The sequence below is a fragment of the Pipra filicauda genome, unplaced genomic scaffold, assembly GCF_003945595.2.
Source record: "Pipra filicauda isolate LSUMZ 115617 unplaced genomic scaffold, ASM394559v2 scaffold16_size7369187_pilon, whole genome shotgun sequence".
NCBI classification, from domain to species: Eukaryota; Metazoa; Chordata; class Aves; order Passeriformes; family Pipridae; genus Pipra; species Pipra filicauda.
This window is the reverse complement of record NW_024104207.1, coordinates 4218440-4506797: the sequence shown is the minus strand read 5'-3', so window position 1 is coordinate 4506797 and position 288358 is coordinate 4218440. Positions and strand designations below refer to the sequence as shown.

The 288358-nt window shown below is 40.2% G+C and overlaps 1 protein-coding gene across 3 annotated transcripts; it reads right to left on the bottom strand.

Moving 5' to 3' along the window:
• Positions 1-91208: 91208 nt before the first annotated feature.
• DISC1 (DISC1 scaffold protein) lies at positions 91209-282695 on the bottom strand. 3 transcript variants are annotated; one of them, XM_027721399.2, is made up of 14 exons: positions 282569-282695; positions 263362-264359; positions 259766-259835; positions 228886-229036; positions 225470-225599; positions 220847-221082; positions 205206-205260; positions 199903-200005; positions 188578-188766; positions 135335-135395; positions 114767-115010; positions 108589-108633; positions 100585-100702; positions 91209-93974 (listed from the first exon to the last, which is right to left on the bottom strand). In XM_027721399.2, exons 1-14 carry the CDS (start codon positions 282648-282650, stop codon positions 93826-93828), a joined length of 2631 nt encoding a protein of 876 aa, XP_027577200.2. In that variant the 5' UTR covers positions 282651-282695; the 3' UTR covers positions 91209-93825. The 3 variants fall into 3 exon arrangements, 2 of the variants coding, with proteins under 2 accessions (XP_027577200.2, XP_039235487.1); XM_039379553.1 differs by lacking the exon at positions 282569-282695 and adding an exon at positions 264790-264930; XR_005562923.1 differs by lacking the exon at positions 91209-93974 and adding an exon at positions 110284-110359 and having other exon boundaries at positions 100669-100702.
• Between the last annotated feature and the right edge of the window lie 5663 nt (positions 282696-288358).

The following is a 288358-nucleotide window of genomic DNA, read 5'->3' as shown; positions in this document are numbered from 1 at the left end:
AAAATAATTGCTATGTTCCCAGGAACTTAGTTTGTTCATTAAATGAGGTGCACTTCTTTAAGCACATTGGGTTACTTCTAGGAAAGACAGCTAACTATTAGTGCATAGAAGTTAGCCAGTTAAGCTTGAAACTCTGTGGTTCATGAAGGCAGCCTCTGTCCAGCCTTCCAGAAATTGGGAATCCCCTTTGGGACACAGAGAAATCCCCACACACGATACAGAGTTGATAACTGCTACCAGTTTTCTATCAGGTAGCTATCACCTTTGAAACTTTCTTATCTGCATACAGCATAAAGGAAATTATGCACAAGTGGAAAAGCTTCTGTCTGATTTCTGCTGGAAACAAATGTTTCTCCCATTAACCAAGAAAAAATTGCACACTATGAACATTCCATACATGTAGTAAGCCTTCTTAAGTATTTTTAGCTTCCATATCCTATCTTCAGATATAGGTGTCTCTTTCATCCTGCTGAGTAATTAAGGTTACAGTTTTAAAGGTCATTTCCAAACTTAATGAATCTATGAATCTATGATTCTATGAGGAGAATAATATGAACCTGAATAAACTCCTGCCTTACTACTCCAAAGCCCACAATCAGGGTACTTGATATCCACTCAGAAAAGGAGCAGCCTTACGATCCCAGCTTGTGTAATTGACACTGTCTGCCTTTTTTAGCCTCTTCCTGCTTGCGCCGACAGGCTTTCACCTCCTGTTTCTGAACACCTTGTGAAAATAATTTCCATTCCTGGCTGGTACTGAGCTGCCTTCCTCCTCACTCTGCTGTGCCTTGGGCAGAGCTTTCTCAGGAGCAGGTTGGAAGTCGGGAGTCCAGTGTGACTCACAAAATCCAGCCTGACATTGCTTCCTCCTTTACTCCAGATAGTCATTCAGAAACACAGGGTGAGCTATGCTGCTTCCTCCATCTTTTCTGTGTCACCTTGGTTAAAGGGTTAGGGGAAAATAAGATCATATTTCCTTCCTTCCTTTTCCAAATGCTTTCTGTTGTAGTCCTCTCAGGCTGGCAGTGTCCTTCACCATCCCAGGGCCAGTGTGGATAGTGATGGCACTGCTGTGGCACACCCTGCTCTGGGGAGCAAAGTAAAGGAGTAGTTGAAGCAGGGAGGTCAATATTAAAACCATTTATAACCACCTACCTACAACCAGGCTAAATATTGTCACTCAACAGAGAAGGGGGCAACTTGGACCTATATAAAGTAGGGCTTTTAAAAGTCTGGGGAGAGTGAGCAACACCAAGCCTTAAACTTAAACCTTGTACTGGAAGTTTTTGCTCCTGCCATCATGAAAGCTTATGTGCCATGCACAATAGGTAAAAGAAATTTTGCATCGAATTTGGGCATATTTTTCTACATATTTGATTAATAACAAAAGGAAAACTGATTACTTCACACAGTGCTGACCTAATGTACCTTCATTCTCTATGTACCAGTTATTTGAACCCATCCTCTGTCTTGTGAGCTGTTGATGATTACATCTAAAATGTTATCTTTTAAACACAGCATGAAACCAATTACTGTCACCCATATCTCTAGGCACCTCAGCTGCAGCCTGGATTATTCTTAGCTCTAGATCAAGAAAACCCACTGACCCCTTATTTTATAAATTCTTCATGTATAGATTTTCTCTACACTGTGTCTGTATTTCAGACACATCTTTTAGACAAAGAAATACAGTCAAGGACAGTTTTTTGACCTAAGCACTAGCCTCCATTTCCTACTTTCCCCAAATTCTTTGTTACCAAACCTGTACAGGAACTTTGTTCTCAAAGCAGCTATATCAGGAGCATTGCCAGTGACCTCAGCAAATTACCTATGAATGAATCTGATGTCAGTAAGAAAAGGGCCTTTTCTGTCTCTCTTTTGGCAATTCAGTTTTGCTGTCACAGAATAAGGCTTCAACCTTCCTTTCTTGTACTTTGTACTTTTTTACCTCTGTAGAACAATTTGTCCAGTTGCAGTGCACATCTTAAAATGTTTACCAACAAACAAACTTTATGTGGGCTCCCTCATCCTCTATTTCTTTTTCTCTTCTTTATTTTTCTTTGTGTTTTCTCCATCACATCCTGAAGGAGTTGGTGGCAACTTCAGTTCTCTGCCAGCTCAATGACAGCATAGAAGCCTAGAGGTGCTGATAAGGAAGTGAGAGAGATTTGAGGGCAAGTTATGGATACATCTGACAGGTATTGTCACCCTGAGGGGATCAGCAAAAGACATTTAATTTTCACTTACCAACAGCAGCCTTGCCCTACAGGGAAAGACGCGAGCCCATCTCAAAACCCACCATTTAATTGCTTTGAGCTATCCATCCAGTGTTGCCTTTCACCTCCAGTCTCTGAGGGTGCTCTTGCCTCACACATGGATTCCTGCTTCCAAATGTTATGTACAGCAGTGAAGTACAATGCCAGAGTGACCTTTCTTCTGGTAAGAAGGGGCTGTGATATTCTCTGGCTTTATTTCTCCCAGCTTCAGTGATCTCCACTGCTCTTGGCCGTAGACAAGTAAAATCCAGGCAAACACACCTAGCCAGTGCATGGGCCAGTCTCTGTTTCGAGGAACACAGCACTGCCACTCTTCTGTACTTCGTGGGTCACCCAAGAACCACCTTGCCACCTGCCCTCCACCACAGCCTGGGAGCATGGGGACCAGAGGCCATGCAGTGCCCTTCTGCACAGTAGGAAGGAGGGGAGGTTTGCCCCAGCTAAAAGTATTTTATTTTTTGCAAATGTTCTGCTTTGGAAACAGGAATTTCTGTTTCTTTTGGGATGGTCACCAGAACCATAGTCATCATCAGGGCTAGGCTTTGCGAACAAAGATTTGAGAAGGATGCTATCCATGATTGCTACAAGCACACTGATGGCTAAAAAGGCCAATGCGAGATAGACAAGTCCGGTTGCAAAAGGCACAGGTGGTATTGGCAAGTGCTTGGCCTCCATGCTTCCAGACTTCACGTGGAATTCCATCAACCCCAGTTGCCTTGCCAGTTTTCACCTGCTGTATGGCCTTAATAGTTTCTCCCATAGTAGGGGCAATATCCAATTCATTTTTCACTGGTTGTTGTGTAATGTAGTATTGCTGAGCCTTGAACTACACGGTTGGTACTGAAAAGAGCCTGAAAATGTTCAGACCATCGATTCAGAATGGAAATTTTATCTGTGAGAAGCATTTGACCATCTGCACTGAGTAAAGGCCTTTGAACCTGGTGTGTAGGTCCATACGCTACTTTCAAAGCCTCATAGAATCCTCTGTTAAGTTGTGACAGTTCATGGGCAATTAGAGCAGAACAACGCTCAGGACGTCCACTATCCACAGTATCAAGCATGGTTCTGATGTTCCAGCATGTGCGTGTCAATTTGAACACATCTTTAAAGGCAGGTGTATGCCTTTGTCTCTTTATTTGACAGCATCAGAAGATGCCCATTGGCTGCGGTTAACCAACCGGGTGAAGGGTGGAAATGAGCTTTGGTTAGGCCACCTTTTCTAGGCTCCTCTCCGTGTGGAACAAGCAGTGCTCTCCTTGAAAAGGGCTGCTTGGTCATTCAGGATGTTGCCAAACAAGACTGTCATCTCCGGGGTCAGTCTCAAGTGACCAGTGTCCTGAACCGCCTGCATGCAGAGTTGAGTCTGCAGCTTCCAGTGCACCTTATCACCTCCTGTCCCTTGCCTGTTGCTACAGGGCTTTACAAATGTGAATATATCCTTCAAGCCTGCACAGTGGATTTTTTAGGTGAGGCACAGCATGTGCAGAACTGGTCCCACCGTTTACTCCTAAGGTTCATCTGCCAGGGCCTAGCAAGCTTGGATGGTGACAGCAAAGTCCTCAGGACGTAGGTTTGATTAGAGTGACCTTTCTCTTGGATGGATGGCCTTACAGCGCTAAGTGAGCTCCATCTGCCCAGGTTTGGAATTAGAGTTGTCTTTCTCCTAGGATGACTGCTGGAAGGCTAGTGAGCCCATGCTGCCCATGGACACATTTCATCTGACCCTTCAGTTTTGACCTGTCTGGCATGGGAGACCCTACTGGAGGCATATATCACTGTCAGTACAGCTCACAACCTCATAAGGGCACACAAGCTTCTCCCCCACTAAAATGATTTGGACGAGCCTTTCTCTCCCTAGTTTTACCCCCCAGCCTCCTACACTCAAATCCAAGGACATTCCCTTGTCCTAAACACCCTTCCAAGATGTTATAATTCCAAAACAAACCATTCCTGGGCAGAAGCTGCAAGCGAGCCAAGCCCAGCACATCCCACCCTCACTGCAACAATACCAGAACAGGGAGCGATGCCGACACACACCCGGGCAGGACGGGCACACAGATAAGGGGTCTTCGCACCCACCCAGGGCATGGGCACCTCCCACAGCCCCAGCCCAGCCTAAACCCCTCGACCCCAGAAAAACCCACTACCCACCCTAACCTTACCCTCCCCCCCTGCCATGTCACCACAGGCCCCCTCTTGCACTGCACACCCGTGGCCCTCCAAACAGGACTCGTGGCACAGCAAGCAGGGTTGAAAACACCGCCCAGCAGAATGCCAACAAATATATATGACTTGTTTATTATATTTAACGTTCTTTAGATTAAGGGGGAAATGAGGAGATAACATTTGCATTAAACTGTTTCTCTAATATTATTATTTCTAATGGACTCATACATTATATTAGCTGGCAGTTATACTTTAAAGCTTAGTACAAACATTGACAAACTGGTGTCTCACAATAGGTGCACAGGAAAGCAAATATTTTGGGCTTAGATTCTTATGGAAATCACAGAATGAAACTGACAAGATTCACGGAAAAGAAAGGACAAGAAAATCACAGAAATAAAGTGTCTATACATTTGGTTTGTGAAAACTGTTTCTCTGATTCAGTATTAAATCCCTGACTAACGATGGTGACGCATAGTATTTGGATCAAGGATAGATGTGGATTAATGAAATTATATTTACTGAGGATAAGTAAGAACCATAGTAGAGCAGGAACAACCGGCAGAAAAGACAAAGAGAGCCTCCTCACTTCACATGCTTCCAACAACACAAAATTTGACAAAACATATTTGAATCTGGCTTTATTTTCCATCTCTGCTATTTCCTAGGGATGAAATAATGGTTTTAATGCCCTGGGTGCAGATGGTTCTGAGATGTGTGAGTCCCAGAGATGCTCAGGGAACAAACTTTGCTTCGTGAACATGCTGAGCCCGAGGACCCTCTAGAATAAGTGAGTCCAAGCACCCTTCAGAGTAAGTGGCCAGGCCACAGGTTTGATTCGTTGATTTGTTATAGGTCAAAGAGAAGCTAATTGTGTGACACTGTGCAGGATGTAACATCATTACCATTATTCATGTTTAGTGTTCTAGTGTTTTAAGACCAGCCATGGATGAATCCTTGTACAAGATTAGCTGACAGGCCCTGAATCATGAAAGTTACAGTTCAATAGGCAGGGTTGGGAAAAACATCTAACACACACAACATTCATGCATCATAGTGATCTCAGAGTGCTTTATTTTGTTTATGTCTCTGTGTGTAGGTTAAATAAGCATGGGTAAGATAAATGGAAAAGTGAATGCAGAATAGATGAGAAAGAGCAGATGAGACAAGAACAAAAGGGACAAAATACACATTTTAAAGAACTGAATTTTTCTTTAACCCAAAGACCCTAAGTTTTCACCAAGCCCAGGATCCAATCCACATGTTTGCATACACATCCTCCAGTCATAGCCCAATCCACCTGGGAAGGGCTTGAAGAAGTTGCTACATGAGAGATGCAGGTTGTCTGTCAGTCATGCAAGTTTATAAGTTGTTCTGCCTGTTTAAATATTTTATCCAGACAAGGGAACACTGCTCCCAGTTTGACTTCTATTACTGGCAAGTATCCATCCGTCAGTCCCATCTGTTATGCTTAGCCTGCTTGACACATGCAGAGAACTCAGTCCTGAGGGCAGGCTGACAAGGTGCTGGTGCACATTTACATTTCCTACCAGTGACTGAAATGTATATGCCAGCATTTTCTGCGGATGGGAAATGGGAGAGTACCCAAATGTCAGGAAGAGATCTGACATCAATAATTCTAGAAGCTAAGACTCCTAAAAGTCAATACTCCACAGACAAGATAGCAACACTATTTGGACCATTTTTAAAAAAAATTCTGTTCTTAATCCTGCCTCCAAAACAGGTCTATCATCATGTTTAGGAACTGTTGGGGTATTTCCAAATTCTCTTTTCTGGGAATGTTCAGTGAGTTTCCTCCCTTCTATTTTTTGGGTGCCAATGACATGAGAGAAATACATAGGGATATTCAACAGCTTTGAGTTTCATCGGTTTGCAGCTTCCATCTTCTTGGACAATTCAGTTTCTTATGACCCTTCCTTCCACATCAACTACCAGTACCATTTACATGGTGATTTGTTCATATAAAACATTTATTTCTGATCCTCAGATTGCTTGTGAAGAGGTCCTCCCATGCTAGCTTCAACCATCGCGCAAACAGCTGTGTCTTGAAGTGATGCAAGTGACCTGGAGAAGTCGCCCCAGCTGGTGACAGCACTGCTACTGAGAAATGAGACATGTAACTCTTGCAGGTGTATAAGGGCAGTAGCAGGAAGTCTGAAAACACAACTGATAACAGACCAACAACCAGAAAAATTGTGTCTTTCCTCAGCTGAAGTCTGCGCTGGTACTGAAAGTATAGTGTGGAGAAAACTGAGTGGATGAGGTAATATCCATAAATAACATCCAGTGATATGGCACTAAGGGAATTGCTAGTGATTGTAACACTCATATGTGCTAAATGTATGGATATTTAGCTAATTAAAACAAGGTGTGTGATAGAAGACAGTGACCAAGGAGAACACATTATGCAATGTAAAGAAGATGAAATATATCTATATATAAAGGAAAGGTTGTCTATATGTTGCTGAACAGCCAGACCTCGCTTTGTGTCGCTTGATCACTGGCATACCTGTAGGTATACCTGTAGCTTTTCCCCACTGTGCACTGGTATGGAAACCTACTGAATGAACCTGGTGTGCAGCTGACCTGCACAGTTGGTGCTGGCCAAGTCCTGGGTTAAGATTAGGGTCTGCCACAGCTGACTGTGACAAGGATGAAATATCTTCTGCACAAAGTGCTGACCAAGTGGTATCCTGTGCTGCCAGCATGTTTCCAACCCTCAAGCTCTGGAAAAGACTGCCCAGAGCCCAAAAGCTGCCAGGCATGCCAGCCAAAACTTTTCAAGAACCCCAGCTTTTGTTTCCACCCTTGTAACTCTGTGCACGGTCAGCTCTGCAGATCCATCTGCTGTGTTCCTCACCCTCACAAGCAGAGTCTGATATTTGCTTATTAAACCAGCTGTGAACTGATTTCCACACTGCAACAACACAGCAGTGTAGCAGGCCTGCACACAGTTTTTAGTAAAGTTACAGGTAAATGACACCTTATATCCATGTAGCAGGTTTTGGCTCCCCTACTCAATGTAATGCAGTTTCTTTTAAAGTACTGAGCTACCTTAAAGACAGCTTAGCTAAAGTAACATGCATAAAAATCAAGCAGTTTTCCTAGTAAGATTTGGTATTCGATAGCAGCTCTGAACAGAAGTTTCCCTCTGTGGCTGATTAGCAGGGTGGTATCTGTGGGTTCCACATGAAGATTTGCACCACTCATTGTATTAATCAGTTTTCTGCAGGTCATGGCTCCTTCCACACCTTTTCACTTGTCACACAGGAAAACATATGGCTCTTGCTCATTATTGCTTTGTATTTTCCAAATTCGTGTATGGACCCCATTGCCACACCACTTGCAAGCTGTTGTTTATTAAAGCAGTGGGACCCAGGTGTTTCTTCTGCCTTTGTGCCAGTGTAGGCAAGGGAACTGTAGAGACATGGAGCCCATTTCATGCTTCACTGCATTTTTGCCCATAAGCTCCTTGGTTTTTTTGTGGCCTCCATGCACGTGTACAACAAGCTCCCTGACTAGAGGAAAAAATCCCCCTTCTTATGAGTGAGCTCTGCAAGGTAATTAAAGCACGTCAGAGGAACATTAAAAACATCCTGTGGTTATGCATCTCTGTAATTAGTGGCTGGTGGACAATGACAGAGGAAGGAGTCAATTACTCCATGTCTTCTCAAGATACTGTGCCTCCAGAAAGGCCTAGCAAATGAGTAACAACGAAAGGAAAGCAAAGTATCATCCATAGGAACATCAGGCAGTAGACTCCATGTTACTCTGTTGTCTCTGCTCTTTGCAGATCATTGGATTCATTAAGTTTTCAAGGTTACAGCTCTTCTTCTCTTTGCCAGGGGAAAACCTCCTCTTTGCCAGGGGAGATACGTGGCAGGAGTGGTTCAGAATGACATCTGTGGGATTTAATGTGCTTTGCCTTTCTCATGGGTGCCCAAACCAGTGATTATCTTGAGAGAAAACCATCAGAGTCTGCAGTGCTGCATCAAAAATGCCAACTAAACAGTGTAGTGAAAAGGAAGAGAGAACATGTTTGGGAAAAGGGATGTTGAGAGGGATGCAAGATGAAATGGATTAGCTCACTGACAGACTTTAGTGGTTCCAACCCAAATGTCACATTTTGTCCACTCTCAACAGGATATACTTCAGGGAAGGAAGCCAGCTCTAATGGCTGATAGATATTTTCTATGGTTTCACAGGGTATTTTGCCTCAGTTGGTCTGGTTTTTATACAACAGCCTGTCTAATGAAGTTGTTCTGTTGTCCTTTCCAACAGTTTTGAAGTACAGCATGTGTTGATTATCTCAGTTGAATGAATCTGAGTACATTTATAAGTTGCTTTGTTTTGCCTTTTTTTTTCATTTCTTTGTTCCTCCCTACTCTGTCTAAAGCACACAAATTGTTTGTAGAGGGAAAAGCATATAAACAGTGTGATTCAGTACAATAAAGAACAGCTTGTTAAAAATGTGCTTTTGGTGTATGTGGAACACGAGCTTTTTGTCTTTCTAGCATGCCTTGGTACAGAAAGCATTAGCTGAGGTTGCTCTGGAACTTCCATTTTAAACCCCTCTTTTCTTCTTCCCGTAAAACCCTGGAAAATTCTTCTTTCAGTTGAAATTATGCATGTTTTCCCTTAAGCCAGACAATATTTTACAAAAGTTTGAATCAGACTCATACACCTTTTAGTTTTATGAAACTTATGAAACTTATCAGAAAGAAATCGTATTGCAATGATTAGTCGTTGTATGGAAAATCTGTTTTTTCTTTTTTTCCTTTCTTCTTTTCATCCAGCTGAAAGGAAGACAATGAGAGCTTTTCTATCTTTCTGCTGAAACAGAATCAAATCCCATCCCTTCAGCTGAAAAATTGCATGTGACTCATTCTTATGAGCAAGGCCAACCTGTAGTTGCCATTAAAGTTGACTTTAACTCCTCAAGAGTTGAAGCGACTGAACATCTGTTTAGTACGCGCACAGTCATATGCATTCACTGAGCGCCAACCTATATGTCTGGAGCTGCACACTGACATAAATGCACCCAATGAATGTTAATTATGTTTCATTCTGGAGATCTATCACTGTGTAAGCCTCCTTAAAAGATTACCACTCTCTCAGCATTGAGACTGATGTGTTTGGGCCTGCTTCTATGGCTTCACTTGCCTGGGCAAACTGCAGAGGCAAGAATTCTTTGAATAAAAATTTCAAAGCTGACATGCTTTGAATAACAAATAAATAATGGCATGCAGGTAGGGATGTATTTCTTACTAGGAATCACCCAGGTAGCAGGAATGGTTTGCACGAAAGGGAGAGGCGCAGCGCTGAAGCCAAGGGCAGATCTTGGGGCTAGGGAGGGAAGGGGACCCTGGAGCCTCTGCCAGCCCTTGCATCTCTTGTTTCCCTGTGCCCCGGGCAGCAGGATGAAGAGCAAGGTATTTGCCTTGAACCACAGTGACAGGGTGTGGGAAGTGAGGGTGGGTGGACAGAGGTGGGTGGAGTGAGTGACCATGGGCTCAGAGGCTGCCCTGTGGTTGTGGCATGACCTGTGAATGTGGGCACAGTGTTACCCTCTTGATGTGCCCATCCCCTCTCCCCCCTGCAGGGGCTGCATCTGTTGCACAGGCAGAGCTGGGTACACAAGCCATACACTTCAGTGAAGACAGACATTTCATCTGGACCCCTGAAGGCAGGGGCCATCAGGGCTGGTGGCCAGAGCTGGAGAGAGCGGGGCTGCCTGGGCAGGGGCAGGCAATCAGGATCTTGCCAGGCAGCTTGACTGGGGTCCCTTTGCTGCAGAGTGGGGATCACAGGTTTTCTTTGTAGGGAAGAAGACTGGTTACGTGTCAAATCTGAAGGGGGAGGCTAGAGGCTGGGGTACAGAGCACCAGGGTAGGCCAGAGCAGACAGCAGATGCCAGAGGAAGGGTTGAACGCATATAGAAAAGAAAGGGGAATCTGAGCTGAAAATATTAAAAACCATCACTAGAGAGAAAGTATTTCAGGGCCTTCTGTTCTTTCTTTTTATAGGAAAAAGGAAAAGGGGACAGACTCTGGAAATAGCAGATCACATATTTCTGACGAAGGAATCCATTTCCAGCCACAGGCTAATGAAACACACGGAGGTCCTCTGCAGGAGCTCCCAAAGGTCAGGAATACCATAGGATTCAAACAGGGACTATATTTTTGCATAGCAGTCAAGGTGGTTCATGGGAAACTTCTGGCCTGTTAAAGAGCAGACATTTCACAGATTTCACAGGAAAGCTTGCTATCATGAGACTTTCATCTAAATTTGCAGACACAAGAGACTCAGGTGCTTTACAGACACATTTGGATGCTTATGTATATGTAGCATCATCCAGCTGGGTCTTTGCTCTTCTCCAGCAAAATCACTAGGATGAGGAACAGCTTTTGCCACTGCAGATATTTGAGGAAAGCAAATGCAATCGGATTCATCAAGCTGTTCCCTTAGCACGGCGTGAACTTTAGGTCTCGAGTTCTGAGAAGAGAATTGATCAGTCAGTCTCTTGAAGACAGAAACCCTTAGGTAATTAGGAAGATGGCATTATTCAGAAGCCTTTGCTTTTAGTGCCCTTTGCTGAACAGTTGGGTTTGGGTAATTATGGTCCCTGGGGGATAAGTTTCAGTGACTGACAGCCCCCAGTGATGCTTAGGCCTCATCCTCCCAGCTGCACAGAGAAGTGAAACTGCACACAGAAGCAGTTTTTGTTTCAATTTGCAGTAGCAGAGATTTCTCTGTGTGTGCACATGTGTATGTCTGTGGGTTTATTCAGGTTTATCAGTTCCAAATATAAGACATAGGTTGCGTGTACAACATTTCCCTTACATCAGCACCAATGCCATTTTTGAAGTTTAAGAGCAGTTAATGTACTGCTAATTTTTAACTCCTTTCTTACTGATGAGTTGCTCTGAAAACTCACCAAGCCAAGTGCAAAATCCACTAACCTCTATGTACCATAAGTACAGAATATGAACCAAAGAGCAGGCTTTTATTCACCTATTTAATATTTGCCCAAATTCAGGGATGTATGCAATTATTCAAGACTCCTGTGTATGAGAAAATCTTGAACTGCTTAGCAATGTCTTTCTAAGCACAACATTTACAGTTAGAAATAAGTACAGTGGATGGTGCTGGTCTGCAGTTTACTTCTAACAATTTTCATTTGAGGCAGAACCAGCTACACTTCTTGTTCCGAATAGTCCAAGCTATTTCTGTATTTCTGAAATTTTCCACAATCTTTTTCTGTGAAAGATCTGTGAGTTTCAACATATTTTCTGTGGAGTTATTTGGTGTTCTTTTTCTTTTTAATTCAGTGTGAATTCTGAATTTCCTGGCTTATAAATATCTTTCTGATATAAGATATTACCCATCAGGTTATTGATGTGTATATCTAACCTGAAGAGCAAGTTAAGTGAGGGGATTGTTTGGATTAGAAGCTGTTCATTAGACTTCCTTTTCTCCTGTTAAATATGTGAGGTCTTTTTGTTTAAGATAAAAAACCAACACAGGGTAATTTCTTACCATGAAGAAGTTTTGGATGGATTACAATTAAATGTGAGCTGCCTCAGGAGCCATTTTGAGACTCTTTATTTTAGGCTAAACTCTCTGATTAAACAGTCATCAAACTAAGAAACAAGGACTCATATCCATAAAACAAAAGCCAAAAAGGCCTCAGAAATGAAGCTTGTGGACAGATGGGTATTTGTTTCCGTAGGTGCCTTGCAGACTTTTGTTATGCGTGGGAATGGCATAGGCATGCATCAGGCAGAGGTAGATCTGATCAAACGAGCTTAAGCCCTGGTAAAAATGCAACCAGACGAATGAATCATATCAGCTTTAGCAAAGCAACTGGATGTGAGAACAATATAGCACTCTATGAATGCACCCCAAAGATACACTTGTAACAGCATGGAGATAGGGAAGGTGAGGCTTGACATTTAAAGGGAATGAGAAATTTGATCTGAAGATGAGTAAGTAAGGTGAAATAGTCTTTTGACAATCAGGGTAAACAGCAGCAGCTTCACATCCAGCCTTTCACATGTACCAACACTTCAGTCCATTTACAGGGCCGTATTCACGTTTCTCTCTCTCAGTGACCTCTATACTTTTTGTGGGTAGCCTTCCCTTCCTTCGCTGTGGAACATAAACTCTTCATAACCAAGACCATTTTGTGAGATTAACAGCCATCAGTACTGCCCAGTCAAACACCTCATATCTCTCAACAGCACCTCCTGACCATGTAACATAGGAATGATGTATTATAAAATGCTACCAATGAGGCCAGGGGCTTCCATATGCTAAGAGCTGAGCTTCCCACAATACTGTTTTCTCTGCATCCATTTATCCCTTAATTAGTGTGATGCCACATTAAAGCCCATGCTATCCCACATTTTCTCTCCTCATTGAAGATGTTCCCAGTGTATTTACGTCCTTCTTACTAAAACAGCACAGAAATGCTTTTTTGCATTTGCACTCCTGGAACGGTATAATCACAAACAAGGGATGCTGATTTGAAGTCAGGGCAACAGAGGAGCAGGAATGGATGCTGTAGACTTTGGGCACGCAAACGTGGCAGTTATTTGAACCTTATGGCTTCTGACTTTCTGACGCTGTCAAATACTGGGTTCATATTATGATGCAGGTCAAGCTGAAGAAAATTTGTATTCATATGAAGATTCTTCATGATGTTGTGTATGGTGATGCATACTGTGGTGCTCAGAGGACATGACTGTGGTCATTAGAACCACAGGAAAGGACAAAGGACATCAAGAAAGATGCAGAACAAGTTAGCAGGAGGAACTGCATGGGCAGAGGATGGAAATATAGAATCATTTAGGTTGCAAAAGACCTTTGAGATCATCAAGTCCAACTGTTACTCTAGCCCTGCCAAGTCCACCACTACATCATGTCCCTAAGAGCCACATCTACGTATCTTTTAAATACCTTCAGGGATGGTGACTACACCACTGCCCTGGGCAGCCCATTTCAATGCCTGACAACCCTTTTGGTGAAGAAAGTTTTCCTAATATCCACCACTGGCACAGCTTGAGGCCATTTCCTCTTGTCCTGTCACTTTTTACCTGGGAGAAGAGACCACACCCCACCTGGCTACAACCTCCTTTTAGGTAGTTGTAGAGAGTGATAAGGTTCCCCCTGAGCCTCCTTTTCTGCAGGCTAAACACCGCCAGCTCCCTCAGGCACTCCTCATAAGACTTGTACTCCAGCCCCTTCACCAGGTCCATTGCTCTTTTCTGGCCATGTTCCAGCACCTCATTGTCTTTCTTGTAGTGAGGGGCCCAAAACTGAACACAGGATCACAGCCTCACCAGTGCCAGGAGAATGCTCACTTCCCTGGTCCTGCTGGCCACACAATTGCTTATACAAGCCAGGATGCCATTGGCAGAAGAGAGCAGACCTACCTCAGTGCCAGAACTTTTCTGTAGGTTAGGAGAAAAGAAGAATTAATTCTTCAGCTGTCAGGTCCTGTCTGAGTTTGTTAGCTGCTCTGATTGCCATGAGGCACAAAGGCAAGTGCTCAAGCCTGCTCTTGTTCTGGGGAATCTCCTACTACTGAGATGACCCAAGCCTACATGACGCATAAGCTTTGAGAGAGCATAGTAGATCTCCCTGATGAGTAATATTGTTGATTTGCTTGTACAGATGTTAGCAAACACCTTAAAACCTCAGTGTGGAATCTCTTGTTGCTGCACTGTCTGGTTTTAGAGGCTTCCCACTTGCATGTAAATTTTGTTGTTTGCTTTTGGCTTTCTGTAACCATCCTTTTAGCTCATTAAATGTCTACAACAAACAACTAGCACTAGACCAGTGAAAGTAACCTCTTAACAACATTGTATATCTGGTTGGGAATGTATTACTCCTCAAGAATTTGACATCCTGTTTTAGAATACTGATGCTGAAATCCAAGAATTCTCCTCTGAACTATTCCAAATCTCACCTGATGCCTATTGACAGTGTCTGCAATCTAACCCATTAAAAAATGTTATTAATCCCACTGCATAGACTGCTTCTGCTGCCTGTGTGAAAAGACTTAGCAGTGCCGGTCAAAACTGAAGCAGCTGCCTTAGCTTTTGCTCATGGCCTGGTCACCAGAGGTGGTACAAGACCATTTGGTTGCACCCTCAGAAGAGACTGCACAAAAAGCAGATGCCTTTATTTCATACAAGCATGGAGCAGAACAGGCAGGATGGAAAACTCTTCAGCCAAAGTGGGCAATCTTGGTTTTCTTGTCAGAAGATGGACAAGAAATTTCTCCCATGAGACTGATTCTGCTATTTACTTGTGGTGTCTACATACTCTAGTGAACAGTGGATTACAGTGTAGAAGATCAATACAGTGACTTCAACTGACATGGAGACTTGGATAGTGTTCAAAGGATTTTGAAGGACAAATATCTATATATTGAAACAAATATTGGGCAAGAAAAAACAAGGGCTTTAGTGTTACTAAGTGGACTCTTAACTATTGCCGCTGTCTTTGCAGCAAATAACGGGAACTATGAAATTAATTGAAAAGACAGTATTTTCCCCATCTGGATTAAAGCTGCACTATCTCTGTCAACTTCCCTCATTAGCTTTTTGAGAAGCAAGGAGTTTCTTGTTAATCAAACCCTGGAGGAATGAGTTTCCAAGAACTACATACACAATTATCTTAAGCATGTTACACTGCATATCCTAGCCCTCAGCCAACTCATTTGTGTATCTAAATGCCATTTCCTGTCCCTTATGTATGAATGCCTGGCCCCCCTGGCCAGACAAACACAGGAGAGGAGGGGTGCCATTATAGCAACCTCTCTGAGCCTATCCATAAGAGAACAGCTGCAGGCATGGGTGCTGGTGGTGGAGGGGAAGAAGCAGTAAGGCCGGCCTTCAAGTCACAGGGCTCACAGAAGGAATTTTGATTTTGCAGATGGTGGTCTAGATCATTATGCCACTCTCTGGTCATGGTTCTGGAGCCCTTTGAGGACTCATGCAGAGCAGTTGCAGGACCGCAGCTCTGCTGAGATATTTGCAGGCAATGGTTCAAACTGGAGGCCTGGAAGAGAAACAGAGCTGTGGTCCAGCACCAGCAAAGCCTGGTGGTTCTTCATGGAGCAGCAACGAAGCAGGTGAAAGCCTCTTGAGAGTCCCTGCAGGGCCCACTGTTCCTCTGTGAGCCATCAAGGTGTGGGGGATCCTAATGCTGGGGCAATGGCATTGCCACACACTGGAGGCTCTACATTTTACTGGAGCATCCTGTCTGCTTATGCTCCCTCCCATGTGTGCTGCTGGCTCCTCTGCAGTCAGACTTGCTTTCATTTCCTCAAAGCACAGCCCCATATCCTGCCACCACCAGCCCCCAAAGTGAGACTACTGGGGCCAAGTTCTACTTCTTTGGAGGGTCCTCTTGTCCCATAATGACTATGGGAGCAGTAAATACTTTATTAGGTTATCAGGCACTTCTCATTTTAGTCTTTAAGCGTGGTACAAAGACCTTAACACCACTCAACCAGAAAAAAATTGAATCAGTCTCTGTGGGAACCATCTTTCTCTGCCTTGTTCTTCCTGTCTCCTTGAGTTTGTACACCATAAAATAGTCTCCCTTGCTATGCTTCAGATTCCACACACCAAAACCCCTCCACTATGTTTCAGACCGAATAAAGGACTCTGAATGTTAAGTTTTAAACTTAAATACTCCATTAAGCACTGTCAAAGTAGCCATTCTGCTTTTTGCTATATGGAATTGTAGTTAAATGTGACTGTGCATTTATATTCTTAGTGTTTTTGTGATTTGAAACTTCAGCTGAAAACTTTTGCCTTTCTTTTTTGTCAATTTTCAAGTCTATTCTAGCATTAAGCTGATGAAAACCCTACTCTGATTCAAATAAGATGGAGTCAATTTGGGATCAAAATTATTAACACTGTATACTATTTCATCTCTTCAGGGACAAACAGAGTTTTCCTTTATATTAGCATCAGTCCAGTCTAATGAAGAAAGACTTTTTAAAAATTTATCTTGCTGCTTCTCTCTGTTCTGGGTCTTGTTATCACTCTTGTGGTCCAGACTTTGGGGAAGCACAGAGTCCCTTCACCTTTTCCAGTGCTGTCAGATCATTCATCATTACTACTTTTCTGCACAGACTGCCACAGGTCTTTGCTGTAAAGGTACCTTATTAGATGTTGTGCACGTAAGGCACTGTACACATCAGAATCTGTACATCAGCAGACATATCTGACCAATAACTTAATAAAACCCTCTAAAAGAACAGTGCATAGTATTTAAATGAAACTGTGTTGCAATAGAGCAGTTCCAGCAAGAGATGGCTGTCATTTGGCCTTGTATCTGTATGTGTTTGTATATATCACCAGCTCCGGCTGCTGAAGTGAGTAGTGATAAAAGATTTATTTTGAGACAGTACATTACCTTGAATAGCATCACAGTCCTGGGTACCAGTGACAAATGAATAATGGAAGTGCTTTTTCTGCCAACAGTGTGTATATTTGTCTATTGCATCTGCTGCCAACAAGTTTCTGAACTAGTGTTTGCGAATCCAGGGCGTGAATTTACATAGAATATGAATAGATATTATTTACTATGGCTTGTTTTGCAGATACAATATATTTTTATACTTTTATTTCTTAAACCATATTTCTCAGAAACCAAAAAGCAAGCAAGCAAGCAAGCAGTCTTTCATTTGATTTTTAAACTGATGAATGCAAAGTGACAAAGCTTATCAGTCTTAAACTCCACAATAAATCCTCTTTTGACTTTAGAACTTAATATCCTTACACGAGTAATCCCTCCCTTTTGTATGCAAACTGGCAGCTAACTTGCACTCAAGAAGGAAGTAATTGCTGCTTCACAAAGGTGACACTTAAAGGTTTGTGGCAGGAAACTTCTGTTTTGATCCTTTATCACCCAACCTATGCACTGAATGAAGATCAAAAAGTAAAGGACCAGACATAGTTATTCTGTGGTGCTGTAGGAGTTGTGCTGCTACTGACCAGCGTCTGTACAGTATCTGCACTGTCTGCCATATAACCAGGTTATATTACATGATGGAAACTGCAGCTACACTCCTTCCTGAGACCTAGATCATAAGGTGGAGGCAGAAGGGAAAAGATTAAGACCAGCTGAACCTTGGCCTGTTTCCCAACTCATTCTGAAGAGATTTATGTCTTGGAGGAAAGAAGGGAGAAGTGGTTTGTACTTGAGGGGTCAGACCTTGGCAAGGCCAAAGAACAGGTTTGGGAAGCCACTGTGTGCCCATGCCCCATCCTGTGCAGTCTGCACAAAAGCTGTGGGTGCTTCAGTCCTTGATAATTGAGACAGACAGAGACAGGATTTTTAGAAATGAGTCTGACATATCACATTCCCTTGGCGATGGCCACTGCCAAGTCACATTGACTTCTGATGTTTCCCTCCCAGTCTAGTCCTTACCCCAAGGTTATCTCAAGGGGAAGGGACCACACTCCTCACTTCTTCTAGCCTGAAGAGCTGATTTCTATTTACGTTTGTTTGTGAAATTACTTCCTCCCTAATTATAGCTGTTCTCTTGGAAGGATGACATATTTATTTAAATTGAAAATTACTGTTATCTGAATCCCTGTATTCACTGCTGGCTATCAGTTTGTGATATGTATCCCTTGATGACTTCATCTCTGACTTCCAAATCTGCAACACTGCCTTTCTGCTTCCTTCCCCTTGACTATAAGCATCTAGTTTCTGGTCCGCTTCACTCACCTTCTGTCCCTTTCCTAAAGTCCACTCTGAGGCCCCATGATTTTTGCTCCTCAATCCCCAAACAGGCCAGAAGCAGATATGCAGGAGAGAGGACTCAGGGATGGAGTGAACAAGTGGCTGTCACTGAGAAGAAATTTTACCCTGCATGGTCAGGCAGTCCTGAGGTCTGGTGAGGAGAAGCTGCATGAAAATATTTGTTTAATAATTTTTAACCTAGCCGAGGTGCCTGAAGCACACAAGTCTTTACTCCCTTCAGAAGTTTTTATTACACATGGAGAGCTGCTAGGTCAGGGATCATGAGATGTCTGCTTTACTTGTCTTCATCTGCAGAGCTTTCCAGGCTGCTGTGCAGCTGTATTGTGTCACTCATGTCCCCTTGATTTTTTTCTATATGAATTTTGATTACACTTATACCAGCACATTATTTAATGGAAAAACACTGATTAAAAAAAAACCCAAAACACCAAAATGCAAACAAAAACCAAACCAGAACATTAGTAGATGTGACTGTACTGCCATTGATTTAAAAATCAAATTTTACAGGAGAGCAGATCTGTGTAAGTCCCTTACTCCAATTAGACTTCCAGTTACAATGAGCACTGTCAGCTGAAAAGAAATGTGTTAACAGTTCAGCAAATGCTGAATCACAGCAGACACCTTATAACTAGCCTATCTTGTTCCAGTGTACAGAAATTGGCTGCTGTCATTTTCCCTGTAGTGATGGGTGATATACTAACATCAAGACACAACTGTAAGAAAGTCCAACTGAGAAGAACACAATCTTAGTAAGGGTTAGGTTTGAGGAGGGATTTATAAAACTGCCTCAGCAAACTAGTTCATGATCTTCATTCAATCATTGCGCACAGAGAAAAGCACATCGCTAAGTATAGCAATGCCTCAGACTCCACAGGCATGCCTAATGGCAGAGTCCATCCACTCTGCAGGTCAGTGCTATGGATTAGTCTCCAGGTGCCTTTATATTTGAACTATAGATCTATTCTCCATATTTAACAGCAAATGAGAGGAATAACTGACAATGAACAATGCTGCATGCATTTTAATCTGCCTGGTACCCAATACCTCAGACCAACTCTAAACTGTTAAACAAAACAGTATCTTTTCTGTTTAAATGAACTCAATTAGTGGTGCCACCCAGAGTAAAGGAGTGATGCTTCATATCTGTCTTAGGTCTTCAATACAGTCATCATGGCAGGATTTCCATTTGCAGAGAACTAAGGCACAGAACAACTAAGTACCAAGACCTTGTTTGAGCTAAGGTGAGTTTCATCCCTAAAGCTTGTGCTGGTAAGAAGAGGAGCAGAGTTCATGTTCAGACCATATTCCTTACATCTCTGATCTAAGCTCTAACCCCACTCCTTGGCAACAGAAGAAAGTTAATGTTTGATGTCTCTGCTTTCTCTGTGTAAAAGATGAGGCAAAGTGCTTTTCCTTCTGTGAAGACTGCTTCTATCAGATGAGCCCTGTCATGCCGTGGCAACATGACCTGACCTATCCCTGTTCCTGGTGGAGGATGAGATGCCTACACCATCTGCCCTAGAGAAGCTGGCTCACTCAGGCATGGGATAGCCAAGGACTGCTACAGCCCAGCTCCCTGGGTCCCCCTCCTCGCAGATCACCACACCATGTAAGCCCAGTCATTGCCTAAACTGCACTTTAAATGAGCTCATCCTTTGGTCTTCCTTTCTTTTCTAAAAGTCCACCACAGACTTTTACTGCTCTGATTGCATAAAAACCTTCTTCTTTCCCAACTAAATATATTCCTGACTGGGAAATACTTGAGATGATCTGTAGATGATGGCCAAGCTCACATGGTTCACCTCCCCACTGCTTCCTCTTACCCTGCCAGATGCAGAGCTCTGGGCTGGGGGAACCTTGTGCAAAATGCCAGGGATTGATGGGAGAGAGCTGGTAACAGAGCTGTGATGCCCTGCAACAGAACTTCCCACAGATTTCTGGAAAAGGAAGCTTGCCCCCTTGCCACAACTCAGCTGGTGGTAGGGGGATGCTGGCCCCTTGGCCTTCCCTCCCCCACCTGGCCACGAGGTCCTGTGGGGCAGCAGACAAGGTAGCAGGAACACCCTGGGGGTTAGGACAGCCAGTGCCATGTTCTGAAGAGGATAAGGGAAAGCTCTTTGCACTCTTATCATCTTTGCACATTCGTTCAGGGATCTGGCTATAAAGATGCAGATCTGCGTATCTGTTAACACATCTGGAGAGAAGAAAAAGATACATTAAATTCCCATTAAACTGACAAAGCAGCAGAAGGTCTGCCTCTGCTGAGAGTCTGGAACAAAACCTGAAGCTACTCTGTGTAAACAGTAAAACAATGGGCAGGATCCTGATCCCCTCTCCCCATTTTCCCCAGGGTGCTGCTGGGAAGCTCAGTGGTACTGTTGCCACTGGTTTACTTAAAGACTATGGAGATCTGCACAAGATCCAGAGTGCTTTTAAAGGCTTAAAATAGGCCACAACTTGGCCAAAAATCTAAATTAAAACTCTCTTTCCAAGGTTTTGGCCAGCAGCTCCAGCTGTCACAGTGACTGGAAAGCCAGGCGCGCAGCTGTGCATGGCTTCCCTCATCCAGAGCCGGAACATTTTAATTGGGGAAGTGTGGGGGAAACTACGAGGCCAGGAACCTGTCAAGAAAGAAGGCGGCTTGAAAATTCTGGGAGACTGTGGAGGTTTGCTTTTGCAAAAGCAAAGCAGTGGGCTGCTGAGCCATCCTGGCCCTGTTGTTAATCAAGGAAAGCATCCTGAGAAAACCCCACAGTAAAAGACACTGTAGCATTATTTTATTTGCCGTAGGGGTGTCCCCTTTAAAGCATATAAAAATAGAGGGAATGGTGTGCAATGCCTGCACAAGTACTTATACACTTTGTTTTTTGCATGCTCCTCAGTGTTGTGCCCATAGCTGAGCTCGCTGTTGGCACCACATAAGTTTTGCTTGCTTCCCAAAGCAGTGAATTTGGTCTGTTTATTGCTCCTGTCCTCTCCCAGATGCCTACCTTAAACAGTCTCTTTCAAGCAAATGTTTCAAATTTCAGTGTCATACTGGCTGACTTCAGCTGCAAGTCAGAGGCAGACTTCGGCTGACTTCAGAGGAAGAGACTGCAAGCAATGTTATGATGAGGGAGCATTGTCCATGGAGGGACGAAATTCTGAGCAAGTTGTTCTGGCTTGCTGTTAGCTCTGAAGTTAGCTGCTATGTTTCAGACCTAGCAAAGATGCGACGTGCTAGAAACCTAGCATAATCTTCTCCAGCCATGCCATTTAGTCTAATAAAAGACAGCCTTTGGGCAAAGTCTCAGAGTAACAGATAGTAGGAAAGTACCCGACTCCCACCACGCCAAATGCCTCTTTGCTATGCAAGGGGAAGACGTGGGCACAAATATGGGGGTGCTTATTTGTGAAGGCAGCTCTAAACAAATGCCTCATGTTACCAATGTCCTTGTACTACTGTGGTTATGACAAGACTCTTACTGACATACTTCAGTCATGTCATTCACTTGCCAATATTCCGGTGAAAAAGAGAGGGAGGACTCACATTGCCACTGCATGGCTGCAGACTGTGCAATTAGAAATACCTGCATGCATATCAGTGGAAATTTCCAAGGGCAATACACAAGGTGCTTCCTCTTTTCTTTCATAACAAACCGATCTCTGGCATCTTCCAGGCAGAAATATCAGTATAAAAATCAAAACAGTCAGTTTTTAACTATTGTATGCTTTCCTTTTAATATTCTCAATAAAAGCAAAAAAGAATCACAAAAAAATCTTCAATAGGACGTAAGCAATCCCCTTATAGCATAAGAGAACATATATTTAAAAGTGGAAACTTACAATTTATCTACTTGTACAGGAAGAATCCTTGAAAAGCGATAAAAGTCTGTAAAATGAGCACTACTATTGAAAAGCAGATCAGTTCAAAACTTATGATTTGTTTCCTGGAGAATTTCATTCACGTCGGTCCAAATGTGTAGAGGCATGCCCATATGCACACACACACAAATATCCAAATGCTTTTGTTAAAACAATATTTTTATGACTGAGTGTTTTTCAACAGAAAGATTCTGGACTGCTCCACCAAAAAGTTCTTTTCTAATCGAAGGAAACTGCAGAGATCGCCAGTAGTATGAAATGTGTTTGCAACAATCGTTTATTATTAACTCCTGATGGTGCATCTGTTTCATCCTACTCAATAGTCTTTTATAGACTTTGATTCTTCCCTGTCTTGCATCAAACTAACGGTTCTTGCTGTAGGCTTTGGTTGAGCACCCTTTTGTTTCCATGTCCTTCTACGTATTGTTGCTGTCCTGAAACCTTCCATCCAGTGATTGCTCTTGTTCCTGACACTTTGGTGAAGATCAGACAACCTATTTATTTTATCTTAACTTTGCCCTTGATTTTGTTTGTGTCCTTGGAAATATCTCTAGTAGTTCACTTTACACAACAGCCCATTTTTATAAAACTTGTGAAGACCAGTGGGGTTTTCAGCAGTCGCACCTCACACTTCAGACATATATCTGATTGCCTTCCATCTTCTCTTTAACATGACGCTTCTCAGTCTTCTACCACTTCGCACCAACTATTTCGTTTTCTGTTTTCACATTATTACCTTTTCATTAGCTTTAAGAATTTCTCAGGGAAGGAACCAATAAAATAATTCTTACCAGTTGTGTAACACTTTTGAAGGCCTCTATCTTACCATTGCATCCCATAAATATTGGTCTTGAGATAAAATGAAACTATTTCCCTGCCCTACAGTCTGTCCATACATGGGAAAACCCAAGCTTCAACAACTGAGTATCCAGAATACATACAGGGTGGATTTTCAGCTGATCTTGGTGATAAAACCCACATTTGAAAAGAACTTAAGCCCCATCCCTGAAAAATTTTGAACATTTAAGGGCTCCACACTTACCAGTGGGTCTTCTTCCAGGAGGGCAAACTCCCTGCAGAAAATACACATGCTTTCTTCTTCACTGCTAAAGCTTATGAACTTGTTACTTACTCTGAGAAAAAAACATGGTCACACTGACGCATAAGGGCAGATCATGCTGATATGGAATGGTTCCCACTCAATCCACTCCTCTTTAATATTGTGAGACAGTCATTCGAGCATGGCAGAGGTGTCTAAGCCTCACACCCATATCTAAACAGAAGCATTTGTCCTGAACTACCTTACTGTGCTGTCTGGTTTGCCACTAATTCTGGGGACTTGGCTTGGTCGCCAAGCCAGACCAACCATAGTTTTCCTACCCCCACCTGGGCTACGTCCAGGCATCCTGTGCATGCTTTTGGCATAGACATAGGCATGCTGAGCTATCAACTTGCAACATAATCATGAATCGTTACTGTAATTGAAGGGATCATTCCTACTGTGAGCTGTAGGAAAGGACTTTGCCACCAGAAAGATTAGCTCATATTTATCCAGTCCACAGACAACTGCATCATTTCTATGATGCTCAGAATCTCCACTGGAAAAGGTTATGTGCAAATCAAAGTCGTTTACAAAGCACTTACAAAGCCATTCCAAGTGATTATTATAAATCTTGCGTCTCTTGACTAGACAGAGCTGTGCTGGAGATGATTCAGCCCAGTTTGACAGAAATGGCTGTCAAGATCACAGCCAAAGTGGCTGTTAAAAACCACTTTTGGCGAACTCTGTTCCCTGCTACTGAACTTCAGTCTCCCAGAGGCAGTGCTGTTACCCTTGCTAGGGAAACTGCTTCTTCCTAGCTCACCAGTAAAACTCTGGTCTGGAAGTCTCTAGGTTGACTACATGAAGGTAGTGGGAGATTGTTTTGTCAGGTGCTGTGGCCCCTCTCCTGCTCCCATCCTAGCCTTGCTAGGTGCCCCTGGCCCCAGAAAGGGCTCTTCATCTTCTAGCAGTGCCCTTTGCATCCAGGTGGACAGTGAAATCACTCCTTCCAGCGATATAGAAAAAGTAACCATGCCTGCACATTGTAAAAAGCAGATATTTTCCAATGTTATCAACACTGACATCAAGCTTTTTACCATCTTATAAATTCTTCTATTTACTCTTTTTTTTTACCTTTGTTTGATGATGTGTTTATTCCCTAAACCCTGGATTACCTTAAGAACCTTTTTCTCAGTAAGTCTTCCAAGACCCCTCAATGTCATCCACAAGTGACCTTCCGGAGGTCAGAAACAAGCCTTAAATACAGTCATTGACTGTTTCCTTATTAGTCCAGTAATTCGGGGTCTTAATTCTTCCTTGATTGCCTTCATTCTTTTCTCACTGCTCCAGAGCAATGTTAAAATCCAATTGCTTTGCACATGCAGTACACAGACGTACTGACAACAGCTTATGAATTGGACCTTGGGGAAGAGGGTCATCACAGACCCATAAGATGCACCATCACCAAGGAGGCTTACTTGGGGGCCAGGCAGTTCTAACAGTGTAAGTGGTTAAGACTGTCAAACAACGTAATTGGCTGTGCTAGGGAACTGTGTAGACAGGGATGAAAAATGAACTGCATATCTCTAGGAGCACTCTAGTCTTTCTGCAATGTTACAAGCCAGCCCTCCGTGTTCAGGCAGACAGGACCAAGGGCAAGATGTTTCTGGTGGTGTAATCTCAGACCCACATGTTACCCACATTTGATATTTTTTGTGAGTGTTCTCAAAACACATTTGTTTTTCAAGTACATTCCATTCAAGCTGCTTTCTGAAAATTAATGTTTCTACACAGAGGTTTTAGCTTACCCTAGCAAATTCCCTTTGCACAGACAGGCAGCAGTTCTGTGTCTGTGCATGTCCCTCTGTGCCTCTCCTGCGTAAATGTGTTCCTCCAGCTCTGACCCCTAGGTTTAGCTGCAACAGCACCAGGCAATCTTTTCTGTGCAGTTTTGCAAAGAAGCAGTGCTTGGGTATACCTATCAGCAGCTGATGAATTTGGTGATATTGCATGGTAAAAATGTTTGTGTTTTATGAGAGCACAAAGAAACCACAAGGATTTTTGCAGGAATTTTTTTTTTTTTTCACAGGTTAAGGAACCTTGCAGGAATTCTTGCTGATGTAGTTTGTTTTGTTGCTTCCTAATTGGAATGAGGCCTTGTTATCAGCATTTGTGCCCAATTGCACAGATTGTTTGCCTGCTGTGAGGGAGCTGCAGCTCTCTGTATTTTAAGTCAGAGCTGCTAATACCATTATTTTCTGAGGACACAGCTGACAAAAATATCAAAGCTGTCTGAGGTTAACATGATGGTACCTCCCCTCAGCTTTGGCCTCCAGCTATAAGAAGCTTTGTGGTTACTCAGGGAAAATCTCCCAGTTTTTGAGAGTTTAAACTTTAGTTTAAGTGGATGTGAAGGAGAACAGATTTATGCTACTATGGTTTATTTCAAGAATGATGGTGGTTTCAAGAGCAGAGTCCTGTTTTCACTTCCCAAACCCTCCTGAGAATCTGTTTAAACCCTGAGTGACTTTATTTGAGATGCGGTTGTGAAGGGCTTGGGATACACTAGCCAGTACATATCAATATTGATAATTGAGACTGACAAAAACATGATTCTGTTTCCAGATGTTCCCTGACATTTTCAGTGGGGTACAGGAGGCCAAGATCCTTCCAACCTAAAGTTGGATGGAATGCAGTCAAAGAAAAGAGGTTCGTGCCCTGGAGGATGGGTGGATCTCAGATCACAAGGCAACAAGGAATGAGGCTCAGTGATTCATCTGGTTTCTTTGGAGCCACTCAGCTTTATTAGGAATGGCCCATTACAAGGAATGAGAGAAGAAGCTATATTTTGGTATAGAAAGGCTGGGAAGAAGGAAGCTATTACTCTCAGCAATTGAAGAGGAACTGGAAACACTCTTGATTAAAAGGTATCTTCTCAGAAACCTTTGTTTAATTTAACATTAATGCATTCACCAGCCTCTTTTTTTAATGGATTGTTCTCAGTAAATTTATGATGTTTTCCCTGAAGCATCCAGGAACATGCTGTATTTACATATTCAGTACTTATATGTAAAATGGGAAATATGTGTTTACTAACCCATTACATTCCACTTGCCGAGTGAGGGTAATTTTTTTTCAGTTATTGGGTTGATTACAGACTTTTTTGCTTAATTGAGTTCATGTGTGCTGTCTACATCTGTGATGGCAGAGGCCCAAAATGGGATGTGAAATAGGGAAGTGGCTGAAATGCACCAAAGATCACCTCCTATTCACATGCTTCTGTCTGAAACAGGTGTATCTGGAGGGAGTTATTTTAAGATTAAGTCAATGCTGACCTCAGCTGAAATAATTTACCCTCTCCCTCTTCCTCCAATACAGAGTCAAGAGGGAGTTGTCTGACTGCTGTGTGTGATTGTACACATCTGTCAACAGAATTGGAGATCCAAATGCAAAATGTAGCACTTGGGAGCACTGTGTGGGTTTCCAACATTCCCTGAAGGACACGAGGACCATAAACCAGTGAATGGATTACAATAAGGCATAAATAGAGCATTTTTATCTGTGACAGATGTAATCCTGCTCCAGCACTGCTTACGTTATTTAAAGGAAAATGGTCTCTATTCCAGACCAGCTCTCTGAATTTCAAATGAAAAGAGAAGTGATAAGCATTCTTTCCATGTGAATAATTGTGAGGTTCCTTTGGAAGTGGTTTGGCAGCCTTATTTTGAAGAGGGCTGGCCATTACCTCCTACAGAGCACCCTTTCCCCAAGAGCACACGGAAGGGACTGTAGGCTCTCACGTAGCTTGCCACCCCAAGCAGGGAAAGGCCTGCTTTGCTGCCCTAGCTTGCCATTTGAAGCCTCCAGCACCACAAGCCAGCCAGGCAGTAAGGGAGTTATGAGAAATAACATCCCAAAGCCAAGAAGCAGGTGTGAAACATGCTTCTCTCTTGCGCAGACATATGCTACAAAGTGTTGCAACCTTTCTTGCATAATATCCTAATGTATAGTCATTAGGCAGGACAGAGTGGAGAGCACACATATGGAAAATGTCTCTTACTTGGAGACAGGAGCATGTACTTTCTCTTTAATGCTGGCGCATGCAAGGAAAAACTGATATGTCAACTACAAACTGCCGATCACATCCCAATAAAGAGACAATCTTGAAGAGGGCAGAAATTTTACTGAGTTTTAGGCTTTTTTTAGTTTTTTTTATTAATTATTCCCAGAAGTGACGTAGGTGGATTCTGGGTGACTGCGTCTGGATTTCGGTGCATCGGTAAGTCTTAAGGGAGAAATAAGCTGAAAGACGAAGACTGGAAGTTAAGACTCTGGATCCCTTTCCCCACCCATGACGTGGGGGAGCCCAGTTCTAGTTCCATCTCCATCTGAAGAACCATTCCGACGTATTGAGGGATGGGGAAAGGGAACTCTAGGGGTTTCCTCAGGGGTTTCAGGCCCTGAGCCTGGAGGGGAGAGGTGCCCTCCCCTCCCCCCAGCACCCACGTGGTCCCATGGCTGGTAACAGAGACAGCACACCGGCGTGGAGAGGAGGCAAGAGAGCGTTTATTGTTGGGGGTTGTTACATTTATAGGGTTAGGGAGAATCACAGGTTAACCAATTAGAAGTCTCAAGGGGTGTACAGGAACACCCAATCACAGGAAGGGGTTACATCTTCCCAGGACATTCCTGCATGGGAGATAACAGTTGCTGTGAGGGGTGTTGGGAAGAAGAAACACATGTTTACAAAGAGACCACAAAGAGCCATTTTAAGACATGTTTAAACAACAGTTTTCCCATATAATGCAGGTTTAGTGCCACAAAGACCGTGCTAAATTCAGGTGACAAGGGCATATGGCACTAGGGTAGCTCACTCCTTTGTACAACCTCCAACGTACACCCAGCTTTTGAGGCAGGAGGGGAAATGTGGGTGTCAAATACCTGGGCAAGAGTATGCAGCTGAATAGGATATTCATTTAAAAAAATGGTCATATTCTAACATCTTTGTAGTACTGGATTATTTTATTTTTCCCTAAAAGTAGATGCTGATGAAAATCAATGAAATCTAAGACATTCTAGACTATTTAGCCAGCCAAGAGGCAATCAGACACTGACTTGCCATGGGAAACAAACTCGCAGAGCAGCTGATGGCTGGGGTTTAAGGAACTTTGCATTGTATTACCAGGCAAAAACTGCTAGAATTCAGACAGGACAAAATAATTCTATAACTGAAAAGACTAGATTCATAAAGGTCTGGTTATCTATAGATTTTTGAAAGATTCAGGCATTAAGTGAGATTAAGAATGATGTGTCTATTAGTACTGAAGTGGAATGACTTAGTTGAATATGTTAAAAAAAACCATGAGTCTTTGCAATGTCATCTGTGAAGCAACTTTGCATGAGAAGTTTCATTTCTTAAGACATTGAAAAACTAACTGAAAACTAGGAAATGTGTTGCAGAAGATGGACATACATTGTCATGGAGATGAATTAGATGAGCTGCTTGACACAACAAGCATTTTTTCACCTCTGTCTTTGTTCATCTTTAGCTACAGAGACATATCGTACTGGTATAACAATCCAGTGATTTTTTAGACTTGATCTTTTGACACAGACACATAAATATACTCCAACAAATTCCTCTCTTTCTCTCAGCCATTGTAGTTTAGATTTTTATACAGATCACACCATGTGCTGCTGTTCTTCTCCCAGCTGGGGAGATGATCAGTGACTTCCAGGTCAAATAAATTCAGCGGGGTCCAGCAGCAAAAATAACATACTGACGCAAATCTGTGCACATTTATTCAGCTGCCTTTGAGCCCATGCTCAGGCTCAGTCCTGTTGCTTGTAGTGCCCTTCCTGGATATGTGCCTATGGGGACAAGACATGGGCACTGGAGCCACACAGCATCCAACTGTCTCATTTCACTCCCTTTTTTTGGCTTTTCACTTCCACTGCTCAGGTCCCAGACATGTGAAATCTTGGGCTTTTCCTCAGTGGTACCCAGAGAAGCAGAGAATATATTACCAAGGAAGCACATAGCTCTTTTGCTCTCCAAGGGAGCCAATGGAGCCAGAGGCGTATGGTTCCTTTCCTCTACATGTTCCAGAGTAAGAAGAACTTGCAAAAGATGGAGTTTTCCTCATGCCTATTTCTTAAAGATTATGTTTGTGCAGCATGAGCTATAAGTTATGTATTTTTATGGTGCTATTACTTTTACTGACTGTGAAGCTTTGACACAATGAACTAGGTAAACCTTGCCACGTTCATTAACTACCCAAGCTGCTTCCTAGTGTATCTTTAGCAAGTGACACCCCAGTGGCTTGTAGGACAAGGAATTTGTGGATGAATGTTCTTCAAGAAGAGCTCCCAGGTAGGCAGTAAAGGAAGCCATGACACATACTGATCATGGAGAACATCTCCTTTCCCCTGCCACCCATCCAGACCAAAGTACACTCGTGCATCTGCTTTCAGAAAAGTCAGCCCACATCGTGTTTTCTCTACTATGAGTGTCAATGCACTGAAGTCAGCCCATAACTCCCTGTTATTTATATCACTGGTGCATCTTTCCAGCCCTGGCCAGGGAGGAAAGGCTCACTGGACCTGCCACAATTTGTTAATGGCATAAAACGTTTGATTTGTTTCAAGCACGAGGGCATATTTGGTACAGCCAAGACAAGCTGCAAAATTTTTCTGTTTTTTCAATGACCTGTCATCACCTGCCTTCTAGCCAAGATGTGGTTTGGAAGAACCAGTGGGTAAACAGCATGTGGAACAAATTATTTCGGGAAAGAGAAGAAATCTGAAACAGTGCTGCATGCCATGCTGGCTCTCATGCAGGAATCTGCTTGCTGGTCTCTGTGGGCACTTGGTGAACAAGGAACATTTCTTTTATTAACATTATCCTGTGCTCTTTCATTTTACCTCCCAACTGTACCAGCTAGTAAGCAAGTGATGATTTTAGCACACATGATTTAGCACATGTGGCATGAAATCAGGTTTTGCTGGGGAAATAAAAATTCACCTCAGAAGAAAAACACCATCCCATGCCCAGTCTCCTTTAGTTTGTTTTTTGTTTGTTGCCATGTGGTTATAAGTAACCTGTGTATGTAACACGGTTGTGTGTAACACAGTAGGGATCAAACTGTTTTCAATGTTATGGATGCAAATAATATGACTTACACTCATATATTTAAGGAAATTATCTACCCATATTACAAATGACACAGACAAACTTTTAAAATCAAATCTTTTTTTCTGACTGCTTACTCTTCTTTATTTTATATTAGTGTTGAGTAGGCTTTTTTTAGCTTGGACAGTTAAGGCAGAGTTGTTTTCTTTCCTGCTTTTCTTGTTCCCGTATGCCAGAGAAAAGAGCTGGCTTTGATTTCTAACAATGTAGAACATTTCAGTTCAGAATTATAGCAATAGAATTTAAACTGACATAGTTTTGTTAAATGTTATACGTTAAGATCATAGCCTAGTCTGTAAAATCCACTTTAAAAACTACTTAAACTATTTAAACTGCTCATCAGTGGCAGTATGACAGGAAAGAGGAAAAGAATAAAACCAACTGTGCCTGATTTCCCTTGCCTCTGTGTAGGGAATTAAAGTCATGAAGTTTCCCATCACTATCTCACTATCAGGCAACACTTCCTTCTCTCTGCCAGGCACAGTGCAGCAGAGAAAGGGTCCCTGCCTTCCCCCTGTGCCCCACTCCACAGGAGGGAGGGAACATTGCTGAGACAGTAGGTTGTCAGGGATAGAGTGCATGCTATGGTAGGTGGGAGGGATGAGATGGGGAACTTGCACAGGCCAGGATGAGGGGCTTGGAGGGAAGCACTGAGGTCCATGCAGCACGTGTCACTCAGGAGGAAAGGGCTGGTGGACCCTATATAAGTAGGTATAGCCCTGGCCTCACACCCAAAGGGCTGCGTGTGGGGATCAAGGGAAGAACACCTGGTGCAGGAGAAAGGAAAGGGCATGGGAAAAGATCACCTCCCCACCACTGTGCACGTGCTGTGCCTCCTGCTCTGGGGCCAAATCCTGGATGGCAGTAGTGTTTTTCTGCGGAGAAGAGATGGGAGCTCAGCCATCTGTGCTTGGCTATCAGTTCACCCCTCCATGAGCTTGCAGTGTCCTCACCATGTGCTCATTTACAAGGAAAGTCAATTAAGTTGCTCAGGAAAGGTGAAAATGCTCAGCTAAGATGAAGGGCTGGTCTTTCTCAAGATTCAGCTTCTTCTTTGCCTGGTTAGGATCTCAGTAAGGGAGTGACTTTCTCAGTCATGCTCAGTGGTATGTCTGCAATTGTTTCTTAATTCTCTCTACGTCCCAGACCACAAGACCAACTAATATTGGATCCCTGGGGAGAGTTTTCTCTGTGCAGCTGTCCTTTTAACCTTTTAATGCCCTTCTAGTTTAAGCTGTTTGTGGCAAGACCCAGACTTAAATTGCAGAACGCAGATGTTAAAAATTGCTTTTCAATATGCTCTGGTGATGCCTGGAGCTGCTGACAAGACCTGAAGGGGTGAGTTTTAAAAGAACGTTTTAGGTTGGACAAGCTTTAAACTGCTTTCTCCTAGTTCAGCACCCACATGAGTGATGAACTGATGAGTACAAAGAAAAAAAGGAAAGTGCTTTCTCAAAGAATGGGCTCATGGCCTGTTGAAACTCTGCCAGAAGATAAAAGTAAATGTTATAAAGAAACTTAATTCTGAAGAAAGTAGGAAGCCTCCTTCCATGGCAATTTTCAAAGAGAAACTAAGAGAAAATGTGAAGCATGGCCGTTTGCAATTGCCTTCCATGGGATTACTGCTGTATCCCTCCTAAGCAGTCCATGGCAGGGGCTGCCAGATTTGGGTAACTGGGCAAGACAGATGCTTCCTCTAGTTGGTTATGACAAGTCCTGTTTCCTGATGGACCTTTGATGATTTAGCCAGGAGAGAAGGGGACTCCAGAATGCCATCTGGGAAAGACACTGCTCCTGCAGTACTGCCATCGTCAGAACCAACAAACCAAGAGCCTGTTTAGGAAAAAATGTGACTCTTTGATGCTCATCACCAGAGTGGTAGAGAACTCATTGCCAAAATCCTCCCTTCTGTACTGTGACACATGCTTTGCAAGCACTGCCACAATGATTCTCAATCAAATCCTCTGGGCTTTAATGAAAGGGCAACATGTACCAAAACATGCTTGAAGGCAGTTATGCCTTTTTTTGTTATTATCTTGTTTATAAGTGTGTTCATCTGGCTGTAAATGTCCGTGATATTATCTATTCAGGTTGTATTCCTCTTTTAATTATGGGAATGTCTGGATCTTATTTTACAAGGAATGTTTCATTTTCTTCCTTCCCCTGTTCTCCTCTTTTCACCCAAATTTTTGGAGATGCATGGGGTTACTGGTCTGCAGTTGGTGACTGGAAGGTTTTACTGTTCTTATTAAATTTTTTTTAATTTTTATATCAATATTGATATTTGATATAAATCTGGTAGGCATGATTCTAGTGCAGACATCTAGTTATTTGGCTTTTTTTTTTTCCCAAAATGCATCAATCTTGTTGACTCCCTCACTATCAATTGCAGAGCAGTCCAGACTGGGAATACCTTCCTGTCAGGTCTGCATGGGAAGGCATAAGTTTTCACTTGCTGGCTGCTGCTGGTTCATTGATGCTGTGTCTGTGCCACCAGACCCCAGCTTGTCCTAAACACAATGGAGAGGTTGGGATGGAAAACATAACTGCCAGCCTGCCACCTCTGAGTGTTGGCATGGCCTCTGACACCTTGGGAGAAACAGCATCACGACACATGTTGTGTGACTCAGTTTTTGGAAGGGTATCCAGCTCACCCTGTGGTTTCCCACTGAAGCAGTGAGACCTGAGCCCCTGGGACAGGGGGAGGGAGAGCACCCTGACACCCACACCATGCACAGCAGCTCACAACTGCACCCAGGCACCACTGCCTCAAGGACCAGAAAGTACTGCAAACTTGAAAGCATATAGCTCAGACATGGGTTCAGAGCAGAAGGAAAGTTGAGTGTGAAAGGAGATTGAGAAAACCTTCACATTTGGGTAGGCTACCAAGCAGGAGAAGGGAGCTGCAGGCTAGCAACAAAGAGCAGCGAAGTCCATAAATGTACTGGCACAAGCAAGGCAGGTCTCCTTGTCCCTGATAAAACAAGAACTCTATTCTGACAGGACACAGATCCGTACCTTCTTCCTGACTGATCATTGGAGGCTGCATGTTTATTTATCTTTTAAATTCAAAATCTCTATGATAAACACCAGGTAGCATGCAACACTGTGTTTACCATTGCTTCTCCTGTGAACAGATTTCTTAATTGTCTCGAGTGATGACTGTATATTGCACTAACGCTCCCAGTCCCCACGAGATCTCACGCTTGCCTGGCTTTCCTGCAGGGGTTTGCTAAGAGCAGATGGTTTTGGTCTCAAAGGCTGCATTTTTTTCTAGCAGGAGGAACAGTTATGGCCCAGCAGCTGAGCGGTCCCCAAGGCAGGTGTGGGACTGTCTCTGAAAAGAGCCTTCTGGCAGAAGTGGGAATGGATCATAGCTTGGGCTGCTGCCTAGTGAGAGAGCAAAGGCCCACAGGACAGGAACAAAGCACAGCAGGCTGGGTGCAATCCATTCCCGCAATAGCACATCTGAACTTTCAGTTTATTTAAAACAATATTTCACAATAAGAAAAAGACTTGATGAGTTCTCACTCATCTGAGCACTTTGCCTTCCTATCTTTCACAACAGTGCCAGCTAATCAGGCAATTTTTATGTATAACAATGAACAACCCTTTCCCAGAATGATTTTCTGCGCTCCTAGTGAACTTTGCTTTGTTATATTGGACAGCTGTCAGAAAATTATTATACTCACTCTGCAAATGAGGAAGATGAGATACAAAAAACTTATATGACCAGATCAGGACACAATTACATTCACAGAAACAGGTAAGAAAATTCTGACAGCTGTGTAAGATCGCTTGTTCTTTTTTCATGGCACAAACACTAGCTCATTCTCTAGCACATTGCACTGGGTAGGGGCATTTGTTGCTGGTACAGTTTGTTTTCTGTACTTGTTTCTGATAAAATGAGCACTAATAGAGATCACTAGTCTTGAGAATATGCAAATAATTATCTAACCTATTACCAATGGTTACGGTCACGTGGGCACATACATATTTGTACATGAACTCTGCATATGCAAACCACACAAAGCAGCTGCTTTTGAAGTGTCATATTTTAAGTAATTTTTTTAAAAGTAAATGTCTAAGGAATGTCTCCTCAAGCCCCTAAAAAATCCAATTGCACATATTTTGACTAATCTCTTGCCAAAGTTTGTTTTTAATTGGCATTTTTTACATTTAATTACCATATATAAATGCAGAAATACAAATCAAACCACAAAAATCCCCCTATTTTATTTCAGACTCATAATAAGTTACAGTAAAATTATCAAATGCGTATATTTTTTAAAAAACTTGGAAACACTCTGTCTTGATTAGGGACAGTTACATTTTTGCATCGAAGCCACTCTGCAACAAAGCTATTTCCCCGAAAACCTCCTATTCTTAGACTAGGGGAAAAACTTAGTGAGATGCTCTTTCTTAAAAGTAGTAACAATATATGCTCAGTAAACCAGCAGGGGTAACCACGAGGGTTTCCAACAAAATGATCTGACTTGTATGTGCAAAGTATTTCCACCAACATTTTGGAGCCAAAGTTTTGGGAACTAGTTCAACCTCTGAGTTCCACAAATTCTGAACTTGAAATGCCTTTGGGTACTTACCCTTATGATGCTCCTGGGACTCATTTCAGGAGCGCCAAACACACCTCATCCTTGTTGACACACTGGGAATTAGGAATGCTTTTTGAAGGTTGGGCTGGCAGCATCTCAAAAATCAGTTGCCTGCTAATGAGTTGCCACATCTGACAAATTGATCCTGAATTTTTTAAGTCCTTTCAATTACGAAGCTGTTGCCCACCTGATCCTGTCACTGCTTACAATGTGCCCTACCACCAACTTTAATGGCCTTTGTAGTGGCCCAAGGGAGAGGGTTCTGGACCTTAATACAAGCCTCCTCTCAGGGATGGAAAAGCACAGCCAGTCTATGAGCACATTAGAGGTTTAACACTTTGGTGTCCTGAAGGCAAAGCTAGCTATTGAAGACTCCCATGGCTCTGTGGTAAAGGATATATGGAGTGGAGGGCAGTGGGATGCCAGTGAGGATTAAACCAATGTCCTGAGAAACAACAAAGTATGAAATTGTGAGACAGAGGCTTTAAAGAGGCAGTAATACATGGTAACCTAAATCCAACAAAGTCAACAGCCTCCAAAAATGCTGTGAGGTGGCTTGTCTTTCATTCCTCTTTAGCCCCACACTTTCTGTTCAGTAGTCAGAGTGAAAACCTCACAGAAACATGGGCTTTAAACTGGGTGTGATGAGCAGTGCTCAGCAGCCACACACAGTTATCCTGACCCAAGTAGGAAAAACCCACTGTTGGACATAGCAGTCGACACCATGGCTGTAAGCAGGGTGGAGTACCACATGCAGATGGAATGGCAGTGGCCTTGGTGGCATGCTTGCCCTGTAGTGGTGGCTTATTCTCCTGCCTGAGGCACAGATAGGCGTCATGTTCTCAGGGCCTTACTAGCAGCAGACTAAAACCTGCTCCAAGCACTAGTGCATTTATTTTTTTCCTGAAAGCTTTAAATGTTTGTTAGTTGTCATGTTATGCTGCTTAAGAAGTATAGTCCTCTACCAGCTGGACAAAAACATCATGGGTGGCAGATAAGCAAGCTTGCCTGCTCCATCCTCCCCATTCTTTCTGGATAGATGAGTGTGTCTCTAAACCTGTTTCACTCTTATCATGAAAGCATTAGTATGTGGAAAGAGAAAGTTTCTCCTCTTGCTCTACAGCATCCTCACTGAGATTAGTGAGAAATGAGTTTAAGCCATGAGGTCTGACAGAGATTGCAGGACTTCCTTCCCCTTTTTTCTGAGGTGCAGATCCCCAGAGTGCAACACAGCATTGTGAATGGCGAGCAGAACCTCTTCAGGATGGGGATCCTTGGAGGACTTGCTTTCAGTCACCCTTGTCCAGCTGTTCTCTGTCAACTGTGATTGAATGTGACATCTCACTGTTGCCAGCTCTTATCTTTCGTCCATAGTCTTGCGATAGCTGATGATTTACCGAGAGTATAGATGCGGAAACAAAAGGTTGCCTGAACAGCTGAGGGCTACTTTTTAGTTTCTTCTTTTTTTTTTTTTTTTTTTTTTTTTTCAGCAAACACATTTCTGATTTTCACAGGAAAACAAACAAAAAACCAACCAACCAAAAAAAACGCCCAATTAACAAACTGAGTTTAAAAATACTGCAATCTTTTGTTTTGTGGATTTTTGAGCCCATCTGACTGTTTGGGGCAAGAAAAGGCTGGGTACCAAAACAGGGAAGAATGTAGGGTCAGGAGGGATACAGCTAGACAGAAAAACCCCTCAGACTTCTGGGGAGAACTTCAGGGATTTTGAGAAACAAACCCGTTTCACATAAACTGTCCTCACACAGTGGTTTCATTTAATGCTACAGCTATGTTTATTGACTACCTTTTCTGGTCTACTGCTTAATCTCAACCTAGCAAATGTGGGTTTGTGGAGATGCAGCAGATGGATACCACTGTTTCAGTAAACCTTTATTACAATGTTTGTTTATAGTGCAAAGGAAGGGATGCCAAAGGAATCCAGAAAGACGGGGATTTCAAAGACTCTGCAGATTACTTGTGAAATAGATTCACCACAAATCTGGTGACCCATGAAGCTGGTGGGTTAACCACTGTAACTGCTGCAGCGGCTTATCTGCAGTGGTGTCCCAAAGGCAGATGTTTGTGCTGCTGAGCCGCTGGACATCTACATTGCATCAAGAGGGATGAAGAAGAAGGAGCACAGTGCAGACAGGTTGCCCAAACTATTTGCTCTGTTTGATTGAGACCTTTGACATTAGATCAAAACCAGTTTGCTTAAAAGTGATTTTTTTTTTTTTTTTTTTACGAGGGTCTAGCTGGAGGTATTCATTCATTGATCTGCATCCACAGTCATTTCTTTGAGATCTATGCAAAAAAAGGCATCAATGAATAGATAAAGATATACAAATAGACAAATGAGAGCTGGTTGGAGTTGCTTTAGCATGGTTTTTTTTTCATTCTTCAGACTTTTCAAAAAAGAATTTGAAAAAATCCAGGAGAAATAAATCAAGCTTTGAAAGGGAATTGAAATCTCATAGTGGAAGCTTGCAGCATCAGTCTTAGCTCAAACAAAATACACCATAACAACTCCCAGAGAGCCAGAGAAGACAAGAGCTGGAATGTTCCTCTCTTTTCACCCAAATTCATTCCAGATTGAGGGCTCCAGCTCCTCAGTCACTGGTGTAGTACATCACTACAGGAGATGGCATCATTTTGTGCAGCAGTAAATCTTGTGGCTTGGAACATGAGTTCCAGAACGATAAAGACCATTTCTGGATGGGGTGTATATGATCCTAAATTCTGTTAAGATATGTACAGGGCGTGAACTTGTCTTTTTCAATACAAAAGCTAAAGTAAGTATGGCTAAGGCTAAAGCATTGATATTCTCACTTAGAGGCAGTAACAGTCTATAGACACATTGGGATATCTCTAGTTAAATCCATGTAGATTGGCACATCCATGAAGCAAATAGCTACAAGGCTGGGTCGTGAAAGCCCTGTAAGCTGTTAGGAACACCCCTGTTCAGTAGCAGCATAAGGAGCACCTCTGTGGCACATGGGCCCCCACACTTCAGAGTGTGTCCCAGTTCAGCATGTCCCAGCCACTCACAGGAAAGAGCAAGATCCCTGTGGCTGCACAGACCACACCTGCCATGAGTGATGGACCAGCGGAAGGCGATTTCAAAACAGTAGAAGTTGCTCAGAGGCCAAGCACTGTTTCTAAGTCAGTATTCTGCTTATAAGCAGGTCACACAGATTCCACCTCAGCATGCCCTCTCTCCAAGAACCTAGAAGTCTCATTTCAGAGAGATTAATGATGGCTTTTTCAAATGGCTGAACTTGCCTTAGTGTGTCCTCGATCTGGCCACAACCTTTTATTTTGTTGGAACCAAGGCGGGTTACTTCCTCTACCTGTCCTTGGCTGAGAGCAACCTCAAGGTGTTCGACAATACCACCATTGGGTTGTGTTCATCATTCCCTAATGCAGCTGACACTGTGATACATTTTCTGTCAGGTGCAATTTAGAGGCACATTAACCTACTTGGTGGGAACAGTGAGTCACAAACATCTCCTGAGGGGAAATGTCCTCACTGTGGAAAATGTTTCTGGGTTTTTAAGGCTGCAGTTTGATACATCTACTGATTGTATTCACAGTCTCACAGATATTCCCCACCAAAAACCATAAAAATACATAACCTTCCTAGAAACACAACTGGCTTAGCTGCCTGAATTTTCTAGACACTTCTGTCTTCTTTAAGCAACCAAAAGCAAAAACAGCTCTGAGACTCTCTTTTCATGCCATCTATTCTGCTGGTAATTTCAGAGTTGTTTGGTCTACATCATGAGGGCTGGTAGTGACCAATACATCTGCTCCAGAGTCAGATCAAGAGTCAGGAAGAAATGACCTTTCCCTGGCTGGACTTGCATATGCCTGTGTGTCCTGCAGAGTTTCCAGCTCTGCTAGCACTGGCACTGGACCTGGATGTGTTGCCGTCGTGGCTGTGGAGGGGCCTAGCTTGGCATCTTTGCTCTTAGCAGCTCTGCAGAGCAAGAGGGTGCCCTGGGCACAGTGTGGCACATTGCAGGGACTCCTGTACCATTTTCCATCAAGGACTGGCTCTTTCCCAGTTGGTACACGAGTGAGACATTGACACTCAGCTGATTTCTGACAGACTTCCCTGGAGACAGGCCACTTTCATCAAACCCTGAGAGGAGCCTGGAAGTGATCTGAACATACCAGGCAGCTTAGGAAGAGCAATTGGTACTGGTTATCTCTAGTCATTTGCTTTAGAAGAGTAATTCTTAGTTGGTAGTGATGGCTATTGTCAGAGATGTTTGAAGCCAGAGTCAACAGTATCTTTAACTTGAAAGTGACCATAGCTGGAAAGAAATCTTTCTGTAAAATATTGTGTTTCCTGGTTCAGATTCATCTTATAGCCAGCAGTGTAGCCAAGCTGCATTATTTACTTTTCCCCTTCTCTTGCTCTCATTCTATGTACTTGTATGGCTCCTGTCACACTTATATCTGAGTGCCTCTCCCTCAATGGAATTTAAGAGTAAAAATAACTCTCTATCTCCTTTCCCAGGCTGGAGAATGCCTCCAGTTTATAGTTTCCTAAAAGAGCACTGAACATACTTTATCCCAAAAGGCCTTTTTCTTCAACACGAGTATGTGATGGGAAAGTTACATCAAAAAACAGCTAAAGATAAAAAGAATAGGGAGAAGTTGTAGGAACTGGGTCTGGTCCTAGACATATAACAGGAATGTGATCTCTGTTATATTTGTGTAATGTTTAATTACACCACAAAAGGTACTAAGGAAATAAATATTTACCTGCACTAGTGCACCTTTTTAATTCAAGCGGAGGATGTTTTGTGATGCATTAGTTAATGCTGTAGGCCACTGTGAAGATGTAAAATGCTACATCTGTGCTATGTATTATTATCATTATTATTGTTATTAAAGGTGAATTGAATAATGTAGTAAAGGTGACGCAGAGTAATTAAAAAGAAACATTTTTTTCTATCTATTTAGGGGAACAAGCATAGAATAATTAATACCTCCTATAAAGAATTAGCAAACCATTAATTGCACTTGCTGTAGGGAGATAAGTGTTTATTTCCTGGCAAAAGACCCTTTTCTAGATAGCCCCATCCATTAGACACTTCCAGTTAAATTGAACAACGTTTCTTTTTACAGATTTTTTTCTGCTTGCTATTGGTGCTAACAATCTCTATGAAAAGAATTGTCAATCCTAAGTACTTGAAAGTAGTACCAGTAAAAAGGAAGGTGTTAGTCTATAAAGCCACCTGGTAAGATCTTGAACTGAAAGATCAGGAGACATTTGCAACTACACTTCCAATGTAAGGAAGTGCACTTTGATCAATTTATGCCACTACTTTTCTACCCTTACAGTCATTTCTGCCTTGTCACCCTGGCTTCTTAGGAAGTAACACAGACCTCGATGCTAATCCCATGTATGATCCCATGTACCCCAGGCAAACTTCCATTGGCATCAGTAGTATATACAGGGCAGGGGATGTGAACACACATGACGAAAACTTAGTCTGCAAAGCCAGTATTTTGTACTAGCAATGACACATCTTCAGAGGAAGGTGCAAAGATCTGTACATTTGTGTTTAAAGCAATATCTTCAGAGTGGCTGGAGACACAGGCATCTAGGTTGGATTTTCAGATGCTCCTTAGTGCCTAACTCCAATGACTGCAGCAAGTGGTGAGAAGTTAACAGAACAATTAACAGATGTTTTTGATCACCCATGTACAACAAGGGTCAAAGAATCTTAGAGTACTTGTCCAGAGCAAAACATGGATGGACAATTACATACTGATTTATCTATAATGGAAATCCTATTTAGAAAAACACATGCCCTCATGTATACGCCCACTTGCTAAGAGAAAGCTTACAGCATATGGAAGAATTTTCCTTAGGCATCTCTGGTATGTAGATGCCTACTTAGTGGCAACATGCACTCTTTATAAGATGGCCAAATCCCCAGGTGATTGAAATTTGAAGGATGCAACTGAGCTGACTGATGCAACAGAAATCAAAGAGCTTGTCCTGGAGCGCTTTGCAATGTATCCCTTTCAGGGAAGGCAGGGAGGAACCCATACTGTTCTCTGGGAGTGCACAGCAAGCTCACCAAAATTGAATTAAATCTTTGAAAGCAATCTTTAGCCTGTTATATCTGAGTGGTTGAACCCTGTGTGAGGTTACATACAGAAAGAAGTTATTTTGCATTAGCAAAGCTGATTAGATTTTTGTATTTTACTCTTTGTTGTGACCTTCGCTATGCATTAAACAACATCAAGTGAGAACTCACCAGGGCTTGCTCCTTAGAGAGAAGTGGAAAGAAGTATGTGATAAACTCTTGATTCTGCCATTATATGGGAAAAGACCCTCACAACCCGCCCTCTCCCATTCCCCCACATTGTGGCTGTGGGCCAGGGCTCTCTTAACCCTTTTCCTTGCTTAGATCACATCAACATAGCACAAGACATTTTCAGAGTGGACTTGAGCCTTAGTTAATGTTGGTTCAAGGTCCTTGATAAAATGCGATTTTGCTATTTACTAATAAACTGGCTTGATATAATAAATAACAGGAATATATTCACGAGTAAGGTATAATCTGGAAAGTCTCCTCAGGACTTGTCTGTATAAAAGGATTAGTACTTCAGTCCTAGGAGCTGGATCCACAGTCCTTCACTGGGCTGTTGACCTGAAGAAGTCAGGATAAAGCAGAGCAGCCCTGGAGTATGGAGGGTTGCTGAACTGGTATGGAATTGTCAGTATGACTATTCCTCAGCATCAGCATTTACTGAGGCTCTTATTACCACACATCTCTCTTAGAGAATTTTGCCCCTCTGCCAGCTCCAACCATGCTCTGGATAACACAGGCCAGCAAAGGGGATTCCGGCAGCCGTCTCCGGCACCGGGTCTTGTGGTGGGACTTCCTCCACACTGAACCACTGGCAATTGCTGCTTCTCATGTATCTTCGTGTCACAAGTATCCCATGCATCTGATCCTGTACCAGCAATTTGAGACCAGAAATCATTTCGCTTCAGCAAGAATGTGTATTTGTCTAGTGTTTCGATGTATACATATTCCTTAAATGCATTCTTACTTGGCTTCATTCAATTAAGCTTGCTAATTAATAAAAACTGAGTCCCCCAAATCTTATACTTCCTTAGTTTAGGAATGCTTTGGTGTCATTAAGTGATAGGGGACTTGGTTGACATTCGATGTCTGTCATTTTGGGTGAACTCTTAAAAAATATATTCTATAAAGTGAAGTTGACTGAGCTGCAGGAGAAAAAAAAAAAAAGAAAGGGAAAAAAAGGCACCACAAAAAAAACATATTCTTCTCTCCGAAGAAATAAATTCACACTATGAATTACTCCAGTAAAACTAAATCAGTTTGAATTCATACCTTTGTTTATGCCTCTGTAAGTTTTCCAAGTAGACAACCCCATATAGGGAAGTTACATTTTACATTATAATGAGGTTACAACGTGCTAATCCCCTTGGACTGAAGCAATTATCACCTGACTGCTAGGTGTTAAATGCTGCATTACAAGGGGATTATTTTCTCTTTTGTTCTTACTGAGGCCTGGTCTACCCATAAATTCACACTTGTTAAACTGATTCAGGAGGGAGTTTTGCATTTTGCTGCCTTTGAATCAGTTATGTATTGCATTATTAAAACTGGACTCAATGACAATTCCCTTGATATGTTATAATTCAATGTAGTAAAATGATTATTTCTGTGCTACCTGGCCATTTACCATTATTCTGTAGCCTCAGTTTTTTTGATTTTATTAGTAGCACATTTTATTTTATAATTGGGCATTTTCTCTTCCACAGCCTAGTTTTTAACTATGCATTGAAGCACAGTTAAATAGTATAAATTAGGTGAGTTTAAGACTTTTTCAGTCCCTGGAATAAAACAAAGCAAATGTTGGTGCCACAAAAAGTAGGTCAACAATCGGCCTTTTTTTCCCCCTTATCACTCAGTGCAATAAAATAGTGCCAGGGGACACCTGGTTGTCAGAGATGCAGTCTTTTGAACAAGCTATAAACATCTAGCTCCCACGTCAATCTTCACAGCAGTAATGAAAGGTTGCTGCCTTGAGTGTCCTGGGTTAGTTCCAGCTACACTATTACGGTTTACCTGTCTCAGTTTCCTTATACCTTATTTGTACGAAGAACCGATCACAAACTTTTTGTGCAGACGTGCATCAAGTTAAGAGACATCCATCTACCACTTCAGAGCAGATTGTGGTCTAGTGATGGTTGAGTGAGCTGTACCCATACACACATCGCATACCAACACACTGCTCCTCATCTACAGTCTCAACACAGACGAGGAGAGAAACACCCACTCCAGTGCGTGCTTCAGATCTTGTATCCTGAGCTGGCCTTTGCTGTTCACTTCAAAGCTGAAAGGTGTGTTGTGGCATGAGCCGTTGCAACCTATTCTGCTGAGTGTGTTCATAACACTGCTGGGCACAGCTCTTGAATGCATCTCCTCCTACTTTTCTCTCTGCACTTCCTCAAGGTTGCAGGACAGACATTATTTCTTTAGCCAGGCAATTCATGACTGCGTACAGTTGTATTGGACTTGCCCAATGTTTTGAGAACATAGTCTTATTTGGAGGAAAGACACCATATACTACCATAATTTGTTCCCATCATTTGTTATTTGTAATGTATCCAAAGACTCCTTAAAGACCAATTATATTACGCCTATTGTTTCAAGAACTTGGAAGAACTTATGTGAAGTATCTCAAATAAAAACAGAATTTTTTTGTGGTTGTACAAATGCCCTTCATGAGTCTGAGTCCTGCAGACACTGTCAAGACAAAAGTTGATGCCAGAAATCTTCATAAAACCATCTTGAAACCCACCTTTTTTTTCTTGCTGATAAGCTCAGTCCCACACTTAATATAATCAGTGCAAGAACAGCACATTTTAAAACAATGTCTGACTTCAAATAGGTCCATAATAATAAGTAATAAATAATAAGTAATAAATCAGTGTTTACCTTGCAGATTCCTACTGATTTCATGGTGCTTACAACCTAGGGAATCTACAGGTGCTGTTTTTCCCCACTCAGTAAGCAGTATGGCAAGATTCACCAAGACTTTCTAATACTGCTGTTCTATGTGGTGACTCAAATCAAAAGCCAACCCAGTTTAGACAGCAGATTAAGATGCATTTGCCATTGGTTTGTACCATAGGAGTACAGCAAGCTTCCTGCATTGGCTTGTCTATCATCCTGAGCTGTGGCACATCAAATCAGGGACATATGATTCTCAAATGAACTTCAATACTTGAGAAGCCCTGAAGGGTGCAGGCCCATTCAGATGGAATGCAATCAATGTTTTGAATAGGTGATGTCACTTTTAGCAAACATCTAAAAGAGAGATAAAGGACTTTGGCTGAACTCTCCCAGTCACTCCTTCCACCTTAGCTGCACCATGAAACAAGGCAGAGTGTGGCCAGGACTGGGTGTCATCACAACGAGTGTTTATCTGTGGAAGGTGTCTGTGAGCATGCAGCAAAAAGACTGGCCTTTGCCCCTGGCAGAGTCCCCTGCTGCTGCTTCTGGGGAGAAAGTGGGAAGGAGGGAAAGGAGTTGACAGCAATGAAAAGAGAAGTCTTACTCAGTTATCTTGGTAAGCTCTGCCCCCTTTCTTCCCCAGCCAGTTCTTGTGATGGAAGTCATTCAGTCTCTCCTTCTAGGAGGGCATAAGTAGTCCCTATTCCACCCCTAAGGAGAAATCTGAGCTGCCTCTGGCACAGGGAGAAGAGCAAAGAGAAAAGGCCTATCTAAAGTAGCTGATGATTGAGCTGAAGTCAGTGAAGTCATGTGGCAACATATAACCAAAAAACTGGCATTTCGTCTGGATATCTCCTTCACATGCACACTTTGCTATCACTATTATTTAATTGGAAGCTGCACAACTGCAGGTTTCTCACTTACAAAATAAGAAGTAATGATAAACACATCATGTAGTGGGTGAGCAATTTGCTCACAGGTCGAGCATGGACAGTAACAGTGAATGGGGTAACATCAGACTGGCCACCTGTCAGTAGTGGTGTACCATGGGGCTCCATCTTGGGCCATGTGCTCTTCAACATCTTCATAAATGACTCGGACACACAACTGGAGGGGAGACTAAGCGAGTTTGCAGACAACATAAAACTCAGAGGAGCTGTTGACTCCCTCGATGATAGGGAGGCCCTGCAACGAGACTTCGACAAATTAGAGGACTGGGCAATCACCAACTATAAGAAGTTGAACAGGGGGAAGTGCCAGATTCTGCACCTGGGATGGGGCAACCCTGTATGTATGTACAGACTGGGGAATGAGATGCTGGAGAGCAGCACTGGGAAAGGGATCTGGGGGTCCTGGTGGATGTCAAGTTGAATATGAGTCAGCAGTGCCCTGGCAGCCAGGAGGGCCAACTGTGTCCTGGGGGGCATCAGGCAAAGCATCACCAGCCAGTCAAGGGAGGGGATTGTCCCTCTCTGCTCTTCACTGATGCGGCCTCGCATCAAGTACTGTGTGCGGTTTTGGCCACCACAATATAAGAATGATATAAAGCCATTATGAGGAGTAACTGCAGTCACTTGGTCTGTTCAGCCTGGAGAAAAGGAGACTGAGGGGAGGCCTCATAGCAGACTACAACTTCCTTGTGAGGGGAAGAAGAAGGACAGATCTCTTCTCTGTGGTGACCAGTGACTTGACCTGAGGAAATGGCCTGAAGTTGTGTCAGGGGAGGTTTAGGTTGGATATTAGAAAAAGGTTTGTCACCCAGATGGTGGTTGGGCATTGGAACAGGCTCCCCAGGGAAGTGGTCACAGCACCAAGTCTGACAGAGTTCAAGAAATATTTGGACAACAGTCTCAGGCACATGGTGTGACTCTTGGGGATAGTCCTGTGCAGGGCTAAGAGTTGTTGGATTTGATGATCCTTGTGTGTCCCTTCCAACTCAGCATTTTCTGTGACTCTGTGATTATTATTTTTTCCCTAACTCTCTTGTTACTTGAGTCGCATCTTGTCTAAATCTAGTAGGAAGCCAAAACTGTAATTGTGAGCACTGCTGAAGGATTTTTTCTTCTGCTGATTAATGATGGCAAGTGAAACCCTGATGAGGTCCCTGCCTTTTGTCTCACAATAAAGCCCAGAGTCCTATGTATCTTGTATGGCTTCCCTGAAGTGCTACCCAGTTGGTCCACTTTAATGAGGAATGCATTAGTGATGATCATCTTTGGCAACCAAGCATTTACCAAAATCCTTAACTCCAACAGATGGAAGAGAAAGAAGAGGATGGAGCAGGAAAGTCATAGAACCAGTTGTGATGGAGGCAGGAGAAAATAGCATCTTTAAGTGATTCACAGCCCACAAATTCAGGTCTTTGCTGGTTTCCCTTCTGCCTGCTCTACCTGTCCTACCGCCCTGGGAACCCAGGCTGGCTCCTGGCTCTCCTGCCAGGTAACTTACACTGTTACCTTTCAGAAGGTAACAGTGTATGAGAAAGTGACTATTGTTTGTGAAGCCCTTTTAACAAGAACAGTCATTGTCCTCATCCTGCCTATTTCCCCGGTGGCAGAAGGAGCAATAATACTGATTTAATAGATCCCTACATGCTTGGGGAGCCTTTGGGCAGTGTTCTTCCATGCCTTAAAGCTGATCCCAGGCTGATTGGAGAACATTTCTAGAGCAAATTCTGCTGACCATGAGCTATAGCTAAGTGCTTTTCACTCTGGTTAAGAGCAAGACAGATAATTAGCATACTCCTTTGCTAAGAGTCCCTTGAGATGGCTGGAATTCCTGGTCAAACATTGTTAAATTCATGGCATACTGCACATGACACAATCTTCCCAAAGGTCGTCATTTTCCAAATGGTTTTGTATGTCTGGCTTGTGGCACTCGTTTTCTGATTTGCAAGGACAATCTTTAACTTCAGTTCTTGTAAACTTTATGCAGACTTTTGAGCCTCCGGCCCTACTCAGATTCAGGCCATCATGCCTGAAATTGGCACTGAACAGCTGATGGTACCCCAAAGGAAGGAATAGAAATTCATGGAAATGTGACTATAAGTGTGCAATGAGCCTTATTCCAGGCACATGAGAACAATGCTCTAGAAATCCTCAGGTTCTGCCTCTGCAACAGAGTCTCAGGCTGATCATCAGCTCATACTGAAAGGTATTTTAACCTCCTGAGTTTATTTATAGCTCAGGGAAACCTTGTGCTTGCCCTTTTTCCTTCAGAATTTGTAATGATTCAGTGTTCTGTGACTGTGAACTTTCATCTTTTCAGGGTCATAAACTCCCTGTGCTCCTGCAACATTATTGAAAGGAGCAGTTTTCCTTGTTAATGTCGTCTCTTGTGCACTAGGTCTGGATGAGGGGCCTTGCAGTTGGACAGCAAGGTAAATGATATAGCAATAAAACAAGGACATCACATTTAGCTATTGGGGTAGAAAATGATCTGTTTCCAGACTGAAAATCCTTTTTTTTTTTTTCTTCAGTATTGACTGTTACAAACCAAGGAATGCTGTGGGAGAACCATAATTGCAATTCATATAGATGTCTACAGTGATGAAATTTCCTTCTGTCAGACTGCAAAGAAGAAAGATGAAATCCTCAGCTGCAGGTGCCCCCAAATTAGTTGAGTGGACAACTGGTTTACATTAAATTTCAAAGGCCTGCAATTTCGAACTTGCAGTAGGCCTGAGTTCAGATCTTTTTTCCTGTTATTATTCCTACTGAAGTATCACCCAAATGCCTTCATCTAGAGCCCTTTCTTTGCCAGAGGAACTGGAAGCCCTGTTGTGGCCACCGATTCTTATGTTCCAAGGTTTTTGTTCAACAGTGTGTGTTTTGCACCATTGTACAGCACATAGATCTACTCTAGGATTAAAAGCAGAGAAACCCATAGAATGAAAGGGTAAATGGCAAGAAATATGGCATTGTTATCACCTTCTCTGGAACTTGCAGGGGTAAGGAGTACTCCCCTTCATACATGTCTGTAGGTTTTCTTTTGTGCCTGCTTTCCAAGAGGTCCTTTTTCCCTGGTGAGCCCCAAGAAAGCAGCTCCTGGAGGGGGTGAGCACGGCTTCTGTGATCCTGAGCTGCCTTCTCTTCCTGAAAGTGCTGTGTTGGGAAGCAGGACACCCATGTCAGGACCCTTGCTCTTTAGGTCACACAACTTTGGTTGAGGAACCTGTTGTCATCTGGTACTTAACTCTGGATAAATTTAACTACTAGATGAAATTTAAAGGAGAAATATTTGCCATAATGCAATAGAATACAAACCTAAAGCAATAAAAATCTCACTGTTTATATTTACAGCTAAAGATCCTTTGTGGATCTCAGCTATTTTTTGTATTTCTTTATTCTTACCTTAGGCACCAGAATCTCCCTTTATTGACGTAAGATGGAGTTTCTTTGTCAGATATGGCTGTTGCCACTACTGCCTCCTGTTACTCCCCATTCGCCCAAGAAGAGAAGGGTAGAGGGAAAAAGCTAAAACTGTTTTGCTATCCCATCCCAAGCTCAAATACCCCAGTTTTCACATGGTTTACTTGAAAAAACTATCTTCTAAATATCTGTGATTAGTTTCTGGGCTCTGCATGGCATCATATAAAAACAGTTATCTTCTGTCTTCCCTCTTCCTCAAGATCCTTTTACTAACATTTTTGATCTATGCCTTAAATAGCAAAATCCTAGCTTTGGAATATTGTCTTTGTCATTGTCTTCTTCAGACAAACAAACCACTGTGCCTATGTAATTCTTCTCACTAGGCTTATAACCATTGTTTTTTTGGTGACTATCTTACAAAAAAAAAAAAAAAGAAAAGCAGATCATGTTGAGCAATACCAAACACTACTCTCTACATTTTAGTTTTGATAGACATTATCACATATACTATGTGAAAAGCCATCTCAACTTATACCACATGCAGGAGAGAAGCAGCCTTGCTTCATTGTCTGCATATGGATTTTTAAGCAAGATGTTACATCCGAGATTGCATTTATGCAAGAACTGATTAGTATGTGAATAAGAGTTACTAACAAGATGGCAGAAATTAAAATCTATTCATACTTTTGAAAGAGTGAGATGTGTAGGCACTGCAGTGCTCCATTCCATGCTCTGACACCTTCTCTCTTTCTCTTGAATAATCTAATAATAACTGAAGTTTCCACTCCAAAAAGCTCTCTGCATTAATCATTTGGTCTGTCGAGATCTCAGCTCAATTATTGTCAGTCTTGCATCTCTGCAACTAGGAAATTACATTAAAAGTTACTTCAAAGTGATGTCAGAGTGCAAGAGTTGAATTGAGAAGGGGTAGCTGGGCTTTACTCTGTATCAGCAAAGCGTCCTCTCCAGGACAGTGCTGAGCTGGTATGCAGTACTGTTTCCAAGGGAAAAAAAAATTAATGCAATCAATTTACTTCACGTTTTGCCTTGTCTCAAAAATTATTGAGTCATTAATCTTAGCAATGTCATAGTGTTGTCATTCACTGAATTAAATTAAGCAGGAGCTCAGCACTGGAAATCTGTGCGTTCTTCACATGCAGTAATAGCCTTCTTGACCGTAATGAATGGAACTCCCCTTGTTGAATTAGGGAAAATTTAAAGGAAAGGATCTAATGAAGATGAATAGGATAAAATGCTTCAGAATACTACATCTTGCACATACCTAACCCTGATAGTACTGGGGCAAATTCTTCTTATATAGGCATAGGCATTACATGGAAATGTGAGTTCACAAGCTTCATTTCAGGGTCCCTAGCTCTTATGCTCTTCCATTCTCTAATTTCCATTTTCACTGAGCTAGTGCACAGTCTAGACGAAGAGTCCAGGGGCTTTCATGCACAAGGGCACCCAGCTGCCTTCCCCTGAAAGCTGTGCTGTAAAGTGACTTTGTGCCCTTGTGTCATAGTAGCCACTGCTAAAACAGCACCGTATTGCTATGCAGTGTTCACCAGAGGAACCGAGTGCTGATGCTCTGAAGGAAAACTAGCAGGTCTGAAGAGAAATTGGAAAAAACAACATATGTCAATAGGTTAATTGAGCTGAAGCTAATTTACGCTGCATGAGCAAGCAGAAGTTTCTGTGATGCCAGACAAGAGTGGGATTAACATGGAATATCAATGAAACTGCATTACATTAGATCAATAGATCATCAGGAAAAAAAAATAAATCTGATCTTGTCTAAGGGAACTGCCAGAACAAAAAGTAAGATAGGAAACTTGGTTTTGTCCAGCAAGTTGAAATTATGTCACTGGGAATGCTACAAAAGATGGCATGTAGACTCTGATAAAGGAAAAACACCATCTCTGACCACCAGGGAATGCTTGGTGGGAATCTTGGGGTCATCTCTGTTTCACATAAGAGCATGGTGCCAGGAATCCCAGGCTACCATTGACTGATCTCCGGCCACCTTATGACACAGGCTGCAGGCTATTAGCGATAACAAATGTTAGTTTGATTCCCTAAGAACGTATAGGTGGAAGATAACAGGGCTGCACATAAGGTGATTAGTCTTGTCTGCCAGCAGAACTAATCAGCTATAGCAGCAGTGATAGCATAATGGTATTACAATAGGGCTTCTGGGTTTTGATGGTGTGGGATGGTGTGGATGGGTGTCTGTGATCTACCTGTACAGTATGCAGCACTCATGCTATCTCATGCACCAAACTCAGCCTTAAATCCAGTCCTTATGCTTGGAAGTGCTATATGTAAAATGTGTGCTGGATACCACATGAGGCACTTTTCGAGCTGTTTTTCCAGAATTACCAATATGAAACAGGATCACCACATGTATTGGCTGTACTTCCATAGTGTCATGGGGCTGTATAGAGTCACTGGTAGGTGGTGTAGATGCACATGCTGAAAGATGGTTCTGGCTTTGACTCTGAAGACCTTCCTTCAAAAGAAACATAAGTGGAGCAAGGGACAGAGCACACAAATACACATACAGAGCTTACCAGGAACATGTAAACATGGAACACAGTAAATTACTACAAAGCAGTTCAATTCAATGTGTGGTGTTAATGCACCTAAATTACAGGGTGTAGAGTGCGTTAAATCCTCAGGTGAGTAGTCTTATTCAGATGTGCATTACATTTTCACTGCATCATCCTCTTTAGACAATGATGCTATTCCCAGAGGAGGGCATCTGCATAGGAGCTGAATGCACTCTAGCTTTTGCTTATTGACTTTGTACCATTAACTGACTTGTTATCCTGAATGCACCTGTGAAGGATCAAATTTTGTATCACTGCAGCTCTAATCTTCACAAGTAAGACCCACTAGTGTTATAGACCAAAGAGATGAGGGCAAGTTGTCTCTCATACTGTGCTTCTGTGAGCAAGAGGTATGACTTCAGAGTTGCAAAGGCAGTGGTAGTGTTGTCACTGATAGTGTCCCAGTCCTGTGTTAGAAAAGGAATAGAAAAGGAATGCCAAGACTTGAGGAGCTTTGCTCTATCCCTGGTCAGGTGTAGCCACTGGAGTGATACTTGAGAATTGATGTATGTGTCTTCATCTCTGGTCATTTCCTGGCCTCCTAGGCCAAACAGATTCTTCCAGAGGGAAGATTAGGTTCTAGTCTAACCCTGTGCAGTTACTCAGTGTATGTTTCACATACTCAGAATGTTTCATCAGATTTTGTAGTAACTACAGAGTGCAATGGCACTGATTATAGTTCGTACAGTAAACACCCCCATCATTTGATTAGTGACCCTTTTTTGGAGATAATTCTTTCAGCAAAAGAGAATAACTCACAATACAAAATGTAGGGATATGAAAAGAATAGGCAATGACAGTGTGGTGAGGGATAAAAATGGTCTTTATTCACATAGTTTTGTCCATTTGCACCTCAAAATTTTCAGCAGATTTTTCAAGTACTCAGAAATACTAAGTCCTGTGCATGGATGGTTTTATCACCTTACACATTTTTTCTGCATTCTGTTCTTGTTTTGTCATTGATAAAATATCTCTGACTAGGAGAATAAGGAAAAAAGAAACAAATGGGCATATCTTAAAAATGAATGTTTTTAGTTTATATATTTGCACCTTCCCTTGTGCTTCTGACAGGTTCTTAGTTTGCAACACATTTTTACTATTTGGTAGAACTTCAGACAACGTTTACTATTATCGAAGTAACCTTTGAGTTCTCACAGTGTACAGCAGGAAACATCTTCTATCTGCATATGTGTAACTATTTTAGTTCATTAGGTAGTTTAATTTGACTGTTAAGGTGTTAACAGCAGTGAGGAGCTACCTCTGTCCTGCCCTGGGACCACTGCAGTTTTACAGATGATGAAGCCACCAAAGCTGGCCTGTGCTAAGCAAAGGGTGTCATCCCAGCATGCCACAAACAGGCTCATCCTACATCGCCTCTGTCATGGGAAGTGGCTGGTGTGACAGCTGCTGCGGGATCCCATCTGAGGCATGGAGAGGGCAGATGGAGTGGGCAAGTTGGGGTGGGGAGGAAAAGGAAGGGAAAGCTAGCACCAAGCAGAGAGGGTGCTGGCAAGGGGAACTGGAGTAGAGTGGAAAAGGGGAAAGATGGCCCTGCAGATGAGGTGGGGGCACTGGGAAGGAGTGAGATCTGCCAGCACCTGGGGAGAGTGGGACTGCAGAAAGGGAAAGCAAAGTCATCAGCATGAGGAGAAACTCAGGGAGAAGGAGTTGGGATGAATGGGATGAGATGGGAGGGAAGGTGGATTTAGTAGAGGTGGGAAGACTTGTAAGAGAAAAAAGCCTCATCTGCTGCAGAAATCAGCAGTTACAGGATGAAATAGGTATTGAAGAACAGGAAATTAAAAGCTTATCACAAGGTTGAAATAACTGATCATTGTTTCTGTCCTTACAATCATCAAAGAGATCCTGTGTCATGCCTGACATGCTACTGAACCCAAATCTAGTATTAGTCATTACTGATACTGTATTTCTTTTCCTGTTTTTTGCTGCTTGACTTGAGATGCCGGAGCTCTTACATCTGCGGAGGCTGACAATGGACAGAGCTAGAGGGCGTGTTTTAAGCCCTACATTGTCAAATACGCCCAAATCATCACACCCCGCACTACTTCTATGACATGTTGAAATCAGTGCTAGCTTTTGACCTTATTCTTTCTATACCTCAGCTGTAAAACAGGATCAGACAGCCTCCACCCCTCATAGCACCTGCCGTGGTGCAAAGTCACGCAAAAATACAGTGGGACTCCAGGTGTGAATCAGCATTCAGGGAGGCTGGTGGCCCGTGGGACACACTACACGGCTGGCTGCAGAGCTGGAAGCAGTACATCAGAGGATGCTGCATTATCTCAGCCACAGTGTGAAGGAAGGGGATTTTTACGGAGCTCACCAGGAAGGCCATAATGGGAAAAGCAGCTTGGGATTCTTGGACCATTTGAGATGGGTTCAAAGATGGTAGTGCTCATCTGGCAGACAGTCAGACCAGAAACATAGCTTTCTGGGAAGGTTTTGTACAGTGAGCAGAAAAGTAGGCTTCATTTGCAGAAAACAAGGCCCAGCAGTGAGGTAAAGAAGCCAGTAGTCTTGATGTGTTATGGTGCGGACTGGGGGAGAAAAACAGTCTGTCACTGTACATCCTGCAACAGGAATCAGAGTGCCATGTCTTTATTAAGTAGCTTCCCAGGATCCAAGGGGCAGCACAGCAAGGCACATATGAGAAGCCCCCAGACTTTTGAGTGGGGTTATTTCTGAGTGCCTCTTTGGAGCAGGCAACTGCTGCAGTTGACCATTTGCCACTATATTCCTTTTCTCCCATTCCAAGGCTTTCAGTTTCAGTCAGTAATAAAATGTGAACAATACACCATCTTTGTTTTATTTTTTGAACCATTGTCCTGGTTATGGCTGGGACAGAGTTAATTTTCTTCCTGGTAGCTGGTACAGTGCTGTATTTTGTGTTCGGTATGTGAATAATGTTGATAACACCCTGATGTATTAGTTGTTGCTCAGTAGTGCTTATCCATAGTCAAGGACTTTTCAATTTCTCATGCTTTCCCAGCCAGGATGTGCACAAAAATCTGGGAGGGAGCATGGCTGGGACAGCTGATCCAAACTGGCCAAAGGGATACTCCATACCATAGAACATCATGCCCAGTAAATAAACTGGGAGGAGTTGACTCAGGGATGGGCTAAGCATCAGTCTGTGAGTGGTGAACAATTGTATTGTGCATCACTTGCCTGTCTTGGGTTTTATTCCTCTCTCTTTGTTGTCTACCTTTAAGTTACTATTATTATTATTGTTATTTTATTCTACTTTATTTCAATTATTAAACTGTTCTTATTTATTCTTTTTGTTTTTCTGATTCTCCTCCCCATCCCACCAGGGTGGGGGTAGGGGAGTGAGCAGGCAGGTGCATGGTACTTAGTTGCCAGCTGGTGTTACAACACTTTTACATTTACATATTACAACCATTTATATTTATGGTTTGTGAATAACAGGAAAAACAAAAGATGCTACCATTTAAACCAAAGCAGTCAAAACACTGTGCTCATCCTTCCAGCCTAGAAAAAAATAAATATCATAGCATTTAGTGAAGAGGCAACACAGTCATAATAATGAAGTACGTTTTTTAAGGCAGTGATTGAAAATAACCAGTTTGCAAGCAAAATAGGTGGGACCAAACAAATTAGGCACACAAACCTACTAACACTAATTGAGGTTATGTTCCTAGGAGGAAGAGAGTGACTAATAGAGATGACATGCAATTTTTTCCAAATAATAGCAGATTGTTAAAAGACCTTTAAGTGTAGTAATACAGCACACAAGTGATTCCACCTCTTATTTCTTGCCTGGTAGACTGGAATAAGTTTAATAGATACAAAAGGCTGCAAGCACATACATGATCTTCCTCTGTGATTATGTAAGCAGATTTTGACTTTGCAGTAACCTGTGTGCTTCAGCAGAGAGTAAGCAAAACTCAGCTTTGATTCTTGTTGAAAAAAAAGGGAAAAAATACAAAACTGGTGAGGAATCATAGAACAGTTTGGGATGGAAAGGACATAAAGATATCTATTTCCAACCCATCTGCCATGGGCAGGACACGTTCCACTAGACCAGGTTGCTCAGAGATCCTTCCAACCCGGCCTTGAACATTTCCAGGGATGGGACATCCACAGCTTCTCTGGGCAACCTGTTCCAGTGCCTCATCACCCTCACAGTAAAGAATTTATTGCTAATATCTGATCTAAACATACTGTCAGTCTGAAGTTATTACCCCTTGTCCTATTACTACATGCCCTTGTAAAAAGACCCTCTCCACCTTTCTTGTAGGCCCCCTTCAGGTACTGGAAGGCCCCAGTAAGGTCACCCCAGAGCCTTCTCTTTTCCAGGTTGAACAAACCCAGCTCTCCAGCCGGAGAGGTGCTCCAGCCCTCTGATCATCTTCCTAACCCTCCAACACGTCAATGTCCATCTTATGCTGGGAGTCCCAGAGATCAACACAGTACTCCAGGTGGGGTCACACAAGAGCAGAATAGAGACGGAGAATCACCTCCTTTGACCGGCTGGCCAGGCTCCTTTTGATGCAGCTCAGGATATGGTTAGCCTGCTAGCTGTCAATGTGCTTTTGTTGGGTCATATTGAGCTTCTCATCCACCAATCCCCCCATGTCCTTCACCTCGAGGCTGCTCTCAATCCATTTTCAATCCAGCCTGCAATCTTGGGATTGCCCTGAGATAGGTGCAGGACCTTGTACCTGGCCTTGTTGAACTTCGTAAGGTTTACACAGGCCCACCTCTAAAGCCTGTAAAGGTCCCTCTGAATGACATCCTGTCCTGGCTCTGTCCAGGACAGAGTTAATTTCTGCAGTAGCCATGAGGAGGAGGAGCCTGGAGCCATTTGGGCTTGGCTAGGAAGTTATTCTATACCACTTCGTCTCAATTGCCTGGGGTGCAGGTAAGGGCCTCTCTGGCTTCCAAGAGAAGGGTGTGAAGTTCCAGTGGTGGTGTGGTGAATCTGTCCACCATTGTTCATTGTGTCAGTGTCCACAGTGAGCATTTTTGCATGTGAATCACCCTCTTTTTGTATACTTTTGTTATTAATATTTGTTGCTATTATTGTTCATTTTCTTATCTCATTGCTGTTTCCAGTAAATTTTTCTTATCTCAGTCTGTGATCCCTGCCTTTTGTGCCTCCCGTTTGAGGGGGAGGGGAGCAATTTGTGGTCTCTTTAAAGGAAGTACTTAACTGGGGACTACCATTCCTAAACCATAACACATCCCTTTCCCTCCACTGTGATTGTACCACACAGCTTGGTGTCATGGGCAGACTTGCTGAGGGTGCACTCAATCCCCCTGTCCACATCACCAACAAAGATGTTAAACAGTGGTAGTCCCAATACTAACCCCTGTGGTATGCCACTTGTCACTGCTCTCCACTGGGACGTTGAACTGTTGACCACAACTCTTTGAGTGTGACCAGCCAGCCAATTCCTTACCCATTTAGTGGTCCATCCATCAAATCCATGTCTCTCCAGTGCAGAGACAAAGATGTCATGCGGGACAGTGTCAAATGCTTTGCACAAGTCCAGGTAGATGACATCAGTTGCTTTTCCCTCCTCCACCACCACTGTAACCCCCATCATAGAATGCCACTAAATTTGTCAGCCATGATTTGCCCTTAGTGAAGCCATGCTGTCTATCACCAATCACTTCCTTGTTTTCCATGTGCCTTAGTATAGTTTCCAGGAGCATCTGCTCCATGATGTTTCCGGGCACGGAGGTGAGACTGACCAGCCTGTGGTTCCCTGGGTCTTCCTTATTTCCCTTTTAAAAAGAGAGGTTATGTTTCTCCTTTCTCGGGGGAAATGTTTTCCTTATTAGTCCCCCTTGAAACAGAGAAGCCTGGGGCCAGATCCTGAGCTGTTACTAAGGAAGATGGTTCCACTGGCTCCTGCTGAACTCTCAGTTCTCCAAAGGTTGCAGACCTGGCTGGGAATTTTGCAGCCCATTAATTCTTTTCAAACTGCCATTGAAGCTCTAAATAAAAGCAAAAGCAGTAACCATACAGCCCTTCTCCCTGCCTTTGTGTGTGCCCCTCTTTTAGTATGAGCAGTGCAAAGTACAACAGTGAAAATCAAATAAATTTATTTAGTTTTTCAAAAGTCAGTGGAAAGCTGATGGAGGCCCACATGAGGTCTCATGTCAGGAAGATCCACCGTCTCCAAAGATGGGTCATGGGGGATTATTTTATTTTTGAAGGGAACATTTCTAATGGGACTGAGTCAGAGTGTGACCTGCTCTTGAAAAAACTGAGATGAAAAAGTGGAAAGATGCTCCTGTATTAATTACCAACATATTTGGTTGCCCTGTTAGATGCATCCAGGAGGTGATCCTGCAAGATGCATCCAGGACCAGAAGATGGCCTTCCAGACATCAGGCCATTGTCAGTGCCCCAGTCTCACACCGCCCTTCAATAAAATGCAGATTCTTCAGGAAAACTTATCCTGTTTATGCTGTCATTCAAACGCATCAAGTTAGAAAGACCTAGGGTTCCTTCATAAATTATCAGCATGATTTGAATTTATTTCTTAGAAAAACAAAACCAAAAGTCTGTTTCAATCTTAAATGCTTCTAACTCACATATTTGTATTCTGTGCACTGGCTCTGAACATGTAAACAGCTATTCCATTGTCATATCAGAGAAAGATTTGACTGTTTCCATTTTTTTCTTAGCTAATTTCTTATAAAATGTCCCAACGTCACGGGCCATAGAACTTCTGATTAATGGGTACAGAATTGGTTGCCTCAGTGCCATAAAGAAACCAAAATAAATTACTGAACAACCAGATGAACACTTTAGCTCTTAGCTAAATATGTAAGCACAATTCTTGATTAACACAGTAACTTCAACATCTTGCCTCAATAGCCATAACAACCATCAGCACCTGCAATGCTGTTGTGCCTGCTTCTGTAATGGGGGCCCATCCATGACCTGGCTAGGGCAAGTTTCCCGGTAGAAAAAAAATCACAACTGACAAATAAACAAAGGCTTTCTCCCTCCTTAAGAGCCTTGGAGAGGAGAAGGGAAGCGGGTGACAGGCTTACTGCTGTCATGAGTGAGCATAATGTAAATACCTTGACAGGCAGAATCTGAGATTTTGACAGATGTAACATAGCTGCAAAGCCAGTAATAACCGAGTGTTAAACCCCTGTAGTGAGGGCACAGCCCATCTCTGCTGGTATTCTCCTTATCCTCTCTCCCCCACCCCGTCTTTGTAAGATCTTCTTTGTCTTTTTTAGCTTTTTCTTCCATCTCTTTCCGCCTTTCTTCCTTCTATGCTTTCCCCCCACCCCCTTCTCCCTCTTGGGCGCTGGCAGTTTGGGCCCTGTGATTCTTCGTGGTTCATTGGGTTTGCTTTGCAAGGCTTCATTCCTCCACATCAAACAAAGATTGCGAGGAGGAGAGGTTACATCAGGCATGTTGTAGACAGCACTGAAATGCGTTTGTAACCTTGCCAGATGGATGGACAGCCCCTGCACAGCAGGGGTTCTCAAAAGCAGATTCAAAGTCATATATACCAGAGGGTGGGGAGGGGGACAGAGAGGTAGAATATTGAATTTCTGTATATTTTCATGAGCTTACTGTCATTTATGCCTAGCATGTCACTAGCAGCATATTACAAGGCTTTCCTATAATAGTACTGCCTATTAAAAGGGTATCCCGACCTAGTTGCTTCATTTCCCCCCCAAAAAAACAAACTCATACTGTGGAAAGATAGTAGATGCTGCCTGGAGCTGGTAGGAAGCATTCTTTGTCATGGTTTGCTTGTTCATGCTTGTTGCAGTTTCTGTTCTAAGCCGTGCAAAACAATTAAACAACTATAGATAGGGGTATCCCCGTCACTCTTTGAGCTTATCAAGGATTTGATTTAACATCATCCAGATACAAAGGAATGTGGTGTAAACAGACAGACGCTTGTCACGCTGGCAAGTCATACAAGTCTCATAGTCCATATCGCTGCAGTGCCTTTGGCCGCAGCCCTGGTTGGAAACCTGCAGGGCCAAGTGCCATGAAGAGGTCAACAGGGAAGAGCCTGGACCAGGAAGCTCACATGGTAAGCACATCTGAAAAAGTGTCATCATTACAAATAGCAGATAAGAGCATTTAGCACTTTATAAAAGAGTCTTTCAGCAGTGGCCAGTCCTCCGTACTTCTCTCCTGTCAAAGCCCCAGGGAAGAAGCAGCCTCACAGATACCTCATCCCAAATGTGGTCTATCTTGGGCATGGTGGGCAACACAAGTCCATCCCACCCCACTACCAAGCTACCACCAGCGGCTTTACTACACTGAAGACTAAAGAGATAGCTCTGTTCAGGGAGCTTGAGGATAAGGTGTTCTCTGGAGAGATGCACTGGGAGAATTCATTCTCTCACTGTTCGTACCCAAGCAGGGCAAGACAGTTTTGCAGGAATTCCTGTCATAGAAAGATTTGCACAGTATTTTAGTATCCATATTTTAGTATCCAAAAATATTATTATGTCTGTCTAGTATCCACTTTAAAACCAAGTCTGGTTTAACTACCTTAATTTATCTACTTACAAAAGCTAAACTACTTTTGAGATAATTTTTCTTATATTTTGTCTTATGCCAGTGATAACTATATGGTGTAAGTTTAGCCAAAGTGAGCCAATTCTTTATTTTAGCGAGAAATAAATAATTTTGTTCCTCCCTATTCTGTTGTCTACCTTCCTGCTCCTACCACCACTCCCTGCTCCAGCAGCTGAAGGCTGTAAAATTTTCACAGAATTCACAGAATCCTCAAAAATTTACAAGATAAGCCTGAAGGCAACAGGTTTTATGGTGTGAGAGAAGTCAGCTGGGCCTCCAGCCCATTTTGCCACTGTGTGTGGCACCACAGAATCTGGCGTGCTCTGGTACGTAGCAAACTGCTTAGCTGTTAGACCACTTCCAGCAGCTTACAATAAGACCTTCCCTCAGAAGCAAATGCAGTGGCTGAGAATGAGCAAGAGCATCAGAATGAGCCTTTAAATACAGTGGCTTTCCATTGCTTTTCTAAAGGTATTTCTTCTTTCCTTGGCACTCCGTAAAACAAGGAGTATTGGGCCCCTCAAATGCCTTCAGATGCTGCTGAGACATTTGTCACTGAATGTTAAAGCTGTTGTTTAATCACTTTACTCACAGCCAGATTCTTCCTTTTGCTTACAGAAATTTCTGCAGTCTGGTATGTGTTTTCAGGCAAGATCAAGCTGTTTTCCAGCAAAAAGGTCTTTTCAAATCTGCAGTCATGTCTTATTTGAACTCCAGCTGGGCTCCTTTCTGAGTGCAACTTGTCATGGTCTACAACACATCTCTTTCTGTAGCTGTTGTTTTACCATTTGTATTTGAAGCTGACTCCAACCTTCTGCCAGTTTCTGCCCGTATCATCTGGTAGGAAGCGCTGGGAAATGGGCGCCACCACCATGCCATGCTTGGTTTGTTGTAATGCAGAAAATACATTAAGATGTTATGTTACATTATGTTATGTTATGCTATGTTATACTATGTTATATGTTATGTTATGTTTGTTATGTTATGTTATGCTATGTTATGCTATGTTATATGTTATATGTTATATGTTATATGTTATATGTTATATGTTATGTTATATGTTATGTTATATGTTATGTTATGTTTATGTTATGTTATGTTATGTTATGTTATGTTATGTTATGTTATGTTATGTTATGTTATGTTATGTTATGTTATGTTATGTTATGTTATGTTATGTTATAAGCAGAACACTGCAGCCGTCTGTGCAGAGCTACATCCAGAAGATGTATGATGCCATGCATGATAGTCAGCTGGTTTACCCAAATATCTGGTGAATACTTGGGAGTCTGCTACAGTTAGATTACTGTCTAACCACTGTTTCCTACACCCATTCATTGGTTTAATGCCAGTAATAAATAAAGTTAATATTTCAGGGAATGAAAATTTTTGGAGACATTTTTAACTTCACAGCTGCACATTGTCTGATTTGGCAAGTTAAATGATCAGTCCAAGATCTCTCTTAACCTGCTGTCATGAGTGAGACATGCCTAATCTTTTTTTTTTCTGAGTTGTTTATAGGTTTGGTTTTTTGTTTGGTTGGGTTTTTTCCTTGCCACTTAAAATAAGAAAAGGTTAAGTTAAGAATCTTTCAAGGATAGTTTAAACGATCTTTTTTCTTCTTCCCAATTTCTAAATAATAATATTAATTTTTAAAAAGCCTTCACCTTATCCTAGTTTGTATCAAGTGTAGAAGTAAATTTTCATTGATGCTTACAATAAATGCTGTCTAGGGAATGAATTCTTTCCAGGATGTCTCACGTGAACTTTACGGTGTTCAAAGTAAAAGTAGACAGAATAGCCCAGGTACATCACAAAAATTAATATAGCAGTGTCAAGAGCTGATCTACTGTTCAGGGCCTGTGTGCACAGAGCCTTTTCACTGCACACAGATGTAGTTTGCATAAAACTATTTGGTCAGTTTTCTACTATTGCCCTATTTGGCTGTATGCACAAAGGGAAATAAAACAGAAAAAAACCCCCAGCATACAAACCAGTTAGATACTGAAGTAGTAACAGGATGTGTAGGATGACTGCTAACTAGGTAATTTCAGAGCTCACAGATATCATAACCTGTTACTTTATTTATGGCTGCTACCCAGCAGTAGGGGTAAGTGTAGATGGATAGAAAAGGATATGAGAGGAAAAAAAATCTACAAAGTTTACATGAAGCTTGGTAGTGTCAGCCGACAAAAGGACGCAGCAGAGCAGGTCACAGCCAGGTTAGCTGCAGACTGCAGATATAGGGCTGCCCAGCACTCAGCCATTGCTGCCTCCCAGTGCCTGGCCTGGTCTGCTCAGCCATGGGTGACAATGCAGGGAGCAACATCTCCTTCCATCCACTGGCAGATCCACACCTCATAGGAGAGGGTTTTTTCCCCCAAATTTCAGTGAATCCTGCTTCAAAAAAAATCATGAAATCTACCAATTTTGTTGCAATTAGTTATGTATACAGAAAAACTGGTCACTGAAGAGGGAAACTAAATGGATTCCAAAGCCCTAGAGCTATGAGATCTCAGCTCCTACTGTAGTCACTGGGATTGAGGCATCTATTTTTCCTTAGAGCTGATGAACTGAAGTACCTCCTACATCTCATGAAGTTAAAGGAATTCCAAAACAGGAACAGGCTGTAAAGCTTAATTTCTAAAAGAAGCAGTGCACCCTGTCAAAAAACTCGTGTTATATTTCATTTGATGGTTGCTCCAGAAATACTCTCAGCAGCTGTTGCAGTATCTTGGTTGGGATTCCTCTCACCTAACTTTAGTTCTTCTCAAGTGAGACCTCCAATATAAACTTGATCCCTTGGCCTCCCCTGCATCCAGGCAGATACTCCAGATGGTGATTCAGGACTGAAAAAGTTTAGTAAGGGGAATTTCTGCAGCTCCATAGTTGAATTTACTTCAAACAGTCAATCTGTTTATAAAGTCCTGCTCTGAGAAAACACTCTTCAACCCATTAAAAATCACTGCATTTTGTTACATAGAGCATGAGACACACAGGAACCTTGATGTAAAATAAAACAATTGTGTTTCCTCTTTGAGATTTCAGCTGCTCATGAGCTGCAAACTGGCAGGGACCTGGCTGGGGATGACCTGCAGGAGCAGGGTGCTGAGCTCCCAGGAACTCCCATGGACCCAAAACCAGAAAATAACTTGCTGTGGCCTCATTTCTGTCTCCTGCAAGGAGGAGCAGGGCAGGATCCTTTTATTTCAACAGGATTACTACATTTGGATTGAGAGTGGCATAACCTGTAGTATCACACTAGCTAGAGCTGGAGTCTTCAGCATTACAGTAAAAAGGGCAGGCACAGGGGAAAAAAGGAGGAGTAAGGGGATTGCCCTCTGGAGCCCATAGCACTCTCCCAGCACTGCAGAAGCAGCTCTGGGGCAGCCCTCAGAGCTGAGACAGCTCACCGAGAAGCTGTAAAGAAATGGAGTCGCTTCCCTGAAGAGCACTGGTGAAGTCCTCTGTGCCACAGCTTTGTCGCATTAGCAAACCCTACTTAAAAGCAGCTCATTCCTCCAGGTGAAATACGGAGCTTTCCAAAACAATGATCTTGTTCAGCTCAGGGTAAAAAGCAGCTTCTAGAACATGCAGAACTGAATCCTTTGTTGTGCAGAGACCCTGAAAAGAAATGGGATTAAGACAAGCACCGAGATTTTTAGCAGTAGGGTAAATTGAGCTATTAACCTGGGCTAGTAGTGTTGACCTCTTTCTAGAAGGTTTTGGGGGTTTTTGTTGTGGGTTTTTTGTTTGTTTTTTGGGGGGAGGGAGGTCGTTTTTGTTTTTTAAATTCCCTATGCTCTGTGCATATGGAGATGGGACATTTTTGGTCATTCAGGCCACCTGAAGGAGGTAATTTAATTTACCAGTGTGGTAGTCAAAGCTGTAATTAATCTCATGGTTTACAGCTGTGGTGAATGCTCATCAGCTGTCACTAGTGACAAGGTGCTTCTGCATGGGCTCTCTGGCTGCATAGCCCAGAGCAAGGAGGTCAGTCCTGTTGAGAAGTGAGGTAAGTCCTGATTGCTTTTGGGTGGCTGATGGTGAAGTGTTGTGAAACTGTGCCTGCTACAGGTGCCAAGAGCTGCAGAGGCAGTTTTCTGGACTGAGCTTCATAGGTCTCTGCAAAAAAATTACTGATGAGTGTTTATTTCTACCTGCTAAACCCTTCTGCAGCAGCTTGGCTACAATTAGTAGAACAGAAAATGGTAAAAGCTGACTGCTGGAAGTGTTTATGTCCTTACTAATTGTATCTGAGCATCCCTTTAGCTGCCTTAGTGGCAGAGCTCTTTGAAAAGTTTTGGTTTGGGATGAGGGAGTTGTATCTTTACATGTTGAAACTCTGGTGCTCTGATACTGAAGTTTGCAGTAGAGTTAAATTTGAGAGTAATCTTCTAGTCAGACTTTTCTTGACCCCTCTGAGGTCTAGGCTCCCATCTGTTTTGCTCACAGAGACTGGTCCTGGCCATGCTGAAATAGGTCTGCTGGAAGAGCTGTTCTTGATTTGGCCTGAGGTGACTTCTCCCTTCTCCTTTGAAAAGGAAATTGATCCTTTTGAACTGTTTTTTAATCTCAGCTTTTAGATGTCTTTCATGTGAAGAGGCTGTGTCCTCCTGGGATGTCCTCCCTTTCCTTAAACCCCAGCTCCTATAGCCTTTCCAGCTGGTGCTGCTTCCATAAACTAACTTTATGCCTGTTGGTGAAGAAGAGTCTCAACTTGTTTCTCAGAAAGCAAAGCTTCTCCCTCATTCTTGGGGTTCTGCCTGCATGAATGGTGTGAGTTCCCGTGCACTGACTCAGGGCCATGAAGCAGAGGGGTATTTCTAGGAAGACTTTAAACTGAGGAAGGGGAGGCTGGTGTATGACTACTGCCACAGTTGTGCTGTGCATATCTTGGCTCTGTGCTGTAGCTTCTATTCTGTTGGTAGTTCAGTTGAAATCAAAACATAACCATGTCCCTCTGATGCTCTGGCTGCTAATTAGCAGTATTGTGAGTAAACTAGTGTTACTTAAGAGAAGTGCTTAATGTGGTAGAATTGCAGTAATTGGGGTACAAAGTTAGATTTAAGAGTATCTGGCAAAGGAGCTGATTGGCGTTCAAAGGAAAGCTGCTTTTGTTCAGTCTTTCTACAAGTGGGGGTAAGCATCATCCAGAGGAATTACCCTGGCCATCAAACTCTGTTAATTATTCATTCCTGCTCTGCCCCTGATTTTTACCCTGTTGGCTTTATGTAGAAATTTTTGCTTCATCTAATTTTTTTCTAGTTTTAAGAACATTTATTTCTTTGGTTCTTAGTGCTATGTGAGACTGCTTATTTCACTGTAGGAAGAGCTACATGGGTAATAAAGTGCTTCCCCCTCCCCAGTGTCAAACTAGGTAGGTTAAATGACAGGCAATAGAATTGCTCCATAGCCAGAACTGCAGGGTGATAGCTGTGAGGACCCAGTGGGGTTTCAAACCATCCCTTGAGATAACCTTAGGCCTTGCCATCTACAATGGCAAATGATGCCACAATTCAGTGTTGCTGCTATTCAGTGCTCCTTTGTGTTGATCTTGTGTGCATCCCATTGTCTTTGCTGTTGTTCCTATAATGCATCTTTGCCATCTGCTGCAGCCTTTAACCAGACCATGCTTCAAGCCTTGAACAAAAGCATTAGCCTACCCAGAGAGGGGGTAAGGAGAAAAAAGATTGGTCTATCTTAAAAATAAAAACCACTCAAGAGGTTGTTGTTAGTGGTTGGCTTGTGAAGGAAACATGTACTACAGGCCTGGTTGGTTGGAGAGGGCAGGGAGGGATGCTGGCTCTCCTGGCTTTTAGCAGTGATAATGGGCAACAGGTGAACATTTGATAGTGAAGCCGGAGTCTTAAGGGGCTGCATAGCAAAATTTCTGGCTTCAAACTGCCACAGCCATGCAAGTGGTGAACAGGAAGGTTGATCAGAGGGATACCTGAACACAGTTTTAAAAAACAGATTATCTTCTAGGTATTCTGTTTAAGAGACTAGTTTTTCAGGGAGGTTGTGTGTCTGTTGGGAGATGTTAATGTAACTGAATTTGTCAGGTTTTGGAACCTTTGGAAGCTGTTACGACCTGCCCCAGAAAAAGGGAGGGGGGTAACCCAGGTTTTTATCAATAATTCCCTTGGGGTGGATTAGAGTGAAACAACACTGAATAATCGGTGTCTGAAAACATATACTGGCAAGGTTTATTTTAACAATTCTGTATCAACAAGCATGCTAGCAGTTTGGGTGTTGTCTAAAACAATGCAACATAGAAATAACTTTTTTTGGGGGGGAGAAACTGTCTAGGGGAGAGGAAAACCAGGATGAGAGTAAGGGAAAAGAGAAGCTGAGAGTACAAAAGAAATGGACATAGTCACCGCCCACTGGATCCAGCGATGCTTGAGAGCGATGGTCTTGAGTGATGGTCTTGATTCGCAGGCGGTGGGGGAGAAGGAGAACCCAAACCCTCAAAGTCACCAGTCAGTTTATATACCCTCAGCATGCTTTTGCACCTCCCTGGCATGAGGAGTTGTTTGCCTTTTAGGGCTTAGCACTGAGGGGATGGACTCAACTGTCCATGTGGGGTATCTCCTTGCGTTTTTATGGCAAAAGTCGAAGCCTGCAAACTCCTGGAATGCATAATCACTAACTATTTCAGTCTCTGACAGAAGCTTTCACCACAAGCCCATGGGTTAATGACATTGTTTCCCCCCCCTTTATTAAACACATAGATTTATTTTTTTTTCTCCATAGTTAGAAGTGGGCACAGAGACTTTCCATGTAGTGTGAACTGTCAGAGTGAATGATGTCAAGGTTTGGTCATGATATTGTGGACACTCACATTTTAATGAGCTCTAGTAAATGACCCTGTGAACAAATAATAAAAATATAATTTGTTTTTTCAACCTTTTTCATGATGGCAGAAAAAACAACCCTCAACTTGCCCATTTGAAAATGTTTTTTTCTTTGCTAAGCATATGCAGATTAGGATTTTGTGGATTTTATCAAGAATTATTCCAGTTTTATGCAGAACTGCCTTTAACTGCTCTAAAGTTACATTAGCATTGCCAGTCAAAAATAAAGTCTGTGGCTAGGTATGACCCCTCAAAAACCATACAACGTCACTTTTTTATTATTTTAAAGTAGAGATAATAGATATCTGAGACAACTTGATTTATATATTTATTAACAGACATATGGATGTTCTAATATTTTGTTTAATTTCTGGTGCTTTCTTAGTTCGATCTGGGGAAGTTGTACGAGAGACCTTTTGTGTAAGCATGTGCAATTTTGTTTCAGTTTGTCATGGAAAGGATAGCGTATAGTTTGAATTCCTGGTGTGGTATGTTGGCACTAATCTGATTCAATCTAGATTGAGAAAATGAATCTATCATTTCTGATCTGTAGGTCAAATCTGTTGCCACTTATAATTGCCTATATGACAACTTCTGTGTAAAAGGCCTTTATACTTCACTGGCAGGTTAAAGACACTGAGAATCATTTTTTTTCCCCCTTTCTTGAACTAAGGACTTAAGTCTTAGGATCTGGCTATCCATAACACTAACATATTTCTTTCTCTGCCCAAAAATATTAATGTGTTTGTACTGGAGCATTGTATGCTTTGAGATTATGCACTGTTGTCTTCAGTGCTGTTCCTCAAGATAGAAGATGAAGGTCTAAGGCAAAAGTGGCAATTAATTGAGTGCTATATGGAACCACCTACAGAATTCCTTGCACTAGGATATTCCTGATGTTCCCCTCATGCAAATAAAGAAGGGAGTGGAGACAGCACACAGGGAAGTAGACTTCGGTCTTATCAGACTTCCTGTACAACTACAAAGCGGTATAACAAATAGTTTACAACACTCTTCTAGCTCAGCAGTTTTGGAAATCTTTCCAAAACACCTTGGCTATAATAGTAGTTGTACAGCTTGGGTGTCTGCCTTGGCAGGTTCAAAAGCTCCTGCCTATCAGTACAACCATTTCCCTATGTAAAGCTGCAAAACTGGTTTTGCCTTGCCTATGGGGTTCACCTATCCCAGCTTACAAAGCCAGGTGTGAGCTGGAAGAATCCCTGAATTTTTGTGGTGTGAAACTCCCTCTCAAGTTTCATAAGCAAGATGAATACATTTGGACTGAAAAACAGTGGGAATAACAGGCTGGGGCACTTTTCTTACCTGTCTTTAGTAAGTTATTTCCTATTTTGCATAATTCTGGTGATCTCTCACACTTTGTTACCCAGGACATGGTTTCAAGCAATCTGGAGTTGTCTGCCAACACCATAGAAGGCTCTTTCATTTTTGTTTTGGCAGTTTCCATGGCTCTGAGTTACTCACAAGAAGTGCTCTGTGAACTTCCCGATCCCAACTCTATAGTACAGATCAGGCTCCAGGTGGGTTGCCATCCTGCAGGGAATTTCATGTTGTCCAAAACTTTTGAAAGTATTGTTAGTGAAGTAGCAGCCTTGGGGACCTATGAGATTATCAGGGATACAGAAGGAGCAAGACTAAAGCCTCTCCGACTTGGTGAGATAAAGAATTTGAACCTTCCTCTAAGGAAGTGCACAAGTACTTGTCTACTAGCTATGGTGGGAAACATGGGTGGTTTCTTAATTAATGTTTTTTTTGTTATTTTGTTTTACTTTCCTTTCCTTGATTAAGAAGACTAAAAAAGCACAATTTCCTCAGGAGAGATACAAAATAAAGGTTTCTTTTAATGGGATAGTAAAAATATTTCCTGCAGAGCTCTAATAGCAATATTCTGCTAGTTCAGGCAATATTTCAGGTAAACAGTGTCTCTGGGCAGATGGGAAACTTCTAGGAAAAAAATATATCCCCCTAAAAACATCTGTTTCCAGTATTTTCTGGCTCCTGTTCAAGTCTAGAATTAGTCAAAGATGGCCCCTCATTTACATCCACCTTCTGTTCTTGCAGGATCCAGGGGAAGGCAGAAGATGCACAGGAAGGGAAGGCTTTGTCATTCATATTTGTGGTTAACCAGGCTTGAAAGTCAGCTCAGCCTCCATCTGAGCTGAACTCTGTGTTGGCTGATGGCTTTTATTCTGTGAATGCCGATTCCCTCATCCAAGTTCAAAGTGATTTATAGGAGTCCATACCTAGGTGCTCCTGTCAGTGTGGAAGGAAAAGCCTTTCGCTCCCTCAAAGTTCTTGCTGGGTGAAAGCAGAAAGCTTTCTGGAAGAGCAATGAGTAACAGGGAGGAGCAAGGATGACTTGGCACTTGAAGCTTGTCCTTGCCACTGTCCTGGCCTACTCTGTAGCTGCTTGATGCTCCTGTGGTGCTATGGGGACAGCCAGCTGCAGCATAGGCTGGGCAGGGTGTGATCTGGCCCACACTGAGTTGCTCCAGTCAGGTAGAGAACAGTCCTGGAGAAGTCTGTGTGTACAGGTTGTTTCTAGCAAGCATTGGCATTCAATAAACCTGCAAACAAATTCTGTACCTCATTGCTTAGCTGCTGGGGGATCCTCCTTAACAGAAAGCTCTGTATTACCCCAAGAAGATGTGGTTTTGTTGCTGGGTTTAGTTTTTTTCCCCTTTGCTTGAAACTTAGTCCTGCTAACTTTCCCCCAGATAGTGATTCCTAGTGCACAGCAAAGATGAATATGGAACACAAGAAATGTCGTTAAAAAGAGAAGTTGTTGCCTTTGCTGAACTAAGCTGAAGCATTAGATGATAGATGAAAGCCATTAGAGCTAGGCCAATTCACATCTGTATTATCAGTGAAATGTAAAATGCTATCTCCTGCCTCTCATTCTGTACAAATTGTCACGTGCACACTCCTTATAAATGGCAGTACTACTGATGATGTACCTTTTGGTCTTGGGTTTTTTTGTTTATATTGTGTGTTTATTCTTGTTCACCATTAATTGCTCTGCAACCATAAGAGCACAAACATTTGCCCAGGGTCCATCTCTTGGCCTGCTGGATCTGTCAAAGGAGGATTAAGCCTCTCTGCTAGGTAAGGAGGAGAGTTTTCTACTTATGCTGCACCATGAAGTGAGAAGGGTGAGAAGGAAACCCCAAGCTGTGCAAGGTAGTGCTAGAGAAACAGCTAGTAAAGGCAAGTGTGTGGAGGAAGCATTTAGATAGAGGGGCTTTTTACTGTAGGAGCTGAGACTCTGCACGTGCTAAAGGAGCAATATGATTCTCAGGCTTTTAGAGGAAAACTCACGATAGATATCCCAGATCCTTAGCTTAATGTTTGGGATTTCCTGTCCAGGTTTCTTTATTTATTTCAGGCTTAAGTAAATGAAAATACCATAAGCCCTACTGGGGTCCTGTAACCACAACCTTGAGCAAGTTGTGACGCTCCAGAGCATGAATTGGTGAAAACTGAACCTGCAGACAGAAGTGAAAGGAAGGGCAGGTCCTGCCTCAGCAGCTGGGGGGTGGCATGCTGAACTCTGGGCCTAAACCTAGCTAAGGCACAGGACCACAACAAGGGTGTCCTAACAGGTGGGTTATCAAGGTGAGCTGGTGTGAAGCTAGGTTTTGGAGGCAACTCTTCCTGCCCATGGCTTTGGAGTCAGAGCTCTGGTCTCTGGAAGGCTGCTGCATGCCACCAGGGTCTTTCAGCAAGTGAGCACTCTGGTTTCAATATGTGGCTTCTCTTCCCCTGTTCTTCACTAGATCTCTTCCTGCCTTCAAAGCTCCACAACCACCTCCCAGAGATGATGGCACACTGATGCGCAGAACAGTGTCCCCCTGCCCCTTCTGGAAGGGGAAATCTTATCCATCTGGCATGTAGTGCTGGATGAGTTAATTCCTTACTGGAGCATGTTTGTAGGGTGCACTTGAGTGTTCCTCTGAGCTGGTGGAAAGGAAACCAAACAGGCGGTGCTAACAAAGGAGGAAGGGTCTGTCTGCAGAAGGAAACTTTGAGAAGTAGGAATTTAAGGGATGAAGAGTCATCTGTGATTGACATGCTGTAGCTCATGTCAATCTCTGGCAGTTCTGTGTTTATATATCTTGTATCCTCTTCCTGTTTACATCAGGTTCCTCTGAGCTATGCACCTCATGTGTGAAAGAGTCTTCAAAAGTTGACACTAAAGCTGAAATTCATGCTTTAAGCTACTACTTCTTTTAAGAGAAAAATCTTTATGCAGCTGTGTATTTGATGGGTTTCTAGTGTGCAATTTCATGACCATTGCTCCTTCATAACTTATAGGTGATGCTCTGTGGTAGTAAAAATGTGTAGTAAGATGTAAACAATAGAAATTGTTTACATCTTACCTCGGGTTTTGAAATGGTAGAGAAAAGTCAGTCATGGTCAGTCTTCGCGAACGAAGATTTGGGAAAGGTCTTTACCCTTCAAGCCTGCGCAGTGGATTTTTTAGGTGAGACCCAGTGTGCGCTGAACTGAGCCCACCCTTTAATCCTGAGGTTCATCTGCTGGGGCCGAGCGAGCTTGGACGGTGGCAGCGGGGTCCTCAGGACGTAGGTTTGTTTAGAGTGACCTTCTCTTAGATGGATGGCCTTACAGGGCTGATGAGCTCCATCTGCCCGGGGAAGCTCCCTGACCGGGAATCAAACCTGGGCCACAGCGGTGAGAGCACCACATCCTAACCACTAGACCACCAGGGGTCCTCGGTAGAGAAAAGTATGTTCAAAATAACAGCATTCCTCAGTAGGGACTTTACATCTTCCTAAGGAAATCAGATGATGATGCTATGGCTTTTGAAAGGATGTGGGTCCTTTAAAGTTTTGTACCTAGCTTTTCTTGTAGGAAGAGCCAGGTTCAATTTCTCATCTGGGCAGTGTATGGAATTTAGTGTATAGATTTTGTCTCAACTTTGGGTTTGAGGATCCATCTTGTACACAGTTGTAAGACTTTTAAAGTCCACAGTCATAGGTGCTGAGATGATAGGCTGAAAGCATGCCATGAACTTGTAAGGAAAGGTAACAGATGCTGACCACAAAGTCTGTGTGCAGCCAAGGGGGCTGCAACACACCAAGGGAAATTAATTTGTTGCAGATGCTGTATCTGTGACTGAGCCAATGAAGGAAGGGGAAGAGGGCCGTATTACCTCTGACCTGCATGCTACAAATGCTCTTTTCTCCCCACTCCCCTCACCAGCTGCGTTTTCTGTGTATGTTTGGGACAGATGAGAGCTCTAACTTGAAACCTACTACAATTCTCTATGGTAAAGAATTGGGCATCCCCTGCATCCTTTTGGCTCTGTCTTTTCTCTATCTGCCCCTGGTATCTATCTATCTATCTAAGACAGACAACCCAATGTTTGAGAGCTGAATATAGCAGATAAATAAGGGAGAGGCTTTCTGGAGTCCTTAAAGCTGTATAGCAAGCATGTACTTTGCTAATCTTATATGGGCTTTTGATGTCAGCATTTCAAAAAAAGCTCCGAAGTATCCCTTTTCACTGTAACTACAATAAAAGAGGAAAATATAGATGACTCTTGAGCTGACTTTAGAGATGGAACAAAAGCCTGCAATTGAAGTTCTTCTCCAGGTGCCGCAGGCAAGTGCAACAATACCTGGGAAATCAATCTTGAAGGTCTCAAAGTCAGATTAAAAGGTTGAAGCTTACGGTCTTAAGCTCTGCCAGGGGAGGTTTAGGCTGGATATTAGGAGGAAATTTTTTACAGAGAGAGTAATCAGACACTGGAATGGGCTGCCCGGGGGGTGATGGATTCACCATCCCTGGAGGTTTTTAAGATGAGACTGGATGTGGCACTTAGTGCCATGGTCTAGTAACCATGGTGGTGTTGGATCAAGGGTTGGACTTAATGATCTCAGAGGTCTTTCCCAACCTGGTTGATTCTATGATTCTAAGACATTTGGAGGATTTTGGCATCACTAATTCATTGAGTATCCTCTATGAAATAGTTCTTACAAATGGTGATGCTTCCACCGTGACACTGGATGGTCAAAAACAGAACCTTGTGCTCCACTTGACTCTGCCTGTTCCCAGCCTTTCTGGGAAATGGCTCTTCCTGGGACAGCCAAACCTTTTTCTGCTCTGCAGTCATTTTCTTCAACCCTTCACCATTGACCTCCTGAGCCCTGATCCAGGCTTCTGTTAAACTGAACAAACTTGACTCTAAGTATTTATGTAAGCATCTGACCTGAAGGATTCTCATCTTCATAGGTCATAGCACCTGCAGCTTCCTCAGAAACTGGTGAGAAGCTTGAGCATTCCTCTCTTTAGAAAACCAGCAGAGCCTCTTTGGCTCCTGGAAGACAAACGGAAGGAGACAATACAGGAGAAATACAGATATTGTATTCCTTTTGGGATAGAATCTCAGATGATAGTGAGAAGTAGCTGAGAAAATATAATCACAGTTGTTCACCTCTGTTTGGAAGAGCAGCAGTGATTTTTCTATTCTTTGCTATTTTATCTGTGGAGTCCTACTTCCAAAAGTGGAAGATAAGCAGAGTCTTTACTCCAACCCCCAGGTCATGCTGGGGTGAAGACAGTAAGGAGCTACCATAGGGGACAAGGACAGTCCTGCTTTTTCACATGAAATGCTATTATCTGAGCGAGTTTTGGTCTGTGGGTTTCTGTTGTTGTCCAGGATTAATGTACACACTGGTGTTCCCGGGTCTATAAGTGTTACCTGCTGCACTGTGCTGTCAAGCAGAAGTGTTAAGCTCATCATCATGGTAAAAACTACGCTATTCTGGCCTAAACTGAAATGTAGGGTAGTCCTAACCTAGCTACCTGGAAAATTGGCATTCAAGACCTGCTTTTCAAAACAGTAAAGTGCCGCATCAAAGGGGAAAGCAGACATTTTTCTGGTGTTGGAAGGTGGCGAATGCAGGTGAGCCTTGAACTTAAAAAGGAGCAGCTCTTCAGAGACTAGGGATGATTTCTGTTTGGTTTGCTCTGAATGGCCAGAGGACAGGTAACTAATAAGCCAGTATTCAGATGTGGTCCTTGCTGATAATACATCAGCTGTTTGGGACCTGGCTGCTCAGTGAAGTCAGGCAGGCTGTCTGGTTTCTGTCCTAAATGCATGTGTTCACATTAGGAAGCAAAATTGGAACTGATAGTAACTGGCACAGCAGCAGCCACCTGCATGTGAGGGGAGGGTGAGTAGGCCCTGAGCACATGGGCTGGGAGAGGACTAGCTCCAAGCAGGGGATGCTCTCTGCTGCTGACTGCTGAAAGCAGAGAAGTTAGGCTGGCACTGAATTTAATAGCTGTTTAGGCATGCTGGAGATATAATTCATCATGTGAAAAGTGAAGTTGTGACTCCAGGCTGGGGAGGCTAGTAGAGACTGGGAAGGGATAAACTCTCACCAGTTAGGAGCATATCATAGAATCATTACATGGCCTGAATTAGAAGGGACCTACAAGTCCAATTCAGGGCCTTGCACAGGACAATCATAATACAGTTTGTTGAAGCTAAGAACTTTCTGCCTGTAGAAGAAGTCAGTGGTTCAGAAAAAATTTTTTCCTGTCCAGTATGCCTTGAGCCCTGTTCTCAGCTGAAGTTTTAGGGCTGCTGGAATCTCTGCAGCAGGGCTGCAGCTCTGGTTCAGGTGCCAGGGCAACTGCTCCACATTCAAGCTGTAAGTCTGTGCTAAAGGAACACTCTGCATTAGATACCCTGATAGGGAATATGGCCAGTTATTACTGGCTCCCTACTTGATTTTTAGGTGAAGCACACTGCAAGCAAGGTTTCCATTAGCTGGAGGGGAAGGTGGGAATGCTACCTGCATTTATGGATGCAAGAATCCATATGGAGAAGAGGCTTTACAGCTGAGCAAGTAACATTTGTGGTTTACCTATTACCAGTGAATGCATGGCATTTCTACCATACGTGCAACTCTGCCTCTTCTCCTAAAATCCACCTGGGAAAATAAATTAATTATTTCTCATCAGGCTACAGGAATTTTGAAACTCCTCTGAGGGTTCCTTCGACACTCTTCTGCGTATGTCTTAATTTCCTGTAACAGTCCTAATCTGCTTCCCATAGGTACCCATGGGAGCCTTGTTATCGACCTCAACTGGAAAAAGAATTGTTTCTCTCCCTCATTATAACTGCTATTAACTGGCGTAGTTCTTCTCTGTCTCCATTGCAGGGGCCATTAATGCAATAGGTCAGAGAAATTGAGTTCTGCCGGTGTCCCTGCAGACAGGGATGGAGCATATTGGCTGTGTGAGAGGGAGCTGGTCTAGCTCCCCATCTGCTCTGGGAGTGCCGAGAGCTGGGGCTGTCAGAAAGGGCATCCTTCGCAGCATTTACACCCCCACAGGACGTCTGGGAGAGTGATACAGGTGACAGGCTGGAAACTTCCTCTGATGGCTGCTTTTTAATTGCCTGTTCCTGAAGCAGCCTCTGGGTGAACTGACACTTGATAACTTGTTACCTGTGTGGCCTCCATAGGATTCCCAAAAACTGTTGGGTAAGATGCTGAATTGGTCTTGGAGCTTGCCTTCCTCCTCTGCCTTCCCAGAGTAACTAGGCACCGGAGCTAGGGTGAGCTGCCAATTTAATCAGTGCTCTCCCTCTTGCAGTAGTGTCCCAGAGCACAGTGATCTTCCTCTCCAGAACTGGGAATACCCAAATACTAGGTCTCAAGTGGAGGAACTGGAAGCAGAATTGGTGAAGAAAATATAAGGATAGTGTAGTCTCACATGTATTCTAGGAGCAGGTCACAGGTCTGCGGTATAATCTGACAAACCTCATTGCCTGATGTCTCTCCTGAATGTTTTCTTGTGGTCATACAGACTAAAAGGAATGTGGAGGAAGAGATAAGAAAAAGTAAGCTTCTGTGATGGGCAACATGTAGTCTTCAGTCCTCAGAGATCAAAAGCATCAGACTTCAGTCTGGGAAAAGGAAGACTTGGTGATGTGCTTTTGGGGAGAAAAAAAAATCAGAAAATGAGATTAGAGAAGTACTCATAGTTCTGCACACAGCCAGTATGCAGATCTTGCTAAGAGCCATAGAGATCTGTAATTACATTTGTATGGATTACAGTAATCTGTGAATTTGTAGCCTATGGGACCTGGCCATGTTGGGTCAGAGAAATACAGAATTATCAGGTAGTGCTTTGTGGTGTGCTAGTACATGTCTTGTGATTTTTTTTTTTTTTTTTTATTTTTTTTTTTTCCCTGGACCCCAGTAGAACCTTTCTAGTAGGGTGCTGCTGCCCTTCCCCAGTCCGTGTTCTGGTTGACAGTGATAATTTGTCTTTTTCAGTGTAGCCTCAATTGTACATTTAGGAGGCAAGAAAACCTTACCAACCTTTGAACTTGCCTTAAGGGATAGCATAATCAGGGATTTATTTAAATATAATCCAGGAATTTTCTTAAGTGTTCTTATTTTCTTACTATAGTGCTGGTTATGCAGATGCAAGCAATCTTAAAATCACAGATCACAGTTTACACTGCTCACCTTTGAGATTAATCTCACTCCAGCTTCATCTTTGACTTCTAACATTCCTCGTTCTCTGGCTTAATGCTGCAATTTCAGGGTCCCAGTCCCCACAGGGGATGGCTCAGCTCAGGCTGCTCACTGGCATTTCACTGTTTGAATCTGAGCTCTCCCTCTTGGGTAATCCCTCTTGGTAATTGTTCGGATATCCCTGACAGTACCCACTTACTTGAGGAAAAAAATTAACTTGCTAACGTCTCTGCTGAGACAGAGGGAACACTTTTATATGCTCATCCAAGAGTAATATTCTTTAAAGAGGCTGTTGAGATGTGTGACTACTTAAATATCCACCTGAAACCTGTACTCAAAGGAGGCTGTGGCCAAGTCGGAACACCTTACGCGTTATTAAATTTAACTGAAAGATAAATTTAAAAATCATCAACATCAAGGGATCGTGGCATGGCTTAAAGTAACTGACCCCTTCACTAAGCTTTTGAGCATCCTTCATGCCTCCTGAAACTGAGGATGCTGGAGGGGCTTGTGAAGTGAACACCTAACACATCTACTATTGAACACTTTAAGCTTAATGGGGAGCAGCGATGGGATAACATCATGAGCTCAATATTTGACTGGACTATGTTTTGTGTTACAGAGTTTGCAATACTAATGTTGTCTGAAGCCAACTAGTAGAGGTCACGTTCTTGTGGGTGCTGCAACCATAACTTGTTGGACTTTGGGTCTACTCAAAGTGTTTATTTTAAAGATGTACAAAACCAGGCAAGGCAGATGGGTTGTGCAGAGTCTTTCTGAGTGGACATGTGTTTGTAGGAATCCATAGTGGGGGAGGGGAAAAACCATATAAAATGCATCTTCCATCTACTGGGGCATGGATATAGCAATACAGTGATGGAGGGGCAGCAGGGCTCACAAGTGCCATTTGGGAAGTGTTGGGACAGCAGTAAATTAATTTCTGAACTTCAGTGTGCTTGTGAACTGCTAACCTGATGTGACTACTTCCTGAGACATAAAGTGCTTTAAAAAATGTTTCAGCATATGATGCTGCCATCTGCTATGAGATGGTGACATCCTCATAGTGGCCTATAGCAGGGTTTCTCTCAGCAAGCTTCATGTATTCTTCTGTAAATATGGGTGAGCTCTCAGTTCCCTGTCCAGGCTCTTTTATTAGACTAAAAGTCAGGAGCTGATCCAGAGCATGGCCAGCCTTTTTCCCCACACACTAGTGGTTGTAAATTGCCATTAATTTTGGTGGCACTGGGATTCAATACCTCTAGTGAGGTGTATGGGAGGAGGGAAGAGATAGATGTACTTATACTGGCTCACAAGTCAGACACTCAGCACAGGGGTGCAGATAGATAGCCCCAGCCTGCTTGGCTTAACCATGTCTGGAACTTATTCAGAGTGTGTGGACTGATGGGTGTTAGAGAAGGATAGAGGTCTTTTGGACCTGGCTTGCTCCAAGATAGTTAGTATTCCCTACCCTGAAACAAAGCTTAGAAGTGCTTTCCCAAAATAAAATGTTCCCTCTCTCTTAGTCACATAGTGTATCTGCTCTGGGCAGAAGACAGTATCTGTTCCTCGATATTATTTGATCATGGGGCAATTTTTATGGTACCAAGCCTGCTAGAGTCTGATGGGCTTCATCTATCTAGCAAGGGCAAAAGCAACTTAGCATGTGAGTTGGCAGGGCTGATCAAGAGGGTTTTAAGCTAGGTTTGAAGGGGGAAGGGGTTGAAACCAGGCTCTCCAGAGATAAGCCTAAGGGTGGAAAGCCAGGGTTATGAGTGATATCAGCAACCCAGTTGAAGTGCATGTACACCAGTGCAAGCAGTTTGGGAAACAAGCAAGAGGAGCTGGAAGCCATCGTGCAGCAGGAAACTGATGTAGTTGCCATCACAGAAACATGGTGGGATGACTCGCATGACTGGAGGCTCTTCAGAAGAGATAGGCGAGGTAGGAGAGGTGGAGGGGTGGCTCTGTATGTTAGAGAGTCTCTTGACTCTGCAGAACTTGGTCAGTGACAATAATGTTTAGTGCTTACGGGTAAGAATCAAGGGGAAGGCCAGCGAGGTTGACATCCCAGTGGGAGTCTGTTATAGACCACCCAATCAGGATGAAGCAGGTGATGAATTATTCTACAAGCAGCCGGCAGAGGTTTCAAAATTGCCAACTCTTTTTCTTATGAGTGACTTTAACCTGCCAGATGTCTGCTGGGAACTCAACACAGTGGAGAAGAGGCAGTCTAGGAGATTCCTAGAGTGTACAGAGCATAATTTCCTTCTTCAGTGGGTAAATGAACCTACCATTGCTGGGGCTCCACTAGACCTGTGGTTCACAAACAGAGGACGGCTGGTGGGAGATGTGGTGGTCAGAGGCTGCCTGGGGCACAGTGACCATGAAATGATAGAGTTTTCAATACTCGATGAAGTAAGGAAAGGCGTCAACATAACCTCTACCCTGGACTTCCAGAGGGCAGACTTTGGGCTGTTCAGGAGGCTGGTTCACCAGAGAGTACCTTGGGAAACAGCCCTTAAAAATAAAGGGGTCCAGGAAGGATGGACTTACTTCAAGAAAGAAATCTTGAAGAAGCAGGCTTTCCCTATGTGCCAAAAGGCGAGCTGGCAGGGAAGACAACTGGCCTGGCTGAACAGGCAGATTTTGCAGGAAATTAGGGGAAAAAAGGGAGTTTATCACATTTGGAATAAAGGGCAGGCAACTCATGAAGTGTTTACATGACCTAATTACATTCCTAGAAAGAAAATTAGAGAGGCAAAAGCACAATTTAAACTTAATCTGTCCACTTCTGTTAATGATAACAAAAAGTGTTTTTATAAATATATCGATAGCAAAAAGAGGGGCAAGGAAAACCTCCATTCTTTGTTGGACATAGAGGGGAACAGAGTTTACCAAAGACAAGGAAAAGGCTGAAGTACTTAACACCTTTTTGACCTTAGGTTTCAACAACAAGACAGGTTGTCCTCAGGACAACTGGCCTCCTAGGCTGGTAGACAGGGATGGTGACTCAAATAGCCTCCCTGTAAGCCAGGAGGATGAGCCACTTGAATCCTCACAAGTCTATGGGACCACATGGGATCCATCCTAGGGTGATGAGGGAGCCAAGCCACTCTCTATCATTTATCAACAGTCCTGGCTCACCAGAGATGGATGATTGGAAGTTGGCTAATGTGACACCGTTCCGATCTGCTTAGATGCAGAAGGGAAACAGGTTCTAAAACATTCCCATAAGTGAGATTAAGGCACAAACGAGGCCAGATGCTGGATCCCAAAACCATAATTCAGCTTTATTTTGTAACACAAAAGAGCACAGAGAAGGAAGGAAGATGGAAAAGTAGGAAAAGCTAAGGGTAACTATGTTTAAAAGCACAGGACAGGAGTTACCACCATCATGAAGTGCCGCTGACTTGCAAGCTAGTAGATCTCTGCTGGGCTTCTTCCCTGGTTTCCTTGTAGTCTCCAAGGAATGAACCAAATGGCAGGGTAACAGGGTGACAGCAGTTCCCAGGCATAGCCCTAAATACTCTCGCTGTGGTATCCCCAGATGCCCACTGGCCAGTTCACCAGTATCCAAGTAAAGTTCGCCTGGTACCAAGATGGACCCTGAGTGACCCTTGGCTGGTCCCCCAGCCTGCAAGCAAGATCTGCCTGGTATACCTTATTTGAGAGAGTAAGTCCTTGCCGTATTCTTGATTGTAACAACTTTTTATTCATTTACCTTCCTCTGATGGCTTGCTAGGTGCCTCCTGGAGCTTTTGCAAGTAGCTCCGCTCCTGCAGCAGCCTAGCTGTGGCATCAAGGCTTTTTAGCTCCCAGCTCAAGACAATGGCAAATCAGACTTCATCTTGTAATCAATCCATTACAGATGCCCATCCACAAGAAGGGCTGGAAGGAAGACCCAGGAAACTACAGACCTGTCAGCCTGACCTCAGTGCCCAGCACGTTTATGGAACAGATCATCCTAAGTGCGATCACACAGCACCTACAGGACAGACAGGGGATCAGACCCAGCCAGCACGGGTTTAGGAGAGGCAGGTCCTGCCTGACGAACCTGATCTCCTTTTATGATCAGGTGACCTGCCTGGTGGATGAGGGGAAGGCTGTGGATGTGGTCTATCTGACTTTAGTAAAGCCTTTGGCACCGTCTCCCACAGCATACTTCTGGAAAAGCTGACAGCCCACGGCTTGGACAGGGGCACTCTGTGCTGGGTTAAGAACTGGCTTGATGGCCGGGCCCAGAGAGTGATGATGAACAGTGCTGCAGCCAGTCACTAGTGGTGTCCCTCAGGGATCAGTGTTGGGCCCAGTCCTGTTTAATATATTTATTGATTATCTGGATGAAGGGATTGAGTCCACCATCAGCAAATTTGCAGATGACACCAAGTTGTGGGGGAGTGTCAATCTACTGGAGGGCAGGAGGGTTTTGCAGAGGGTCCTGGACAGGATGGATGGGCTGAATCCAACGGTATGATGTTTAACAAGACCAAGTGCTGAGTCTTGCACTTTGGCCACAACAACCCCCTGCAGCGCTACAGGCTGGGGACAGAGTGGCTGGAGAGCGACCAGGTGGAAATTGACCCAGGGGTTCTGATTGACAGGAAGCTGAACATGAGCCAGCAGTGTACCCAGGTGGCCAAGAAGGCCAATGACATCCTGACCTGTATCAGGAATAGTGTGACCAACATGACCAGGAAGTGATTCTGCTCCTGTACTTGGCAGTAGTTAGGCTGCACCTTGAGTGCTGTGTCCAGTTCTGGGCCCCTCAGTTCAGGAAGGATATTGAGGTGCTGGAGCGTGTCCAAAGAAGGGCAACAAGGCCAGTGCAGGGACTGGAGCACAGGCCCTATGAGGAGCAGCTGAGGGAGCTGGTGCTGTTTAGCCTGGAGAACAGAAGGCTCTGGGGAGACCTCATCACTCTCTACAAAGGAGGTTGTAGCCAGGTGGGGATCAGTCTCTTCCTCCAGGCAACCAGCAGTAGGACAAAAGGCACTGTCTTAAGCTGTGCCAGGGGATGTTTAGGTTATACATTAGGAAGAAGTTCTTTACAGAGAGAGTGATCAGACATTGAAATGAGCTGCCCAGGGAGGTGGTGGATTCAATGTCCCCGGAGGTATTTAAAAGGAGACTGGATGTGTCACTTAGTGCCATGGTCTAGTTGACAAGGTGGTGTTGGGTCATAGGTTGGACTCTGTGATCTGAGAGGTCTTTTCCTACTTGATTCCATGATTCTGTGTGATTTATCTACTTACTGCTGACCAGAGAGTGAAGAGAATTACTGAAACTTCATTAAGAAGTCTCCAAGCTGGAAGTGGAGGGCAATATGGCCCCTAGGGTGGGGAATGGGGGTAAGGTGAGGAAAAACATCATGTTTTGTAGATCATTTGAGACTTAAAATTCAGTGTCATTTGCAGAGTAAGCTGATGGCATGTGAAAAGCTGCTTTGCCAGGATTCCTAGGGCTGTGCATCCTGTTCCTTGGTTCAGTGGGGCTCAACGGAACTTGATCCTTGTCTGCAGACTATTTGGCAGTACCACCTGTGACATGGCTACGGTCAAAACAGGCTCATCAAATAAGAGAGATACTTCAAAATTGGTTAAGCATCATCTGACACAGATATGGATGTGCCAGAGCTTTCATACAAAACATGTCTGATACGTTAAAGTATGACCAGGTTCAATAGGCTGTTGGGGATTCACCAGTGGAGTGATTTCTGAGGCAGATGTGGACTTTCCCCTGGTCCTGCTCTGTCCCTTTGTATCTCCTGATGCAGAACACCCTGGTGCTTTGTGCACAGCAGCTCTTTGGCATCATGGAGCAGTACACTGCAGTAAGGCCATCTGACATGTGCCCAACCGCTGTCAGAAGCTTCCCTGGCACAAGAACTGCAGCATTTATGTTAAATAAGAAAACGTGGACCTACCTTTACCAGATAATTACTACATCAGAATCAGTCAATTAGCCCATGTCACAATGGAAACAGAGTCTTTTATGTGCAGATAGGAATTAGTAGTATCAAAGGGCTTAGAGGTGGAGAAGGAAGAAATGACCCTGTGGATTAACTGGGGATATTGTGCTCTCCAAAGAGGGAATTGCAGAGTCTGCCAGCCAGTCCTGACTATCTTGCCCTTATCTAGACAATCTGCCCTGATTGCTGCATGAAATGTGATATATCTATCTATGAACTGATGGTTGCTGATCTCTGCATTTGCTTTAACTTGGTTTTGGTGGGTCATTGGTGAGACAATCCCTTCCTCACCCTCTGTGTAAAGCTGATGAGAGCCAGTGGTGGGAATGGCAAATTCCTCTCTCCTACCCCTGAGTGAGTGTCATAGAGTGTTTCTTTTCTTCCTTGGAGTGGTCTGCTTCTTGGTAAGTGCATGCTACTCATTTTATCAATTATGGGGGAGGATAAGCAGGGAGTGAGAAAGGTGCCTCCAATGTGGGGTGCAGTATAGAAATGATCGGTAGGTGGAGGAAGGCCTTCCAGCAGGAGATTGCTATGCAGAGCAGGCAAATGGTGGGTTATGTTATTGTTTCTTTGGATTATTTCCACACTTGGACACAGGTTTTTGTCCTGATCAATGAACCTGGGTGAAGGAGGCTATTTGGCTGTTTTATACGAGGTTTGTAAGACTGCAAATCCTTCAAGGGAGAAAGAAGTTCATGTCCTGGGTTTGGTCTAAAGCACAAAATTTCTTCCACACAAAATAGTCTGACATGAATGATATTGCTGCAAACTCCAGGTGTGTGAGGAGATGGTGGCCGAAATCCTTATCTCACCTTCTTCCTTCACTAAGAAGGCTGCTTGTTGTTCTTCTTTTTTTTAATTAATACTCCATATAATGCAAGGAATGGGGCATACACTACCTTCTGCACTGTCTTGCTGGTGGCGTAGTGATGATAGGGACTCAGTCTGTGGACTGTTCTGTGAAAGGCATTGTATATGAATATGTAACTGCTTCTGTCATGATAGGGCTGCTGAGAAGATGGGTTTGTGTCCCTTTGTGGCTGTCAATAGTTAATTAAAGAGATGGCTAAAGACAGATCATGCTTTGGAAAAATAAATACCTTGCTCTTCCTAGATAATCTTTAGCATTGCTGACTTATGTATTTCCTTATTGTAGCTAAAAATGAGGACTGCATCTTTTCTTTTCCTTTTTAAAAGTGTTGTAAAGCATCATTACATTAGAAAGATTCCCATGCCCTTTACAAAAGGGAATTTGTTTCAGCAAGGGGTAAAATGTTCACAAGATGTTTTGGATGAATGGGGAAATAAAAAGAATGAATCTAAGGTAGTGTCTTCCTTAGTGAATCCAATGATGTCATGGCTGCTATCTTGAAATGCATAATGGGCTCTGAGATCCTACAAGCCCTCATTTAAAGGGATCCAAGAAATGAGCTATGCTAAGTTGTGCCCTTTAAAGAAACCCACCCCACATCTCCTGCCTTACTGAGTGAAAAGTGTCACTCATGGGTAGCCTGTAGAAATTATGCAGTGTCTGGCCTGAATCTGTTTTCTGTTTATTGCAAGAAGAGCAAATTTCTATCACCTTCTGAAAGCTTCACATCTGTCCATGAGCTGAAGGAGCCAAGTTTGTCCTTTACTGCTGCAACGCCTACCTTCTGGTGCAAAGTTTGTGTGCAAATGTCATCATTCCTGTTATGAGCACAAAAGAGATTAACTAAGAGAGGGCTGTCTTATACCAGTTTCAAAGGGGAAAGACACATGAGGAGCCCAAGCAGAGTTCAAATGCTGTAGGGATGTTGTTGCAGACATTGGAGGTCTTTATCTTATTACCTTAGGTCAAGCTTTCCTTAAGCAGCTCAGCTGTTACTCCAAAAGGGGCTGTAAATTGTTGCTTGTGCTTACGTTTTATGTCTGGGTCAGTGCTTCTTGTAAAGATGCAATTTGGAAATGAAATGCACTTACTGGTTGCCATTACAAGAATCCTGTGTCAATATCTGTCTAATCTCAGGTTTTTCTAGCATTTTAAGAGCAGAACTTTGGAGCCATATCAGTGGTGTGCCTCTTGCCTGCATTTTTTTCCTGGTATCACTTTGTGACTCTCCTTGGAGAACTCTATATGATCCTGCACACTTTAATGCTCCCTCCAGCAAAACCTCTTAAAGGATTACTTTGACTTATGATTAAAAGTGGCAGGGAACACTTGGCAGATCTGAAACTCAACTAAGTAGTGCTGTTTACTTTCTGAGCTTTTTCCGCCTCTTATCACAGAATCACAGAATGATTGAATTTGGAAGGGACCTCTGGAGATCTTCTAGTCCCCTCCCCCACTAAAGCAAATTCAACTACTGCTTATGACACCTGGAAGGGCAGGTGGGGTTTGGTTCAAGACTCTGTGTTTAGCCTAGGAGACAGTGGAGTGGGAATATGTATATTAAAGTGCAGGAGGAGCTCTTCTTTGAACAGCTGTTGATATAAATTCTTGTGCTGTATTCTCTGTTAGAGAAGGTGTATATCTGCAAGGGGAAACCTGAAGAAGGAGGCAAGGTCTCCAGAGAGCGTCAGAAGGTGGAAAGAGAAGCTAAAAATTAGTATCAGGGGAGTAGCTGAGGCTGGGGGAAGTCGAGCTGCTCACTGGACTCATCCATGTGAGTGGTGCCTGCTGAAACTCATTGCCTCCCAGATGCAGAGCAACATAGTTCCTCCACGTGAGCAGTAGTAAAAGTCGTCAAACCCTTCTTTTAGCCCCAAATATCATGGGAGAAGTTGTTCTACCTCTTGGTGAGTCTTGAAGTGAACACTGCAACTTCTTGGCCAGTGGCTGGGAGTTGAAGCAGCAGGCTCCTGCTGGGGCATTGTTTTCAATCTGAGTGAGAGTTAAGCTGCATTCAGTAACACACTGAGATTTACAAGAGTATATGGTTGAAATCTTGTCACCAAGTTGCAAGGAAAAACTTGACCTCTAGTGGGTGCTGTTTTTTGCAGTCTGTGTAGTCACGCAGTGTCTGCTTTTTCCTATGCCACATGCTTCACGGAGGATGTCTTACAAGCTTTATTTCTTCTACATCAATTCAGGGTTACACAAAGCCATGCCTAACTGTAGAGGACCATATATCTTTTCAATTACCCCAAGCCTCACTGAACCACTGTAGATGTTTTCAAAATCAAGCTGGTGTTCAAAGTCACAGGCTTATGTGGAAAAAAGGGTCTGAACGTCCTCTGCCAGACGCACAGTGCAACCTTGCATAGGGGATTCCTATAGACTGGCCAGGAGACCTGACTGGTGAGTACTAGGTTCACCAAGAACAGAGAGGCATGTGGATTTCAGCCTAGCCTGACTAGAAAGCTCAGCTTGGACAGTAGCCTTGACGGTATGCCATGTTTTTATTGTAAGGTTGTTGGTAAAATTTACTAGGGACTCAGATTTGCATTCTCAAAATGCAAATGTGCTTAAAAGCCCTGAGGGATGGAGTCCTCTGCCCTTTCATCTGCTTTCAGTGGGCAGCACTGCTAATTATTTGGGGATAGTTTGGAATTGCCTATAAGACATGTGAGATTCATCTTTCCTGTTTCTCTAAAGTCTTCCACAACTGGTAACTGAACTACACAGTAACCACCCAGGACTGATATGTTAACTCTAGCTGAGACTGGTACAGTGAGGTACTGAAAGCCCATGCTCACACAGCCCAGCTTTGGTAGGGTCAAACAGAGATCCAGGCTATCCTTGACTCTTGAATTTGCTTTTGCTGTATCTCCAGGCAGATGAGTTTGCTTTGCCAGGAAAGAAGGTGTGAGAAGGTACCACTGCAGCTGATAACCCTCTGTGAGAGCCTGGGCCTGTGGTGCCAACTGGGTCCTGTAGCTCTTCTGTCATTCTGTGATGAGATTAGCTCTTCTGGGAGAACTGCTGGGGCAAGCCCCTGCCTGTCCAAAATGTACATTTTGCCTCTACTTCAACTCGTAGAACTAAACTGTCTTGCCTATCTGGTGGTGTTCTGTCAGTGTTTTTGCAGGGAGAGGGAGAAGACTAGTAGACAATTTGGGTGTGGGGTTAGAGACAAATAGCTCTGCTCTCTGCTTGGCTGGCTTCAACCTCCAAAGAGGCAGATGTGTGCAAGACTTGGCTGAAAAGAGCTTTCTCTGACCTGTGCTCTGGGGATCCTCAATCCTTGATGAGCATGCCTGCCTCCCCTAAGCATCAGGCTTTCAGTAGACTTCAACCCGAAGGAGTCAGGGTAAAGCATCTGGGCTCTGCTTATTCCCTCGGATGGAGCGTGCGTGCGAGGAGTGGTGTGCGTGCCCACACACATTTGCAGAGTGCAGGGGTGAGGACTGCCACAACCACCCATTCCTCAGAGCTGATGTGCCAGGCCATGGCAAAGGCAGGATGCTCTGCAGGGAGATCAAAGAGGAGAGCTGAAACGAAAATATGACTAGCAGCAGTGGGGGAAAATTCTTGAATTCCAGTATGAAGTTTCCTCCTTTCTTTCAAATTGGTGCACCATTTAGGACATGCATAAGCCACATGTTAAAGGTGTTAGAGGGATGAATGTGGAGCACATGTGTCTGCCTGAGCCTTTACCTCAGGGGTGGACTGACTGGAGGGAAGGATAAGCACCCTGAGAGCTCCTGACCACAAGACATCAGATGCTTTGCTTAGGTTTCTCTAGTGGACAGTCCATACACAGGAGTTGGGATTATTTTCTTCTATTGATTCAACTCCTAGGGCTAAATACCACCTTCCATAACAAATGACCCAGTGACCGTTAACAGCTGGAGGCAAAACTTGAAGCTTACCAATATCTTTTGCAAAAGATAAGCAGGCTCTGTTACCAATTTATGGGGAAAGTGAATAAAGAAATCCCTGAATGATTGTTCTGCTGACCTCAATATATCTTCTGGGAAGAACTTCCTAAAGCCGAAGAACTAAGGCTGCAGAAGAGAAGATGTTAACCAGGCCTGGTGATTTAGTTCTCTTTAAGGAGACAATATTGCTGGTTAATTTTTTTAGGTTTTTTTTTTTCCTCTATAGTAGACTCAATCAATATTACATTTTCAATTCAGGATAAAAGAAATTCACACAGCAGAAAAAAAGAAATAATGCTGGTGATGCCTTACTATTCCCATGTCATAACAAAAGGAGTATTACTGTACTGGAAGAGCTGTTCTGTGTTCCAGCCTTGTGCTCACAACGCTAGGGAGAAGTTTTGTAGACAGCTGGGGGTTTGGTACAGCTGTAATGTATTGATTCAAAGAATTTGGGGTACTTGTTGAGAAGACAAAGAAGAAACATTTCCCATCAGGATTAATGAAGAGAGACTGGTTTCATTTGCTACAGCTCATTATAGAAAAATAGCAATGACAAATCATGTATGGCTGTGAGGGGCAGGGTGTTCTTTTCACCTTTTCTTTCTCATTTAACAAAATCAAGTGACACAACGTTGATCAAATGACAGCACTACAAGCCAAGACAAGCAGTGCCTGATAGCTATGGTGCTGTTTGGGTTTCTTTGGGTTTTCCTTTTTGCAGAGGAGGGTGGTCAGCACTGCAAGTGGATGTGCTGCTTTTCATGCTGGAGCACAGTCCAAGTGCTGTGGCACTGCCTCTGCTCCCCAGCCACCAAATCTGGTGCCAGCACCACCCTGTTCTGCCTGGTACTACATCATGAAACATGTCCATAGCCCATTTAAGCTGCCTGCACCTGGGAGGGAAGAAATTTGGCTCATAAACCTAGGCTCCTCCCTAGTCAGGCTGTGAACCATTTTGTAATAGCTTCAGTCTTTGCTTCCCAGGAAAGATTTATAATAAGTCTTTCCTTAGCATTTGGTTTCACTTGCCCTTTTGAGCTAAGGTCAAGATCAGAGAGTAGGTAAACAGGCTTTCCCAACTTGCAGATACCCAGCTGTTCTGTCCTCCAACTCCATCTCTGCAGCTAAATAGCAGTTTATGAAAGCATTTTTTCTTTCTGTGCCATTTTTTAAAGCCATTAAGGAAAATGCATATATTTAAGGTAAAGCCGTGTGACTATTACTCAGTGCCATACATAACATGCAGGCTATACGAACTTGGATTGTGTTGTTTTCTGAATCAAGTGCATTACATCTGGGATGCAGAAGGGCTTTATTCACAATCTCTGGGGAAACAAAAAAATCCCAAGGTTCCTTTAACTTTGAAAGACAGTTCTGTGCTCCAATGGACAATTACTCTCCATGCTAAAAATATTTTTTTTCCTCTGTGGTGGAGAGTTCTGCTAGATGAAACAACCAATAGGCATTGGAAATCTTTCTCCATGTAAATACTAAAGGACATGAGCTGCTCACTTTTTGACCTTTAGTTAGCAAGTTATCTGTACTTAACTTTGTTGGCGTTCTATTGTAAGAAAGTTAGTTTGTCCTAATCTCCAAGAGGTTCTTGTACCTCTTCTCCTGAAACCTTGCCTGCTTTTATTTTGTGGAGGCTTAGCAGATTTGGCAGTGCTATGTGCAGATGGCAATACCCTGTTCCTGCTCTTCAGTGTTGCCCACCTAAGTGAGGGAAATAGCCTGGTCAACTTGTCAGCTGCTGCTCCAGGAACTCATGTTATTGAAATTAAAGGAGTTAACTGTGATCCAAACTCATCAGACAATAGCTGGGAACAAATGGATCTCACTGCTTGACCTTACTGTATTTGAGCCAGGACAAATAAAATAATCCTGGTACCTCTAAATTTCAGGTTATGGAGGATGCATAAGGGACTTTCTGAAAACCCACTTTAAAGCAAAAACAATAGGAAAAATTTTTAAGCTTCTAGAATAGCACAGAAATAGTGAGGTGGACATATCACTATCACCCCTCCCAAGTCCTAAGGAGTGGAACAGGTTGGCGCTGATACCTCTAACCCAGTCCCTGTGACACTGACTCCCAGAACAGTCCTGAAGAAGTTCCTAGATGTAGAGCTGTGTCTGGCTCTCAGATGCTGCCCCTGAGCCTTGCCCTGGGACTGGTACTAAAAGGAAGCCTGAGAGCGGGCACCAAGCTCTGGGTTTTAGGTTGAGCTGGTAGACTTAAAATCTTGAGTCTACTTGACAAGAAAACACAGTGGCCCTTCCTTTGGTGTTTCAAAGTCTCATTGTCAGAGAAGTAATAAATTTGAGGTTGTTTTCTTCTTATAAATTGGACTGTTACTGTGGAAAGGTCTCTTAATTTTCCATTTCTCCGGTGAGATCTATAATGCATCTCCTAGCTGTGACTGACTAGTTAAATATTCTCTCTCTTTTGCCACTTAGTATTCCTGTACAGCTGCTTGTTATTATAAACTATTTGTTCAACTTTGCAGGCAATTATAAGAACAAATAGCTTAGTGATGTATTGACGGTTGTGTGTGTCTTTGACAATGCCCCAACACCTCCTTCCCAAAGACACTGCTCTTCCAGATGAGAAAACAAGGACAGTGTGACTAAATGACATCCATTTGCAGAACTCAAACATTTCCTTACTCACTCAACCCCAGATGTTCTTTTCCCAGGCCTCATATTCAAAACTTCATTAGAAATGTGAGAGAAATGCTTTACTGTGGCTGCTGGCTTGGCTGCTTTTCAGGTTCAGGCAGAATTTCTAATATTCACAGGCCCTTTTTTCTTTTTATTTTTTTAATACTTCTCCAGAAACTTGTATCATCATCTTTAGCTGTGCAGGAAAATATCCACATGAGCGTAATATTTTAGAGCTTCTTTGTACCATGTTAATCTCTGAGACTAAAAAAAAAAATCTCTTGGTCCCAGTTTCATTTTTAATAGGATAGTAAACTAAGAGGATACATAAGGATTATTCTAATCTCACCCTCGAGCTCTCTGCAGCACTACTGCCTATCTGGGACCCATTATTGAACTGCCTTCTCTAGTGCTCTAGAAAAGAGGTACTTATCTTGATTTAACAAGTAATGATAGCAAAAGCCTGAGCTGTCATGCTTTAGACAGAATGGATTAGCTAATTGATTGTGAAGAAAAGAAATACTAGGCTGGAGCTAAACACCCTTTGGGGTGCAGGCCTTTCCTTGTTTTCTTTTTAGTTCCTTGAGAACATGTTTCTACACTGGGGTGGGGGGAAGGCTTGTGTGTGTGTATTCAACACAAACTACTCCTACAAAGCACATGCAAGACACTGCTAATCATGAGTTGTTTCCTCATTTTGCAGCTCTCCTGGAGCAGTCCATTTTGTGTGCTTTGGAAGAGCAAGGGAGCTGGTAAAGGGGCTGGAGCACAAGTCTTACCAGAAGCAGCTGAGGGAACTGGGTTTGTTTAGCCTGGAGAAAAGGAGGCTCAGGGGGTATGTATCACTTGTTACAACTACCTGAAAGGACATTGTAGAAAGTTGGGGGTCAGTCTCTTCTCCCAAGTAACAAGTGTTAGGACAAGAGGACATAGCCCTAAAGGAGCTATGAACCAGGGGACGTTTAGGTTGGATAGGAAAAAAACATTTCACTGAAAAGGTTGTCAAGCATTGGAACAGGCTACCCTGTGAGTGATGGTGTCACCAGTGCTGGAGGTATTTAAAATGTGTAGATGTGGTACTTAGGGACATGGTTTAGTGGTGGAATTGGCAGTGCTGGGTGAATGGTTGGGCTCAGTTGTAAGGTTTCAATTTAAATTATTATTCCATTGTTGTGGCAGAAGATAACCACATAAAGCCTTATATGCCTACATACTCTTCAGACCCTTTGGGTGTGGGGTCTTGGATGGGGACAGCACATGTCCTGGGCAGGACAGGGACTTATTTCTGGTGATACTCATTGTTTGCAAGTGATGGGAGACCAGCCCACCTGGAAGTGAGAATTCTAGCAAGTATGTGTGGAACTGGTCCTTGGGACAGTGTACGTACTCTCCTACCTCTAATCATGGCAGTAAATGCACGTAAGGGCATAACTTTGACCTCAGATATGGCTGTAGCCAATACACAGTCATACTTCCCTCAACCCTTAACCATGGGTGAGGAACTGAGGGAGGGCAGGCAGGATTCAGTTGCACAGCAAGAGAGAGTAAAGCTGAGACTCAAGTGCAGGTTTTGCCTGTCTGTATAGTTCACTGCCTGATATTTCCTTCTCCCTCTCATACTGAAAACAGCTACATTTTTGCTGTCAGACTCTAATGTTGAATATGTCTTTAGACTATTTCCAAAAGGCATAACAGACTCCTCCAAGCAGATAAATTACTGCTGTCAACAGCATAATAATAGTCACACACATGGTTTCTTTCTCCTTTCCTCCCCTCCACTCCCCATGATAAAACTTCTAAAACGTTGTATACTGCACAGAATGTGAACAGACACTGGGTTAGTTAAAAACATACTTCTTTTTATTTGAAAGTTTTCTATCCACAGATAAAAGGCAGTTGAGACATTGCATAGTATACTTTTTTTTTTAGTATGCTTATTATCAAATGTGTCTGAGAAAAGGGATGGTTACTGGCTCTAACTTCCCACAACAAACAGTGAAGTTAATGGAATAATAAATTAAAGTAGTAGTAGTCAACATTATGTTTAAAATAAATGTTAACAGATACAAATATAACATGAATGATAACTGATCCAGTTTCCCTTCTCAGGAGTTCAGTGTCTTCTTAGAGTGGTTACCTAAGTGGAGCTTTATTAAAATGCAGTGATGCTCTGAAGCTTCAAAACACAAAAGCCACACAGGGTTTTTTTAATTGAATGGGAGTGTCTTCAAGAAACCTTGCTAGTGAGAATGAGGGTGCTGTTTCCCTGTCCCTCTGATGGTTGGTTAATATCCCTGTTGCTGAGCCCTTGCTGCTGCAAGGAGGCGGACTTCATGCTCCAGCTGTGGCTGATCCTGGCTCTAAGGCACTTCTAGGGCCTACCAGCTATTTGCAGTGTAGGCACTAATTATTCAAAGGACAAAACTCAACATATTCTGCAGTGTGCGAGAGAGGAGTGTCATGCAATCTTAGTGTACTGGCCATTGTCTCTGGGACTGTCCTCATTGTCCTATATAAATGCTCATTGCTGGATACTCAGTACCTGGGCCCTCTGTGGTATTAACCCACAAGGAACTTCTGTGGGTCTTAAAGAAACAGTTTTAAGAGCTCTATCTTGTCAGTGTGCTCTCTTTCCTGTTACCTGAACTCACGTGGGTTTCCATGAGTGCTTTCTGGCAGGTGGGGTTTCGCATGGAGCTGGTCCTGTGCATGGGCTGAATGTCAGGTTGCTGCAGGCTGCCACCCATGCTTGTTGGGCTGCCTTGAGCTGGAGACAAACACCTTGCTCATCTGTTCAGGGGAGCTTCAGAAAGTGTCAAAGCTACTAGGGGGAGGTAGGTATTAAACAGGGACTTACAGGAAGAAACTTGTCAGAGCAGCAGCAGAGCAGCAAGAGACCTCCATTTGAAACAGGATGGGGAATGCAGTAGCAGAGTCCATGCAACCTTAAGATCCAAGAGTCTTTACAGCAACATGGATGCTGGCCCATATATTACACAACAAGAAGTCAACCAGGTTCTGAATTACAGAGTTGTAATTTGACCCTGAGGATCTGATGACCACAGAAACCACCAGAGTTCTGCTTCCCTGGTTTGACAACTGTATGCTCCTGCAGGCAATTATAATCCTGTTGTATGTCTCAGCTGCCTGGCACTTTTTTCCTCCTTCATTATGTACTTAACATTGAGGTAGAATTTTCAACTAGTATTTAAAAACACAAGAAAAATGAACACAATCTTATTGGGCAAGTAGTCCAGTGACCTCCAGAATTTGCTAAAAACCTTCACAATGTGGCTATAAAATGAGTAATTGAAGTAGCAGAGAAAAGTAATTCTAAATGTGTCAGAAAAACAGTATCAAAAAAAGTACAGCACTGAGTTGCAAGACATTTTCTTCATCTATTGGATTTAAAACAATTCAGTGATTTGGTTTTTTTTTTAATTTTCCCTCTGGAACAAATGACAGAAACAGAATTTTTTTTATGACATCAGAGATATACTGGTATCACAGGAAGAGTACACAATGAATTTTTGAAGGATTAACTGTTTTGAACAATGATCTAAATAGAGATAATTTATAATGGTTGGCTTCAGTTGAGAATTGCTTTTATTTCCTATAAAAATACATGTTTAAGGATGTATATATGGATGTGTCTTGCAAAAAAAATCTACATTCCTTCTGAAGTTTATAAGGAAGATCAAAGTAATAGTAGTAACCTTTACAAGGAGACTTAAATGTCTTGTTGTTCATACAATATTTAAATGTAAGGAACACATATCAACATAGGCTTTTTTTTTTGCTTTACAACCCCTGTTAATACTAAAGCAAGTTTATACTTAAAGCTAGTTAAACTACTGCTATAGGACTGCTGTTAGTTACCTCTACTGTACTCAATACCACAGAGTAAATGAGATCCAAATTTCTGTTGAAAGAACTTGGTTAGCTTGAATTTCATCCTATTGATTTAATTATTGGCAGGAACGTGAAAATACATTCAGTGTAAGAAAGCTGTTTAAAGCCAAAGGGGAAAAAAGTTCTTATTATTCTTACAGCTATTTTCCAAGAAATACTAGATGTTCCAGCTTTAATGCTGCATTTTTAAATCGGGAGGAAAAAAAAATCCATGAGACAGATACCGTTTACGAGTCTTCAAGGAGAACATTTCACTGACATTAAAGGCAACTTTGCAGACTCACTTGAAATGTATCAATTTGTAATCTACACATTTACAGGAGCTTCTCTGCTCTGAAAGCTGTTTCCCAATCTGTGCCAAAACATGTGAGGCTGCCTAGCATACTTCTGATGATAGACCTTCAGGCTCTATTTCTCCATAATTGATTTAGTTATTAGTTATGCAGGGGAGAGAAGAGATCCCTGAGGCTTAGTAAAACAGTATTCAGTTACTAAAAGCAGCCCTTTGTGAATTAATGTTATCCTACCAGCTCTTTCTGCTCATTATTCCTTCAAGTCTTGTTTTCCTGGACACCAGCTGTCACAGAGGAAGTCTCCAGCCTTTTCTTCTCCTGCCTCCTTGGCTGACTGAAGTTGCACTAGCATGGTCTGGAGTGTCTCCTTCACTACCTGGATCTCCCTCTGAAGAGACTGTGCAAGCTTTATTAAGGATTAATCTATAGGTGATTGGCAGTCCCTGTTCTCTTTCCAAGTTATTAAGTAAATTCTTGTTCTGCTGCTCACGACAGATGGCCATGGTTATCTAATTGTAGTTTCAACTTCTTCCAAATTGTTTGGATTAAACATTAATACATTTCTCACACTTGCTTTCAAAAGAAAAATCCAGGCAAACTCAAGTTCTCAAGTAGCATTACTTGGCACTTTAAAAAAGGGAGGGGATGGGGGGATACTGTTTTCATGGGAAGGAAGGAGATATAGAAATTGTACCATGGAGGCAGCAGCATGAGTTGTGAGTTCCCTGCTGGATGAAGGGTGGATTTTTAAGACAGAGACACAGACCTGGGTGGATCAGACCCCAGGTGAAGGCAACAGGGCAGTGGGAACAGTCTGAGACATAACCCAAGTGACTGCAGCTTATGGGGCATTAGTGAGCTTAGCAGCGTGTGCTGTGCAAGGCAGGATGGGAATCTAGGTAAGAAACAAAATGAGCTTATAGCAGAGAAAGTGTTTCTGCTCCACTTACCTCCCCAAACCTTTAACATTAACTAAATTATCAATATAACTGTGGTGCAGAACACACAAATATAAAGCTATACGAGACTCCACAGGCAATGCTTTGAACAAGTTGAAAAGCAAAGAGGGCAGTAGCAAGGTTGTACTGTTGTGCTTTAGAAGGAAGAAGGCTGCTTGAAAAGTATTAAATAATTCAGTATAAAATGCTTAATTTGGTTAAGAAGGAGTTTTCCACATTTTATTGGCCTTTCTACTGGTAGTCTTATATCAGCAAGACTATTCATTGTTGAAAGAAGTGCAAGGAGTGGGTGTAGCTCAATGAGACCAGTGTTATTTTCTCTTCCACAGCTTACACTATGTGAAGAGGAAAGCAAGCAGAGGAAAGTTAAAGCCTGCTGAAATGCTAAACAAATGACCAACTCTACGTGAACAAGGCCTAGAGCCCATCCCAACCACCCTGAGGCCTCCTCTACAGGTATGGCTGAAGGGCAAGGATCCCAAAAGACAGAAACAGTTTCCTTTCTAGCAGTGTGTCATGAAATTATCTTCAGAATCTCACTTCAAGGGAAGTGAAACAGGAGGACACTGAAACAGCTCAGTTTCAAAAATACAATGCACAGAAAAGATAATGCACGAGGACAGTCTTCATCCTTTACAGAGCTCATACATTATGAAATGATGTTTTACTTGACCCCTGATGTCAATACAATGTGAAGAAAAAAAGACAGCCTCAGGTTATACAACTGTAAAAAGTAAGACACTCCTTTTGAAAAATTGCAACTAGAGTAGACCGTGGTAAAGTTATACAAATCACTGCTATTTCAGGAAGTCATTATTATGCCTTTGAAAAGTGTTTTGGCTGCTTTTGATTCTGTTATCAGTTCCTCAAAATTTCATCTTCATGTATTTACATGCATTTACTATGATGTTTTGCTCTTAATATTTGTGCATACTTCTAATTTCTGGACAGCTCTGTTAATCTAAAGGTTTTCTGTCTCTGATTACAAATAATAGCAGTACACACAAAGCTTCTCCTATCCAAGAATGTCAAAGCAGCGTACAAGGACAAATTAATTATGTTTTGCATCTTCTCTGAAGTAAGAAGAGTTATTATCCTCTTATTAGTGGTCCTGGACTCTCCACCCCTCTGCAACTTAATCATGAGGCTCTGCCGAAAATCTAAGTAGTAAAACAGAAATTCTTCAGCTTAAGAACACCATGAAGTCTCTGAAATTTAATTACTTCTGATGTGTAGTCTCTGACTACATGCTGTTACTTGTAATATCCCAAGCATTTAAAAAATTCTTTTCAGGTTGAGAGAAAAAGCAAAATTGAAATGTTTCACCGGATGAAAAGTCTTGAAGGACGGAAGAAAATGACAAAGACAAGGAAAGAAACTTCTAACCAACAGAAAGATGGAGCAACAGAAAAAAGATGACTGGATAGTCTAACTACAGCAAGATCCAATAACCTCATAAATAATACCACAATCATCTGTAGACAAGTATCTGTCAAACAAGCCTTTATGGCTAAGCAAAATATATGGCATATGGCTAAGCATGGAATCTCTATCCATATACAAAGGTTATATCTGGATAAACAGCTTCACCCATTTTAAAAATTCAAATAACAGTTTTGCATGGGTCCACATGCAAAGGTGTTCTTCATGCTTAAATTCTCTACCCAGTGCTGCAACTATTGAGCCAGTATTCAAGGCAGGAGCAAAACCAAGTTTCAACTAGGAATATATTCTGGTTCTGCTGTCTACTTGTGAAAAATTGACAAAATCTCTCCACTGTCTCATAAGCAGTAAATTAAAGTACTTGGGTACAGTTTCACACAGACACAACCCATATTCAACAACGCTGAACATTGTCTTCCATTAAGCTTTTCACCTATTTGACTTCCTCTCTTTGAAAAACTTGAGTATCACGAGAAAGTCCATGATTTACACAGAGATAAAAAGCAGATCTAAATACTGCTCATTGGTGCAGCTTCTGTTCTCTCAGCACAGATGTTTAGAGAGTCAAAAGGTAGATATTATGAATCAATTTCCTGTAGGAAAGATTAGAAACTAAGAGATATGTTGTAAAACAAAAAACCTTAGAAGGATAATCAAGGACTACTGCTGAGCTAAGGGCTTCTGGGATTTCGGAGAATAACAGCAATTTTTGGACATCTGAAGAAGAAATTGTCTTGAAGAACAGAAATATCAAAGATGTTTTGTGGGGGGGTTTTAAATTGGTTAACTATTGTTCTTGTTTCCAACAGCTAAAAGTTACAGTGGCTGGAGACAGAAACTCTGCTAGATGTACCACCACCTAACTGCACGTGTCTCTTCTAACCCCAGGCTCTCCTACACATGAAGTGGCCAGCCAGCTGGAAAGTAGCTCTGCAGGAAAGGACCTTAAGGTCATGAGGGACAGAGCTGAACATGTGCCATCAATGCATCTTGAGGCAAAGGTGGCCAACAGCCTACGGGGCTGGATTAAGAAAACGCTGCCAGCAGGGGTAGGGAGCTGATACTTTCACTACAGGCAGCAGTGGTGAGGTCCCATCTGGATGCTGTGGGCTCCACAGTAAAAGACAGAGATGGACTCTCAATGTGACTCAGAGTGGGAAGGGTTCAGTCTCTTATGATCTAAAATAAAATCAAAGAGGGTACCACTGCCACCTCTCACTCTTGTGGGATCCCAAAATCTCTTACAGGTTCACCCAGGCTGAGATTCCTCAGTGAGGTACAGACAAGGCTAAATTCTACACTTGTGATTCTGTTGAAAACCTACTCTGGTGTAAAACAAGACTTGTATGAGTGCCTGCCATATGATAAAGGTGAAAGGTTAGCAAAGTGACCTGCAATGCTTAATGAACATTTAGGCACAAAATTCCATTTTCGAAATAGCTGATTAAAATGTCTGTTTTAGGGCAAGGAATGAAGATTGCTTTTCTAATAATACTCTAGCCAGGTTTTCTTCCAACAAAGCATTTTCCTGAGGACAAACTATTACATGCATTCAAATTGTCTATCAAAATGAAACTGCTAATTAAGAACAAAAATTACTGTGAAATTGCAATATAGGCTCCATTTAATTTTAGTGGGAATTCCAGGTCTTTACTGTCAGGAAAGTAACACCTCTCATCAGCTCTGCAGACACCAGAATGAGTCACCTCTCATCCTTTGGTTTTTCCAATTAATGATGTGGACTGTTTTCATACACTCACTAATGATTAATCATAATTGAATGTTTTGTGGGTTTGTTTGGTTATACTGTGTAGAATTCAGCAGATCTGTCGTAGTGCTGCAGAGAGCTCTAACAACCCCCCTGCCATTGTTTGATGCTTTTTATACAAAAGTACAGTTTAATGTTTGCTGTGAAAAATTTCAATAATAAATTAGAATCACAAGTGGGTCTGTGCCTATACTCAGGACCAAGAAATATCACTAAATTTCTCCTTTGTTCAGTTCATGTTGGCAATATGACGAGCAGCATGGTTGATTCTATGTTAATCAACGCGTGCTATGCCATCAAAACATAGAATGTTTCATAGAATGAAAAACAATAACATCTGGGTTTTTTCTTCTAATACAAACTTAATTATTAATCAAAGCTATGACACACACTAAACATTGGCAAATGGCTTGAGAGTATCATGAATTTATTTTTCTCAGTGGAGTCTTTAAAAGTCTTTTAATAATCAGACCACAGGACTAGTTTACATCTGTGCAGCCCCCAGGTAGATTTTTGACCTAGTACAGTTTGCTACATTCATGTGCAAGGCAGTTTTTTGGGGGGATGATGGGAAGGGTGAAAATAATCAGTGAACAAGAGTTTGAGAGCATGAGCTTAAATATCTGAAATTGTAATGAAAGCAGGATAAGTTTTTCAGAGTTCTAAAGATTTTTAATGAAGACTGCATATTTTCCACTATTGTGATAGGAAATTATTTAAAACCAAATAAACTACTATGCAAACAACAGATCCATCTATTAATCATCCATCTCCTATTGAGGGTAATTGTTGTCTCCTATCTCAGTACTAGTTCCTGAAATATATTCAATTTACCAATGAGTGAAAGTTTATTTTATAGGCACTGAGCAGTTTTTATTTTTAAAAAACTCACAACAATCTACAGGTCTGTAGCACTGTGGTAGCTATTTTTCTCATTCCTTTTTGAAGGATAGCTCAGTGATTACATGTACCAGATGGTAACATTTTATGCACATTGATCTGGGCTACTTCTGAAATAGCAACTGAATGTTAATGAGGGGTAGCTGAATCGCTGAACTGCTTCTTTGTATGTCCCTATGTTTTAAACATGTTTTTTTATTTTGTGACTGATGGTCTTGCGAGGACCAGGACATCACACAGTGTGCATTTCTGTATTTAGGTAACGTGAGCTGAATTTCACTGATAGAGGAAATCAGATCTCTATCAGACAACCGTGGCTTAAAACAAGACTAATCTATAACACTTCTGAAACTTCCAATGATTAATTTCATTTTTTCAACTGACTCTTGCAGTTTGAACAGCTATGAAGAAATATGGATACTCCATAAAAAGTACAAATACTACTATTTTTCATACTCGTAGTGTATTATCTTCTGTAACCAAAAATGCAGTTTTTCAGCTTATTTTATCTTACCTTATAGTAAACTATAACTATGATCAGACCTGACTGTTCAGAAGGTCATTAGTTTAAATCCCCTGCAAAGAGCCCATAACTCCAACCCTCAATACTCTTCTTCTACTAGGGCCAATTAAAAAAGATCATTTAAGAGTAAATATACATAAGGGAGGAAGGAATTAGATGCTGTACACAGAACCAAGTATGCACTCTGTAAATATAGTTAAAAGAATGTTGAATCTTTCTATATATTGTCTGTATATTGAAATGCTTAGAAAAGAAAGATTTGAAGTGGTAACAAATTACTGACTGGATTTTGTCCCCTCCGATGCAACTTTGCCCCAGCTCCATTCTCCCCTCCACCCGTCTCTTAAAGTTTATCCTTCTGATACCTTTAAATAAACCAAGTTTTTAAAATAGGAATTTTGCAATGACTTGGCAACTGATGCCAAATTACTTAAAAAACAGTGGTATTTCCACGCACTATTTTTTCCTCCTTTCTCTAAACTACCCCACCTCAGCTTAGCAGGAGCTGAATCCTTTCTAGTACCATCATCACCTTAACTCACCTTCAGGTGTCTGCAAGGGCTCCTCTGCTAATCTCTCCAATCTGAATTTATTAATCTTTCTTCATTATCCTCTCGACTGACACCTCTTCTTCAAAAAAACCTTACCAGCTAAGCACTCTCATCTTCCCTGGCCACCTTGGTTCTTTTTCTCTTTACCCTTTCTCAGAAGAACAAAATCTCTTTTATGATACATTTTTCCTATGAAAGTTACAAATTAAATTAAAAAAAATCTGTGCCCTTAAATTTTGAAATTTTGAAAAATTCCTAATGAATGCCTCATAAAGGTTAAGCAATCTTAAAAAAAATACTGACAGATGAAGCACAGAAAGAGATAAGGGTGCATAAGACATCTCATCTGGTTGCTTCCACTGGAGTATTAGAGGCAGATTAAATTTTGTAGGATGTCACGATACATCTGTTTCCCACTTTTTTTAAAAATGAAAAAACCCCAAACTATATGTAACAATATACACAGTCTGAGTCAATAATGTAGGATTTAATTTAGTTAAATCATGTTGGGAAATGCAGGTGCATGAACACTTGTATCCATGCAGCTTTCGGTGCATCATGTTTTTACTTATATGAGCATTACAAACAAAATGATTTTAACAGTAAAATAAAGTCTTTTCATTGCCTAATCTCAATTTACAAAGAACTAATTTCTATTTAAATCAATTAAAGCTAGATCAGACCACAATGAAAATGCACTGCAGGAAACAAAAATGCCCATTTCAGCAAGACAATTAATTCTTCCATTCTTAATGTATCAAATCTACAATAAGAACTAGCATTCCATGTGAATCTGAAAGGTAAGTATTTCATGTACATACTTACATAGATTGATACATATCTATAGCTATAGCAAAAAGGATATGAATAACTCCTTCATCAACTCTGCAGGTGGAACTTTGCAATTGATCTTCCAGATGCACCAATTTCTCACTTATTGCTTCACATTTTTCTCCTAACTCTGCAGAAAATATGAAGAACTCCTACAGAAAGTTGAAAAAGAAAAAGAAAAAGGCATGTTTGCTGCTGGCTGCACTTTTATACATCAAATTTGCATCAAATAAAGGGAAAATAAAATATTAGTAAGAGGATATGATGCTTTGCAGTGCAAAGACATTGCCTAAAAGCAAATTGCTATTAAAGAGACAAAAAGCTGTTACTGTATAATAAATTGGTGATTTATATGAAATGGAATGAGTTTGTGGTCTCAGTCTACTTCCCAGCAGAAACAAGTCATGATATCACTTTCAGCAGATGATTAAAGGGGTGTGAAGACCAAACTGCTCTCCATTTTCCCCTGTTGACTCACCACAGCAGGAGAGGTCTCATGCTGACCACAACATTTAGGTTTCCAAATTTCAAGTTGTTCATATAAATATGATTTACACTTTTCGGTCACTTAAATATCTCAAGCAGCATCACTTTTTGTATCTCTTATAAACACAAAATGTACTTACATTTTTGAAGAAAAATCTGGCTGGAATACTTAGGGACTTTGTTCAATTAATCAAAGAAAATGTGTCAAAGTCTTGGAGATTATGAGACAAAACTATGCTTTTTTACTGAATTATCATTAAACAAAACAATATTTCAAAAATAATGGTTTTCTACTTAGAATTTATACAGACAAATACTTCTGCCATTTTACACTAGTTTCAAAGTCCTTCCCATAATTTTTTTTCAGATACACTGCACAAGAATAATTGTTATCTTTGACATTTTTCAGTGAATTTGAGAAACGACCCGAGCAAGCAGCAAATATGAAGAGGGAAAAAAAATGAAATCAATTTGTGCAGCTCTGAGGCAAGCCTTTCCTCTCCCTCCCACAGCACCATAGCACTGCCTACAGTGAATGACAGGGATTATTTGTAAGGAAAAGATTATAGTGCCAAGATGAAATTCTGCTGCAGCCATGTTGAAAAAAAAAATTGAATAATTTATCAGCTGGGATCCAGAAAACTGGATTTTCTCTAAACCTGATCTATGCACTCATCCATAAAGCAATATGACCATGGGGCCATATACAATTTACAGAAAGTTTTTCCTATGCTAAAAAAAAAAAAAATGTACTTGGGGTCCTTTGCACTGATTTGTTGCTGTAAGAGCAACCACCAGTGGTTGTCTAAGAAAAGTCAAGCCTTCAATCAAAGGCCTTCCAAATAAATTGGGCCAATGCTTGTTGGAACGCTGGCCATTTGGTAAACACATTTACCAGACCTCAGTTCTGTGCTATCCTTTCACTTTGCATCACACAGTGCATAGGAGGAGTCAAATGTGAGAAGAGCTGTGCTTCCTGGCACATCCTCAATTATGGCACAGAGCTCTGACCCTTCTGCTTCCCTAGGGCCTCTGCCAGACATGGCTATCCAGCACATTGCACAGGTGCAAAACCACCTGCAGCTCAAACCCTGGACGGGTGGGCTTGTTAAGAGAGGTCATGTTGCAGACACTGGCAGTTTAGACACAGAGCAGCACAACACCTGAGTCCCTGGCTCTGTACACAAGACCAACATCTCCAGAGACATTACCAAACATGAGAATCTACAGCAGCACTTCACAGAACTTACAGATGTGAAAATTACCCTTTGTTTTTAAAATGACAACAGGAGAGAAGAAAGAAAACATTTTCCTTGCAGCAACTAGGAACATCCTTTTCTCATGACCAGGAACAGAAGATGAGGACAAAGTCTTCCATTCAGCAGCTACATTATTACTCAGTATACCAGCAGGACTCCATATGCTGCTATGGAGTGGGATAACCCAAGCAATTTCTATCAACAGAAAGCTCTTAGTGAATCATTCTGTGACATGCATGCAAGAACAGATGACAGTTGTCTAAAAGACCTTAGGTCTTGGGCTAAAAAACTCAGTAAATAGAAAAAAATACCGAGTACTCTGAAAGCACATCTAAAACTACGACCATGTAGGGAAAGATCCACCTTTGATCACTGATTTTCGTCTAACAGTAATAACATGTAAGAAAATCAGGTCTTCACATAACTGTCATTTCTAACAGCAGCTTAATTTCTCTTTAATACATCCGTAACAGTGTAGGAATAAACTATTTCTGCATCTACATAACCCAGCTGCCTTTTTAGTTGAAATGAGAAGTTCCTCCAATACTTTAGACCAGTATTGTCTCACAGGAACTTAGTTGCACGTGTCATATGAAAAATGCAGGAGAACCATCACATAAAGTATGATTTTCCAGAACTTATATATATAAAAGAAAATGGAAAAAAATATACACTGCTCTCAAAAATACACAATAATAATTCTAAATATTCAAGCAATTCCACAGTTTCTGCCCCCAAGGCTTCGTTTGAAAAAAGTTTGATAACCCAGAGAAGTAGATAGAAAAGAATTCTCTTAGTGCCTTTTATGCCTGGTAGCATCACTGGTAATATTTTTATTTGACATTTGTCTATGTAGGCAGGGAAACCACTGTCAGCGACACAAAACTATTCAGAATAGCTCCCGGTTGGAAAGTGGCACTTTACACTGATCAACAATATCTCTGAGAGGAGAGTGGACTCTGCCTCAAGCTCAACATATTAATAAAATACAACCCATCCAGGCTTGTAGGTTATCTCAGTGTTACAAGCTGCTGTAGGTCTTAAGATTTCTTTGGTTATTTTTGCACTAGCATCACTTTTAGGAAGCAGCTAGGAGAGATTGCCGGAGTCAGGAAAGAGCTGAGATGCAATATTGCTTTATGGATTTTTCTGTAAACAGGGAATGTAGCTGGTTGGGATTTTTTTTTCCTCTAAATCCTTAAGCCAGTGAAAACAGCACAAATAATGGACGTGAATTATTTTTTAAGGTGAAATTCTTCTGCCTTCTCACATAAAGTAGAAATTCTCATGCTTTCCCAGAGATGTAAGAGCCTGATGCAAAAAACAGTAAGAACAATGTTCCAGATGATGTATTGCTGGAACATCAGCATACTGCATTAAGAGCAGAGGGAATGGCTTCTGGTTTAGTGTTCTGCATTTCATTTTACTCTTTTACAAGTTGTTTTAGTAACCTGTGAGCAATAGCTCCTCAACAGCATTACTCAAGGAGAATGTCTGATCAGCTTTTCCAGTGCAAACACCTTCTGTGCTCTTGAATCTGGTTCAATTTTATACAGAACAACCAGAATTGTAGTAGCAAGATTAAACTAATTCTATTATGGATTAGAGTCTATATTAGAGTCTTAGGTTATTGTGCTGAAAAGCAGGATTCACAGATATATCCTTAAAATTCATTCTTCTTACAGAGGAACTTCTGTAAAAAGGCGTTGCTTTACTTCCAAGTAGCACCATCATAATTCCAATAAGATACAAGCCTTAGAAGACCTTCTGCAGAGTCAAAGCCAGATTTCTTTCACCTGCACTAAATTTTCTCTACTATAACAGTTAAAATAATTCAAAATAACATAAATAACAACTACAAAAAGTTGCCCTTGCAGACAGACACTTCTCATTATGGCACAAGGTTTAGAACAGTGACCTATTGTTGGCAGAAGTGCTGCATGTTTACCCTCGACCCTTGCAGAAGTTAATGGCAATTGTCAGCACTTGAAACTCCATAACATCAGGCCAGGGTATCTCTTAAATAATTTCTAGAAACAAAACACAACAATCCATATGTTTGTCCTGCTTGAGCAGATGCTTCAGTCACATGCAGGCTAAGTGCACATGACCCCAGACAATGAGCTACACACCATGAGGTGTCCAAAGTGCAGGTGGAGGAAGCATTCGTTCCTGCTCTGCATCCCAGATTTCCTGCCCCATATGCATTGTTCTGGGCAGAACAATCATAGATGCGGAAGGCAACACGTCCACCGAGAAGAGGTCTAATCTCTGAGTTTGAAAATAATGAATGTTACTTGTGACCAACACCATCATAGCAAGGTTGACCAGGAAGCAACCAGGGACCACCGAAGCCCACTCTGTGACTTGCAGTGTGACCAAGCCTACTGTGACTAGGCTCAGCTGGTGTCTGTATATGTGGCTCTTAGCAGCTGACAATGGATGGTTGCAGGGTACTGGCTCCAGGGCTAAACTGCCCTTGCCATGAGCAAGTCTTCATCCTGCAAACTTCTCTTGCTACAAACCAGGATGGTTACATTTCATTTTACCCTTAAATAGCACACACCATTAACTACTAGTTGTCCTGTTTATCATTATGTTTTATGTGGTTGAAGATTTTGACTTTCAACCAGACTATGATTTCTAAACCTTTTATTTCTATTCCTTTCCTTCTTTTCTTCACTGTGTTCCTGTCTTCTGCAGAGTGAGGTGTCCAAACCATAGTCCTCTGGAGGCTTTAGCATTCTCAGCTAAGCACAGTAATTATTTCTGTCTTACAACTGACATTCCCATTAATGAGGCTGCAAGTGACATTTGCCCTTTCTTCCAGCTCAATGAAGGTAATGAATCCCACTATATTTGTAGTCCACTATAAGCCTAGATTCTTCTTCTGCAGTATTGCCATCTCAGTGGCTATTTACCATTGGTATATATAAATTGGACTCTTTTTCTCCCTCAAATGTAATTTGCACCTGTCTTTTAACATATCCCTTTTTATTGATTTCAGGCTATTCTTTCAATCTATCAAGAGCATTTGAAATTCTAATCCTAATTGAAATTATGTTGACTGGCACATAAACTCCTGGCCTACCTCCTTTTTAAAGGTAAATACCATGTCTGCCTTTTACTGACCCCCTGGGACTTCAAGCTTCCTCTAGGAGTTTTTGAAGAAGCTTGTTAATGGTTTGGAGATTGTTTTCCTTGGCTCCTATGCACTCAGAAAAAATTTCATCAGTCTAGCCTGACTTGAGTACATCTCATTTGCCTTAGGATCCTTTACTGTGTTTTGTCTCTTGCTACCTGGTAGCAAATACCAAGAGCACTACATATTTGGACATAGCTTATCATTTTTAGAAAGACCAAAAGTAAAAAAAAAAAAAAAAGAAGAAAAAAATAATTCTGATCTCATTTCTTTTCTCATTCACCTTTCTTATTAGAAGACACACATGCTCACTTTCACCTATCTCTTACACACAACTTGTACCTGAACTCTTTTAACATTTCACATCTTCTGTTTACAATAACTTAGTGTGCTTAGTGGTCTTGCTGCCTTCACTCTTACATGCTAAAGTACCCTTTTAGAGTCATTCTTGGGAACATTTTTGCCCTTTCCTTTTCAACACTCTTTTGAGCTGCTGAAAAGCTGCTGACATGGATAGGTAGTCTGTGACTCTGCTTGTTCTTTTCTACACCAAAAGAAGACAGTGCTGTACTATAAACCTGATGTCTTCAGGACAGTACTGAAGAAAATCTGCTGATTCCTCTTCCTACAGAGCTTGTCCCATGTAAACTCACTTGTTGCTTCTTCCCTGATTTTGTTTAGGTGAGTTTTTCTTTCATGGAAGTAGCTATCCACCTTTTCTCAGAAAAGAGATCAAGGTTGTTTCCCAGTTACTCTTGCTCTTGTCACCTTCCACTTACAGACTGCTAGCTTGTTCCATCAGCCTATTTATGTATATTTAGGAGATTTCAGCACTACAACACACTCCCCACTTTGTCATATGCAACAATTCAGGCATAAAGCTTTCCAGATAGCTGTTTTGCAACTGTGGCCTACCTCCTTCCCACCAATCACACGCTTTTCCCACACTTCCTTTGCTTGCACTGATCCCCTTCCCTCCACCACAGGGATACAACAACACATGGTAGTGTTAAATGACTCATCGGAATTGCCAACATCCAATGTTGGCAATTGTTCCCTTTCTTTTATCTTCCATTACAGCTATGGAAGAGTGTCCTTGGAAAAGCATCTATGCAGGAATAGAGTTTTTCGCTGCATTCCAGCACCCTGCTGTAGGCTGACAGCAGTCTTCCCATTCTCATCCCTAGTAGACTGAAGATCTTCCCCAACTACAGATTTTCTAAAATGAGAGCACACTACTGCACTGGCTTATTTAATTAAACTGGGACAATTCCAGTTCCTGCTGTGGGAGGATAAGGCTATTTACTGGCTTACCAATAAAAATTCACAGTGGGTCAGGACTTGGAAAAGGAAACAAAAGCACCAAACTGTTTTCCAGTGTCAACACCCTGCTGTGAAAGGAGTCAGCGTAGCTGGGTATCATTTATAGGTGGTTCCTTGTATTCACTCCCATCTCTGCTCCTGAGTCACTAAGATGAAACAATCTGGAATGACTAACTGGGTGCTCTCCTGCAGACAGTGGGGAGACTGACAAGAAAGGATTAGGGGACCAGAGCATCAAAGGAACACTTAGGCAAAGCCTTGACATGGTACAGGGTGCTGACAGTTCCACAGAGCTTTTATAGAGCTGTCTACAAGTCAACATCAATCCATCTCTGGCAGTGTGGTAGAGCCTGGCTTTCTAGCATATTTCCATTTCCTTTATTTGTATCATTGCTTTCTATTGTCTTTATACACTATTTTCCCCCCTCAAAACTTCAAAAGGGCAAAGTTTCTCCACTTCTGAGGACTGTAAGATATTAAGCTCTTAAAGAATACTTCTACAGGCAGCCCTGTGAGCTCTGGTGCCCTCAGTATTTTGCCCTGATGGAAGTAGGGCTTTTTGCTACCTTTATCCCGCAGGACTGCCTCTCCCCTATTTCACGTCATCTGTGGACACAAGCACCTGCACAGTTTTGCTTTAATTCATAGCAAAGTTCACTGATCAGAAAGGTCATTTGCATTTTCTGCAAAGTTCACCTTCATTCTCAAGGCTTCCTGTTTTTATTTATGCTGACCTCACACACAGTCAAGCAGTCTGTCCTAGGCATGCTCTCATGTCACATTCTCCCTGAACACAAGGTCAACAATCTGAATTTGCTCTTGCAATATCTTGTATCTTTCCTAAAGCATTCCAGCCGATCCAGTCTTTGGATTCACTGGTGGGAATCTAAAGAAATGCCTCATCTGAATAGTTATCCTAAAATGCAGTATTTATTTATTTAATATTTGCTTGGCTGAGCACTTGTCACTTGTACTTGATAGGTGGCATGTATGCTATTATGGAAGGTGAACTGAGGGTTACTTGTTCATGCAATTTATTTGCTGGCTGGACACAATGCTTGGACACTAGATTTCCCTTTTAAATAAACTGCAATTCAAGGCATACTGATGTAAAAATGGACAAGACTAAAACAGTACTGCTCTTAGTATCAGTATAACTCTCCTTACACTTACATTACCTAAACTCTTAGTTTGCAGGTAGATGGATTTTTGTATATAAGCAGATTTTTCTCACAGGAAATGTATCTTATGTTACTTAATTATCCCAGCCTTCTTAAATACATGGACTAGGATGTGACATATTTTTGTTTATGAAAATAATGTAAAATTACAAACATCCAGTATTTTTATTCAGATGGAATTCCTCTTACCCTGTATTCTGCCACAGTCTGTATGCTTTTATACTCCAAAAGTAAATTGAAAGGTATTTTTAGTGGTACACAAGAAAACAGGCTAAGCATCATGACTTTGTTCCATTCCTAAGCATCAAGACAGTGCTACAAGTAAGGCTGGCTAAATATTATTGGTCCTACTTTTCCCAAACATATTCGTGCTGTTGCTGGTATATTTTAAAATTATTAGCACAGGATTTAACTATAAAATCCCTGAAACACTCAGCAACTTTGCCATTATTTTCAATGAAAAAAAAAAAAAAAAAAAGGAATGGGCCCACTCTCATTGTGATTGTGTTGCTTTTCTAAGTGCTCACACACTCTTCAGCAATTTTTACCCCAAGGTAACACTATAAAAACAAGTGTCATTAATTCTAATTGAAACAAAGAGAAGTCTGTACAATACCACCACTTTATTTTGCCTAGGAAACACTTACCTCAGACAAATGACCTTCTGTTCCAAATGAAATGTCTTCCATAACCTGTTAGAGATAAATTATTAAGTATATAGTAGATACATGCTATATAAACAGTACTATTTCAATGTAACTTATAAAAACCATACAGCACAATAAAATTTATATAAGCTGAACAACTGCATCAATTTGCTTCACATGCAAGAAAGATTTAAATTGCACTTGTAATGGGGCAGTGGCAGCCACCCAATCTTAAAAACTATATTTGAATACATTTTATTAAAGCCTGTCTTTGGCCTCTCAATTAAAATGCACAGGGAATACTGCCTCTAAAATGGAAGGACTAACTATAGACTGAAACAAACTTTTCTATCAAGCTTTTGCAGATCTGTATACTGTTCAAGAGTCTACAGAAGTATTTTTTGCATAAACCCTGTACATGAGTTTGCTCAGGAGAAATGAGAGACCCCACTGATGTTTTCTATTGGTAACACGTGCTAACTATAGTAAGTTCCTCTTTCAAAACTTGCTTCATCTGTGAAGTCTGTAAGGAATTAGCCAACATTTCACTGATTGGCTGAGGAGCAAAGAAATTTGATGTTAACTTTACTGGAAAATCATTAATACTTATCACATGTTACAGTATTGATAATCTTTACATAAACTGAGATAAGCATATTGCTTTGGTAGGGCAGTACTTGGTATCAGAGGTAGGTACATAAATATATAAAAAAGTGCAAAATCATTAATCTGCCATAAATTCATCATTGTTACTGGATACTATTTTCAATAATCAATCTGAAAAAAGGTTGCTTAGATTTCTTTTGCCCATAATATTAATTTTCAGATTATATTTTTACCGCAAAATACATGTAAGCTTTAAGCCTACTGTGATGCTACAACCCCTAGCTAAAGAGTTAGCATTTTCACTACACCACAGAATCAGATGAAGCTGAGGGGCATTGTGCTGTACAACTACGCACGTGACTACACAGCGATGATCTGACCACTGTGTACAAGCCAGCTGCCTGTTGCTACTGAAATCCTTTCCAGCTTGGATCAATACAAAAAACACAGAAATGCTGACTTTCAGTAATGCTTAATGCTGACACTTAAAACTCAGATTAAATTTAAAGTTTCCAAATTATTTTTTCAAAGCTTCACAAATACAACATTTAATTAAAACTCAAATGAATGCACAGTTTATTTAGCTTTTGAAAGGCTTTGTCCTTTACACATTGCCCATTTACCTCCTGGACCATAAGCTATCTCAATGCACAGTAATGAGTTACAGCCTGCTTACAAAGCCTTTCTTGGTCTTGCTATCACTAAATTCTGAAAAATGTTGTATTATGTCCTGTGATAGCTTCTTTTTAATGAGAGACACCACACTAAATATTATTATTTTTTCATAATTTTTCATTTGGTATCACTTAGAACACTCAGTACCTTTTAAAAAGTTAATTACATGAAGGCTTTACAATTATAGAACATCTTCCCAACACCAGTATGATCTTCAAAAAACCCCAAAACATCATCCCAGGGGGCAAAAATTAAGTATGCAGAGGTGAAGAAAAGACAGCAGCCCTTACCCTTATCCCTGTTCTCTACTCTTTTATGATGAAAAAGGAAGAAGTGATCTACAAAGAATTCTCATGGGAAACTACCAAAAATGCTGACTTACAAAAGGTAAAACTACTGAATTTTGGATTTTACCTTGTAACTTTAATCACCTCAATTTTCTTGAAATCTAGTAGGTGTTTCTTTCCTTCATAGTGATTAAGAGGGAGCACTGCACAGCATGCCAGAGAGCAGAAGAAGAAGAAAAAAGGATAGGTCAGGAACTCAAGCCTGCAGGTGCACACATACCCAGGTTCATCAAGTTACTTGCTGTTAGGAAGGTCCCAGCACACACACATCTTTCAGTTTATTAGTTATCATTGATGTTTCCGCTGTTATAAAAAGCTTTTGCTTACACATAAGTTATCAACGAGCAAAAAATAAAGCAAGTTATCATAAGGAGTGGAACAAGCAGGCATTGTCTGAAGAAAAATGAAATGCTACTGTATATTTTAGAAATCACACAGATATGTATCTAACTATGTAGTAAGGATCATAGCAATTTCCACCTCACTCACATATCACCCAGGCAAAATAATTTCCAGTCAGTTTAGAAGTATGGAACATTTCTAGGATGAAAACTAGAACCTATCTTAAATTCCTCAGAGACCTGGGAGAAAAATCAAGCCCAAATAGTCACAAAAAGACAAACTACAACTGCAATGATAGGGTACCCTAATTTCATCAATATAGCTACCAGCTGGAAAGTATATTCTTATATGAAAATTCAATAATCTATATCAAATAAATTAGACAAGCTGACTTTCACATGACTGAGGGTAGTAATATTGTCTGCAACTTTGCCTCAGCATTTTTTTTAATACTATAGTCTAATGAGTTGTCTGTAATTGAGAAAAATACATCTTATTTTTTAAGTAACTCAGAGTGTTTCACAGGTTGATTTTTGCTGGCCCCACTTTATTTAGTTCTGACCAAGACATTAGTAATGATGCTTCAACAAGCTGAGCTGTAAAAACATGTGATTGTCTTCCCTGGTTAACAGTCAGTGTTGTAAAGGAAACCTAATTTACAGAATTATTTTGGGATGCCAGTCTACCACATAAAAGCTGGGAAAAAAAATCAGCAGTCTGAGAAAACACAGTTATGAAAACTATAAAATAACTGTTGACAGTTAATAAACCTGTGCTCATATGACAGTAAAATACTGAACTTTCAAAGAATTTATACGTTACATATTTTTAAAACAGAACATGTAATATTTTGTGATCTAGTGGAGATATTTAATTAAAAATGATACACAGTCCTTCTACAAAGCAGTATCTGAGGATCTTAGTGAAGGGCTCTTTCGATTCATCTATTTTGCTTTTCTTATAATTATTTTTCTTACTTAGTTTTTTGCTTTCTAATGAAACAAACAGTAAGATACAGTTATATGCAAGAACACTGTTTATAGTACACACCAACAAAACCAATATCCACCCAACACTAATGTTTAGCTAGATATGACACAATAAATAACTGGAGAGCTTCATTTATAGCATTTCACTGTAAAGTAAATCAATCACCTGGGAATGAAATGTACCCTCCAAGGCATATATGTACATATGCTATCATTAGCCTTTCCTATACTGTTTTGAAGTAAGTAATTCAGTAACCTCTAAATACAAAGAACATCACTTTTTCCTTCTACTTCGGTGACCAACAGTGCTCTCTAGAAATTCCCCAATGGGGAACAGAGGTTGTGACACAGTTGAGGAGATTAGTCATTTCTCCTAGTTTTGGCCAGGACAGGGTTAATTTTTTTACAGTAGCCAGGAAGAGAGCATGGCCAGACCCTAATTATTGGTCATTCAATACCATCACAGGGCCAGAGTAAGGGACTCAATCTCTCTGTGGGGAAAGCTAAGTGTGGTAGGGAAGAGCCAGTTGGTATTCTGTCTGGTTTTTTCCATGTAGATTGTTTCTTTGTCTTATACCTTTTGTTACTGATATTGTTGCTGTTACTGTTCCTTATCTTATCTCAACCTGTACTTTTCACCTTTTTGGACCTCCAATTCTCAACCTCATCCCTGGAACAGGAAGGGAAAGGGGTTAGGGGGGAAAGGAGCTAGCGAACAGCTTCTAGTTTGGGGGAGTCTCAGTTGGGGAGGGGCACTAAACTGGGAAGTGTCATTCCTAAACTATGACAATATTCCAGAAACATGGCAACCAAAGCAAGCTACTCCTCTCACAGAAACACCAGAGGCTTGGTAAATCATATCAAACCAAGTATTCTGACAAATTCATGCTTCTCTATTAGGTATTCTCACTTGCTAATAAATGGCTATAAAAAGGTTCTCTACTAATGGACAATGATAAGTTTTTCCATAAAAGTAATATAAACGGCTATATTTAGAGACTAAGCACCACACTGCTATTTTTTTGGGGGGGGGCACAAATACGAAATTAATTTTTAAATAAAATAATACACCACCACATAACAGAGCACTTAAATGTTTCAGAAGCGGTTTGTTTTTCAACTAAGTCCATTTACAAATCAAGGCATATTCTCTTTTGTACTTCGACACAATCAAAACTGTAAGTTAGCATGATTTGTGTCCGAGTTTTTTGTTTGTTTTTATATTCTGCCTTGTGATGAACTACTAAGAGATGTTAGGGATGTTATTCTGCTACAGGTCTTCTCTAAATGTTTAGGGCCTGTCGACCCTACTGACATCAACCTAAAGCATTCTTTTCTGGGTAAAACTTCTATACCCCACAACAAAGAAAAAAAATCTCAGCTTCTAAAAGTATAAAAGCAGGCAACCCAACCCTAAATCCAGAGCCAGAATACGGTCATTATGTTGGGGGAGTTTATGGTTGCAATGGGTTGCAGTCATCACTGATGCATAACTTTGCCTCAATGGTCAAAGCTGCAGGCAGCACTGAAGAAATAGAAAGCTGGTTGAGTAAGTCATGATAAAACAGAGCTCTGTTGCTCAACTTCATTTAAAAGTTGGACAATACATGACCAGTCTCATACCAGCAAAGCTACTTCTTTTTTTTCTTTCAAGTTTATCAGTCATAGGAGTGCTGCAGCAGATGGAGGAGTACCTCCACAAGGCCTTCCCTGAAGGACATTTTCATGTTTACACATCAGCTTCTGAATGGATTTTGGCACATTCTCAAAATGGAGTTTATTCAGGATGCCAGGATGGGCCATTTATACCATGAAGTTTAAGCACCTAGATGAAGAGCTGAAGTTAGTGGGTAGTCTTCCTAAGTTCCCTCTATGACTGATAGAAGCATAGAGGAAATAATGGAAAAGCAAGTTTAAAAGGAGGAGTTTAATGCAAGCGTACACTTTCCTCTTCCATTTAAGATATGGGGAACCTGTCCCTTGACTCCTGCACCTCTCTCCAGAACCAGAGGTCACCTAACTTCAGCTGCCCAGATGTCCTTCTAGGATAGCAAGGTTGATTTTCAGGGAAACGATCTGGACTTGTAAGGGTTAAAGAGGTGATAATCTATAGTACAGATCTCAGGAGTGCTATAGAAACAGTCACAAAACCCCAAACCCTCCAGAGCTTCTAAGCTGCACTTTTGAAAGGGGAGCACAATATTCCATAACCAACAGAACTCCTCGTATTACTTCAGTAGACTCATCAGAAATATGATAACGGAGGGGTAGAGATGGAATCAAAGCCACAGCTGACCATTTCTAATAAAAACATTGTCTATGTGGAGTCAGTCCATTGCAACCATTTTCCTTGGGAAAAGACTGCAAGAACTACTGAAGCCCGATATAAAGTCAGAATTTTACTTACAAGAGATTTTACAGTAAGGTAAGCATCTGCTTTCCTCTAAGTCTCAGCCAGTATGAATGCAAAATTAGGCATCAGATTTCAAAGCAACGCATAGTTCAATGGCTCTTAACATCAAATGCAATTAGGAACACTTTAAATTTTTGTCAACTAAATTCCATGGTAATAAAACTAATGACTCCTGTTGGAAGGTCTTTTTGTCACAGTGGTGCTGTTGGGTGATGAAGCTTTTTTAACAGCTTGTTTACCTTGGTAGTACAGTTGTACATTTTTCAAGCAGGATGGCATTCCAGATCAGAACAGAACATGAAAACTTAAAAGAAATTTGTCAAACCTTTTAAGCTTCATGATTTTTTTTCCTCCTTTTTGTACTTGCTGGATGCTGTAAGCCTATTAGCATCTAAGCTTGGAAGCCTTTGACCATTTCACTAAGGGAGGAAAAAATTTACTCTCTCCTCCAGATCCAGGCTAGCAAGTGAGCAGAACCAACTCAGAGTGAAACTTGTCAGCGAGATGAGGAATATCTGATAATTTGAGTTAAACACTTAATAGTTTGTCCTTTACATCCTGATGTACATTCTGTATTTATAGCCTGAATAATTTCCACATTTTAAAAAGACTGATGGTAAAAGGAAAAAGGGTTGAAGGGCTTCTGAGAAGCTAATAAGCTATTTTATTCATGTCCCAGATAGGAGGCCAGATGTTAAGTTCATACTTAACCTGCCCTGCTGACCCGTCACCAAAATTCAACTCTTTCTCTCAAAAGGAAAACCATGAGTATTGCTTGAAATGCAGCTGTAAACTATTTCAGATACCTCTTTCAGCTCACTGTGTTTGTGGCAGGAAACAGTAACCCACTCTGTGCCCTTCAAAAAGTGACCTTCTTTTCTTTTTTCAGAGTCAGGTGGGCCATCAGCAGTCATCTCCATCTCCTCCAGTTGGTTCTCTTCTTCCTCAAAAACGCAGCAACTGGTTTCTTTCAGCTGAAACCCTTGGATGAACAGCTGACATGCCTCCAAATCAGCTTCCCACACTCTTTGGAGCAGCTGGCTCCCACAGCTGAAATAAAAGCCAAAAGAAAATAAAACTGCAGTTCAGGGAAAATAGTTGCTATTTCAAGTAACATTTGGGCTAACTGCTTATTATTAGACAGAAAAATAAAAACAACGAAAAAGAAACCAATGGTGCCTCAAATACCCCCACAGGGATAACAAATGCTATATCAAACTGAAAAGCAGTAAAATTATTGCCTTATTACAAAGCCAATGACATAAAACTACCTTTGTGCTAAGATGTTGTTTCCAACTGTTACGTCTGACTTTCTCCTGTTCAGGACACAGGTCCAGGGGTCTCGGGATCATAACCTGAGTTTCCTTCATGCTACCAAATATACTTTTAATCCAGTATCATCTCTCAGACATGTCCGTGTACATTACAAATACTGCTCCTGAGATTTGTCCAAGAGTTATATTCACCTGAAGTAAATGGGAATTCTATGCATAGATAGTTTTTCAGAACAAGACAATGAATACTAACATCACACTGTTTCTAAGTGATGTGGTCACTTCTCCATTTAATACATATTGTCTCTAAGGAATCAAAAGATTAGGTTGCCTACTAAAACATAGCAGATCAGTGGCAGAGCCCAGGATGGGACTCAGAAGCAGTAATTCCCATGGCAATACGCACTGCCAGACAGATACAAATGCTAATATCTAATAACATTTCTATTAATATTTTTTCACCATTCTTTTTCAAATTATATAATTTACTATATATATATAATTGTGAGCAATTTTAAGTGACTAAAAGAAGAAAAATAACCATTTGATTTTAACTTTTCTGACTAAATTAAATACTGGCTTATCTTTTATCCAAAAGGAAGGATAAAGGAGCTGCACTGCTCACAATGAATTCAATAATCTAACAAAGGTACATTTTGAACTCCACAAATTTACACGATGCCAAGCTGTAAAAATCATACAGCAATATACAGATAATGAGAGCAAAATTAGGCTTCAGAAGCTGAGCTATTTGATCTGTGCTTAGAGTCAGCATATATGTTTATTGAAGGCATAATGCAGCATGGGGTCCACAAATAGTCTCCCCCAAGGAGCTCAGAATATCACTAATTAGAAAGGGAAAAATTCTTCACTGGATTACACGTCTGTGTTCCATCCAGGTAGCATTTCACTTAGCAGGACAGAAAAATAAAATAACTCCCACTGTTTCTCTTCTTGTCAGTCACATCATCATGGTTACACAATCAAAACATTTCCCTGCAGACATACATAAGCCCATTTACTTGCTTTTTGAAAATGTTTGCAGCTTTATATGGCTTATTATTAAAGGCTAAAAAAATACCCTAAGAGACCTAAATCACAATTTCCAATAGATAGCTTGTTTTGGCTATTTAATTTAATGAAAAGCACTATTGACAAAATTAGGCAGAGATGGTGATGTATGCCATATTCAGAGTGGAGAAGATGAACAGCATATGTAAAAGTACAGCATAATGGTGCCTAGGCTGCTATTATTCAGCCATGACTCAGCTCATCGGTCAACATGGTTTTGACTGTCTAAGTTTTTACACACATTTTAGTACTCAGGAATTACTGAACACAAGGCTAACAGATGGCTTTTATTTGAAGGCCTTCTTTGTTTTACCATGGTATCTGTAAAACTCCGATTTATCTTGAGCTAAGATGTTATGCTGAACTTTTCAATTAAAATCAGTAAATGCACATACACTCGGATACTCCGAACATATCTAAGCCCAACCTACCTAAGCTTTTAGTCTGTATTTTGGAATTCAGTGCCGTGAAGCATTTTTCAAACACACTTTTTGAATGAAAATTACTTAAAAGCTGCAAATAGCTGACACAGACACATACCAAATGATTATTAAAAATTATGCTGACCCCAGCATGAAAAAACTTTAGCTTTTACATCAGGTGTAAAACTAAACTATTGAATTCCAGAGTTTGGTTTATTCATGTTCAATCCACACTAAAAGTGCATTTGTAGTCTCCATGAAGCCTCCATTGCGGCTGTACTGAATATAGCGAGATTTTTCAGGTATGCAACTTTTCAAAATGATGGATCAAGTCTGGATCAGATTTCATATTATTCCTTTACTTACAAATACTTTATGATATATCAACCTCTAGGTTTTATACACCTGCTTCTTAAGACAACCCTTAAGTTTCAAACAAGCAACAACAGCTAGGATACAGACGAAGATGTTCAAAGGAACATAGTGAACATGGTATGTTATTTACAATACAACAGTTTAATTTGTTACACAAGTAACTGATTATTCTAATTGGTGTCAAGCACACTTAAGTATCACAGTGGTATTGCATTTTAAGGATTTGGAGGAGGCCAATGAAACATGTCATTAGATATACAAGATCTCCATCCCTCCATAAAGGACTCATGTAAGAAAGACAACAGATGCTAGTAGAAGAACACCATGGGAAAGTAATTGACACCAATGTTGTTTAACATCTGCAGATGAAAGTCAGTTTTTTGATACTAAAAAAAAAAAAAAAGACTGAGTAGGGGGTAAAAGATTGTGAGCAGCCCTGATATTGGAGGCTAGTAGTTAGACTCGATGGGACAGAACAGAGGGAGTCAATGGAGAAAAACAAAGTGAAATGAACAAAAGACAGTAGTGCTGACTTTGAATGAATGAGAGCAGAGCAAGGGGCAAGACTGCTTTTGTCAAGTCACGGCCAGGGAAATGGATGTCAAACTAAGTGAGATGCAAGACTCAACATGAGTAATTTTTTAGCTGTATGGATAGCTGTGACAGGTCTTATCTCAAGGATACTATGCAGAAAGAATCTACAAGAGGAGGTCTAAGCTGACTTGAAGAATGGCTGAGACATCCACAGCAACACAAAAGTACACAGCAGAAAGAATTCTGTATTAAGTCAAGTTGATGATGATGAAAGAGCTGTCAGAGAAACAGAGCTGTTTATGGACAAGAGGAAATGAATATGGAACAGAGAGATTTGTCCTTGAGTTCTCTTCATAAAGTGGCAATTGACATTGTAATTGCACATGCCTTTACCAAGTTCCAAGTAGTTTTCTAGGAAGAGCCATAAGAGATCAGAGGGTAAAAGGAAACTAGAGAATATCTTCAATCTACTTATGATGTTGGGTGAAATTCATGTCTAGAGACATATCCAGCAAGGATTCTCTCTCTCTTGAAGTCCAAAGAACATTACTCCTTTGTCTTTTCACAAGATTCTGGGAGATGTCAGTGGGGGCTCTCTCTACGGCTCTCAGCACAGCATTATTCTAAAGCTATTTATAGTGCTAATTGGAACTACAAGAACATGACTTTTCTATTGAGGGCTCTGCATATATACAAAAGGCACATTCAGTTCTTGAACATTATAGTCTAAATGAAAACATGCCCATGTAAAAATAGTCAAAAGATTTTATATCAAACCCTATTAAAAAAAAAAGGCCAAACCAAAACAAAAGAAATTCTCCCAAAACATCCTCAAAAGCAAATTGCAATTGACATAGGAAGATGTCACTACTCATAAATCAATCTCATCACCTACAGTTTTCAGGAATGTCCCTTAGTGAGTGAATTGTTCAAAGTGGTTTATAACACCCTGAGGTCAACACTGCGATGATAAGATGATGTTGCTTATTTTAAGAATGCACACATTGAAAGCCAAGAGAATGAAACTGAAGCTAAAATACATAGTAAGACATCTGTTTAGAAACTGCATAATCAAAAACTAACTTAAGAGGTGAGATTACCCACCACTAAGAAGAGATACCCTAGACAACCTCCTTCTAACAGGTGAGCCACAATAAGATGTGGATTCAGGAAACCATGTACTTACCTTTTCCCAGTACTTGGCACATATATTAACTCTACATTCACTGACCCTAAAGGCAGTTTTCTCTGACAAAAAAGAAGTAAACAAAATGCAACAAAAATAGTCCGGCAAAAGAACAGGGATTTTCATTATGGCAATTAAAATGACTGGAAAGTTTTGAGGCTTGGAGAAAATCACAATGTGAATCAAAAGACTTTGTTCTATATCCCCATTCTTTATTGAACTATTGTACATACTAGGGAAAGTTTCTCTATATTTTGGTCACTCGCTTCTGTTTATATTTTGCACCACAGGGAAGGAATGAGGTCTTCTTACTGAACATTTAGTTGTGTCTTTTTTGCCTTTCTTAAGGCAACAGCCATGCAGTGAATAAGGAAGGCAAGCAAAAGAAAGTATCCAGTAATAATATTTAGAGGAAAGAAGGCAACCATATTGCTTTACTGTTAGCAGAAACCTACCGTTTTATTTGGTTTATCATATTAATGCACAGTCATGTATTAATAACCCTTCTTACATTTAACAAGTATTTACTACTTCAGGAATATGCTTTGCTTCTCTCCTTCATTAAAAAAAAGAAAAAAAAGGTTTCCAGCCTGATCAGTTCTTGCCCCTTCACGTTGGCTGTTATATTTTAAGATGTCTACAGCCAATCTGTGGAACAAAACAAGGACTACAATGTGTGTATGTGTGATTCACAAGAGGCTCTAAGGGGAAGGAGGCACATAACCTGTTTTTCCCCACCTGACTGGTGTGCAATGGTGTGCACTGATAAGGGCAAAGGTACAGCTAGGGCCCACCAGATCACAGCTCTCAGCTGATAAACTTAAAAAAAGAGAAGAAAGAAGGTGTAGGAAAAAGGATAAAGAAAACCTGGACTCTGTCCAAACAGCAAAACACTTTTTTCCCTTGGCCTGCACACTAGAAAATCACCTTTCCTAAATATCTGAAATCAACCCTTTTTTTTTTCCTTCTTGCAAGTCTCCCTAATCCTATAAACACCTTCAATATAACCTCAATTTCACAATTCAATTCCTTGCATTGTGTCTTTCCTCTCCATTTTCCTCAGGAGCTGAAAATCTCATGAATTGATTACATATGGTTCCAATCATGTGACTGTCCCCCAGTGAGGGAGACATTCTTCCTACTCCCTTATTTCAAAGCTCACTGATAACTCTTGTTTGCTGCTTAGCACTATTGTCGCACTTCTCCATGAGAAAACAAGACTTGCTCCCAGAAGGATACTCCACATATTCCCCTGTCAGATGACAACCCACTCTATCATCTACCTTGAAGATTAGCTAAAACTCCCAGGAAAAGTCTGAAGTTTGCAGTACTTTTCTCTGGCACAAGCAATTTGCTTCTCTGACCTTGCCTTCTCCCTTATAAAACATACAATAATATCTAGGAAACAACAAGTGGCTAACCCTCTTTAAATGTGATGTTTCACCTACTAGAGAATATTCTGAACCAGAATCACTAAAGATCAATCCTCACAATCCCCATCTAGCTTCTAGACTTTTACGTCTTCAACACCTGAAAAATTTGCTCTGGGCTGACTTTTCTAATATCTATACTTTATAGCTACAGACAAGTTCTCTGCACAACAGTCCTATTCAAAAGACATCCAGTGCACTCAGACAGGACATGATAGTGCAGCAAAGAGGTGTGGACACTACTTTCATACAGCTGAAAGAATGGGTGATAGCAGTGGCTCTGCTTTCTACAGCACCCCAGGATCAGAGGCAAATGTGCAGGAAGGGGCAAATTTGAGGAAAAAGATGAGCTGAGCCCCAAAACCAGCCCTCAGTGTAGTGGTTATGCCATCCACATCTCCTCAGGGATATAGCAGCACAAGGTACATCTAGAGGTGCAGTAGACAGAGTACCTGGAGCCAGGTATCCTGTGCCTTTGTTTTGTGATCCAACCTCTACAGTATTGCTACAGAACATTCACCACAATCTTTTAAGTAATGATGGGTTTAGGAGCTCTCACTTGTTGGCTTTGTGAGCAAGAAGAAGAGCAATGCTTCGGTTATCTCCTTGCTCACATCTGCCAAATTTCAGACAAGTCCTAGAGGAGAACCCCAAATACATTCAGACATCTGGTCATCTGAGATATTTAACACTATGGTCACTCGGCCTAGTATAAATAACACTTAGAGAATGGAACTGAAGTGCAACGACATGTATGCTGGAAGGAAAAATGCCATGCTGAAACTCAGCCACTCAAACACTGCACAGTCTCCTTCAGACTACTGCTGCCTGCTGCACAGACCCCGCTTCTATCACATCTCTCCTTGCCCATATCTGGACTTTCACTCCAGGAAAGGTGTATTTCTACAGGTCTGGCCACAGAGACAACTCTTACAGGTCTTTACGCTCCTTTCAGTTGAAAACTTAAGCCTTTTCTTCACTGCCTCCATTTTCTCCCCCTTTCTGTGCTGTTGCCCAGCAGCTAACACTGCCACTTTAGTCCTTGTGGTAGCTCCAGGTAGCGTCTTTAAAGACATTTTACACATATGCATAATGAGGTTACACCACCAATTCTATAAATTGTATAATTAAGAAAAAAAGGGTAAACATGTTCTATTACGATGGATTCTAGGATTCCTAAGGAATTTTCTTAGACCTTGCAAAAGCTATTAACCCTTCCAACTCGGTACATTATGTGATTTTGTGAATCTGAACTGCCTTCATAATACTTAAAAAATTCTTTCCCCTTAAGACATTCAGAATTTTTCATAGAAAGATGCTAATAACAACAAATAAAAAATATATTAATGTAAAAATACATGGCCCCTCACAGCGACCCCAGTAAACAGAAAAACATAAATATCTGACAGTATTTTCTGGCAAATGTTTTTTTAAAAAATTAAGCTTATCAGCTACACTCATTGTCCACAATTTTTCCACTCAATAAAACATTACCTACTGTATCCAGCATACTGAAAGATTAGCATCTGAACTGAAATCTAAAAACAGCCCTTTAAGAATTATTTCTCTTGCCCCTAAAAAAATCCTGATACAGCATCTTAAGGACAGAACTACCACCTTGTATTTTAAGTGAAATGTACATATTTTATGTTTGCTTTTTCTTTCCTGAAAGGCCTGTTCAAAACAAAGAGGAAGAACAATTTTTCCAGTGAAAACCAACAATGGCCATTTGATTAGTGTTATTAAAAAACCAAGATACCACACAATACCGAACAATATTTTTGTTGTTTTCTCTTCAATCTTCAAGCCATTTATTTTACCTGGAACAGAACTCTAATCATGGCCTGTCATCTTTCTAACAATATTCAATGTCATTGTGTTATACTTAAATTATCTCCACTGGAAACACAAAATGATAGACTGCTGAAGCTGATGGTTTTCACTTTGATTCCTAACATAGGGTGGATGCAAGAATGGGACCAACGTGTCAGATGCAGGAAATTCAGTAATTTACAAGGGAAGAAGGGAGGCATCTTGTAGTGAGAATTTACTATTCAATTTTGTCCCTGTATTTACCGTGCAGTTTATTTTCCTACACTACCTAATCTATAGTATAAAAATTTACTACCTGCATTCAAGGCTATTTATTTCTCTTTAAAAAAAGGAATGGTCCTCTGCCCCTATGTCCACTGAAACATTTATGATAAATAATCTATTCTAAGAGTAAAAAACTTAACTTTGATAGATGAGGAGAAAGTTACCCAGGAATTCTTCTTATTAAGCAGTCCACATAAAGCCAGCTTCTCAATCCTAGTTTGTCCTCCACCTCGTTCATAATCTGATAAAACACATTCAAATTTGGTACTAACTCTGATAACTCAGTCTGCATCCTGCTTGCCTTTGGCTCCTGCAATAACAGAAAAGCCTCACATCGTCACTAATTTTGTCTGGATGGGAATACATGAAATGAGATATTTTTTCTGCATTATTTAATACTTGATCCCAAATCAGATTTAAAGGAGAGGCATGAATTAGGCCACAATTTTGGAAAACATGCATCTCAGGATCTACATATTCATCTTAGCTCAGTTCAGCTGAGCTGCTACACAAACCTCAACACTTTCTTAAGCTTGAACTCCACAAAGGATTCAACTTGTAGTGAATTCCACTGAAACTGAAGTGATTCAATGGCTTTCAAAGTCGCAACCAGTTCCAATCCAAGAAAATACATTTGTTTCCAAAAGCATGCCACAGGAAGAAAGCACAACATTTGCACCGAGGCCACATTCTCAGCTGCCACAAATGCGCACTACTGCAATAGCAGCAAAGGCTGTTCATACCAAGAGAAGAACGCGTTATCGCAAAGCAATTAGAATAATGAGCCTGATCTCTTATTGCTTATTACAGTCTCTGGCCACAAGTGTTAGGAAGCACATCGAAGGAATTTACAATTCCCCTATCATTTTTATTCACCTCTGCTTTCTGATATAAAATTCAACAGTTTATAATATATTTTTCTCTCTCTGAGATGATGAGAGATTTAGACTTTAAGTGTCCAGTGAATTCGGAATGTGAATCACTCTTTGTACTACTGATCAAACAGGAATTAAGCATACATAACAATTAAAAACAACAGGGCAAAGAATTGCCCTTTTTAGAAGAGATACAGTTGGGAGAGATGTTATATTGTCATCATGTGGGAATGCACCTTGAAATTCAACTTTTGTAACCAGGAAGACACACTGGAAAAATGAGTGTGTTGGCCAAATACTGATGTCAATAGCCACGTGCTTACAGAGTTCCTCTGAAACATCCAAGGGCACCTCTGCTGTAGTCATGCAGAGTCATCTAAGTTCAGGAGCCAAATCCTGTTTTGGATCAAAAAGAGCAAGGAAGGAAAGGCAAGGTCTACAGAGTTTCCCTGGTTGGACTCTGTTAGCTATAATGAATCCTGTATGGCTGCAGACAGTATATTTAAAATTGCTGAGCCCTGTGTATCTACCCAGACTAGCACTGTACACTCCCAGCAGTAAGTACATTAAGTAATGAGAGCTTCCAAATGCTAGTAGGAAAGATTGCCCCAGCTACATGCAAGATAGGGCCATCCTTCATCTTCATACTCATGCTGTGCAGATGGTAATACTTTATTTATTTTCTACTTCTTTAATTATCATGATGTTTCTATCTAATTGGCCAGCCATGGCTTTGTGCAAAGTATCATCCAAAGACAGGATAGAAGAATTTAGGAGCACCGCTGGACAGCAAGCAGGTGATTGTCAGGCATCCATCCTCATCTCCCTTGATTGCTCTACACCCATTACTACTGTTGATGGCAATCCTGCTCAAGAGAGATGACAAAGCCTCTGAGAAATGCACAAATTAAGTTTGGATCTTGCCAAGTTCAGAAGGGAGCAGCTTTTTCTCACTACGCATATTCACCTACAAGCAGCCACCAAGAGGACCTGGTAAGAGAGTAGAAGCTTAATATCATGGACTTAGAAGTGACAAACAGTTTTGTGTATCCCTCCCTCTCCTCACACAGTCATATCTTCACTGCTAAGACAGGTTGAGGTTTGCATGAAATCAGCTCACAGAAGAGCCAACAGCAGGGCAGAGCTGGGCAAGGCACAGGTGATGCTGAAGGGTAAAGAGAAGCACTTTGAAAAGTTTACAGTAATTTTTCTCAGTAAGACTGGGAAACGTCTCATGAAATTACTGGAAACAGTCTGCTGTGTAAGTGGATATTTTTCACCAATTTCTCACTCAGTGCCTGGTTTTTAGACTGCCTCTCACCAGACCCTATGCTCTTACACTGCTGAACACCTGCCCGCTCATGGGAAGCAGTGAATTAACTCCTTATTTTGCTCTGCTTGCATGAGCAGCTTTTACTTTCCCTATTAAACTGTCTTATCTCAACCCATGAGTTTTCTCACTTTTACCCTTCCAATTGTCTCCTCAGTCCCATTGGTGAGGAAGTGAGCAAGCAGCTGTGTGGGGCTTGGTGGCTGGCTGGGGTTAGATCACAAGACTGTGACAGGAATGAATTTCAGCCGTGTTGGACTCTAGCTTTACAGGCATGACGGACCAGCACCAGAACAATGCAGCGTAAGAAAAAGGCATACAGAAAAAAACCAAAATCCTAACAAAACACACAATTATTAACAAGCTACAGAGGCTGTGAACTTTCATCACACTTTCTTTTTAAGCAAGGGCAATAGTTAATGTTTTTAGAAGGCCCAGCCTTGTCCTCTGATGATTTTCGCTATGCTAAGAATAAAATGAATGGAAGACAAAGAGCCTGGAGGGAAGGAGGGGAGGTGGGCAAGCTTTTCCCTGAATAAGCAGTAAAATCCTCTGTCACCTTTTCTTTGACAATGCTGCACACTAACTACTGAAGCTAATTCAGTAACTTGGAAAAAGCCCTGGATGAAACCTGAATTAATATGGACAGGGAGTTAGTAAAAGCTGTTCAACCATGTGCTTTGCTTTTTCTAAAGCTCTGAGGCACTGGAAAGTGGCCTCAAATCTGACCTTTTTTTTTTTACCCCCTCTAAAAAGATCTAGTTTCAATGCTGAGAATAGCTAAAAAGAACAGAGTTTTCTGCTACTTCTCATAAAACTATACGCTCATGTGCCACAGTTCCCCCACCTCCCAATTAAAAATCAGTATTTGTGACCTGGTGTCTCCAAACAGGCAAAAAGCCAAAAAAAAAAAAAAAGTAAAAAAAAAGACAATAACAATTTATAAGTTTTTTAATTTTTATGCCCTTCTTCACTTTTTACCATCTCATATAAAAGCCAAACAGTCATCAAAAAATGTACAGTGCACAAAATATACCACATTCCATTGGTGCACTACTAATTGTTTGCTAGGACTTAAAGTGGAAAAGTGAATTTTATGTTATGTCCCCTTCTCCCACACTACTCTTGGACCAAAACGCCTCCTTATCTCATCCCTCCCTTTCTGTGAAAATCTCCCTCTACATCTTAAACCAGCAGATGGTTCTTCAGGAATTTAAACAAAATTCTCCTTCCTTTGTAGCAAGAATTCATTTTATCACTGCAAATTCTGAACATTTTTGCCACTGCCACAAAAGACATGGTGCGTTTCATCAATGCTATTATATCCTATCTCGTGGAGACCACAGAGAGTAGCAGCAGGGCTTTTTTTTTGGTTGGTTGGTTTTTGTTTAATTTTGGGGTTTTTTTAGTATATTTTCTCACTTGGTGGAAGAAGCAGATTGCATTCTTTGCCCTCCTCCATTTTTACTGCTTGTACAATGTGCATTTCATGGGTATAAATATTAGTTCTGCCAGTGCTGAAAACACAATTTACAGGCCGGGAATCAAGAGTTTCATCCTGGCATGAGGCATGAATTTATCAAAGGATCTCCACTAGCACATGGCACCAGATAACACCGAAGATAAAATGCACATTATGCTGTAGAAACATGATTACAAACTCTAATCTCCTGCACTTCTAGAGATGATTTTCCTTTTCACCTCCTGTGGGCATTACTTACACTTTCCACAACCAAAAGGAAGAGTGAAGATTCTCCCCTTTTCTTCCAGACTCGGTTAATCCAGGCTAATCCATTTCTGTAAAGCAATACCATCAAATTTCTCCCGACATTATTTACATTTACTAAGAGCTTAAGATACTACTCTGCCAGGACACTGCAAACATTTTCAAGTAAGTGATTGTGAAGACAATAAGAATATTTAAAGAGAATCTGCACTGTGGCTTGAAAAGTAACCTGATGTGTTCTAAAGGTGAGAACAGGTTTTCTGCAAAGTTACTATTTTATTATATTTGTATTATCCAACTTCCCCCACCTCCACGATATACAAAGGAGATATGCAAAAATAGGTGTCCTATGGAACAAAGTTGGAAAAAAACAAAGGTAAGAATAAAACACACAAAATGGAAGTGAGTCAACTCCAATGAAGGAAGACAGAGGAGCCACAGTAAAGGAAAAAGCAGGAAGAGAATCAGAAAGCCCTTCTTCTCATATTGCTAACTTCAAGATAGAGTAATTAAAGAACAGCAAATGAAAAAGTACACAAACATTTAAAGCAGAGGGGGAAAACAGAGCAAGAAAGAATACTTAAGTTTTTCTTCTTTGTTAACTGGATTCATCACTGTGAAAATGAAGTTTCCAGAACTATTAAAAAAAAAGGAGATGCATCTCCCAAATAAGTCTGGGCCAATATAGAAACCAAAAAAATCACCTGTAATTTATTAACTAGCACACTTAGCCATTTGCTTTTCATTATTCACAGCTCCTTTTATTCATGAGTATTTTGGACAAGTTAACTTCCCTTACTACAATACCAAAAGATCACTGGGATCTTGCCAAATTTCCCCTCCTCTACAGAAATCTCTTTAAAATGCTACTTTTATTCACAAGTTCCTATGTTCTTGTTACCAGTTACATGGCTGAAGTGATAATCCTTCAATCCATGGTATCACAGCTTTTCCACAGCAAAGTGGAGTTGCTGTTCTCAGGCTGGAAAAGAATATCAGGAAAACATGAGCCTCTAAGAAAAAATAATCCTATTTTCATAACATCATCTCTCACATAAACTGAAAAATAAGGTAACTGAAACAATGTGAATGTCCTCACAACAAGGAGAATCGATTCTCCAAAGTAAAATGTTTGATCGGTCCCATGAGGGTTTGGCGACACTGCAATGTTTTTTCAACATTACTGAAACCCAAGTTATTTGGTGGTGGTGGTGTTTGAAGGCTTTTTGAGTACCCAATCAGTATGATAAAACTACTCATTATGTTCAAGACAGACTATTTTACTCTAAAGAACAGCAAACCACGGTTTAGGCAGAATGCCTTCAGATGTCAGAGAAGTGTACAAAGATTTCTTCCAAATTTACAAATCTGGCAAGTTATGTACCATACTCACTTTCAGCAGCATAAGCTTCTAACTATGTTCCCAATTTTCAGTACTTAGGTTAATCACACCAAGCCTAGTCCTGCAGTGCTTTTTTGAAAGGGCAGGCAACACAAGTGATTTCACTGCCATCCAAGGGCATTTTTTCAGGGAGATAAGAACCATTCATAAATAACAGTTCTAAGTCATGAGCAAACAACACATTTGGGGAAACTACCCCTATATAATCAATGTTACATTATAAGAAAGAAATATTCCATACAGACAGGAACAGTAGAGAAAGAGAATTATGCATCTGCAAGGACACGCAGTTCTTTCTATGTGTCCTAAGGCCACTAAGACCATCAGTAGTGTGAAATATTGTCCTTTCACTGTGCAGTGTCCCTATTCAGAGCATTCATACTCAGCTCAGCACACAAAAACATTTCTGAAACTTAGTATGTTATAAAGGAAACTTGTGGTATGTAAGCTAAAAGAATGAATAATAAGGGAAGAAAATAGCTTTTAAGACTGTTTATTTTCATCTAAACTGGAATGTGATATTGTGGCATTTAATCCTGACTTGTCCTCTTAGGGCATGGGACCCTCAGAACATCAGATATCTTGTCTGAAGGGACAGATCTCAGCAAGGATGACATTTTCAAATGCATTAAAAACACTGCCTGCATGAGAAAACATTGTTTCTGATAGAGAATGCATGCATGCTGTAGCAGTCCAAGCAGCCGGGTTGCAGCCACATTTCTTCTGAACTAATCAAGTAACATTTGACTGAAACCCTTAAAAAAAAACAAACTTACAGATGAAATCAGGTAGAACAGACTTAGGGCTTGATTTCTGCTTCTTCAGTAGATGCAAGCTGTCCTAACCACACAAAATCACCTTCACACCTCAGTGAACAAGGAACCATGAAGATAAGCACAACTTGTATCAGAGTAAGACTCTTCCATACTGTGTACCCATGAATTAAAAAAAAGGCACCCCCCAAAAAAAGAACCCAACACAAAGAGCGAAAAACAGTCAATTAAAGAAGAAAGGTTTTGCACACATTTGCAAAGTTACCAGGTGCTTTATCATTCAATAATGGCAAACTACAGTCATTGCAGTATTGTATCTTACTATATTTATCTGTTTCCCCTTTCGTGCAGAATAGTGCAGAAAATAGCACAGTAAAATACCTTTGTGTAATTGTCACCAGTTATTTAGGAATGATATTATTCTCCCAAAATAATTTCATGATTCCTATCTGGGAATTAGGAAAAGGCACTTAAAAGCCCTGATTTTGTGATGAATGGAAGTCACAGCATAATCTTTTGAGGCCCATAGAACAGTGCAATCACATTAAATTCCCTCAGCTCAAGAAATGTCATCTTTACATCAGCTGGTATAAAAAAATTGTTTCCAGCCTGAGGCAGTTATGATAAGGGATTTAGAAATCATCACCATGTGGGCCATGAGATATAAAGGAATGCATCAACGCATATAAAGTGTCTGCTGCTCACAATTTCAGAGCTAATGTTCTCACAGCTGTGTATGACTTAAGACCAGCTGGGAAGAAGAAAGGGACTAAGTGAGTCACTAGTATTTTGTCTAACCTGCATTTAACACTCCAGCAGCAGAACTGCTGGTAAGCAAAATAAGATCAGATCATTATCCAGCAAGGGATGGGGCTGTATGGTCTCTTGGAAGCACAACAGAAAACACATAGTCTTGGGGGGAGGCAGGCAAAGATGGCATTTCAGCCCTATCTGTGCACTCCTAAGGTTTTACCAGCAGCTGAAACAGCCCTCAGTGAAACCGAGGTGGGTCATGGGTTACACAAAATTACCACAGGCCATCTGGCACTCCCGAGCACACCTGTGCTGCTGCATGTAAAAGAGGCAAAAGCTTTCAGAAAGCCTTAGCAGTTCTCCTATGGCAGGCATCAGAGTTTCTATAACATGACATACAGGGCACTAACGTTCAAGATGAAATCTTACCCTTACAGAAGGTAAGGGTCTGTAGATGACCAAAAAGGGGCTTTGTCATGAAAATGCTCAATATTTGCAAGCTAGTTCTTGTAGGCTTGGCTACCACAGACTGCTCTTCAACAGCACAGCGTCAGACTTCAAACAGAGCTCTGAGTGGGTGCAGGAGGCTAACAAGCTCCAGCTGGATGCAGGAACCTCACCTCACTGCAGAAAATCATTGCAGTCTTGAGAAAGGTTTAAATGCCTAATTGTTTAATTAGCAATGAAGGCAGCTCCTTCTGGGGTTTCTTCAGCCTCAGGGTGCAGTGCTCCATGATAGGTCTTGCTCTTGCATTCTGAGTGCCTGCAGAAGGACAGACGATAGTCCCAAGATCTTTGGTCTCTCCTGATGTTTTATTTGCTCTCTGCGTTTTCCCCTCAAGAGGTATTTTCACTTGTGAGATGCTCCTTCACTATATATCATATTTAACAATAATTGCTTAGGCCATAGATCAGGCATAACTTTTCATGTTAGCATACAGTGCCACTCAGGAAATATTTGGTATGCCAAATAAAGCCAGTTCTTAGGGCAAATATCAAATAATTTACAGCATACCAAAAAAAAAAATTATCTTCAGGTGACACTCTCTTCTAACAATTTCATCACGTTTATTCCATCTGCTTAAGAGGGCAAACTTTCACAGATTATCAGTTTCTAATAAGTTTCACAGGGGTAGTGAATTCCAAATATGTTTCTATAGATATATAGCAGATGGATACTTGAAAATAAAAGTACTGTTATTTCATCATAAATCTCATTAAGCTCATTTGCACCATTAATTTAACCTTAGTTGTCTTTGGTATAGAGAAATCTAAAGGAAGACTTCTACTTTCCCTCTACTACTACAAGAAGAGCACAGCAGTGTCTCCAAAGGCAAGACTGAGCTGAAACAACAGTCATTTTAGTGCATGTTTCAGTAGTGTAACTGAATTCCTGTTTTTGCACAGCACTTTATAAGATAAACACATTTACTGTAAAACATTTACCAGCATCTGCAAGGGCAAGGGTCTGAAAGATTTTTAAAAATTTTTATCTTGTTCTGGATATTTGTTTTCATTTCTCCAGCTATCACATACAGTTCTTACACAGATCAATCTTTCTCACAACCCCCTCTGCAATGGAAGGGAACCAAACTAAAGCTAGGACAGAGATTTAATGAGATACAGGGTGCATGTAAAATGTGACAGATGCACAATGGCTTATGTCACATGACCTACATTGACATACATAAGAGTTAGCAAATAACTCAGATGATGATGACTTTTCATGCAGAAATATATATCAAAGGTTTCTTCTTCATTTAAAGGACAGGCAATTTTACTGCTATCTTCAAAAACAAGTGAATACTTTCAAACCCAAGTCTGGACTTGTATTCCCACATCTAAACAAATATAACTTAATACTTTCTCTCCATTAACATCAATTTAAAAGGTGTTTATTGTACCCCACACGTTTTTCAATATCTGGCCACTTTTATCTAAGTATTGATTTAGGAGACACCATTTAATCACAGAATCCTAACCCAAATCTCCTTTTACAGCTTTATAGCATTCTTTTGAATGCACAATTCATGACTGTCAATCATTTACATGACTTAAGCTCACTTATGGCAGAACTTGATGGTTCTTAAAAGAGTTGCTGACGGTTGAAGCCCACTTTACTCATGGTAATGATATAAAGCAGAGCCTTCACTTGGTGTGGAAAGAAGCAAGATGAAAAAAATACACTTTGCATGAAAGAACACAGGTCCCACAAGAAGATGTGCAGCTGAGTTTTTATGAGCTAAATCAGACTACTACGGTAAACTTCTCCTGTACACTCCCTCTTTAAATGGTTCAAGTGATGGGCTGAATTTATCTAAGCAAAACTTCTTGCACTTCAAATATTTATACAGACAAATGTCTCTGCTGAACACACTTTCATTATCCTAACTCTGACTACTTTTGCACATCTCCTGTTTACTAACAAAAGGTAAGCAATTTGCAAGGGCTACCTTAGAAGCGATGGCAATGGTATTTACATTCTCAAAAGAGCAGCTAGTGATTTAATGTATAAACTTGAGGAGTGGCTTGATATATACTGGTGACTGGGAAAGAGACAGCCAGCAGCATTACAAAACATACTATTTATTTACTCTTTTCATGAAGGATACTGTCCTCAACAACTGTCAATCCACTGCTCAGAATATAACCTCTATTTTAAAAGGAAAAAACAATGCCAAGTAATCTGTGTACTTAGTGGGTGTTTTGCCTTCTTTGGAGTGAAACCAGTAGATACTGAACATATTTCACTTTTTGGCAATGCGTATTTTCCCTTTTTTTTTCCTTTAGGTACAAGGCTATCAGAAGAGTAGTACTCCTAATCAAACATATTCTATAAGCTACTTGACAGCATGTATTTTGTAGGCTGCAGTCAAAAGCATTGCATTTGTTTTAAAAACTAAAAACCAAACAAGCAAACAAAAAACAAACAAACAAACAAAAAAACCCCAAAAAAACCCAAAAACAAAAAACCACAAAACACCCACACCAAAAACCCCACCTTTCCAAAACATACTCGAGTGAATAAGCTAGGTTCCCTCTCCCTTCGCCAACCCAGAAAAAAGAAAAAAACAAAAAAAAACACAAAATAAGCAAAAGAGAAAAGAAGGGGAGGGGGGAAGGGGGGAAATTAACTGATAATATTGACTTTTTTAAACTCAAATCTTCATTAAAGCTGTTTTGGCCTGAGTTTTCTTCATTAATTTTCTTCTGTTGCAAAAGTGGTCAAAAATTACATTTCTAAGAGTTCTACTTTACTCTGAAGCTCTATTTTAAATTGAAGGGTTCTGAATCTAGGTTGTTTCTATTTGAAACATTACCTAGCAAAATGATATGTTTCATCTGGAGAAAAGCTCTAGAGGCTTATTTGAATTCATGCTACCCAGAGTTGATCCTCTTTGGGTTTCAAGAGCAACCCCAAAGGTGCGTTCATGAGCCAGATGCAAATTCTACTGCTGTCTAAAATGTAAACTTAAAACTTACACCTTAAATTTTCCTTAGGGACTCTTTCTTTAGTTTATGATATATATAAAGGAGTAATCTGAGCACCTATATGAAGGCCAGAAAAAGAGAAAGACTCTCAAGTTTCTTCTCTAAACCAGAGGAGGGGGGCACAGGGGATGGGGAAGCCTCTCTGGCTCTTGCTTAGCTGTTTGTTTTTTTTTTTAATTCAAGCTGTAAAGCAGGTGTACTTAATTACTTAAAGACCAAAAAACCTTTTAAAACCAAATATCTAAACCACCTTATTAGCATAAATATATTTTTCAAGACATAGTATCTTAGAGACTTCTTTGTGATAAAAACATTACAGATTTTCTCTTTCCACCAATATTAAAATAAATTCGTAGTCCTTAATTACTTAAGATGAACTATTTTTAGACTAATACCATTTGCACATGTTGAAAAACACGTTCAGAACTGAATCTTCACCATCTGGAACCTTGGCCAACACTGTGCTGAGTTTCTTGGGGGAGTATTTTGTTGGGTTTATTTGCTGAGTTTTAGCGGGGTTTTGCTGGGGGGGGGAAATGGTTCTTCTGGGGGGAGGTTGGTTCGTTAGTTGTTTTTTTTCTTTTTTTTTATTCTTCAGTTTGGAAGGGGAATTTTAGAATCTTGGCAACATCACAACAGTCTGTTAGAGAAGCTGACAGCAAGCTCTGAAGAGCATGTTCAGTGCAGCAGTATAGATGCATTTGTATCCTCAGAATAGGCTGGGAAGAACATTTACCTCAACAGCAAAACTTTGAAGCATGTAGCCCAGCTGCAATAGAGAACCTGGACTAAAACGAGCCCAGGTCTGTGTGGTACAGAGGAAGTCAACCCTTGCACACAAAAGCAACGAAATACATTATAATACTTGACAATTCTTAAAGCTGCTAAGAATTGGTCAACTACTGTTTTAAACTACTGTTTGGAGGCATTAAACAAAATGCCTCCAAAATATAAAGCAGTGCCAAAAAGAAGGTTTAGCTTTTAATCCTTTCCCTGCAATGATAGTCCCCACAGAAGCAGGATGAATACCAGTAGTTCAGCATGCAAATTTCTCCCACAAATAGGAGAAGAAAAAAGCATACTGCAAGCTCATTAACAACACCTATCAAGAGACATAAAAAGGTGCTGCAATTTAAGAGACTGATGCAGAAAAGTCAAGATAGACAACTCAAAAATACAATCATCCCCCATAACTAAATTTAAAAAAATCACAACTGCAAATTCTATCTGATAAGTCCCTGGAAGAAGAAAAAAAAATATACAGATTCTCCAACTATTTAGCACTTAAATAGAAATTTACGTCCTTCTGGGAGCCTGATATGTCGATTAAATCCATACAGCCTAGAAGCATCAAAACACGTCACAGAATTTACCGAGTTGGAAGGGACCCACAATGATCATCAAGTCCAACCCTTAGGCCTGCACAGGACCATCCCCAAGAGTTACACCATGTACCTTAGAGTATTGTCCAAACTAAATAAAGAATATTGTTTTCCAAAAGACAATGCACTGAAAGTCCTTAAGACTTGTCTTAAACTTATGGATTGGAGTATAAATGTTATTAAGGTAGCACACAGACACACAGCTTGATCTTCCATCATTTTTTGTTCAGTTTTGTATTACTTTCAAATTTAAGAGTTGAGCCAAATAAATACTTCTATATTCAAAAGTATGAGTGAGCAAAAAAAAATAAAATATATATAACCCTCTCTTTATCAATACAACAAAAAAACAGTGAGGGCAACACTTTATTAATTATACCTGCTTAGTAGTGGAAATGGAAGCGGTGCTAATTTGGTGAGTTGCATTTTATTAAGGCTCAAGCTCCAATTACTATGTATGAAAGCCTTTTTCAATTAAAATAGAGTTGTTCAGGGCAAAGTTCACGAATGCAGAAGATTCCATTAGAACAGCACTGCAATATTTGCTGATCATATTTAAGGAAAAGCCTTAAGTTGGAGGGGGTCACATAGAGCCCCCTTCATGCAGCAAGAGAAGGAAATATAAATGTTAGCATTTGTTTTTAAAAAAAAACAAAGCCATAAACATATGTAAATTCTGCATTGGGATTCAGTTCTTAAAATATCTCTATTGTTGTCTTGGTTTCTATTTGCTTTCCACAATACCCCAAATTGGCATTTTTTCAGAACTGTTAGATAGAGTGCCTTTACTTGTTAAAGATGCCCAGAGTTCTGGTTAGGGACTCCTTGGCCCTGCTCAGAATTGGTTTTGCATAGTAACAAAGGGGTGATTTTTCAACCAGTTGTCACATCCCTAAAACTTGGGGGTTTCTGGGTGCTTAAGAGATCACACTTCTGGTTACAAGACCTGCAGGTAAAGCTGGAGTGAGACACCATAATCCCATGCATGGAGCCCATTCTCTGGCTGTACCACCACCATTCCAGGGCAGTCCCGTGCACTGAACAGTGATTCTTTTACCTGCACCCGCTGCCAGGCTGGCAGAAAAGCTGCTGAACATGATCATGAACAGAGATCTTAACACTTGTGGAATTTCCTACTTTGAACTATTTTTGGTATTATTCTAATGCAAATTCCCTAACACTTTTATGCATATCAATGCTGCATTAACAAGCATTTTTACGATTTCAAAGTTTTCCATTATATCATCCTTACCTATGTAGTTTATCCTCTAGAATCTCCATGTACTTCTCAGCATTTTCTTTTACACTGGTCACTACAAAATAAAGGTCAGAGTTAGGTAATGGTATAACTGCTCAGTTTTGTGGGGGCTTTCTTTTTTTTTTAAACCAATTCAACTCTTACCCACATATTTTACATATATCAGTCAGGAATAAGAATTCCATTAATCTTTTTCACATTCAAATTACAGTGTGGGTGTCTTCTCCCTTTTTTCTTGGAAGTCTATTGTATCTGTATTACAGTAATATATCTAGCAATGAATGCATTAACCTCTTGGTTGTGCCAGAAAAATGGTAAGACTAACAGAGGCATAGTTTGTGGAAGTTTCCTCTTGACAAAAAAAAAAAACAAATAAAATCATCCCCACAAAAAAAGAAACAGCACCCACACAGCTAGGTCCTCCCCTTTACCTTTAGGAGAAGGAAGCAAGCCTAATGCATGCATAACAGTCCTTTAAAATGTTATGAATCCTGTATCAAACTTTTTCTGATAAAACCAAAAAGATTTTATTAGAAAAGAAATACCACTCAAGACCATTATGAAATTTAGGTTGTGCTTTTTTGTGGTTTGGTGTTTGGGGGGGGGGTTGTGTATTTGTTTTTAAAGTTCAGACCTAGACATTGTCTGAAAGAGTCCCTACAGCTTTTTCACCCAGAAGAAACTCCAACAGACCATAACACACAACAATAAAGCCATTCCTTTGGATGACCATTGGTACTTATCAATGGTACAAATGGGGAAAAGGTAAACCTCCTCCAGGAAAATGGAGGCTTTTAGATAATAACCATTTTCACACTATGATAACTTTTCCCCCCTCCCTAACAGCTGCTTGCCAACTTCAAGTCTAGTAGGACTGTAAATCAGGCGGTCTCTATTATAAAGTCTTAACTCATTGTACATCAATTAAATATATATTTTACATGAATATACATCCTATGGAGCATCACTGTTTTTACAGGCAAAACTTACGATATGAGTCAGGTACCCTGTGAATTTACCCACTCATCTCCCCTATCTTCCCCACAATACAATGCCATTGGGCACAGCTTACACACATATCAAGTGCTTCACATATTTCTCACTTTTCCCTTTTGTGTTTGTTTATTGGGGCTTTTTTCTTGAAAAAGTAGAATGTCACATGCACTAAAGCTGAACCTCAAAACTCAGCATTAATCAAATCGGGTGTGCTAAAGTTTAGTTCACACACACACACACACACAGGAGTTCACTGAGGTCATACCATTCGCAGCAGGTATGAGGGTCAATGTAATATTGACTATCTGCCAAAGGTGGTGTTCACCTTGTCACACAGCAGTCACACATCACTGAAGCACTCTGCATCCCAATAGCAAGTATGGAACACATTTTGCCAAGTTGATTTACTTTTTGGTTGGTTTATTGTTTTGTTTATTTTACGAGTTTATTGGATTAGCAAACAAACAAATAAAAAAAACCTGAAACAAACAAAAAACCCAAACTCACCACAACCCCAGTACTCCAGAAGGATGATTGTGCAGTATTATATTGTACGTAGACAACTGCATTAGCTTATACATTCACAGATCCAACTGACCATTAGAAGAGTGCTGGTAGATGTTATGCAAAAGGTTCTATAAGGATTTCTGCAATGGCACTGGAGACTAAACACCTTTTCCTAGCTTGTAGCAGTTCTGTAACAACTACAGGGCTTAGTGGAAGTTCACAGTTTCCTTACCGTGCTCTTATTCCTACACTTCGTGTGGAACTGCAGAGAGTCAGCAAAACTGTAAGTCTTCCTTTAATGACACATTTTAATGATCACCACTTTTCCGAACTCCCTATCCGTCAATCCCCAAATGCACTGACCTGAGGCCCCGTGCATGCTTTGACAGCAAATATCTTCAAGGTGTACAGGTGCCGTACTTCCCCTTCTCTTGCCATTGTCACAGTGTCCTTCAACACGAGCCATTACAACTCAGGGGCTTATTCTTTTCGATAATAAAGTCAGCAGATATTATTAGTTTTTGGAGAGGGATGAGAAGAGGTGGAGAATCTGTTTCACACTGGCTTTGTTTCTAACCGATATAGTGGCTTCTTATGTTACATGAAAGATAAACCTTGCTTTCAATTTCTCCTGCTGTGCTTGTCACTTTTTAATTGGGTTTGATCTGATGGAGTAATTCGCACTTTCACAGTTCACTCCTGCCCCTACATGCAGTTTTACAATGCCCTTGAAGCACACAGCTTAATATATCAGCATTATTCAATGACAAAAAGTAATGGACAAGAATACACCACTAGTAAAAAGTAGGTCAGTAAAAAGCTAACACTCATTTGGAAATCACCTCACATCACTAAACCCTACTCTCTCCTGTCAAACATTTTAACTACATTAAAAGAAATGCAAACTTTGCTGCTGAAAGAGAAAGCTCCCTAGACTATCTTTGTCTCCTTGCCTTCTTCTGCATGTAATTGGAAAAGCTGTAACCTGGAGATTTTGCTGGAAGGAAAACGCAGCTTAAAAATCTGATTAAGGTTACTTCCCTTGCAATAAACTGCAAATGGCACTACAACAGATACAGAAATACTTTCAGTCTTTTAGATTATCCATTGAAATAGAAGACAAGCAACAAATTAGAAAAATTTTTTTTTTGTTCTAATTTAATGAATTTATTCACCAACACTTCAAAGCAAAAAAAATGCATACAGGAAACTGTGTATGCCTTCAATCTGGCCAAGAAAGTACTAGATGACAGAGAAAAAAAAAGAAATAATAATTTATGAGATTCTTTTCTGCATGCCAAATGGTTTATTTTTACATTTAAGTGAATGGGATTGCCTTTTTCATCAGTTCCCTGGGGATTTACATGCTTAGCTCATATTGGCCTTGAAGGGAGTTATTAAAATAAAAAAGTATAAATACTCCATTAAAATAAAGAACTATAAATACTCACAGAAGATCAGACACCAGGGAATTTGCAAAGACTAAAAATAAACTTTTCTTATGAAGTCTTAATTGAAGAAAAGTGAGTCAGCATTTCCTTCTCTTATTTTTTCATAAATTTTTCTTCCTCCTTAGAGCAGCAAAGTCCAATCTTGGAATCAGTCCTGGTTAGACAGAGTTGAAGAGCAGCAGTGAACTCCTGTGGTGGTCTTTTAGTTGTAATAGAGCATAAATCTGCCATTTTATAAGCTGCATAAATACCTTTCAATAATTAACCTACATAGCGTTCTTTTAAAATAACATCACGTGTCATTTCTCATCTGAAAGCAGCCCCAATGGGGTAATGCTATTTCTGTTACTCACAAAGATTATTCAAGCCTGCATACGAAATGATATCATCACTTTTATTCTTCGGTCTTTTATTCTTTGGTCCTCAAAAATTGAGCTTAAAAAGACGTATGGGCCATGATATATGCTTTGGGTTCTATTATCAGTATTTTCTAAAATAAAGTATCTGACTGGAGACACCTTGAACACAGTGTTCATATGGACATTCCAGATGTGGATGCTTGGCAACTCAGAAGAATAAGTCTTTAAAACTGAATTACGGGCCTAAAAAAAATTGTAGTCAATATCACAGTAGTCTTTTACATGCTACCCCACAGGTCTGTAGTTCTCTCCCAGAGAAGTGATGTACTGAGTCCCAGAGATACAAAGTCCAAAGTTAATTTTTGCCTTCCACCCTAAAAGGTATTATTTCTTTTTTCTTTCTTTACTGTTTGGATGAATAATGTGAATACACATTTTTACACAAAATTAAAGGTTGGAAGAGCTGCAATGGCTGCTGGAAGATCAAGACCCAGCATGAAAAGAACTGCCAGACATTACCTGCCTGCATGATGAACCTGAAGCCTACAAAATTAGTCTCTCCAATTCACAAGCATTATGTTCCTTCTCGAATATCTTATTAGTCAGGTATGGCAAAACTCCCAGTGGCTTCAGGGAGATTTTTGCCTGACTTAAGGTCTAGGATGAGATTAGTCTCTTAAGAATGATATAAAAATAAAAGTAACTACATGGACATGCATTGATCCACCTGGGGCAAACTCTGAGGGCAGAATTCGGTGTGAACAAGGCTGACATGTTGCTTGTCCTGTCACTATTCTATTTTTTAAGTGTAGAAATTGTTATTAATGCTAAGAGAAAAGCAAAAGCAGAAAATGATTCTATGAAAATGATTCTAATCTTTTCTGTCATGGAAGATGTACTACATTAACGTGTGAAGTTGGGCTCTGAAAAACTGAAGAATGGCTTCAATACATTTAAAGGTTAACTTGAAAAGACAGTCAAACTTCAGAGATGACATCTCAGCTGCTCAACTGCATGTCAAGATGATTTATCCAGCCCCCAGTAAGAAGATTTTGGATTACAGAATGGTAAGGAATTTTGCATCCTGCAGACAGACAGGGGATAAACCCAAAGAACAAGCTCTGTGTGAAGAACAATGGCCTCCCTCCAGTGCATTGTTCCCAAAGAACTCTAGACAGAACTGAAAAGGCCAGGATTAAAGAGAGGAAAATAAGTGCTTTGATAAAAAAGTGCAAATACTCAAAAAAGAGGAATGAAATTCTGTGCTGGTTCACTAACTGTTTTTCAGTAATGAAGTATATACTGAGATATGTAGTTATTACCTGTCTCTTCCAGGAATTGTGGTTTGTTCTAAGGAATGTGCTAATCCTCAAAATATCACTGCAAAACAACACAAAATTTGCCTGAGGAAATTACTGCCACCAGAGATGAGGTGACCAAAATTTAGGAGTCCAAATGGACTGGGTATTCCATAAACAGAAACACTACATAAAGGTGATCTGGAAAGACTAAAATCTGAACATCTAAGAAATCAAAGCCAGACATTTAAAAATGTAGCCCAATCTTACTTGATGGAGTTGAAAATACCCTCTCCCTAGTTAGAGATGATTTCATAACTCAATAACAAAGTTTGTCCCTCCTGAAAACAGTTGGCCTGGAGAATAGGATACTGTCAGACCACACAAATGGAAAGTTGTGCTTTGCTGTGGCATGCCACCGGCAGGCAGGTCAAGAACAGCAGTTCTTCTGGGACTGAAATGTGTGAATGCAGCAGGGCTGTACTATATAGGACTGCTAGATGGTCTCAGTCCCTCTGCACGGGAAAGAGTCTGCAGCAACTGCTGGGTGATTCGGAAATGTTGATCTTGTCACAATTCCATCCCACAAGAGAACAGGGGGCTTTCAGGGATCTATTGTCAAATGCTATTCCACTGCTTTCAGAGCTTGCAGAAGGATGCAGTGTGTTGTATCTTGTCCATATGAAAATTTCCATCACCATCACTTGCCTCTTCAGCACTAGATAGTCAACTGCTCTGATACTGTAGAGCAACTCTTCTGATACATAGGAACAAACAATCACTGTCTTAAAATACTTTGCTCACTCTTACATTTAAAATCTTGTAGTATACTTTCAATTCATACCCTCTAACTTTGGAAAAATATAGGAAGTAATAAAAATATATGAAGACTAATAGAGAAATACAAAATTGGCAGAACACAGGACAGCATAGTGTTTTCCCACTGCACTGAAACAGGAAAAGACTAAAAGTACAGTGTGAACTCGTCTTCCTCAGGAAATTCCCTTTGGAGCTGTGGATACAGAAGGTCTACTGTTAAATTTCTCTCAAACACATTGGTACATCCTGAACAGGAAGAAGCATAGTCTAACCTCTAGACATGCTGGGAGTGGGTGGGTACTGCAAAACCAGGAGAACCAGTTTTCTCTCTTTAGGAGATCCCATAAAGGCCAAATACCAGCTCATTTGGAGAAATGGTAGTATTTTACACATAGTAGAAGTAGGCAAAGAACATACTCCATCTGCTTGTGTCTCTGTCTATAAGGCTTTCAATGTATTTAAGGATGGTTTAATTTGGAGGTCTTGGTGCAACAATGAATTTTGAGCCTGCAATGAGACAAGTGATACCTTGCCTTTGATGTAAAAAAAATTACAGCTAAACATAGATAGTATATAGAAAATACTGATTTTAACAGAGATGCCATATTCTGCTCTCAAGTTGGATGTCAGGGAGGATATAAGGTATGGAAAATCTCAGCATGAACAGAAGTTTGACAAAGAAATAAAAACCAGAAAATAGATCTTACAAAGAGAAATGACAGGAGGTGCCAGCAGCTCTGCCTATAACAACTGACAATTCTGTCTCTCTGTGAAACACATAAAAGGTTTGCAGAGGTGACAGGGAGCAGGGGGAAACCACCCTGTATAAAAAGGCACATCTGAGAAACAGACATTCCCAGAATTTGCTTCCTGAACCTTCTTTGTTGTATGCAGTACTTTTCATCCAAAGAGACAGGTGACCCTTCAAGTTCTGTTATGATTAAACTGCCTAAATTCAGAGAATTACCATACTTTCACATGCATTCTCAGCTTCTTTCAGATTTCTGTAAAATCTGTCAAGCCTGACACAGGGGGTCCTTCCATGCTACGTGTGGGAGACAGCAGGCAGAAGGAGGCAGATTACTTTCAGTAAACAATCTACCTTTTAAAAATAACAGTTGAAATTCTATCAGTTGCTTTATTATGCAGTATCAAAGCAAGCATACTGATTCTAAACTAATGGGGCGGTAGGTGACATGTTGGCTCCGCAGTACACACAAAGCACACAATTACATTGCAAAAGACCTGTCTCGATACTTTAAGAGACTATATAAAGTGTAGGGAGGATTACAAAGCAAATAGCACAAGACCACCCACCTGTCCAGCCTCAGGTCTGGAAGCTGCCTCCTAGCCTTCCAACTTCTTTCCTGCATGTACCACCTCTGCAATAACCACAGGCTGAGATCTGCCGATCCCCCATCACAGGTTTGATTGCTTTTCCACAAATGATTCAAAAGCTACAGATGATTGGAGAGCACCAAATGGAGTTTTAAATTGGCTGCAGAAAACCATGGAGGAAACCATTCCTACTTCGTGTTTGTTACCAGATGGCAACATTCTCACGACAGGGAAATCAGAACTCAAACCCAAACTCCCTCTCTGCTTTACACTGCTGACATAAATAAGCCAACTTGCACCAGAAAGGTTTCTTTATTACAGACAGCTTTTACTTTATTTAAGATAAGTTAAGACATGGATCCATGCACAATTTCTAGCTCCAGAGTGACTGCCTAGTACCACTTCTGGGAGAATGCTGGGGATCTGCACTGACAACATCCTCAGGGGATGGAGGTTCTTGAATTCTCCTTTGGGACAGGTGAGGGTTGAGTTTCACTCTCCCATCCCAACACATGGATGGGACCATCCTGTTTTGCTTGCTTCTCTGCAGCAACCCAAATAATTGTTTACATTTTGTTACACAATAACTTATTAACCTACCTTAGCATTGAAAGTATCATGTCTTTTCCAAAAACTGAAAGGAAAGTTTCCTTTCACTTTCCATTTCTATTTCCCTTCCATTCTTTACTGAGCAACTGGGGAGAAATGAAGGGGAAGGTAGAGGGAGAGAGAGCAATCTGCTTACATTTTCTCTTACCTGGTTTTCCTCTCTGCCCGTTCACTACCTATTACTTCAATCCTCTGCTAACCATCTGTTCAGACACTCCCCCCCCAAAAAAAAAAAATAATTCTTTTCTCCTTTCTCCTCACAAAGCAAAGCTTGAACATCAAGGAGAGCCATGTGGCCAGCTTGCCCTCTGCAGATTGTCAGCAGTCACAAGACATCATCTGGAAATCATTACACAACCGAACAAGGCAACCAGACTCAACATGTGCATAGGCACCAGAAGAGTTCAGACTTGTTACTCGAATTGCCACAAGTTTTTCCTGGAAGTAAGATTTATTTTAACACTGTTAGATAAGATAAAAAGACCCAGAATGAGCCTTTTATATAGCTATCCAAGACAAACAACAGAGAACAATTAGGCTTTATGCAAGAGCTAAGCTCCATGACAATGACTGACAACACCTAATGCTTATGTTATGAAAAGCAGGAACAGGTCAAAGGTTTTTGTCTGAAGAGACAAACTATAAAAAAGTGAAATCATAATTCAATTTTTGGCTTAAGAGGATACTTTACAACTAATATGGATGATCCATAGAGAACTGGACATATGTCACAAACCAACAACATCAAGGCTTTTAAAATAACAGTAGCTGGTTTCAGTTATACCATAGTGGCTGTTCTGCTGAACTTTCCAGTATTCAGTATTACATCTAATGCTTTAGTACCTAAATTGCAACCAAAAAACTATATTAAATTACTGGCTCACTTTGGCTTTTTAATTTAAGGTCGCAAAGGAAAAATGGTCAAAGATTTCTTTGAATCACTATAACCCCTCCAGAAGTTTTTTTTTTTTCCAAAAGAGCTCTGCAAAATTCCACGCTAGTCTTAATACTGCTAATTATTTTTTCCCCAGCTCAACATGCTGACTAGTCAGGCCATACAAATTAGCAAGAACCCAGGCACCTACAGGACCTACAGTCCTCCGCCAGAGGATAAAATATATTTCTTACTTCAACAAATACAACTATTTAATACAGATGATGTTTGTGCTCAAAATTTCTTTACAGAACAAAACCACAGCACTGCAGCACAGTCAAAAAGAAAAAAAAGAAGGAATTTGCTCCCAAATGCTGTCTTAGAATCTGGTTACTAGAAGAGATTAAAGGGAGAGCAGAGCACAAGCATAAGAGCTTTGAAAAGCAACAACAACAAAAAAGAAAGTGTTAAAAAGGCCAAAGGACAAAGGAAAATCACAAACACTTATCTTATTCTACTTATTAGTAGAACAAATCACTGCAAAAACATCAGTCCTTCAGATTATTTTAAAGAAAGCAAAGCTGATCTCAAAGGTATATACTGAAGGTTAGAAGTAATACAAATTGCAATAGTGATGAGAAAGAATATTCAGCATTGCAAGCTATTTTTTAACAACCTTGAAATGACATCAAATAAAGCAGGGACTGCCTGTACCAAGGCTTAAAAATGATACCTTGCGTTTTTGTACTGCTGTTCTCTCCAAGGATCTAGAACAGGTCTTCAAACTTCAGAAAAGCAGCAATTTCTTTTTGAGGAATAGGTGAAAATGAGACCATGATACAGAGAAGCAAAGTGTCCCACATACACTGAAGTTTTCAGAAAGCCTTTGTAAACTGCTTGACCAATGTTGGCTATACCAGGCATCCTTTCTGCAGTGCATTTACAGGGCTTCCAAATATGAAAAATGTGAAGCTGCCCAGCAGAGAGGCTGAACAGAGGCTGTTCTGTAGCTATTTCAGGGACAAAGAGTAAAGCAGACAGCTTTAATATATCATTTTCCTAAATCCTTAATATCTTTTCCCTGGATACTTCCTTCTCATCCTTCTCCTAGCATTATGCAACCTGCACAGAACTGCTTATGAGTTTCATTAAACCAATCAATTATATTTGGCTATACTTGACATATCAGTGTAAACGTGATGCTTTCGGCCACGAACATGCAGCGATGCCTTAAAAGCCTCTCTGCTACTTACACACAAAGCCAGGGAAAAGATTTACACAATATAATTGGGAGAGTTACTGCAACTGAGCAAAACAGATGTACCTACAAGAATGTATGTGCACTAAGTGCTTCTACTAATCCTGAGCACCCAAAAGGGCAGAGTCACAGACACAAGGGCACACTGTTGAGTGGGCAGATGTTTTTTGAACTGCTTTCAAGAGAGGATCATTAATTTAATTGGCTGACTTAAAAATGTTGCTTACACTGTTACAAATTCTTTGTTAGTTTTCTTATTAACTTCCTAGTGCAAAACTCTACTACACTAGAGCTCCTGAAAGCGACAGTTTTAATATCTCTAAGTTAAGGTGGTCACAATGAAGGCATAAGATTTCCCACAGGATGGTAAAGTACATTTTATAAATGAGTTGTACACACCATTTTACAATAAACAAGGGATTCCAATGACATTCCAGAGGAAGACAAAACCTACTACACTGCAAATTACCATGTAATTTTCATCTGTGCTACTCTCTATTTCCTATCTTTTTTTCCTTGACACCCTCTTCTGTCACCACAGCCAGGCATAAATCTGCATCTTCCCCTTATCTGGATAAACTGTAAAATATTTGAGGTCCCTGTAACCTTTTTTTTTTTTAAAAAAAAAAAAAAAAAACCAACAAAAAACTCAATTCATATTTTCCTTAGAAAGATGATGAAAATGCCGCCTTATTACTAGTTCAAAATCTCTTTCAAAATTGAAGCAGAGAGTTTCACCATCAATAGAAAATCTTTTATTTGAATTAAACCCTAAGAGTTCTGTTTATGTAATGTCCATAAAACAAGGAAATTAAATACTTTGCCCTTCATATCGAGTCTCAGCACTGCTATATTATAAGTAGGATGAGTGAACTCAATTTTTCAAAGCAGTCTGCTTTAATGCAGTGGCCTTTTAAAAAAAATTCCCTGAAAATAACAATTATTGTTGGAGCTGACACTTTTTCTTCACTTTCAACTATGATTTTCTTTTATATACATTTTGTCTGCCATATGACCCAAGCTGTCTCCCTCCCCAACTCCTAAGTCTATGCTATTTGTGTCTTGTTTTCTCCTCCATTCTTCCTTTTAGTTTCCACTCTTCCGCCTTTCAAATTCCTCTTTCACTTAAGGTGTAAATCATTCAATACAACAGGGAATTTTACTTCTGGTTTTGCTCTCCATATCAAATTTGCAGTGTTTAATCTACTTCCAGAAACAAAAGCTTTTAAGTACAATCTCATAAGGACTCCTGAGACAGTAGTTTGCGGGTATTCTATTGGTCATTCTGGTGATGTTGAAATAAATCCCTAATGGCTTTTACAGTAGCTTAACTGAACGTTTTCTAATACCAAATGTTCTTTACATATGATTTCACATGCTTAGTTGATCTAATCTTCATGATCTAAATTAGTTTTCAAGTGTCACCTGGAAAGTTTTAATGTCTTAAGTTTTGAAGACATGAGGCAGAAGTCCAATTCTGGTAAAAAAACAAAGTCCAAATCTTCAAAACATCCCAAAACTTACAGCAAGAACAGTATTATGAGGCTATTCCAAAATGTACAGAATTAGGATTTCATGCCTCCTCTCTTAATCTTCTCTTTTCACTAAGGTTCAAGAGCAGCAATAACTCTTATTTCTTCTGGACACTCTCAGGACAAACTAATCAGCCCTACAGACAACACCCATGTTATTCGCACCATTCCTTCATACAAAAGGTGGACAGGCAGATGGAATTGTCCACCAGATGGACAACAACAAGGGCTGTGACACCCAATGACTGAAATTTTCCACCAGTCCCACATCCTGTACATAGAGAAGTTGACTTGGATTTCCTACTCTGGTATCCAGTCTAACTGTTGGGCACTTAACAGCTTAAGAGAGACAGCCTGCCCAGAAAAACATGGGAGTAGTGCCAAAAACAGAAGTGGAGGGAGTCAGATAGGAAAAAAACGTCATAATGAAGAGCAGGTTCAAAAGTGCTGCTGAAGAACTGAGCCCAAAGGAAACTCCATTGGTCTGAACTGGTCTGTAGCAGATGGACACATTACAGCCCATCGTCTAGGGCACTCTGTTCAAGTCAGAGTATAGCCAAGTGCTACAGTTCACCACACCGGACATTAGGTTTTCAATGAAGCTGTTGCCTCTTTGCCTGGCTGACTCACTGATATGTCAGCTGACCAATTATAGTGACTTTCCTGCCAGTTTCCCCCTGCCCCCAATAGAGCTTTAAAGGCTGGGACAAATTGCCCACAGTCTAATAGAAGTGGACTTGTACCAGCCTGTACATTTATGCAAAGTTGAGGAATATTCAACAGTTTTCTGAATTTTAAGGTCCCTCATAGATTTTGCTGGTAACACCAGGTCAAGTTATAGAAATGAGAAATGCTCACACAGCAATGCTTCTGCAGTGTTGCCTCCTTCCTTGCAAGAGGCTTTTTCAAAGCGCTGTTTGTGCATTTTAGCCATGAGACTTTCAGTGATATCAGTAGGAGTCACACAGCTAAATCCCCAAGCAACACTTTTGGAAGATGATTTATATTTAAAGAAGGATTAGAAGAAAATACTTCTTAAACCATTTTCCACGTAACATTACCAGTCTTAAATTCGGAGAAATATGGAATCATTTGGGGGAATACGTGATTCACTGGGTATCAATTTTTCCATCCAATTAGGTTGGGCAGCTATGCTGAATATCTAACACACATCCTTGTTTCCCCCTCCCTTTCCATAGAGTGTATATATTAAACACAAGTTAAGACTTCTGGGTTTTCAACTTTGTTGATTTTACATTCCTTTTGGGATTTAAAGTACTATTTTGTTTAATTATTTTTCCTGTACTCATCCACAGTATTGAATGACAGTAATAATGAGCTCAGAATCATTGTACAAATCCCAGCAGGAACCATTCATAGTTTGCTAATACGACATTATATTTGCATTACCAAGTTCAGTTCAGAGTGCGTTGTGTAAATTAGCTCTGAGGGTTACTACCATGACTCTAAAACCAGAACATTAGATCAATTAGCACAGCTCCAAAGTACAGTATTTTGGGTGAAAACATAAGGGGTATGATTAGAATTCTAGGAAATCCTCTTCTTGGGCTAAGTGCCTCTAAAAAGATGTCTGATTTCACTTCTGGGAGAAGCCAGAATGTCTCAGCTCCCAGCAGCATGGTCTGATGCTGGTGACCCTGATGCCTGATAAGCAGTACTGGCCTGTTCTAAAGAGAGGGCAAAATTAACTTGCAGGAGGTGTGGAAATCCTCAGAACCCCGTAGCAACACTTTCTTTCCCATCCGAATTAAAAGAACAGGTGTGAGGAAAAGAACAGTATGAGGAAGACTTGGAGGATCTGGGAATTTAACACAGAATATACTGCTCAAATAAAAATGCAACTAACACAAAAAAGCTATTCGGTTTCCTTCATGGAGACAAACCCAGCACACACCAACCACACAGTCAGAGACTAAAAAGCCACAGTTTAATAATGAAGACAGGAGGTTCACAACAAATTAAGGCAGGAAGATCCCAGTAGCAAGTAGTGTAGGACTACTTACTTTTTGGGCAAACAGCATACATGTATATATGCATACCCACAACTGTGGAAGTAGTTAACCAACTTAATGAACTTCAGAGACCACATAGCATCTTTGGCTCAAACTGCTGAAACAGAAGCACACAGACACAACAGGAAAAGATCTATCCTAACGAAGTTCTACCTCAGGACTACAACTCTGATGAAGACAGAATGTGTCACATAAAAATAAGAGAAAGGACCAATGGGTATTATTCTGGACAAGTCCATTAATTGGTCTAGACCCTACAGTCAATTCAGGTCAGTCTTATCAAGCCATCAAGTCAGCACAGTACATGGGCTATAACTCCCCCTGGCCAAAGATGATCTTAAGATTCATACCTTGGACCATTTTGTGGTAAAGCCTTTGCAATGTAACTGCCTTATAAGGCTGCTTATTCTACAAATGCTAACCCATAATACATCATTATTCTCTGCAGAAACGTAACAGAAATAACAGTTAGTCAACTTCAAAATTATTTTATCTTAAACCAAATTATGGGATTTCAGATTACATAATAGAAATCATACAGTGGACAAGTTTTATAGTCAACTATATAAGAATCATCCTTCCTCACACACTTGGATGGCTAGAGCTGGGACAGAGACGTATTTCATCATTAATATTTATAATTCTTCAATTAATTAGGCAAGAGTCTACTCTATAGGGGGTTCTATAGGGGCTGAACGAACCAAAGCTTCTCACAAGCTCTGAAAGAAATTACTGTGATATAGCAGGACCAGGTAGAAAGGTATAAAAAAAAAAAAAAAAGAGATCGAGAAAACAAATTTGGATGTTTGAGTCAAGTACCTCTGCAAAATACTTTCAGGCCCATGTGTATGACCACCTAAACAGCTGTAACCTCCTGGTGGCAGCGGTGAGAATGAAAGATTTGCCCATATGAGACACTGGACACGCTTTTTGAGAGAAAATGGCACACAAATACATGACAGATTCCATCCTAGCTGCAATACAAACTCATGTGTGAAACAGAAAACAGGCTTTTAGAGAATTATAAATAGCTGGCAAGGACTCCTGAATACTCAGATGGGTGAAAAATGCTTTATATGGATGACAGTAACACATGAAAGATCAGAAAGCATACGTAAATTGAAAGAAAATGAATATATTGTCAGACTACAAACAAACAAAAGGCATATTTTGGAAAGTAAGCACTATAAAATGCTTACTGTTGCATGAAAACTCAGCAGCAGAAAGAGATGAGCTAGAGTGCCTGAAAAAGTAAAAGAGATATGGTACAATAAGTGCTTCTGAAACTAGGTAATCAATTGACTGCTTATTACATCTACCTATTTAGTAGCACAGGAAGGCTTAGATTAGCCTTAGGAATCTCCTATTACAAGCACAAATGAATTTGCAGAGGCAGAGAAGCAACACACTACTGTAAGATTCAACATGATCTACTGTGAAAAAATTCTGTCTTTAAAGGACTATTCAGGTGGATTTGAATTCTCCATTTTTTTTTTTCAAATCAGCTCATGCGTTGTTTTCTTTCCTTATTTCCATTACAACTGTTCTTTTCAATTTGCTGTTCTTTTCCACTGGGTTCTTGGTGGCTAATGTTTCTTACGTGACATTTCATAAAGAGGAAGATAAACTGTCAAACATTTGGTTCTGAAGAAGAAAAAAAAAATTCTGTCATTCTGCATTGCTATATCCTCAGAGAAACATCAATTAGAAGTCTCCCTTTAAGATATACAGATGTACAAATGTGTGGTAATTTGTGTCAGACTTCTAGGTGCATCCACTGAGAGTCAGGGCAAAGAAGAGGGGCGAAAATAGTTTCTCCTTGCTTTCTCTGTGTTTCACATGAGATTGTCCATCTGCTATCATTTCCCTAATGAGTGGTGTAACTATTATTCCTTATTGTGCACTATTCCAATTTTCAGCATTTTTAAAACTAAATTATTTAAAGATAAAGGAGATGTCCAAAGGGGAATCATTCCCTAAGAAAATAGATTTGAGTAGAAGCAATTAAATACTCGCTCTCTAAAAAGTTGTGAGGCAGAATTGCTTAATAATGATTCATTTCAAATGAACCCAGAGAAGCTCAGATTTTTAATAACTTCATTCTCCTTGGTCTTCCCCAGAAGTTATCTAAACAGGGCACAAGACTGCAATCAACAGCAGGAAGTGAGTACTGCTTCACTACAGCAAAATGCAGCATGTCAGCATAGAAAAGTACAGCTGCCTACCTTGATTTCTAGCATTTCATCTTTGCTCCAAATGCATTTTTTGTGGGAAGTTCCATGACATTTGGATAGCTACAATTCTCTGAAAAGCATTAACATATTGATGTTTTCATAATTTATTTTTTGTTTGTAACGGAGTTTTGAACACTTGTTCTCCCACCAAATCAGATGACCTGTAAGAGCTATTGGCCAACTGAGCCATCCAAATAGACAACAGGTAGCCAGGTATGGTCATTTTACAAAATTCTGACACTCAACTCTTACTGCCCGAAGTTGCCACCTCTTCCTCCTGAGCTTCTTAACAATTTATTAAAATCCACTCTCTGTGGTTTAAGGAGCTCTCCTCTACACTTTCTGTCATGCCTTCCCTGAAAAACAGGAATCTCTGGTTCATGAAGGTTCAGGACCACAAGCACGCTCGAGCCCTCAGAGAGTGAACAGTGCCACCTTCTGCCTCGCTGCCCTGAGCTCCTGGGGCACGCCAGCCCTCTATGGCAGCCAGTCAGGCATGTAATGACTTACCAGGTTCAGATGGCAGGACAGACCTGCTGAGCTTGCAGGGTGCAAGGAGGAGCAGAGAGGCAGACAAAACAAAGAGGAATGAAAAGAAACCCTTGTGCAACAGCTTCTGTCATCCTGCCATAAAAATCACCTTGTAACCTAGTAAGAATCATCTTCGATTAACCTTTTATCTTCCACCCTCCTTAGTTAAGAAATTAGCAACAAAGGCATTAAATGACATTGTATTTCTTCTATTTGATTTGCACCATCTTCAGACTTCATCAGTTCTGAAAGGTGTTAACATAATCTGCTTTCTAATGGGGCACGGGCAATACAACACAGATATATCTCATCCCATTTGTAACAGAAATAAAAGTCATTATCCTGCTTCGCCAATTATTTGAAGAATATTTCTTCTTTTGACCTAAATTGTTCAAGAAACAGGCTCTATGTTTTCAGTGTTTACCTATAGTGCCTCTTGTATTTACAGTGATTTCTAGGAAGGGAATGCTACTCTCAAGTACATTTTTATGATGGGTTTCAGTTTTCCCTGGGGGCAATTTCATTCTTAGAAATGACACAATACTGCAAAGATTCTTTAGACAGAGAAAAATTATACAGGCACCCTAATAAGCTATAAATCCTTTCTACAAACTTCTGCTGGCTTTTTAAGACTCTAAAATTATCTCTGGTGCTGTCGATTGGGTAATCATGGCACTCCAGATGTAGATAAAGGGAACAGATGGACAACAGAGAAAACAAAATTCTTCACTGTTCAAAAAAGTCTATTTCAGGAAAAAACCTCTTACAAAAAGCATGGAGGCAGCAATGTACTTTGGCTATCCTGATGGGAATTCTAGCTGATGGGAACCACAACTATTTCAGACCAAGAAGCTTCGGACGATTGTGACAGCCTGTATGGCTGGACTGTACTTGAGGGCAAATATCAGACTCTTGTAAGTGTACTTTGTCCACTGCAAGTGCTAAAACAAAATGACTATTCTCACTTCTGCCTAAAGGAGTGAGCTGATTAAATGTCTTCTGGACTGGCCAAGCTAGTTAACAGAATACTCCTTTGGGAATTAGTTTCTAGCAAAAAGAGAGCAGCTCTCAAGCTATGTGGGCTTCTGCCCAGGATCAGATGTTTCCTACCCAGCAGCCTCCAGATGACAACTTCATGCAACCTGCTCCATAAGGAATTTCCTGTGCCAAGGAGTGGTGGCCCTCAGGAGTCAGTACTAGGACTGATACTGGTCAACATCTTTGTCGGTGACATGGACAGTGGGATTGAGTGCACGCTCAGAAAGTTCACTGGAAACACCAAGCTGCGTGGTGCAGCCAACACGCTGGAGGGAAGGGATGCCATCCAAAGGGACCTGGACAGAGGTGGGCCAATGGAAACCTCACGAAGTTCAACAAAGAGATGTGCAAGGTCCTACACCTGGGTCGCAGCAATCTCAGGCACACCTACAGTGGGGTGGAGAAGTGATTGAGAGCAGCCCTGTGGAGAAGGGCTTGGGGGTGATGGTTGATGAAAAACTCAACATGAATTGGCAGGGTGCACTTACAGCCCAGAAAGCCAAATTGAATCCTGGGCTGCATCAAAAGGAGTGTGGCCAGCAGGTCTAAGGAGGTGATTCTCACCCTCTACTCTGTTCTTGTGAGACCCAGCCTGAAACATTGCATACAGTTCTGGTGCCTTCAACATAGGAAGGACGTGGAACTGCTGGAGCAAGTCCAGAGGAGGGTCATGAAGTTTGTAAGAGGACTGAAGCCCTTGCCCTATAAACACAGGCTGAGAAAGTTGGGGCTGCTCAGCCTGGAGAAGAGAAGGTTGTGTGGAGACTCCATTAGCAACTTTCCAGTATCTGATGGGGGCCTACAGGGAAGGCAGAGAGGGACTCGTCAGGAACTGCAGTGATAGGACAGAGAGTAAATGGGTACAAACTGAAAGAGGAGGGAGTTAGGCTAGATATTAGACAGAAATTCTTTACTGTGAGGGTGATGAGGTACTAAAACAGGTTGCCCAGGGAGGTTGTGGATGCCCCAACACTGGTAGTGTTCAAGGCCAGGTTGGATAAGACCTTGAGAAACCTGGTATAGTGGGAGGTGTCCCTGCCCATGGCAGGAGGGTTGGGACTAGATGATCTTTAAGGTCCCCTCCAACCCTTAACATTCCACTCAGCATCTTGCCTTTAGCGACATTTGTTGCTGGATCTCAAAATCAAAGTGATGCTTTTCACAGAGAGTGGAACTGTTTCACCATTTCACAGTTACAAAAACAGACCCAGAAACACATGGGAACTGTGTCAACATCAGCCAAGAGTATATGAATCAGAGACAGGAGCTGAATACAAATGTCCAACTGCTCAGTTTGTTGCTCCAAATTGCACGCTGATTCAACACACCCACAGTCTATTAGACACAACCAAAATTAAGGCTATTTCTGGTGTTTCATTTCTAAAAGCACTACCAAGGTGGAAGCAAGTCCCATCCTTAGCTGTAAAAGAGGATACGCTGCATACTGCCAAAGTATATTTCACCACAGATGACAGGCTGGATCATCACATCACCTGAAGGACAAGAATGATTCAGAAGTTCACTGGGGATATCCTTGATACCAGAAATAGCCAGCATTCAGGGAGACTACTTTCCAGCCTCCTGCACAGGGGCGTATCATGCCTCATGCCAAACGAGACCTGGGACATGCCAACAATTCATGGAGGGCAGGGCACCCTAGGTGGTAGATTTGATGACCAATTGTGATTGACAATGCCCATATCAAGGGGGCTCTCAAACTCTCCTCAAAGGGAGACCGTAACTTGCAGAGGTCAAAGCAGAAAGTTGATCAGCTGGTACATAACACAGAAACAAACTGAAAACTCCTCTCATCCTCTCAGCAGGGCTCTGCTTTTGACCTGCTTTTTTCCTCTTTTTTTTTTCTCCACTTCCATTCACCCTTTTTCAAAAGGCTGTTAACAAAGGCATTTCATGTATCTGCAGTCATAGCTTTAAGTATTTGCATCAACTGTCTCTGTTCCTATAGAGTTAGTGTCTGCATTGAGTTTAACCCAGAAATCACATGCAGACATCTGCAGCTCAGGTGGGCTGGTAGGGAAGGCAGCCTTTGGGAAAGCAGACATGGCAAAACATATCATAAGCACAGAACTGCTGCAGAGAGAGGGGATAGGTGGTACCAGAGTGCTTAATTTTGAATCAATAGATTCAAAGGATGGGAAGAAAAGCAGGAAGACAGTAAAAGAGAAATGGGAAGATCCCCTGTCACAAGACAATTTCCCTGTCTGTTCTGCATGGACATTAATGTCTCTGCGTCTTTGAAAGACTAGCTGATAAAAGTAATGTCAGCAAAATCCTGTTTTAGCTGCATTACTTAATACGCTTTCAGCTCAACACTACTGTCCCCTCACATACTTAATTGCCAACACATACAAAGGTCGATCTCAGTGTGAACAGGTGTTTCTAGTGTTGCATCAGCACAACTCATCACAGGTAAGTTACTTGCCACAGGGCTTAAAACAGAACACCCAATCCAAACACATGTCAAACAGCATTTCAATTCAACACTTTTGATTAGATTTCTTCCAATTGTTATAATTTTTTCACATTTCCCATTATAATTTTAATGAAAATTCTTCTATCTACAAGGAAAATATTTTCAGAATTTCTAGTAAAACTAATTAAAAAAAATTAGGAGATCCCTCAAAAAAGTCCCTTGAAAAACTTATTTCTGATCAGCTTTAGTTAAGTTTAAATATTTATTGATTGACAAGTGAAACAAAGGGATAAAAAGAAAAACAGAACATCCTCAAAAATCAATGAAACACAAAACACAAGGAGCAGAAAGGACCCACCTTAGCAGAAGCAAGTGTTTTCACAACTGACATCTTAAAACCACCAAAATCTTTCAAAAAAACCTCAAAAAATCAAGTTTGATATACAAGTTTCAAGCATTTCCATTTTATCTAGGTATGATATTCCTCATAAGAGACAGAAAGTGCCGTCCTGCCAGAGGAACTTGGAGAAACAGGGGAAAAAAAGAGAACATTACTCATCCTGATGTTCATTTTTAGTAAGTTCAGTTACTAATTCTCTCATTGATGGCTTTGTATCCTTTTTCTTGGTCACCTCCTGAGATCAGCACCTTTCAGCACTTGTAGCTCTTGGGGAGCAAAACTACAACTCCAAGACCTTCCTTTAATTGCTCTTCCTGAGCAATTAAACCTTTCCTCTGATAATAATGGATTTTGAGCTCAACAACCTCCCATAGCACTCAAGTAATGTTACTAGAGCCCCACTTCAAAACAGCCTCAAGTCATCACCATGCTGCATAAAAAATAATAATTATAGCCAGCATAATTTTAAATTGTGGTCAGGAACAAGAAGCAAAACTCTGAATTTATAAAGAAACAAAAAATTTTCATTCCAGGAATTAGAAGGACTCTCTTTTCCATGAAGATTTGACATAGAGAACAAAATTACTGATGGGTTGAGGCATTGCAGATTGAATCAAAGAGTTCAAACAGATAGTGCTCCCAGTACTGCCACTGGAAAAAAAAAAGAAGTGAAAAATCTCTTTGCCTCAATCACAGCTCCTTTGTCCACCTGCAAAAAACTCCCAGACAATCTGGAAGCCTAGTGCTTCAACTCCTGATGAGCATTCATGGTTCACAGTAGGTAACAGGCACAAGAAGATATAAGAAGGATAGAGCAAGGGGTCATAGGGTTGAACTTCTAATGACAGCAGTTATGGACGGGTAAGTCAAATACAAAACGTAGTTGTTCTGGGGTTCAACTGGAATACACAGAATTGACTTAAATGAGATAGTAAAGCTATGGCAAGAAGTTTCTTGTGGAATATCCTTCATACTACTCTCATACAAGTAATCATAGATGAATTTTATGTTTATAATAACTTTTAAAAGCAGGAAGGAATCATTTTCTTTACTGAATAACTAGTCTCTGATACTTAAAAATGTATGAGTCTCAGTAGCATTAAACTTCTTTTGAAAGAACAGTACTATTTTATTAATATTCCCTCTACTTCTTATAGATTTGTTTTAAATTAAACAACAAAAAAATGAAACATGCAGATAAAATTATGCTGGTGCAGTTCAAATATAAATTATTTTTTCATTTAAGTGTTTTAGAAGTACCCAGAAAAAGCACAGAACAAAGAAAAAAATTCAGGTCAAGTGAGGATAACTTTCTACTTCTTGCTGATAAATGAGTCTTTGCACATATTGCCTCAGAATGCATTTTATCTTGTTAGAACAAGCAGCTTTGATACGAGAATTAAGAACAAAAATCATTGCTTGCTAATCTCTTGATTGTTTTCAACTGAGATAAACTAAAAACTGTGAAGGGCAGTTTCAAAACACCACCATTTCCTTATAGAAAACATATCAATTTCAACCTCAATATATTCCTAAAGTTGCACTGAAGCAAGGAATATTTGATAAAGCTTGTTAGAGACCACATTTTAAAGAAAAAAATGGTTTTGGAGTACAGTCAGATGCACAAGTAATGTCATGGTAACAATTCAAGAGCAAGACTACTTCAAAGAAGCCAGATTATTCTTCAAGAAAATAGGAGGGTTATCAATCAGATTTTCTCTTCCTAATCAAGTCATTCACTATTCTTGATGCCATTAACAGATCAATTTAGTTCAGCAGTACAGCTACATAAAGCTGAAGTTAATATTTTTGTGAGTTCAAATCACCTTGAATGGACTCAGTCTACTCCGGACCTGGAACGCAGTAAAGAGCTTACAAAAATGAAACTTCATCAATGCAGAGAAAGCACTTCATGGATTTCAGGTTTTAAGAAAATGACAGGTCTCTCTGGATAGTCCTAGAGCCATGAGACTGGTGTGTGGTGCTAACTCATATACTTTCTGACATCATATGCTGACCTTGTTCAACTCAAGGTTTCTGGCTGGAGATGGGGGGTCAGAAAATGGAATTTGCATCTTTGTAACAGACTGACCGTGATAACAAGACTGTATGGAGACCAGCATACACGTCTCCCTGAGATGAACAAATTCATTATCCTGCAGCTGGAGACTGAGGTGAGCTGGTTGGTTTTGCTGACCTCAGACATACAAACTGCTCTGGGCACTGTTGGCAGCTGCTGTCCTCAATCCTCCATCAGTGTAAGATTAATGGGTCACCATGGCACATTCACATCCAGGGCACAGGAAAAAGAAAAGGAAAGGCCTGACTGTTGTAACTCTGGAAGGCAAAAAAAGTGAATGAAATGTGACGATTCCTGCTATACCTGGTAAGGAACCACCTGACTTCGCACAGGCTTTTAAAACATGTTTTGCCCCTGCACTGCTGGACCACATCCAATGTACAAAGAGATGGATCTCTTTGGATTTTTTTTCCCCTTTTTTTCTCCCACTGTCTGCCACCTTTTCCCAGAAGCTGACTGTGCTGTCAGAGCACCTCACATCCTACAAAGTCACACAAAGTCAGACCAAAAAAATGCAGACAAGTGGTGCAACATCAGGAAGCAGAGAACAGTTGAAATTGCTCTAGGGAGCATTTTCTGGGCAAATACAATCAGATCGGTGAAGCCATAGAAAACCAAAGCAGAAAGTATCCTGACAAAAAGAGAACCAGCCTGGCTATGAGAGGAGGCCAAGCAGCACAAACCAACCTCTGATGGACCAGAAAAAAAAAACAAAGAGAAGAGTAAGAAGAGCTTTATTTTTGCAGTCACAGTTGTTATTGCAAACAATTAGGCCAGCACAGTGTCTCAAATCACAAGCAGAACATTGTGTACCGCTGCTCTCCAATCATACCATATGGAGATGAGATGAGGTTCATTTTAATGCTGCCCTTTGATACCAGTAAGAAAAAGCAACACTTTTATAAAGTGAAAAATGGTTCTTGACAGAATAAACTGAGAAGGACAGCATACAGATTAAGTAATTTTATTGTAAAACATTGTCTGCCTGAAAAACTGTACCACTGTATTTTTTTAGATAAAAATTCAATGTCCATATTAAAAAAAAAAATCAGAATTTCCAGTTCACTGTTTTAGAGCCCTCAGAATCCTCTAGTTCTAAGCAAGATAGAATGTGTGAGCTCTTTCTTGCTATGTTACAGAAAATCAACGAATGCAATTTTGTATATGCAGTATACATTCACTGTATACTGTAAAAACTTTGGAAAGTAAAATTGAACAAAAATACCCAGTAAAACAAGCACACCAATGTCAGCATGCAGCAACTCAGGGCTAAGCAAAGATCTTCCTCCTGCAATTGAAATTAAATAATCTCTCTCCTTTATTGGTGTGTGATCCTCATATTAAAAAAGAATTGTCTTAGTTTACCGGTAAGGATGCTGGGGAAGCTTTTACATACACTCTACAATTCTCAGTTACTCACTTCTTCTGAATCCTAATATTGGCTGAAGGAGACCCAATCAGTATCAAATTGAAATTTATTTCTTTGTAATTATACAGGCCATAAAATCCATTGCTTTCAGGTGCACTTTTACACATGCACGAGTGAAGTGCCACCACTGCATCTTCCTCATAATTCTTTTTCCTTATTATCCTTGGTATCTCTGGCTAAGCTACAAAAGCTTAATTTTCACTAAATTCTACAACAATTGTCATTTCTTCTGGAAAAGAGCTCTATAGTCTTAGTCCGGTTAGGATCTTTATTATGCAAATCCCTCAACTCTGCATGGTTACCCAGCCTTAGAACTCATTACAGATTCATTAGAAACACAGTCGCTCCAGCTTCTCTTTAGATACTTTGAAATTTAATCATTACCATGAACTAGGGGATAATGCTGCAATATGAACATTATATTCATCAAAAAGCTTTTGTGCTGGTGCGCAGGATTCTTTCATGCCTAATTTGTTATTAATTATAGTTTAGATTATAGTCACTGTTGTGGGTTTTTTAAAAAAACAACACAACAAAAACCCTCCTTATTTGAAAAAACAGCCTGCATCATCTTCCAAGTACCTCCTACTCTGCTCTCATATTTTACTAAACATATTAACAGAGACAAGCAGAAAGTAATTACTCTTCACAGAGATTAGAGTCTCAGACTACTATTTTTATTTTTTTTTTTAGTGGGACATGGAAAAGTTCAGAGGACAGACAACTTGAAAGGGCGCAACATCAGCGCTGTAGTAGGTAGGTACTTCTCTCAGGATGCACAGATGCTGAAGGGAGGGAAGCAAAAGGGATGCAGGTTGAAATGTGATACTAGAATATCATTCCTTGATTTACAGAGGCAAGAAATATATACTAATCTAAACAAACAGGAAGCACCTCCAAGATATTTAAACACGAAAATAAACTGCAAAAGACATCTAAAAAGTAGAAAAAGTTATAACTCGTGTTCTTTAGGCCCGAAGAAGTTCCAGGTTTCATTATGTTTGAGGTTATTACTGATTATTAACATCAATGCACACAGCAATAGTTACATCTCAAAGGTGAATAAGGAGTGGGTGATATAAAAAAAACATTCATAGTAAAACTGGTGACTTGATACATTGTTTAAAAATGGAGGGCACTTTAATTAGGCAGACTTGACAGTGATGAACAAAAAAGATGAACAAGAGATTTCTTCTGTGGGCATCAATTCTGTTGAACTAATCATTGCAATCAAATGCTTATAAAGTCTTCGCACTGGAGCTGCATACAGCAGTTCCCCAGGTTCCCAGGAGAAGAGCAGGGAAATTTCCCCTTAATAATAAGAGAAACACTAAAAAGATGGGGGGGGGGGGGAAAAGGCATGTTACTATTCTTTACTTCACTGTCACCCAGGCAGGAAAATACAATCATGGACTTCATTAACCACCTAGTTGAAATCCCCACTACAGCTTCATCTGTTATGACACCTTTTGCTGTTCCAGATAAATGAAGAACATATCACAAAAGGTACCAAAAACCATTATCACAACAAACCAAAGGAGAATAAAGCAACCACTGCACGTTCACTGCAGAACGCTGACAGCAAGCCAAGCTTGGAGTTTATATAATGAACGTCTGAAAAACTTCACAGCAAGGCTGTTTTTCAAGCAACACAAATATGCTGAAGACTAGAGGAAGAAGGAAGAGAGAGGAAATTAGAATGATTCATTCAGTGCTCTTTATAAGAAAGAAGTAGCCTGTACTTGTTCCCTGAAGTATAACTCAAAATGCATCCATGCTAAGCTGTGCAATGAAGGGATGAATCCAAAAAACTCTACCACTGCGAAGAGTGACAGAATTAAGGCTGAAAATAAAGCATTCAAAAAGAAAAAGATATACACACACACAAATATATACTATTTTTTTTCTTTAGCAGAAAAAATGAAGGAGGGTCTGCCAGAAATTGCTTGATACGTGATCAATACATTCATATCCATACATGCTGCAGCAATAGGCATACCAAAAGTAGTTCTCTCAATAACTTAGTGAAGCACATTTTTTGCATTAACAAATTCTAATCTCCTCCTTCTCCTCTAATTTCCCCTAAGAGATTCAATAAAGCAACTTCATCGGAAATATGCCATCTAGAACAATGACTAAAAAGGAGATAGTAAAAACTAACTGAAATTGCAGTGCAGAAGCTGATCTGACCATTTAGAACAAAGCATGAGAAGATAACAGACACATACATTTTGAAGTGATAAAAAAGCAGTCACCAGCATATCAGAAGCCACCTGACTACCCGACTACTGTAAGAGTTAAAGACCTATTGGATCTGACACAAACATTTCATTGAGATCTCCCTGACATCTTCAGAAGTGACTGATCTGAAAAAAGTTCCCTAAGCCACATACTGAGTACTTAAAACTAGTAGTGCAAATCTTCAAGTTATAGCTTATGGAGGGGAAAAAAAAAAAATCAAGTGTGAATTCTGCTTCCATAGAATTTAATGTTAGACTTCAATGTTTTACAGAAAACTTGATCTGTTTGGAAAAAGGCTCATACAGATTACAACAGCTACTTTATAAGAGATCGTTTTGCAAGTCCCGATTTTTAATTTTTTACAGAATTAACTGATTGCAAATGGTTGTTTATCTTCTGAAGTCATCATTCTTCACTTATGACGGTATTGATATTTCCACCACACCACTCTTCACTGTCACAGACTGGAGTTCAGCAAGGGAATAAGCAGTAGAGATCAGCAGACTCCAACAGAAACATAAGATCCATTTTGCCATTAATCTCATTTAAGTTCTCAAAAACAAAAGAATTACACACTTTGCCTCTTCTGGAACACTACAAAATCATTACGCGACAATGAGAATGGTACAATAACAAAGGAGGAAGGAAAAAATAATTAGATGCTGATTTCTCATACAATGCTAACAACCTTTTAGACTTGGAAAGCTTCTGAAATATCAGTTCTCATTATCCCAAAAAGCGAGGTTGCAATTATTCTGGTAATTTGTTAGTTGTCTAAAAAACTCAACATGCCCCTGAGTTCACTGACCTTTGAGTTCCACCATCAGCAAAAGTCTCACAAGTTTAGTATCCTTGTTTGGCAAGAGCAGGATGCTCAACAACTGTCTCAGGTATCAATGCAGTTAAAATGTTCCAGTGCTCATTAGAGAGGAAGATGAAATCACCACGAAATAGTATTATGTATGCTCTTGGTTAGAGACAAGGGGGACTGGCAGTAAGCCTAGGCTCCCTTTCCTTCCCTGGCAGACTGGATATTCTCCAACAAAGTAAAATCTGTCAGTCTCTCCCTCCAGGTGATTAGAGAAATGACATACTGCCTATACTTTGTCCTATCTGCAGTAGAGGGCAATAGTCTATGAACTCAAATGGAAAGAAACATTTTTATGAAGGCCTGGGCTAAATATCTAGGTTCTAAGGAGAAACACAAGGCTGACGACTTATCTCCCTCCTTAGCCTTTCTTATGGCTAGCTCTAAGCAGTTGCTGCAGACCCCCATCCAAGGCACTAATTGTCACCAAGCACTGCATAGGATGCCCGTACACATGACGGTGTGCAGTACCATGCGTTGGAGGGTTTAACGCCTAGAAGCCAGAGATTTGCCTTGCAGCATCCAGTTCCTTCAGATCAAGACCTCAATAACTTATTAAAGACCAGTAGAAAAAGACATATTAGCTTGTCTGTGAGAGAGACTAAGAAAGTGTTTGCCTGGCACATACAAAGGGCAAAGTCAGAGTAAATGATGCAACAATTTCTCCTGGCTTCAGCCCTTTGTAAACAAAGCTTCATCTCAGAGGGGCTGAGAGACTAATTAGTTTGTGCTTTAGAAAACTCTTCAGAAACATGGAAGAATTATGCTACTCTGCTTGTAAAGCATTCATTCTTCTTTGGTTAATTTAATTCAGATTCCTTTTCCCTTAGCATGTATCAGTGTATCCCCCACTAAGATATACTGAATAAAGCATGGAAGTAGACCATGCTTTGCAGTTCAAGGCTGATGTTTGCATCTGTTGCTTCAACACCCTGTTTTCATATTCTGTATATGGAAGGCTGACTGAAAAATTAAGGAAAAAAATTAAAAAATTAGACTGTAATGAGGCAAGAGATTTTGCCCTTTGTTCTTCTCTGTTGTTCTCAGCACGCCAAAAGGTTGGGACCAATACATGCCTACTAATCTGTGATCACCTATAAGAAAAAAGAGAACCAAGTACATCTGGGAGGCTTAACTTCCTTTCATATTATCAGGATATCCACACTTGCTCTAAATTAGGATAAAATAAAACATCATACCACATGTCCTGCTCAAAACTAGGGTCTGCCTCCAACTAGGCATTTGAGGAAGAGTACTAAACACTGAAGAACGACCATCCCAAATACCAGGATACTAAACCAGACACTGGAAACTAACTATCCCAAAGCAGTGCTAACAAGGACCATAGCTTGCCAGTCAGACACTTTCCATCAACACTTATTTACTGAAATGAACAGTACATTAAAAATTTATCCTGCAAGACCACAAGCCTTGCACAGGAATGCAGGGACAAAAGATACAAATCCGAACACATCAGATACACAAGTGGGGAGCAACAAAGCTACCATGTTGTTTCCTGGGACAGTACTGTAATTAGAACACAATGTGACCTTAAATCAGTTTTAGCACCTCTACATTTTAGCTAATCCTCAAAAAACGTGATTCTCTTTGCACAGCAGGTGCAAAAGGTTCATCCACAACCAAATCATGCTGTATATCAGAATATATACTGTATGTTCTGAGAGCACAAGACAAACACTATTTAAACAGTTATAACTTATAAAACTTGTATCTTTATATTATCCTTATGTTTATTTTATTAAATAGTAAGCTAAGTTTCTATAGTGATTTTAATATATTTACACCAAGTTCAGCTTGAATAAAGAGAGTTCTTTTAAAAAGGCACAAAAAGAACACTGTGGAATTGTAATAATTCCCTAACTAAATTACTTTTGATGACTTATGTACATATGAAGGAATTTAGGTTTACCCAAAATTGCATTTTAAATTTATCAAAAAGAAACATCATCTCAGACTAGGGAGTGGACACAGTCATTTGAGTCCCAAATTATTTCAAGACTACAAACCTGGTAGATTAACATGTCGGAACACAGCTTTTATTTGCAGATTGGAAGAGGTGCAACAAGTTTCTCAGTCAATTTAACTCAGTCAATTGATCAGTGTTCAATAAACCGGTCACTAAACTAAATCAGTCAAATAAACTAAAGCAGGAAATGACCTCATAGCTCCTGCAGCAGAGACAAGAAAGACACTGTGATGTCAAAAGTTCAGTTTCAAACAAACTGGGATCCCAAATGCTTGGAGTCCAAACTTCCCTTCAGAGTAGTGGCTGTACTTTCCTGTCAAAATTTTAACTGTACATAGTTCCATCCTGTGCACAAGCAGATAAATATAAAAAAATGTATTTAACACATCGTAGCAAACTTAGTTCTTTGCTATTTCATAATAATATCAAACTCAGTTTCAGACCATTTGTTTTCACCTTTGGTTCTAAACGCACCCCAATGTATTTGTTGGGGATCTGTACACTGGGATCTGCGGATGAATGTGGTGTTGTGCTGCATGGGGCACTGGCCCAGGAGCACAAAACCAGGATAGGCTGCACTTCCCTGGCCTCTTCTCCCTCCCCTCATCACTCTTCGATCTTGTATCTTCTGCTACACAGAAGATATAATCATAGCTGCAATTCCATCAGTGAACCTCAAAATAATGAGGGTTTACTGCAGGAGCACTCTTCCTCTATCCTTCCCAAGGCCTCACATCCTGATTGCAACCCCCCTCCCTTTTCCAGTGTGAGAATTTATTTATTTGAATCACAAGCAAATAAGGCACATCTACAGAGTACCAGTTCTTCTAGCTTCTCCTCAGGGACACCTCCACTGCCAATATATTCAATTTGGTGTTAATAAACCATAATGAGTCAGCAGAAATCACTCCTATCCCAACCATATTTCCCCGAGGGCACCAGCAGATGTTCAAAGGAGAGATCAGCAGCAGTGCACTGCCAATTGCCTCCATGTTATTTTAACCTCACTTGTCTGTTCAGCTTTTAATTGTCTATATTATAAAAAGAGGATAAAAGAAACAAATCTTCTTGATGAATATAGTTCACTCCTGCAGAGATAATTATCTAGAAAATCCCATTCACACTTGTATGGAAAGACACACATAATATTGCTTTATCACCTGAAATGATACAAAGCCACCGTCATTTGAATCAGTTGGTCTTCTGTTTGCTATACAATACACCACAATAGAGCTCAAGGGGGTTTGTCCACATCTGCAGATGCACATGGTTTAATGGCGGACTTGGCAGTGCTAAGTTAGCAGCTGAATCTTAAAGGTCTCTTCTAACCTAAACGATTTTATGAATTTCCGGAGTAGAAAGCTGAAAGTCCCCCTCGGCAGAGCTCTTGCACAAGCACGTACGAAATATTACATTTAGCTCTGGACACCTCATTACTAGAAAGATAATACATTAGACAGTTATTAGAGAAGCAACAAAAATGATAAGTGAAGATTGAAGATGCTTATTACATCAAGACATTAAAAGTTAACTGCATAAATGTTAGCTAAGGAACAACTTTCCCGGTGGCACAGTAACAACCTGTAAATATCTGAAAGAAGGATATGAAGAATATGCATGCCAATAAGGAAAATGAATTATTTAGCATGGCAAAAACTAGATACAATTAGGAATAAAAGGATGAAATTAAGAAAGGTCTGGCTCAAGGAAAAAAAAAGAAGGGTAATAGAAGGCAGGCTTTGAGAAGCCTATCGCTTGGATGACTTAATAGGTCTTTTGTATCTCTACCTCCTGTAACTCCATGATAATAACAATGGAGCAAAAGAAAGGACTCAAACTATAAAATCCAATTAATTCTTTGCCAGTAGGCAAACCATCTTTATCAGATATGTTGGCTTAGTAATAAGCTTAAACTTGGCATGATAGATCTTACCTGTCAGTTATTCAGATGTAGCTTTTTGTAAAGTCTTCAGGGAAGACAAGAGTATTTTTATACTTTCATTAAAACACAGACTACATCCATCAAAGGAGGAAGTTATATTAAAAAGATCTGTGGCATCTTCAGACTAATCTGTGCATCTCACCAGTGCCATATTTAGCATTATCCGATCTGTTCTGTGCATCTAACAGACTGCAAACCCTTTGGGGCAGAAATCCCATCCTCGTCTTTCTTTGTATCACACAGCACTGAGCGTGTTGACAGTGCTCAACAAATAATAGCCAGTTCCAAGGGAGGGAAGAAGACTGTGCTAGCACACACTGTGCAGTATTATTTTCAAAGGATGAACCCTTACATTAGTAACAGGAGTCTTCATGTACATTTCAGTAGAAGAATAACTCCTACTTCTCTCAGGAAGAAGAACTTTACAAACACAGAAAATGTCTCAGAACACACAAAAAACCAGATCATTTGGACAAGTGCAGAAAATGGCAGGAAGAAGTGACAGAGGATACAAATTACTGAGACACGGAAGAAAAAAAATACTGAGATTAAAATTTAGCACTCATGAGGAGTGCTTTAAAGACAGACACAGACAATTTGTATGCATCGTGATACCATCTTTAAAAGCACAGTCAGGCATCACTTCTCAAATAACAATTCATCACCGAGGTATATTTAAAACATATCAGTATACTTCTCTGTTTCCCGTGAAAATTTTTCATTCACAGCTCACACTATTTATTGACACTATTTTGGCTCATGCAAAACTCTTGTAGAAGTGGGTTCCATGAGAGGAGCCAACAAGTCTGCTCTCTGTCTTACTATCTGCCAAAGTTAATTTTTGAAAGAGCATATAGGGACATGCATAGTTACATAATGATATGCTGCCCTTTAAGGTGTTCTGAATTAAAACATAAGTCACAGACTATTTATAAGATCAATGGGAGCAAGTTGTTGCTGGCAGCCTGCATGGTACACCTGGACACTCCTCTGACAAACTCCTCCTTTCAATATTTAATATTTCACACATATATTAATATATTACAGACTCACAGTTATAAACTCCAGCTTGGAATCATGTACCCTTAACAACTCTACTTCCACCATCCTGAATACTTGCTTTTAGGCAGAGATGTTGCCTGTGCTGCTCTTAGATGAACTTTCTTCTGAGAAATAAAGCCAGAACTAAATGAAATACTGATAGCCAAGGAAGAGACAGGTTTTACAGAGATGCTTTGTTTTTAAAACGATCCCAGTTAAGCGTATGAAGCATCTGTTGTGCACTGTTCCCTGTACACAAAATGGATATTCAGGAAAGTAATTTACATTAAGGTAGTACAGTACACTGTACTACCTCATTTGCCACAGCCCTCAAATGTTGTGTGCATTTAGAGTTGCTAACTTCAGAAACAGTTGCACTGTAGCTTCTCTTTCCAAGGAATAAATTATCTAGAAGAATTTAAGAAAAACGCATTTCACTGGCTCAGCTTTTCAATCTTTAATAATCAAATCAAATGAACCCTAGGTTTTGATGGATAACTTAGGACTTTTTTTGTTCATAGAAATGTATTTTTCCTGTCAAATTTTCATTAAGTATGAAAACTATACTTCTTTAAAAAAATTATTACAAGACTTTACTGAGATGGAAAAATACTTTTTTACTCACTTTTCATTAAACAATTAATGATCTAAGATTTTTTAAAAACTGTCCAGAAAGATATAGGAAGCAACATACAGAAAAGATGTAAAACTTCTATTTATAGTCACTTATGCCACTAAACAGTCTAAATCCTAGTTGAAGCCAACCGGACTTCAGCACTTTGTATAACTTACTCCACTGGACAAGCTAAGTGAAGGGAGACACTCAAGACACATAACTGTATCCCAAGGTAGCTTGCTGCCAGCTTCACCCCCACAGATATCAAGTAGCACTTGCAGGCAGATACATTTTTTGCAACTCCTAAAACTTGGGCAAAATCAACAACAACTACAGATAGATTTTGTAACATTGGTGAGAAACAAGTTCTAAATAAAGAAGGATAGGAGAATTTTTGTCATCTCAAGTGATTTTGTATTTGTCCATATCACTTTTAGCATACTGCTACTACAGCAACAAGTAAGGGCATAGCTCAACAAATCTCAAACAAACCCAAAATTAGTACTGCATTGGAAAGCCTATCCTTGCAAGATTCCCATAAATTTTGTTGATTCTTTCTTTAGAAATCAGTTAAAGACCCAAAGAGAATCAGCATCTGAATAAGTTCATTATCAGTGAAAGAAGGGGCAAAAAACTTGCAGGGAGGGAAGGCAGGTGAAGAAAAACAGAAGTGGCAGCAACTGCGCAAGGTGTTAGATGCTAGAGTCAATATACAACTGAAGAGCGCTCTCTATGAAGTCCAGTATTATTCTGTTGCTTTCAATTCCTGACTTTTTAGAATTAAGCAAGGAAATGGAACATTGCTTGGGGCACTCCAGTTTGGAGTTCAAAGTACAGCCCTGTGCTCACCACACCGGAACTGTCTGAAAACCAATGTGCAACAGCTGCATTCAACATGAACTCATGATACAACAATGTGGTGAGCAGCAGCATGGGAAAAAAAGAGATGCTATCTCTTCTGCTGTTAGTACGTACATGTTCTTGCAAAAACTAGAAGACAATTCATAGACAAAGGGAAAACAATGAGCGCCACACAGTGCCTACAAACCCCCACTAACTCTATTGTTTTGACAGGCATATAGAGCCCCTACTCACAAGCTAGCCCTTCCAAACTCTGAGCTATCACACCATCTTCATTATTAAAATGACAAAAAAGCCAAAGATTACTTAAAATTTCTATTTAATCTTCTGGGTGAAACCAATGAATATTAATAAGCATTTTCCACAATATTTCGCAGCCCTTCAAACTTATTGTGAGGAACAAACCATCATTTTTAGCTTAACTATAACTTTACAATTTAATCTCTTGTTTGCAGCTATTATATTACATGCTAAGATAATTTATAAGACAGATTAGTTATTGTGCATAATATGGACTCTCCACAAACTCCTCCTCAAAAGCGTTTTAGTCAGAAAATCTTTCAAGATAAATTTAATTATATTCTGAATTCCAGATATTCTGTATAGTTTCACAGATTTAATCTTTTTCATATCTGCCAGCAAAAGCAGCAAAACAACTTTTGGAATGACTTCTATAAATCTTTACACAAAACTATCCAGTTGGGAAAGCTATAAACAAGTGCTCTTCACATTAGCTTCCATGTGAAATTTGCTTTGCTTTATGATCCTGAGAAATCACCTCAGCTGAAATGGGGACTGTAACACAATAGCCTGCTTATTAAGGGTTTTCATAAGAGACTACCAACCTCTTTTTGTATCACCCTCTACCATTTCCATCCCATTCATAGCTAATTCCCTCATTTCATCCTGATCCTAGATACTCCTATAATCTCAATACAAATCTATGGCTAAGTGTTTCACAGTGTCATACTGTAACTGAGGGTTAATTTTCTTCCTAAACTGATCTTCACAAATCGCTTTCAGTTGTGCTCACAGTACAAGCCTCAAATTGAGATACAAAAGTATAAGTCCTGGTTTCTACAACTCTGGTAGAAACTTTGCTGTATGTTGGAGGTCCATAAGCACACCTACAGAAACTCCTGCTGAAGAACTAGTAAAGTGAACTTGTTCAAAAAAAAAAAAAAAGGAGGAAAAAGAACATTTCAATATGGTTGACTATACACAATTCACATTTTCCCTTCATTGCTAGGACAAAATGGCTCAACACCAGCACTGAAAGGAAGATAGCTGCATTTCTCAACATAACAATCATATTCTGAAACAGTAATTCACCTTTAACACTTGTATTGATTCACACAGATAATAATATCTCCCCCTAAAACATATTTCACATTGTCTTCACTCCATCGATCAGAGATGTTATATAAATGTTTCAATCAATCTGATGAGGCTTTTAGCTACACATGCGCATCTTGTAATTTTGCTGAGCTCCAAAACACACAGGTAGTCCATGTTAAGTAAGAAGAATCTGTGCTTTGGTTACAGGCCGCTTCCTTTTATATATCCACTCCCCTGCTAAGATCATGCTGCACTGGATTTACCAGCAATAATCAGCTGCTCTTCTACACAACAATCAGTGTCTTCTATGAGACAAGTAAGTGCATTGAAAAGGAAGGTTTTACTCAACACATATTTTATATGTTTGGTAAATTACTGATATTTTTAGGTATCCTGTTGATACAGGTCCATATATTTTTTCATCCTAGCACACTGTCACTGAGTTCTAGTTCAAACTGATGGATAATACATTAATTCTTACTAATATAGTAAGTCTGACACTGTATCAGCATCTTATGTTGCATAGGCATAAAAAGATAGAGGAGAGCAATAACACTTACGAAAACTGAAGCTGCATTTATAATACAGATGCTAGAACCAAAAGTTTGTATTAAGGCAGGTAGTCAAGAGACAGACACTTGAGGGCTATTAAAATAATTAACAATATACATCATCTTAATGGATTACAAAGATGTTATATCTGATAGTCTAAAGTATCAGCAGCCCCCTGATTCCATTTCACTATTCCAATGAACTTAAACCCTGACTTTCCGGGAGCAAGCCTAAGAGAGAATTCAAGTGCCATGCTTATAATGCAGTGTTAATTCTCATGCACAAATCCCATCAAGGTCTAAAATACCACTGCAGGTTGAGGCGTAGCTGTAGGAAAGGAAAGCAACCAGCACTCATTTTATCTAGACCATCACCAACTGAGAAATCTGACATAAGCAAATCCATCATTAAGATGGAAATCAAGACATGGAAGGGCCTGTCTTTCATTAGCAGTTACTTGAAGCATTCAACTGTCCTTCTGAAACTAAGCACGATTTTTATGAACCAAATAAGCTCTCTTAGCAAGCCCAAATCCCACAAGCACCTAAGGAAAATGATAATTCCACTTCTGTCAGTAAAAATTATCATGACAGAAGGCTAATTCTGTGCACACAGTGGCTACACATAAACAAATCTACAGCACTGTCAGGGCACCCAGTTGTTTTCCCCTTGTACTGACATTTGAGGAAACATGTTCTCTATTAAAAATCACTTTATGTAGCTCAGTCACTCATTACTCTGCAGGCATTTCAAAATTTGGCTTCATTACATGTTGCAACACCACCAGCAATGATCAGAGATAATAATTCAGTTTCAATTATCAATTATCAGCACTGTGATATTTTCAAGTTAGGATAGACAACACCCAGACTTGTAAGCAGACACTTTGAGAGAAATAATGTTCCTTGAGACCGTGACCAGAAAAGTGAGAAGGTGGATCTATCCATCATAGGAAATCTGGTACCAGTGCAAGAAGTGCAGACCACTGTATTTACTACATGGTTTGCCTCCTTTGCTTGAGGAAGTTTTAGTCAGAAGTATCAGCAAAACATTTCTGTGATGCTCCAACAAATGAAAAAACTTAGCAAAGTCTTTTACAAAAACATATTCTGACCAGTTCTACTTATTAAACTGCTTGTACCACGCTCTTTTCCGTTCAGCATCTGAAAGAAAAAAAAACGCCTCACACTTCTCAATACAGGTTTTGAACAGGTATATAGGAAATGTAGGATATCATTCCATTAGGCAGCAGAAGTAGCACAAAATGTATGGTACGCTCATATGATATTTTAAGAATCTATTAATGTGATTAACAAGGTTCTGCTCAGTCACATCACTTTAGCAGCACACACGAGGACTGTGAGTACACCTGTTTGTGACGCCTTCCCACCCAATTATGTAAGTTCATCTTCTCTTTCAGAATTAACTCTCAGCACGTAACCACAATTCAAACAGAAATCTGAGTTTGTGAAGCATCCTCCTCTGTGTGAAACAGCTCCAGCTCTTCCATACTGCACAACCTCTTAAAAATAATTACCATCAGGAAAGGTGCCGACATAATATCCTAATTTAAATGGTTATTTTTCCCCTTGTTAAATCCTCAAGTGTTTTGAATACAGCACCAGGGTATAATAGAATGTGAATACGTAATGAAAGATAAAGATGTGGATTTAAATAAAATATCCCCTATTACCATTCTTAATTCTTATCTATTGTTAAGATGACAGCCATCTGGAATATTACAGCAAGGTGTTCATTCAGGAAGAACCCAGACAGAACAAAATGCAATTCAAAACCCAGAATAACAGCCTTAAATCAAGTTTTAAGAGGACATCTGGCTACCAAGAAATACTTGCCGGTTTATCTTATTCCAGCCTGCATTTTGCCGCAGGACGCAAGGCTGGTGATGCGAAGCTGAGGGTAGGAGTCCGCGGGACGCTCCCGGGGGGGGTCCGGGAAGAGGGGCTCCCTCTCCCGCGGCAATGCCGCCCCCTCGCGCTGCCGGACCGGCAGGGAAAGCCCTCGGCCCTCGGAAGGCCACGTTAATTGCTGATTAATTACAGCCTTTCACCAAGGTCAAAAGGAACATTCAGAGGCAGTATAAATGGTATCATGTGGAAAATACATCATATTAAAAAAAGCTTTTTTTTTTTAACATAAAATCTGATATTTGCTGCCTTAACGAGTACAGAGCTTCCCTCTCACAGCATCAACCCTGCAGTGAGGCACCTCTCCTGTGCATGAAAACAGTGACACTTTAACCCCGCATGCAAAATGAAATTCAGCTAACAAGAGGATTTTCTCCAAATTAGATCATTCTAGAAAATACTTTCTATTGAAATTAATTCTTTCCCAAATGAGACTGGCCAATAGTGTTACACTACCTATAATTATATTTATGTGATATTTGTAAGAACATCAAACTTTCAAATAGATCCAATTCAGAAATAATGGAAACAACAGTGCAGACTGGCTGTTGAGTGCAAGCAATAAATCACATAAATTGCATAATTACAACTTCCATGACTCCAGAGACAGTGTGCACTAACAAAAGCAAAGAATGATAACAAGGGATGAGTTTTACAACCCCCAAAAGGAGAAAGCTCTAGTATAGTAGTCAGGACACAGGTGATAGCACAGTCCCTCCTCCAGAGCACATGCAAATACTGGGGAATCACCATCAACCTCCAGCAGGTCACAGAGAGGTGGATTCAAATCCTAGAGGAGGAGAAACTAAATCCAGATATTGCACACTGAGATAGTGCTGGGCCACTGATCTCCCACTTTGTATTTAAGGGGGGAGAAAATTGAATTCATTTGACTCTGGAGGTTTGCAAGGGGAGGAGATTTAAGCTTTGCTTTGGGCTAAAAGAAACATTTCATGCATTACTAAATCAAGAGCTGCTTCCAATCTTCAACACCTTCTCTTCAAATACATCCTTGGTTTTCGTGCCTCCTCCCTACTGCCACTTAAATTCTTCCACAAAAGCTTTTTTTTTTCCCCTTTCTCTCAATTTTCCAATTCATTAGATAAAATTAAAAATAAATTATTTGCAGTATCCAAATCACAGCTGCCACCTCAGGACAAGGGAGGAACAGCCTCTTTCCTTTTTTCTTCTTCATTGCAACTGATTTATTACCAGTCACAAGTGAGCTGAGCCAGTGCCGTACCCTGCCAGGCAGAGAAGTGCCTCTTGGTGTTCTCTGATAACACAGGCACAAAGTAAGTGGCAAAGAACAAACTGGCATAAGGCTTCTCCTAGTACTTTGTTAAGCTGTCGGAGCCGATGGGGCAAGACTCCAGTGAATGCTACAACAGTTTAACTTAATCTTACTTCCTCTTTGCTAGCAAATTGTACCCATTTTCCAATCAATTTATGGCCTACATACCCACTCTGTTGTTATAACTGTTTACAGTAAATCAGATTTGCCTGTGATTGTTGGAGCAATAACTCTCAGCAAAGGGGGCAGCACAAACATATTTCAATCTAATAAAATAAATGATGGCAGATTAAGTTCTCTTTTAAAGGATGTCTTATCAAAACACACAGAAAGACTGCCATTTTACAGAGGAAAGGGGATGGTTGCCAAAGCCAGGAAGAGTTTAAGAGCTTGCTGTCACTCACGCATGGTGTGCAAAATAACAAAAATAACGTGTGAAGAAAGCAATCACCTACAGTGGGAATGGGGAACAAAAGCTAAATTAGTTTTTCCTGTACTAGTGACCTTTGACTGCTAGACAGTCGGATAACTTTTCCTACCTAACCGCTTATTACAGAGTTATTCTTAGACAACAAATCTATTACTATGCCTTTTACTATTTTATAACATTAAAGGCTTACAATACTCAGTCTCAAACTATTCACTGAAAAATACACTCTTCACTGAAGAGTATATATACTATGTACTGAAGGAGAATTCTTCATTATACAATCACTTTAGGTAGGTTATTTCCAGAAATCTATCTTTTTGCCTTTTTAAACTTTACAGCTAATGCAATTTCCAGACACATGTTAAGTATACAAGTTTATCACCAGTTCTACTGTTCAGCAGCAAAACACCATGGTGGAAATAAAGACAGAAAATAGTAATTCCAATGCCAAGTCATCTTGGGCTCCCTGCTGCTGAATACAGCAGAAATACTACTCTGTGGGATCATCATACTCTGCCTTGAGAGCTTCGTACTTCATCGCAGCTCAACATGGGCCTTTTTCTAACAGGGACCTGAAAGAACAGATGGGAACCTGGAAAGCACTGCTGAAGGAAATGCACATTTGTGATGTGTGATGGTACAACTAAGCCAGGGTTACCCCACCACAAATCCTTTAAATGTCACATTGAACATTTGCCCATGAACAATGGGCAGGGTAAGAAAAATACTGGGTTTGTGATAAGGAAACCATATGACAGTGCATGTCCACCTGAGAGCTGCACAGAGTGTTGTCTCTAGTCTGGTTATCATTGATAAGAGCAGACCATCTTACAGCAAGGGAGAGCAGTATTTTGACTGAAGGCACTTCATCACAGTATCTGCCTGTTCTGAAACAGGAAAAGGCCCTGGGACTACAGAGATGGGTCTCCTGCTCAAGAATTTCAAATACACTGGGATTAGGGAATGAAACATGGCTGGTTAGTACTTGGTGGTTTACACTGCACAAATAGTAAAATAAAGAAAGTATATCCACAGGAGAAGAGAAAGAAGCATAAACAGCTTCCCATTTGGATTAGTCTCTTGCACTACAAACGTAGGCTGGAAAAAAAACTACTTGTCAGCAAGTACTGGCAATTTTTAGAGCAACCAACCACCTAACCACCAAGTCACAGATGACACAAATGGAAAGAAAAATCTGGAACTCAGATTTGCAATATGTGGACTGAAACAAGAAACCTAGTCTCCATGTTTTGTCAAAAGAAGTAATGTTAAGCATTGCATGTAAAAAGGTCAGTTGAACTGGGGAAAAATAAAGATAAGAAAAATAATTTACAAAACAGGAAATTAAATTAACAGCAAAGTGTGTCCGTGAAAGTTACTTCAGGAACCATTTGAATTAAAAAAACTATTAGAAATGAGAGAATAGCAAAATAAATTAAATTATTTTGCACATACACAGATACAAATAAAAAATAGAGAAAAATCAAAACTTTTGAACAGAGATGAGGAAAAATAAAAAAGATAAAAGACAAATAAAGGAAAACTACATGTTAACTGGACTTAGGAGGTTGAAGGTTTACAATGAAAGTAAACATATAACAAAAATAGGAAGAACAAATAAGGGGAAAAAACCTAAAAGAATTACAAAAGACAGATTTTTTTTTTATTTTTTTTTTTTAATTTCACTGCATTTCTTTGAAAGATGTAAGAGTATGCCTGGTATGCTACAGGAGGATGCTACAGAAACAGAACTAACTAATAAATGTATACCCTAATGGTTCTCAGCTGCAGTTCAGCATTTCAGTGCTGTAACAAAGTATTTTAACACAGGAAAAGAAGCTGCTGCCCTGGTACTTTATCCTGCAAAACTGTGAATACCTCTTCCATTTAGACCAGTGAATATTGGTTTTCAAGGTCAGGCAGACAGCTTGTAAAATGCCCTGTGCTTTGCTTACAGTCTCCATTTCCCTAACCAATCCACTCATACGCTACATAAGTAACTTCAGCAGGGGTCACCAAGAGAGGCAAAATGCAAGTTGCATATGAATGAGCAAACACCTACATACTTGTGCCTTTGAGGAACTACACAAGTCAGAGAAGACTTGTGTACAGTATCTTCTTTTAAGAATAAATAAATCAGGTAGGAAAAATGTGGTCTTGGTGAACTGTGCACTGCCTTGGAAAAGGTGTGAAATTGTGCTCCATGTGATTAGGAGCTCAGACAAACAGAACTTCAATGAATTATTGAATTGTAAGAAAACAATTTCATATAGTGTAAGCTGGAGAAGAAAATAAACCATGCAGAGACTGAAAAGTATTGGGAGCTAGTAATTTAAAAATTAAAGAATAAAGCAGGAAGGAAGAGAACCAGGAATTACTGCAGGACCCAATGAACTGTAACACTTATAGAAAATGTTATCATTCTACACTGGGCTTTATTCATCAAAGAAAATACCGAAACAGGAATAGCTTCTCTAGTTATCATTCTATTAATAAAACAACAGTTCCAGAACACAAGTTTAACAGAAGTTACTGCATTTGATGATCCTGTTCATCTGCAAAACTCAGGCAGTAAGATTTTTCTGAATTGATTCCAGTTGGAACTAGATATAAAAAAAGTTTTATATCTAGAAGAGTTACTGGAAACTTACAACAATCTTTTCTAACTCTGGCAAAATCTAATTGTCCTGTCAGACAGAAGGTGAATTACTCTGTTTTTTTTAATCTAAAGTTGTCAAGCTTCAATTACGAGCCATTAGAAATGATCACTTCTGATTTTGTCTATCACCATAACAATCTTTCCACTATCAAGTTCTGGTCTCTGAGCAGGTACTTGCAGGCTGCCACCAAACAATCTCAGAGTTCTGTTCTTTAAGCTGAACAGAGATGGTTCATACCTACAACTGGTTTTAATCAGCCTCCTTGGCAAAAGCTGTTCAAATACATGGGCTTTCTTTTTCAATTTCCTGTTGTCTATAACCCATACTGCAGACAGGTTGCAGACAAAATCTTTTTGAGTCCTGGTCAGTTTGCTCATAAAGCATCTTTGAGCTATGATGCTGACACAACATCCATGCTTTTTCAGGCTGACAAAAGACTAAGCCATGTACTTGGCAGAAACTGTCAGAAGCTCTGTTCAGCACTACAAAGCTGCTGGAATAGTTGTGTCCCTCTCTAGAGTTTTTTTTATTTTTAAATTTTCCCAAGACTGGCATTACTTAAGTAAATAAACAGAAAAGACATGAAGAAAAAAAATAGCTAAGCTAATAAATACATCTATGCCTTTGCATTGCAATCTAAGGTCCTAAAAAGGACACCACCATTTTGGATATTTGAGCCAGTATCTAAGGCTTATTTAGAGGGTATCTCTCCTCCTGGAATACTATCCTCCCACCTAAGAACATGGGTGACCATTTCATGAGCTAATGAACAATGATACATTACACAGGTACTCATACAGGGGTTTTTTCAAAGGTACTGAAAAGAAGGAATAAACTTTACACTGGGATTTTAATATTTCTCTGCCAGCACAAGCAAATTTTTATTTTGATAATAGATCAAAGAACATCTATACAGATCAAGAGCTAGATCAAGGACATGTATATACCCACAAGATTGCACACTGGAAACATGAAACTACAAGAGCAATACATTTCATTCAGGTCATTTTTACTGCAGTAAGAATAAATGCTACAGGTGATTCTGTTGGAAGTGCCACACTGCAAATGCTCTGACTTGTAAAAAAATAGTTTTCTCCTAACTACAGAAGAAACAACATCCTAAAATAATAAATTAGTTGTAAAAAAGTCAAAGGACTGTAAGTTCACTGAAATAAAAATCAGTGGCAATTAGCATTTGGTTTAAAATCTACAAAATAAATAACTGATTCTTCTCTAATAGAAGAGGCCTACCAACTTCAAAATTTATCATTTGTGATGAGATTGAAGGATTTCCTAGTTAAAAGAATTTCTCACCAAATTCTGCTCTTTCTTATGTGGACAGCACTTTCATCAAAATAAGGGGACTTGCATCTAAGCAGTTCAGATCAGAAATGAATGCTGCAGCTTCGATGTAGTAGAATGCCACAAGTGAAACCCTGACCTCTGCTGAAACTGGAGGCAAAACACTTACTAATATCAATGGATCAGAATTTCTGCCTCCAGGTATTTTCAAAATTCTCTCTCCAACAATACATTCAAAAACAAGAATATGGAAGATCTACAACTACTGCTGTTTACTGCAGGATTTAACATTTTCCAAAGGTTCTTAAAGTCAAGCATACAGGAGACATGGATGGTGTCTATTTGCTTTTCTCTGGTACTGAGCACAGATAATTTTTCTCTGTACAATGTTTTAGAACACAGGAACCGGGGAAAAAAATTAGTAGATAAAACATTACTATGACTTCTGATCCAGATACAGGATTGTTTATCTGCACAAAAATACACATAGTTTCAGCCTGTCATTTCCAGCTCACACTGTTAATTATATTTCAGTGCACCTCACTAGATAAAAGGAATAGTCCAGCCAAAAGCATATAAAGGTTGCAGTCCAAATTATGCAAGGTGTCTTCCAGCTGATAATTCCAGCAGGTAATGAACTGTTTAATCTTATGCAGCTTGGCAAACATACCTGTTTATCTTTACCCAAGCCTTCAACATGCACATCAAACCAAAGATATCATCCACAAATACGATGACTGAATCTTCTTTTCAGTTAGCATCATACAAAGCTTTAATTATATTCTGTCTACTAAATATTTCTGTATAAAGAAAAAAACTAGGGTTCAAACACAGCAACAAAAAAAGTAATCTTTTGAATATCCAGATTGATGTATTTCTTACATTTCTTACATGATCTCAGCCTATCAGTTGAACTCTGGCAGGCAATCAGAAATAATACTAATCGTGAGCACCTGCTGCACATGGGCCACAAATTCTTCGCAATTATAGGTGACAAAATCCCTGGGCCTTATACTACAGCCTGCCACTGCCGTCTCCCGTGTTTAAGTACTGAGTCTGCAGACCACAGACCTCACAACAGAGTTGTAACAGCAGCAGTGATTACCTCTAGTCCTCATACAAAGAAACTGTGGCCCAAATCAACTGAATCATGAGCACACTCTCTCTGTTCCTGCTTGAGTAAGAAGAGAAATCAAACTGAAGGACACATGGAGTTCCAGCTCCTAACTCCAGGCATTAGCAATTCTTTGGTTTTCTGCCTTTTACTCCAGTTTATGTCTCCAAGGACAGAGGAGGAAAATTCTTGGATGAAAACTTTCAGTTCCTGAACAGGAGTTAGAAAGTATTTAACTCTGCTCTAAATAATAAGATTTCCATTGCCTCAGAGTAATCAGTTAGGATTTAATGGAAGTACAGAAAAAGACTAAAAGCTTAAGAGAAGAAACCCAAGAACTGAAAATACATTTTCTCTGGGGAATCATTGTCAGAACAAATAATCTCTCTTTCTTCCATTTAAATTCTCCGCATTTCTGCTTTTGTATCTTGGTAAAAGGTGACAATTAGAAGAAGTTTTCTATTGTAAAGTCTTCTTTAGGATAATACATGTAGCATTAAACTAATTTTAGGGACAAAACCCAGCTGTTCTAGAGAGGATTACAATTTCAGTGGGTTTATTCTGGGTTTATCATCAGGTATTATACTTCCCCATCTTTTGATAAATATTATTATCCATTATGCCAGATTTGGCTATACTCCCACATATCTGTGGTTATATAGCCTGCAGTATGATTGGAACTCTGTGGTAATTGAAGTAACAACCTACCCAGCAGACAGTAATTTCATTCACTGTAAGTATATAATTATTAAGTGAAAAGTCAGTCAAGGTTGATAATGCCCTATTTTACAGTATCTTAATTACAGAAACCTTCATTTAGCTTGTGTCTTTACTACTGTATTTGCAAATACCTCAAAGAAAGCCTTAAACCAATAAAGAAAGAAAGAATGATGCAGAAATTACTTTGCATCTGACAATCAAGAGGAACAAGAACTGGAGAAAACAAACCTGTATTTCACGAGGGACATTTTGTATTCCAAATGGAATGGTATCCTAGGGGGTTCTTTTGCTTAGATGTACATACTCCTAGGTAGCTGAATATTGCCAGTCAATATCAAAGCAAAGATTAAAGGTAATGCCTCAGAAAAATAAATATCTGACTTTTTATTCAGTCAGTGAGGTGAATTTACCATCAATGTAAGGAGGTACAATTCTTTACAAATTGCATGTATTTATGCAAGCACAGAATTAGACTTGCATACTATCAAAATCCTTCCATGAAAACTTTTAGGTGGAAATGTATTCACGTGCTAAGATTTTGAATCAAAATACATACATCTAAAAAATACCTGCAACTAAAAGGTTAAACAGTATTTTCACTCTCTGCAGTGGTATAACCCTGTTCTAGGACATCGATTTTACATCAGTGACCCCAGATGACCCAAACCAACATTTTCTTGCTTATAGCCAGAAAAATCAAATAAAATCTGAAACATTAACTGAAAATAAAGTGCTGTATTATTTTTATCTTAAATCTGCAGAAATTCTGAGTATTTGGAAGGATAACTGCCTGAGACTGGTTTCACTGAAGTACTACTTGAAAACAAATTGACAGTATTTCTTAAATATTCTATCCATCTCTATGCTCATCCTCAAAGGAAGCTAAATGAGGTAAAGTATCCTAAAGAGCCCTTTGCACATTTCTGGGACCTGGCCATGTTAATCTAACTTGAACAATGTCAAAAAAAATAAAGAAAACAAAGCAAAACCATGCTGTATGACATTAATAACAACAAAAAGAATGTAACTTAAAGAAACCTGTGAATGCCAGAACAACTGTTCATTGACTTTTTCAATAAGCTTCAGGTTTTTAAGAGACCAAAAACTGGTTTTGTACTTCCAACTTATTAATGTTTCAGGATCAAGTTGTCAAATACATGCTGTAATCCCATCCAACAGGTCCTGACCAAATACATACAGCCAGTACCTGAAACAGCAAAATGAACAGAACCCAAAACTCCACTACCTTGTCTGTGAGACAAGGAAAGTAGTATTTACCTTTCTTTGAAAATTAATTTGATCCTATCTATTAAGCGTAACGACATAGGTCATCACTTTCTTGATCCTCTTCTGGGCATTCCACCACCAGACAGAGCTTTCTGCCTGCTTCTGAACAGCTCCAGTCACATGCAATATCTTTCCTCCAAAACTAGAATTCTCTTCATATAACATGTAGAAACAGCACCTATATACTATCAGGAAAGGGGTTACACAATGAAATAAAACAAATTTTATAACATGAGCTGCTCAAACTATAGAAGTGGCAAACTTGCAAGAATGTTTGTTGGTTGTCACCAGGGCTAGTGTCATGCTAAAGTAGTTTGAATTGCATGTGGGAACCTGTTCTATCTGTCCAATGAAGCAAAGACTCTATTTTTTCTCTGTTTTTTAATCCTAGCTTTCTGGCATCTTAGCACCACATTCTTTCTGAAATTAGCTATAGTCATTAAGGAAAACAAACATTGTGAAATTTATCTGAGCCCAGTATCTCAGAAGAGGTAGCTGTAGAATTAGAATCTAATGAAGAATGATTAAAATTGGTGATAAACACTTCCACAGTTATTCCAAATTTACTCATCTGTGTTGCTTCTTCATACTTATTCTGTTGCAAGGCAGTCAGCTGAAGAAGTTGAACTAAAAAGCAGAGACACTCTACATTTCTGTGGCACTAAACTTACAAAACCTTGATTTCCATATGCTTATCCTAGTTAAAGATGAAATTTTTCATTTTCCCTGAAGAGAGTTAGATTAAAACTTCAGACCAAGCTCTATTTCTTGCAGCTGGTATATAAGTCCCCCTGTGACTGCAAAACCAGTTTTAGGTCACTTCAGGAGTTATTATTCTTTGTGCAATTACGTCATACTGCTGTCTATAAAGCATTACATAGATGTATAAACCATTTCAATAAAGTTATTACCACCAGATCTCAAAAGAAAGAGATAGAAGAGAAGCTCATCTTTGAGCATCAACATAGAAAGGCCCTGATCAAAAGACTTGGTCTTTGAACCAAGCTGCTGTGTTAGTTCAAGCTGCCTGAACACATATTTCATATTTCCTACATTACACATATTTGCATCTAATTATACAGAATTTAATACCTCCACTACATTTATACAAACTAAACCTCTATCCTCCAAGTGAAAATCAAAGTATTTTACATATTTAAATGAACACCATCAGACAAGATGACCTTTATAATCACCATTTCAAGAAACACAATTACAAGTGACTCAAGGCATATGGCAAGCTTAATTATGCTTAAACAGACTGGTTTCCAATCTTCTCAATCCCGACAAAAATAGACATCTGAAATAAAAACTTATTCGAGATTTTAGTTACAGGAAATGCCTAGCAGAACTGATTCTTTATATGTTACTAAATTCTACTGATAATATTTATCAAAAAAGGCAATTCCATAACACACAAACTCCTCCTCCCCTTCAACTACTGAAAAGTTAAATAATATTTAACAGATATGACGTGGAATGAAAATCATTAGTCTGAATGTGATCCTCAAAACTTCACAACAATGTGATATGCAGTTACTACCATTACAGAATTATAAGATCAAAAGATGTATATGGGTATATATAACCTAAAAGATCCCAACTGCTTTAAAAATTTTACTCATGCTCACACAATCAATGAAACACAAACAAGCACAGAATAAGCATAACAGTACAAGTCCATGTAAACGCAGAAACTCCAATTTTTCCAAATGAAACAGCGGAGAGCCGTACTAATGAGCAGAGTGTAATCACTCATGCTGTATTTGGCCAAGACAAAACAAAAGGAACTCCACAAGATTGGGCTTCTTGGGGGTTTAGTTGTTGTTGTTTTATCCTTTGCTTTTCTTATGTGGACATGACTGTTACATGCTGCCCAACAGAAGGCTGCCAAGCACTACTTTGGAGTATCAGCTGAACGTCAGCTCAGAATAAAGGATGATACCAGCTGCAGTGCCAGTCCCTTTCCTGCATCACCACTGAGGGGTTTATACCTTCTGTGAAAGCTAAATAGAGTGAACGCTGGCTAAATCTGACAAGATCACTATTTAAGTAGAGATGGCCATAGACACAAGCAATAAGCCGTTCCATTTCACCACTCACTTTAATGACAACAAGCGTTTCACACAGGTATGACATGCAGAACATAATCATCTTGCACAAATTAGAAGTGGTCACACAACGAAACTCAGAGCAGCCTCTTCCTCATGGAAGCCCATCTGTTACACACTATGTGGTTCTCCTTTAATGATTTATTTAAACAGAAGCAATCAAAAGGTTTGGCTTTTCAGTTTTAAATCAGATAATCGCTCAGACACAAACTACAGAAACAATATGAAAAGCCTACTTGGTGCAGAAAAACTAGCACTGAGGAAGAAAATTAAAAATACCACCTGAAAAATCACTGAAGTAAAAAATTGAATCATTTTGGTCATGTCATAGGCAGATCCTGAGTTGATATTTTTTGCAACAATTAAAAATGGTGTAAAGTTGTTAATAATCTTTAGACATTTTCAAAAAGCTTTACAAAGATCAGTTACGAAAAGAAAAAGAGAAGCTTTTATATAATAGCTATTATTAAAAACAAATATTTAAACGAACAAACAAAAGGTAGATTTCCCAGTGGGAAGCACACTGCATGTGCTTCTAGCATTTCTATTATAAGACTTTCACTGTTGAACCTGTCAGAACAAAAATGTGTCTTTGAAAGAGAATAAAAATGCTTTGCAGTAAATGGTCATTAACAGTTTGATAAATCACATCCCATGCAATTGTCCATGGAGCACAGAACCTGCTCTTCATAAATATTTCAGTATGCAACAGCCAGCATTACTTTAAGCAGCACCACTAGTGGTTTCTGCTGTCCACACAATAAGTTTTAGACTAATTAATTGTATCCTCTATAACAGTCAAAAATGCAGCTTTTGAAACAATGACTGCAAAAAGATTAGAATAATTTTTGTTATTCTTCGAAGTACATTCTGAACACATTTTATTCCTAAGTAGCTAAGCCAAAACACAGATATATTTTTTTAAAAAGCAAATTAAAAAATGGATAGGTTTCTCCTCTGTTATGAGGACAAAAAGCTGTAAGACATTCTGTGCAAGCATGCAGTGTCAGTACTGAACAAAAGAAAGAAAAACTGAGCATGAAAGAAAATTCCAGCTTCCTGAGAAACCCCTCTGCTACATCTAGTTCATTGTTTAATAAATATATCTGTTCAATTCCAGAAAGCTTTACTGTACAAGCAGGCTGGTAAGAGCTTTAGGTCTTAACACAAGCAATTTCTAAGACAATGAAACTCAAGGATGCCAACAAAAGTTAAGCAGTAGAGACTGAAGTATCAGCCTTCGAACAAGAGGGTTTTTTTAAAAAGGGTTAAAAAGTTATTTTCATGTGCATGAAAGCCTTTATTTTATATTTCCTCTAGAAATTAATTCAGTATAGAAACTCTACTTAACATGACTTGACAAGCACAACCTAGCAATTTGATCAGGAAACATGGTGCTCCCTGGTTTTGTGCATACATCCACTACTTTCTAGGAAGTGGTTTCCCGAAAGTGTAATAGGGCCAGAAAAAGGTTGAGAGCGGCCAAAAAAGGAACTCAGCAGATGAGGCAGGAAAACTTGCCGATCAGTACTGGTAATAATAACAAGAGGATATGTTTCATTTCCAGCCCTGGGTTACAAATGCCAATCAACACAAGCCAGGACTTATAAGTGCAATCCAACAGTTTGGCAGACAGGCAAGTAATCAAGCTTCACTTGTCTGGAATACAAGTTTGGTTTTTCCGGGTTACAAAGCAGTTCTCTTCCTTGCCATACAAGAACCTTCTGACTTTATAAGGCAGGTCAACAATCAAGTACAAGACCTTCAGCCATTTCCCAGAACCATTATGTCTTAGGCTACCATCTAGAAGAATGTAAAGCTCACACAAAATCACAGTATCACTTGATTTCGCATCTATTTATTGCAAGTGATTGATTCAATCAGGACTTGTACTGATGCTAGACCATCAATTGGGAAACTGTTTCACCACCATTTCAGGTAAAATTACATGACCCCTAAGTGTCTGGCTTTCCTACCTATAAAATGACAATAAAATTTGATCACTTTTACAGAAGCGTTTTTAATGCCCTCAGAAGAAAGTCAAAGTCTAAAGGGCAAATTAGTACTATTCATCCTAAAATGCTAATACATAGTGTTACTTGTCAATGCGTCTATTATCCAATGGGAAAAAACATTTTTGAGCATCTCTAAAAATACAAAAGGACTTTTTGTCAAATTTCCCTTACAGGGAGCACTGACAGCTCTCAGTGCAGTAAGCCAAGCCTGATTTTTGCACTACATCTGCAATATCTTTTATACTGGGGCAGCTGGCACAGAGTGAGAAAATTCATTAACATGCTAATGATGTGTCCTATTTAAAATTCCAGCTCTGATTATTGTGTGATTAAGTCTCTTCCCTTGACGTCTGCTTCCTTATATCTGCATTACTGTGAGAAATCAACAATTATTAGTGAAGTAAAAAGTAGGTGACCAATTTATACACAAGAGAAAGACAAACATACGCACATATTTTAGCATTTAATTTTTTTTTATTTAATGCTTTCCATACAAAGGAGTATTATCTTCAGTTCAAAAAAAAAAAGTTTTGAAGAAGCTCACAGGCACGAAACATAACAATTCAAACTGTAGATGATGTAGAAATAGACATGTACAGGAATACCCAGGCAGAGGTGCTATATAAAAAGAGAGAGGGCTCCTGAGGCAGGGAAAGTATAGGATTACACCCTGGAAACAATTCATAAGCAAGACTGAGGAGATAACAGCTCTAGTTGATCTGATTACCTTTACTAAAGAAAATAAAGTATCCCCTTTCTAAAGCAAAGGACTTCTAAACCCACTGACTTAGTTAAACTGGGATAAGCCTTTAAAGATCAAAATCATAGAAAGACTTGGGTTGGAAGGGACCTCAAAGATCAACTAGTTCCAACCCCCCTTTCACTTGACCAGGTCGCTCAAAGCCCTGTCCTATTTGGCCTAGAACACTCCCAGGGATGGGGCACCCACAGCTTCTCTGGGCAACCTGTTCCAGTGCCTCACCGCCCCCACAATAAAGAATGTCTTCCTAAAAGCTAATCTAAGTCTACCCTCCTTCAGTGTGAAGCCATTCCCCCTTGCCTGATCACTCCATAAAGATCAAGAGACCTCTTTCTCCATATCGCTTTCATTGGACTATGTTTAGTTTATGGACAGACACTTATTTCAAAGCAAAGCTAAAGCATTGCACAAGTCTGCCACAATCACAGGCACATCCCTACTGCACACCAGGACACAGATCAGCCAGCCTAGCCCTGATCATTTTTGCTGTTTCAGTTAGAGAGCCCTTCAGGCCAAGCTAATAAATGCTGGGCAGGCAGATTAACAAAAACAGAGAGGACATTAACATCTTCAGCTAGTACAATTAGATGGAGAAAGGATTTCTCTCTCTGGCTTGTAGCTTTAAGAAGTCAAACTAATCAAGAATGGGCAGCACCAGCAGTGATACAACTCACACGAATTTTACTCACAGCACAGAGCAACTGAACCTGTGGTGCCCTACTAGCTCAAGGAACAAGCATCATAGGAGCCATTTTCCTGCCACACTATACTCTCCCAAAATTCACACTGTCACCAAAACCAATGGGTCAACACCCCTTGCCATCAGAAGTCCCACAGACCTACTGAACCCCTCATGCTGATGCTGGTGTTTCCACTACACAGTAGTGGGCCACACGGGCATTCTAATGCCTAGTTCACATCAGGTTTCTTGTCTACACTGACCTGGTGTACGGGCTGGGGCAGGAACACAAGGAAAAGGCAAAACTGCCTTCCTCCACAGTGACACAGATTTTACTGGCATAAACAAAACACCAAGCCTGAGGCTGTGAAGTCAGCTCAGCTACCCCAACTCAAATCCCACCTTTCACAGTGCAGACAAAGTCAACACACTTACCTCCAGTTCTTTTAAACAGCAAAAACAAATGGTAGAAAAATTGTATTCCAACTCTTTACGCTTTATTCTCTAAACATAAAAGTGCTGAATAACACTAATTTCATAAGGGTGCATGCCATCTTCAAGACACCAACTGCATACTGGTTTCCAGAGTGCATCAGAAGGCTCATATTCTGTTAAATGCGATGGTATCAAACTCATGCTAGTGTTCTCAAACCTAAGTGAGTTTCCATTTGTTAAAGAAGAAAATTGTGCAGATCACATGTAAAGGGGGCAGGAACAAGAAGAAAGGAATATTTCATGTTTCAATTTATGTATCTATGACTAGTATCTGCTTGACAGAGTTTTATTTTACACAAGGATAAAATTCTCCTTATGCCTACAGAGTCACAATAAATTAAAACAACAATCCCCATAGCAAACATTCAGTATTTTGAAATTTAGTTTCTTAAATTGGGAGATAGTGTATCAGATCAAGAAGACATCTCCTTACTGCTACATAAATGCAACAGGGAAAGAAAAGAGTCTGAACTGCTACAAATTCTGTTGCTTCAGCAAAAGTCTTGTACAGGCTTTATTTAAAACCCTGTTGAAGAAAAATACAAATGAGAAGTAAACGTGAATTATAGGAAGTTTAATTGTCCTAGGAACAAGAGAGAAACAAAATGGACTGATTAGAAGGTTAGAACCCTTTTCAACTCTCCTGCAAATCCAAGTAAAGAGAAAGCATTGCCTGATGTGCATTTATGAGTTTATATCACAATGCGCTAAATTTGAGGAATAGTTTTTAAAATTTTTATCTAGATTTTAAAAAGGCAAGTTCTTATCTAGTAGTGTGTATACATATAAAGTTCTATTATTTTTTAAAACAGTCTTAGATGTACCCAGTTGCCTACAAATATTTTTGTTTCTAAGACAGCTCTGCTTATCCACTTGGTACGAAGAAATACTAACCGTAAGATCTGGAAATACTACTCGTAAGATCCTGGGAAAAAAAAAGACATTTCAAACCCCTAGAGCTTTAAAGCAACTCAGAATTATACTTATACCTATGGAAGTAACTGTAGTAACTGTACATTTGCAGGCAGTCAAATGTTACTCAGTCTTTTCATTTAAGCAACCAGCAAGGCCATTTATCTGCTTAACTTCAGGAAAGAGTACAGCAGACAAGAGGGTAAGCAAAGTCTAGGAATGACCTCGCTATTTGCTCATTTGTCAATAACTTGCCCAGTAATTGCAGACAACCTCCCCATTTCCACCATGACACTACAACCCAAGCACACTGCTTACAGTTATAGGAGAGCAGCATTTTGCAAGCTATTTAAACCCTCTCTCAAACTAAATTTGCTATGAAAACTCTTGCTTTCAGAATCAGGTATCCCTTCCACTTCATATGTTCAGATCCACCACCAAACATGGTATATATGTACACAAGAAACATTTAGTTGTATATAGTAAACATGTTCCTTTTGTCACAGCTGGTTATACCTATTGCTTCCGCATCAAAGAATACACATTCCTCTGTATGTGAATGCATGCACAGTACCATCATCACTATGATAAAAACTGTTTAGAAAAGAAAGGTTTTGAGAACTGGGCTAAGAGAGATTTCAAAAAGTTGTATATCACTCTAATATCCCTTCTCCCACAAGCCTCCCTCAACTCCAGTGGAAACAGTTGAGAAGACATTGAGCATACTGCTTATCTAGGTCCTGGCCAAACTTTCCTCAGGACATTCAGTACGTTTTGTAAAATGCAGAATGATTCATCAAACCCAGCACACTTCCAGGAGTTCTGGACTGAGTAAAAAGCTGTAACAGCCTGTGAACTACTTACCAAAGGCAGTCTCTCCTTGCTCAAGTTCTTGTTTCAGTCTGGTGTAATCATCTTTAATTCTCTCTAACTTTCGGACATTTTTGGCACTCAGAACCAACAGTTCATTGAGTAGTCCTTCCAGTCCCTCCTTCTCAGATGTTAATGACCTTATTTCTTCTGCAAGATCCTTCGCAGTGCCAAAATTACTTCCTGCATGTTTTGTGGCAGCAGGGGGAAGAAAGAGGAAAAAGACAATGAAGCAGACACTTGCAACATCAGTAGGTTACATAGCAATCCCAGGAAATTAGGCAATCATATTTCCCAAAAGCAATTGAAAGATCAATTTTGGGGGAACAAAAGAAGACCAAAAGGCAAATCTGCTTTGCAAGCATCCATTTCTTTAATATTACGAAAAAAATAATTGTTGTAACTGATTTGACCTTATACGCACAGAAATAGTACTGTCGTTAATTATTGATACAATTTATATTTTTGCAGGAAACCTGTTCCTAAGGGTTCATACTTCAGAAACGCCAAACTGCAATTCATTGGTCACTGTGGTGTGATCTGTAAGACCATTTTCTTCTTTTGGAGTACACGTCAATTCACAGTACTTTTTAAACAAAGGTTGTCAACCTGCGAGATCCCAAAGTACCACCACCAGCAGCTGCCAAGAGGGGCTCCATTCCTCCACAGTGCAGGAGTGAATGGAAACACTTTCAGTGAATAACTACAATCATTCTCCTGAAGGAAACATGCTGTTGCAAACTCAAGTGGCCGTATGAGGGCAGGTGAGCCAAAGAGAGGCTGTACTTTCCAAAATTTTGGAAAATACTGTATCAGATAACTCAGGTTTAAAGACTGAACATTGCTAAGTATGATAGTCTTGCTTTGTGTTTGGTTTCTTGAGGGTTTTTTTTCAGTCTCAAGGCTATGGTAGTCTCAGTCGGCCTCTTCCTCACTTTTTTCTTTTTAAGAGGTCAAAAGTCCATTATTTCTAATTCTCAGTTAAAACCCTGTTTACCAGTTCCATCTTAAAAAGAATTAGACAATTAAATAACTAAAAATATGCTTTACAAATAGTAGGATCTTACGGGTTACCAGTGCATTTGCTGGGAAACAACAGAACAAATTTTATTATCTTAATCTGTCATGTCTCCAAATAGGCAAAACAAAGCAGCAAGATAAGCAAGACAAAAATCACTAGAAAAATGGCAGATATTCAGACACTTCTAAGGCAACAAGACTTAAGTCCAGCTTTATTCACCTGACCTCATACCAAGCATCAAAGCACAGGAGTCTTAATAATACATGAAGGCAAGAGAATCTTCATTAGAATCTGGAGCCTGCCCTTACATTTCACTAGACAGCAAGGAAAAAGGTATGATATTGCATATGAAAGTTTTATACAAGCTGAATGGATCTTAATTCCCAGAGGAGAAGTTTATATCAGAACTGAGGCTATAAGGAAATGGCTTCAGATACACGCCCAAAAGCCAACAACCCCCCCACATGATGCAGCTTCCCATGACAACAGAAATGCCTGAAAGTCTACAGTGAAAATTCATAAGACCATACAAAAACCTCGTGCAGCACAAGTACCATCAGTGAGTTCTGACCTCAATCACAGCAACCAAAGTAACTGCTTTCTAAATGCCATAAGAAGGTTGATTAAAAAATTAATATACAATCCATAGCTGCCAGCATGAAAAAACATGCCCTCCTGGGGTTGTTTGTTGAGGCAAAGTCACATTGGATGCCACAGAAACATTCTGAAGACATATGTCAAGATATTTTATTCTGTTAATATCATGAAAATGTTAAAATTCCTCTTTTCGATGATTAAATAATTATTTTGCGTAAGTGAACACAGTAACTGTTACTCTGTCAACCACTCAAAGTTATATTTTATACAGCCATACCAGAAAAAGAGTTCTGATTGGGTGATATAAGTCAGACCAAACTCTTCCCAGCAAACTCAAAAATCACTGAAGCTAATTGGACTGGTCTCTCAGAAAATCTGTACAGAGACAACAAAGCTAAGGAATTAATAGTCTGAGACCAATGCTGAGATTCTGAACTAAACCAACACATGAGACAGGGATTCTATGAAGAGGACTGAAGAACAAAATGTCACTTTTGCCATCTTTCCTCCTGTCTTGCAGTGACACTTACTAGAAATGTACAATTTCAGCCACTGAATATAAGTTCATATAAACATACTGGGCGCAAACTACTGCAGCAAATTTGAAGTATCCAGTACTCTGAACAGGTAGAATAACATGCTTGCAGTACACTGTCATAAGGAACTGAGTATGTACACTTCACTTTGAGGGACTGAACATTATCATTATTTCAAAGACAGCAACAAAAACAGTTAAAACTTCCTCCTTAATCTTGCCCTCTGGGGCTCTCTCCTTGCATGCATCCTTCAGAACCCACTCTCTACAGATAGTGACATCAGGTAAGCTCCAGCAGTTTGATGTGAATGTCAAAAATACCAGCCAAATCAAGCAAAACAACCCACACTGGAAAAACAGTAATGAAAAAAAAATCACCAGGCAGAAAGCAGCTATATAATTGCCTTTACATACTGTAAACATTAATATATTTACCTTATTTCCTCTCTTCCTAAGATTCTACTTGTACGACTACAGCTAAATAGTACTCTGCACATCAAACATATTTTATATATATATAGTTACAGGCCACAAACTCATGTCCATTATAACAGCTCATGGTCAGATTTTTCTATATTGGGCATATTGTTGTCCATTTAGTAGCCTCGAAGTAAAATATCATTATTCTGATACCATTTGCCAGCAACAAATTGACTAAAAATATGGTTTGAAATCTGTCCCATTTTATAAAAAACAACGAATGTGTTATTAATTAAACTTTATTAAATACTGCCCCCTTCAAAATATAAGACAAAGTTAATGGCCCACAAATTTGTTATTCACACTTTTTCTCACATTTATGGCAGAAATTCCATACACTCACAAGTTACCATTATTTATATTTGAAGCAGAGAGATAAGTCCCATCCTTATGAAACTATAGCACAGACAAGGGAGCAATTTTTGCATTAATAGTAAAGTATACCTATTGCACGCTGGCTTGAATTTAAGAAATAATAGACTGGTCAATCTTTACCATTATCTATAAATTAATTCTTCATAGAATAACACCACTACCTTTAGTAATTCATAAGAAAGTTTACATTTTAGCTTAGGGCATTTGCCAGCATAGTAAAAATAAAATTCTTTACAGAGAGAGTAATCAGGCATTGGAATGGGCTGCCCAGGGAGGTGGTGGATTCACCATCCCTGGAGATTTTTAAACGCAGATTGGACGGGGCACTGAGTGCCATGATCTAGTAAATGGACTGGATTTGGACCAAGGGTTGGACTCGATGATCTCGGAGGTCTTTTCCAACCCAATCGATTCTATGATTCTATGATTCTATTTATCAGTAGCACTGGAATTCAAGGTTGAAAATCCCTCACCCTCTGACTAACAAGAATACAAAGTGATTCCAACACCAGAAAAGAAATTGAAGAAAATAAATATCATTCACCTACCCATAAAGAAAAAAGCTTAACACATGACAGAAATGTAAGATTCTGGAATCACTGCCAGTGTGTTTGCACCTCTGAAAAAATAAACAGCAAATGAGGGACGGTCTACCATCTCTTGAAACATTTTACAGTATTCCAGCGTATTTGAATTACAATTATTGCTTTTAAGCAATAACATGTGCCAACGCTTCTACGAAGCATAACGCAAGTGAATGATTGATGTGATCCTGGAAGCTAACTGTCATGTAGAAATAGGCGAGAGACCCCACAGACATGCATTTGGAGGAGTAATTCTCAAGTAATTCTCAGCCATAGAGAGCCTCCTGTACCTGGACTGAATCAATCACCATAGAGCAACCCAGAAAAAAAAAAGGGGGGGCGTGGGGGAGAGGGGGTAAGTAAACCCCAAAGTAGTAACATTTCAAATCAGTAATAACAACTCAAAGGCTCAAGTGAACATTATCAATAAGAAAAGGCAAAAATACGCTGAAGTAAAAGGCAGAAGTTTGGAAGATGGCAATTCAGCAATACTGAGACCCAACCTGTGCCAAAGCCTCTCCTAAACCTGTGCTGGCTGGGTCTGATCCCTTGTCCATCCTGTAGGTGCTGTGTGATTGCACTGAGGATGATCTGCTCCATAACCTTGCCAGGCACTGAGGTCAGGCTGACGGGCCTGTAGTTTCCCGGGTCTTCCTTCTGGCCCTTTTTGTGGATTGGCGTGACATTCGCCAACTTCCAACCATCTGGGACCTCCCCTGTGAGTCAGGACTGTTGGTAGATGATGGAAAGAGTCTTGGCGAGCTCTTCTGCCAGCTCTCTCATCACCCTTGGGTGGATCCCATCTGGTCCCATAGACTTGTGGGGATCCAAGTGGCTCAGCAGGTCACTAACTGTCTCCTTCTGGATTACAAGGGGGCTGTTCAGATTCTTATCTCTTTCTACAAGCTCCAGAAGCCAACTGTCCTCAGGACAACCTGTCTTACTGTTGAAGACTGAGACAAAGAAGGTGTTAAATACCTCAGCCTTTTCCTCATCTTTGATAACTATATTCCCACCCGTATCCAGTAAAGAATGGAGGTTTTCCTTGCCCCTCCTTTTGCTATTGATGTATCTGTAGAAGGATTTTTTGTTATCCTTCACAGAGGTGGCGAGATTAAGTTCAAGTTCAGTAGAGAGGAAAGGACTAGCTGAGAATAGGAAAACAGCCCAGAACTGATCCCCACGATCCTGAGGGCTGCATGAAATCATCGACCCCCTTTTTACCAACCAGGTCAAGAAAGAAAACCAGAGAAAGACCTAGGAGAGAAATATTCATGCCACCTAGGTGCAGACCCCAAAAGTGCATGCACTGAGGTTCAGATGTTTGTCACCTTGCCTCCCTGGACAGTCAGTGGAAAGAGAGACATCACTGTCCCCTTCCACAGGGGTTTTCTCACATCCCCTCCAGACCACAGCCTCCCATGGGGTGTGAGCGCCTTCCCTTCACACCTCTCCCCATCCACCATGTCTCCTTTGAGTACATAACCCCAGAAAAGGAAGTGCCAAAGAGATAAGTTGACCTTCTCTCCCGCTCCAGGGATAGCCGCTTAGGTAACAGGAGAGAAAGAGAGCAAGTTGCTACATGACTGACTTCTGCAACAGAAGCAAAGATTTTCTGCTGTCTGGTCACATCTCATGCTGAAACTTCAGCTACAACAAATTACCTTTGAAATTTGCTGAAAGCCAGTAACATCCAGCAGTCTCATTTGGAATTGAGATTAAAAAGACAAACAGCACAGTGTCCTCGTTTTGGCTGGGATACAGTTAATTTTCTTCTTAGTGGCTGGTTAAGAGCTGTGTTTTAGACTGAGAATAATGTTGATGACACACTGATGTTTTTAGTTGTTGCTAAGTAGCGCTTACCCTAAAATCAAGGACTTTTCAGTTTCCCATGCTCTGCCAGTGAGCAGGTGCACCAGAAGCTGAGAGGGAGCACAGCCAGGATAGCTGACCTTAACTGGATAAAGAGATACTCCATACCATAGAACATCATGCCCAGTGTATAAACTGGGAGTAGTTGGCTGGGAGGGGGCAATCACTGTTTGGGTATTGAATGGGAATCTGTCAGCAGGTGGTGAGCATCACTTTATTGGTATTATGCATCACTTGCCTGTCTTGAGTTTTATGCCTCACTCACTCTCCTTTTCATTATCATTGCTGTTTTGATTATTAAACTATTCTTACCTGAACTCCTGAGTTTTACTTTTTTTTTCCAATTCTCCTCCCCACTGGGACCAGAAAGTGTCCATGTAGTACTTAATTTCTGGCTGGGGATAAACCACAACACATAGCTGTCTGAAGTCTGAGTGAACATTTAAGAGTTGGTTTGGGGGACTCACTAGCATTATTTTTCAAGTGAGTTAACAGGTGTGCCAAAAAGTACATCGCTTTCACCAACACACAGTGGTAAATTCTACTTCATGGAGAATAAAGCAACTGTAGTGGGAAGATGTACCAGTACACAGCATTGTATGGTGGAGCCAGACATTGCAGCCATGAAGTAGAATTAATCTCCGTGTGCCCCTGATCCATCAACTCAGGCTGCTACGGAAAGTAGGAATTGGAAAGTGTGGAACCAGCTATGTCATCTGACAAGACATACTGAACAACAGTTCTCAGAAACAGATTAAAAAAAACCAGGAGTACCATTGCCTTCCAGTGAAAGACAAACTGAGAGCTGTATGTGGTACGTCTGGGGAAGAACTCAACATCATGACAAGAACTGTATGTCCACACATATTTCTGCATGAAACAACCAACTACAGCACAAATTTGAAAACAAGACATCCACATTAACATAAATCACAGATGGATGGCTGAAAATGTCCTTCATCCTGCACTGGTATCTTCCAGCCTGATGGCTCTGTCCCCTCTCTAACATACTCAGTCCCAACAATAGCACTTAGCACCAAAGCTGGAAAGCAGGAGGCTCTTTTTGTTACAGTTGTTTTCTGAGCCACACTGAATTTGCCCTAAATGAGCATCAAAAAGCAGCCAAAGAGGCAACAGTCCTAACATGAAGGTTTGTGAAATGTGCTATCTAGTATTTACGTCATGCTACATATAAACTACACTTTCCACATTGACATAAGGAAAAAAACCCTTATTGTTCTACTGCTGGAAATCATCCCACAACAGCATTTCCAAGCAGCTCCAACTTGCCAGTATATAGTGAAATAGAGGTAATGCTAACTACAGGATGATGACACATGGTCTCTCACTGGTACATACAGTTTTAAGATTAAAAAAAAAAGTTTTAAACTACAAGTCACCTCACTCTAACTTCTGTGTTTGGATCTAATTTGTATTTGCAAAGACATAAGGAAAGTTAATGACATGCATCTCATAGATAACCAATTCAGCATTTCATTCATGCCTGCTTAGCTCCCTGCTAAGCCACTTTCTGGCTATCTAGTCCCATGCTACTATGCATCCTCAAGAGGAAATAAATTCACAGAGTCTACGAAGACATTACAAAACATATCAAACAAACTCTTTTATTCAAATATAGGAAACAGACGTAACAGGACTAAAATTCATTTTAGTTTGCATCCTCCCTTCCATTACCAAATTATTTTCTCACTAAGGAAAAATGTGAAACACATCATTTCTCACATATGATTTGCTCTTGCCTGTCGCTGGGTACCTGTCGAAAGGCCTTGGTCCGAAGGGGGGAAGAACGACACACAAGACACAAGAGGATGGTGGGACAAAGAGATGTCTGCCTGCTACGCTGAGCAGGCAGCTTTTATTTAGTGCCAACTTCCACTTTCCCCCACACACACTACAAACATGTTCTTACAAAACACCCAGGAGTGCAACACCTGCAGTTTGCCAAGCAGCTCCGACCTTGCACTGTCCAGCACTCAGGGTTGTTTCCATAGGAACGTGCAGTTATCTCTACTTTTCTCAAGGGAATGGTCTTATACCCTGTAATGCTTCGAGCTCCTCTACTTCCAAGGGGCCCGGGGGTTCCACGGGCCTGCCATCTCCCCCCACGCTTGCCCAAAGTATGAAAACAAGTTTTAATAGTATTTCTACAGCTATGTTCACACTTGCTTACAGATCATTCTATTTGAATTTTCTTACCAGTTTCCAAACATTTCATCTGAAGTTTATTCCCTCCAAAAATTTCATGCTAAATAGTTACAGAATGCTAAAAGAAAGGAGTACCATGTACTGTCATATTCTTCCCATAACTGATGACAAAATTTTTATAAGCATGTTAAGAGCTACTGTAAGAAGCAACTGTTAGAATAGTAATATGCAGGTTTCTAAGCACTGCCATTAAGGTATTCAGTTATAATTAAAAAAAAAACAAACACACAACCAAAAACCTAGTAGATGCCAAACTATAAGATTACATGAATGAGTATTTACAAATGTGTATGTCAACAGTAACATCTCATGCAATCAGGAGTACTTGTTAGCTATAATTACCTAAAGCTACCGACTTAAGAACCACAAACAATATAAGGTTCTACTAATTATCTTTGGAGGAAAAGTCTGGACTAGCATCTCAGGAATATTTGTCACAACAGGTCAATCAGAAGTGAGCTGTTGATATAAAGGATCTGAATTGTAATTGTTGATAGAAATACCTCTTGAATGTGTAAGTATGGGTTTCTTTTCTTTTTCCCATATGAAATCTCACTGGGATTTAATTAAACCCACTGTATTTATTTTATGGCCTTCAATAATCCAAATAGTCATAAATTGTCTTCTAAATTTAATTTTATACTTCTTCCCAGAACAAAATAATGAGGAGAGACATTTACGTACACAATATTGTCTTTACAGCGTCATTTATCATACAGCCTTAAAATCCAATGTATTCTATCGACAGAACTAATAGAATTGTTATGCTTACAATGCATTTATTGTGGTATTTTCCTCTAAAAATAAGATCAACTGTATTCTTACATTTTCTGTTGCAAATACATCAATACTTTAAATCAATATATTTGGATTATAAAGTACCATCCATGTAGAAGACGAATGTTGTCTCAAGCTACTAAGGAAGCCATTAAAGGCTGAAGTACATATCAAAGCTTTCCAAGCCATCACATCACTAAGTCACCACATGCAAGCTCTGAAAACTAATTATCACTTAACTATATTCTTAAGCTCATCTAATTTAACTTCTGGGATACAGTTACCCTTTTACTTTGACACCGTTCCAAAGTCACTTAACTCTTACTGCTTCCTCAAGAAAAATGCTATGTTAAACAAAAATGATGTGACAACTATATAGAGAAAAACAGTTGTTCTCAGTATCTATTAGTACTGGTTTTGAAGAAACTATTTGAATCTATCTATCTAACTACTATGGAAAAAAGTAGAAGTAACAGACATTTATCCCTGCCTGATGCTTCCAGACTAAATGAAAACCTCTATGACTATTAGACTTTATTATTACTACATATTTACATGTCCACACTACAATTCCTTCTGAATGGCATGCTATTCCAGGGCTGTCCTTAAATAATTGTACGTTACCCAAATGAACATTCTTCCATCTTTTAATGATTCAGTATATCCAGGTTGCTCATAACATTGTTAGCTGACTGGAAGATCAGGGGATATGTACATACAGCATCTTGCTTAAATCTTAACCACTATTTAGAAGGTTAAGACCTACTTCTTAATTATAACTTATTTAAGAAGGGTCATTCATTTACACCAAACAGAGGAATACACAAAAACCAAGTGATTCAGCCTTCTTTATATTATCTACTGCTCACTGGTTTTGTCTTAAGAAAAAAAAAAAAAACCACCAACATAAAACCCCACCTATTTTTCTCTCTTCCTTCCTCTTTCTTCTTCTGCATTTACCAAGTCTTTCCTCTCTCACTTGTTTCTCTGCTAGCTGCAATTCACTCTGTATCCTGGCTTTTCTGATTTTATTCACTTCATGCTCTAAAACTGAAATATTTCTATTTTTTTCAGGTTTTTTTTTTTACTTTCAGGTCTTCAGAGAAAAAATTTTCTTTTTATTCTTGTATCTCCCCTGTATCCTCTGCATATAACTCTTCATTTAACACAAGCAAGTGCCACCATATTAACTAAAAGTATCTGTACCTTAAACGGAGGTGAAGAAATTACAGTATCCACTGTCACCAAATTATCTTTTGTCCTTGATTTTCAAACTGGTGCCATCCAGAATTCTGCCTCAGTAACAAGTTAGGATTGTACCATTCACAGTCATTAAAATTCCCTGAAGGAAGAGTTTTTCAGAGCAAGAGTGAAAAAAGAAATAGTGCTTCTTATCAGTACAAAGAACTTGCACAGGTACTTAAAAGCATAGAAAGGCAGTCACAGAGAAAACAGTTTATAGAAACAGCAGCATTACATCGCCTTTGGAATTCATTCCTGAAACAACCAACCTTTTTCAAGAGCTAACAAGTATAAAATACTGTTATGAACGTCTTGGAAACCATCCTCAAGTTGTCATTCACTCTCTCAAAGTGTCAGACTAAGATACAGCTTTCCTGGCCAAATGCTTCCTACTAGCAGCATGAAGCAGTTGCACATTTTGTTCTCAGGAAAGCCATAGAATGGCTGTGGAAAACTTTGACCCCATTTCTGAGAGTTAGAAAATTACCTACATTCAGACAGCCTATGGGTAGAGAAGGACAATTGCTCAGCTTACCTCTTACAAGTGGACAGAGAAATAAAGAGGATTTCAATTTCAAAAAGGTGTTATGAGAAGTAAGAAAACTGAGCATGTTCAGCAGCAGTAGAAGATCTGGGTCTTGATTTCCTTTCAGATTTTGCTAAAGCCCGATGTCATCCACTTCTGGCAAACAAACCATGTGACACCGCACAAGGTTTCATTTTAAAATAATTCATGTGTGCAGTATAGATTCTTGTACATAATTGAGAAGATAAATCACCTGTGGAGAGCTACATCATCACACCTTGACATGTATCAAAAACCCTTTAGCCTTTCTTTATTTGGTGTAACACCAGAAAACTCCTTGTACTCCAATCCAAATTCCCTTCTACTCAGCTTCCTCTCTGAGGCAGGTGTCTAGCAGAGAGACACCTACTTAAACATTTGTAAACCATTTGCTGAATTAGGAAACCTACCTCTTTCAACTTTCAAGATAAAGAACTGCGCTTCATCTTTTTTCCTTGGACAATAGTGCAGCAATGCCAAGTTTGGGGCATGTAAAGCTGTTATATATCAGACGCTGTAACCACATTTCAGTGTTTTATTGGTGGTAAATAACATGCATGAGTGCTACAAGGACAAAATTGCTCCTTTGCTGCCAGCAATAGTTGTTTAATGATCTGAACAGCAGAAGCTGCCAATTATTGTATTCCATTTTAAAGTGTCATTTAAAGCCACACTCGTAATTTTGATACCTTAGTTATACATTTATAACTTAGCCAGAGACCTCCAAGCATGTAACTTGTAGAATCCAGGAACAGCTATGGATAATTATATACCAATTTCATCTACGGAAAAATACCATGTCTACCGCACGTTTACTGCCTACCGCACAGCATCCTCTCTGCCAGTAGTTCCAAACCGCAGAGAGGGGCCTGAAATACCTTACACAAGACAGGACACAACCCCATTCTGCTAGACTTGCCATGATTTGAAGGCATGTACACAAGCGCATCAACAACTTTTTAGGAAAAGTCTGTAAAGAAGAGGTCAGTAACTGCTCTGATACAACCCTTACCAGTGTTAGTCCTTCTCATCACTTAAGACTTACCTGAAACAGCCAGCATTTTGGCTTCAAGTAGAGCTGGTAGCTGAGTCTCAATATCACTCACTTTCCTCCTCAAAGTACTGCAGAGTTTCTGACTCGTGCAAACCTAAATTGAGACAGACAGCCATGATATAGAATTCATCCATGTAAAAGTATAAGGCAGCTCAAATGGGGCTTCAAATGTTCTTAGTTTACAGACACGACATAACATCCTGCAGCAAGCTACAAAAGCTTAATAAAAAGTGATGTCTTTACAGAAATACCCAAGATGAATCAAAATTTCCAGGCTTTGCTACACATTCTATTATAAAAATAGGGAAAGGTATTAGAATTAGCTCCTGTATGAGAGAGGACACACTGCACTACTAGGTACTGAGGGCTGCACACAGAAGAAAGGTCATTTTACAAATTCTGTACAATTTTAGCATTAACAGTGATGCTTGGAGTGGAGTATAAATAAACCAACATTTAGAGACTAAAGTGCCATAACACAACATACAGCAATTTTTACACAAAATATACCCTGCTCCACATCTTAACCGGAAAAAAAGGCAAAGCAGCCTTATTTCTGCACAGGCAATAAATAAGGCTATACCAGCTTGATACTGTACTTTGTTTCACAATCATGAGACACAGATGACTGGGATTCATGTTTCTGACTTGCCCTCTCTTTTGTTTTTTTTCATCTTTTTAACTGAAGGCCCCTCAGCGATCAATCAGAACTGGTATTAAAAACATGGAGAGAGATAGGAGAGAAAAAAATACATCAAGGAAGTTCAGCTGTTTCTGTACTTTACGTTTCAGTGTACATTGCCACCTCAGAAGGACTGAGGTGCAACATACACAGTTCATACAACTCTCACATATTCAAAACTGTTGGGGTTTACTCCACATTGCATTATTTGGGAAGGAAAGCAAAATAAACAAAAAGAAAAAATCTTTCATTGAACTAAGGCAAAACCGTTATTCTGAAGGCAGATGTCAAATCCTTGCTCAAAATTGTAGCTGACACTTAAGAAAACATTGGAACCAAGGGTAAAGCAATAGTCAAGATAGGCAGAGGCCAGTTCTGAAAAGATGTGATGTGAAATGAAATCTCCAGAGAGAAGTTTCCCTGCCTTCCTTCACTTTTTTTTCCTCCTCAAAAACAAATGCCATGCTTATTAACAGAAGCACATCTCTTACCTCACTTTTTAAGAGCAAAAGCATTATAGTTCTAATGGATTATCTGTACAATTAAAATATAGTAATTCAGATCTGACACTAACTGTAAATCCTTTTAAATTAATGATACCCTCTTAGTTTAGCTGAGATTACCTCTTAATCATAAATGGGTCATATTTTTTTCTTGAGTCAATAGAACTATCCTCCAAGCAGTAACTGCTACTATCTAAAGACTTCAGAGTCATCCTATTAATTTAAAAACACATATCTCATCACTTCTGCACCTATTACAATTTTCAATTCCCACATATCTCACTTTGTTTCAGTACCCCCTTCTAAGTGACTCACCAACTAATTCAGTTAAAGTATTTTTAAATCCCCAAACCTGTCAGAGGTGAATAAATGTGCCCAAAAGAACCTGAAGGCCATTTCTGTCTCCCACCTCCAAAATAAATCTGAAAGTTTTCAATGACTTCTTTCTAAGAAGCGCTCTCTCTTTAGGGGCACTGAATGGCTCAGTGAATTGCAATTAGATGGGGAATCTTTCAGCTCCAGGAAAACTGCACGAATATATCCCATGCTGGTAGTAACTTAAAGTCATTATGACTAGACAGCTGTTTGGCAATTATGCAAAATAAGTTGGGAGGTTTAATCAGTTTCTAGTGAACACTGTCCAGTTTGTAAGCACTACTGTCAGAACAAAGCTTGCTGGTGCTCTTTATTAATGGACCAAATGCAGGGACCAGAGGCTGAAAGGCAGTTCCTCCAACTCAGAGATGATTCTTCTGCAACATGAGCTAAGAACATTGCCGAGTCTCTGCTTGTAGCTATGTCACATGTATTCTGCAGATAAATGAACAACATTAATCTTCAGGCCTATCATATGGCATAGTTCAACAAAACTAAATGAGCAACTGGGAAAGGCAAAGTAATATCCCCTAAACTAATAGCCCTACTTCCACGTTGCATCAGGTCTACTCTACAAGCTCCAGTTCTTCTCATTTTTTCTAATTGTTTTATCTTAATAACAGATACTATTATTCATTACAGGAGCTTATTTGGCCACTAAGAAAGGTTATTTCTTCACTAACAAAGATGGTGAACATTCACAATGCCAGTGTTCTTTGCTCCCAGCGAACACGCCATCCTCCTCTACCCACTCTGATTGCAGGTGCCTGGGGCCCCAGTGATGACCTTTCCCTGTTCTCAGTGCTCAGCTCTGCTGTGTCCCACAGACCAACAAGCTTGAAGTCTGAAAAAACTCCCTTTCAGTTTCAGGGAAGTTTTTTTACAGCCAAGTATTACTGTGTCTATTTTAAAATTCTCTTCAATGGTTTGTGAGGGTTTTTTAAAGCAGACTTTAAAAAAAAAGGCTCTTGTTTGGGAATATACCTTGCAAATCTCTGTTCAGACACAAATCCCTCTCAAAGAAGCAGTCTATCTGAAACCAGTAGGAAGCTGGTTAGCAAAGATGTGTGGAATCAAGATGAAAAGCAGCAAAATATCAAAAGCAAATTTGCCCACTGTCATCCTCTTCCATCTTTCCAGCATATGATGTTAATCTAGAGCAGCAAAAACAGGGACAAGGACAGCAACTAAAGCACTGGAATTTACTCTTCCTCCAATCATCTCAAGAAAAAAGAATTTTGAGTAACCTTCACATTTCTTTACAACAGCACCTTGGAAAAGATAAAGAAATCCTCTCAACACTGCCTGAAGGAAGGAACAGTCCACTTGGCTTCCCACACAGCATAATCTTGCCATTAGTGAAAGCAGATAATAATTTCTGAAGGAAGGTGGTGAATAAGAGACACTGTTCCCTTCATTAGCAGGCAAAACTTACCTTTTGCAGCCAAGGCTGAAAACAACACAGATGAGGCAGAAAAGGCCATAGAATGCCAGTGGCACAGAGGGAAAGAAAGGACTTTTGACAAATGAGTGTTTTCTCCATACAATAAGAAGGTTTAAAAGACCAGCCCTATTTATTTTGAGACGAAAATAAAAGGATGAATAAACTACATAGTAAATTATTTGGAGGAGTCTCATTACATGCTTCATATTTATCTTCTCTAATAAATAAAACCCATCACACAGAAATAGAACGAAATTGAAGTAATATTTTATCTACTGAAAATTTAAAGAAATAATCAAGCTGTGAAATTCTACCTTGCAGACTTCTCTATTGTTACCTAATGTTTCAGCTCTTATTGAAAAAGTATCCAGACACTACGGTTGTAAAATAAAACCTCAAGAGGCACATTTTCTGGGGAGAAGGCAAATTCTCTAACTTCTGTTTTAGTTTGCAAATAGTTTTGAGGTACCGAATGACTTGTTCATTTTAGTAGATGACCTGTATGTCAGTTACAATAATTTCCTTGATACTTTATTCATAGTCATTTAAAAAATACAGGAGGAAGCATCATATTATAGTAGTCTTATACTAATTTTCCCAATATGTGGGCATAAGCAAGGAATAGAGAAAATAAGCTTAAAACAAAGCAGAAGAGAAGGAAGGACGATCTTTTTAACAGTGCATACTAAAAGCATTGGTCAAGATGATTAGGAAGAACAGATTATAAAGGATAAAACTTTTACCGATTTAGGCGAGTGCTACTAGAGAAAGAACACGAAAAATAAGTTTATTTCAGACCATAAATTGATTATTGATCAAAACCCAGAAATATTTTCCACTCCCTGTTTCATATAGATGAACTTACTTAGATGAATTAGCTAGAGTAAGTGGATCTTTTTTTTCCTAGAACGTTCATGGAGCAAAGATGCTGTGCGGTTCACTGAGTTACTCCAAAAGAAAAAGAAAACTTTAGCATTCTCCTTCTTGAAAGGAGGCCAAGAAAAATAAGAAAGTTAAAGGAAGAGTAGTAACATTTCCAGTTAGAAACAAAAGTTATATTAAATATGCCATATCGCTTTTCTTTGTATTTTACAAGGAGTGTGAGAATGAGATCGCTAGCTAGATTATTAGTGAAAGGGCAGGGAAATGAGGTTCTTAGTTTATGCTTTTCCCTTCATACCAACAAAGCCAGTTAGGTAGGAAAGAAAGAGGCTCTTTATTAAGAGTGAAAACATTCAGCTATGACCAGAGCTCACTTTTATTTCACGAAGCTGAGGAGTCTGTTCCTGAACAGAGACCTGAGCAAGAGGACTGATCACTAGCAAAAAAGCTGAGAAAGAAGAAATTACTCCATCCGCTTCTGTACCAGGGTGAATTTATGCTGATACTTTTGGTCTGTGTTTGGCCCCAGCCACCTGCAGTAGTTTATATTCTCACTGCCAAGTTCACTGATAGAACAGTGAATTCGTCCTCGGAGGGAGAACTTCTGTATAAACTGTTTTAATTGGTGTTCTGTGACTGCCTAATTGTCCTCCAAGGTCGCTTGAAGGAGAATTTGAGGAGGAGGATGAAGTAGCGCCCCAGACTCAATTAAGAAAAACCCCCAAAGCATACTGCACATGCATTAGGGGATTTCCAAATTTCTCACGCATGTGCAGAAGAGATGCACTTACATAACCGGGAGGTGGGACTGAGGGCCTCAGGCTGGGTGGTGCTGGCCACACCTGGGAGGTTGTGGTCACTCAGTTAATGGTATAAAAGTAGATAGTGCTTTCTTGGAAGGCAGCTAACTTCACACCAAGGACAACGTTGCCTTTTGGCGGGGACGCCTCCCAGTTTGTGAACTTACTGACTCTCCAAGGATGCAGCTTCTGCTATCGGTAATTACAGGTATGCTAGGTCAGTAAGATAACTTTATGGGCAACAGCTGGGTAACTGGAGAGGTCATTCTGAGGGCTTATTTCTCTCCTCCTTCCTCCCTTTTGGGTTTGTTCATTTTGTTGGCCACCTCTTGGTAATAAATTTTGGGTTTTTTTAAGCTTTTAACAGTGTCATGGTTTCGAGTTTCAGTATGCCTCGAACCCTCCCTAATACATGCTTCCTTAAGTATTATAATCTCAGTGGCCTGCTCAAATATAAAGTTGAGGAGGGTTTTTCAGTGTATGTTTGAAACTACTTATGTACAAAGTCTTTTTAGAAGGAACACTGCAAAATAAACTTTCTAAAACATGGACAATTTACTATGATCTGCTTCTGTAAATATTCTGAAGAACTGAAAACATGTACTTACTTTGGCAGTAGTTTCTTTAATGGACATGCTGAACAATCGTTCTTTTTCCTGAAGGCTAGAAGGGATTAAAATAAAATAAAGTTGACTTCTGCTCAACACGGGCTGCTACACAAGACATTTCCATAGGGAAATAAGGCTTTAAGATGACTTGTACTAACACAACAGAGCCAATAGCAAGAAAAAAACTAGATGTAGTTTCAGTGTTGCTAGTGACTAACCAATACGACCTTTACAGTTATTTATGAGTATATGGATTTTACTTACCGTCTGAGACACAATTAAGATTATTTGTGTAATCATGTCTTAGAAGTCCCTGGCAGTGTCCAGGACAGGTGCTTTGCTAGACTGTAATCCAAACACCTAATGCAAAGGCATTTCCAACAAAAACAGTTTGCAGTTCTCAACTCTGTTTCTCCAGTTTTCAACTCTGCCAGAAGTTCAACTACAGTCACTTGTTCTCAAGGTAACTGTATGTGAAATACCATTACTCAGTTTCTTTAGATCCTTAAAACCTACCAAATATTTACCAAATTGATTCAACAGTGGACTGAAATTGAAGCATCACACTCACACTTATACGAACAAAGTCAAGGTTCTCTTCCACATTTATAAACAAGTAGGTTCACTACTTTTATATTATCAAATCTAGTGTAAATCTGTACCTTTGGTTCCTGTAAATATGTTAAAAATGCAAATCATTAATTTAAAGTTCAAAAAATCCAAGTCAAATCAAACATCAGGAGTTAGAGATTATTTTTGCAACTTAATATTTCCCTCCCTCCTACTTAGGAGGCATACACTTTTATACAGTGTTCAATCACTTTATCACACACTATTTTCTTTTCTGTCAGACACCTCAATTCTGTGTACATGACAGTCAGAACTCCCCATCAGCAGCATTTCAATTTTTCCTTTTACCTGTGTTATAAAAAATGTATTTCTTTCACAATCTACTGTTACTATTCTTCCCAAATAAGAACTACTAATTTATTTCTGAGCTTTTCTTTAGTCCTCGATGCTGAAACATCCAAACATTTCAGAAACATCACTGGGTTTATTTCAGCGATACTCTTGCATGATAAGACAGTGTTGTATTCATTTTACAGGTGGAAGAAACACAAGCCACTGTTATTCAGAAAGCACATTAAGACTGAGTGCCTGTTTTGACATGTACGCATTTCCTGCTGCCTACCTCCTCTATGCATTTTATTTTTCTTTTGAGAACATGCTCCTTCTTATTTTCCAAGCACAGCATTTACTGAGCCCTATTTCAAGAGTCAGCATTTATATGAGTCTGAATCCCAAAGCACCTGAAGTTGGACTTGCACTCAGTTGCTGATCATCTACAGAAAGGCTGGCTGGACCATCTTACCCAGCTGCACACAGGAGTGAAACAGCCTCAGAGGCAGATTTCAGCATATCATTTTATCACATTAATGAGACAGCTGTTTGCATTGCTTTCCCTAATATTCTGCTTCATGGAGCACACACCTTTTCGATCAACAGCCCAGTAAGGCCAGTCACCTCATTACCACCCCAGGACGCAGGGGTCCTTCCAGCTCCAGATGAGGTAGCCCCTCAGAAACAGCTCATGACAGTGTAAGTCAATGCCTGTGTAAGGCAACAAACAGAAATGAAACTAGCTAGCTACGTAAAAGTGGTTTAATTACATTTCCCACACAACAGTCTCAAATGTCTCCCTTTTCCACAGCAATATATGTGCAAAACAGAAAGTATTACATGTGTAATGATGCCATTATCAGCTTCCTGCTTGCCTCTGGGCATGCCAGGGGGAATGAACTATTTAGCCACTTCTTTTCTTGTGCTTTGGAGCTCCCAGTGACTTTCAGCATCTCCCACAATTGGCATCTGAGCTGGTCAGGTTATGTAAAAAAAAGCTGAGCTTTGTGTACAGATGTCAAGGAGGAGCAGCAAGGCTGCAATGCGTAATTGAATGAATAATGGGTGACTGACCCAATTGTGCTGAAAATGCCTCATAAAATTCAACTCTAAAGACCCAGGCCATAACAAAATGTAAAGTGCAGTTATAGCCAGAAGAACAACAGTATATAGATGGCAACTCTATTTAACAAATCCCTTCCATGTGCTCTTCCCCTTATCTGTTTACTTTCCTCAAAGAAAGCCTCCCCGCCCAGGGTTCATACAACATTTCACTGCTCTGCAGAACTCACACAGCTAATGGGAAGAGAGATCAATTTTTAACTTCCTTTAAAACAATACATCCAAAACAGCATTACAAACTAAGTCTGCATTGCTAACAAGGATGCACAAGCCCACCCAGACTTTCAGGACCAGGTGCTCAGTGGGAAACAACACCCTCTTTAATACACAGATTTCTTTTTTGAGTCTCTATCAATTCACTGAAAGAAAGGTAAATAAAGAATCAAATGCTGCTGCTTCAATGATAGAAGAATTATAGTTTTAAGAGAATTTTGTAGAGCTATAATTTTAAGGGATTTTTTTAATTAAACTGACCTATATCAATAAAGGTATCGCTAGTAAGTAATTAATTTGACCAAAACTACTGATAGCTGCATTAACCACAGACTTGAATCTAAAGAATCCTTTTGTTACAGTTGCAGCATTCACACAGACTCTTACAAGTGTATTTGTATTATTTATAGTATGAATTTCACAGTAGAATCCTTTTTCAAACCCTTGTTAGCCTTCAGAGCTACACCATAGAAATCCTTTATCCCTTTTAGAGATTAGCCCAACATACGATGCACACACAGCAATCAAAACCATGTAAGAACCAGCCATAGTTATGAACTACAAACAGCTTTTAACTACATTTATTCCCAGGTTGTTTTCTTCTACCACAAAACACCACCACAGAGAAGCCCCTCACAAGCTTTCCAATTAACTGACAAGCTAATGACCCGCAAGAGAAACCAGGCAGTCAATACTGATTCATTCTACCGACAAAGAGCTTTAACAGCCGTGATCTGTTACATGTGACTTGAACCAGAAAGAGTATTTTCTTTTACAAGCACCCTGGAGCATCATATTTCATTTTAAGAGGGGTATTCTGTCTGCATAAAAGCTGCTTTAGGTATTACTACAAGGGTAAATGGCTTTAGAAAGAGCTCCTTGGAATAACACTAAATTCTTGCCTTGGAAGACATCCATAGTTTTGACTCATTGCTATTCTTCTCTGACAGAACAGCTAATCAAGAATTTGACAGCTTGTCCTCACAATCTTAGCAATCTATTAAAAGGACCATTTAGAACTTACTTCTCAAATTCAGTATAAGCTAACTCCATCACAGAGAAAGCAAAGTTCTTGACCCAGTTGATGGAAGGGCTAGAATAAGACAGAAATTCAATTAATGCAAATTTAACTGACTAAATATGCAGGAAAATAAAAGTTTTTAACACTTGCAGAACCCACAGCAATCCATACATCATGTGCAATTTTTTCATTCATGCAGATGCCACATAGGCCTTTCATTTAATTGACTTGCAGTGGACTTACACACATTAGGATCTGTAATGAGGACAGAAGAAAAGGAATGTAGACTTGCTATATCCTAGGGTCTCACTGTATACATTCTAGACCAAAACAGGAAAGCAGGAGCTGAGGAATGATGTAATTTCTGGATGATGAAGGAAGTAATACTTTGACATAACATGGACTTCAGCTGGAGAGTTGCAGGAGGATGTGGGAATGCTGCATGTTCAGGAGCTCAGGCTGATCTGGCATGTAACAAGAGACAATGGGAAAAATTTTAAGAGCCAAACACTTCAGGCAAGCCACTGCCCCTTACTTATCTCATTTTACTGACCTTAAAAAAAAAAATAGCTACCAAGTATGTTGAATTGTAATAACACAGAACCTGCTGAGATGATGATGTTCGTAACTGGGAATGGTGTGCAAGCTAAATAAAGGAAGCCAATTCAATGCAACGGAAGAAGACTAGGAAACAAGTGGTCTGGTTCACACATTCCTCACTCTATCACAGGCTTCCCACATGACTGCAGAGGACATTAAATGTCATGATATAATAGATAATGTTTAAAATGCCTTTTAAAGAATATTCCAAGAAGTTATGATTTGCAGGCAGGAATTACAGATACTATGGAAGTGGCTTTGTTCGGAGGAAGGCTGACTAGCACAATACTGGGAAGAATGGCTTTCTACTAAAGGAAAGCACGTTTCTGAATGTCTTTCCTTCTACTTTTCTAGCATACTTTCCTTTGCATACCAGGCTATTATGTATTTATGTTTTGCTTCCTAAGAAAAAATTAAAAGAATGCAAGCGGGCAAAAGGCAAGTCATGCTGTTCTACACATTCAAGATATACAAATATACACACTGCTTAAACAGAAGCAGTTCCTGTATAAGTAATAACATATACAGAGTAACAAAAAAATGTAGTCAGAATGCAGTTTCCATATCTGCACAATAGAATATACCACACATATGGTACCAGTGTAAAACAAATCCTGTACTGAAAATTCTTATTTTTCATAGAGAAACTAAGCTGCCATCTCTGATCCCTGCTTGAAGATCATGAAAGACAAGAGTCCTTTTACAGTAAATATTCTCCTTTACATTACTGTCACCTAAAAAATTACTAAAGATCTTATTATTTAACTCCCTATCTCCAAACTACAATATAGTGCTTAAACAAAGAGCACTTTAGTTTCTTTAAAACTAAGTACAAATCAGAATAATTTAAAATTACTCAAATTTGAATTTCTAATTCAAGAGCAACATCCTAGAAGCCCACATTCATATTGTATGCATATGAGAAAGCATGATGGGCTGAACCCTCAACTCATATCAATATGTATTCCCTCCTAGATAAAAATCAGCAGACTTAAACAGTTTACAGTTTGAATTTGGCCAGGAGTAAGACACTGCCTGCAAAGGATAACCTCATTCTAGTGATCACAGCCTGCACAGAAAACATGGTTTTTACAATCTTATGTCTTCTAATATGATTCCTCCTCCGATTCTCAAGTCACAAGAAGCTGTACTGCCTGAGATGATGAAAATATCTAAATCAAGCCCTACACTTCTAATCTTGCTTTTAACAGCAAATAAAAGCTGACCTTCAAAAAAAGCTTTTGTCCAGTCCTTTGCAAAAGGAATCAGAAGTGATACTTCAGGAACATTTGGTGTAAACATCTGTGACAGTCTACATCAAGCCAAAAATCCAACAAAAATCTTAAGTCTAAGGACTTTGCTGGGCCTTTAGGGAAAAAATCTACAATATAAAAATCAAATGAATCAATAACTTCCTGGTATCTTTACAGTTCCCTCAGTGGGAATATCTCAGAAAGTTCTGAAGACAAACCAGAAAACAAAGCTTTTGAATAAAACTATACTTAACAAGAGACAGCTTTAAGCTAGACATGTACAACTGGGACTAAAGAAAAAAAAAAAGGAGAAAAAGAAAATATGCTTGTACCCAAAGTTTTCTTGAGTAAAATCAACAGATTCATTCCTTACAGATATCGTGCGCAGATTTTTTACCAGGACAAGACCACACTGTTGCTGGTCTTGAACTTCTGCTCAGTTAGGAACATTCAGGGCTAGATAGCATGAAATGCACTAAGGTAAACCAGCACTTTTTGTTTTCTGAAATTCTTTACCACAAAGTTTGATTCTATCTAATCAAGGAAGACATTAGATAAGATTTTCATTCTGTGTGATCTGTTCATAAGCCTGTCTGGGCTATATTTGAGTATCACCATACCAGGAAAGCAATTTTTCAGTCAAGCACGTAAGTTCCTTTTCATCTCTGTGCAATGATCCATGGGACTTTAAACAATGAGATTTTCACAGCAGCACATCTCTGTAATGGGAAGCAAAATCATCCTTTAAACATAGCTCAGGGTTTTCTAAACAAACTCTGATTTTTCCTTGGATAATGCAGTCCACAGAAAACTTCTATACTATGAGAAAGTTAGTTAAACAATTATAAAAACACAATATATCTGCTGAACTGATGTGCTGAAAATCCAATTTCTCTGTCTAAACCTAATAGTACTCTTGAGGCGTGGACTTTTGACACTAAATAGGAGAAGAGTTGTGTTTAACTCATACTGAAAATAAAAATTCTGTCAGTTGCCAGAACTAGTCACCTGAATTAGAAGTAAAATGCAGAGTCTTACCTTGGAAAGCTTCCAACTTCAAAAATTAATCTAATCTGAGACAAAAAATATCAAGAGATGTACTTTAAGGCACAGAAGCATTGGGCCTTCTGCACATTTCAATCTACAGAGTTCTCCAAGGGTTTCCATATGAATGGGAATATGAATGAGAACTCAGAATTATGCACCAAGTGCTGAACCATCAGAGAGAGAAATTTTGCTCCAGCAATTTGCTGCTCTTCTAGCTATGACTTGCAGAGCAATATTTCTTCACTGTTGCTTTATGTTAAGTACTGCTTTAATACATGTGCTTCCCCACACAGAATTTATCAAGAGGCAGAACCAGAAGTACACTTTCCCAACATCTGTATGACCTCGGCTCACCAACATTTCTCACTGACTCATGGGTTGCTGGGTGACTGCACTTGTCTTCACTGACTCTTAAAGAGTTATACCTATATGACTATAAAAACTCATCATCCTGCCCAGCTCTTGCATACAGTAAGAACTCTAAACTGAGATGGCTCTTGTCTGCTGCAGTGCTGCTAGCCACTAGCCCCAATTAGGAGGCCTGCAGAAAAATCAGAACATTAGATGACACCTCAAAATTTTTTATAAGAATTATCATTAAGGGTTTTTTTTTTAATGCCTGCAATAGCAATGAGGCAGCATCTCAGTTTTGCATTTTATAATATAAAATCATAGAATCATAGAATCAGCTGGGTTGGAAGGGACCTCCAAGATCATCAAGTCCAACCCTTGATCCACTACCACTGTGGTTACTAGACCATGGCACTAAGTGCCACATCCAGTCTTGCCTTAAAAACCTCCACTTCCCTGGGTAGCCCATTCCAATGTCTGATTACCCTCTATGTAAAGAAATTCTTTCTAATATCCAACCTAAACCTCCCCTGGCACAGCTTAAGACCATGCCCTCTTGTCTTGCTGATAGTTGCGTGGGAAAAGAGACCAATCCCCACCTGGCTACGACCTCCTTTCAGGGAGTTGTAGAGAATGATGAGGTCTCCCCTGAGCCTCCTCTTCTCCAGGCTGAACAGCCCCAGCTCCCTCAGCCTCTCCTCATAGGACTTGTGCTTGAGTCCCTTCACCAACCTAGTTGCTCTCCTCTGGACCTGCTCCAGGACCTCAATATCCTTCCTGAACTGAGGGGTCCAGAACTGGACACAGTACTCCAGGTGTGGCCCCACCAGTGCTGAATACAAGGGAAGAATCACTTCCCTGGTCCTGCTGGCCACACTGTTCCTGATACAGGCCAGGATGCCATTGGTCACCTTGGCCACCTGGGCACACTGCTGGCTCATGTTCAGCTTCCCATCACTCCAACAGAAACAATCAGTTCACAGCCACCTGGGAATGCTGATGGCATCTTTAATGATTCCAAGCTCAGTTTTCATTGCCATGTATTGAGAAATCTGGTCCTGTAACACACTATTCAGAGCGCAAAACTGGCTGTCTGTTTGAACCAACCCTTCGCATAGTGCCGCATTTCCCACCACTCTTGTGCCAGCTGATGTTGCAGGGTAGTTGAGGCAGTTGTTGCATCAGCTGCTACCCAAAACAGGAGCATCAGACTGAAAACAAAGGCACAGTCAAACAGCTCAACAGCAGGAGAAGTTCACATATCCTACCTAATACTTTTCCCAGATTTTCTGGTGTATTAATAGATGCCCATTCTTCTGCCACATCTGTCTGGTGTGCAAAAAAACTAGGGCTTGCCCAGAGCAGCTGCAATTATTCTCCTAAGAATAACATCCATTTTACTTCACTGGTTGAAAGAGTCTGTCCCTAGATGTTGTTGCTAGCTATTTCTCTTCGTTATATACAAACAAATTTAGTATTCTACATTGATTGGGGCAGCTGGTCATTTTTCTCTAAACAGAAATAAATCTCATTGTGTGCATACCCAGAGGAATCAGCACAGATGTAGCCTGGGCTTTATAGGCTGCTACGTCCCACTGGATGCTGTTCAAGCAAGCAGGGGGAACCAGATGCTCAGCAGGGAAAAACAGATTCCTCATTACACTGCACACGTGGGTACTCAAGCAAGTGTTACTCATCTTTCTGCTGGGACTTTTTCCTTCTGTTCGGAAGGATAAAAAAAAAATGCCTCTAAAATTGCTCCAAAATATTCAGGTTGCCAGCAGTGGTTCTGTCCTCCAAGATGGAAGACTTGCTTTCTCCTTTCCCTGCTGTGTTTTTAACCCCTCTTGTGCTTCCCAAGGAAGGCCAGTGCCTACAGTGTGGGAGAAGACATTGCAGAAGCCCTTTTTCGTCTCTCCAACAGGGGTCCCCACCAGACCCAGTGGGATCAGAATCACTATGAACTTCAAAGTCACGTTTGCACCTTCACAGGAAGAAAATTCACTTCACGTGCTGAAGCACAGGCATTGTATGGCATGCCAAGCTTTCAGTACACTGTTACTCCTAGAGTTGCTGCTAAGAGTGAGGAAAAAAAAGAAATAAAACTACTTCCCCATGGAGTCTACCCTTCAGCCCTAGGCAGAGAACAAAGGAATGAAATTAACCCTGGGTAGAAGACAAAACGGATAGGAAAACACCTATCTATCTACAAAAAGAAAGTTGAGCCTCCTAATCAGTCAGATAACAAAAGATGAGGCAGACCTCTTCCTTCACCTATGACTTGTCTTAGCCTCTCACAAAAGACTATAGCCAACTTCTTTGAGAAAGCTGAGATGATGATCTCATCGAAACACAAACCCAGCTGTGGGATTAGCTGAAAATAAGACAATCCTATTATCAAGGCTTGAGTTATGACATTTGATAAGAAATGTGCAGTTTCCCTTCAAAAGCCCCTTGGGGTAGAGGAAGCTGGCTGTGAGAAGAGTCCCTCTGAAGGCAGAGTCCTCCTCAGATGCCAGGGAACATCCTCTCTTAGTTCTGCTCCTCAGCTGCAAGCCCACTGCTGCAGGTTTTGTGAAGGCGTAGCCCACAAAATAAAATGGATCAACTAAACAAGATAACTACAATTAAAAAGAAAATAGGGCTTCATACCATCTTCATTATATCTAGCTATAACAGCAGCAGTGGTACCAGCTGTATTTTAAGAATCCTGTAATCATATTTTGGCTCACCTCATGTAGCATAGTCAAAGACAGGTTTCCTATCACAGAGAACAGTGTTAAAATTCTGTGTTAAGCTCTTAAAAAATAAAATCTGAGCAGCATGAAAGGGCCCTAAGTAAGGCAGTAAGGCAAATACTCAAAATGACCTGTGCATTCTCCTCACATCAGAGAACATGATCTATCACCGATGGAAATTAAGTCAACCCAACAGACCTTAGGGGGCAACTGAAGCTGCCAGAAGGTTCCCATGCACAGAGATTACAACTGGCATAGAAGTGAACAACAGGGAGGGCAGTTCTGCACAGCAGTTCTGGTGATGCACAGCACTTCATCTGATGCAAACAGTTTTTCAATTCCTGCAGACTTGAAAAGCTAAAATAACTGAACTAGTGAGGTGACTGAGTACTCTCTCTTCTTCACTCTTACGACTTGATGATGAAGCTCTAACTGTGGTGGACACTACACAAGTTACCTGTCTTGGCTGCGTATCTAACAACTCAAGACAGTCATTTCATCATGCATATCTATAAAAAGGAAATAAAGAAGGGAAAGCTCTCATCTCTCATTTATCTATTTTACTCATTTGCATTCCTTTTTAATATTATCCTTTCCCCGGACTTTTGATATCTTAGAGGAATACCATGTGGACAGATAGCATGGTGTAGGTGTGACAGAAAGAGGTATTTTTTAAGAAGGTGAAAAAGAAGAAAATTTGCCATACAAAGCTGGGAACAGTACAAAGGAAGGAGCCCAGAAGGTTTATCCTTTCACACAGCACAGGAGCAAGAATCTTACAGAGATTAGAGACATATGCACACAACACACAGGCTTACACCACCATCAGTGAACTGTAACAGTATCTGGGAAGGCAAGTGGCTATTGGGTAGGGACAAGTGATAGCAGGAGGAGGAAAGTCTGGCCAGAAGGGAAGAAAGTCTTCCTGCCAAGGGAGCACCACAGGATTGCCGACATCCTCCCAAGGCAAAACTTGATGATGCGGCACAGGAAAATCACCCACCAAGTAGAAAACGCAGAAGTAAATAAAGTTGCAGGAGAAGGTAAAAACAACATTGACTTGCTGAAATTGGCTCCATGTGCAGCCAGTCCCAGGATCAGCTAAAACCTCCCCAGTGCCAAATGAGGCCAGAAGAAGTTAGAAAATCATGCAGTGCGCTTAGAGGTCTACCAAACCATCAGGGTCTTCAAGGAACAACTTATAACACAGCATAGGAGTCCCTCCTGGAAAAAAAAAAATCATGAATATATTTTAAAAAAAAAAAAGTTTAGATCATTTTTGCTTCTAGCCTACCTATCAACATCACTTTCTACTTGTAATTAAGTACTACAATGGTTGTAATATCAGAAAAATGGAAAACAACAACAATAAAAAAAACTTCAAATAACTCAAGAAGTAAATCCAGAAGACTCCAAGAGTATCTGGCATTAAAAGTACAATTCGGTTCTCTGCTGTTCCACATACAGGCCCAGCAAAGAGTCACGAACATTAGCAGCCTGTGCACTGTAATATAAATTTTTTGATGCCATAAAGGCACTTCATCCCTCTGTTCTTTGTATTTGTGATACTCTTCTATTCCCAAAGGATATTTTTGATATGTAGGCATTGTCACAGAAATAGTCAAATTAAAACTCAAACCACACAGTAAAAAAGGACTTTCCTAGATATGACTGCATGTTTTCTAGTAAACAACAGATATCCTTTTGAAAGAATCGATTGCAATTTGCTTTACTACTTTAAAGCTAAGATTTTTGTTGAAAGGCTAATATCAATAAACATGGCGACATTAAGGCTTACTCGGTAATTTCGTGTAGCTTGCTAACTTCTAATTTGACTAGAATATATTTTGAAGATCAACAAAAAGCGTACCAAGCAGTCTCTCCTAATGACAAAACACGACAGCCCATTCTAAATGCTACTTTCCTACATTACTGTGTGAAACTATATAAAAGCCTTTTTTCCTATTTTTCCCAAGTAAACCAAGTTCTCTTAAAAAACACACCTGATCAGGCTTTGCCCTCAACTGAAGTTGCTGAATGCTTTGAGTACATTCCAACTAAAAAGGTTTACACCCTGAGCATTTGTATTTCACTTCGAATTCATCTTTCTCAAATGAGCTCCAAGCATCACGATAGCAAAGTGAACTGGCTACATAAGTCTTCAAGTTCAGTTTCTTGCAGCACTGGCCATACTGTAATAACTAATACATATCAATAGAAAATTTCCCTATCTTCAGAAATCCCGCACAGCCACTGTAGAACAAATTCCTGTTAATTAAAAATCATTCCATGCAAAAAGTGGAAGAGGTGGAGCATTCAAATATTTTTAAAGGTAATTAATTGAATTTCTTTCAGCCAGCAATCAGTGCACAGACAATAGTCCAGATGGAACTTTGCAATTTATTTTAAGCACAACATACTGTATGGACACATGCATCTATAGATATGGATAAAAACAAAGAAAACGCTAAATGAAACTAAATATGAACTGAAGTATAAGAGATTTCCCCAGATTTTATTGTGGCATGAAAAAAAAAAAATCAAAAAATACCTCCCAAAAAAAACTCCCAAAAAACACAAACAAACCAAAAACAAAAAAAGAAAGGAAACGAGAGGTTCTGAAGTCAGTCAAATAATTAACATGGTCTTAACTTTATAATTGGGAAATTCAACTTACACTAGTTAAAAAACATGTGTTTCTGAAATGGTGTCCACTTCAGTAGCAAATAAGGAAATTATATATTTTGATACCTTTTGCAAACTCCAGCAGAGAGTGCCTCACACTGAAACACTCATACCCATTTTCCTCTGATTTCAGTATGTTGCCTTTAGTTAAAACACTAGCATGTGTCACAGTGCACACAACACCAGCCGGTCCCACCTTTTAACATCTCCACACAACCCCATGGAAGTGAAGTGAGCTTTTGCCCTGCAATTTCCTCGTTTTATAAAAATGATTACACCCTTTAGCTTACCAAGAGCAATTAAGCCTCTCTGGATGAGCACAACAACCACATTCTGTAGTCTCAATCTCAATAAGAATTCCCTGCCAAAGCATATTTCTTTGCCCATTAACTGGCAGGTTTTAACCCCATCTTCCAACAGCCCTCAAAGAAAGGTCCCAGAGTAACATGCCTAACATTTCTGAATTATTCAAACTCAAAGCATGCTGTAGTTGTTGACAAAGGCTTTTTGTTTTCAAAAAGTTTACCACATACCAAAGACAAACAAGACAAAATAAAGAATATTCCTGAAAAAATAACAATTGACAAGAAAAATAAGCTTAGAAACAATGCTCATCCCAATGTTACATTGACTCGCTCTCTTCTTCCTTCATACTTTTATTTGGGCAACCTTCTTCGTTTTATATGTTCTCTCATGTTCCTCGAAGTTTGCTTCAATATGCTGTATTTAATAGCATTTAGTTGAAGAAAAATAATTTTTATTTTATAGTGAGCTGCAAGCCACTGAATAAAATTCATTACAGCACAGATTGTCTTAAGAGTGCTTTGCACTAGCTCTGCCTTGTTACTCCAATGTGAATGCAATTCAGGTAGTCAGCAAATATTTATGCAAAACCACATTATAGCAGTACTTTACTGACTAGCACAACGCTGTCGGAATAAATACATAGTATCTTGCAACCCAATAGCCAGGAACTTGTAATGTACAGCCCATCAATGCTGAACAACTTTCCACATACACACTGATCTTCAGTATACACTCATAAGTAATAGAGCTATCTGTGTGAGAAACAAAAACTTTGGAAAACCTTTTTTTTTTCAGCAATTATTCATAAAATAAAATGCACGTTTCAAGAAAAATCTCTTAAAGATTAAATATCCCAAGACTTTGGAATTTAAAAGTAATATGCTGAACTAGCACCAATCAAGTATTTTAACCTGTTACCTAACATACTTTCACAAGAAGTACTGATTTAGAATAAGCCAATGCAAGTTGCAACCATGGAAATTCTGGCTAGATATGAGACAGAGGAAAAATTCATAGCAAGGCTGATGAAATGTAGGATGCCTAGCAAGGCTGCAAAATCTCCATTCTTGAAGATACGCAAAACTTGGGCAGATGGAGCCCTGAGCAGCCTGATCTTATTTGGAAATTGTGGTCCTGCTTTGAGCAGTTTAACAAAATGACCTCCTAAATTATTCTAGAACTGTATGACAATGTAGGTGATGCCCACAGGCACACAGGACATATACCCACACCAAATGTCTTACTATCTGCATGCTGCTTTTTCAGCTTAAAGAAAGAGAACAGAACATGACTGGATGCAGACAGAAGATCACTGTACCTAAGATATGATGGACTGCATAGCTTTAAAAGGAAGCCACCTGTCACTTAAGCTCACTGTCAAACTGAACAAACTCTCACTGTTAAATAACTGCAGCCATTGCAAGGGCATTTTCTTCTCCTCAGCCCTTCCAGATATATAGCCTGCCCTGAAAGAAAGAAATAGCAGAGAACCCTCGCTGGAAATGTGGCTGCTGACCACCAACCTGGGATGCTTTCAGCTACCTAAAGTAGCAAGTGGTTTGGGGAAAGAAATTTGAGAACCAAAGGCAAGGAAGTGATGAAATCATAAAGTCAAGTGGTTGAGTCTCACAGCTAGACTGGAGATTTCAGTCTGTGCTCCCAAGACAGCTTGTGCACTTTCCAATAGAGTAACAGACACAGCATATACAACACTCGGGCAGATTTTAATTCAAAGACAGCCACCATCTTCTGCAGAGAGGAGAGGAGCTTCTCAATAGACAGTAAGTGGTACCTTTGAAAGGCTGCATCAGCCAGATTGTGACATGGTCCTACCAGTTCACTTTGCTTTTAAGTTATGAAGAAGGAAGGAAAAAAAACAACCCCAAAATCAAAACATTAGCACTTAATTGAGGGACTGTTGCCAACTCTCTCAAAAACTACAACCACCAGGTCTCTCTCATCTAGTTGAGTGCTATAATTATTAAACTTCTCCACTTTCCTAGAGTCAGACTCCTCTTGCCTGTTGGCTTTTGCTAGATTTCTACTTTTGCATTCCTGGATACAATAAGGCCCAGCCTAAGAACTGTGATGGAGCATGCTCCCTGCCAGGACACTGAAATCCTTGGTAGGTAAGAGCTTGCCCTGAGTCTGTAGGTTCAGATCTAGGCAGGCTACAGAGGACCTCAAACACAGAGCTTCCACATTCTGAACCAAGGACTCTGTCTCCTATGTGACCATGCCATAGGCAGGCATTTACATCATTACCATCAGTTATGGTCAGAAAAGGCTTTGGGGTTTTACACAAACACCCTACTATAACCTGAAATAGGAGATTTAAACTGTTCCCAAAGGCTCTCACAGATGCCTAAGTATGTTTACTTGTGCAGCCCAAACCAGCATTTTTGCATCCTTTATTGGGTCTAACTGAGATGGAGCTAACTTAGCAGCCCTCACAGTGCTGTGCTTTGCACTGGTAGCTAGAAAGTTGCTGATAACACACCAGTGTTTTGGCTATTGCTGAGCAGTGCTGGCACAGCATCAGCACTGTCTCCAACATTCTGCCCTTCACCCCCCAGTAGGCTGGGGGTGGGCAGCAATTTCTCATGAACATTAATATCAAACTAAACCAAATAAACACGAAGGGAGAAAAGAAACTGCAAGCAACGTAGTTATTGCTTATCTGGGAGAAATACAAGTTAGCATAAACAGGAATTTTATTTTCTCAGCAGTAGTATCACTTTCAAAGTCCTATCACCAGCGTCCAATTGAGTCTAGGGCCCAAGTACTTCTATTGCTTTTGTAAACAAAGATGAGGTTATTTCCAAAACATTATCAAGAGTAGCTACTTTTCCATTTAAGGAATCATATGCTGTGCATGTAACTGTAGGTGTCCCAGAAGTATTCACGCTGCCTCCTTTCCCCCACTACCTCAAGTCCACTGTCTGAGCTTAACATTCATCACATCAGACTTTATTATGATTATGAGTTTACTGAAGCAAGCAGCATCTCTAATATTTATTTGAATGGTGCCTAGTACACACTTTCAGGTTGTGAGAAATGTTTTAATCACTGCATTATAACAAACTGGGAAAAAAAAAATCCACCAGTTAACAAGAAGAAATGGTGTAAACTGATGATAGGTATTAACAATTGATGGATGCATATGCTCTCTATAGGTGACCCTTTATCATAAAAAAACATTAAGTGCAAGACCTTCAAATAACTACAACCCCTTCCTGAGGAAGTACATCAATATTAGAATTTCAACATCTCTTCCTAGAAAATTTTCCAGAGTCTGAATGCAGCTAATTAGCTGGCACTATCACAAAGAAAGCAACTGACAGCCAATTCAACAGAACATTGAGGGAGATACAAGACTCTACATCCAAACTGAAATTTAGATACCTTTTTATTGTTCCTGGAAGATCTAGACTGAATGGAATTTGATAGGAGGCTGCTAAAGTGTCATCCACAGCCTTGCTTATTTCCTGCAGTTCTCTCAAAGAAATGCAACCAAGTAAAGTAGCCAGTTCACAGTCCTGTGACTGAATAAGTCTATCTTGTTCTTCAATTTCTCTTCTTAGCTGTTGATCTTTTGCTTCTAATATGGTCAGTCTTGTTCGGAGGTCTTCAATTTCTTTCTGCATAGAACAGAGACCAGAGTTTACTATATAAACCCCGTTAAAGAAACCCCTCTGCCCCTAAAAAAACCACAGTACAAGTCTCAAGAGTTAGCATGAATTAAGTCTGTACAATTTAGCACAATATTAAATGAGAAGACATCCTTTTGCTGACATGCAAAACTCTTACATTGGTTGTATTTAGAAACTCCAGCGCTTCCAACAGTCTGAAAACTCCTCCCTTTCAACACCAAATTCCAGGTTTCTCTTCCAACACTCACTGTCAGCCATCTTTTACTTTTAGAATACACAGGTATTTCCCAAGTTAAAAATTTTCAGGAAAAACAAACAAACAAACAAATCTCAGTTCAACCATATAACAGAACCTCACTCTACAGACTGGCAATGAAGTGATCTGTCCTCCTGCAGAATATCCCCGCAATGGTTCCTCTAGGCCTCCAGTCCAACATCAGGCACAGGATGCAAGTGGAGAAACACTGACTAACTGGACAGCTCTTTTGATAATTAGCACTTCATTTTAATTAAGAGCACAAAATCCGTCCCTGGACTTGAAATGTCCAGAACTTCAACCTCAGTTGCACCAATCTTGCTAGAAGTTCAAACTCTGTGCATTGTGATTCTGATGTTTCTTCAAGAGCACGTTATAATTTTTAGAATCATAGATGTGTACAATCACTAATGTTGGAAAAGACCCCTAAGATCATCCTGTCCAACCTTTGACCGAACACCACCTTGTCAACTAAACCATAGTACTAAGTGCCACATCCAGTCATTTCTTGAACATTGCCAGGGATGGTGACTGCACCACCTCCCTGGGCAGCCTGTTCCAATGCCTGACCACTCTTTCTGCGAAGAAATTCTTCCTGATGGGCAACCTGAGTTTCCCCGGTACAGCTTGAGGCCATTTCCTCTTGTTCTGTCACTAGTTACCTGGGAAAAGAGGCCAACCCCCATCTGGCTACAACCTCCTTTCAGATAATTGTAGAGAGTGCTAAGAACTCCCCCTGAGCCTCCTCTTCTCCAGGTTAAACAACCCCAGCTCCCTCAACTGCTCCTCATATGACTTACTCTAGACCCTTCACCAGCTTCATTGCTCTTTTCTGGACATGCTCTAGCACTTCAATGCCCTCCTTGAAGTGAGGGGCCCAAAAAAAAGTTTCACAAATTTGCATTTCATCCTTGTACAGGTTTTTCCTTGAAAACCCAACAGACAGCTTGCATCTTCAAGAAGTCTGCGTTGCCGAGTAAAACGTATTTAATATATAGCCCTTGGCTCATTTGTACCAGAATTTGAAAAGCAATTAGGAAATACGGTGGGGGGAGAGGGGGAGAAAGGAGTACTTGTCAAACTAGCTGAATGTCATACTGAAGAATTTGCTTCTATTCCCTACATTTCTTACTGTCTCTGTGAAACCTTGCAAGCCACTTAAACTATTATCTTCACATGCAGCCACAGACTACGTTCACCATTTTTAATACAACCCGCAAGAGAGGTCTCTGACAGGCCATCTACAGACTCTCAACAGAAATCAAAGCTCAATTCCATGCTCTGACCCCATTTAGTCCAATTAAAAATAAAAATAAAAAAAAAAAATTAAAACCACAAACTCAAAACTAAACCTTTAACAGGTAAATAACTAGGCATTACAAAACTGACATTAGAAACAGTGTGGTTTTTTATGGAAATTCACTTCTTCATTCTCCATCTTTAAAATGGCAATAAGAATATCTCTTCACTTGAAGTGGTGTTACACAGATAAAATAAGATGTTTTGAATCACTAAGATGTCATATTGATTAATACTGTAAAAAGAGTCCATTCACTAATCAATAAATTTGAATCCAAAATAGGGTTTGAGGGGCATACAGTAAAGGGGTTCTAAGACCAAATACTGAGAAAAGAAGATAACACAGTATTCTGAATATCTGAACAGACACTTTCCATCTTCAGCAATGTATGAGGCAGAGATCCGGGGGGGAGAGGGCACCCTTATATAATTAAAGACTCATAAAAAACATACATACCATGCACAGATAACTAACTTGGGCATTTCTTTGCTTTTTCGGAGCTTCACTTTGAAACCTTAATATTATTTTAATGTTTTCAATGTAATTTATGTGAAGTTTAGTTCATTAATGCTCATTTTGTCAACAAACGCACTTTCAGGTTTGCTGCACTGTAACTAGCTTCTGCAGTATCACTTAAACAAGAAGAAACAGTCCTTGCACATTCAAAGGTTGGCTGGCTCAAAAATTTCAACTTATAAATAGTGCTGTACACTAGATTCATCAATTACTTTCCTCCTTTTTTGGTTTTAGATTTAGGAACAAGAGAATGCTGTGGCCCATGTTTCAACTCACAAGCATTTGTCAAGGACAGAAAGGTCAGCAGACCAAAAAACATCAGTTTTGTTTCTTTCAGTCTCAAATTAGGCTTTTAGTGTGCACAAAGGACAATTCTGTCTGTATTACTGGTTTGGGAATACTGCCAAAATCTTAATAGGTCCTACTTAATACAAAGACCTTACATATTCTGTGAAAAAGTAGTAATTGCAATCACTGCAATAAGCAGCCTACATGGGAACAGAAAGGAAGATGAACAGAATCTGGGTTTACAAACACACTTTTAGTACTGAAGTGTTATTACAACAGTAATAGATAGCAGAAGCACACAATCTGCATTCACAGAGAGAAAGCTGCCCTGCTTGGGAATAGTTCACAGGCATTTCTGGGAGCATGGAAATTTTAGTCAGTAGACTGGAATTCTCCCGCGTTCTTTTCTAGAAATGCCAAGAAGCCTTTAATGTGCTCTTGGTTAGCCTCCAGGGACAGATAAAAAGCACTTGAAGTCTCACCATGGAGCAGCAGACAATATTCAGCCCACTAAACATAAGCTGAAGTTTTATTTTGTGGATTTGAGCTTGAACAGATATTTCTAACACGACAGCTAATCAGTACTGATGCTGAACCTCCAGCTTCACTTACAGGCCTGTGTTCTCCATGAACTACAGATTGCAGTAGAAACATAATTATGTAAATTTTAGATACTGTCACAGGTTTTCAAATCCCTGAAGACAAATGCAGAAGCACCAGGAGAGAGGGAAGAAGGGAAAGTAAAGAAAAGTGGGGTTGGGGAGGGGGGGAAATTATTTCTGATCATGCAAGATTTTGGGCAGGACCAATCTTTAAGGGGTACTGGAAGCAACCAATCATCACAGGTTAGCCTTTCCCAAACCTTGAATTCCTAATAATTTTGATTAAATGCTAATAAATAGCATGCCTGTACAACAATGGGGTAATTTCTCCCTAATAACTACAAAGAAATAAAGATTCAGTTGGAACAAGAAAAACATTAGCTGTTGTGGAGTTTCAAGTAAAGCAGTTTTCCATTCAATATCTTGAGGTGGCTGCTGAATGTCTGGATCAAAAATAGTTTTCTGCACAGTGATACTGTTGAACTACTCTTATACATTGACGAAGTAAATCTAAACAATACAGTGGTGATGACTAGGATAGAAAAGATTTCTTCAGCTAAGTAAGACTGAGATGATCACCTAAAATGCTTTTCTGTCTTTTGGGGTTTCATATATATATATATATATATATACACATACACGAGTGTGTACACAAACACACAGATTATTTTACTATTGGATCCACCAAAGAAAAAGAGATTTTAAGGTAAGACCACATAAAAAAAGGAAAATTAAGTCTACTAGCTCTCTAAGGTGCCACATTGCCAACTATGATCTCCAAGGTCTAAAAGACTTATAACTAGACAGTAAACTCATAGTTTTGAAGGACAGTGAAAAAAAAGACCTAAATTTTGCTTAAAAGGCTTGCAGATTTAAAACTGGACAGAAGCCATCTTAAAAACATTCCATTTGCCCACATTGTGACATCACATGTCAGTGTAAAGCTATTGTTAGCAAATGCTGACTGCTTCATGATGATTCCTTCATCCTTATGAAAAGCATCAATCATCTTTCAGGAACAAAAGCTGGTAAATCATGTATTTATAATAAATTCTAACCAGAAGCAGATGAAAACTTTTTGTCTTCAGAAAAAAAACTTCTGAAGATCAGTTTAATATTAAGATGGCAAATTATAACATAAAAAGCACTTAAAAAGATAATGAGGAAAGTTTAAGCATGCACACAAGCCACCAAGCCTTCTAGCTCTGCTTCTCTGTAATGAGATTAACACAACTCCTGCAGCTGCCATCTCCAATCATCACTTAGATTATCAACTGGACTACAGCCAAGGCTCTAATTGCAACACAGAAGCAAAGTTGCTACTACAATAAATTTATTTAATTCTGTGTGACAGCTTACAAGCTTTTCCCCACACAGCACTGGTTCTTACACAGAACTCTGCAGTCCAGTTACCTGTAACCATTTCTTTTCTTGAAAAAGCTGGCTTCGTTTTGTGGCCGAAACCTGCATTCTCTCCTGGTAAGTTGATCTCAAAAGTTTATGTTCTTTTTCATGACAAAGATCGTTTTCTTCATGTCTAACCCTTTGAGAAAAACATGACAAAAGCTAAAAATTAGCGTTATCGACAAGTATCAATGTCTCAAAGATTAAATAGATCAGAATGCTACATGTTACCTTTAGAGTCACAACACTCCATCACCAGAATGATTAGATCTTAAACAGATATAGTTAGGGAACAAGAGATTTTTCCTTGGCATATCTTCCTTTGTTATCTCAAACATTTACACTGTTTCTACAACATGCTGAAGAAAGAAAATGGAAAACTTGTGTAGCTTCAGGCTTCCCCCAGCTTTTTCATATTTCAGAAATTTATCCATCACTGCCTTGAAAGAGACAAAACTAAGGCATCTAGTTTCTATCAATACAGAGAAATATGTCTCTTAGACAGAAGTTTAGAAACTTGCCAAAGCCATTTTTGCAGCTTCTGTCAGCTTTTAGAGACTACATTAGAGATCATCTGGAGTGTTTGTTCCACGATGCCTAATTTTGCTTCTCTCTTGCACAGCGAGTTCTTTCAAAACTGCAGTCAGTGGGTTTCCTCACAGTGGTTTGTACAACCCCCAGTTGTAAATGTTAGCATGACTGGACCCCAAGAAAATCAGTGAATTACGTTAAGTATCAATTCTATAATCAGCCTATCAAAATGCACCTGCAAACAATGCAAATCTGCTTAAGGGTGCATACACTTGCAAGGCCAATTGCATTTTTGTGTCCATCTCTACGGACAAGTACATGCATTTCCACATAGAGGGTATAGGTGCATTTCAGTATTAAGTTTAAAAAACAGTCTCAAACAAAGAATGTTTTTGAAGTACGATTTCCCACTGTAATCTTGCAAAGCAAATATATCCATGCCACACACAAAACATGCATCACAAGTCTGGTTTAAGCATGATTAATCACGCAATTATGATCTCCATGCACAGCTGTTGAACAAGCCTGTAGAACAAGAGGTTCTCGTCTATTCTCCAGGACCATCAAAAGACCAGCATCCTTTACTCCCTCTCTATAGGCTGAAGAATGTACTGAAAAAAACAAAATAAAACCTTGGCCCTAAAATAAATATCATTAAGCAAAATAAACATAATGACAGGAACTGTATTTCTGTAATAACAGCACAGATCAAAGCAACATCTGTATTAGGAGGTGTTAAGACCATCACTGTGCCTTACAATCATGATAGGTTCCTGTGGACCCAACCAACCACACGTCCCAGCAGCTCTGAAGCCACCTTCCTTCAGTTGGACCTACATCTTTCCTAAAGAGGTACATAATAAATTTCCAAGTGGTCGATCAAAGTTTAGGAAAAATTCTCAGAACCTTCTCAGAAATCCCATGTATATCTGCCTACTTGGTACTGATGGAACAGAAACAAGATCTCTCTGATCTCATCAAACCTGGGTGACTGCACAGCGCTGTTTCCTAAGCTAAACATAACCAAATCTGGCTTCTACTCTGCCCCCAATATCCTGTGTCAACATCAAATGCATTCACCTAAAAACTCATCTCATAATTTAATTAAGTAAAACAAAACCAGGGCATGAATTTCAGCTTTGTATATTAAACAACCTGTCAAACATACTTTTCATTTTAGAACATTGCAAAAAGATGAGACTGGCTTACTTACAGTAAAACTGCAATGATCTGGTCTTCTGGGGCTAGTCTGATCATCTTTTTAATTTTCCAGGTTAAAAAACAACAACAATAAACCAAAAAAGAAGTCGTGGGTATACTGCTTTTGTTCCAGTTCAAAATTAAAATAAAAACTGGAGCCTACAAATTTTCCTTGAAGAAGCAGTCATGTTTTCCACTGTATCATCTAAAAATAATTTTGGAAAAGTCTTAAACCTCTTTACAGAAGACAAAGTGTATGCTTGCTGTATCAACAAGAGCATCAGACCACAGACAAAGCAGTATAAAAGGCTGCAAGAATCAAATGAGCAAAAAAAAAAAAAGGTCACAACAACAACAGTCAAACTCAAGCTCAAAAAAAGGAGTGTGTATTAGACAGAAAAGAGGATATTAATCTGCCCCTGAAAAATGGCACCGCTCAGACCTGTGCAAAGAGAGGAGTTACAGATCTAATCATACAAAGAACAAGAACACTTTGATAACTATATATAACATCTATTTTATATATTAAAAAAATTGTATATATATATTATATAGGGACAAAAATAAGCAGACTTCGTAGCTGAAGGATGCTTTAGTGACTCAGTTTCTATGACACCAGAGACACCACCACCTTTAGAGTCAAAATCATTATTACAAATTAATGCATGGAGTGAACACAATGACAAAATAGAGAATGGTGTATCCTAATCTTAAAGGAATGGTAAAACAGTCTCTTAGAGCCTCAGAAGGTAGAAGGAAACAGCTCTGAAGGAGTGCAGCTTGTTTTAAACCTCTCATATTAGTAGATGCTATAAACAGAGGCTAAAAATAACTTCAGATTCTCAAATTTTGCAAAAAAAAAAAATTCTATTGTCTTTACTGATTTTATCTAATTTTCATGTCTATCAAAAATTACACCCAAACATATTGACTAGCACACTGCAGCCTTTATATGTACCAGTTGCCAGAAAACAAAAGGTTTTCCTTGTTTCATTTGTGCTATTGCATTTGAGAATAGCTTTCAATACCTATAAAGCATCCTCTTACTTCTAACAAGAGTAACTAGGAGCATAGACGAAGACAGAACAAGAAATAGAGGCAACTTTTTTTTTCCTAAGCTAACTACCCCCCTTGGGTCATCCAACATATCTCGCATTCCCCCAATCTTTGAAGCTGTTATCCCTTCAAGACAAGGCTGAGAATCTATTTTTGTGACTTTGTACAGTTCTGAGCACAATACTGCCACCTAACAAGTAGCATACAAAAGGAAGCTCCAAAAGATCTATTCATATCAAAAAATAATCTGGTTTTACTTTATATTTAAATATCCTTTCATTGCCTGAAAGGGAGCATCAGAATTAACTCCACGGGGAACCGCTGCTCAAGCTGCGTTGCTGTTGTATGCTCAAGCTGCCATGCCAAGGATTCAATCCCATTCCCACTCAACATCAATCAGAAACGTTCCATTTAATTTGCCAGTTCATCATGATCAATGTTTTTCAGGGCAATTCTGAAAGAATTGCAGGAAGAAAAAAAAAAAAAAGAGTCGCAGGGTGGGATTTTCATAAACAAGCTCCATATTGATATGTTAGAAGGTAATTAAAACTCTTTATTAAAATTATTCATAAAGTGTATTCTGTGTTTTGAGAAAAAAAGAAGCACCATTTTACATGATAACGAAGCAGCAAACTTACCGATGATCAGCAGCCCAGCGCAGTGCTGCCTGAACTTGGGTAATGAGTCTATCCAAAAAACTGCTGACTGAAGGATGCCTTGAAGGAAGTTGAAATTTTAAAGATTTTTTCTCTTTTTCCAGTTCTTCCAGTTTCCGTCTAAATTTATCAGCTAGAAATTAAATTCAAAAAAAAAAGAAAATTAAACAGTGACAAAACGGTCCTGTTTTACCTGAAGAAAAAAAATGTCTCTCTCTCAAAAAAATAAAATCCACTTCACAGATGGTTCTTCTTCTTCCCCTTTTGATAAAAAGTATCAGTCTGTTTTGCTCAAGGATGAATTAACAAGTCTACAATCGAAAACGTCAAATAACCAAGATGCTAAGCTACTTTATTCTATGACAAGGACAAAACTACAGGCTTCACAGCACTTTCACAGAGTTTTAATTTGATAGGGCTCCAAAGAATTGTTTCAAAGTTATCATCCATGCTCTTTTCCTGGAGTAACTGCTGAAAATTCAATTCTAGTAACACTGCTACTCTTCACTGCTTAAGTATGTCTTAAAACTTAGATGGCAGTTACACATTTAAATTCTGGCCTTTTAAAAACTTGTATTGTTATTAGGTCAAGAACTGAAGAATCAGATACGATATCGCAGCAGTGTATTTCAGCAGAAAATGCACATGTAACTGTAACAATTAAACAATCATTACATTCCATGCTCTCCTGAGTTATGCTTAGTTTATCATCCAACAAAAAGATTTACTTTCAACTTTAAATAAAAATGATAGTGGTCTCTAAGAGATGGCTTTGATTCTACCATAACTCTACACATTTCTTAGGGTAACCACTTCTCTATATGTTACTTCTTATTTGTTTTCTGTCCCTGTGTAGGAAACAAAGGAACATCTTTCCAATTGCTAATTATTATTTCCAGTACGTCTATCTTCTATTGTGCCAGTGTGCTAGCAAAATCACATACGTGACAGATAACAAGACTGCCTCGTCCAAGATAGAACACCTTTGATGATACATTAGTCAAATCAGAGAGTTTTGAGCTAACCCACTAACGGAAAACCTTTACAATTCAGTACTTTCCTTGTGACCTCGCTGCCTACAATTTTGTGCCATTAGCAGTCCTTCTAACATTTTCAATACATTACTATCAGAATAACATCCACCTGTGCATGTTTTTTATTACTTATTTTCTTTCTTTATCCTCAAAGGTGGTTTAAGAAGAGGAGTTGTTTATATTTACTGGTTTAGTGAAATGATGTATTTTTACAATAATCTATCGTTAGTATTGATCTCCATTCTGCTTCTTTGCCAACAGGTTGGAACAAAGACACAGAACTTATTAATGAGACTATATCTTCCAGGCCAGCATACCGTTCCAGGGTAAACTCACTATGTTGTTATCACTGTAGTGCAAAACGTTGGCAGAAGGCTCTTGCTGAAATGAGCAACCCACTCCAAGTACCCCTGTGCATATTATTCTTACAAAGTAGAAACACCGTTTCAGTAGTGGAGGTGAACCACATCTCTGGTGCATTTCTCAGGGACCACAGCTGAACAGATTCATCCTATCCCTATCACCACAAGGAAACTGAAATTTGGGCCAAGATGAGACTCCCAGTTCCATATTTTGACCAGAAAAACATATCAGCATTTGCATGCTGACTTGCCACTTGACCTTTCAAACTCAGTCATCAAAAATACCAGTGTTACAAATGGAAGAGCAAGGGTTGAAAGGGCTGGATTGTGACCAATGATCAGTGAATGCCAAAACACATGGAAAAACCTCCTTTTACTCACACAATTCACCAGTGGGTTTGCTGGGAGTTGTGGTAACCCTCTACAGCCATTTAACAATGTCGTCATTGTTCTTGAACATAATTATGCTCATACAGTGTTTGCATGTCCAGTTGTTTCATCGTTCTACACCTACCCATCCTGGCCCTAGAAACAGGCTATTTTGGGAGGGACAACAGATGAGGGGATCCACATGCCAATTTATTCTCTCTTTCATTAATTCTTGGCTGCATTCTGCTTTATATATTCCAATTTACACAGTATTCAATTAGTTTCTAGTAACAGACGCTTCTAAATAATTTGTTCCATTGGCATTTTATAAGTAATATGGTTGGTCATATTTACTTATCTCTCTGCACTAATTGATTTTTTTACCCTTTCAGCATTGCTGTGAGGGGTTATGTCTCAAGAGACTCCAGTGCCACTGAGCTGAACACTGACGCATTCAGTTTTTAGGATCCTTTCCTGGAAAGGAGACCCCTGCCATTTGACCTTGCTGATATCTTCAGTGCATGGAGAGACCCAAGAACCTCAGTGCCAGTTGCAGAGCTGGGAACCATGCAAATAAGGCTCATCTCAGTCCAGTTTTCAGTCTTGCAGCTCAAGAGAAATCTGGATCAAGCAGAAGTAATGGAAATTATCAGAAGTCTAGCAAACAGGATCTGAAAAAGAGGGCAATAAGCACAGTTCCTCAATCTAGCAGAGATAAAGACTGAGGGGAATAACTTCCAGTACTATTACAGACAAGTAAGCTACAAAGAAAGCAGTAATACAATTATTTTCACCTTCCCCTAGAACATGAGTCCTCAGTACAAACCTGAGATGCAGCAGAGGAGATGAGAAAAAATGTTAGATATAGTAGAGTGCTAAATCTAACTGCCAAGGTTAGACAGGGAATCACCACCAGTGATTTTTAGGTCAGACAAACATCTCTCAGGAATAGCTCTGGCAGAGTTTTTAAGGTTTTTAAGCTTTAAGGTCAGAAAAAACAGATGTGTTCTCTTCTTTTAACAAGGGCAAGTACAGGATTCTGCACCTGGGATGGGGCAACCCTGGATGTACGTACAGAATGGGGAACGAGAGGCTGGAGAGCAGTGCCAGGAAAGGAACCTGGGGGCTCTGGGGCTCAATGACAAGTTGAATATGAGTCAGCAGTGCCCTGGCAGCCAGGAGGGCCAACCATGTCCTTGGGGGCATCAGGCACAGCATCAGCAGTCGGTCGAGGGAGGGGATTGTCCCGCTCTGCTCTGCACTGGAGCAGCCTCACCTTGAATATTCTGTGCAGTTTTGGGCACTGCAATATAAGAAAGATACTAAACTATCAAAGACCATCCAACAGAGGGCAATGAAGATGGTGCAGGGTATAGAGGGGAAGCCATACGAGGAGCAACTGAGGTCACTTGGTTTGTTCAGCCTGGAGAAAAGAAGACTGAGGGGACACCTCATTGCAGTCTACAACTTCCTCATGAGGGAACTGGAGGGGCAGACACTGGTCTCTTCTCTCTGGGGCCTAGTGACATGATCCAAGGGAAGGAGCTGCAGTTATGTCAGGGGAGGTTTAGGTTGGATATTAGAAAAACGTTCTTCACCCAGAGGGTGGTTGGGCACTGGAACAGGTTACCAAGGGAAGTGGTCATAGCACCAAGCCTGACACAGTTCAAGAAGGATTTGGCCAATGTGCTCGGCACATGGTGTGATTCTTGGAGCTGTCCTGTGCAAGGCCAGGAGTTGGATTTGATGATCCTTGTGGGTCCCTTCCAACTCAGAATAGTCTGTGTGGTTCTGTGTGATCCCTTTCACCATATTTTCTAGGATTTTTCAGCCAAAAAAGCAGACATGGAAGACCTTTGCTATTCCTAAGTAATCTAACTCATGGACACAACTTTCTTTTACTTCCATTTTAGTCTTTTAAGCTTGTTATTCCAACACAGAAAAGACCTTCGCAGAATCCTCAAAACTCACTGAGGGACTGAGACACCAAAAAAAATACATATACTCAGATATCTCTGTCACAAAGAAAGGGTTAATATTTTTATGCTCTGTCCCATACTTCACTTCAAAATAAGTTATTTAATGCACAGCTTATATGCAAAAAGCAATCCTCTCATTTGATGAAGTTCTTAAATGAAGGAACTTTAATGTATTCAGTACATACTGTTTTACAGAAGCATTTTAAAACGAGGCCTAATTCGGCCTCATTAAGCTTATCAGTCTTTTATTTCATTGTATTCTGCTGATAGGTTGTTGCCTTGCAGAGCCCTACAGATATCCTAGACAAAACTTCTACTTTTGTAGCGCAAACAGTAAAAGTTAACTCTTACATTACCCTCCATCACAATCCTTACCACCTAGTGTACTTCAGACATCCCACTCAATTTAAAGCCAGTCCAGAGTACAGGCCTGGAAGATGCCAAGTGCTCTTCTCAGAGAGACAGCAGTTTGAGAACAGTGTTCTCTCCATAGGTCACGTTTTGTAATAGCTTTGAGCAAAAGAAGCAATTTCTGTAATTTTTAATTGACCATGTGTCACCTCTACTTTTTACATACTTTGATATTCATTTTACTCCCTTGAAGAAAAGGTTCACTTTATTAGAACTATTTATCATCATTTAAAAAACATTTGAATAAATAATTTCAGTAAGGACAGAGCCTCATTTGCTATGTACTGCATATATTCAGGTTTATTTATGTCTGTGTTAATAGGTGGGAAGATGATCAATCATGTTATTCTACAAATTGCTGGACATTAAAAAAAAAGTGTTTCTTCAGCTAGTTCAACTCAGGAAGGTCATTTAATTCTAGCCCACAATTCAGCAGACAACCTTCTCTCTTTTCCCCTGCACTTCCTCCAAAAATCTGAAGGCCCTAAAACAGGATTTGTGTAGGATTTACATGCATAAATCACGCACTGCAGTCCTAAAATATTTTTTTCTTCTTGCCTGCTAGATACTTTCAGAGACGGGTAACCACCCTACCATTCGCTTTCTTAAAAACTTAAAGCTTCCAAGATGACTGAAGTGGTTTTGTATGCTACGCATCAAAGACAGCTAAAGAAGTCTTAGGTTCAGATCCAAAGAGCCCTCCAGCAACCTGTGTCCAACCACACATAGTAGCAGGCATTTAGAGAGGAGACTAAGAACCAGGGTGCAAAGTGCCCCCTTCCTGTTCCTGAACCTCTAATGTCTGTCAGCTAAAAAATTTCTTATGTGAGACACTACTCTTAGATCTCTTCACAGCTTTAAGTAGGGGGAAAAAACAAAATCACCAACAAGTGGATGTCTATCCACCAGAAACTTCTCTTTCTTCAGGCCACCTATGGTTTTGGTCTCCAAAATATACCATAACAGAGAACTTAAAAATTAAATTATGAATTAAACACATACTCCATTTGGTAATTTGAGGAGTCTAATGTGGAGCTTGAATACATGACTGAATGCATCTGGAGAACAGACTAATAAGCAAGGTATCTACAGCCCAATTACTAGCATTGGCCTCCTGCAAAATAACTTGTGGGACAACACGCAGAACAATTAATATCCAAATATGACACGTAAAGACATATACTGTGATAAGAACTGAAGACATTACAAGCACCTGGAGTACATATGGGCTCTTAATTTAAGAATACAGTAATTAACCATTTAACAGTACCAAAAACATACACAGCCCTAAAAATAAACATACTTGATATGGGTAAATAGGAGCTTCAGATTACACTTTTATAGTTGAGCAGCTAGCCTTTACCGTGTGCTGTCTGGTCACCAGTACAGAGCAAAATCTTTTTTACCTTCCATTCAGCCTGCACATGGAAAACAGCAAAATAAACCTAACGCAAAGTCAAACTGCACATCTGGTGCTCTGAAAACTCCAAGAAGACAAGGGGTTGGGAACAGACACTAGAGGAGTCTGCTGAAGCAACAGGAGCAGCAGAGTTATGCCTACCCTAGTGACCACGTGGACTAATAGGAGAATATCTGCAGAGCAAAACAGTTCAGAATTGAGGCCCAACATCTGCAGTTCAGAAGGTCCTACTTCAGACTAAGTCTAGTGTAATCCCATGGATTGACAGACAGTAAAATAGTTGGCCCTTTGGGTACCTCTGCAGCATATCTTCAGACTTTGTCCCACCTGAAAAAAAAACAAGCAGTCCAAGACTGCTTTACAATGCAAAGCAAAGCAAAGCACAGTAATTAAATTATCCTGCTTATCCACCACTTAACTTTTTCCATCCCAATCAAAAAGGCAACTTTGTGAAGTTTCACACTCCACCTGTGCTCCTGAACTATCAAAACTACCTTGAGGAACAGTGGAACAAACCAAACTCCCAGCTGCTGAATATCCTTTGGTGTCAGAAGCTACTGACACAAAATTCACCCTTAAGCAGGAAGAACAAAATCTGCAAAGAGTGCTATAACTCCATAATTCCTTGGTTTGTGTGTAGTCCATAGTTTTGTCACTCTCAGTACAGATGACAAACGCTTCTGATTCGTGCTGAGATGCTAGATTGATGTTTGCTTCCAATTCTGGTGCTATTTAAAGACTAGTAACCTGAAGACTACAAGAAAACAGGACTCCTACATGTCCTGACAGAGTCAAGGCATCAGAGTAGCCAAAACACACAGCAATGACCTAATGTAGTATTCAATGCCACAAGCTTCCCCTCCTGCAGTCAACATCAGCTGTCTATTCTCCCTCTAATTCCTTTTCCTTTCCTAGCAATGAGGCACCACTATACATAAATCAGATGGGGGAGGAAAGCAAAGGAAACCTGGTACTCAAAATAATCCCTTCAAGAGAAGCAACAGAGAACAGCATCTAAAAGATTTCTTAAAACTACTGCTCAAGCACATTCTCTGCCTCCCAGTAAGCTCTGCATTCTCCACCCATCAGCTCATACCAATTACAAGTCAGGAAATTGCTGCCTCCTTAAAACATACAACATTTCAGAATTTTATGTACTGAACATCAGCGTTGCAGCAGGGTTGGGAAGTCTGAAAGCTTCAAAAAATACAAGAACAGACATTTTAGCCATTATTACAAAAAGAAGCTTGACACATTGGCAAATATTAATTTTCCTCCTCTAATTCATATTGAATTTAAGAGCATTCATTCAGCTTTGAATTCAAAGCTAATTTCTCAGAAGTTTCATAGATGCTTCCGCTAAAGCACAACATCAAGTTTTCCACCTACAGATTACACCTTAATGTTGAAAAGTCTATGCTATGCATGCTATTTCATCCCAGAAAGGCACTAGTGGAAAGCCTAGAGTAGACTTTCAGCATCAGTTTTGACCAGTGCCCCTACTTCGTAGAACATACACACCAGCAGCATCACTGACAGATTGTCACTCAGATCCATAACGTGTTCTCTGACTCTTAATAACAACAGTTAAATGGATTTATGGGAACAAGCTGTAGAATTCTGTGGGGTTTGTGAGGGACTAGGTACAGTTACTTTCAACATGAGTGGGAACATAAGCAAGAAGCCACAAAACCAGAAAGGTTCTTCCAGTACACCTCTGGGAAATATGCGGGGTGAGAGCCCAGCAAGAAAACGTCAGAGTCCTGACATGGACAATTAATCTCTTAAATTACTTGGCCAAGGTTAGAAAAATTTTCCTTTCCCATGTTACTTTCTCCTCAGCTGCAATGATGTAGGGTGAACTATCCTCACAGCTGTTCTTTCTGGGCTGAGTTTAAGGACATCAGGACTATTTGGATAAACTTACATTACAGTTTCCTGTAACATGACTATTCTGCAAGCAAAGTAGTTATTATTTGCCACTATCATCTCACAGAAGAGCCTCAATTGGAGGCTCCAATTTTACTAGGCTCAGATAACAGGGGTTAAAAAAAAAAACCTACTCCAATAAATTTACAATCCACAAAACAAATGACAGCTGAAGGGGAAAACAGATAGGACAATCCATTAGACTACACTCCAGGTGAAAATTAGGGACAATAATTTCAGTGTACCAGAAAGCAGCTTAATCTCCATTGCACTTAATCTGACACTTTTGAAAAACATGAAGATTTGGTAGTATCTTAATAGCAAATTTTTTAATATTAAGAGCTTCATAAGTATTTCACATTAGAGCATAAACTAGCTACTTCCATAATTTTCTAAATGCTGCATTCATCACAATTTTTCAAGTCCCCAACATGCATAACAGGTACTTAAATAGCAGGCAGTTTTTCATATGTAGCAACCTTTGTAATTCATTCCTGTAACTGCACTAAAAGTACAATTCCATACAGTGTCTATCCCATAGTCATTCTCTTCAGATTTTCTGCATTTGTAAATTCCTTCAAACACCACAAGAGTTCGTGTATAGGCATGTTCTGGAGACATTTCTCCTTTAGCCAATTCACAATACAAAATAAACAGTGCTCCATTGACTGTTTGCTTTTCATAGTCTTTCATAAACCTCAAGTTTCCAATGAAACCACCAAGATGCCTGCATTTCCAACATGACTTTATAATAAAAATAATTTACAGTAACATCAAAAGATACATTAAAGGGGAAAAAAAGCTGATTGCTGCTGCACTTTGATACCAACATTATTCTTTAAGTAGTGCTGACAGTACTGTCACTACATATGAGATTTTACAGAAATAAAGAAAAACATGTACTGCTGATTCCAGGCTGCATCTGTATCTTTAAAAAAGTCAGGCTATGCAGCACAATGGCACAGACAACCATTGTGAATTAAATTCTACTCTGAAAAAGATCCCTCAAGACAAGAAAGCTGGCAGAAATCAATGCAAAGCTCCTTGGCTTGCAATACCGCTCCTTCTTTTATTTGAGATGGTAGAGGAAAAGCTCTGGTAGAGGTCTCCAATCAGTGTGCTTCACATACGTGAACTATAAGCTGTATATTAATGTCAACTGTGGACGATTCCATCCCAGTTCACTCTATCTCTTTCCTTGCTCCAAGAATCTCTAAGCCAACATCTGTCTTTCTTTGCTGCCTCTGAATAAATGCCATGGGTTGATTAGAAAACAGGCGAGTCAATTAACAGTGAAACAATGCAATACTTTACAACTAATTGCATTCTATTGTGAGATACCTGTCATCTTTATACAGCAAGTTCTAAATACTCTATAAAGAAATTTAAAAATCCGATGGTCTACATCTGGGCTTTTATATCAAGGATTTTATGACTAGAGACAGTCAGATTATGTTGGGACTTTTTTGTACCAGGCTCTATTTAAGTACATATTGTGAATCTAAAACGCTTTGTTCCAGCTGTCAAACAAAGAAAAGGATCATTTATTATTGCCTAACTTGAATATATTGAGAATATCATCCTAAAGCACACCATTTGAAAGATTTTTTTTTTATGATAGAAGTCACAAACTAGAATAGATAATATACCCAGTTTTATCTTCCCACTTTTAAAAGTCATTTTGCAAAAAAATGCACAACAAAGCAAGACAAATTCTAGGCTAAAACCCACCAATAAGTAGGTGCAGAGTTGCTTTAAGTTGAAGTTTGAAATAAAATAGCACATATTTTTGAAGTGTGGTGTATATTAACTATTGTATATGTATATTATTTTGCAATGTTTCCCAAGGACTATAATATGTGAAAAAAAATCAGCTTGCAGTTCTGCTTAAGCCCACTGCTACAGATCAATACCATCAAAAACAAAATGCAATTAGACAACATTATCTTCCTTCTGTGGCAAAGCACACTGATGAAAAGGTAAAATATTACTTCTTATAGAACAAGTATTACACACAGAGAACTACAAATACCAATGCACACATTCAACTCCAAAGCAATTGTTCTGAAAACTGCAGTGGGGAACTCTACAAGGAAACTCGAAGCTTCTAGAAACAAAAGCGGAGAAAGTAGATAAAGGAAGTCTTTGTGGTAACAGAGCTGAAAACAGTATATCCATTCATTTTGGATCAGTACCTGGATGCCAGAATTTTACTTCCGGTTAAAGCAAATCTTTTTTCTGCCTCTCTTGCTCCCTGCATTCTCCTTCATGAGTTTCCACAGTACTGCTCAGTGTTTGCTCGTATCCCAGGTCTCCACTCTTGCATTTAGTAGCCTACATATTCTCAAATATATACATCTAATTTTATAGTTTCTTCCTTATCCCCAGTGCCCTTCAAGACTTAAAACTTTACCATCAAATTAAACTGATACCCTTCCCCAAGCACTCTGCATCAGTAGATAACAAAACCAAAAACTGTTTAAGAACTATTAAACTTAGTTTAGCCCAGCAACTTTTCCAATTTCTACCACTGATCACTGTTCTAGCTCCAAAAGTTACACCATTCTACTTTATCCAGAAAAGGTCATACTCTAAGAAAGCAAGTAGTAAGGAAGAACAGTTTACAAAATGTCTCTGTTGATCTCGGACTACTTTGCCTGTCATAGTCAAAAAGGGATTCACAAAATTTAAAATGTCATCGAATCATACAATGGTTTAAGTTGGAAGGGACCCTTATGGTCATCTAGTCCAACCCCACTGCAATAAGCAGGGATATCTTTGACTACATCAGGCTGCTCAGAGCCCCATTCAGGCTGACCTTGAATGTTTCCAGAGAAGGAACATCCATTACCTCTCCACAACCTGTTCCAGTGTTTCAACCACCCTCACTGTAAAAAATTTCTTCCTTGTATCTAGTCAGAGTCAATAATTTCTACCAACTCCAGGAATCTGAATTCAATGGCAAAGGAAATCATTTAAGCACAGAATAGCTTCTGACTGCTAATATCTGGTGACTTATTTCTTGCCCTTCCCTTTGAACTTGGCCTCACTAATCAATTCCCTCTTCTCAACAATTCACAGGCATCCTTATACCTTAGTTTCTCCCCTTTCACCCTCTTCCCTTCCCACATCCTTAACCTCAGCTAGCATCTGCTTCTCTGGTCACCTTTCTTTTCCAAAAACAGACAAAATAAAACTTTTTGACTATTTGACTTACACCTGCAGTTCATCTGGCTTACATATGCAAATACTGAGCCCTTGACTGTTTCCTACCTACCATCTTCAACACTGGTTTCCCAAGTCTGTTTTTGGCACAAAAGTGTATACGCAAAACAATTTAAATCATTTTGGGCAGTGACAACTGTAGTTGGATCCTGCAAAAAAATAAAATATCAAATATAAAATCTGCAAACTGTAGTTTTTTCCCCCTCAGAAACTGTTTCAAGCACACTTTGTCCTATTGATCCTGAATTTCAAGACATCCTATATTTTCTGACATTTCCAAAATGGCACCAACTTCTGTTAAAAAAAAAAAAATCAGAAAGCTTGTGGGGCTCAGAGTACTGCATGAAGTAAACTTCTCTGCAGAAAGAGGCTCTCAAGCTGAACTGGATCAAAGCCACATCTCACTGAAATAACCTCAGAGGAGGCACTTTGCTATCAAGTCATACACCATGTTGGCAGCTTTGCAGCAGTGTAACATTTTGCCCTGCAAGTCACCACCTCCCTACAAAGCACTGCCCTGAAACAAAGACTTTTCCTGCTCCCTACCCACGTGTTATAGCCCTTGCACTACAGACTTACTTCTGTGAATGTTCCATTATGTGAAAATTAGAGAACCTTCCCTTAACTGGCACAGAAACACAAGGAAGACAAATGGCCTCCAAGCAAAGGTCTCAGGTATTCTTCTCAGGTAACGACTCCATACTGGAAGTGAAATACATTCACAGACATATATAGATGGGTTTGTTTAGACCCATCTAAAAACTAAAAAAAAAAACCCAAAAAAACAATCATCAAAAAAACCCACAATCCAGCAGGTTTGTATTCTAAGCATTAGTTTGGTTTTGCTGAGCTATTTGCCCATTCATGGCCTGCAAGCCTCTGTTACAGAAGATGAGCAGATGTAATACATTTCCCTCAAACCAGCAGCCATATCTTCTGCATGTGAAGAATAAAGCCTTGAAACACCAAGATCACCACCACAACACTCATTTATAAATGATCCACTCTGTACAGTGGGGCAACAGGGCGAGAACTGAGCTGACAACTCAGAGGCACCACCTCTGAAACAGACCTATACCAACACATCAGGCAGTGGGAGAGTAAATACAGCCATCACATTCAAACGGTTACAGAGGCTTCCAGACACAAAGGTGGCAATTTCCACAGGCTTAGTCTTGGAGCTGCTCAAATTCCAACATCAGGGAAAAAGAATAAAACTACTAAATACAAGGCGGGCAACCACACCACACCATGTGGGGTATAGTCAGAATATGATGAAAAGGTTAGATTACTTGGCTCAAAAATCCAACATTCTACAAACAAAGCAATGTAGGAATACCTCAAAATTCTTTTTCCCCATCCTCATCCATCCACCAGTACTTTTACAGAATTTTTTTTTGTGACATTACCAATAGCTCAGGAGTATTACAGGAAGAAAAACAATTAAGAGTTGTTTGATTTCCCTATAAGAAGCTGAAAAAACAATCTCTCTGTTCTGCTTTGAAAAGATTTACATGAACACATGAAAGGAATCAACATAAAAACATCACCAACATATATTTTTCTTACTGCTGCTTCCCATAAGCCTCTCAAAACACGGAATGTTAATCGTAATATCACAGGAACCCACAAATCAGGGGCATAGCATAAGAAAAAAGAAATAAAAGGAAAAACCCAGGAGCAGTTACAGGCTCTAGATAGCCCACCTAGAAAGAGTAACTTTTCTTAGTCCACAGTTTCTTTTTATGCATCTACACATACCTAGACTTTCAGGCAAAAAAAAAAGGCAGTAGGAATATGCAGCATGGTTTCATGGAAAGGGTTCTGCCATGGCTGCACCAGATGGCTTGAAGTCACACTGTGTATTCTCCCATGAACACCAGTTTTACAGTGCTGCATTAGAGGATCTCAAACCAATAACCCGATTTCTTTCAGCTTCTAGGTCCTCTGTAAAAACATAGATAGTAACAATTGCTCCATAGGGGCCTCATTAGGCTTAATTAACACCTGTGTGAGATCCTCAGAGAAAAGGATTGCTGTAATTACACAATTTGAGCTTCTACTTGCATAGGAAACCTTGTATTAACCCTTTCATAATTTGACCTTTTCAGAAACTATTCCATATAAAAGAATATCACCTTCTGGAGTCACTTCTTAAATCTAATTTCAAAAGCAGATGAAGCCCATCATCTTTCCTATTTGAACAAAGAGAATCCTGAAGTTTTTTGGGGGTTTTGTTTGTTTGAGTTTTGGGGTTTTTTTTAAATCATTATTCCTCACCTCCTTCTTTCCTTTCACATACGCACGTCAGGTTTTTTTACATTTACAAAATTCCTTTCATCCTGGCTCTGAGCTCCTGGAAGTGTTTCAAGTGTAAGAATCACTCCTCAAACACACAGGGCAGTGGGTAGAGCTGCACAAGTGGATATCTGCAGAAGTCAGTAGGGAGAAAACCAAAGGCTCTCTAAGGAGGTTCCACAGCCCTTTAACTCTATTTTGGTCCCCACTTCAGCAAAGCAGTTACGAATGAGACAACATCCCATCAACCACCAAATGAGTTGGAGGCCTGGCTGGATTGCATTCACATGGAAACAGCAGCGACCACCCAATGACAGCCACTGCAAAGAAGTCCAACCTCTTCCAGCATGCAGATCCACAGTAGAACCTCTCGCATGCCCAAACTGAGTGGAACACAGCAGTGCTAAGGCATCTTCACCAGTCCTCATACTTCAAGCTATGAGCCTTTAAAACTTTACATACAGGCTCACTGCCTTATCCAGCCTGAGCCCATGAAAGTTTCACTGCCTCCAGCAGCCTCTTCCCCCGTTCATCAGAGCATCCTCAGGCTGGAAATGAAAGCTATCATACCAGTACCTGTATTGACTAAGAGCCAGGTGGTAAGGGGAAGGAGGAGCAGAGTGGGACTCTGATGGGAGCACCTCCTAGCAACCGAGCTCAGGGAGAGGTTTGGCTATTGTCATGCTCTCCAGAAGGGGTTCAGAAAAAGGAGGTGCTCCAGGGAGGACGAGGGATTTGCCATTCTAATATGAAAGACAGAACGTCTTTGAAGTGTGATCATGTTGTAGGCCCCAGAATTGCAGCTAACCAGGGGCAGGTTCTGCTTCCAGCTACTGCAGCTGAGCTTTCTACGCATCTCCTGCAAGCATGTAAAACAAGTGCATTAAAGCCTCCTATCTTCTGTACCATGCATTGACTACAAATTAAAACACTGCAAGAAAATAGTTTTTATTAGCAGACAGCTTCACAATAACTGATCTCTATTTTCTTCATGAGTTACAATCAAATAGTATTGTTGCAGTAGTGAATCTTGCTATGAATTTCACTCTATGTCAGTACACCCACACAACTTGTTTTACCATAGCAAAATAAACATTTCTGCCCAGCTTCCCACAGTGATTCTGTCCAGCAGCATCCCCTGTTGTTGAAATGTTTAAGCAGATTGTCTTTAATGTAGTACTTGCTTGTTATTTCCATGTGTGTAAACAGCAACCTCTACAAACACCTTCTTTTCTCCCTTCCAAATACCTCCTGCAAATGCAACAGAAAATAGCTGAGCTGCTTTTCCCTCTCACACCCATTCAGATTCTTTTTACTTTACCTCAACTGGACAGCTTGAGAAGAACTGTGGTAAAATATGTAGATCAGACAGATGGCATTTGCTGCTCTTTTATCAGTCCTGCTGCTCAGTGGTTTCAAAAAGCCATGATAATTCATTACTTGAATAGTCCCAGATAGATCCTGAGTTCCACTACAACTTTTACTTATCCATTTTGGAAGTGGAATTATTTTATTTATGGGAAGTATCAAAACCTTCCACCAGAGCAGAGATACTGGATTATAACAAGATACCTGAAATACCTGACCTTTGTTCTTTGCTTTCTCCTCAACAAGCACAGTCCTCTTCCTCTTATTTCAACAGATCTGAAGAGCAGCTGACATCTGCACTTCCCATCTGGATCAGTGGGGCAGGATGGCTAAGTTCTCCTTTTAGGGTTCTCTTTACACTATCCACCCTCACCCTAGAGTGTGCTCATAGCTCCTCCCCACAACCAGAACTTCTCTCTTCCCAGAATTATATCTGACCATAACAAAAAAAGCTATTTAGACACATATCTATCTCCATTTTTGGGTGGCATGCATATACATATATATACACACACACATCCTGCCATCCTCTTGAAAGACACGTCCTTCCTTGTCAGACACTGAAAATTGTTTATCTGACTTTTAATCCTCTTCCTTTTATAAGACAAGTAGCAAACTTAACATATAGAAAACCACTGTTTGGTTACAAAGCAATACAAAAATAATTAAAAAGTTAAACCAATAGATTTTACTCTGAAATATCACTATTTGATAAGGTTTACTAGAATCTCAGTTAACCAGTGTTCAAATTGCAATTTAGGCAGCAGTCATTTCTAAGCAAGCTGTCCCTTAGTGATGGAAGATATGCAAATAACTTTTATCACATTATTTACTAGAGGCTCCAGATTTCAACACACATCTGCTTCCAAACAATAAGCTCCTACCAAGTTAGTGTTCCATCAAATCTGTCAATTGCAACTCATTTGGTGCTACAGGACAAGCTGACACATTGCATAAAGGTCAAGTGGAAAAATGTCCCTTCCACTACATCAATGACTAAATTGGTAAAGGTCACTCCATCCAATAATTGCTACTACAGAAAATAACTTCGGTGTAATCTACATGGTAGAGGGGAAAAAAAAGCAGTTGGAGTATTTAATTTTTTTCCAAGATATGACAAACTAACACTACTGTCATTTCATGATTGGAGTTCAAGGGGCTTTACAATCTTTAATTAAAACTCCAAGGACTGCAGTATGGCAAGTAATGATATACCCATTTTATGACCAAGCTCACCTGAAGCAGACTGCAGTACCTTGCCTAAAGTTAAAATAGCAAAGAGCAAATATGATCAAGTAGCCTAAAACAAAAGAAAAAATGGAAATCTGTTCTGGGTTTGGGTTGTTTTTTTGGGTTTTTTCTTTCTTTTAGCTCCCTATTTCTGTACAAAATCCATTCTCTGTCATGAGAACTTTTTTCTTTTTCTTCAAAAAGTATCAGTCTATCATGTGTAAAAACACAGCGTGTTGTAAAAGATCAAATTAACATATACAAATACAGAGTTAGCATTAGGCCACTTTAATGATAGAACTGAAATCTTAAGGCTAAGTGAGCAACACCCCAACCTACAGAGACACATGACCTTTGTCACCCAAAGAAGCCTGGGGTTGTGTTGTGCAATGATGGAAGAGAAAGAAAAGGAAGATGTTCAGGTTCACCTCACCTCATTACATCAATCCAAGTGCAACTCATATATAACTCTGTGTATTCTCAGCTTTCATTACTAACAAAAGATTAAAAATTGAACACTAGCACATAAGATTCAGATCCTGTATCATCAAGACAAGTTTGGAAGAAATTTTGCAGTTACTGGGAAGAGTGGTAGAAATATTTTACACACTGGACTCTAAAACCAAAAACAATATAGCATACATTGATGCTCTAATTGTAAGCACTGGGTTTCTGGAGTTGTTGCAAAGCTGCTTAAATCTCAGTAGCCTTCCCAGAAGCTAGTTGAATATAACTAAAAACTGCCTGCATCCTAAGTAAGCTTTAGATTAAATAAAGAAGTAACAACTTTCTCTTAAAGCAACAAAAATTAACCAGAGGTAGCTGTAACTCTGTCCCTAAGATACAGAATAAACATTAACTACATGAATGTCCCCAGAATGAGGTTAATGGAAATTATATCATCATTAATAACAGAATCAGGCTATCCTGTCAGTAAGTAAGAGATACAGTTCCAGGTAACTGAAGCCACACATCTCTCTTTAAAGGCATTACTGCTTCATTAGAAAAAATCTGGCATGGCATAGCATAATAATACATGTTTTCACTTCCAGAGGGAAGAGAAGGCTGGAAGCTGACCAAAGGATAGGTAGCATTCTTCAGACCTCTTCTCTGCCACTTCAGCTGCCACATGCAAGAATGAGAGTGATGTTTGTTTTACCCTCTGGCAGGTTTCAGTTGTTCAGTAACAGACAGAAAATATAATTTTTAAGTCTTTTAGGTTAACAAAGCACTGTGTTTGATCAATGTCCCTTGAGATGTGGACGCTTTAACTGTAACTGCATTGACACAATACAATATTCTGGAGAATAACCCTCCCCATTCTGGAAAATATTATTTGTTTACTTGAAAATTTCAAATAGATGCATTACTGTGTAAATAAAGCGTGCCCTCCATCGAGCACAGGATCCTGCCTGCAGCAGTGGCAACTTGATTTTTCAACACTTCAAAGGATGGAGAGAAAGGCCTACTTGGGCAGCCCACCACCTTCTGCAATGCTGCACACACCTCTGGTGCTGGGAAATCCTGCAGACCTCTTCAGCAGACTCCAGGAATTACCAGGCTGCTATATTTTATATGTAGTGCCATTATGTTACAATGAACATTAAGAAAGAAACACTCAGACAAAATTCCCTCATGCTAACTTTCAAAAAAATTTTCCAGAAATACTTCTTTAGACAGAAGGTACAATCAGATACAATAGGCAGTGTGCCAAATACATGAAAGAATACAATAAAAAATGCAACAAAGTATTTGCATAAAGTTTCAAAGAAAGTAGAAGTCTGAATGTTATTGTTTCAGAACACTCCTATATAATACTTCCCTCTGTACAACTGCTTTGTCTCCTACATTCCAGTTACTAAGCTTCACTGATGATCAAAAGCCTGCATTATTTTTTTCAAACAAATTCTACAGAAGTTCTCCCTGATGCCACAAAATTTGCACTGTCATCACTAACTTATATTCACCTTCTTCCTCCACTGTTATTAAACAGAAGAATAAACATAAAACTTAAAAAAAAAAAAGTGAGAAATAAATTCTCTTCTAAACAGCAAAATATCTCTTGTGCAATTCAGGCATTCCTGGTCACTCCATCCAGTTTCACAAATCTTCCTTTGGGAACCAAACAAACCATTATTTGTCCTTGTACTTAACCTGATCTTTGAATTACTAATTTTCTAAAGAAAGGATTAAGATATCCTCTAGCACTATGGCTTCTTCTCCTGTCCTAGCTTGGCTTGATTTTCTTCGTGTATAAACAAGCCTTTGGCTTATTTACCTAAATCCACTAACAATTAGCCCTAGCTATGAAACTAGTACAGATATCCACAGATTTTGGTTAAAAGGATTGAAACAGGATTACAATCTTACTGGTGGCTGGTCAGGAGGCTCTCATCAGGGCAGAGTGTGAAGTTCACATAAAATGGTAAGAATAAGGGGTGATTCCAGCTGAACCCCCAGACCTGCAGCCTGACAGCAGTCACAGAGGACTATGGAAACAATCAGACTACCAGAAGCTTTAGCTCCAGGCAGCAACTTGGAAAGAAAGAAACAAAGATATGCATGAGCTTCAGGAGCCACATAAACAGAGATGTCTCACAATAGCTCAATACACGTGCTTCATTCCCAATACTAGAGATAGCCTGGGAATTTCGTAGAGATACTGCGACAGCAAGACTCACTGCAACGGACTGGCATAAACAGAGAAGGAAAAATAAAAGACAGAACAGAGATGAAAATGATTAAGGTGCAAATATTGCCAACTGCAATAGAAAGTATGGCAGAAAGCACAAAAGAGTGCAACTGCATGCAGTGGGCAGAAAGGTCTCCAGGAATGTGCTCTTTGATGGGAGGGGAGACTGGGAAATAACAGAAAGCAGCAAGAAAGCTAGAAGAAAAGTAAAGTATTTGAGGCCAGGCATTTAATGCATCCATCTCTTGGGGAAAAGGGAAAGAAAAAAGTATATGACTGAATGCAAATATTTTGCTAAAAATAAAACCCAAACCACAAAAAAAACAATTCCACCACTCTTCCAAAATGGGAAGCTCTGGCAAAGCAAGGACAAAAGGTATAGGCAGAGAGCAAGTCAGAAGTACAATCCAGTTCTCTCACTCCCAAAAGACCAGGACAGCAAAGGGTAAGTTTAACACACTCTCTTCCCATTACACCTTTCTGCCAGAATTCTGCTGCAATCACACACTGACAGAAACCTGAGGAAGGAACAACTTTGTCAGGAGCAGAGGATGGCTTTACAGAATCTAACCCAAACCACTCACAGCCAGCAGAAAAACAATACATAGAAACACACACCACCACCCCCCAAATCCTTTTTACTTGTTTCCAGAAGGCACAAATTCAAACCAACTAATTTTGATGCAAGTAGATACATTGTGTGAGGCTCCCTCCCATACTAAAGAGCACACTGGCTTGAACTCCAGCTTTCACACATGCACTTTTGTTCCTCAGGCACCTGGGGGGCTGCTGCAAATAGAGGAATGCAGGAAAACACCACCTGCTAAGAAAAGGTTATTAGCTGTCTAGTCCGGTAAAATCTTATTGAAACAAAGGGAAAAGAAAGATGCACATTGTTATCACGCCCCTAATCTTGATTTCAGATTACAGGGAGGCAGCAGAATGACTATATTGCACCAGGTTAGAGCCTGCAGCCCAGAGGACAGATACAACCACAAAATGCATCACAGCAGCAGGCTGACAATATCCACTACCCTCTCCAGAAGACCATGATTAGCAGCTGAGGAGCAAATTCAAGCCCTGCTCACCAGGTGACAAGCGGAAACAGCAGCAGCACAGGCTACTGAAGCCTGCTGGCTGAGTAAACATGTAAGAAGGGCACAGGAGAGGAAGAACCTGTAACTCAGGGAAGGAGATGAGACACTTGCCAAGCACTTTCCTAAAACAAGAAGTAGAGGGAAGCAAAGTTACTGCTAGATTTCCTAGTGTTAAAAGAAGAGGGCATGGAAACAGATGACATCACAGTGGGAGACACACAAAAGCAAGCTTCTTGCCTTACTGTCACTAAGTTCCTCATACAGTCCCATGCATGCAGGATGCACTCTTCTTTGCACACAATTCCCATGTCTGAAAGACTTCAAATCTTCATTTCTAAAACAGCATCTGCTGGGGTTGAATTTGCACAGTAGGAGCCCTGGCAACTCCTCATGACTAAGGTTAAGGCAGTAAAGAAAGAGCTGTTTAATAGCCCTTTTGCCAGAAGCCCCAGGCAGAGTATTTGTGAATGAACAAGTGCAAAACACCACAGCATAGAATCCACCCAGAAACAGCAGTTCTGACAGATCTATATTTCCCACTGGCTTCACCCTGGTAATTAGCAATTCCTTCTTCACTGTGGTCATTCCCACAGATTTCAGTAACAAGCAGTTGCCTATGCTTGGAAGCAGTTGAGCAATAAAGGAAGAGGATATTTAAATATTGATCAAAAACCAAAGATGGCAAGAGCATCACCTTCACAAAGACTATGCACAGGCAGTACAGCACTGAGCACATTATAATACTGCTAAACATATCCCATATCCACGAGATGTTTTCTCAAACAGGTATTCAAGGCCAAATTGGCCTCCTCACCAATAGAAGGAAGCAGGTTGGAAGGTATCTCAAGGATTATCTGGTCCAACCTCTCTTGGTGACACACAGTCTAGACAAGACAGCCCAGCACCCTGCCAAGCTGAACCTTAAAGGTATCCAACATTGGGAAATCTACCACTTCCCTAAGGAGATCAATCCAATGACTATTGGGCTCATTGTGAAAAATTTTCCTCTTGTGTCCAATTGGAATCTCTCCAGGAGTAACTAGAGCCCTTTACCACTTATCTTCTTATGTGATTCCTTGCACAAAGGGAACCTCCATCTTCTTTGTAGACACCACTTAAATACAGGAACACAGTGACAAGGTCTCCCTCTAAACCTTCTTTTCCTAGGATTAAACATACCCAGTTCTCTCAGCCTTTCCTCACATGGAAGGTATCCCAGTCCTTTGATCATCTTTGTAGCCCTTCTCTGGACCCTCTTCAGCCTGTCCACTTCTATTTTTTTTTTTTTTTTCAGCAGGGACCGAAACTGAACACAGGATTCCAGGCATGGCCTGACAAGTGTTGCATAGAGTGGGAAAAAGTTGTAAAGCAGGACAGTCACAAACTTCGTGAGAGTTGGCAGTACTGAAACATTCATTCAACTTTTTGACCTTACCCTGAGTTCCTAAGAACATTCTTTGAATGGAAATAAGCATTGCACCAGCTTCATCCTAATGTTCAAAAGAAATCTGCAGCAGTTAAATCTTAGCTGAGCAGAACATCTACATCAAGGAAGATCCAGCCTCCCTGTACCTCTCTATTGCAAGTTGGTTTGGGTTGTTGCTTTAACCTCCTTTGCATAGAAGGGATGACTGGTAATTTTTGCGACTTTTAACTGACCCCAATATCATCTGTCTGCTTGCCTGGAAGCCAAGATGATAGCTTTGTGTGCTATACATCATTTCAAAAAAGACCTCCAACTGTCGAGTCAATTGGCCTGAAGGTAAGAACTGAAAAAAAAAAAAACAACAGTATTTTACATTGTTTTCTTGATTTTTCCAAAGGTTATCCAGTCTACTTTGGTAAAGGCAGCCTCTCTAGTTGCCTGTCAGGGTTGTATAAATGCTTTCTTTGCTCTCCCAAGGGTATTTAAAAAAAATTCTGCACCACAGGTAACATTTAGCAATATTCCTTTTAGGTAGACATTGGAGATAATAGGAACTATATGTGCTGTTACATTACATCACAGATGAATCTTGGATATTAAAAAGGGACTTTGGTAATTTTAGGCAGACATGAAGTGTAACTTTGTAGTGGACAGGGGAAAAGAAAATAAGACTGTATAAAAACGCATAAGAAAGAAGACACTCCTTAGAACTAATAGGCATCAGCTATACATACCTGAACAACCAACCATCCAAACAACTCTTTAGATCTTCCTACAGACAAAGAAATGTGACCCCTACAAGCCTTACACGAAAGAAATGAAAAAAAACCCCATCTATCTTGGTTAAGAACACGCCAGCTTCTTGGATCCCTGCTCCAGCAGCGGGAAAGGCACACAAGCCACTGACCTGCCCACAACTGCTACAGGCCAGGTAGCACACTGAACTCCAGAGAGAGAACTGGGAGCACAGAAGTTCACTTTTCTAACAGAAACAGAGGAAAGGTTGCCTCTTAAGGAAAGGGAGAGCCAGGAAAGTGTTTACAAGCAAGGAGGGTACGCTTCCCGAAGAACTAATTTTCCATCCCTCCTAATTTCTGAAATCAAAATCGATTTTATAAGCAAACATTCAGTTCATTATTAGCTGCTTTTAAGAGCATTCACTCTAAACAATAATTAGAGGCGTTTTTAGGAAGTTTCTATTAAGGAATTATAGGCGATAAAATTGAAGCAGGGAAAAAAGGGCTTCTAGACAAATTAAAAGCAGAGACAGCACGCGAGGCGGATTTGGCTCCTAACTCCAGAGACAGGAGAAATGACACTGTTGCTTGCACACAAGGGAGACCAGGAAATGTGGTTAACACTACTAATAGCACAGCTCCTACAGGAGCATACATGGAGGTCCAAGAAACCTCTCACCACAGGCCTTTTAAAGTTCAAGTTTACTCTTTAAAGCTACAACCCCAGGGGATGCTTGTCCAGCAGAACCAGGCCCGCTGCATTATCCCTCCAAATTACTCCAGTCCTCACATGACCTACATCTCCTGCAGTCATCACATAACTGAGCTCTGGCTTGAAGAGGGACTGAATTCATCTGAATATTTTAATCTGAGCAAAAGCAGCATTTTTCAGGGCACTTCAACAAGCCAAGAAAGCTTTGTTTCACATTCTTTGACATAACAAATAATTTTTTTCCTGCATTCAACAAACAAGTGTGTCACAAGTAAAGAAAGTAAGTCAAATACAGTTCAGCTGCTTTGCTGCCCACACTGGTCCCAAATAACTCTCATCTGTTTGCACTGGGGAGGCATTAGCCATTCACACACAGGCAGTCTTGCCTTCTCCTTGCTTGATTGAAAAGGAAAGGGCTCCTCCCCCCCCCCCCAGAAGTAACAGCAATGGAATAGTTTTAACTGAGCATGTAAGGCTGTCCCTATATATTCAGCCTGAATGGGTCAGTCAATATAACAGCTATAGATAAGAAGAGCCTAAGTATTTTGAAAGCAGGAGGAGGGCACAGAGAAATAACTCCTGTACACAGTAACAGGCAGGTTCACTCAATAAGTAAAATGGCACCAGTGCCTGGCATGGGGAGTGAAGATTATTTGTTTCTCTGACAGATTCCTCACCTTCTTATTTGGAACTGCATGGTTGTTTTCAAAAATGTCCAAAAGAAGAAATGTAAGAGCCATTTAAATGAAATAAGAGAATCCTACTGAATCCTGTGTATTTCTCGTTATAAGCCCTGGGAGTTACAGGTGGGGAAAAAAAGCACCTGAGATGGGAAATATAAAACTGCACAAAATTCAGACTTATCTGCAGGGAGACAAGAACAGAAATGTGATGGCAGAATAATTATATCAGAAAGCTATTTCCAGTAGCAATGCTTCTACAGGCACAGTGCTCTGAAAGAGAATGAAATTTTAATTCTAGAGTTATTCTACTTTGGATTTTTATTTTCCTTTCCCCAAATATTTCTTCTCTTTCTCCTCCTCAGCATCCTCAGTGTTTCTTTCTCTGGAAGACTTTGTCATTTTATACAATATTATGAATTAATTTTTTTTTTAAACACACTTATACATCTTGAGTCTTCTTACCCTAAGTTCTGTGAGGCAGGTGAAATAGCATGACCAGAACCACTCTGTTCAGAACTCCTCACTATTTTAATATTTACTATATAGCACCAGAATATCCAGCTGTTGAAGCCTGCCTGTGAATGGGGCCATTTCAGCTCTCGCTCAAAAGTGTTTTCTCCACCAAGTACAGGTCATGATTAAAATATTTCAAACCAACACCCCCTGCACTTCAACATGAATTCAGATTTGATTTTAATTACATCTGTGCACCATGAATTTGACCAGACACCATCCAACAATGAGGAAGGAGTATTATCAGTTCTCCACAGCGGACTTACACTGGAAGACTTTCATGTCTGCTTTCAAATGGTAGTCACATTCATTCAGCACTGTTTTAACCCCTAATTACAGAGAATTTGCATTACTGCGACATCCAGAAGTTTCTACCCATGTTCAGTCATTTATTAAGCAGATAATAATTGAAAAGAGGAGGTGTCCCCTTTCCCTTAAAATTTTTATATCCTAAGTGTAAGACAAGGGCAGCAAAATCAATTTCTACTTGTTGGCTGAATTAATAGCCATACCGTCTCCAGTGGTCATATTGCAAATGAAACACAATTTTCTTATCTGGAGCTAATATTTCTAAAGAGCAAGGGAAAGATAAGTCTGTCCTGAATATAAAATTTGTTTTCAAGTGCAAAGTAAGCAGATGGGCTGGCTGAGTATCAGGAGAGCCATGTCACTCACTCAGTGGGTACTGTCCAGATAGCACATCAACACTTCTCCCAAGTTACACCCATCAGAGCCCTATGCTTCAAACAGCAATTCAGCAAGTAAGATCTTAAATTACCCATAATTGCTTATTTTGTTCATATTTTTTCATTGTCGGTTTGTTTGTAAAAGACTAGCCAGGCTGTCTGGGAACAGCTTGGCTGCATCATGGACTGAGAAATAGGGCCCAACTATCATAGGAGGGGTGGCCAGCAGTGTCAGTTTTAGACAGCAGATGGCCAGGAGCAGAGAAAGCTTCCAAGCACACAGTTTGCCAAAACTTCAGCAATTTTCTTTTTGTCAAGCAGCTTCCAGAAACACAAGATATAGCTGAACCTCTTCACACTGGCCAAGAGTAAAATACGAGACCATAGTAGAATCCTACAAAATACTATCACTTCCTAAAAATATTTAGGCTGCACAGTTTAAGCGAGATACTGCAAGAGTACAGCAGTTTCCTCTCCAATATTGGCTAAGGAATTAGAGATGTAGAAAACATGACTGCATTTTCAGTGTGGGGGCACAAGCAGACCAACAGCAAGATCCTGTTCTACCTCAAAGACACACCTTGATGTGATGGAAGCTAAACAGCTGGGCTAAAATGAGGATTCACATCAAAAGCATTTCAAGAAGCCGCTGAAGATGCATGTGCTTTATATGTAACGAGTAAACACAAGTCAAAGTACCCAGAAATGCACACCAGACCTCCCTCTCATGAGCATTGGTAATTACTATATTATTTTAGAATTAAAAAAAGTTTTTCCTGTTGTCTACATGACAGCAAGATAAGGAAATTCATACCTTTAAATTGTGACTCCTGCTCAGTTTTGTGATTAAAAAAAAAAAAACCCACACAGTAGCAACTGGATACACCTAACACAGATTGCATAAAAAGAAACGATGTCATTACTGCTGCTAGTAAACAGAAGCTATGGTAAAGCATTTGGACAACGGCATCTTGGTCAACAGTTTCAACCAGCACCAAACAATAAATGGATATGTACAAAAAAAGACTTCTATCTTTTCATTTTAGCCATCTTAGAGAACTACAGACAAGGTGTAAGAGTTGCAAGGCTTGTGTTACCTCTGTTTTGTTACGAGGTAAATTAAGTCTGATTTATACTTCACATAAGCATTTGCTATCCTTAACCACCCAAACTCTTTGGTGGAGGTTATCTGAATTTGTCAGAGTAGGACAAGATAAGTAAGATTCCTGCAACAAAGATTTGAGGTTGGGAATTTGTACAGGCCCTTTCCCACATCCTCTTAATAGCTTTACTGAGAAGTTGTAAAAATGAACATGAAACCCAAAAAGGCTTAGCCACATATTTAAGGAACCTTCTACAGCTTGTGATGAAACAAAGCTCTGACAGTATGGCATAACACAAAGTCCTATTTCTTCCATCCACCCCAAATCCACTGACAAGTCAATGGTCTGCAAACTGCAAGTTACAAGCTCACAGTAAATCTCCTGTGTCACAGAAGCTCTCTCCTCCAGCATCCACTTTTTATTAAGTCAGCAGCCTCAGATATAGAGCTTCACTCAATATACAGCTAAGGTTTAAGGATTTAACTTTCAAAGGTATATGGCACACTGAAACAAGTCCAATCCAAAGTGACATGTTCTTTGAGAGTTATTTCCAGATACATCTTCTCTCAAATTCACTGTCCTTCCTCATAAAGAAGCCAACTTGCCTTCATTTGTGTCCTGTTATAGCAGCCATCTGTCAAGCAAGCATTTTAGTTCAAAATAATAGAAGCACAGTAAAGCAGGGGTTCTGCCCAAACCTCATCCACATATAGCACTTCCAGGAAAAAAAGAAATTAAAAAACAAAGAAAAAAGACAACAAAAAGAACAACACACCACCCCCCTGCTTGAATATCAAATTGGTTCAAATGTTGTAAGAGTTATGACTAGAAATACTACTTTACACTGGGAAAAATATTGTTCCAGTTTAAACTGCAAAAAGAAATTTGGAAATACCAAACAGCTATACACCTGGTCAGGAGTTTGGAGTTTGCAAGAACCACTGTAAGAAAAGTCCAAGGCCTCCCTTGGAGTGCCACTTAACACAACATTTTTAACCCAGCCATTACTTAACATGATACTTTATTGTTTTCTCTCTTTCTGCAGAACACACAGCACACAAGTCCATGGCAGCTTACCAATTCACATAGTTCATGCTTTGAGAACTCACCTAAAATAACCGAAGGCTCACATGATGTTAAATGTATTAACAGCCTGAATTTTTATTGCTGAGAGAGGATAGGTTTTGCCATGTCTGGCAAAGATGTTTCTATGTTCTACCTGACATGCTGGACTGATGAGGAGTTGCTCTGATCTACTGTATGACCTTCACTGAAGAGCTGTAGCTACTCTGAATACAATCGGATTGCACAGGGAAGTTTACATTCCCTATCAGTTGCAAACAATGAATCTGTATGCTCACATTCCTGCATACAAGAATTTTCTTTAAAAAAAAAAAAAACAAAACAAACAAACAAACAAAAACCACCAAAACACAAAACAGTAGCTCTGAAAAAACTTCTAAGTAACAAGATGGCACAAGAACCACTAGTAGAGGTCAGCAGCAAGACAGTCCTGATAGTTACCAATCCACTTGCCTCTGGCACCAGGCAAAGTTGAGCAGCTCAAGAAGCAAAAAACAGGAAAAAGGTTTTCAAATGTTGGGGCAATAGATTTGTACTGAGCAAAATACACTTGCTCCTACTGCAAGCACAACTCCTACAGACACAAAATATATTGTCTTCTTTTTTTCCACCCTGTATTCAGCAGTGTGTTTAACCTTGGAGCTGTCAAGCTCCATCATGAATAATGAGCCATGACAACACTTCAAGTGATCCTTGGAGAACAGACCAATTTTTCCTATATGCTAGGCAAGGCAAAATGCTTATATTCCCATGGTACTGTACCTGCTTTGAAAATATACAGTAATGTGGCCATCAAGAGGAGACCACAAGTAAATACAGAAAAAAAAAAAAAACAAATCACTTATTTCCTGATATTTCAGCCCCTCCAAACAGAAAGAGCAGTAAAACAAGCAACATCCTAATGGTTTCTATTTAAAAATATACCAGGGCTGAGGAGATTTGTCTCACTGAATATGCATTTCACGTAACCATTTCACAGTATGAATAACTGCATTTGAAACAACCCCTGACAGCTACAGTATGAAGAGAGAACACCCTGCAGTTTCACCGCACTGTGCTCAGTGACCTGCAGTAGATGAGCAGCAATATAGGACAGGGGGGCAGCCTCTGCCCAAGTAGCCCCCCAGCACTCTTGGAACAAACATATCCCCCACTCCATCCCATGGCACTGCAAGAAAGTATAGGAAAAAAATGTAATTATTTGAACAACTGACTGAAGCTCCCCTACACCAACACCCTAACCATGCCAAGGCAGGACTTCAGAAGGCACAGCACAGGTAACCAAGCAATGGCAAGTGCCATTTCTGCTGCACACCTCTCAAGTCCAAGATGAGGAAGAAGAGAAGGAGCAAATAGATTCACCTAAAGAAAGGAAAAACTAGGAAGAAACAAGTTGAAGATTTAAACAGGTATTCCCTTGTCTTTTAAACAAAAATGGAAGGTTGTGGTTGCAAAAAGCCCTTAAAAAAATCATCACTCATTCAGGAATCATCACTCTAACAGACCCAAGCAGCAGGCATTTGTCCTGTATTTCTGTAAAGGGGGAAAACAAATATATCCTTATTCCTGTGAAGTTTGCAGGGTCACACAGCAGAAACCAGTCCTTAGCACTTTGAGGAGTTTTAAGTACTAACACATCTCCATCCCACCAAACTGCTGTAAAAAAAAAAACAACAACTGAGGTCCTTCCTGCAAGACTAGATGACTCAAAGTTGAAGTCAGAAAATCCCTTCAACTATGGTCAGAGCTAGAGAGGAGCCTCTAACAACAAAGCAGTAATTACACATGATAATCTATTTATTGACGATTTAATTTTCCACTTGGGAGTCCAGTCACTCATACCCCTCCCTCCACCTGCTCTCCTTCCCCCCTACTCACCTCTTCCATATATAGGGCATTTATCAGTTATCCACATCATACTAGGTCTACCTTTCTCCTAGAGAACTTCCAAATGAGCAAGACCTGTGTCATCACCACACACAGCATGACCATCCTCTCTGGTTTAGAACAGTTCTGCTCTTAACAGAGGACTTGGTGTACACTCAAGGTCATTCCCCAAATTACAGGGACAGTAATCTTCTGCATATAGTTAAAATGTCATTAGCCCTCCGTATACACCATGTTGGTTTCTCACATTCCCTGATAATACACCGCCATTTATGCTCCACATCACAGCTCTGCACATTTAGCAATTCCATTCCCTGCTAGCAATATTTGACAATAAGAGCATTTTAAAGAAGGCTAATTACAAATTTCACTTGAACAGAAATTGGTACTGGGCCAATCTATAAGCTTTTTAATAAGCTTTCAAACTTCACACCAGGGAAGACTGTTCTCCACCAGGAGCAGTGACATAGCTCTAAAAGCAAAGGTGGAAATCTTGCCACTGCAAGATGAGGAGGGAAGGTCACAGCTCTGATTCTCCTTGCAGCACTGCACCTTCTCCATGTGACTCTTTCCTTGAAAATATGCTGCCCATGTTTCATGAACAAAAAAACTAAAAAAGACAGTTCAGATACCATGAAAATAATGAAAAGCAGTATCAAAAACCCCTTGGTTCACAGTTTTATCAGAAGAGGAACAAAGACCAGTATGACAGAAAGCAGGTCAAGGACTCAAAAGCTAGAAATTCATAAAATTAAGGATGCATGGTCACACACATGCTTGAAGCATGGCATTTTCTGAGAACAACGGTGTCTCTAGATGGACTCCCAGTTTTCAAAGGGATAGAAGAACCCAAGGCAAAGTTTCTCAAGCACTTCAGCACCTAGTCTCATATCAGGACAAATTTTTTCTGTCTATATATACACCAGACTTAGCACAGAAAACAGCAATCCCACCTATGGATGCTTCTTACCACCTTTGTACTGCTGCCACTTTTTCCCTCTGTGTTCAAAGTACGTGGTGAAATAACATTTCAGCCAGATCATTTTTCTGAGGGGAAGATTCTGCAAACCACCCTCTGTGCTACCCGCTCGATAACCAAGGTGGAACTGAAAAGGGTAGTTGATAAAGTCATGGTCAACAGAACATTGGTCCTGTTTTAAGGGTACAAGACTAGCTCCCAGGAAAACTACAGAAGGGCTTTCTGTGCAAGATTCAAGACAAGTCATAATTTTTCCCTGTGGTCAGTGACTATGTGGCATCACAAGGAGATGTCACACCTGACACACTGAAATACTGCTGTCAGAGTGGCTGACTGCCCAGAGAATCCCAGCTGGAATCTGTGCTAACCATGTGCACCAAGTACACAGTTGTTGGGAAGTCTCCAACTGTGAGCTCAACCCACAGACACTAGAAAAAGAAGAGTTGTGAGTGTTACACATGTAAAGCGCACACATGAATAATATCTATTTGACAGAGATTAAACCCATGAATATGTAAAACATCCTTAGTTTTTAACGTACCTAAACATTTTCCCCATTAGGAGGTTCCACACTAAAAGAATGATTTGGGATGGTAGTAAACTCTTCTATACGCAGGCGAGCCTTTAAGAGGCCAACAGAACCACTCTTGCAAAAGGGCTACATACCTACTCCCTACACACTATTAAAACACATTTTCATCACCTCGGAGACTTCTTTGGGGACAGGAAGTCATGGTACAACTGCAAGCATTTTGAAAGGCAAACCATAAGTTCTGACCACTGCCCGATCTCTAAAAGCTGAGAGTAAAAAAGTGGCAGGAAAGGAGCTATCTTTTTCCAGTCTTATTCTCTCAATTCATGCATATTCACGCATATTTTACTGACATGTTTGCAGGGTTTTCCAACTAATTATAGATCTAGTGGGAAGAATTTAACCTAGAACCTCAAGATTATCAAAACATGAGTACCTGAACACAGACTACCAGAGCAGGAAACAAGAAGAAACCTAATATGTGTGTTAATAAATGCTCTAATTATTAATGTGTGCACACACCAAGCTTATCAGAAGTGCCAAGGCAGTTGAAAGGAAAAGCACTATTCAAAGACAGCCATTTGCCAGCAACTCTATCATCACCATATTCTCTAGTTGGTTTTGATTGAATTCAGTGACATCAACTTAATCCCACAGGACAGTATCATTCACTTTTATAATAGCTACTGACCTTATTTCTGTGTTTGAGCCCTGTTGTAGTGTCATGGCTAAATGTGGCAAGCAACAAATCTCACTCTGTCAGCAGCCAGCGCCTGTCCTTTCTCCTTTTAGAGCTTTCATTCATTTCTGCAATTTTTTTTAAAGTCATGCTGCTTCAAAACAGCTGATCCAGATGGTGGATATTTGGATTTCAACCTTCCCACATGGTGATGTGGCTCAAGAAAATAAAAACTGTTGCTACCTGCTGCTGACCTACTTTAATTTGCTTCCTGCCATACAAAAGAATAAAGAATACAGTTCATTGAACTAGTCTTCCACACCTACCAACTGTTATGTAGGAAATATAAAATTAAGAGAGAAAGGAGATGGAAAGAAAAAAAAAACGGCAGCATGATCCCATGGAGAGTAGGGGGGAGCAATTCTCACCTCTATCGTAGTCATCTTCCTCTATTGCTTTTTCCTGAAGCCTCTGAAGCCGTAAGATCAAGGATTTTATCTAGGCAAAGAAAAAAAAGTTAATTATGAAGAAGAAGCTGCATTTAAAAATATTTAGACTATTAACCTCTACATAATATAATGGCTTACTAAATCACTACAATGACCAAATTTTGATAATTAAGCCCAGTATTTGTTAATTAGACAGACCTATTTGGAAGTCAGTTGAACTGAAGCTACTTGAGCCAAGCATGGCTTTAGTCCAAACACATACAGAGAATAACAAATGATATTTCTTGAAAAGCAAAGGAGATCATGTGATCACAGGATATTTTTCACCCTTTGACTAAATCAAAGTAGGATTATTAGAGGATTCTGTCAGTATGACATATACTTCTGATCACACTGTACTCAACAGTGTGTTCCCGAGCCCATTCCAACAATTTTTTCCCTAAGTTTTGCACAGAATACAATATTTCCATATGCAAACCACATTTTATTCTGTAACTAGAAAGAGAAATGCAGTATGAATATTTTGGAACAGGTATACTCATGTTATGGGTCAGAAGACAGTATTCATATACACCCAACAAAGTTTCATTAAAATACAATTTAGGTTCATCTACATAATGTCGATGTTTGCATTTTCAGTTCACAATCCAAATGCTGGATGAAGAAAAAAGCAGAACACCAAGAATACCTAAACCACATACAGACAGCTCTCTCACACCCAAAAAAAACTTCTGCCATAATAAAGTTTTATTTCAAAAGCTAATGCTTCTCTTTGTTAACATCAAAGAGTCTGGAATAAAGTTCTAAATTTACTAAAAATTTGTAAGGCTAGGTGTGCATTCCAAGGCCTTTACAAGTTTTTACTGTAAAAAGAAATTAGTTAGAAGGCAGGTTTAGTCCTCTCCTCATTGCCATGCTAGCCATAGCCTAGCAGGGCTACAGTTACAAGACTGAAATGTGTTTCTTTTTTATTAAATTTATACATGACAGGTACCAAACAAGCCAATATCAGCACTGAAAAAGGTAAGCCTGGAAAAAAAGCAGCATATATTCCTAGAGTCCAAAGCCTGAAAGTGCTTGGGAAAGCATTTTCCAACCCAACAAAATCCATGCTTTAGACATTCTGCATTTACAGAGTACTTCACTCCTCCCTGAAACTCTTTCATATTTAATCCCTATATTTAAACTCTAAATTGAATAGAGAAAAAGAGGTACAGCCAGTCAACAACTTCATAGAAGCACTCAGTTATTGAGACTACACAATCAACACACAAATTAGGCAAGACCTTTAAATTCAGGATATCCCTTCTAAACATGGTATGTGAAAGTGGACTAGTCAGAAAAGAACTATAAAAAATAAAGCCAGGAAAGTATCCAAAAATGATTGATTAATAATAGGCTATAGGATGGCCCAGAAGAAAAACAAACACAAAACATTGTATACATTCCCATTTCCTCAAGGTTTTATTTTATTTTGGTTTTCATATCCTGAAACTCCAGTCTTTTTTCTCTGATGCTGCTGAGGAATGTGTAAGATACTGAAGGGAGGAGCTCTGAATTCTCATCGTAAACTATTTTCTGTATTTTATGCCTGACTTTTGACAGAGCTTTAAAGAAGCCTGCAGTAGGAATGATTCAAATGACACCTTTTTTTCACATATATGATGTATAACAACCATCTATACTGCAATACAGCTTTGCTGCTGTTTGCAGTGTTTATTCCATCATGTGCTACAGAGGCAGGTCATTTAAAGTCTGCTTGGGTACCACAGCCCAGGCTCGCCCACGGCAAACTGACTGATGCTGTCACAATGAAATGTTTTTTATTTGCAGGCTGATAAGACATTTGGAGCTCAATTCATCAAAGAGCTGCTTCAGCGTGGCATGTCCTATATCTGTACCAGGTGATGATCACTTTTATTTTTAAGTACAGAGAACGCATAATTTTAACAATTTTGGTATTGTCTCCTTTTCTTGACTGCAGTTGCCTTCGTTCCTTTCTGAAAACTTTAAGACTTGCTCGTTATCATTACAATAGGAAGGTGCTTCTAATTAAACATACACGACTGGCTAACCAAGGGCAAAGACATCTGAGGGCACAAATCCCCAGTTCTCCTTTCAACAAATTAATGAATACAGAAATTAAAGATAGCAATGTTTCATTTGCGCCTATCAAAAAAAGTACTGAAAGGAAAGAAAAATAAATTCCTATTTTGATTATGTTATATATTCCCAAATTTGTAGCAAATGAATTTCCCAAACCATCCCAGACCACAGGCACGTTGTCATTCCAGGCATGAAGCCAAAGAAACTGCTCCATGTCAATGTGTGTGAAGTCTATAAATAACAGAACCTAGTTTGAGTTCTACATGAATCCTCTATGGAAAGAAAGTATTAGAGAGCATTGCAGGCCCAGGTCAGATGTCATGCAGAAAAAAAGCAATAGTAAAAGTTTCTCAACCTTCTGTCTTACCCAGACAGCAGGGTTGTGCTAAGTCTCCCCAGAGCAAGTTGTTTCATCAGGCCTAAAGACAATACAGTGTATCTCAACAGTTATGTGTCTGAGCTGAGAAGTCAGAAGAATCTGAGTTTCTGAAAGGCACTAATGAAACAATTAAAAAAAACCAACCAACCAACCCAACAAAGAAAAACCAAACAAAAAGCCCACCACACCAGAAAAACCCCACTACCTACTCAGTGCACCTTGAACAAATTAGTGAAATACACTGTGTCCATATTAATCTCTAGATTACTGCTTCCTGGTTGCATAACAAATCTAGTATTTGGTTCCTTGGAGCAGGTAAACTCAGAATTATTTTCCTCCAATGGCCACCCTGCCATCCCAGAAAACAAATAACAAAACACAGATGATCCTTCTTAAAGTTTCCTCACCCCTCTCCCATAAAGGACACAGTGAATGAATACCTGTACACATCGCAGGTATAAGTGTGGGTATATACATACATGCAGAAATAAAGACTCCTGACTCACTGCTCCACTACTCCTCTGTGGTGGAAGGAAAAAAAAAAAACACAAATCATTCCATTCCCAGCTGGAGGCAGAGAGGGACTTGACCCCCATTTTTATTCATGTGGGGAGAATACCCATCTCTTAGATTACATGCTACTCTCACACAGTTGCCTCACTCCAAGAAATCTGTAGCTAAACTTAAACATTTCCAGTTAAAAAGTTTTATGTTGTTAAATCATGATGCTTCAAGAAAAGTTATTATCATCCCCGAATTTTGTACTACATATACCCCAAACTGCAGAAAAAACAGCCACCTGTGAAAGAAAACGGTGCTTAATGAACTCAGAAACTGATGTGTGACATTAGAAGTGAGTTTCAGGTGAACACAGAATAGGTACTGCAACGACATCACCTTTTTTCTGAAGAACCAAACAAAACCTGTTGTCTCACTTTTATCATACAGAGCACTACTGTAAAACTCTTTGAACAAATGCTACAAAAGCCATTAGTACCTGAACTCCAACATAAACTTTGATTTCAGAACTATAAATAAAAATGTTTTGAGGGACAGGGAGAGGAATCAAAACCAAAGTGAGATTACTGACCTTTAGTGTACTGCGGTTGCCAAGCAAGCAATCCTGCAGCACTGGTTCATATTTTTTCATCAAAATATCCCAGTTACGGTCACTAACAGTAAAGCTACTTTCATAGCCTGAGGTGACAGAAGAGCCAGCAGATGCTGCATCCAAGGAATCTGTAGAATATGAAAATGTTGCATCTATATCTGAGAGAGAGAGAGTCTCACAGTCCTGGAATTTATCATTCACAGGGCTCTCATGTTCATGCTCCAAATCCTCACTGGACCTGGAGAAGCAACATGAATCTCCCAAGTTCTCATGAGTTTGTGACATCTCTTCTGGCTTCTGCAGACTTCCTGTGGTTTTGGGATGCAGAACAATCTCAGTTTCCTCAACAGTTGATTTGCCTTCAACATCATTTACTCCAGAGGCCGAGTTCAGGGAGAGCTGTATGAAGCTGAAACTTGAACTAAAACTATCTAAACTATTGTGTGCAACAGCAGAATGAGAAATATCATCTCTGTTTTGATATTCACAGTTGTTATTCACTTCTGTCCGATCCAAAGCATACATGTTTGGGGGCTTGTTCACTTTAGCACTGTGGCTTTTCTGCCGTGTACAGCATACAGCAGAAACATCTCCTTTGCTTGTTGCGGCAGCAGAGCAAGCTGCTGTCACTGTGTTTTCTGATCGTAGACTCTTGCAACACGATAGATTTTTGCAGCATCCTGGCATATTTCCAGTAGTGGCCAACATTGTTACCCCATCAGCAGGAACTACAGTGCTACTAACTTCACTACAGCACAGGAATTCGAAGTTATTTTGGCATTGTCTGCATAGAGCGCAGTTCTCAAAGTCTCCACAACCCTGCCTTCCATGTTGCAGCTCTCCTGGTCTGGATGGTTTGCAGGCACCAAGGGACTGAAACTCTATCCGTTGCTGAGCTTCTGGTCTCATGTATCCAGGTCTTTTTGCCAGCTTCTTTTTACGAAGGGAGCCTGCAGGCATTAATTGCTGGTGATCATCTGGGGGAGGGAAAAAGAGTCCATGAAATGCTTCTGCAGTTTTATAAGCTTAACACATTGTAGCATCTGAAAATAGTTGTTTCTGAAATTTCAAGCAGCGCGCATTGCTTTCCATTTCAACGAAACAAAGACAATGACCATACTGCAGATAGAGAACACTGCATGTATTCATTCACTTTCTAAAGAATTGGTACCTGGTTTTAAGTGAACTCACTAACACAGTCTTGTCCATCAGGACACAAACCTGGGTACAATGAATCACATCATCTTCCCTATTCACAATACCAGTCTACTTTTTCATTCTCAACTTGCTTAACAGCACATTAAAGGACAGATTTTTAAGTCTCTCTGATTCAGAATTATGGCAGACTTACAAGCACATGTAAGACAGGACTGAATCTGCATCCAACAAGGTGAGAACCATACTCACAAAGAAATTTTGTTCATAACCTATTGTTGCTTGTGTCCAGTTTCTTGTGTCCATATCCATGCTTTAATAGTATGAGGAGCAAGTGATTCAGATTCTGCTTCCGGAACAGATGCAATTCTGTAGCACCTTGTAGTTGCAGATATCAGTCTAATGAAATATTGTAGAAGTTGTCATTTAGATTTATGGTACTACCTATCGTGCAAAACACAGAGTTAAAGGAGAAGCTTTGCATGCAGAACCATCAGTCCTAGAAAACAAATGCTTTCTAGCATTACTGAAGTATTAGTATCATTAAGGAAGGGCCTTTGTTCAATAACTATTTCTCCACACATACCTCACTTACATAGATGAAAAGATAAATTTGCTGTTTGCAGAGAAGAGAAAACAAACAAAAAATCAACCAGAAAAACCCATGATATAAATCACAGTGAACATTAAAAGCAGGACATCAGAATTGATGTCCTGTCTATGTTTTCTGTATATTTCTATATATATTATAGGTGAAAGATTATATGGCAACTACTTTCAGTTTCTCAGTTTACTGCTAGTTAAAAGGTATTCCATTTGTCTGTCCTGCACACAATAATGGGAATACAAGCTTTGCACTATCATCCATTTTGTATCATGGAAATATATTGACTGAACCTATTTGCCGGAATCACCCTTCAAGGGGATCTGATGACTAGTTGAATTATGCCCTCTACTAGCTGCCCTCTACTCACTGAAACAGAATCAAATTGCCAGAATCTCAGGTATTAGATATATTCATATCCCACACACAGAGCTCTTCCAAAAACACAAGTTTCAGATTTTTTTCTTTACATTTAATATTCATCTCTCATCACGATCCTTTGTCAATTTTTACATTGACAGATGTGCACATAATCTAAACTACTCAGCAACTCCTAACACAGGTCTCATACACACCTCACTACAATGACATCCTGTACAAGAATTTAAGCATTAGACCTGAAACTTTCCAGGAGAATTTTCCCAACATTCATTCCATTCTCTCCAAATAACCTTCAACAAAAGCAGTTGATACATTTTCCATATACTAGAATAGTGGCACATCTCACCCTGAGACTGCAGTTAGGCCTCTGTATTCTGCTTCCTATCACCATAAATTAGAATATCCCAGCTATCTCTTACATTCTCTTTTGTCTGAGGAAAAAAGCATCACAGAAATCAAAAGTAAAAAAGGTCACAGAATCCATCGGCCTGTCTACAATAACAAGACAGTGAAATGCTGTACTGGCAGCAATTTAATAGAAGTCTTAACAAACGGAAACCACTCTTGGAGCAAGGGAAAAAAATTGAATAAAATGTTCTTTAGAATTTAATTCTTTTAGTTTATATACAAAACAACAGCCTAAATTTGACTTCAGCAGAAGAAATCAGTCATGCAGAAAAAAGTCATTCTAGGACTGCATATACTTCCTCACCATTTAAAAAGGCTAGTCATAGGTCTCATCTGTAAAAACGTAAAAGATTCTCTGCTTTAATTAAAATCAGTTTAAAATTGATCTCACTAAATCACTATGAATTTCTAAAGCAGACAGATAATTACAGCTCTTTAAACACCAAATTTAAACTAAGCTAATGTAAATAGGGTTTAAATTGGCCAAAGCATTAGATATTCACACCAAGTGAACTGGATGCAATTCTAAATATTATTAGAGCCAAAGGGGTACAATTCTGGTATCCTCAACAAGTTCACACAAAACCCACACATCTCTGCAGTCCTCACAACATTTGCAAGTAACCTCCTAAGCACATTTGGCATTCAGCTCTTTTAGGGACTCCAGGTCTGTCTCCCAGTGAGTCTAGCAGCACAAGTTACCCACCTGGATACCAGAACAGACCACTGTCTGAATTATCCTCAAGATTACAGTCCAAGCCACGACCCATCCAGAGGATGCTACCAGGAGAGAGCTGCAAGTCCTTCACCCCAATGTAGCTGCCTCTGAGCACAAGGCAGAGTGGACAGAGCTGGGACCAACATGAACACTCACACCTCTGCCCAAAGGATAAGGGAGGGAGAAGGCAGTGGCCACAGCCTGATCCCCAGTTCCAGCTAGAGAGCAGTCACGGTGCCCTCAGCCATCACAAAACCCAGCTAGGAAGTTACTATGACCTTGGGCATACTCTTTGGGCATTGTTTACCCTTCTGTCATGTCCCTTTTCTCAAGATTATTCTAATTTCAGTTGTTTATCATCACCTATCTGAAATTTAGTTACAGAGACTTTGTTTCTCTGCATAGCCTCCCAACCATAGCTTGCTTTGTCTGCACATCAGATACAGAAACTACACTGAACCAATTCAGCTATCTTGTTAAATAAAGACAGGCCTCAAATTCATCTTATAATTCTCTCAGTTTCAAGAACATCAAATAACATTTGGCAATTAACTACAAGACTATCAGAATGGAAACAACTGAAGGTAATTTTTAAATCCTACATAATAGTGTTTCATGCATTATATCAGACACGCGTTTAGAAAAAGAGTAAAGTCCCAAATGGAAGAGCCTTTTGATTGTAATATTACAAATCAACTTCTAAAAAAATATATTTTACAATCTTAGAAGATGATACAACATATATTCTAATGGCAAGTATGTGCAAATTACTTCAAATTATGAAAGCCCAGAAATAATCATAACAGCTCTTTCACCACAGCAATCTTTCCTGATGACCAATATTTCATAAAAGCTAACAGTTCACATCCAGAGCACAGGAAAAAAGAAAATAGTCTACTGCTGTAAAGCAATGTTGTTCACATCTTAGTCCACACCAGTGAGATGAAAGAGGGAGAGGTGAAGCCAAAGAGCATTTCCCACTGATGAAAAGAGCACATTCTCTTGTACCCAGCCTGATGCTGAAGAACAATCATTTAATTTATTTTAGATCACCTCCTCACACCTGCTTTAAGCATGTAATGCAAAATGCTTGGAAGCTCATCAAGTCCTTTCTGAAAGTAAGTGAGAAATTATATATGCAGTTTTTAAAGACAGTTCGACTATCTGAATACACATATATTACAACTGATTTTTATTGGAATAACAAATTCCCCTTCACAGCATTTGTGGGTGGTAACTGTGGTGGGGAGGAAAAGGTATTTAGTCATATTCAAAGCCAACTATCAAAGTACTGCTCCAAGCAATTTCTGTAGTGCTGCTTTTGTTAAGGAAGCCTTAAACACCTGCATCAAACTGTACACAAACAAAGTAAGTGAGGTGAAAATATTTATTATTTACAAACACATACACAAATGTTTAACCTATCAGGAACAAAAATGAACCGTTCTGAGGGATTAATCAATCTGACATGACAATAACTATTACTGTTCAGTTCCCAAGTCATAGAAATACATAAAATGTTGCAGGTTCTTAACCGGTTACAGTTTGACTCATTTGCTGAATTTCAGAGATACCACTAAATATTCAAAATAAGATGGCACTGATCCCAACATAGCCTCTGTTAAAACTACTGTTACAGAAGTCTCAACCAAAAAAAAAAGCCAGGAAAGCCCAAGACCTTTGCAATTAACATCAGTGTAATCCTGTTACAGACACTCGTCACACTTCTCGTTCTCCAGCTGTTATTACATCTCACTTCCCAAATTCATCTGTGGTTGATGAGCCTCAACCCAAATCACTCTCCAAACCTCCTTACACAACCCACTGATATATTTCACCCAACCCACGGATATCCACCTTGGCTAGCTAGAACTGCCAAACTCACATAACTAGCTGCCTAACAACAGTTTTTAGGCTCCTCAGTCATCACTTACCCTACACCCAGCTCTGCAATCCATCCTGTCGACCATCTGATGGACAACAAAACACCGTGGGAGGAGAACACAAGTAGGTCTGGAAGAACAAGCCAGTACCAGCACTGGGTGCCTTCAGCAGAGTCAATAACAGAAGGCACTTCCCCACAAATATCCAGCCCAATTTTTTCCAAACCTTTAAGTATAATTCTCTTTAACTTCTAGGTAAATAACTGAGAATAATTTATCCAGTTTTCAAAGAGGTAGATGGACACACAAGTTGCAAGCCTACAGAGAATATTCACAATAGAAAAATCAATGCTTATTTCAGGAGTTGGGGGTGTGTGTGTAAATTTTCTTGTTCTTCATGGAGAAAAAACGTTTTGTTCCCTGTTTCAATGCAAAATTCTGTAGAGGCAGCCCATGCAAATGTCTAAAGTGGAGAGAACACCCTGTTCTTTCCGTCAAGATCTGACAACAGCTTTAAATATTACACAGAAATAGGGGAGCAAGGATATTGCATAGAAACTGTGAAGTTTGCTTAGGTCATAAATTAATTTGCAAACAACACTTAATGGGTTTGCAATCATATCTTATAAAAGTATTTCACCAAACGCGTGAAACTGCGAAATTAGTACACAGCAGTCCTTTTCAAGAATGGTCTATTTAACACAACACACTTCTCTTTCATCACTCTGTCTACAGAGTGACAGCATGGATTCCCACTGCTTCTGCTCAGTCAGATCATCTACAGCAAGACTCTAATATAAAACTCATCGGGGGGGAGGGGGAAAGAATTTTAAAAAAAAAGTGAAGTGTGAGAGCACATTGACAGCAGTCAATTTCTAATTCAAGCACAGTTTGAGTGCTCCAGCTTGGAGATTTGAATTTTTAATTTCACCAAGAGAGCAGGTTCCAAATTAAGCATCTGATGCACAGTCAGTCTGAAACCAGAATTGAGTTTACTGAAATAGAAAGTAATTTTCTCTTAACAGCTCAGTAGTGATCACTATAATGAAAATAAAACAACGTGGCAGTTCCTATATTGCCAAGGGTGAGGAGTCCGGATTCTTTTAGCTTTACAATTTAATATCAGTCCTAGGAAAAATACTCCTCCTTTGCCTGATGAAAGAAGTTCACCTTACAGCCCCAGTCTGGCTGTCAGATGCAATGCCCATGAGGTCTAGGCAACAATAGAGAGGGAATGGAGCTCCAGACACAAGGAAACCTGAGCACTAAGTTCCCACAGAAAGCACACCACCCCAGGATGCAGCTTAAATATAAGATACTATAAAAGCCAGGCATGAACACAGACTGCAGTTACAACTGTGCTCAGGACACAAGGCCAACCTGTAGCTAGAAGGAAAGCAAAAAAAGTGTGCTGGTCCCTCACCCTGCTCCCCCTGAAATGACAATCTCAGGGCTTCACATGAAGCCCTGCAACTCTTTATGCTCCATCAAAATTTCTGTACTCAGGTATTCTTTGCTCTTCGCAGCAGCAACTGTGTGAACTGTACTTTTGCCTGCTGACAATAAACTGCCACTCCAAGTGGCAAGATGAAGATTCTCAGCTGAACCCACGAGGCACAGACTGCAGCACTGCTCTCCCATCCTCAACAGCGACACAAGCAACTTCAGTTAACACAAGTCCTTGCTAAATGCCAGTAGATTACTCAGCAGCATCATCAGCCTGCAGGTGTTATAACCTGTGAGGGGTCAACCTTTGTGCTCCAGCAAGCAGACTGCAGTTCCCTTGGAGACCTTCACTGCTACGCAGGAAAGACACACACAATATCCCTTTTGAGACCTTTGCTGAAAATGGCTTGATCTTTACAAACCTTACCCAAGGCTGTAGACAGACAAAACAGAAGTTGGAAGTTTGTTTTATTGGGCCTGAGAACACAAAAGTGAGGACATGAGCTATATCCGTTTCCTCTAGCATGGAGGAAAAAAGTAGACTGGTCAGGAAATTCTGAGATTATGTATGAACAAGCTATGGAAGAAGTACTATAGCAGATATTGCTGCAAGTGCAGGAGAATACTAACCGCTGGCAAGAACACCTCTCTTCTAGCAGAAATCACTCGCCCTTCTAAATACAGTGAGACAGAAGGTCACTCTGCCTAGAACAAGTCAGATATCTTAAAAAGAATTTTTAAAAATTAACACTCCAAGAATAGAGTTTCTCTCCAGAAGGCAATGGCATTGAATTACAGAATGTAGCACACGTGGCAGCACAGAGCAGCAACGGCAATCAATACAGAGGATGAGAAGACCTCAAGAAATGGTCACAGAGCACTCAAAGAAGGCACCCACCAGTGCTAGACAGCTAGCTGTCTATATCTTCCCAGGTGTGAGCCCTGGCATTAGAGGACAAACTTGGTATTTCCAACCCACATCACCAGGTACTGCAGGAGCACAGATTCGAGCAACTGCTTACTCATGTCCAGGCAGGAGCTGAGAGTTACCCCGTGTGCCTGACACCACGACTAAAGACTCAACAGGACCAAAGCACGTTCATGCACAGTCAAAGCCATTTGACTTCCACTGGAAGCAGACAAGGATCAGGGGATACAGTCAAGTAGCAGCCAGTCAGACTCTAGACTGAGTGAGGACATCACCAACACCAATGTTTACTTTGACTGTCACTTTACTCATTTTTGTCTCCATCCCAACACTGCACACGCTTTTCACTGCTCCCATCAAACCCTGCATTATTTTACACTAACTTCCATTGCATTTCAATCCTCGCTCCCCATTTATTTCTCTCAAACCAAGCACTCATTTCTCTTCAAGTGAAAAAGAGAATTAATCCAGAAATCATTCTATTTGCTGCCCTGGATCTTTGACCAAACTCTGCATAGGTCACACTTCACACTACACAGTCTAGAGCGATAACAAAGCTCCCAAACAATGTTCAAAGCCACAGAGAGATACCCTCTTTCCTAATATCATTCCTCAATACCACTTCCCTGGTCCTTTCCAGTTTATTCTTTTCATCCCGACCCCAAAATGCATAAGCCTCCCTTCATCCCCCTTGACAGCATTCCTCTCACAACGGCAAACAAGCATGCCTCAACTTACCTCCAAAAATCCTCTTCCTATGAGCCTCCAGGCCCTCCAGCTCCTCAGACCACCCCATCCCTTCCTAGATGGAGAGCCTTCCTACTTCACACTTCCCATCTGAGCAGGGCTCAGAAGTTTCTAGTCTTCCCCAGGTGCATTTAAAAGGAACCCAACCCCACTTCAGCTGTGTTCACTGATTTCATCGCTTCCCTCCAGGTGCTCAGCCTTTTAGCTACCAGGACTTCAGCCAGTTCTCAGGGCTCCTTTTACCTCTTTCACAGCACACACAAGAGTTTGTATGACAATCTAAACCAAACCTCACTCTAAAGGCACACTGACTCCATTCATCCCCTTTGAGATCATCTCAATGAAAACACTCTTGAAAGAGCTTCTTTCCCATGACTGTAAATCACTGCTATTCATGTCTAGGAAATCAAGACAATTACCTGCCACAATTTACTCTGGCAGTCTCCCTGGGCTAACATATATTACCTAATAATACAGGCTACACTTATTAACACATGTCTATGCTGCTCAACAAAAGCACACACTTTTGCCCTAAGTTTTTTTTAACATATTTCTGTCACATGCTATTTGTAATTCACTGAAGTACTACTACCTACGTACAAAGCCCTAGGATCTGCCACCTTTCATTGAGCCTTACTTGTCTGCTTTTGTTACCTAGGTACATTAAAGCATAGTATTAAACTTTAAGGAAATTGTACCCTTATATGAGATAGCTTGCAGAAGTTTCTTGGGTGCCAAGGCACCTGTGTGATACTGTAATGAAACAGTCTTCTGCAGAATACTTCAAGTTAAAAAAATAATGAGAAGTACACTCAAAAATCAGACTGGCCTTTCAAAAATATTCTCTCTATTAAAAGAATAAGCCAATGAAGCAGTTTTTTAGGTCAGCATATTCCAGATTCAGCTTAGCATTTTAAGTGGATAAAAAAGGTGCATATTGTACCATATGGCGTTAAACACGCACACCTGAATAGATCTACTTCAGTAACAAAAAGCTTGGCAGAGGAAAACTTCGAGTGTCATTCAAATTGTTTTCCAGAATAAATATAGATGGTTAGCTCGTTACTTCCAATACTTTTTTCTTTTTAATTTATTACTTGTTTTAGAAAACCTGAATTCTGAATCCAGGATTAGCAGGATCCTGTGCAAGGTAGCTCACATCTGCCTATCCCTTTCAGGTGTATGGGACAGGTCCATGGGTACTACTAGTGTAGTAGCAGCAGCAGCAGCAGATTTCTTCCCCTGCTTCTTTCAGGTTTACAGATAATACTCCTGACAAGTATTACTATTAAGAAGTAGCAGGCAGAACTGCTGTAGCTTCCTTTCAAGGAAAGCAATGCATTTTCAGAGACATTTGATCTCATCAGTTCTGAGGTACAGCAGTGGTCTGACGCATTGCTTTGTGGTTAGAGCAGGCCATGTGAGAAGCTATACGACTTACCCCAGCCAGAAGGCATGCTCAAGACAGAAAAATTACTAAAACGGGAGTCCTGAAAGACAGCTAGGCAATAAGTATTTTTGCTACCAGAATACACCTAAGGCTTTGTACTTTTAGAACTCCTGCCTTCATGGAATAGATTGGAGATTTAAAAGTAGCATTGGATGAATTTTATCTTTATTTTATCTAAACTATCAAACCTTGGAGTCCCAGGTCCCCCCTGAGGCAGACTCTGCAATAATGCTATCCTGTCCAATGAATTTTTACTCGAAATTTCAGGTTTAACTTACATTTTCACCAGAAATTTGAAGCAAATACAAACATCATATTTAGATGACTGCTTAACTTAGCCATAATGACTTGAACCTGTCTACACTTGTGTACTCCGAACTGAAACAAGTCTATACTAATCCACAGATCTGAGACTGGAAAAAATATTTATAAAATATCTGTGTCAAGGAAGTCCACTAAGAGAGTCCATAGACATAAGTAGTTAATTGACAGGCTTCTTTCATTTCTGAGTGAAACAGTGCTACTTTTATGCTGGAAACCTTTTAAATTTTTTCCTGACTAGGGGAAAAGGAAAACTCACAGCATTTTGAACATAGTTGCAAAAGTTTCACAACCTAGAAAGTATCCTCTTTTTCCAAACCTCTGTGAGCAGGAACACCTTGCATGACTAGCCTTATAAAAACAAAGAGGTGACAATAAAATTGTGAGAGATATCAAGAAGATACATGCATTTTCATTTCTGTACAATAAAAGTGTCATAGTGCTTTATTGAACAAAAACATATGAAATGTCTTGAACTTAAATTACCTTAAAGTCTGAGTCATAAGCAAGGACTCTGCACCAGAGAAAGCCATGAAGGCAGAACTAAGAACATCTTTGAGGTTAGAATGCCCTCTTTGGGTATAAAGATATATTTGCAGCAATGGTAAATTTCATTAAGTACAGTGCTATTTTATGCTATAGAAAGGAAAGTAAATCAAAGAATGCCAAGTGTGCTACTCTAAGACTTATAAAGATGTTAGAAATTACCTTCTAATTACCCTCTACTGGTAACAATTTTCTGAAGATGCTACATACCAATAGCAAGGATGACAGCAATCCATACACAGCAGCGCACAGAGATAGGACAAGAAAGAGATGGGCATAACTTAAAACAAAAAAGGTTCCAACTGGATACTAAGAAAAACTTTTTCATCCTGAGAGCAGCCAAGAGGTAGAGCAGGTTGCACTGTCCTTGGAGCTTTTCAGGGCCCAACAGGATAAAGCCCTGAGCAACCTGACAGAACCTCAGTTAGTCCTGCTTTGAACAGGGAATTGGACCAGAGACTATCTGAAGCTCCCTCCAACCCAAACTATCCTGTTATACCTCTAAGATTTAAATATATATGTCAGGATATTCCACTAGTTAACTGTACACAGAACAAAAGTTGAAGAGTTTCATTTGTGAAGATGCATGCCACCTTGCAAGAAAGCAACTTATCTGATTTAACTCCACAAAGGAGTCACAAGTAAGTTAAAAAACAATAGTTCCATCACATCCTGGAAGCTGAAAACGGCTGACTTTCAATGACTAAAGTTCAGAATAAAGTTCAGTACTAGAAATAAATAAGTTCTCAAACAGCATTTAAGCATCCATCATACACACACAGAGAAATCACGAGCTTTGGTGACGGTCAGGGCCTTAAGCAAGGCAGACACAGTAAGGCATAAGAACATAGGAACTCCAGTTGTTCCACAGCAGAAGGCCTTTAGTAGTTAGCTGGCGACTAAACAATGCTCATGAGCATCACTTCAATGTCACTTTGATCTACTGCAGTTATTTCACAAAATCTTTATTACTGAGGCTTTTTTATTGGTTGTAACAAATATTGGAGAGCATTTCTCTCAAGGCATTATTTGGTTTACTACATTAAAAATTATTTTGATACCTTTTCCTGGGCTGCTTGCCAACTGGAGGACAAGACGGAGCCATCTGTGAGACTCTAACTCTCTGAAGACACTTTCCTTTCAAAAACATAATCCCTTAAATGGTTCCAAGGGCATTACACACAGAGAAAAATCTAACATCACATCTGAACAGCTGCAACAAAACCTGCCTCTCACACAAACTTCCGAGCAAGGCAAGGAGGAAGACCACCTCTGCCCAGGGAATACTGCCACTATCCTATCCAGCATGAAGTCTGATTATGACACGAGCAGGGAAAAAGTCAAACCTGAATACTCTGCCACACAGCTGTATCAGGCAGCCATAAGTGTGACAGAGGTGTGTATGTTCTATATAACTGAATTAAGTAGCAATACAGCTATTTCTATATCTCCTCTTCTCTTTCTTGGTTTGGTTTTTGAGGGATTTCTGGGGCTGGTCTTGTTCTTCTTCCACTACTAAGCAATGTTGGTGCTCAAAATACATACACAGGCTGCTACCCAGAATTCCTAATTGTCCTCTGCACTGTCTTTAGCTGGTCTGTTTGATTTTGATTATTATTACTACTAGTATTATTCCCCACTTGCTCCCTGCATTGTAATCCTCCTTTTAAAAACTCCTCTCATATTTTATATCATGATTTTCAAGTCATTAGAGATCACTTTTAGACAGCTAACATGTAGAACAATTACTTCTAAGAGACCTAGAAGAAAGACAGCAACCCCATGTACTTCTCATGGCTTGCACTGAACAGTCATACTGGCCTCTCAGCATTAAAACCACAGACAATTTAAACTTGCTAAGGCTACACATAACACCTAGGCTTTCAATTTTATGGCCAGGTAAAGCACAGAGAGTTTCACTAAGGGCAGCACACAAAGCAGTAATGTAAGAAGCATGTGTGCATCCAGATTCAGGAGAAAGGTCTGAACTCTCATCAGGAAATTCAGTGCCACACCACACTTACCAGAAGCACAACCAAAGGGTTGCTACGCACCGTCACTAGTCATAACAAAGCTAAATTATTTTAAAATTATATGAAATTAATTCAGAAGGTGAATGGCATGAATATACAGACTCTTCAACCCAAAGATGGAAAACCTTCCTAACTGCACTCTAAAGGATAAACAGAAGGCCCTAAAGAACAACAGGGCAAGTCAGTATGTTTCACAAAGGGCAATCAGAATTGTTATGGATTGTTCTTCCCAAAACAGCAACACTGGTTACTACCTCCCAGTGCCACCTCATACAGAAAAAGTTGGTAACAAATGTACTTTGTAACTATATTCAAGGTGGGCAGAAAACACCTTGGCTAACATGAAATGGTTCCTAATTTGACCCTAGAACAGATGATTCCATGGAAAATTCTGTCATTGGCAAAAGCTGGTGCGATAGCTGGAAAATTCTCAATCTGCTAAAAAAACAAATATCCTATCACTATTGCTTGCTGCAAACAAAGAAAGAAGTGGAAGCTGATCTTTTCTGACCTTACAGCAATCTGAGACCCCTGGCAAAACTGGATTTTCCCATCTTCATTCACACAGGAAGCAGACATCCAGCTCTGGTGCACCGCTCAAAGGGAACTATTAAGTGAAGCAGCTCTTCTCATAGCCAAGTCTGTACGAGGCCCCTGCAGACCTCCTGCATGGGAACACTACAGCAGCTGTCCCTCCATGACCATGTTCAGGTTCCCAACAGAAAAGGGAAACACAATACCTGTTGATTATTAACTAGTTTGGGAACAAAACCACACAGAAGATCAGCTGCTCTGGTGCTGCACTCGAGGCAACGGTGACCAGGCCCTTCTCACGCAATTTCAGTGAGGGTCTCCTCAAGATTTCACAGCTCTAAGCAAATAAAAATGTACTGCTCCCCTAAACAAGGGCTCTGGCAGAACAGGAGCAAGTTTTCAGCATGGTTCCCTGGCAAACAGTGCTGCCCCACTGCAGTGGCAGCATAGTCTGGGACCACCCGGGGTGTCCGAGAGCATCCCATGCTTCTGAGACTCCACACCACTGCTGAAGCAGAGATATCAGCACCCTATCCATATCACTCCCACTGGGGACACAGCAACAAAAAAGATGCTACCATTAAGGAAATCTTACTATAGCAATATAAATCATCACGAAACTCAGCAGGTGTTTGTCACATTCTCCCAAGATTTGTGTGCCTATGGCTCTGCAAGAGCAGAGCTAGGAATGCAACACAGCCACAGCTCAGCCTGAGCTATTAGTGCAAAGACTGACAGGTTAATGCACTACTCACAAAACGAGAACAGCCAGGCCCCAGCAAATGGCTGTGCTGCCCATTTCCCTCCATCATCTGGGTCTCCATGGGCCATCAGCAACAGGAAGCACCTGGAACTTAGACCAGCACAATGAAATTCAATCTCATCCCTGCCTCAGTTACCGTCCTTGTCCAAAATCCTAAAAGAGAATGGAAAGCTCTTGTTCCCAAAGCCATGCTCTCCAACAAGAGGAGAAAACTAATTTGATATGATCCGCTTAGCCCTTGCAACAAAGAGTCAGATACTTTATGGAGCTGAGACAGCCTGGATTTACCACACTGAACAGGCTCGGTGATGTTCCTTCCTTGGAACCTCATGGTGTTTCCCTGAAGTAAGGCATTTATGTGTGTGGGAAAGGGGAACAACCAGAACACAAGCATTAGGAACATAAAGGAAAACCATGAGGATATAAGCATCTGGCCTTGCAAGTAGTCTCCCCTAGGCACCATTCCAGGTGCCTGTGTATCTACAGGAGTGATAACCCATAAGACTAAGCTGGTATGTCAGTGGAAAGGACGCTTACCAACATATCATTGAAGATTGGTAGCAAAATACTTTAAGCATCCCACTAAAACAGCATGAAAGCAGTTTAGTAGCATGAAAACCCTATTCTTCCCCTTCCCAAGCTCTCTGGAGACTTTATGGCTTTCCAAAAACAAAACAAGAAGACCCTAAGAATGTTCTCCTTTGATGCTCAAAACATATTTTTCAGACCTTAAACCTTGGTGATTTAAACTCAAAGTGCTGTCAGATAGATGAGCTGAGCTAGGGACTAAGCTGCTCACCCCATTAATCAGCAAAGTCACAGATGCGTTGGGCAGGGCACATCTCAAGGACGAAGGACCCCCGCCTCCCTAAGATCTTGCTTTATGGTGAACTTGCCACTGGCTGCCGCAAGAGAGAAGCCCCAAAGAAAAGATATAAGGACTCCTTGAAACAACATCTCAGCCTTGGCCATATTGATCACCATAACTGGTCTACTCTGGCCTCCAGTCGGGAGGTCTGGAGACACACCATCTATAACGCTGCTGATGCCTTTGAGAAAGCACGCAGGATCACTCTTGAGGAGAAGAGACAACACAGAAAGAATCGTGCCTTGCAGAATATACCACCTAAAGAGTCTTTCTGCTGTGCCTTTTGCAACCGGACGTGCCTGTCTCGTATTGGCCTTTTTAGCCACCAACGCGCTTGCAACAAATGTGGGTAGAGCCCTTCCCAAATCTTCATTCGCGAAGCCTAGCCATGATCTGATGATCATGAAGCCATTGACAAACTTCATTACCTACAGACATATTGAAAACATCACTATCATTTGATTCTGATTTTCCATTATTATTCACACTTAAGCAAGGTCTTGAAAAGCTACACCAATGCCACAGCTACTAACCCTTCCATTCCTGTTTAGTGTTGGAATGCTCTCTATCAACCTCTTGACTTCACTTTACAGGTTGCCTCAAAGTTTCCCTGCTAAGAGATTTTCCTCTGTAATGGTTTCCTGCCCCACTGACCTCTCAGCCCAGCAAAGCAAAACTTCCAACAAGAGCACACTAAACCCCTCCAAACAACCAGCTCTTCAGCCACTGCAGAGAACAAGGAAAGTTCATACACATGACATTCTTTCTGCTCTTTTTTTTCAGGAGTCACTTTTCCCACAGAGCTCTTTTCCAATGAGATTTTATAATCTGAGCATACATACAGTGTGTTTAGCAAATTTCTGTTCATTCTGACTTGGTTACTGTTTCATTCAATCCATAAATACAGGTAATGCATACAACTTTGAAACTAAAGCACTAAGCACTACTAAGAAAATGCATTTTCCACTTCCCATCTCTAATTATGAGTACACAGCTGTTTATGTAGTAAATATTTACTTTTCAAGGTAAAATCTAATATTTAGGTGGGGTTTTTTTACACTTGTCACTGTTACAAATAAACAGAGTGACGGAAGGCAAAAAGAGCAGAGTAATTAGACAATTTACCCTGACATCAGGGTCACACAGTTAATACACCTATTTGTAAGGCAGCAAGAGGGGAAGGGAGGAGGGGGTGAGAAAGAACAGAATTTGCCATCGATCATACTCATTAGACAGCAAGGCCCCAATTAGAAATTTATCACACACAGATAATAAGAGTTATTCTGGAAGGAAGCGTGGCTGTAAGATGAAGGAGGGTCTGAAACAGAGCAAGCAGCATTTTACAGTACATACAAAGGGGAGGCAGAATCTAAATTCTGCATGTCCCAAAGGAATCACACTGAACAAAGAAACCCTACTTGAGGCAAGCACATGATCTCACCCCTCTGCCTGCAGACTTCAGATTACTCATTAAGCCACTTCACATTCTCAGCATCAATAAATAGGAAAGCAACTCCATGTCAATTGCTAATTCAATTTCCATACAGAAGACTGATGTTTAACAAACAAAGTATGTCCATAGCGGATCTCAGCTTCCACTGCAGCAGTAGCTAGCAGGCTTGATAAAGAAACATTTCTCCCTGAAAGCATTTTTCAGATGAGCTGTTAATGGAATCTGTGCCTATAGGCTAAAGAAGAAGAAAAAAGAAAAAAGTGTTAAATAATGTTAACATTACACAGAATTAAGGAAACACCTCCAAATAAGGATACTACCATGCCTAACATAAGCACAGCAGCCTTCTTCAGTGCGAGAGGGCCAAGTTTTATCTCGTGTGACTGTTGATTTACAAAAGGCGCATTCATTCCGAATACATAAGGGTTTTTCAGCAGTTTTCCTTCAAGAATATTGAATAGTATTACAACATATCCTGAGTTCAATCCTAATCTAAGTGACACAGCATGAAAGGACTGCTTTCTGGAAAAAGACACAAGATGCTAAGGATGAACTTGGAAATCACTATGGCAACTCTGCAGGTTCCTTTCTGTTCACCTTGGAGGCCAATACTCCAAAGGAGGTACAGAAACCCCTTTCCACAGGAGTCATTAATACGCATTATGGCCAAAACCAGAAAAGGTCACAGCCTGTCTCTGTTCAATTAGAAAGACAATTTGCTCAAAGAAACACGATAATGAAATGGGAGGAAAAATAAAAATCATAACTCCCAAGGAGCACTTGTGAGGTGTCACACACTCCAGTAAATCTCACTTGAAAGGTCAGGTGGTTCAGTAGTTGTCAAAGGCTCAAGCTATGGCGAGCAAAAAAAGCCTAACCGAGTGTGCCTAATTTGTGAACAAAGTCAGAATTAACCTTTAGGGTTTTCCCTTTTGTCAGTACAAAACATTGTTTGCAGTGCTTTCTGTCCTCCTGTTTGTCACAATTAATTTATCCTGGTGCTAATAAATCCTCTTTTCTTTCACGGCTCCACTACAATTCCAGCAGCAGTAGCTTAGGCCCAAAGTTTTGACTTCACTTTACTGACAGGAACAAAGGATTATTTATCTAAATTTAAAGAGGGAGGAAACCAGTGGCAATACAATACTTGCCTGTGACCGTTCTTTAGAGTGATGCTGTACTGAAATTATCAGTATCATGTATGAGAACATGCCATTTGCAGTGTCCAATCTCAAAGAGTTGTACAGAAAAATTGATAACTCTGACAGTATCAAGCACTAGGAAGAAAAATGACATAGTTGGACATGGTCCTAATCTCAAGTGTACAAAACACTGTGCATAAGCATTTGGGGGTTCATGCACATTCCCTTGTGGCATAATGCCACGATCACAATATTTTAAGAAACCAGAAACCTCTAAACTCAGTTTTTTTAACTTTTAAATCAAATATTTAAACACTCTTACTTTTCAGTTTCATAAGGGTCTAAAAGCCCTATCAATTGTAAAAAATGTACTGTAGCTTCAACTGGAAAACCACTGTTAATGTCTTCCTAGAATGAACCACAGCAATTTTAACTTCAGCAATGACATGAGGGAATACCCATAGAACATAATTAAAGGGACTTCAGTATTTAAACATCAAGAAAAGTTTAATAAAATAGAACTTCTCCCATTTTCAAGAGTTACCGTAAGGCCAATTGCAAACTGACAAGTAAATGAACAAATAAGAAAGGACAAAAGCAGAGATAATGCATCCCAGTGTACTTCAGTCACTTCTTTGAAAACTCATTTACTTTAAATTACCAGCAGCACTAGCTTGTATACCTTCTGCAGCATATTCTGTGAAAACCTTTATTATAAAAGCACTTCACTGCACAACTCTTAAACTGCTATTTAAGAGTATAGCAAGAAGTTACTCAAGCACTTGTACAGAAAGATTAGCCTGGATTACCAAAATACGAACGAGCTGTTTTCTATTAAACCGTTGGCAAGGAAGATGAAAAAACAGCAGAAATGCACCCAGTGAGTGATACACCTTTCTTCACCAGTTGTCCTGGAAAAGGTGAAGTGCTTTATTCCAAAATTTCCCAAGGCTCCAGCCTTTCACCAGCACCAGTATAGGTAATGAGGGCAGCCCTAGCTCAGGACAGCTGACTGCTGCTGCTCTGAGGGAGGAGGAGAGCAGCTCATCCACATTAGAGGTCACGGTCTTATAAAATTCACTTATTTATAAGTGTATATGCACAGAGTCTTCGTTGGGATGGCAGTTTCCTTTTTCTTCCTTAAGCCAGGACTGGAGATATTATGTGGGTGGCTCTTCTAAGAGCACCATTACTTCCCTCTTTTTGTTCATTAAAAAAAAAAAAAAAAAAAAAAAAAAAAAAAAAAAAAAAAACCCAAATTATACATCTTCATATCATTTGAACTGCGTTCACCGGCCGAAGAGAAATTCGAGGGTTTTTTTGAGTTAAAAACCAGTTCTGGTATTTAAAAGTTGCAAGACTGTTTCTTAGACTACAGTTACTGTGAAACAAATGCCAACACCACCGGGGGCTTAGGAAAAAAAAAAAAGGAAACATTATAAAATCCTAAAACTTTCAGACTTTGAAATGAAATATCCGTGTTTTATTTACGAGGAAAAACAAACCACAAACAAACAAAAAAAGAAACCCAAACCAAAACATTAGTAAATTCCCTCCATACTCAACACGACTCCCCGGGGCTGCCGACTCTCCCAGCCCGAGGGCACCTCCAGCCGAGCCGCCCGGCCCCTCCAGCAGGGCGAAGCGCTGCCGGCCCCGGCCCCATCAGGGGTCCCAGTCGCCCCCTGCCCGTTCACAGGCTCCGCCGGAGCTCCCCGGCCGGGCACCCGCCGTCCCCCCTTCCCGCCGGCGGCCGCCCCGCCCTCCCCCGCAACACCCGCGGCTCCCCCGGGCTGCCCCGCTCACCTGAGCCCGCCGCGTCCCCCCCGCCGCCGCGGCGCCGCCTGTCGGTACCGCCCGCCCCACACCGGGGCTGCGGCCGCCACATCCCGGCCCCCCCGTCCCACACCGGGGCGGAAAGCGGCCGTGGCGCCGGCCCCTCCCCGCCAGGGGCGGGCCGCAAGCAGCCCCGCCGCCCTGGGGAAGGAGAGGGCGGCGGGCGGGACCGGCTCCGGAGGGTGGTGCGGGTGGCGGCGGTGCGGGAGCGGCGGTAGGGTCAGGGCCGTTCGCACGCACGGATCCAGAGAACAAGGGCCCTCCAGTTCCTGCTTGCGCATTGGTCTCGGGCTGTACGGTCTCTGCTCTCGCAGGTCTGCGGGACACCGCCGTTAAGTTAGGAGGGATGAAGAATCACAGAATCGGTCAGGTTAGAAGGGACCACTGTGGGTCATCTGGTCTAACCTCCCTGCTCAAGCAGGGTCATCCTAGAGCACATGGCACGGGATTGTGTCCAGATAGTTCTTGAATATTTTCAGTGAAGGAGACTCCACAACCTCTCTGGGCAATGTGTTCTAGCGCGCAGTCACCCTCACAATAAAGAATTCCACCAAGTGCCTCTTGTCCTATTGGTTGGCATCACTGAGAAGAGCCTGGCTCCATCTTCTTGGCATTCCTGCTTTAGTGAGGGCATTCCTCCCTCAAATACATTGATGCTTCTCTCAGTCATCTCTTCTCAAGGCTAAACAGGCCCAACTCCTCAGCCTGTCCTCATAGGTGAGATACTCCAGTCCCTTACTGAACTTTGCAGCCCTCTGCTGGACCCGCTCCAGGAGCATCATGTCCCTCTTGTACTGTGGAGCCCAGAACTGGAAACAGCACTCCAGATGAGGCCTCACCAGGACTGGGTAGAGGAGCACGATCACCTCCCTTGACCTGCTGTCAAGCTACTTTCCAATAGGTCAGCCCTCAACCTGTATGGGTGCTTGGGGTTATTCTGCTCCAGGTGCAGGACACCACCTATGTTACATGTACAGAAGTCTATGGCTTCCCTCTCGCACATCCCAGCATCACGGGGATCTGGCTAAGCAAAATCTATATGCCAAACATACTCTTGGGAAATTATTTACTTTCAAATGTAGCTATACTAGGCATTGTTTGTGTCTTAGAGCCATCATGTAACTGTTAGTGAGCCCTACTCTGGCACTGCATTGCATTCAGATACTTGCTGAATTTAATAAGACATGCGTACAATTATTATGGTATTCATTGGCTTTAAGTAGCCATATAAATGACTTGGATGCAGGACTTGAAGGGATACTAAGCAAATTTGCAGATGATAGATAGAAAATTGCAAGGAACTCTTGACTTCCTCAGAGGCAGGGAGGCCCTGAAGAGAAACCAAGACAAATCAGAGGACTGGGCAATCACCAACTATATGAAGTTCAACAAGGGAAAGTGCCAGATTCTGCACCTGGGATGGGGCAATCCCAGAGGTCCCTACAGAACGGGGAACGAGAGGCTGGAGAGCAGTGCTGGGAAAGGGACCTGGGAGTCCTGGTCGATGACAAGTTGAATATGAGTCAGCAGTGCCCTGGCAGCCAGGAGGACCAACTGTGTTCTGGGGGGCAGCAGGCAAAGCATCACCAGCCAGTTGAGGGAGGTGATTGTCCACTCTTCTCTGCACTGGTGTGGCCTCACCTTGAATATTGTGTGCAGTTTGGGGCACCACAATATAAGAAAGATATAAAGCTATTATATAAAGCGTCCAAAGGAGGGCAACAAAGATGGTGGAGAGTCTAGAAGGGAAACCATACGAGGAGTGGCTGAGGTCACTTGGTTTTTTCAGCCTGGAGTAAAGGAGACTGAGGAGAGACCTCATCGCAGTTTAACAACTTCCTCACAAGGGGATGTGGAGGGACAGGCACTGGTCTCTTCTTTCTGGTGACCAGTGACAGGACCTGAGGGAATGGCCTGAAGTTGTGTCATGGGAGGTTTAGGTTGGATATTACAAAAAAGGTTCTTTACCCAGAGGATGCTTGCACACTGGAAAGGCTCCCCAGGAAAGTGGTCACGGCACCAAGCCTGACAGACTTCAAGAAGCCTTTGGACAATACTCTCAGGCACATGGTGTGACTCTTGGGGCTGTCCTGTGCAGGACCAGGAGCTGGACTCCGTGATCCATATGGGTCCTACTAACTCAGAATATTCTGTGATTCTGTGAATGCTGTGTATGTATTTTCATTTCTTTTGTATGACTCCACATCTCTTGATGTCACAAGCTTTTTATTTTCATTGCAAGGTGCTATCATCTATATATATACATGGATTTTGGCTAGGATAGAGGCAATTTTCTTTATCGTAGCTTGTTGAGGATTCTGTGTTGGGTTTGGGACTAGTGTATAGCACAGGGATATTTTAGTTACTGCCGAGCAGTGCTTACACTGCTTCTCGCACTGCCCCACCATCAAGTAGGCTGGGATATACAAGAAGCTGGGAGAGGATGCAGCTGGGACAGCTACCCCAACGACCCAAGAGATATTCCTTATGACTATCCATATGGTGTCATGCCCAGCAGTGAATGTTGGAGGAAAGGAGGAAGAAGGGAGGACATTCAAAGTTAGGGCATTTGTCTTCCAAAGTCACCACTACACATGATGGAGCCCTGCTTTCCTGGGGATGACTGAACACCTGCCTGCCGATGGGAAGTGGTGAATTCCTTGTTTTGCTTTGCTGATGCACGCAGCTTTTGTTTTACCTATTGAACTGTCTACACCTCAGCCTGTAACTTTTACCTTTTTCACTTTTACCTTTCTAAATCTCTCTCCCATCTGGCAAGAGAAGGAAGGTGAGTGAGCAAGCATGGGAATTAGCTGCCTACCAGAGTTAACAGTAAATAATTTCAAGACAGTAAACAATTTCTAAGATCACTGTACCAAGACTGTCACCTTGAGCTCACATATCATTGTAACAACATGATTTTCTGCTAAAATCCCCTTTCCTGTTTTGTGTTTTATATCATTTTGGTCCTCCATCATTTCCTGTGTATCTTCTCCTCCCTAGTTAACATACACATCACCTTTTGTTACCCCTAGTATCTCTCTACTGACAGTTTTATTTCTATTGATATTACTAATTACAAGTTTTATATAAGCTTATGAATGTCCACTGACTACAGCTTTTATTAACTTTGCTAAAGTAGTACCTGCTTCAATCGTAGATCATCATATCCATTATATTAACCGTATACACAAATTCAGCATTTTTCAAGATGACCTCCATCCATCCTAATCTTCAAGGATGCTCCTGCCTTCTCAGATGCAGGAAATGTAATTGTACGTTAAATATACCATCCTGTGCACAAGGAAGTTTTCATAACATTCAGAAAAGTTACTAAAAAAAGCCCAGGTTTATCTAACAACTGTCAACTTACTGATCTTCTCTGGTTCCAGTCCATTTACTAAGAAATACAGGACATTCTAAAGGAGTTTTGACCTCCTGTTCTAGTCTGTGCCCTTCCTGACTTGTGAGAGAAGACAGCAAGCATATGGGCCTCACATGCCAAAAATAGCCCCACATCCTTCTCCTTCTTCCTTCAGCCTTGCTGCAGTGCATCTGGCTCAGATGATGTCAGTGCTGGCTCCCATCAGTCAGGGGGAAATTGGTTGTAAAAGGGCAGCATATGGGTGCAGACAAAGGGCCATCTAGAGCAGCCAGGGCAGTTGCCTCAGCAAGAGCAGGAACAAGGCAGCCCACACAACATTTCCCCTTGGGGCTCTCCCGCCCTCTGACCAATATCTGCAGAGGGGTTTCCTCAGCTCAGTTTGGTTAGTTGAGTCAGTAACATGCAGTGGCTCTCACACTCTCCAAGGGCTTGGCCAGCCCCCCCTTGAGCCCACTTCAGCTTTTGGCCCACACAGCATCCGTGGGTGAGGGGTTCCCCAGGTCCTGCTGCACAAGGCATCAACTCCTGTTGCATGCTCTGAGCCTGGCTATGGCTTCCTGCCTTTGAGAGCTCTTGGATTTTTGTGCTTCAAGAAACAGGTTTTTCCCACTGTACCTATGCCCCTGGTGATTTCCTATATGTTAACACATCATGCAATCCCTTTTCCAAACTGCACAGTGCTAAGCTAATCAGACTGACCTTGTACAGAAGCTGCTCCAAACTTTTGATGATCTTTGTTGTCCCTCTCTATTTTTTTTTCTGTTTCTGCTTTTTGGGATGAGAAGGCTAAGTAAGGGTGCAGGTTATCTATGGATTCCTGCAGTGCCATCTCCATGTTTCCTGTTGTGTTCTGTGTTCCTTTACCAATGGTCTGTAACATTTGATTGTCTGAGTGCTGCCACACACTTTACTGATGTTCTCAGATATGTAACTAATGCCATGGTTTCCTTCTCAGTGACAGTGATCATCTCAGATCTTTCTATCTTATACGACAGGCTAAGATTTTTCTTCCTAGTAGGTGTTGATTCAATTTATACACAGCGAATTTCATCTGTTTTTTGATTGCCCAGTCATTCAACCTCACAAGGTCCTTCTGCAGTTCTTTGCAGCCAGCTCTTGTTCATGCTACTTCAAATAACTCAGCATCAGCAGCAGACTTGTTTCAGCCGCTTAGATGTTGAACAGCAGAGGGTCAAGAGATGCTAGTTAGTCCAGAGCTACCAAAAAGTACCTCTTCTCTAAAGGAATATTCAAAAGAAGAACGGCATGATCTGTACTCAGAAAAAAAAGCACTGCTAATGAGTCCTTTGCATTTGCTCTGAATCTACTCCAAAGTTAAAGTTTATCCCAAACTTCATCACTTCTGTTTCAAGTGAGTTTGCCTTACCTCCTGGAATACTCAGCAGGCTGTAATTTATTACCTTGGAAGACAGTCAGGTGTATGTGTGAATGTGCGTGCATGTGTGTGTGTATACACAGAACATGCCAATCTGTTCCTTTATCCAGAAAGGAGCTGCTTTTGGACAATCATGCTTGTTAAATTGTCAGACCATTGGAAAGGAGATGGCAGATAGTTTTTACTGACGACTTTAAGCATACCTGGAGAAAGAGGTGCAGGAAGCAGATAGACTTCTGAAGCAAATACTCCTAGGTGAAAATAGTCCTCTTGGGTTTTAATGCTATTTGAATTGTGCCCTTCATGTAAGGTCTAATCCAAAGGACATGGTGAGACATCCAGAGCTTACAAAGAAATATACCCCCCCCCGTTTGCTCTAATGCACTTTTAGGCAGTAGTTAGGTATTTAGATTGAGATGGATGGTGTAAGAAATGACACAGAAAAGCATATCTAACAGTGGATACTATAAGGCTATCCTCTAATTTAGTTTAGTCAGGAGGGAGCTGGAGCATTTTGCTAGTTCTTAATTTCCAGTTTTTGTTATAATGGCATATACAGACACAGCTGCGAAAAGAAATGGTCCTGCCTGTTCCCTCCACTACTTCGTCTCCAGTTGTGCCTTCCTTCCCTTCCCCCATGCTACTGCCAGCTTTGTGCTTTTTTCCCACCAAAAACTTCTGTTCAGTTGAAAGCAACCGTGAAGCTACAGCATTACATGCTGCATCAGAAATCCCACCAAATTTTAACAAACTCTCTCTATACTGACGGAAGTGCTGCTGCCTCTTTGCTTCTCAAACAACTTCCTTAGCCCTCATGCAAGCTCCAAATTGACCCGTTTTTCACTGCTTGTCTTGGCCTCTCAGCTTCTCACTGTCTACACATAGCTGCTTCTTTGTGTGGTACCTTCGCTTCCAATTGACATCAGTGTATGAGAGCTCACCCCTTGCACCTGCTGCCATAGTGAAGAGATTTCCTGTA

Bases quoted from the DNA above. Each gene is read 5' to 3' on its own strand.
- DISC1 (XM_027721399.2), bottom strand. From the start codon at position 282,650: ATGTGGCGGCCGCAGCCCCGGTGTGGGGCGGGCGGTACCGACAGGCGG. The intron at 229,037-259,765 runs GTGAGAATTGCT...TTTAATTTCTAG, and splicing joins GGAAGATGACTACGATAGAG to CTGATAAATTTAGACGGAAA. The intron at 93,975-100,584 runs ATATCCTTTTTG...TAAAGCTTGCAC, and splicing joins AGTTGATGAAGGAGTTATTC to AGTCTCTTCAGAGGGAGATC.